The sequence below is a fragment of the Achroia grisella genome, unplaced genomic scaffold (genome assembly GCF_030625045.1).
Source record: "Achroia grisella isolate CSIRO2021 unplaced genomic scaffold, CSIRO_AGI_Agris_v1 utg319, whole genome shotgun sequence".
Taxonomy (NCBI): domain Eukaryota; kingdom Metazoa; phylum Arthropoda; class Insecta; order Lepidoptera; family Pyralidae; genus Achroia; species Achroia grisella.
This window is the reverse complement of record NW_026712795.1, coordinates 137,739-389,129: the sequence shown is the minus strand read 5'-3', so window position 1 is coordinate 389,129 and position 251,391 is coordinate 137,739. Positions and strand designations below refer to the sequence as shown.

The window sequence follows — 251,391 nt, the reverse complement described above, 5'->3', positions numbered from 1 at the left end:
AGATCAACCTCATCGGAGTTCCCCCTGGAAAATATTATGGCTAATTAATGATGACAAATTCATCGACGGGCTAATCTAATCTGACGTCATGCCCGCGAGAATATGCCGTTAGCGTAGGCGGAAGCTCTATTTTATTATCGTGTATAAAAATAAGTAGTAGTAGGTAAGAAATCATAATTTGTTTTCTTAATGGATGGAAGTTACTTATATACTAATATTTAATTATAAATAATTTTATAATTGTCAGTAGTAACATATTTTATCTTTAATAGTCCTATAAATATTATATTGTTATCGTAAATTATTACAATGAGAATGAATTACGCCCTCAGTTAAATGTTTCATTTGATGTCATTGCTCAGAGATATTTTTAATATCATAAGAAAGCAATAGCAGAAACAGCCTCGTAGACAATAAATTAAATGACATTTATACGCATAAAGGAGCGTTTTTTTTCGCACTATTCTAATGGTATTAATAGTTAACAATTAAGTTATATAATATAACTGATAAATGATAGATGAATTATAAACTTAAAATTGAAACAGAATATCTGTCATTTGCGCATGTCTTTATATCCATTTTTTTTATTTACATTCTTTATTACTATATATCATACAATATAAATCAAAGAGTTTATCATTATATATTCTTTTATTATCATTAATGGTTTTGTTTGCATACAAAAGAGAATATTCGCAAATCAACGCCCACATACACATTCAGGCACACACAACATTATAACACACATTACTGTACACAACATACACAGTTTTTTTATATTTAACATAACTATTTAATTCCGCGTCACATAATTATTAATCACAATTCTTTTTAAAATGCATTCTCAGAGGAACGAAACCTTAGGACATGGTAATAGCTCGATAATTAAAAAAAATATACATATTGTTCGTTAGCCATTCAATTTAAACTTTATCGTAGACATCTTAAGGTTTATTTGACATTGAGATTATGTCATTATAAAGACTTATGCGTATTGCCAAACCCTATTTTATACAGTATAACAGTAATGGGAATATAAATTTATTATATACATTTCAACTATGCACCAAAAATAAATAAACACCTCATAATTTTATTTATGTTATGTTAAAAATACTGCAAGCAATGCAAGAGATGTAATTATTCGGAATAGCTCATAGACAATTTATATAGCTATCACAGAATAAAATTGAGAAGCGGGCGCAACTCATTTTTAGGTTGCTGATATACTGTCGGTCAGTCGTCGCATTTGTAAAGCGTAGGGTGTACAACAAAACGCGCCTATCGCATCGGGTAACCTGACAATTAACCGAGTGTATATCAGCTGCCTTACATAGATAGCAAATCGAAAGGAAGTTGTGTTTATTGTCTAAATATTTACTAAATATAAAATAAAATAGCATCTACATAATAATTTACAATGACAGCACCGTTAATATCTTTACTTATATCTTATACTCTCTTCTTAGCCCTACACAACTGCTGTGGACAATTCTGTATCTAAATACGTCTATATGCCTTTCATGCCACTGCAACTTAGGCTTATTACTCTATAAGTAAACGCCATATATAAAAGCTATTCTTAAAACGTACAGTAGTGGTAATGAAGAAAGTTCCAGAATAATTAAGAAGATATAGTTCAATGTCGAAATAACGTCGTCAGTCGAAATTGCATCTTATGATATATATCTTCTTGCATGTTAACACTAGAATGATTATAATGTGTACTTTACTGTGCGATGATTATGATAACTCATAAGTAATTAACACGCCTCTTAATAGTATAAGTACAGAAGGTAAAATAATTTATGTAACAAAAATTATTATAAATATCGCTTCAGTCTTAGCGAATACTTAAATAATAACTATACTATCTATAAATGTCAACCATAACGCCAACACCACAAATAATTATTGGCTTCTCATTATAAATTAATTTATTTATTTATTATTGACAAACGAAAACCGATTCAATTCTAATAAATTAGATAATTGGTATTTAGGTATGACAACTGATTAACTTTAGGCCTATAACAAGACAACTTGATCCGCAAATTGCCTACATCGATTCAATAAGGTTATATTGCGTGAACGCAAATGGTTGTTGTTGTCCTATAAAATATTTAGTTATATATAACATAATTATAATTCATAAAGTAATAACTCTATAAATTATATTTTCGCCCTAACTCGTTAGAGCCTTTCATGTTTCGGTTTAATTTAGGCTGATAATATACAGTCGGTCACCGCTCTCTCTGGAGATGAGCGTCGTAGCAACCAAATATGCTAAACGGTATAATAATAGGTCGTTGCAATCAGCCAAAATTAAAAAAAAATCTATTTTAATCATCAACATCGTATGTCAAAGCACTACAGAGCCTTTAAACTTGTAATATAATAGTTATTTTTTTTAATGCATTAACAATCAATATTAAATTTTACTAAGTAGTAAAATAAAAAAAAATTGTTAAATAGAGAACAACATATTCTACCATTTACGAGCGCACAATTTATGAATTCAGCCATATATATGAATATATTAAATTATTTAAACAATATTAAGGCACAAAAATATCGTTATTAGAACCAAGTTTTAATACACTGTAAAATATTTGTAAGATTATATTAAAGAATGACGAGTTCTTAATATTACACGGTTTAATACTTAACGAATACTAAGTAAATAAATAGGTAAGACAGAAATACAGCGTTAGGCAGAAACGGTACCTATATTAAGACACAAGATCGGTAATATATAACTAATACCCAATCAACCCCCGTTACCTTTATGAAGGCAATATTTTTTAATAAAATATACATTAATTAATTAATCGAAATAAAAATAAATAACCATTTTTTTTTAAATTATATTAAATTAATAAACAAAAAAATGGTTTCTGGGTATGTTCTAGAACAAAAGTTGTTCGTTATCATGGGTACTTTCATATCTTTGCGACTTAGTACTTACACCATTTCTGAGTAACGCTGAACAAGTGTAAGTATATGCGTATGTATTCGTGGGGAAAGAGAAATTATGAGAGAATACTAAAGTGAATAGTAATTGAGATTCGACTGGAATCAAAACGAGCTTTAACATTCTAAGGTAAGGTTCAGTTTTGCAAGATGTCGATCCATGACTAGTTGGTTAGTTATTGGGCATTGTGAAATTAACCTTATTACGTCATATCATGGACTAAAATTGTAGAGCGTGAAGCGCTTTTGCTTTACCTATTGCTTTTTGCTATATATCCCGAATTTTATATTGGTATATAAGTAAATAGATTTCTAAGAAATCATATAATAGTTTTCAATTGTAGCGACTTTAATTTGGCAGCTACTTAACGCAACCATACAGACTGATAGATGTAAAGTTTAAACACGAGGCTGAAATCAGGTGTAATATCTGAGCAGTAGTGGGGAGCGCCGGATCGTTTTTAGAACACCTCATGTATAAGCAAACGATTACAGGTAATTATCATCTAGGATCGGTAGTAGCCGTATGTGTAGCGAAATTAAGGCAAATTGGACATCAGTGTGACCGCAGATATCTTTCCACCACCGATTTTGTCCTGATTTCAGGGTGGTGTGTAGACCTAGTTATATCACGAGGGATGTATGATATAATTAATTACTAAATAAAATTATTATAGACAAATGTTTTCAAAAATAAATCGTTTTAAAAAAGAAATATTTGTTGAGGCTTTTGGGTAATATACATACAAAAAGCACTATTGTTTTTAAACGGTTTGTTGTTATTGTTTTTAATACAAAGAAAACAATATTTTAATATTTTTGAACGATGCATGCAAGATAAATTTATAAGTAATTTAATGAGGAAATGTAGGTATAGGTAGGTAGGTATTGTTTAGGTATACTATTACATAAATATTGTTGGAAGGTAAGACTGGTACACAGTAGAAAACTTTCACTAACGTGTGATCGTGTGTTTTATGATTTGTAATATTTCACACATTACAAATCATAGGAATAGTGAGAATAGAGTTGAGATGTATAAAATAAATGTTTCTAAAGAAAAAAGTGAAGTATTCGTTACAATTTTTTAATAGGTTATGGGCCCAGGTAATATGTAAAATAGCATATTAAACGTAACATTGACACAGGATAATTTAGGTAGTAGAATAAGTCGATTTTTATACAAAAGTTAAGAGAACAGATATATTTCAAAATTTATTATCAAGTAGTAAGTAGATTGAATTAATCACTACAGCTCAAGCACGGAATATTCAGCGGTCATGTAGCTACTGTATATATACATATATACTGTAATGTTACCATCAATTGGATAAGTGATAAACATTAGTAGCTTTGTCTCTGCTGCTATAACTACGTAGTCTCCCAAATTCACAAAGTATAAGTCCATTTTTTATTAATAAATTAATATATTTACTTAATATTCGTTTCGACAATACTGTAATAATTACAACACAATATTTAAACGCTTGTATTATAAGCTCTAACACTGTCTATATGTACACATTAAACATATATAGATATGTACAAATGAACATTTAGCATAATTGTATATATATAAAGTTTTAACTATTTAACATAAAAAGCTATTAAGCATCTTTGGGTGTCTGTTGCATATTTTAAACAATAAGCACGGACATAGATAGAGATAGACGACGTAAGTACCTTCACTTATGTCAAAATTATTAGACAACCTTTGAAATTTCGAACTGTCGTTTGTATATGCGTTCTTTCCTAACTTATTGGTAACTACATAAGTTAGTGCGATAACGATATTCAATTGATTTTACTTGATAAAATATCAAGTAAAATCAAAAGAAATTCGTTAATGTTCTGAAGTCCAGACTAAGCCTGTAAACTGCATCTACCTAAATCTGTATCTGTATAAACCTACCTATATGTGCAAACTATATTATATATATTTCTATGTAATTTGATATGATATTTTGTTCATATAAATATAATAACATTAATTGTACGTTTAATTGGGGAAAACAATTAAAAAACACTTATTGAAATAGATAGGTACGTTAAGTTATTATCATGATGATTCAAACAGTTAATAATAAAAATATATATTAATTTTTGAATAACATATTAATAACTTATTACTTATTTCATTATATATGAATAAAATGTATAGCGAACTCCTTGATCAATTTTTATATTATTTTTTTATTTTATTTATGTTCATTTTTGACCCATCTTATTCTAAAATTCTATTATATTTCGGTGTCATAATAAACGCATTTTTTAATTATCTTCATATTTCCCCTTAAAACCTCTCACTCATCAAATATATTAGATACTACCGCTTCAATTAGTTAATATAAATAAATTATTTTTTTCTGGAATACATGTAATCAATATATATAGCTACACATATTCTCCCTCTAGTACTAACTAAATGCAGAATAATAAAAAATTGTATTTAACTCTTATTTCCAATAATATCCACCTACATATGTAGAGCCTTCATGTTTAATTAATTTAATTAAAAAACTCACCAAAATAAGCCAAATCCCCAAAATAGCCCCATTAGAAAATACTTTATTAAGTACTTCAACGTTTGCACAACTGCTTCCCAAATTCTACTTAAAATAGATCCATCAATTTTATTAATTTTAAATTAACACAATTTTCTGGAAGTGCCAATTACTAGTAACTTTTAAATATAGACAAGTGTCAAACATACATTTCACATTAAAATTAATTATATAAGCCACTTTCATTTTAGAAGTTTCGTGTGATCGCTACGCATTGGTACTAGGCACTATATTTTATTTACCTATACATATAAAACTACATAGTAATAAATATTAAATAATAAAGAAAAAAAAATGGAAACTATTAAAGTTGATGATTAATTGAGTTAATCTTACACAACTGTTTGTGACATTGTTCGCTAATAATGGAATAAAAATACTAGAAAAATCTAATTACGTGGATAAATGTAGGTTACAATGTAAAAAGAGTACTGTCTATATATACTAACTATCTTTAATCTTTTTTTAATTTTTTAAAATGGAATTTAACCTTATAAGAAAAAAAGAAATAATTATATACACTTTAAAAAAAAAAGTTTCTAAAATAAAACAAAGAAAAATATAATAAAACAGTGTAACCGTGGAATGCAGGTATATAATTATTTTATGATGTTGTTATTACAGAAATAATTTACTCTTTAATTTTGGCCTTTTTCTTTATTTTAAAGTTAGTTTCATTGCTACTTTATATAAGTAATGACTTACTCTAGAGTTAAAAAATCCCAACCTAAATGTTAATTAGCATGATTTCTCTAAGTCATTATATAAACAAATATCTATTTATGTAAAAAAAAATTGCGACTTTGGAAAAAAATTAACTTAGCAAAAAATGCAAATCATAGCAGTTCATATATGAATTTACCCAATAGCGATGATGTCTATACTTATGACATATTTAATTTCAGTAGGTGACTATTTTTTTATTAAACACAATAAAATTAAAATGTCATGTTGAAATATTATAAGAAATCACTAATTCTCACACATATAGCGTATTTTAATAATGAATTTAAAAATTATCTTGTAATTTAAAATAGAATTTAAAGTATAAAATTTATTTTATTAACCCATTTACTTTTAACAATAATGTTTGAAACCCACTAGTCCTATATCATTAGTCATACCTACTAATGTCATAAATGAAAAAGATTTTTTCTGTTACTACTAGTGCAAAACCGAAAACAGGGCAGGAAAAAAACTTGTTTTTGAAGTTGGTTGAAAACTTAAGGCGGAATGGTTATTTGTATCACGGTTTTTACACACCGCACGCTTAACGAATGCAATAACTAAAAAAAATATCAAACTTAAATATTAACTCCTAGACGAATTCCAATTTTTTTTTTTGTAATGCCACTTATTATTCAGCATCAGCATAAATATATCTTTCCCATAAGATACAGTAACCCAATCCTCTGTTTACTTCCCCACCTACATTCATGATTGCCACAGATTCTGTATAAAAGATTGACGAGAATAGAAATTCAATACTATTTAGATGTACTCAATAATTTTAGTTTAGTCATTTCTGGTTTTCACAATACTATTTATTTACTGTACCTATGGAAAGCATTTAAGTAAAAGATATTTTAATGGTAAATATATGTTTTCCAAAAAAAATGTTAAAAAACGAAGTTAGTTTATTATGAATGAAATATATATACAGTACAACACTAATATTAGTGATAATCACTAACATTATCGATTATACTTAGTTAATAAGTATAATCGATATTAAGAAAACATCGATTTTAATATTATGAATATTGTGACTGAATAAGTAATATAAAAAAAACTATAAATGGAGTCTTTACATCAAGTACCAATGGACGGGTGTCTTAAAGGATCTAAAAAATACTTTTAAAACAAACAATAACAAAAAATACTCATATAGCGAAGCAAAGTGATAAACTCTCAAATTCAACATAATATACTTCAACTTGAAGAAAATTATTCATTTTTTATATATTTTATATTACTGTCTAAGGCTAAACAAATATAACCATAGACATCTACATTTATAATAAAGTACAACAATACCAATAAAATGTATTTTATATTAATCATAAACAATAAACATATTGTTTGTGCACATTTTGTTACTGGCTGTACTTAAAATTAAATAGTGATGAAAATATAATTTACGAACAAAATCATCACCGGTAATTCTAAATTTAAATTATAAACAAAAAACACAACGTGTCATATACTATAGAAACAAAATAACTTTTTGGTAATGCCAATACTTAGATTAAAAAGAATGCTCCCAAAATGTGGTCCCGGATAAAATATTGTACTTATAGAGTTGCCATTTCGAGACATTAATTTAATAAATAATATAAACATTTATGCATAAATTATAGTAGTTAGTTAACAATAGTTATATGCTTTCAAAATTATCAACAAATGCACTTATATATTTTTTTAATTATAACTTTTTTTTTGTTGCTAATATTATGTGGAACCACATAAATTGTAACTTTAACAAAAATAACTAACATATTATTTGGAATATAATAAGTATATTTGCTTTATATTATCTATATATATATATATATATATAATTTCATAAGATAACGCCGCGAAATCATTTTTGTAAAACAATTTATATATGCAGGAATCAGTTTTCATTGTTCCTATTTTATTAATAATAATAAATTAAATGTAAATAAATATTTAATTATATCTAGGAGGGTGAGAAAGTATTATTTAATAGGCCTCTTTTAAAGTGAACTTACATATTTATAATAAGCACAAAATTCTTTGGGTGGCAGCTGTCAATCAAAAATAAGTAGGTATATTTTGCTGTTTGATGTCCCTTTTAGCAACTATCAAAGCCTGTATACTCATTTTAAGTTAATTTAAGATCGCCAAAATACCTTGTAGATATTAATTTAATGCGATATTTAATCGCCTTTGGTACTGTTCATTTTCAATAATTTGAGAATAGTTTTTACATTATTATTTCTAAACCATTCCGTGAATGTATAACTAAATGATATTGTAATCGTAGAATATAAGTTATTTCTTTTAATTAACAAATTGTCTTGTAACCGACAATATAGCTAACTTAATATTAAAACTGCATTAAGATAAAATCTAAAATTCTGGAAAATCAACTTTAAAAGTTCAAATTTAAAGTATATTTTCCAAAGTTTGCATTTTTTGAGTTAATGCAGTTTAGTATTAGGCCTGCGTTATATTTTTTAAACAACTAAACATAGAAAATAAATAACTTTTTAATAGAATCTCTTAATTAAATTGCTACTCAAGCCCGACTCTTAATATATTTCTGATAAATGCCACACACAAGCATGTATCACTTTATTAAATTTATAGTATAATAATAAGAAACTAAAAGAAATGCGCAGACGCAGACTTTCTCCTTAGACTGTTAAAGTCCCTTTTGTGACAACCCTATACGCACAAACACGAGTGCAGTGCCCGCCTTTTTAGTCTTATTTCTAATAAACTTGCCAATCACGTAATTCAAGTTATAATAAAAAAGTGATAAACAAAAACACATTACACCACCACACGAAGACATTGTCCATAGACTACGAAACTCACATTTGTGACAACCCTATACAAATATAAGTTGTTGAAGCATGTCTGTATTATATCTTACGATAATCTACAACCAGTGAAACCTCTCGTTTGCGCAACCCTTAATTATTATCATAATTAAGTGATGGTTCTTTATAACTATATCGATGATTATATATTATATTATGTGAATGGTGAGTATGTCGAGGCTCATATATAATCAGGTGTCGGCAAAGTTATCAGCTCTTTTTATGTAATATTGCAACTTATGTAGCTCATATGCAAAATATTTAAAAAATAACATTATTATTATATAATCAATAATTTAAAATATCATAAATAATTTAAAAAACTGGGAGATTTAGTATACTGCAATTTTTGTCTCATCCGACTAAAAAGATTGCTGACACCTGCATTAAAATAATGAGGTTTATGTTGATTAAAAAATAGACTAAATTCCAATATGCTTAAGACCCAAAATCATTCTAGTTGCAATTTCTTCAAGCCTCTCATACAATGATAGACATAGCTCAATAAATAATCATACATACGATTCAGAAGACGAACTCGACGCTGTTCTAGTCACAACACTGTACTTGGTATAACAATGAACACATTTTCTAACTCAAAACAGTTTGCCACTAAAATCACTGTCACTTCACAGAGTTCGAACCTTGGGCCGTGTGGACGCGGTGCCTTCAAGCGAGCGTGTAAGCTATGGAACTTGTGCGAGGCCTCGAGACGATCCTTGGCCCTGCTTCGTAGGCCCGACCCTATGTGTCCCTGAAAAAAATAAGAAATATTTTGTAATTGTTAAAATATAATAAAAAAATTCTAGGTATATTCTTATAAGATCTATGTATCACAGACACTTATGATAAAACAAAGTGTAGTCGTTAAGCGACAGTTTTTTTTTAAATATGGGATGGTATGCTGAATTGCAGCAGTGAACATCTTTCACTGCTGCAATTCAGCATAAGACGAGAATTAAGTCATGCTAACTAACATATCATGGTGAATTCACCAATAATTAACTTAAAGACATTGTTCCCCTTTTTACAGGGGGGAACAAATGTCATCATTGCTTCTTCATTGTTCGTTGATCCTTAATTTTGAAAAATAGTTTCGAACTGAGAATAACTGCTAAGATGATAGAAGACTTTTCAAATTTCATAAAATTAGGGATAAATCATAATACTCGGTTGTGAACTCCTTCATTATGTTAACTCGTTGTGAATTATTTTTCTCTCTATGTACATTTTATAGACAACTTCTAACTATATTAATTGAAATAAAACCGTCCTTAGTATTTACTATAAAAGTTTACTTCATTTCAGACTAGATGGCGCTACTTCACATATTATTTTCTTAATTCCCTTATTTATATTACTTTCTTTAAAATTTATATTCAAATAAATATAATAATAAATATAAATTTCTATTCCTCAATGACAATTTTGAGTTACAAATTTTTATTATTATTCAAATTTCATTTAGACTCATACTGTAATTGTCATGCTAATAATGTAATTAAAAAAATAAATAAAACAATATTAATTTTGTAATAACATAACCATATTATTACAAAATTAATATTGTTTTATTAAGACCTAAGACCATAGTGTAGATTTAAAAAATATCCTACTTAGAGACAGCTAATGGCTGATTAGCAGAGGACAATGACAATTAACTTTAATAATAGGCAAACGGCTACTTAAGCCTTCAATGAGTAATTTCGACTTACATTTTCAGGTTGTTTTGAATTAGATTTTGATCTTTAAGACCAGTGGATATCGGTCCTACATGTTCTTCTTGGTATACATGTTCTAATAAACGAATTGACTTGAATTGAATATTGCCTTGGTATACTTTTTAGATTTCTATCTTTAAGACCAATATCTACATTTATTCCAGTAAATAAATTGAATTGAATAATTTCTTGGTGTACTTACTTTTTATTATTGATGCGGTTGGGTGTACTGTGGTTGGAATGGGAACTATCACTAATATCGGAGCTGGAGCTCCTGATGTCGCCTTCCATCTGTAAACAAGAATTTATTAACACACTAGAATGCGACCCTACCTGTGTTTTAGGTCATTTCACTGGTAGTAACATCCAATTAGATACTTATTTCCTCACATTTATGAACAGAAAGGATTTATAATTATATGCCTGACTGTAGAGATAATGTTTGTTTTAATTATTTCTTCCTTCGAGAAACTTTATGGTCCATCATTACATAGTATAAAACAAAGCCGCTGTCGCTGTCTGTCCGTCCCAATACATGAAAAACTTTAAAACTACGCAACAGAGTTTTTAAGCGGTTTTTTTTTAATAAGAAGAGTGATTCAAGAGGAAGGTTTATTATATTATACATGTACACCTGTGCGAAGCAGGGGCGAGTAGCTAGTATAATTTTAAATATTAGCACTCTCCAAATCTTTTCCAGAGGTTGACTTTGTTCGTCTGCGGGGCTACTGAATCACTAATTTTAGTCAGCAGCAAAGCAGCTTTATTGTAGCAGTGTCATTGAGATATGATAATGAAATTACAGTTACGGAGTCATAACACATTAGCCCTCCGAATTAGAAAATGTAAAAGCGTAACAAAGAAAGAAGTATTTCCAACAGCACCTAAATATTAATCTATGATATGATCTATTCGACATCATCTGCTTCTTCCTTATCCCATTTTTTTGGGTCCGCACAATACTTTTTTCTCTCCCATTCATCTCTGTTCGCAGTCATCTCATTATTTACTCCCTTTCTTACTATATCATCTTTCACACAGTCCATCCATCTCTTTTTCGGTCTTCCTCTGCCCAGGATATGATCTATTCGTCTATAAAATTACATTTCAGTGCATTTAGCCATTTAAGTGTGATTGAGTAACAAACATACAAACTTTCACATTTATAATTTTAGAACGATTATTATTATGGCCATGGCCTAGTGGTTTACTAGACCAAAAGGTCGTAAGTTCATATCTTGCCGATACAAAATCATTTTGGCCGTTTTACATTTCTGACCGCTCCGGTAATAGAAAATCCGGAAACGGTTTGTTACCGGATTTTCCATTACCGTTTTATTATTTACTACGTTTTATTCAAATAACTTTGCGGGTAATAACTGGACGAGATGGGTAAAGATCGTGCCCAGTGGAATGCCTTAGGAGAGGCCTATGTCCAGCAGTGGACTGCAATCGGCTGATGATTATAATCTAATTGATATTAATTATAAATGATAATATTGTACCTGTCCAGCATAGATCGCCCTATAGGCGACTTGTAGTATAAGCCACGTCCATATCAAATGCAGGACCAACAGCAGACACAGTAACGAATTAAATATATAATATGTTGGACTCATTGGCAGAAGCATTGGAGCGCGGACCGTTGTACTGAAAAATTAAAAAAGAACACTTGACACACGGTTGGTAACAAAACACGTCTGATCAGTAACACCTCTAATTGCAGAGAAGTAACGTAGATATACAGTACAACTTTATATTAATATAGTTATATTATACAATATAAATAATAAAATATTTATCTACAATATATTACCTTTTTTATAGGTTAAAGATGTGTTGTATTAATTTAGCATGGAAATTATTGACGTTGTAGAGAATATACTTATATTATTACTTCATATCTAATAATTAACTTTATTCGACGGCCTTGGTGGTCTAGCGGTTTAGCACACCGCCTTGCTATCGATGGTCGTGGGTTCAATTCCTCGCACGGTACAAGCATTTGTATTCATGAGTATGATTGTTTGATCAAGTACTTACCCACAATACCACTTCTGTTTAACTTGCGCCTAGATGGCGCTGTGTGAATTGTTCTGGTTAACTATTGTTATTATTAATATGATTAGGTGTATATTATATATAATAATATTAAAATTAGAAAACTCACCTCCAAATTATATAAAACGGATACACCCCCAGGCGTGTTATGAGCCATAATACTATGAAGACCGTAAATATGGCGTCACACAGCTTCTGATAGTTAGCATACTTCGCAGCTTTAGCAGCCTGAAATGAAAAGATATACAGAATGATTAAGATATATTTATTATTAACAATAATAAAACCGCTAGAAATATGTGAAGATTAATAAAAAAAACTATAACTATAATAAGAATAATGAAAAGATGCGCATCCCTGGTGCGGAGGGTACGTGCCAGTACCAACAGCATCCTGAGCATGATTGCGGGCAGGCTGGACTGTGCGTATGTTAATCACTGCTGTACTATTTCTAATGGAATGGTACAGCGGTGATTTTTATACTGATTTTTATATTTATATGTGAATGTATTTTAATTTATATTTTAACTTAATTTAATATTAATTTTTGATATTATTTGTATTATTATTATTTTTGTGTGTGTATTTTGTGTCTGTAGTCTGTACGTACTAACATTAATTATAAGAAATCTGTAATACTAACAAAGTGGGCAATTAAGCCTGATAATAAATACATTATTATTATTATAAAAAAATAGAATTAAAAACATTATGGTCTCCCGACACAAAAATATCCGTTATTAAGTTACTTGTACTCACAGATACTGCTGGTAGAGAAATAAAATAAAATATTATTAATTAATTAGTAATTAATTGTTTAAAACATTTTGTCAAGAACTCATACGCTTCCAAAACGGAAACCTGACCAAGTTTTTCGGACTGAATATTTGTGCACGGATACTAATCGTAGCGGAATTAAATAAAATAATATAAATAATAACATTGATTGTTTAAAACATATTGTCTTAAACTCACCTCCAATGCTATATCTGCACAGTCATGACTCAACAGCACCAGCGTCCCAATCCTGTGCAGATTGCACACCCAGCTGAAGGAGAGTAATGCGATTGTGGCGAAATGGTGGACGAACATCTGCCAGAAGTCCTTACGGCGCACATCCCAGAACTGGGACATGGTTAGAGCCCAGTAGAATGCTGATGATATCATGTAGTACCACCACACGTCGCCTGTTATACCCTGAAATTTATACAATATACATATATTTCCGTTATACCCTGAGGAAATGCTTATTTATGACTAAATGACCCAACAAACGTTTTGCCATATGAATTAATCATAATTATTTAATGGTTCACTACCATGCTTGTTATTTAGGGAAATGAAAAATAGTTTATGTTCTATTCTCAGACCTACTGAATATACAAACAAAATTTCATACGAATCTGTTAAGCCGTTTAGGAAGTTTTGTTACAAGCAATCCATAATAACTCCCATTTTTTGTGTTATGCAATACTAGTTATATTCCTCAAAACTGAACCTTTTCAATGATTCTTTGAGTAATCAACATTTTTTTAAACCATATGAGTCATATACAAATTATTCGCGTTCACATTCATTATTTTTTTAAATTAATAATTTTGTGCACATTTTAACCCACTCAACTGGTTGACTGGCTACGGTAACCGTTTACTATTAGACGGGTCGTATGCTTGCACTAATAAGGAAGGGGTTGTTAGTAATGTGGATTAATAACCCCACTGCTAGCAATATACCATCAGTTTGACCTCCACGCGGTACCCCCTGGAAACCATCGTGTTAAATTTCTGTTGAATTTGCCACGATGGGTGAACTGACCAGACCTCATGCTCATCTTATCATCCTCCACTGGTTTCCCGCCAGCGTAAACCGTTAGCGCGGGTGCACTATTCCATTATCAACCATAAAAAAAAATATGATACCTACGTAGTATAACAAAACTATATGAGATATCTTTTAAAGATAAATCTTCCTTTGTAAACATCATTTCTAATTGAACATACCTAAATAATGTATTTAAAGTCCAATAAAGAATATATGTTTTTAACCTAACTTACAAGTCTCCATACGCCAAGGCTCAAGGCGGAATGACCTTAATACGTAAGATACAAAACATGTACACATAATCCACATCATTGTAAAGCCACACGTCTGTATCAGAAACCTAATCCGGTATCATATAGCAAAACCACAAGGCAATATAAGTAATCCTTGTTTAAATAAACTAAGTCTTGCACTCCATTACGAGACAATAGCCAGTTCTATAAAGTCGGACAAATATCAGGAATAGAATAGAATAAAAAATTTTTTATTCAAATAAACTTAAATCGGACAACTATCAAGAATAGAATAGAAAAGAAAATTATTTAATAGTCATACCTATTTTTTTTATTCTACCGCACCTTCGAAAGCTGTCTCATCACAAGAGGAACGAGCAAGAAACTTGCGTTTTGTTCTTTGAAATATGTATATGTTGCTCAGAAAATATTCCTTTAAATAATTTTGTTTGAATACAAACTGCCAAATAGCAAAGCTGATAAATAAACGAATAGTTACTTGAGTAACAAAATAAATCAGTCACAGTTATTAGAGCAGACCAGCCCCTAGAAGCCCAGGCCAAAGAAGACATGAGTTTAGGCGACGGTTACCACTTACCATCAGTCGTCACTTACTCTTTTCATCTACTGATGGCAGTTTTGTTTAATACCATCAGCATTTGTTAATATCATCAGCTGATGGTACAAGTGACGACTGATGGTAAGTGATAACCGTCGACTAAACTAATGTCTTCTTTGGCCTGGCCTCATGAGACACCGGCTTGTTTGGCATTCAAGCTACATAAAAAAACTCTATGTACGACAATTAAACATTACAGTCGACCCATTTTCGTTAAGTACAGCAACAATTTCATTGAAGGTCGCTTGTAAACATTTTGACATCCACAACTGTGATTGAATGGAATGTACCTATCATACAAATTATATGAACGTTTTATCTTTATTGTGCGCTGAGAGACGACGCCTGGATCGTTAAGTTATAGTTGCCTAATATGTAAACATATTTAGTAACATCAATAAGTTTTAAGCGCTATTCTACCATCATCACTAGGGCAGTGTAGCGACCCTAAAACAGCGCCAACCAAGTACAGTCCCAGCAAATTTTTGCCATATAATTAATGTCGCTATTAAAAAATGGGGGTTGATGGTAGAAGGGTGACAATTTTGGGTTCTATGTATTTTTTTATGCAGAATCTGAATCTACTAATCTATGTTATACTAACTACAATATATAATATACTACGTTAGATTGACTTCCACACGGTCATACTGGAAACAATCATGATAAATTCCTGATGAATTTGTCACGATGGTCTAACTGACCTGACCTCATGTTCATCTTATTGTCCATTGGTGCCCCATACCATTAGCACTGGCGAGTGCACCAATCCATTATCATTCATAAAAAACCTTGTAATTTATTTGCTGTATCTCATTTTTTAACCTGCAAAATCTTGGTTTTGTTTTTAACAACTTGAGTGTTTACAATAGGAGCTAAAATAGTCACATAATGGGCATCGTAATGTTAATTCTTACCGGAGAGATGTAAGGATGAATGTACTTAGTAAGTAAGTAGTATATACGCATTGATTATAATAATAAACGATTCAGTATACACTCAAATGTCGTGTCTATCATTTGCCTATCAAGCACCACCCTTATAATATTTGCTCATTACAGTATTTTTTATACTAACCTGATGAGGGTATCCTATATAGCAATAATCGATGTTCCACAGCCAGTCCTTGTCCCAGAGTATGAAGAGACCGTAAGAGAAGTTGAACAGGTAGAATGTACACCTCCACGCGTTCTCGCAGAACTTCACCAGGGTGGATGGCTTGTCCTGACTGCGACGGAGGCGCCACCACCGCTCCACTTGCCGTTCCGACATGTCCAACTGTTTGGCGAGACATGTTATCTGGAACAGAATATTAAATAGATGTAAGATGGATGAAAGTATGAAGTATTGAAGGGTGAATGGTCTGAATGAGACGGAATGTGAAAGAGAGTCAAATTATTAATTGTAATAGAATTATTGTTGTGACCGTAAATTATTATTTAGAAAATAATCATCATGAAATATTTTATTGTTTAGAAAATCATATAGGCATGTTACTCGTTCCATTGAAAGTTTTTCTTTTAATTGATGTAAAAGATTTTTAGATTTCATGTATTGCAAAAGAAAATCAAATTTGCTCTTTAAGGGCCAACTATATATTATACTATATATTAGACATAAATTTACAATTAGTGTTCTTGTTGTTAAGTAACAGTTATGTCTTACATGCGACTGTGATAAAATCAAGATTAAATTATATTTACTCACACCTGTTTGTGATTTTATTAAAGTTATTCCTTAATAGTTCAAATATCGTATTTCATTCCTTAAATCTAATAGATTTGAAATATGACGTCACGAAATTTATACCCATCTCACAAGTCACACTGTCGCCCCTCTTAAAGTAGGTATGACGTAATTTAAGGCGCCTTATGTTAGGTAGGTACCGTAGGTAATACCTACTTCAGATAAATATTATTATATCTATAGACAAGAACCTTGTTTATGTTGAATTATCCACAAAAATAGTACTCGTTGGGTCGAAGTACACTAAGTATTGTATTGGGCACAGTGTTGATGCTTGATAAGATATTCAGCTTTTATCGATTGAATACTGTAATCAAACAACTGAAAATTATGTAATTTTGGTATTCTCTTTACGCTAGAGGCTACCTAGTTGTCATGTGATGAAATAAGTATAAAAAGCACGAGGTTCACAATATAACGACTATATTGTAATCATATCCTACCAGTACTTAATTTTATAAACGCGAAAGTTTGTGAGTATGGATGTTTGTTACTTTTTCACGCAAAAGCTACTGAACGGATTTTGATGAAACTTTACAGTAATATAGCTTATATATCAGAATAACATATAGGCTATAATTTAAAAAGATATTAAGTTAATTGGGCGAAATATAACGATAATTGTTAAGTAAGTGTGATGCAGACGAAATTGAGATCCATGCGTCAGCTTGTACAATACATATAAATTATTAAAATAAATGAATTTTAGAGCTTCGTGGTGTAGTGGTTTATTATTCTAACTTTCTTACATTGTTAACCGAGTCTTAACACAAATAATTATATGATAAATAAATATTACCTCTGTCACGACACTAGCCGTAGCCACGATCTACCTGGTGGTGCAACCTAGACGAAACGTCAAGAGAGGTAAATACCTTTATTTACTATACAATTATTCGTGTTAACACCCGGTTAACAGATTAAATAATGTGTATTAAACACGAAAGTTGAAAACAAACTATTCTGGCTTACATTAAAAAAGTCGTAGGTTCAAATAACACCAACAAAAAATAAAATAAAAATTTATATTCAAGTATACATGAAAAAATATATTGGTCAAGTATTTCGAAAGCGTTTAATAACAAACTGTGATACGAGATTTTTATATATTCGATTCGTTCGTTGGTTTAAATGTGCATATGAACCCCTAAAATAATTAACTGAAAAACCACTGAATACAATGATTACTGTACTAAGTGACAAACTATTACCTACGTATACAAAAGCGGGTGGTAATTTAGAAAATGGCGGCTTGAAATTTTCTAAATTTGAAAATGAAAAATTAGGTCGCTCTGTGAACCGGAACATTTATATTTCTTCAAATATACACAAAAAATATATATAAATATCAGTCAAACAAGCAACAAGAAGTTCGATAAGAAACACTGATACTAGATTTTTATATATTAGATTTGTTCGTTTGTTTAAATGGGCATATGAACCAGTCCAATATGAACCCCTAAAGTAATTAACTGAAAAAACCACTGAATACAATGATTATCGTACTAAGTGACAAACTATAAGCTACCCGTATACACACAAAAGCAGGTGGTAATTTAGAAAATGGCGGCCTAAAATATTCTAAATTGAAAATGAAAAATTAGGTCGCTCCGTGAACCGAACGCGTGACTTGAACGGCACGTGACGATACAAAAAAAACCAACAATGGTATAGTGTAGATAACACTTTATCATGAAAACTATTATAGGCAAATAAATAACGTTTTTCTACATAATAATCGTATGACATGGACGACTATAATGTGAATCAATAATCAATAATGGGAAATGCCAGCGCTTATCAACGTAATTAGAGGATAAAATTGCACTTTGTTATATATATATATATACAAACGAGCATGCGGCTCACCTGATGGCAAGTGATTACCGTCGCCCATGAGCACCCGCAACACCAGGAGAATTGCAAGTACGTTGTCGGCCTTTTAAAAAGGAAGAAGCTCTCTTTTTGAAGGTTTCAATATCGTATCGGTTCGGAAATACCATTGTTGGAAGGTGATTCCACAATGTGGTTGTGCGTGGTAAATATATTGTTATATATATATATTATTTGCATCGAAACAGGATAGTAGAGACAAATAATATTACAATAGTCCATTGCGTTATGATACAGAGTAGCATTGTGGAATGCGATTAAGTGAGACGACTGACGAATTTCCATACAAACATTTATCCCCTATTTTTTTTTAAACTTCGATTGTCTAATTTTTTATATTTAATCGAAAGTTAAAAAATAAGTTTCAAGCTACTAGCTTTATAAATAACGATACTTCCGTACAACCTTTCATCTCCCCTTTCAAGCCCTTTCACCTGGTTTATCGCATTAAAAAGTCTGTCCTTCCTCAGAGTCTAGACTATTTGTGTACGAAATTCTATTTAAATCGGTTCAGTAATTTTGACGTCAAAACGCAGACAGATAGAGCTAGTTATTTCGCACTTATAATATTAATATAAGTAAGAATTAGTATCACTATTTGTTCAGTTTTGTAACATCGTATTTTATGTACAGTAGCTGGAAACTGGTTACGGTCTTGGATGCTGGAGTGTGTGCAGCACTTCAACGATTTGCTCCTGTGATGTGCCGTCGGAGTGGTCACCTCACTCCAGTATTCAATGTGCTCATTCATTCCGGTATTTCGATTACTTTTCTTCCTTATGTTTATATTTTTATATTGTACCTACTACCTAAGCCCGCGGTTTCATCCGCGTTAAATTTGCATATAAAATATAGCCTATGTGTTATTCATAAGCTATATTACTGTAAAGTTTTATCAAAATCCGTTCAGTAGTTTTTCTGCGTGAAAGAGAAACAAACATCCCTACTTTCACATTTATAATATGTATTATACATATAAACCTTCCTCTTGAATCATTCTATCTATTAAAAAACCGCTTCAAAATCCGTTGCGTAGTTTTAAAGATTTAAGCATACATAGGGACGGACAAACAGCGACCGCGATTTAGTTTTATACTATGTAATGATTAAGGATTAGTATTAAGATATTAAGATTAAGATTATATTTCTATTTTTGTACTATTTTATATGTACTAACTACTCATTATTTGTCCTTTAGATTACAATTAGATTTGAGAAATAATTTCACTGTCTGAAAGTTAAATTACTCCAGGATTTCATAACAACGCATTATTATAATGTATACAAAACTCCCAAGCTTATTAGCAAACGAGTGTCGATTACTACTATATACTATTAATATATAGTAGTAACCGACTATATACTATTAGTATATACTATATAGTAGTAACTGAATGACATATGCTTAGTTATTAAACTAAGCATAAGTCATTCAGTTGTCAAAAAAACCTTACACAACGTCCGTTTTGATCGTGAATGGCAAGCTTTATTGAGCAGCCTTATTGTAACTATACATGTGCTTTTTAATATATTGTTAATGTTTTTTCTTTACTCTAAGTCATTACATAGTATAAAACATAGTCGCTGTCGCTGTCTGTCCGTCCTTAGGTATGCTTAAATCTTTAAAACTACGCAACGGATTTTGAAGCGGTTTTATTTATTGATATTGATTCTAGAGGAAGTTTTATATATATAATACCACCCAGGCTGCACCCGGGTGTATATCCCGGGTGCAGCCTGGGTGAGTAGCTAGTTACAAATAAAGTATATTGTATCTACCTTTATTAATTGCAGGTGCATTGACGACCCCCCCCCCCCCCGTTTTTTTTAATAACTATATTTTTTAAAAGTACCTACTTAAATACGATAACGTTATCATACGATACACTGTGTCTGATAGTATAGTACAATACGTTAGGCGCCGTATTTTTATTTAGTTTCTGATAAAATAACCTGAGTATTGGATTGATTTTATATGTCAAAACAGATTACGTAAAAATAGGTATAAAAATTCACTGTATATTCTGATTTTATATATATCTTATATTTAATATATATATATATTACCTTTGAAGACTAACTATGCCTACATTGTGTACTGCTTGTTGTACATATTATGTACAACAAGCAATGTAGGCATTAGTTATTATGTACTAATGCCGGGTCGATGTGCTCCCTCAAATATGGTTGAGTACAATGATGGCTGGCTCATACGTCATACTCGTGAACGGGTCTACTTGTGGGGACTGGTCTGTTCAGGTTGTGAACACTGATTAAATTTTTTGTTCTTTGCGATAGCATATGCTGGTGGTCACTCTATTCTCCCAAATTTGAATTTTAAAAACCATATTTATTATAAACATGTTCCACTATTATTTGAAAAAAATACGAGCTGAGTTTCTTGTCAGTTCTTCTCATCTCGATATCATTCCGAACTGACGGTAGATTTGACATATCATAAGAGTCTGTAATAGACCTACAGGAATAAAGATATTTTAAATTTGAATTTGAATTTGAAACTGCATATCTTAATCTTAATAATATTATAAACAAGAAAGTTTGTAAGTATGAATTTGTGTTACTCTTTGAAGCAATAACTACTGAACTGATTTTGAAACTTTATAGTAATATAGGTTATGCATCAGAATAACACATATGCTACATTTTTTATTGAATATGAATATTAAAGCGGGTAAAACCGCGGGTACAGATAATAATAATAATTATATCTAAGAACAATTCACACAACATCATCTAGTCCCAAGCTAAGCAGAGCTTGTGTTATGGGTACTAGACAACTAATGTTTTTTTGTAAATACATACATAATATACATAGAAAACACCCAGACCGATACAAACAATCATACTCATGAATACAAATGTTTGCACCGTGTGAGGAAACGAACCCACGACCATCGTAATGCGCTAAACCGCTAGATCACTGGAGCATGTAAACACTATCTATTATGGGCTTTTATTTGTAACTATGTTTGTTCGGGTGGAACCTTGAAACTCAATTTTAAAGGAGAAATATTGTCTTTATCTTAATATCTTAATAATATTATAAACGACAAAGTTTGTAAGTATGGATGTCTGTTACTCTTTCACGTAAAAACTACTAACCGATTTTGATGAAATTTTATAGTAATATAGCTTACCTGTACATAAAAATAACACATAGGCTTTATTAAACAAATAAAACTCTTTAATTTTATATCCATCGAATTGCTCAATTGATATAAAATAGCCACATTTTTATCAGTATCAGAATTCTAAAAGGAATTCGCAAGGGTATTTTAGTATGTAGGTATAGATTAGAGAAACAGTTCTAAATTATTAACAAGGAATTCATATTGACGTAGGTCGACATTACCCGTGTTGGAGTTGTCGGGATTTCGCTTTTGTCACGTACAACTTGTTTGTTAAATTAACCCGCGTGTAGCGGACGTGACGTCGCACTGCACCACTGCTAGGGTTGTCAATCCTTGCGAGTGTACCGTGGAGTTTGGGAGCGGTGTGGTGCCCGCGCCCACACTTCGCCTCCTTCACTGAAGACCTGCGGGCGCATAGCGCGAGGCGCGAGGCACGCCGAGGAGTTTTGGTCCCCCTTCAGGCGGGAGGTTGTTTTGAACATTTCGCCTCATTAAAAAGAAAATAAACAAAAAAGAAAAGGGTTGCCAATCCTTAATCCGGAACTGATCTGAAAGTATCCAAATGCGAAGCCCTTATCCAAGCGTAGCTGAGGGTCGGCGTGGAGTGTTCACCACACCTATATCCGGGCGGTTCCTTCAGTGGAGACCCGCGGTCTGCGTACGAACGATTGCGTAAGTAGAGCCAATTACGGCAGTAGAGGAGGCACACCGAGGGGTTTTAGTGGTTTAAAACCCATATAGTTCGCACCCCTTCGTATGAACATTTCCCCTCGTAAAAAAAGGGTTACCAATCCTTCATCGGAAACATCTAAGCATACGAACCACTCCGCGCAGACCCTCTGTCTGCGCGGAGTGGTTTTCGCGCCCATCCGAGCAGCTCCTTCAGCTCCACGATGGAGATCACTGGGCCGGCGTACGATTGCCACAATGCTCCTACACCACCGGTGAGAAAGTGATTTAAGGAGGAACACTGAGTGGTTTTAGAAGGTTAGAATCCCACAGTATCTGTTCACATATTAAAGGTTCTGTGTGTGGCTCTATTTTTTACGGGGGTAAATGGCGCTCCTAAAAAAATAGCCTACCGGAGGCTACCTGACAATCCGGAAGCATTGTCCGGTAGACTCCGGTAATAATTATTAACCTCCCGGAGAGTTATAATTTCTGAAGTATTTTCTAAAAAAGTCAGAAATCCTTGTCCTTCCATCCTTGAATTGAAAAGAATAGTCACATTTGTTCTTATCCATTCCTGTCTAGCGAGCGCGTATTCGGCATGATGGACCAAGGAAGGAACCCGAATGAGTATTTCTTAGTAAAAGCAGAGTTACAAATACAAAATTATATTTTTCATGTAAAAATATTTAAGATTTTATGATACAATCGTAAAATACTAGATGCTCGAAAACAAAATGAATATAAATTTAAAATTAATTCATCATTTTCTTTTAAATTTTAATTTAAATCCCCCTTCGACAAAATTTACTTTTCTAGTAGGGTGGTCCATTTGAGAGTTGGCAACCCTAACCACTGGCGATGCCTCATCAATAGTTTAGTACGCAGATACTATAGGCACACTGTTCAGCTTGTATGCGGCCTATTCAGCAAAACAAACATATACTGACGACCTCGGTGTTTTAGCGGTTTAGCATACTGCCTTGCTTCCGATGCTCGCGGGTTCTTACACCGTACAAATATTCGTATGTATTTACGAAAAAAAATATCTTTGTATTTGTACCACTTATCTAGTACCCATAACACAAGTTTTAGTTAGCCGGTCTAGATGGCGCTGTGTGAATTGTCCTGAGATTATTATTATTACATTAATATTAATTTCATTATAAGCAGCAATTGTAAACGTTTCATTATTTGAAACAAATAAGGATTATTATTACTATGACATATTTATATACGTTATATGAACACGGCTGCTAATACACGGGCATCAAAAGAAATCTCAACTATAATTAACAGTATTTATCATGTAGGAGAAAGTCAGTCAGACGTCATTCATTATGTTTCTTTGAACAAACATCATACAAAGATTGACGGCTCCAAGCAAACATCGCCCAGTGAAGTACCACATTTGTGCTACATGGAAGGAAATATATTTTTAAACTTTCGTGTTCAATATACATTATTTATTTTGGAAAGTTTACACTCTTTCCTGAGGAGATAAAAACCATTGCTCCTAAGAGTATCCTTCAATTCTTGTCCTTGACGGGTCTAGGTAGCGAACTTTAAAAAGGGCGAGCACAATAGATCTATGTAGGTCGCAGTGCTACAGGTCCATGCACCTGACGATAGCCCAAACAATCCAATAAAAAAAATTATTTATATCATTAATCTTTATTTGCCATAAAATTATTCGTGTTAAGACCTGGTAAGTAATATAAATAATGAAATATATTGCATTCGAGTTACATTGCTACGATTACTACTTACTTTCGATTGTACATATTGGGGGAAAAGGGTCGTAAGTAATGTAGACTATTGACCCCATTACTAGCAATGTACTATATCAGGTCTACCTCCTAACTGGTCTGACCTTATCATCCTCCACTGGTGCCCGCCAGTATAAACCTTGCACAGCGCAGATGGGTGCACCATTCCATTATCATCCATGGTACTTGGGTCCAACCAAAATGAAATGCGAATTCCGATTGTACACGTTGGGGGAAAGAGGATTGTTAGTAATGTGATGTTAAACTGTTGATCCCATTGGTAGCTGACATGGTGTCAGGTCGACTCCTAACTGGCCTGACCTTTTCATCCTCCACTGATACCACGCCAGCCTAAACCATGTACAGCGCAGACGAGTGCACCATTCCATTATCATACATTAAAAATATAATTCGCGGAACCCGCACACCGGTCAGATTAAATACCAGAAAAGGAATCATTTGACATTCTATTGAAGTATTTTGTGGAAAACATTGTGCCCAAAATCGTAGATAAAGAAGCTTGCGTAATAGATTTTCTAAGAACAATAGTCAAAACTCAGTTTTTATTACTTTATACATACCTACGTAAAATTCATAATAAGGCAGGTCACGTAGTATCAATATCGAGATCAACATGTCAATATATGTAAAGCTATACGTAATATAACAATACCTCGGCGGTCTAGCGATTTATGGAACCGTCTTGCTTCTGATAGTAGTGGGTTCGGTACAAACGTTTGTATTCATGAGTATCATTGTTCGTATCCTTCTGGGTGTTTTCTATTTATATATCTATTTATATTTATATCAGTTCTCTGGTACTCATCACAAAAGCTCTGCTTAAGTTGGGATTAGATGGCGCTGTTTAAATTGTTCTGAGATATAAATAATTGAAATACGTTTTGATGAAGAATTTGTAAAAAATAATAAAGAAGATTACTGGAGAACGAGTGCTGAAATCTAATGCTTACTTAAAAAGTACAATTAACTTAATAAAAAAACCTTTCAGCCTACTACCATGCATACAGATACAAACTATGCATTGAATCTCTGACAATAAAAATTAAATTTGAATAATAATAGTAGAATTTCGACCAGAGGATGACATAGTACATGTTATTATATAGTATTATATAGTACTACTGATCGACCAGTAGTCGAAATTTGACCATAATAAAAAGATATTAAAAGATCTTTGATCCAGCAATAATAATTATACGTATACTCGTACATACATACACATGTTAAATATAAACAAAAGAGTATTATATATGCTTGTGTGTTTGTGATATATATGGTAGATTGTTTTTTTTTATTGATTTAATATAGTTTAATGCATAATTTTCAAAAAATTGCACTCTGTACACCTCCATAAACTATAAGTGCGAAATTTCATACCCCATTTTCTTAAAAAGGGGTACAAAGTTTTTACTTCACGTATTAATATAATGATATATATTATAGATATTGGGAGACAAGTATAAGAATATAATGTAATGTAACAGTCGCGGTGCACTATGCAAAGCGAGCCAATAACCTCGGCGACGAGCCAGAATTACAATACAAGTGACCTACTGGTTACAAAACATAACTAGGGGTAGAGTATTCTGCGACTTAACCAGAGTCAAAGCAGAATTAAATGTAATAGAAGCAGAGCAGATTTTTGTGACCACTGTATCATAACGTCGGTGACATTGTCACGTTTTAAAGAACTGGCCGTGAATTCTTTTAAATACCAATTCCGACGTTCGCTAATTGAGAATTGTTTAATACAATCAATGAATATTTCGCTAAAAGTTAGGAGTAATTATCAATACCTAAATAAAATTGGATTGTCTGTCTGTAATATTGAAATAACCGTTTTTACTACGTGCATATGAATATAAATACAGTACATACACCATAACATTTTTTACAATTTTTGTCTCTGCCTGTTTTTTCCAGCTAATCTCTGAAATGACTGGAAAATTTTGACGGGACTTTTATTGGCAAGTAACTGATATAATAAGGAGTAACTTAGGCTACTTTTATTATAGAAAAATAAAATAAAATTCCACATGGATTCGCGTGTACGGCTAGTTTAATAAAACTAATAATATTATCTTTAATAGATTAACGCCTAACGAAAATAATTAATACCTAATTTCGACAGATAAATGTAATTTTTGTCTTTTAATTAATTTTTCGATAATTCTGCAATGGTGTACTAAAATTTTATATGCCCAAAACAATGTAGACTATTTTGTTAATACTAACATTCTTTTAATATTTATGCGACACGTCCCGATTGTATTACCCGTCCTAACTGCATTACACATATTTTTCGGCTTTTCTACCTAATTTCAACCTGTTGTATAATTCTATCTCTAGCTGAAAACTGCTTTAAAATCCGATGCGTATTTACAAGATATAAGCGAACAGACAGCAGCGACGACATTGTTTTACATGTAAAGACCCGTACAAACAATATTGTGAATACAAACATTTGCACCGTGCGAAAAATCGCACTCGCGACCATCGGAAGCAAAGAGGTATTCTAGATCAGCAAAGACATTTTTTTTTAATTTCTATCTTCTATAGACACCTTACTATTGAGTAATATAAGCTGTATTGCGTGCTATCATTACATAGTATAACAAACAAAGTCGTTGTCGCTATCTGTCCGCCCCTATGTGTGCTTAAATCTTTAAAACTACGCAACGGATTTTGAAACGGTTTTATTTTAATAGATACAATAATTCAAGAGGAAGGTTTATATATATAATACATGTACACCCGCGTGTGGGCGAAGCGGGAACGAGTAGTTAGTTAATATTATAAACGCATAAACTAGTAGCATAGATTGATGGATGTTTGAATGCATATTGCACTTTGTTATAATAATCATTATTTATTTACTGAATAACACAGTACAAAAGATAACAATTAAAGGATAAGAACATGTGCAACGGCATGCAAAATATCACTTTGTGTAAAAATTGCACACAAATGATCAACAAAGAGAAAATAATATTAATACAAAATGAACTGGACGGGTTTGAATGAAATTTTGACATCTTTATCACAAATTCTTCTAACTGACACTCCTGTAGGGAAAACACAAATAGAGCAAAACGTATCTAAATTAATTTTCATCTAACGATTGTGAATATGGACAAGCTATATGATTATCATGTGACCATGGACAAGCAAGCTATATAATTATCATGACAATATGGACAATCTATATAATTATCATGTGACCATGGACAAGCAAGCTACATTATTATCATGAGAATGTGGACAATCTATATGATTATCATGTGACCATGGACAAGCAAGCTATATAATTATCATGACAATATGGACAATCTATATAATTATCATGTGACCATGGACAAGCAAGCTATATAATTATCATGAGAATGTGGACAATCTATATGATTATCATGTGACCATGGGCAAGCAGGCTATATAATTATCATGACAATATGGACAATCTATATAATTATCATGTGACCATGGACAAGCAAGCTATATAATTATCATGAGAATGTGGACAATCTATATGATTATCATGTGACCATGGACAAGCAAGCTATATAATTATCATGACAATATGGACAATCTATATAATTATCATGTGACCATGGACAAGCAAGCTATATAATTATCATGACAATATGGACAATCTATATAATTATCATGTGACCATGGACAAGCAAGCTATATAATTATCATGAGAATGTGGACAATCTATATGATTATCATGTGACCATGGACAAGCAAGCTATATAATTATCATGACAATATGGACAATCTATATAATTATCATGTGACCATGGACAAGCAAGCTATATAATTATCATGAGAATGTGGACAATCTATATAATTATCATGTGACCATGGACAAGCAAGCTATATAATTATCATGAGAATGTGGACAATCTATATGATTATCATGTGACCATGGACAAGCAAGATATATAATTATCATGACAATATGGACAATCTATATAATTATCATGTGACCATGGACAAGCAAGCTATATAATTATCATGAGAATGTGGACAATCTATATGATTATCATGTGACCATGGACAAGCAAGCTATATAATTATCATGACAATATGGACAATCTATATAATTATCATGTGACCATGGACAAGCAAGCTATATAATTATCATGAGAATGTGGACAATCTATATGATTATCATGTGACCATGGACAAGCAAGCTATATAATTATCATGACAATATGGACAATCTATATAATTATCATGTGACCATGGACAAGCAAGCTATATAATTATCATGACAATATGGACAATCTATATAATTATCATGTGACCATGGACAAGCAAGCTATATAATTATCATGACAATATGGACAATCTATATAATTATCATGTGACCATGGACAAGCAAGCTATATAATTATCATGAGAATGTGGACAATCTATATGATTATCATGTGACCATGGACAAGCAAGCTATATAATTATCATGACAATATGGACAATCTATATAATTATCATGTGACCATGGACAAGCAAGCTACATTATTATCATGTGAATATGGACAATCTATATGCTTATCATATAGCTTGACCATATTCATAATCGTTCGATGAAACTATGTTAATTTAGATATTGCTCTGTTTGTGTTGTACTAACCTGCTTTGCTATGATTTCATCGAACCAAGATTCCCCTTGATTGGGACGCCGTAGAAATCGAAGAGTCTAACGTACAGGTGTTTACGTAACCCGAAATGTAGGTCAGACAAACTATGGACTCAAGGCCCGTTTCAGTGTTACGGTTTCAAAGCGATAATTGGACGGTCAATGAGCGTTGATTGTCTTAAATATTCACAGTGATTGCTTGGGCGGGTGCGAGCCGATGGTACTTCAAACAATCATTGTCTATGTGTTTTAAATGGTCTAAAATATTTTAAGTGCGCCCACTTTACAGATTGTACGACCTCGGTGGTTTAGAGGTTGGACACGCTGCATTGCTCTCTATGGTTGCCGGCTCGATCTTCATTACATTTGCACTATACAAATATACCACGAACTCGATGGTCTAGTGGCTTGTCGGTGGAGATCCCGCCACATTCCAAGATCTTTTATCAATCGTTTTAGCTAATGATACGACACGACTCCAAGTTTTTCCTTCACTTGCTTGAATATAAAAAAAAACTTAATTTAAAGAGATACAAAGATCTTTAGAACCAACGAGTACAATGGTTGACCTATCCAAAAACAAAACAAAGAATATCTACGGATTTTTTACAGTTTTTCTCCAAATATGCGATGACATTGATCGACACTCATAGTATAATTGTTTACACAAAACTAAAACTGAACTAATAAAAGAGTTACAATTAGCTTCAACTAATTCAACTACAATTTGCTAGTTTTTTATTTCACTGATGACATTACAAAGTTTAAATTTACTTTAAATAATTATTAGAAAAGAATTACCATTACATAGTATATAAACCAAAGTCGCTGTCGCTGTTTGTCCGTCCCGATGTATGCTTAAATCTTTAAAACTACGCAACTGATTTAGCAGCGGTTTTTTTTTAACACGTAGAGTGATTTTAGAGGAAGGTTTATATGTATAATACATGTACACCGGTACGAACCCGGGGTGGGTAGGTAGTTATAGCATAAAAGAATTTCTGGATGACGAAGATCTGTTATTTATATAATCCTACAATATTCTTATTAATATTATAAACGCGCAAGTTTGTCAGTATGGATGGATGTTTGTTACACTTTCACGTCAAACGTTCTGAACGGATATTGATGAAACTTTACAGTAATATAGCTTATATATCAGAATAACACATAGGCTATATATTTCATGCGGGTGAAGCCACGGGCACAGCTAATATAATTTGTTAGCAATCATATTTGTACTCGTAATTCCAGAAGACAGCGAAACTTACTGTTTATTTCTTAAAATCTTTGTAACCTGTACTTCACAAATAAATAATTTTAATTTTTTTACTTGTCACCCTACAATTTATCCTATTTAATCAATATCAACTGATTTAATTCCGCCCATCATTAGATACTGAGACACATGTTTCGCGTCTGAACTAGGTATCGTCAGATATCGATCGCTTTAGTAGGAAGGCTCAGGTTGACCTGCTCGCACATTCCGCGAACTACAAATAATTTCGCCAAAAAAATTGCTCATTTGCACGCCCGTACTAGTTATATTTATTTGGAGATTTACGACCCGCCACGGTTTCGTACTAGTTGAATAATTATATATCTTTCTTTATTGAGGGTATTGGGCTGTTGTTAGGTGCTAAGACCTGTAGCACTGCGACCTGCATAGATCTATCTTGCTCGCCCTTTTTCAAAGTTCACTACCTAGACCTGTCAGGGACATAAATTGAAGTATTTTCGTAGGAGATTGTGACGTCTGAATATTTATTGCAGTTTAATACAAAAAGTACAAGGTTTGAATGAAATTTAAACTGACTCTCCTGTAAGTGAAACACAATTAACCAAATAAATCCCAGAGACAACGGTAGACTGCGATGTTGAATTCATATGAAGTGGACCAATAAAATGATTATGCGTTCCATAAGTCCTTCCGCGGCTTTAAAGTGCCATTTCTACTCGCCCCCTAAAGTAGCAGCACCCAAAAACATTAGAATTGTTCGAAAAAGTTTTTTTTTATTTTTTGCTGAATCTTAACTCGAGTTAACTCGAGTTATGTGTATTACGAGTTAGCAAATCTCTAGCGTCTAGTACAACAGTGGTGATGCGTACAAGTCATGCATTAGCGAAGATTGTCAAAAAAATATAGATATTAATTAAGATATTAATAATAAATAATAGACCATGTCGGATTACAAGGGGGGCCGAATAAGACAGGGGCCGAATAAAATAGAGGCCGGATTACCGGGAGTCCACTGTATACCCTACAACTAATAAACATTTATATTGTTGACATAATATCGACAGATGACTGAAATATATCGCTGTAACCGATGCGACGGATAGACTGACCGACAAATTCACACCATAAACGTTCCATTTTACGTTATATTTCGGAACCACAAAAATATCTTGTTACTATCCACGAATAGGGAATTAAACATAAACAAAATGACTAATTCAACAAGCGTACGTATATAGATAGATAATAGGTATGTACCGTACAGCATGGATTAATGCCAATCTAAGTACGTATTGAGTGCGCCGAGTGAATAATACCACGCGTTTAGAAAATTTCCGTAGTTCCCCAAGTTTTTTGCTTCAATAATATAATATAATAATTATATTATAAACCTGAAGAGTGTGGTTGGTTAACGAGCAATCTCAGGAACTACTGGATCGAATAGAAAAATTATTTTTGTGTTGGATAGTCCATATGTCGAGGAAGGCTTTAAACTATATAACATTACGCTATGACCGAATAAGCTAGAAGCTAGAAGCGAAGTATCAGTGAAAAATGTTGCAAAAACGGGGAAAATTATTCATATTTGTGGGTTTCCGTTGCGTACGCTGCGTAAACGGTTACCCAAAAAATATGTATGAAGGAATTATTCCTCTTTAAATGATTTAAAAAAATGACCGCGACTAAACGTGACAGCGATTTTGATAATCGCGCGAAATAATCGACAAAGTCGCGGACACAGCTAGTAAAATAATAATAAACCTAGACAACACACAGCGTCATCAAATCCCAAACTAAGCAGAACTTGTGTTATGGGTACTAGACAACTGTTATATATACTTAGATACATTTTTGGTGTAAATAAATACATATATATAGAAAACACCTAAACCGATATAATCATACTCATGAATAAATATATTTGTATTGTTTGAGGAATTGAACCCGCGACCATCGGAAAGCGGTGTGCTAAAGCAAGGCTGTCAATATCAGGCACATTGATTACATAAGAAACTAGCGGTGCCCGCGGTTTCACGCGCGTGACATTTATAGCCTATATATTATTCTGGTGTATAAGCTATACTACTGTAAAGTCTCATCAAAATCCGTTCAGTAGTTTTTGCGTGAAAGAGTAACAAACATCCATCCATACTCGCAAACTTTCGCGTTTATAATATTAGTAAGATAAAGCTACCGACCCTCCCTGGCATGGTACGGGTGCAATTATACTGGTTTTAATAGATGACAATGGAATGATACTGCCTGTACTAACGTTATACTCTGGAGGGGTAACAGTGGAGGATGATAATACGAGCATAAGGTCACGTCAGTTAGCCCATAGTGATTACTTGGTTTCCAGGGCGAACTGTGAGGAGATCGACTTGATATGGTCGCAATGGGTTTCTAATGTCCATTAACAACATTCCCTGTCTCCCGGAAGGATACTCTTAGTTGCAATGTACCATATCAGGTTGACATGTATACGTAGCCTCCCGGAAATCATCATTGTTAATTCCTGGAAAATTCGCACAAGATGGGTTTTTTTTTAATTGATGATAATGGATTGGTGCACCCGCCTGCGCTAATGGTTTACGCTGGCGGAGCACCAGTGGAGGATGATAATCTTATCATCCTCCGCTCATCTGAGCATGAGGTAAGGCCAGTTAGCCCATCGTGACAAATTCACCAGTAATTTATCACGATGGTTCAGGGGGAACCGCGTGGAGTTCAACCTGACATGGTACATTGTTAGCAATGAGATCATCAGTCCACATTACTAACAATCCCCTTTCCCCCTGCACAAGATGGGTATTTTTGTGTGGATGATAATGGAATGGTGCGCCCGCCTGCGCTAACGGTTTACGCTGGCGGGGCACCAGTGGAGGATGATAAGATGAGCATGAGGTCAGGTCAGTTAGCCCATTGTGACAAATTCACCAGGAATTTAACACGATGGTTTCCAGGGGGAGCCGCGTGGAGGTCGACCTGACATGGTACATTACTAGCAATGGGGTTATCAATCCACCTTACTAACAATCCCCTTCCCCCCGCACAAGATGGGTATGGCATAACAACTTGACGTCGTATCGTCATCCACTGGTGACCAATACTAACCCCATAACACTCTAACTCTGCTTAGGTTGGGACTAGATGGCGCTGTGTAAATTTTTCCAGGGTAATTATTATTATAATCGAGTATTATCAAATTGAAGAGTATAAAAACTGATTCTAAAGTTCGCTGACAAATATATTTATTTTTAAATTTATCTCTCAATGAGTCACCACGTCGAATTCACAACATTTGATATATTATCATTGATAAGGAAAATCTTCAAAGAAATTATGTATAGTATCAAATTTATTTACTAACTAGCTGTTACCAGCGTGTTTGTCTGCGTGGAATTAAAATAAATCAAATTTCTAAAATAAATGTACTCAATCTAAGTTACTGCTTATTACATTCTATCTATCTGTGAGTGAAAGTCCCGTCAAAATCAGTTTAGCCGTTTCAGAGATCAGCGAGAACAAACAAACAGAAGATATATCATGAACAGCCGTAAATTACGATAGAAATTAAAAGAAAAAAATAACTATAGATAACAACATATGTTTGAAGGAAAACCTACTCGTGGCTTTGATAGGAATCGCTTTTTAAGCCGTGTTTCGGTAGAAAGACACCCTATCTTTCGACTTAAAAAGCGAGCTCCTTTATGTTGTTCTTGTACATAGGCGACGGTTGCCACTTAACATCAAGTGGGTGGTGAAAAATTGAATTTAGATTGTGAAAAATTATTTGAAAACATCAAAAGTGAAACATGAAGTGGATGTAACATGTTTATTTGTAGATTTATGTTCAACATGTTTATGATTAACGTTTTAGTTCGCTTCCAGAGTACTTACTCATGTAATCATTATGACGAATACGATGTTATAAATTTTTTAATGCTTTAGAAAATTGACAGATTACGTTAGTTTAAGATATCTGTAGTGAACGCTTTTAAAATTGAAACTCAGTACACAAGCATAATAATGTCAAAAGATATAGATATATATATATTATATTCCTTTATGAAAGTATATATTTTCACGACTATTAGCCCAAATGGGGTCATCAGTCCTATTTGAGTTACACTTTATGTGCCCACATTTCACTAGATTTATTTCATAGTGGCCTTTTAGTATAAAAACATATCATTTAAAAAAAAAATCGGAAATGTTATGGAGCGCTATTTGACTACATTCGAACTTATGACTTTTGAGATTTTAGTCGGGGTGTAAACAACTGTGCCCCGTCCCTCTCCATGTTTACATACAGGTATTATTTACGTAATCTGTATGTATGTAGCGAATTAGTTATCGATGCTGTAAATAATTTTACGTAACTGTAAGAAATATTTACATACAATGAGCACACTGAACAACGTGTGAGGAAAACCTATTTGCATTATTGTCTTGTACTGTCTGTTAATATTTATTTGAAAAGATACGGCGAGACCAATTTGACGAGTAGGTGTCTGTGCGCCGCCAGAAAAAACCGACACCTTTTCGTGTCCTTTTTAAATCATATAGGTATATTATATAATATATGTATCCGCCGTTTTACTCGCGTGAAATGTATAGCCAATTTGTTATTCTGATGATTATGATTATAATTATAAAAATATGGTCGAGCGCAGTGATGGCTGGCTCATCCGTCATACTCGTGAAACGAGTGCTGCTTGTAGGGACTGGTCTGCTCTTATCACTACGACTGATTTAATTTTATTGCATATTTATATTTGACCCAAAAATTAGTGCTTGTTGGTAGTTTGTATTCACATGTTTCGACTTGTAAATGTAAACTTACAAGGATTATTTAAAAGAGCAACACACAAGTTTCTTGCTCGTTCTTGTTGTGATGAGATAGCTTTCCGAACGAGTGGTAGATAAAAAACAAATTGTTATGACTATTCAAAAGTGCTTAAATTAAGTTTATTTGAATAAATGATTTTCTATTCTATTCTATTCTATTCTAAAAGCTATATGAATAATATATTAAATGATGCTAATATTGAAATGAATAAATGAATAAATAAATAAATAAAATATATTAGTGTGCGAAGTTTCATCAAAATCCGTTCAGTATTCGTAACAAACGTCCATCCCTATTCACAAACTTTCGCATTCATAATATGTTATTTTATAAATAGAAACTAAACTTTTAACGTAATTTAGGGTCTACAAATTGCAGTTAAACTAAACAGTAAGGATAGCTAGTCCCTAAATTTTGTTTAATAAATAAGTATTATGTTCTACTTCTGAAATTATCATTTAGTTCGAAATAGTTATAGGTCTTATGAGAATGGGCTTTAATTTCGACAATTTGTTAGAGCACTGACTTCACGCGCACAACGGCTCAGAGGAGAGGTTTTACGTATTACATTATATTAGGGACTGCAACTTGTGTGTGAATCTCAACGAGGTGCGTGGATGTATTCGTAATAATTAATTATAAAACACCAAATGAATAACCTATGTACTAAAATACAGAAATAATTATGAATGATTAATGTAGGTGTTTAATTTTTTTTTGTAATTTTTCGAATTAAAAAAAAATCTGCTTATTTATTGCCATTAAGGCGGAACGAAGTTCGCCGGGTCAGCTAGTTATATATATTTATTAAAATGTCGATATAATTAGCGGTGTAACAAAATATTGAAGCACATTAAAAACAAATGACAATAGTAATTATTAGAACACAGCGTTCTATATTTAAATATTATGAAGTAAATAATTAAGAAGGTTTTAATACCTATTTTTGTTGGAGTTTCCAACAACTTGCAGTAAACATAAACAGTAAGGTCCCCAAATATCGTTTACAGAACAGGTAATTCGTTCTATTTTTGAAAATTTCGTTTAGTTCGTAATAGTTAATAGGTCTCTTATGGGAATGGGGCATTAAATTCTACAATATCCTACTTAAAAAATATTCTGGACCATAAATATTAATATTTTTTATTAATGGGTATATAATTACTGAATACAGGCATGGCAATAATGATAATATACTTATTGAATAAAGCCTTTGTACACGATAATTGGGAGACGACCTTGTATGGTTTTAGTAGTACAGACAATGAATTTTCGATATATTGTACACTATGTTACTTTTTTTTAAAGATTAATAACCGATTAAAACTAACAATATTAACATAAAAATAATGCAAAGCTGGCCAAATACTATTTGAATAACTATTTTTTTACTTTTTACCTTTTTATTTTTGCCACCTATTCGGAAAATTACTGACGTGCATCTTCTGTCTGTATGTATCGAAAAACATGTATATATTTATTACTATATCTAAACTAATATTATAAAGCTGAGAGTTTGTTTGTTTGTAGGAACACGGTAATCTCAGGAACTACTGGTTCGAATTGAAAAATTCTTTCTATGTTGGATAGCCCATTTGTCGAGGAAGGCTTTATATAACATTACGCTACGACCAATAGGAGCGAAGCTGCAATGAAATATATTGCAAAAAGGGATGTGAAACGCAGACGAAGTTGCTCACGTCAGCTACTCTATACAACTATACACAGCGTAATGAATTTTCTAGTAACTAGTAATGACCTATAACGGATTGATTCTGTTTGAATTAACTTCACATTGCGCCACTAATCGTTGTCCAAGGCAATCGATCTAACGATCTAAATTAGTTTTGCGTTATTTATAACATACTGATCCGAGCTGTCAGTCGTAACTGCGTCCGTTTAAAATATCATTAATAATGAATAATGAATGAATAATGAACAATCCCTGAACAATTAACACAGCGCGATTTAGTCCCAAGCTAAGCAGAGCTTATGTTATGGGTACAACAAACAACTGATATTACACATATTTTTATACTAGATAATTAGACATATTTTTTTTTGTGTATCATTATTTGTATCGGTCTGGGTGTTATCTATGTGTTTTATGTATGTATTTACAAATGTTTGCACCGTGCAAGGAACCGAACCCGCGACCATCGAAAGCAATGTGGTGTGATAAACCGCTAGACCACCAAACACGTCAATAATAATAAATAAATAGATTTCATCGGGATTTTATATCAACTTATGAAAGAACTCAGAACTTATTATATGTAAAGAAGATAGTATCCTCGACGTACTAGTAACGATAATCGTTTATTGCATTATCGTTAAAAACAACTGACAAAATGACGTTTCCCAAACACGAACTCAAATTAGTCATTCGTTATCGGATAATCTGGCCGGTGTGTGTGCTAATAGATAACGATATCCTGCCGTGAATAGGTCAATAGAAAATAAATATGTCGAACCAGTGCGATTAGTACACGTGCACCGAGTTTTTACTATGTAATTTTTTTTTAGTAATTCTCAACACTCAACTTTTGATAAATGATAACCGGCTTAGTTATTTTTAAATTTAGAGTTTAATACGCATTATTTATATTGTTATGGTAAATAAAGGTAATAGAATTTCTTATACAGTTGTTGCTAAATTTGAATAATTTTATGGTAAATAAATTCTGCTGGCACCTACCGACAATGAGATCGCTATTACTCCAATGAGCTCGTGCCCACTACTAGTGCGGCTTAGTCGAAAAGTCGAGAGACGCAAATACCTTTATTTACCATAAATTTATTCATGTTAGGACCCGGTTATCATTTATGTAATGTGTTATATTACATAAATGATAACCGGTTATCATACAACACCGGGTACATACAACACCATGTTATCAATATAATATTCGCGGTTCTCCCCATGCGTAGCCATTTCTGAGAACCACGGTGTTACAATGTCATGTTTCCATATCCTGTAATTACACTGTCATATTCCTTCCATCTACCGAAACATATGCTTGCTTAAAAGCATACTGCTTGGCTACTGAAATAAACGAGACAAAGGTACCCATAGACTACTTGGTACAGTTTATCGCGAGAACAATTGAAGAGGAGTGTATCCACGCAGTAAATCTGCAGATTTTGCCAAGCTGAAGAGGAAACGCCACTACACCCCCTATGTGGTTGTAGCCTCACTCATGCATAAACGAAATATTTCCTTTGGTTTTATACACTATATCCTGAGAAGATAAAAACCACCACTCCTAAGAATATCCTTCAATTCTTGTCCCTGACGGGTAGCGGACTTTGAAAAGGGATGCACAATAGATCTATGCAGGTCGCAGAGCTACAGGTTTATACACCTGATAATAGCCAAAACCCGCAATAAAAAAATGCAAGCAATAACATTACGGTGTAAGTATCCTTCTGTATTCGTTCTATCTCTATTTACAGACCTTGCGTGTCCCTTCACCCAAACGCTATAGCAATAATTTAAATAGACATTTTGCCATTCATTTTTACGTTCCGGCTTTTATTATTCCGGTTCCGTATTTTATTACAGTAAATATAATAACCATTTTTCGTTATTCTGAAAATTCATAACGATTTCAATGTCGTGTACAATCTTTTAAAATTTCTATACTGTCTTGGATTTTTCATACGAATGAGCTAAACATAGGTCCTCTTTTTAATGAAAATCCGAGTTTTTCAGTTGCGTGTAATAAATAAATACTACAATAATAACAAAATATATAAATAAAACAAAACGTTAGACACACATAATGTATAAAAATGTTATTTAATATGTACGTTATTCTAATGTGACATAGTTATTTTGCATTGGTTTCTGATTCATGAATAAAAATTTTTAATCTTTATCTTTACAAAACTAGTTTAAAGAAAATATGCCAAGTGTAAAACGTTGATATTAGATGCCATATCCTATGAGAAACATTTTATCAAATTTCATTAGTTATTGTAAAAAAATAGTACTGAATATTATCAGAGTAGCACATTTTGTATGGAGAGGAATTGGACTATGCAGCTTTAAAGCGATACAACTAAATTTAAATAGGAGAGTTCCTAATTCGTTGTATGTTCTTGTTTGGATTTAGGCAATATCTTTGACTGTTCAGACCGACTTTTTAATCATTTTTTTACTCAATGGGATGTATTCTTTCTTTTTAATAACACATTTTATTGTGCAAATAAATTTAACGATTGTTATAAAAATCTTCCGGATTATAACAAGCATTGCTGTTGTTAACGTTATGAATGAAATCAGAATAAATGCAGTTGTTATAGTTACTTTATTCTATGCTACCATAAATTTAGGACTTTTTATTCTATTCTTAGGTGTGTTATCCATAATATAATTACTGCAGAAATGAGAACTATTTAAAATAATTTCTTAAATAGTTTTTATTTTTAAATGAAATGGCGCTGAGATTTCTTAAAAAATGTATTGTAAAATGCATAAACGGGGGTGAGTCGAGACAGAAGGGGTAAAGCAATATATAATACCTGACAATAATGTGTATAACAACACAAACGATAACGTGAATTTACTATAGCGCTTACACCGACTACACCACCCCAATAATAGAATTTGTTTGTTTGTTTGAAAGCACTAATCTTATGAACTACTTGTTCGAATTGAAAAAATATTTTTATGTTGGATAGTCCATTTGTTGGGAAAGGCTTTAAACTATACTAACTAATTATAACATTAGGCTACGACCAATAGAAGCGAAGCATCAATGAAAAATGTTGCAAAAACGGGGAAAATTATTCATATTTGAGGGAATCCGTTGCGTGCGCTACGCGAACGAAGTCGCAGGCACAGCTAGTTAATTAATAAACGGCATCTATCTACTACTCCCAATGGTTTCACTGAAAATCAGCGTTTGGGCATTACAGCCTAGACACAAAACTAACAGGTAACCAATTTAGTCATAACTGTATTTTTTTTTTAATAATTAATTATAATTATAATAATAAATAACCCAGGACAATTAACACAGCGCCATCTAGTCCCACGGTAAGCAGAGCCTGTGTTATGGACTGTACTAGACAACTGATATAAATGTTTAGATATTTTTTTGTAGATACATATATAATATACATAAAAAAAACCCAGACCGATACAAACAATTATACTCATGAATACAAATGTTTGTTCCGTATGAGGATCGAACCCGCGACCATCGGAAGTAAAACGATGTGCTTAACCGCTAGACCACCGAGGCCGTCTAATTATAAAAGTATATTTGCAATATTATACATGTTATTTACTTATTATATGCTTGATAAGAATGTTTTGTATGCGTCAAGTATATATATATTTCTTTCTTTCAATTTATTTCCGTCTCTGATTCATATATATAATAGAATGTATGAGTGTAATCAGACTTATTACAATATCACTCACACTGTAAATAAATAACACAATGATTAATTAATTGACTCACAAATTAAATGTAAACACTTTTTATTTATTTATATTTATAACACAAACAAAAATTATTTATTAATGTAGGTCATTTTAAACAATTTTTTTTCTTTTCTTTTTTTATTCTCCTTTTTGTCAATTAACATGGTGCTATCTAATCCCACGGTAAGCAGAGCTTGTATTATATAAATACTTAGATTTTTGTTTTGTAATACATACATAATACACATAGAAACCACCCAGACCGATACAAACAATCGTACTCATGAATACTAATGTTTGCACCGTGTGAGGAATCGAACCCGCGAACATCGGAAATAAAGCGGTGTGCTAAACCGCTAGACCACCGAGGCTGTCGAATTACCGTTATATAAAAAAAAAAAAAATTCATAAACTGCTAAAATGCCCTACATGAATAAATAATTTTTACTTCATTTTATTTTATTTATATTAATAAAAATATCACTAAATGAGGCTGCGGCTGTGTTTTAATCACCGAACGGTCAACACTAGGCTTCCAAGCTAATCCGAGCTCTATTAATTGCCTGATGATGCCTCGTTCAGAGGCGAAACACGTGTCGCCATATGAGTGTAGATTTAATAATTGTCGGAATTTAATCACCAATAGAGAAGGTCGTAACGCTTCCAGTAGCGGTGGTCAGATTTCCACGCTGAATATTTGTGATTTCACGCATGTTAATGGTAGCGAAGTTAAATAAAATAATATAAATCCATTAAGTTATATTATTCAAGAAGGTATACTAATGTTTTAAGGGTCAGCAACGCGCACGTGATGCATGATTCATGATAATGCATGATTGCCATTGTGGTATAAAAAAATTTTGAAGCCCAAACGCATTCATATAGAACAGACAATTCAACTATTTATCAACGCACGGATCCAAGGGGGGTCATGGGGGTCATGACCTCCCCCTAAGCCCAGGGCTTAGGTGGACCACTAATTGAACATAATGATTTTATTTATATATTTTGTCACTATTTTATTAATATCCTTAAGTACAGTATTTACGTACATAAATACCTACTTTTTACTTGTATCTATTGTTATCAAAATTAAATTATAAGTTCTTGACTTGAGCACCACTATGTGACCCCCTCCTGGAGCCAAAGCTGGATCCGCCCTTGTATCCACGCCAGTTATTTTTTATCGCTACCAATGAAGAAATCCATTTGAGTTCGTGGGCTTTGTAATAAACATTTCCCATTAGAAATTTACTCAAATCAAATCATTTATTTGCAGAGTACAGTGCTTATAGATTATATATAATGTCCAGTGTATTCAGCCAGCATACAGGCGTGCAAATTTTTATTATTATTATGATTATGACATTCTAATTACTGGCACATATAATTATTATAAGTTATGCATTGAAATGCAAATGCAAATCTAGTTTTACTATTATTTCTCCATTATTTCCTTTGTTTTTAACTGTAAAGTATAGTTTAAAAACTAACGTATAAGATCTCAAAAATATTCCCAATGAACTGCCTATTCTCCAATTTTATCGTCAGATGATGACTAATAATGATGTTGTTGTTGTTGATGATGATGACGAATCCATATTATTAGGTCTTTTATGGGAATAGGTATAAAAATTTACATTAAGATACCAAAGGATATATTGGAGTTACCCTTAAACAAAATCAAAACATCTGTTAAATCATATTTACTGAACAAAGCCTATTACTCAATAAACGATTACTTGAATGACGAGCGTACATGGCAATAGTTGTTCATGTACGGGAGTACGGGAGTTTCTTGCCAGTTCTTCTCAATTGGATCTTTATACCGAACTGGATATTAGAGAAAAAAATTATAATGTAAAAACTTGACGTTCATAAGCGGCTAAAATGTCCTACATGAATGATTTTTGAATTTTTTAATAAAACTATGTACATATAAATGTATGTATATTAGTTGGTGATAGAATTTGTTATTTTACTAACCATAATAAATAGTAAGTAATTCGGTTGGTACCAACCAACTGAATCGTTACAATTATAACTATTAAAGAAGTCGAAATATAAACTAAATCGAAAGTAAAATCCTAAATCATTTTACCTATTATTACTCGGTTTACCCTACAAACCTGATATAGACTTGATAACAGTGAATAGTGGTTTAAATGTCCTTTTAATGCAACCACAATGGGGCCGCATCGATCACTGTTAATTGAACCCGATACCACGACGTCAATTACCTAGAATCAATCGAAGGGTTACCCTACAACGTACACTGTGGGGTAAGTATATTGTTTACTAATGTACTAGCTCAGTGATGTACCAGTACTAATGTACTAACGCATTAGTTATTAATGCGGGGCGTTCTATTTAGTTCGCAGATCTGTGAATCAATTCGCCCAATGCAGTCTCGAGTTGGCAGTAAGCCTGGAAAACTTCTGTGCCTATGCAATTTAATTTTGATTCTTGGTCTTATTACGTGGTATAGTTTTTTTAACAATTAAGGAAGTACACTAGATACTATATGCATATTATGTGTTAGTTCGTGACTCAGAGCGCTCGAAATAGTTCTCAGCTCTTCTGTAACTCAATTGATTGTTTTTGTTTCGAGTCGGTGGCAGTAAACCCGGATAACTTATGTGCCTATGAGAGTTTTTGATTCTATTTCGTGATCTTTTCTTTATTAACAAGTAACGAAGTCTAGTCATTCAGTATATGTTATATACAGAAATTAATAGCAACTTTATCAGTTTCTTAAGATAATTAGATGAGTTACACATCCGTCCTCGTCATACGCGAAATTATGTATACTATATTGAAACGAAAATATTCATGAATCATTTAATCCGTTCAGCCGTTTAGTCGTGAAAAGATAACAGACCGACACACTTTCTCACTTATATTATTATGGACGGAACGTAATATTTTATTCAACGAACTAAGGAACGAGGGATCTGCTAACTTGTTTGAGTAGTTCATCTTTGACAGCGCTCATCTCAACTACTTTGCAAATTGCACAACACTAGACAGTAAATAATGAGTAATTACATAAATACGATGGCACGAGCCGTACAATACGAGTAATGTTCAAGCGAAGTTACAACTGGCATAAAATAATGATATTTATTGATAATTCACACAGCGCCATCTAGTGTCAAGCTCTGAGCCTCTAATATGGGTACTAAAAAACTGATAGAAAGACCTAAATAGACCTTTCACAAACATAGGAAATATGGTGACATAAGAAAACTTCGTGTGAGAAATAGAACCTGCTACCATCGGAAACAAAACCGATAGGCCACCGAGATCGACAGTCAATATTAGTATTTTATTTTCAACTGGATGTACATGTGATTTCTTCCACGTGAAATTTAACTTTATTTTTCTAAAATAAAAGTAGCCTAAATTACTCCTTATTACATCAGCTACCTGCCAAAAAAGTCCCATCAAAATCGGTCCAACCATTTCAGAGATTAGCCTTATTAGTAACTTAGGCTACTTTTATTTTAGAAAAATAAAGTTAAATTCTACGCGGACGAAGTCGCAGGAAAGCTAGTAAATAGTAAAATAAAATAAAATATAATACATTATAAAGAATAAAATAGTTTTATAAATAATGTAGTAAATGCCGTCATAATACTTGATTCTTTTTTTAGAAGGGATATTTTCCTGTGTAACATTTGCGCCACCCCACTGTTGGTATGACGCGTCGCCACGTCATATCATCATCATAACGTCACTATATCATCATTATTACATAGTATAAACAAAGTCCCTATCGCTGTCTGTCCCTATATTAAGAGGAATTTCCAGGCTATAAAATTACGATGAAGGTATTTTTCAGTATTCTATTCATCATATTCTATCTCTATTCAAAGACCTCGAGTATTCCTTTACAAAAGCGTGATAGCAATACTGTCAATCTAAATTTTGTCGTTAATATTTACGTTCCGCTCGAGTTGGTTATTATTACATAATTACTCTAGTAATATAGTAAATACAATTATTTTTTTCGCAATCTGCAAATTCATTATACTACAAATGGGTTTCATACTTTTTCAAATTTATATACTTCCCTAGATTGTTCATGCAAATGAGCTAAAGATAGGTCTTTTTGGTGACAATCGTGTTTTCCGTTACGTGTAATTGTAAGACCACTTGTTTAAAGAAAATATGAGTAGTGTGAAACATTGATATAGGCAACTAGCCTTATCTATGAACAGAAAATCATTGAGTTTAGTTAGTTACTGTAAAAAAATTGGTGTGGTGCCGCGTTGGCATTTTATAAGTGCTAAAGGACTGAAAACTTACTATACACGTACAAGTACGTACATAATATACATAGAAAACACCCAGATTAATACAATACAACCTACTCATGAATAAAATGTATCGTACGATGAATCGAACCCGCGACCATCAGATCTAAAGCTGTTGCTGCTAAACCGCTATACCACTGTCACTATTTTAGCTTGCCTATTTTGTGCACACCTTGGTGAGGTTATTGTGATCCGAAGGTTACAAATTGCATTCAACCGCCGCTGACTTTGACCAAAACAAAAAAGTATGATGTAACTACAACATCTTAAGAAATTCAATTCAAGGTTTGTTGTATTCATTAAGCTAGGAACACAATAAAAACAATGTTGTATATTTTTCAGTAATTAATATAGAATGACTGCAACTTAACCTTATTTTTCAAGAGATTCGATTATTCTTAATGATGATGATGATGATGATGATGATGTCCTTTCTCAAGGTTTGGACTCAGATAGGAAAGACATAGGCTTTATCAAAATTCACTACACTGTAACAAATTTCATTAAAATCGTTTCAGTAGTTTTGACATGAAAGCGTGCGCGACAGACAAACAGAGTTACTTTTGCACTTACAATATTAGTAATATAAGGAAGTAAGGATTTATTTCCACTCTTAGAACTATAAAATGCAGAATGAATTATCAAAATCTAATTCAGGGGAAGATATCAAATAATAAATATAAAATACCTAAAAACATAAATTCGAATTAAATGGAAGGCGAATCACCACAAGCCAAAGCCTAAAAAAGTAAAATACCCAAAAATAATAAATTCCAATTGAGAACTATTTACTTAGTAACGGAAACGTTAGTGGTATAGGTAAACCAAGTACATACATAAATTATGTTCGTAACCACATATGCTAATTTTGGCCCTAAATTCGTTACTGCGTCGATCTCGCAGCTCCGATATATGACGCTGGATGCTGGAGTTTTTAGAGAGTAGGAATCTCACGGTACCGCTTGCCTCCCCGTGGTGGTCAAGTCTCCATGAGGGTTTACTCCAATTAAAAAAAAAGGTTGAACATTGTGAGCGGCAGATTTGCATCCGAAGCTCCAAGTCGGCGAGTGACCCGCGGAGTAATTCTCGCGCCTACTACACTAAGTGGCTCATTCAATGGGCTTCCGCGCTAGGGCTAAATTTCTGTGACTAGGAACGGCGGATATAGAATCCTGGCACCTAGAATGGAGCACTCCTTCAGTGGATATCCGCGGCGGGGCAAATTTTGGCCTTAAATTACAGTGCTTAAGACATTGGGAGTGGCGGATAGACTTCGCGCCTAAGCATGGACGGCTTCAGTGCAGTTCGCGGCCGGAGTTCCGGATTGCGAAAGGACTCCAGTGACGACAGACTAATTGTGGTTGAGAGGAATGAGGGGGGGATAGAATACAGTACCCACAATCTCTTACTAAAGTAAGTCGCCAAAGCTCTTCAAATCTTATTGCTAGTAGTCAGTCAAGTCAGTCGAGTATATAGTTATAGTACTATAGTTTTATGTTTTATATCAAATGGATAGTTAACTTTTCCTATATTTATAAATTAAATATGTTCTGTTATAGGGGCTTTGTTTTTATTTATTATCGTTTTGATTTAATATACAACCAATAATAGTTATTGAAGTTTACGACATCAATTGATATCGAAATGAAGTGACTAATATTAAGATTGACAATTGATTTAATGAGCGAACCAACCCGCATATATAGAAGTTATTGTACTAGTATATTTAAATAAAATGACATTACAGGATAAAAGGGGGTTGATATATAGCAGAGGTAGACCGTAAAAAGTAATTTGATTTGTTACCTCAGTCTCACTTTTTTTTAATGGATGATTATAGAACGGTGCTCCAGTCTGCGCTAACGGTTTACGCTGACAGAGCAACACTGGAGGACGATAAGATGAGCATGAGGTTAGGTCAGTCGGCCCATCGTGACAAATTCACCAGGAATTTAACACGATGGTTTCCAGAGGTAATCCTTTAAAGGTCAACCTGACTTGTTACATTGGTAGCGATGGAGTAATCAGTTCACATTATTAACAATCATTTTCCCCCAATCTCACCTATTTCAGCCACCAGGCAATTTTGTAACCTACATTTCGGTTTTATGGTGCAATTTAGAGTGAAATTACAGGATAAGAGGTATGACGTGACATGCGTCGACATTCTAAAGGTCAAAGGCTTCAGAACAGTATTTCCCAACCTTTTTATGCCATTCCCCACATTAGCGTTTTTAAAATAGTTATCCCACCATACATAATTTATAATATTAAAAATTGAATCATTAATTTAACACGTTAAAGACCGCATGCCCACCGGTGGGTGACCCACAACAACGTTACCGATGCTGACGGGTGGGAACCTGACATGTTTAACCTGGGGGCCGCTTGTACACCTGTGGGCATGCTTTAAATTTCAATTTTGTACAGTACTTCATTCGCTGGTCCCACGAAGAGATAATAATTTGACATAGCCTCACGTAATCTATACATATAAATAAAATTGGAGTGTCTGTTTGTAATATTGAAATAATCGTTTTTTACTACATACATATGAATATAAATACACCAAAATAATAGTTTTTTTTTACCACACCAAAATTACAATTTTTGTCTCTGTCTGTCTTTTTGTTTGTTTGTTCCCGCTAATCTTTGAAATGCCTGGACCGATTTTAACGGAACTTTTATTGACAGGTAGCTTATGTAATAAGGAGTAACTTAGGCTACTTTTAGAAAAATTCTCTAATTAGCTTTTTTGTTAAATTCCACGCGGACGAAGTCGCGAGTCAGCCTGTTAAGAATAAAAAAATGGCGGTCCCTATGTGAGAATAAGATTTAGAGATAAGAGAATAATATTTTTCAATGTGGTCTTCAACGTGTTAGTATAGGAGTGAAAATATGTCGAGTCCATTTTCGAATTACCCTAATTTTCGAATTAACATTATAACGTTATATACAATTCCCGTTCTTGTATATAGGTGAGTGTTAGTTCCGTCAACTAGACGATCAGCTGGTTTGCCATTTCGTTACATGAAACAATCCTGGGTCGATAGTAGTAAAATAAAACCGTATGATTTATGTCGTTCGCGTGTTCGATCGTTAGCACAGGCGAGTGCCTTTTAACATCAGAATCATCCCTTAAAAACCCGTACCTACATGTATTCTTCCATATAATGCGATTGGCTCACCAACCACTAAGCATATTTGTTGACTGGGAGGAACCGTACATATACATAATTTTTTTAGGTACTACGATGATAGCAAATAAGTATACGGCCAATCTGATGGTAAAGGGTTACCGTAGCCTAATTATATACCGGGTACCGTCATAAAATAAATACCGGGTATGATCTGTGGTCTAAGAACTAAATTGTAAGATATACATAAAACGAATATAGCCTGTGATTGCATATAAGCACAATTACTTATCCATACTGACATTATAAATGCGAAAGTGGCCTACTGTCAGTTCGGAATCAGTTCAGAACAGATATTGATGAAATTTGACATATATATAAATTGTATCCCTAGAACGAATATAGACTTTTATCTCAAAACATAATCTGGGAAAGGATGAAATAGGTGATAAAAGAGTATGCAGGCGATGTCGCAAGAAATAGCTAGTATTAAAAAAGCGAAAGTGTGTTTGTCTGTCGTTTCGATACAGTTTCACACGAAACATACTGATGATTAAAGAGGACGTGAAGATAAATTGTATCATAAGATACGACACAGGTTATTTTTCATCTTAAAAACAATTTATAGGAAGAAAATTTGTATAAACAGTAGATGAAGCCACGGGTAACAGCTAGCGCTAAAAATTTAAAAAGTAAATTATATATACTTACTTTAAGTCCACCGGGAACCGCCTGTATGTTACTGTATGATATGGTATTATGAGCATAAATTTATCATAACAAGTTAGAAATAATGCAGGAAGGAAAAGATAGCATAAATAAATAAAAATACATAAAACTCCAATGCCAACTACGGTTAGTACAACATCGTGCGTAATATCCAAATGTGTCGAATATTTAAAAAAAAAAATGAACAAGCAAAATGTCTATGGTGATAATGTAGCGATATGATAATAAAGGTGCGGTCAGACTAATGGCGAGCATAGAGTACGTAGAGACAACTCGTTACGAAATCGAGAGCAAACTGAAATTTAAAAATGGAACACGCCTTGTCATGCCCTACGATTTAATGACAGATAAACACTTAATCTGGCGCGATTATAAAGTCTACAATTGTCTTTTATTATGTGTAATTAGCGTGTCATTAAAGAAACGTATGTCATAATACGTTAATTTTATGCATACAAATACACTTAACTAATAGAAACTAACTTCTTAGCAACCCATGGATTCACCGTGCGGGTGCCAGATCCATCGTGTAACAGAGGGAAACTCCGAGCAGTTCCCGATACTTGTGACCCGGGTGTAGGTTAAAGTAGCCCCATTGCCCCTATAAGCGTTTAAATTTTTAGTAATAGATTTGGTAATAATGTTTTTTGTATCTATTTCTGCCGTCAAGCAGCTTGCTTTGAAAGCTGTGTTTCGGTTAATGGGTGAGATACGGCAGTGACATTAAAGGATACCGGGACATCATCCGTTGTCATTCGGGAGAGTAAGATAACACTTACTCTCCCGAATGACAACGGATGAGGGCTACCACGGTCATAAAAAAACATGATTTTAGAAATGCTATTTATGTTAGTTAGACGACAACTGTCAAACACCTGGCACCAAGTGGGCTGATAACTAAACCAAATTATAAAATTTCTTAAATAAAAGTAACGAGCGAAAGTTTCCTCAGAATCGGCCCAATCATTTGAGAGATTAGCAGACAAATAAGGAATTTTTTAAATATTTTTTTTTAGTAGGACTGTATGTACTTATATACTTTCATATGCATTTAGGGAAAAGCTGTTAGCTTAAATTACAAACCGACGCTTCAATTTTATTTATTTGTACAGATAAATTATTTTATAATCAAGTCTTAAAGTTTATCAAATTAGCAACTACGCGACTAGCTGTTGCTACGGCTTCGAACGTATGGTGTCAAGGAGAAAATTATCTAGGGGGTCCGATATTAATATTATACTATTAGGAGGATTTATTTACAATAAAATCTTGAATAATTATTAATTTAGTGAAAATTTCAATAATTCTCTCACTACGGATGTATACGTTTTTACTTAGTATAAAAAAAAGTAGCCTGCGCTGTCTATTTCAGAGTTTTTAAACTCCGCAACGGATTTTTATGCAGTTTTTAACTGTAGATAGAGTGATTCAAGAGGAAGGTTTGTATCTATAATACATAGCCGGGTCGGATAGGTAGTTAAAAATAAATCAATGCTCCTATTTTGAGCTGTCTAGACTTAATATATAATAATAACGTTGATACACAATCAAGACTAAAGATTGCGCGATAGATAACGTTTAAAATTTTATTATATATGTATCTACTACCTTTTACTATATTTATTTCATGTTTTTTTTTATACCACATAGATGGCAAGCAAGCATACGGCCCATCTGATGCTAAACGGTTACCGTAGCCTATGGACGCCTGAAACACCAGGGGTGTCATTTCATGTTATTTACTTATATGCGTCCACTAAACTCCATTTGCTCTATGGTCGACTGGTAGAAAATACCTTATGTTGTTAAGTCTGCCATGTATACCTTTATTTTTATATTTCTGCATCAAAGTTTTAATAAATCTTATTAATATTATAAACGCGAAAGTTTGTGAGTATGGATGGATGTTTGTTACTCTGTCACGCAAAAACTACGGAACGGATTTTGTTGAAACTCTATAGTAATGTAGCTTGTACATAAAATAACTCAATGACTATAGTTTAAAAAGATATTATGTAAATTACGAGATATATAATGATAAATATAGTGTAAGTGATGCAGTCGAAGTTGCGCGGACCAGATAGTGTATGATATCATTCAAAGTGATTAATATTTTTTTGTGACATTAAGCCAATTTCCATTTTGACGTTTGGCGCCTTCTTGACCGGGTTGGCGTTCATATCGGTACAGAAACGTGTGTATAAAAACGATGAAACTTCACAGTAGTATAGCTTATACATCATAATTACATATAGGCTAACAATTTCACAGCTGGTAAATAAATAAAATAACGTTCCATGCTCGCCATATCTACCTTTATTCTACGATTTTACTTTATTCTATGATTATGTGCATATTGTGTAACAATTACCTCGTCCACGCTCAAATACAACTGGAAAAAAAGGAAGCACAGTTATAGGATTATCAAGCATTAATAAACACTAATAATTATCTACATACACATATTACTACAACAAAATTATGTAACGGTCCATTTGAATTGAATAATAAATGTATTGAACAATTGAAATTGTGAATGGACGATGGAAATAATGAATAGACAATATTTTTCAAGTTAACCTTTCGTTGTTAGCTATCAAAATGTAATTAACGTCCCATCTGTGAGACCAATTCTAGGACTTCTCACTGATGGGGGTTTGGGCCCATCTGTGGAGTATCCAATAATTTTTGAAACTGAGATTTCAATCCAATAATTTTTGAAACTGAAATTTCAATCCAATAATTTTTGAAACTGATATTTCAAAATACAAAAAAATATTTATGTTGGTTCCTTCGCAGATGAGCGGTTAACCAATTAGTGCAATTTTATTACACATTGCAGTTAATTCGTTGTCCAAATACATTATTCAATTATATTCAGCTGTCTTTTCTGAAATAAAGCGGCGCAGTCTAGCGGTTTAGCACACCGCTCTACTTTCAATGGTCGCGGGTTCGATTCCTTGCACGGTACATACATTTGTATTCATGAGTATCATTGTTTGTATCGGTCTCGGTGTATTCTATTTATATTATGTATGTGTTTTCAAAAAACGTAGTTAAATCTATGAGTTGTCTAGTACCCATAATACAAGCTCTGTATAGCTTGGGACTAGTGGCATTGTGTGAATTATCCTGGAGTTATTATTATTACTTATTATCTCTGACGTAGTCTACGATAGCAGCAGTTCATAATTTTACCATATCACAACTCCATTTTGTTTCTATTATTCGGTATATATCTTGGATATAACAACTTAGAAACTAGCAAAGGTATCACGTTATATTTTTTCATTTTTGCTCGATTAATTCTTTATATACTGAAAATAATAAAGGGAATAAAGCTCTTAGATCGAGAATTAAAAATATTCTACGCATTCATTTCTTAAGAGCGTATTTTTATGTAATTTTTTCCTATACAAATTATTATCTTATGACTTCTTATAATTATTAAATGTTTATTATGAGAAAATACTTTTACAAGTTACTGGGTAATGACCCTCTTTTTTGTGGACCTTACACCTTTTTCTCTTCTCATATAGTTATTATACGTATCTATGTAACTATTTATATAAAAATGCGTATTCGGGTAAGATTTTTTTTTGTACTATTAAGTAACTTGGTAGTTATAGAAATTAGTAGATATAGAGCAGTTAGTAATAGTTATAGACAGCTAAATATATGTTACAAAGTACGCACAATAAATTTAGATTTTCTTTAGTCGAAATAGTCGGGAAAATACATGTAGCCATATATACTAACAATAAACATGCAAACACTTATTATGCACTATAAAAAACACAATGTTTCTGATACAGTCTTAAAGAAATTCTAGTTTTAAATTTTATAAATCGAACGCTAGTCATTCACAATGGTCTTACGGACCTGGGTTCATGCTCATCCTATCATTCTCAGGCAGGTGCATCATTCCATATTCTAGATGAATATAATATTAGTAATATTTAAAAATATTACTAATCTGCTATAAGGTAGAAGGGGATTGTTAGTAATGTGGACTAATGTCCCCATTGCTAACAATGTACAATGTTAGAATGACTGAAATTCCTGGTAAAACCACAATGGTATTATTGTACTAAGGTGAAATTATAAATACTCTATTCGAACTAACCGTTATTAGAGTGCCTAACATATTAGGTATGGTTTTTATTTAATAAATAGCATGCTCGGAGGTAGCATTCAACTTCACAATGCAATGTGCTGAGGTTTGACTTACATTAATAAATTCTGTTATGGACTTAGGATAGTGTGACCACCTGAAAGGGTCTTGTTATGCAAAATATCTACTTCACCGCTGGTTAGACAACTTACACACTCAATATTTGTACAATTGCTAATACTAGCAATAGTGTAGTCCCGGCCTTAGCGTGTTTCCGCGGTAAACCGAAACTATAGAAACTATAATTATATTCTTTTAAAATATATTTAATTAAATATAATAAATGTATATTTAATAATAATAATAATCTCAGGACAATTCACATATCGCCATCTAGTCCCAAGTTAAGCTAGCTAAAGCTTGTGTTATGGGTACTAGACAACTGATACAAATACATAGATATAATTTTTTTTTCGTAAATACATACATATATACATAGAAAACACCCAGACCGATACAAACAATCATACTCACGAATACAAATGTTTGTGCCGTGCGAGGAATCGAACCCGCGACCATCGGACGTAAAGCGGTGTGCTAAACCACTAGACCACCGAGGTCGTCAATTATATGCATTGATGATTCATTCTCACACTCTGAAACCTAAGTAGTCACGGAAAGTCCGGTTCTAGAGAATTTTCCTCCCACACATACATATAATTTGGAATTAACTATCTGCCGATGTTTTCTCTAGAGACTACAGCATGAGGAAATAGAAAAAGAAACAATCTTCAATGAAATAAACTGAATAGTCATATAGTATTTTTTATTCTACCGTACATTCGGAAAGCTTCATGTAAGTCTTTGAAGTTATATTAAGGTTACTTTCTTCTTCCTTTTCTTGCTCATTCTTCTTGTGATGAGTCAGCATTCATTGAATGAGCGGTGGAATAAAAAAAATGTGAACATTCAAAAGTGCTTATATTATTTGAATAAAGATTATTTCTATTTCTATTAAGGATCTGTAACGCGCTCCTGATGCCTTACAACGGTAACCGTTTACCGTCAGATAGGCCGTATAATAGATTACCACCACTGTGGTTTAAAAAAAAATGTGGCCATCTGTATAGGATTTTTAAAGCACTTAAACAAAATATGACTACTGGTTTTAGACACTCTATATTTAATTCATTTCGCTTGCCTAACGTTGCAAATATACGAAATTTTAACCTTAGCGTGTGTTTCTGCGGCGAATTTGCCGAAATTACGACCGAAACTGAAACGTCGTTTTTTACTATGCCTCTTTCGTGATTTATTGATTATTTCCGATTATAACCTACCTCTTAGTATTAATATTGATTGAAAGCGCGGCAACGGCTAAACAATAATTGGAGGGAAATGTTTTTTTTTTATTTTTATGGTGATTCGATTGGCAATCTTTTTAGACATTTTTAAAAATAACGATCTAAGGAATAATTTAGTCACTCTTTTTTTACTGCATAATCTACGATTACAATACTTTTCATCCTTTATATTGCTTGCAATAAATACTATTAACCGTAACAGAAAAATATGTTTGTTTTATTAAATACTAATATATATTTTTATTACAATATGAACTGTTTCATTATAATTAATTTATGACTTTTCCTAAACTCGTTAATATACAGAGCTTAGATATGCTTGTAGTTTTATTTATAATTTTATATATTACGATGGTTTATCGCCTACATGGTATGCAGTGTATATTATAGTGTAATACCCACTTAGGAAGGTGTTTAATATTTTCGAGTGATTTCCTTTTGTAAGTGTTCTAAACATAATGATAATTGATTTCCCATGAAATACCAATGATATACATAGTACATAGTGTATTATCTCTTTTTCAAAAGAAATTGATAAGATAAAGGTTTAGCCTGAAAGTTATCAATGTTTGGCAAATTTAAAGTTTATTCATTAAAAAAATGTAGTTAGTTATTGAAAAATTAACTGTGATTGAAATATAATTTATATTAATACAGAAATGTTGCATAGTTATGAGTCCAATTTTTTTAATAGTTATAAACAATATATTCTTTGTAATATAATATATACACAAAAGTAGTTATTATTATAGCTACTATAAATATTATTGAAATACTATAAATATTACTGTAATAACTTATAGACTATTAAAACATAATATTATGAGGTCAAGAAACAACCAATTATAGAATATAATTGTATATATTTATATGTATTGCCCATTATTATTTAATAATATACATTAAAATATGTTAACTATCACAGAGCTGTTCTTTTACTCATACACTGTAATTCAGTCACTCAAGTGATATTTGATAAAATATTGTTTTTAAATAAAACATATTTTAATTGTTTTCAAAACCTAAACCAATTACTCAATTATATAATAGATATTGATATATATGATATATAATTAATATTTGTATAGAGACAGTCATTTTAATGAATTACAGTTTACCAATGTAAACATTCAGTTTATTTTACTTAGTAAAATAATATAAAGTTCACATAAAACATACCTGTTTATGCTTTATCTTAGATGATTTCTGGTAGGCTGCTTCTAATTTGGGATTATATGGGACTCTCTTTGGTCTTGTATTCTTAATTCCTAATGATTTGCCAAATGGTGCAAACCAGTATCTGAAACAAAATATTTAATGTGTCAGGGAAAATATTAGATTACCATATCTAAGGAAATTTTATGGATGTTTCTAAAATTTACTTGATATTCTTGGGGACAAACATACAAAATATATATGAGTGCAAGATGACTATAAATTATTTCAATAACTTTTATTATTTATAGCATGTTACAACTTAATAAATATTTAATATTCATATATTATTTTATTGGAGATATATAAGTAATCATACATAATAAAAACAAATATAATTTTAGTAACATTAAATACTTAGATGAATATTGGAGTCTAAATCATAAATGAAAAATTACCTTAACATAAATGACAGGCATTTAATACTAATCATTTAAAAAAATATGTTAATTTTATATTACATGAAATATAAAAATTAAAACTATTAAAAACAGAACAAACATTTCTGTCATAATAAATTTGTATTTAATAGTTCTCTAAAATGATTTTAAATATTTTTTTAATAAATCTCTCAAACTGAATTTAATTACAGAACAAAAACTGGATAAAGCTAGTATCTTACACCATTGTACAGAATTACTTCCTCATGTACATTACATTTGTGTATATTAGTGTTAATTAGTGCTACTAATGACGGAAGATGTTTCTAAGAATGTATGATATCGTAAATAGTTTTAATACTTTTGCCTATTTAGCGCTGAAAAAGTATTATATACAGATAAAAAAATATTTTCATTGTAAAAACATTTATAAATCTGTATGAAATACTTTTTAAAAATCGAATTATTACACAAAGGTAATTTCACTAAATTGGACAAGATCATTAAGCGAAACGCTAGAAAATGGCATACTTGTGAATTCTAGCAAAACTTACTTCTCTAGTATATGCCTGATGGCTATAACCACAAGTGCTAGTGGTATCGGATACAGAAGATGCCTGTAATCTGTATATACCACTTCTTTATCAGGTCCTGGAGCAATATCGTCCCAAGTAGTGTTCGGCGGTAACCACACATCCTCATTCCAAAATGCATCCAACACAGATCGTAACATTTTCAAATAATATATTTAAATCGCGCGGGTCTTAAATACACTTTTGCCTTGAAATTATAAAAAAAACCTGTTATCACTCGATAAACACACCCAAAAGGTAACGGCACAGTCAGCCGTTCGTACAGCCGACACTCGACACACGACTTGACACAAGTTTTAAATTTTGATTGCCATCTGTCAGTCTAATTCTGACAAGAACGAATGATTTTTTGAATTGTCCATTACACAGAATTTTGGCGTCACAGAGTAAGTATAACTCTATGATGTAGAAAATATATCAAAAAGCCTAAAAGCAACGTTTTATCAATTTTTATTTGTTTTTAGGCTAATTTTTCTTTTGTTGGACCCAAAAAATCCATTCGCTTTGCACCAAATGAATTACAATCATCTTGTACAAATTTATTATAAAAGTGAAAACTTGCCTTTAGAATAAAAAAAAATAAAAATTTAAGATTGAGACAGAGAAAAAAGATAACCTCCAAAATAAGTTTTGCATTCACTTTTATTCAAGATTAAAAATCTAAATCGCGGTCTTTGTAGGTTAGTTACATTTAATTCAATTACACGTTATTTAATTTATATCCCTGTTTTAGGGAACGGCCAATATTAATATTAAAATGTTCGTCTTTTATTAAATCTGCAAATAAAAATAATAATTTGTAAGAATCACATAATATTGTTTGTAGTTGGCTGATGTAATGTTATTCTGTCCAACATGTGCAAATATTTTGATGGTAGAAGAACGCCCGGAGCGAGGACTTAGGTACGCCTGCAATACATGCCCGTATGTTTATAATATCAGGAAAAAAGTGTACTCCCGTACATTCCCGAAGTTAAAGGTAACAAGTTAACATAACAAATTCATCATATTTTACACTCACAATATTTAATATATTTATCCTATTTTATTTTAATTTCCAGGAGCTCGATTATATTATGGGCGGCGCAGCTGCTTGGGAAAACGTAGACTCCACCGATGCAGTATGCCCCAAATGTTCTCATGGTAGAGCATTCTTCATGCAACTTCAAACTCGATCCGCTGATGAGCCAATGACTACCTTCTATCGTTGTTGTAACCATAAATGTGCTCACAACTGGCGTGACTAATATAATTTTATATTTCTTATTTTTAAATTAATTTAATAAAAAACTAAACTGTTAATAGTGTTGTGTACTTAAGTATGAATTTATTAAAACATTTAAGAATCAAATTAGTTAGACATGAAAGTGTATCAACAAAAATGATGATTGACAAAATGGCTGACATAATTTCATGTACCAATGAAACATCCTGTGCCAGAGCTGCGGAACTTCTGGCAAATGGACAAGTAATAGCAGTTCCAACAGACACAATATATGGATTAGCATGCAGCGCAAACTGTCCTGATGCTATAAAGAAGCTGTACACAATCAAGGGTAGAGATTCAGCCAAACCAGTAGCAATTTGTGTAACTTTTATTCCTGATGTAAGAAAATGGGGTGAAGCTGGACATTTGAGTGATAATTTACTACACACTTTACTCCCTGGACCAGTAACAATAGTTCTGGAGAAAACAAAGCATTTGAATAACCCATATCTTAACCCACACACAACAAAAATTGGAATACGAATACCAAACCACAGCTTTATGAATAAAGTAACAGAAGCCTTTAACATGCCTGTTGCATTAACTAGTGCCAATTTTAGCAATGAACCATCAACTTTATCAATAAAGGAATTTGAACATTTGTACAGTCACTTGGGTGCAGTGTTTGATGGAGGAGTATTGAGTAGAGGTCTGGATCAGAATAGAACGGGATCCACTGTTATAGATTTATCCAAAGTTGGCTATTATAATATAATACGAAGGGGGATTTCCTATGAAAGAATCATAAGAATATTAGAAAATCAAGGTCTAATGAATATGCAATAAATATTCAAAGGAATGATAGTATATTCATTGTTATATTAGTTGACATTAAATAAATAAAAAGAACATAAATGTTTTTAGTTAATATAGAAATAATAAGTATTAGTTTAACAAAAATTTATTTGTCCAATTTCATGACAGTACCTATAATTTGTAGTATAAATAATTTAATATAAGATCTTAGCTTTATATCATTTAGTACAATGTTTTAAAAATTGCATTGTCACTGTTTATACAGAACTCCCGTACCAAACAAGACTAGAAAGAAAATTTACAAAAATAATTTACATGTTTATTTACACAGTAAAATGTGTAATTTATTGCAATGAAAAATAATGCTAAGCTTATAGTCACCAGTACATAACATTGTTATACATCGTTTCATTAAGTAACAACACTTCAATCTACTATAAAATTCCAATTGTAAATTAAAAACACTAAATAGTGTGATAATTAACTGGCTTCCTATGGTCTGGAATCTTAGTTTCCAGTCTCTGCCATCGCTGCGGTGGCCACACAATGCACAAAGCTTTAGCATTTATTAACCCTAAAGATAGCGGTCCAAATGTATTACTATCAAGAGTGTGACCAGTATGGTCACCTTCAACCCAACAATGACCATCTGGAACTTTCACATACTGATTCTTGTAACCTAGTGTGCTCACAACGTCACCCTGTAGCGCTACGACGCGTTTAATCATCCTCAAATTTGGATCCTTGGGTGAAACTAGCGATATTATGTCACCTCGATTTATTTCGTAATCTTTCACTGCCAATCTCGATAAAAAGACATAGTCTGTGTTCGTAGATTCTGGATTTAGGGCTGGTTGCATAGATATTCCTTCGACTCTAGCGACATATCCCACGGTATCAAGGATGGTAACTCCAATGGGTAAACCAAATAGAATGGATTTGCAAAGGCTTTTGAGCCACATCGAGTCGCCGGCACGTGATACTATGGCACTGAAAATCGCCAGACATACTCGAGTCACTGCATGTTATTCAACAATTATGTGTATTTCGCTTCCGTTATTTATAAATGCAGTTCAGGCAATAAATATATAAAAATAATTTATGCAATTTATCTTAACTGAAGTTTAGCAGGTGAAATGTCTTGAAAATGTGTCAAACTGTCAACTCAGTTGACTAACTGACATCGCAAACCAAATTACTTTCGTTTTGTTAAGTCCTGTGAAAAACAAACTAAACCATAGAGTTATTACCTCATTGATTACACTGTATCACAAACTAAACCACAAAATGACTAAACGGACATCTCATAACAATAACTAAAGTAATTGTTTTAGATTAGTAGTGTATCCATGTTATTTATTTTTTAATTATATATTACGATTATCTCATTGATAATGGTACATTAAAATTATAATTACATTAGCAGTAGAACATGGCATTCTGTATTAAAAATGGATAAATAATAGATTAATTAAGAAAAACGGTTATTATATAGTATTTTTCACATCAATAATAAGTAGATTGAAACTCGTTTCCCAAAAAAGTATTAAACAGTGCTCGTTATAGGAATCAGTACACTTTATTTCTTTTTTATTCTTAAATCCATTGGTCGTTATCAAGTATTTTATTAGCAGCATAAAGTAATTAGTATTTATACATAGTCAGTTTAGTATTTATATTAAAAATATATATATATTAAACCTAATTACATTTTGGAATCATCAAACACAGTACAGTTAGATTCAGAATACCATCCCGTCACGTCACAGTCATTCACTAAATTGAATGACCATAGAGTACAATGGTCTTTACAAATACTCAAAAAAGTGTTGATGCTTTCTATAGTAAATTACAACCAACCAAACAGAAATTTTAGACATTTTATTTGTGTTATACAAGTTTAATATCACATAAATAACGCTTAATTAACAAGATTATTAATCAATTTATACGTCAGCAACTTTATCGTAATCATCATCGACAGATGGAAGTGTTTCATGGTGGAGAAAAACTTACAATCTGCATAATCAGCTGTCAGTGAAATAGATCATCTGTCCCTGTAAATATAAAAGCTGAAACAATCAGAATAAGTTTTATATCAGTGAATGTAAATAATGAGGTAAACAATCGCGGTACAATGTGACCCTGAATGTGCGTTCGACGGCAGCGATATCAAAGCAGATATGGGATAATAACCTATTACTGGAGCGAGGTGATTCCTGTCCCGCTATGGCTGGAAATCCGTAAGCTCGCGCGCGTGTTTCTTCACCAGGTTAACAGTGAAAAGTGAAATATGTCCGGCGACTTTCCATTCGCATCGAAGATAGTAAGCCCTGTGAAGTGTAATGAAAAACCATGGGACCAGTGGATAAGTGAAATCGGGCATGTGTTACCGCGGGAGGACGATGAAGTGTTCACGACGCCGGCGGCGGTGGAGAAGGGCGGCGTGTCCGCCCGACGGGGGCACGACTCGCATCCGTACAAGACGTCGGAGCGAGGCCGGTACAGGCGCGCGGGCCTCAACCGCCTCAAACATGAGAGCATGAGCCTTCATGGACTGTTTCCACAGATGGACAATTTAAATGCAGCTGTCTGTCATATGTGTGGTGATATAGTGAAGTGTAGTGCGGCTTACAGACATTTGCTCGACTCTCATTCTGGTATGGACCCCCTACTACCGCCGCCGCCGCCAGCCACCACACTCAGAAACCGAAGCCGGCATAAAAAGGAAGCTCCACCCTTACCTGTAGATTTGATACCAGTGAAGATGGAGACATCACCAGTTCATAATGCTACTGCCCCACTATCAAGGATAGTCGTACCGCAACCTGAATTGCAATACCTAGACGAAGCAAGTACATCCTCAGCGGTGACTGGGGAAGTACAAGTGTGTGTAGAAAGTGGAGAGTTACCTGTAGTCAGTATACAGGACACGGATGACTTGCCACTTGGTGAAAATATAACTGATGATATTTTTGCTATTATGAACTCTGAAGGTATTCAGAGTGCTGACGACATCACAAATGCTGCAGACTGGAAGAACATTATAAGAGATATAGGTAATATGCAAGAGATAAACTTTCCACAAACCACCGATCCTATACAATCACAAGATTTGTATGGCCAATTACACACACAAAGTCTGTCCTCATATACATTATCAGATACAGATTTAAACAATATTCAGTTTGCACCGAATACCTCTCCAATGCTACCATCTGTGATAGATGTAAATGTTCATAGTACGCAAGCTTTAAAACCGCGGGCGACGACGCCGAGCACACCCTCTACCAAGTCACAATCTAGATCAAAAACAAGTAAAACGAAATTTAATTTACGAGAATACGATCCGAATAAACACTGTGGTGTGGTCACCGTGGAGAACGCGAAACCTTGCACTAGGTCCCTGACATGTAAGGCTCACGCTTTGTCCTTAAGAAGGACTGTAGAGGGCCGGTCGAAGCCATTCGACACGCTTCTGGCAGAGCACCGGGCGTCTCGAGATGCGGGCGCGACGGCTGCGGCCGCCGCCGCTGCCTCGGCTGCCGCGCCGCACGTCGTTCACCCTCCTGCGCCGCCTTCAATTCCGGCCTCAGCCATGCCAGCCGCCACCGTGCCCCACAACCTCCCACCGCCCCTAGTCAATTCGTTAGATCTCAGCACATTCAACGGGCTCACGGCCGAACAACAGGTGCACGTGGAGACCATCTACGAGAGCCTGCTCGGAGTGGACGACCCCAACTCTGTGCTGCCGGACACGTCGAGTATTACCTCGCTGCTGAGTCAACCGCTAACGACGGACCCTTTTATGATGCCGGACGACGCGGAAATCCCAACCACCGTGCCCATATTAAGTGTAACGCCGCCCGTAGACGCCGCGCCGCCCGCGAGGATAGACGAGAAGCCAGACGAGGGCCCGCCTCCTCTAGTCCCTTCCGACGTCTGCTGGTATAGTTCCTGCCCGCGGCCGCTCGCTCTCTGTACTTTCAACGCATCGCATGCGGGCGGCGCGATCACCTTAGGAAAAAAATTTGCAACCGTTCGGAGTAACATAAAGTCTTCTCTGTCGCGGTCGCAGTGCAAATCGACGGGTGCCACGAACAATTATTATTACAATCAGAACACCCTGTCGTTATCGAAAAGTGTGCATATGAACGCTAGTAAAACGAATAAGCCAGAAGTGCGTAAACTTATAGTGACGTGTAGTGCTACCAGTGGCGGCAATAAGGAGGTGCAACAGACGTTGAGCGAACTTTTCGGGGGCAGTGAGGTGCGACACGCGCTGAACGGCCACGTGAGCCCCATGGGGGTGGCGGGCGCGGCGGGCCACAAGCCGCGGGCGGGCGGCGGCTCGCTGAAGCACCCGAAGCGGCCGCCGCCCGCCGTGCTCGATCTCGGGTTCACGCTCGACGTTCTCGCCGACGAGAAGTGCTGAACTCGCAAAAGCAATCATTGGTTGTGTAGTCGCATATTGTATATTTATTTTTCTGTAAAGAATCGAATCGGACTCACGTTGTAAAGGTAATCACGAATTTTATCCCGATTGGAGTTTAATGTTATGATAATGTTAAATCTCATTTTTTTGTCGAGAAGCGAATTAATATTTGTATTATTTTGTATATTATTTATAAGATTTTTTTAAAAAAATACTTCTCCGATGCGATAGTCGGTCTGTGTCAATGAATTAAAATAGATTAATATACAGAATGGTTGTATTTTTTCGAAATGACATATTACTCATTGTTGATACTGATAAATGGCCTAGATTAATGACGGTTTAATGTGATGACAATTTCCATGTAAAAATATAAATACTATGATAAGTCTATCCATAATAGTAAATCGCCTTCTTTTGAAAATAAAGGCAAATACCTCAATAACTAAAGTACCTTGTTTTAATTTATTCATTATCACACCTAGGTGGATATTTTTTGTGACGGCGCTGGAAAATTGCTTCGAATAACACAGATTCCCACGTTACGAAACCTGGCAGCTACTCGTAATAACTGTTTCAAGAGGGAGTGCACGTACGTATGTAGTATATAATTAAACTTATTACTGACTTATATTAACATAGCAAACCAGTTCGAGATCACTCTAAATTACAAAATAAGCAGTACTCTAATTAATATAATAACCGATTCATCAACAGTTTTATTTTTGTTTTAGGTCAGAACCAGTAATTTATTCATGCAGACAATTTTAGATACAAATTAATTATTACTTGAGAGTATTGTGACGTAATGATTTTGTCTAGAGACTGTAGCATGGGGTTTTTCAAGAAGGGTATATTAAAGCTTCTTAAGAATAGTCAACGCGCACTTGATACCCCTGGTGTTTCGGGCACACTAACCATTTACCGTCAGATCGTTAGTCACCATCTTAGTATAAAAAATGGGTTTCAATTAGACTATTATATATTCTAACTAGCTGTACTCGCGACTTCGTCCGCGTGGAATGTAACTTTATTATTTTAAACATAAATGAATTTTTCTAAAATAAAAGTAGTCTAAGTTACTTCTTATTACATCAGCTACCTGCCAAAAATGGTCCCGTCAAAAATTAGCCGGACAAACAGACAGACACAAAAATTGTAAAAACTTATTTTGGTGTATGTAGGTACCATATTATTTATATTCATATGCATGTAGTAAAACACGGTTTTTTCCATATTACAAACAGACACTCCAATTTTATTTATATGTATAGATGTCGGTCTCGGTGGTGTAGGGGTTTAGCACACCGCTTCACTTCCGATGATCGCGGGTGCGTATCCTCGCACGGTACCAACATTTGTATTCATATGTATGATTGTATCGGTTTGTTTTCTATGTATATTACGTATGTATTCACAAAAAAAAGCATCTATGTATTTATATAAGTCTAGTACCCATAACACAAACACTGCTTAGCTTGGGACTAGATTACGTTGTGTGAATTGTCCAGGTTTATTATTATTATTAATTACTCTCCGGTAATGGAAACATCTATAATAATTATAATATAAATTAGTTTTGTACTAATCTGAAGCGAAACTACCGCCATACCTTCGCTCCCTATCATGTTGATTTCAAATATAACCAACGACATTGGTGATGTGGGAATACAGTCGTACGAATATTTATTTCATTCTGTGTGAATGGAATGGCGAACCACAGGATGGAATTTTGTGATGCCTATGATGGAATTACAATCCTGTCACATGTATCAAGATAATGATGCGACTCCCATGGAATCCCTAAGCGATACTATTCGTAATAAGTTGCCATTGATGAAAACCAAGATGTTGATTTATTTATTTTCGGAAAACTAAGGCTTTTTACAAACATAATTAAATCAGAACGGCCACTTACAGGTTTTCACGGATAGAAACGTAATATAAAATAAATTGCAGTACTAACACGAAGAGGCGTCATAAAATAATATATAAAAAAATAACAATCTACTAAATTAAAACATATGCTGAAACTAACAAACAAACATTAACGTGTTAAGGGGAATGCATCTACAAGATAAAATTACCATTTAGTTATTCTTCAGCATTCATTCTCTCGTCATCTCTATTCAGAGACCTTGCATTTCGCTCACCCTAGCGCGATAGCAATACTTTCAGTCAAAATTTTGCCGTAAATTACGTTCCACTCTACTTGGTTTAGTCTATTATTTTACTAATTTTTCAGTGAGAGTAGTTGTCATTCCTTGCGTAGCGTAAACATTCTCCGTCTTAGATTTCCCAAACTCCACTTCCTTTTATTCAAAATCATTTTCTGTCCAGACTTGGAACTCGCCTCCAGGTTGTAGAACTCGCTTCCCGCTCCTATTCGGTGCGCTCAATCTCTTGCTAGCTTTAAAGCATTAGTAAAAACTCATTTCCTTTCACTTTAGTTCTACTTTTCGTTTTCTTATAGTCCCTTTCTTTCCTTCAAACTTTCCATGAATATGTGTATTGTGTAGGTATGTATATTTGCATGTATTATTTATACCTATATTAGTTGTGTAGTCATTTGTACCACCTACTCTTTTTCTTATATCTTCACCGTCTACCTAAGGGTTGACTGTAAGAGATTGCTTAGCGATAAGACCGCCTTTTGTACTCGTCATTGTATATACATATTTTTATATTAATTAATATTTTCTGTAACTGATGCAAAAAAGTGTAAAATAAAAAAATAATATTATAAACGCGAAAGTTTGTGAGGATGGATGTTTATTGTTCATTCACGCAAAAAATACTAATCCGAATTTGATGAAATTGTAAACTAATATAGCTTATACGTCAGAATAATACTTTTACATACAAATGAAATTTTTTTGTGAAAATCGAGATTTTCAGTTACATGTAAATCTAAAACAAAATTATTTAAAGAACATCTGACTATCAGACGACTTATAGGATGTGTTTAAGTATTTATTGTTGAAAATATTTCATAGTAGCACCTTTTATATAGAGAGGAGTCGAACATGTAGCTTTAAGTCTCAGTATGCTCTATTTCACTGCTACACTCCACTTTTACGCTCTAGACCAGTGATTCCCAAAGTGGTCTATATTGACCCCCAGGGGTCTATAACAAACTGCAAGCGGTCATCTTGTTGTTTTTACTTTATGTTTGTAATACTAAACTTTACTACAGTTAGAAATTTATACAATATCAATACCAAGTAAAAATGGGGGGGGGGGGGGTCTACCCAAAACCGAATAATATGGCAAGTTTGGGAACCTCTGCTCTAGACAGTCAGTTGAAATCAGCTCATCTATTTTAAAAATAAATTCCGATTCTACGACATTGGTTTGCCCTTGTATTTCATGTTTGTGCTTTTAATAAGTAATACTATTGGTAATTAATTTCATATTTCCATGAATCAGTGTACTATAAAAGAATTAACTGATTACTATTTATTTATTCATGTGACTAAGGACTGTAATAAAAGTCACGACACGTTCCTTGGTAAAGTAAATGTATATATTCAATTTCTAGAGAAAAAACGTAGTACATACAAAACTGTTATAAAAACAATCGCTATAAAAAAACAGAAAGTAAAAATATATAAAACATTTTTTTTATATACTGCTTTTTTTAACGTGATTATCTATAAAAAGATATCGAGATTTGGCGAAACCTTCTGAAATCGTCAAAAAAAAACATTATTGTCAATTATATTCATGTACATACCTTTTTCTTGAAAACGTATATGAATCACAATGTCAACTGGGTTCTTGTTCGACGTTCATATTTTATAGAGGTAAAATACGAGCGTCGAACAAGGACCTGAGATTATTATTATTATTATTATATATATAGATGTATAATAATAATAATAATCTCAGGACAATACCCACAGCGCCATCTAGACTCAAGTTAAGCTAGCTGAAGCTTGTATTATGGGTACTAGATAACTGATACAAATACATAGATCATTTTTTTTTGCGTAAATACATACATATTATACATAGAAAACACCCAGACCGATACAATCATACTCATGAATACAAATGTTTGTGCCGTGCGAGGAATCGAACCCGCGACCATCGGATGTAAAGCGGTGTGCTAGACCGCTATACCACCGAGGTCTTCAATAATATATCTATATGTTATATATACTCGTATACATATATATGTTTATGTATATAGGCATTTTACCAGACCCATTGCTCTGGTAATGTCTAACAACATACCATGTCACGTCGACCTCCACGCGGTCTCCTTGTAAAACATCCAAGTTAATTCTGGATGAATATACCACAATAGGTTAATGTATCTGGCTTCATGCTCATCCTATCCTCTCTGTTAGCGTAGATAGGCCGTATGATCATTTCAATAAGTAATATTTACTGAATCTGCTATAGTATAGAAAGAAAGAACATCTTTACATAATAATTTCATTTAATAGTCATAACCGTACATATATAAATAAATCACTTTCTATTTTTTGACTTCACTTTTCCACCTTTTGTCTTCGATTTCACGATACCCTTAAATTGTTTGGACGTAATCGCCTTTGTTCTGTAAATAAATTGATAAAAAGTTTTATCAGAATTTAATAAATATATTTCAATGACGCATAGTATAAAGAATATCGTAATGCAGACAAATAAACTTTATTATCTAACTTTTTATATGACATAGGGACAAATGAGCGTATGATTTGAACCTAATAGTAAATGATTTTAACCACCCTTTTAAACCTGCAACATCAGTAGAATTACAGGTGTGTTGCGAGCTTTTTATAATAAGTATGAACCTATGGATGGATTGTGTGAAACATTATATGCATGAAAGGAAAGTAAGATTAGATATGACGGCCCATAGGGATGAAACGACATGTTACCGTGCAAGGAATCGAACCCGCGACCATCGAACGTAAAGCGGTGTGCTAAACCACTAGACCACCGAGATCGTCGATAAAAACATAATGACTACACGTCATTTTATCATATATATCCTCATACATAATAATAATATTACTTCTATATTATATAACAGGCCCAAAAGTCCTATATGAAAAAATATTTTTTAATTTGATTTATTTCATGCGATAGACTCAGTACACAAACACAGTTGTACGTATAGAACATGCATTTTTCTTAAGTTGAATATTAATAAATATTATTTCATTTAATTTATTTAATACGAGAGAGACACGCATTGTTCGTATAGAAAATGTATTTTTCTTAGGTTATATAGGTATATCAATTAAATAGTTTCTTGTCAGTTCTTCTCATCTCGATATCATTCCGAACTGACGGTAGATTTGACATATCATAAGAGTCTGTAATATACCTACATGAATAAGATATTTTGAATATGAAAAATTTGAATTTGAATAGCAATGAAAATATAAAAAAAAAATACTAAACCATACCTTTTGTTCAGATTTTTCCTGGACAGCGGTAGATACGCGTAAGGGTCGTGTTTTCCCTTCTTCTTGACGTCACCCTTCGCCTTCTTAGATTTGAATTCATTGCCGATATTGGATGCTACAGACGCCGCTGATCCAAGGGGCCTGCGGAGATGGAATATATAAATAATAAATAACCCTCAACATTTAACACAACGCCATCTAGTCCCATGGTAAACACAGCTTGTGTTATGGGTATTCGACAACTGATATAAATACTTAGATATTTTTTTTTCTAAATAATAATAATAATCTCAGGACAATTCACACAGAGCCATCTAGACCCAAGTTAAGCTAGCTAGAGCTTGTGTTATGGGTACTAGATAACTGATACATATACATAGATATATTTTTTTTGTAAATACATACATATTATACATAGAAAACATCCAGACCGATACAAACAATCATACTCATGAATACAAATGTTTGTGCCGTGCGAGGAATCGAACCCGCGACCATCGGTCGTAAAGCGGTGTGCTTGACCGCTAGACCACCGAGGTCGTCAAATACATACATATCTTACATAGAAGACACTTAGACAAAAAACAGGCTTACCTATGTATACCTTTTCCTCCAGCTTTATACTTAGACGTTACTGTAGCTGTAGACGCTTTGCTACGGTTCGACCTTCCGCTCTTTATACTAAGTATATCGTCATAACGGCGCTTGGCACCAGGCTTGATGAGTCTGGAAGGCTTCCCTTGACCTTCATCATCTAAATAAATAAAAAAAAACATTCTAAACAATGGCATTAATAATTTTTTTTTTTATTTAAATAACTTTAATGCACGTCATACACAGGTAAAAAGTACATATGGCGGACTTAACACCTAATGGCATTTTCTACCAGGCAACCATGAGTTGTGCAGAGATAAGTTGTTGGCGGTGCAAACAATATTGTAATATTTTATAGAATATACATGAATAAATATATATATATACATGTAAATACATAAATATTCCTACAAATAATAATAAACCAGGACGATGCACACAGCGCCATCTAGTCTCAAGAATTTGTGTTGTTATACTAAATATCTAATAGAAATACTCGAGGACATTTTTTTTATAAATACATACATAATTTACATAGAAATACCTAGACCAATATGTTTGAATCGAACCCGCGACCATCTGAAGTCAGGAGGTGTGCTAAAACGCTACAATACCTAGGCCGTCTATGAAACGTTATTTCATTATCCCATCTGGAATAACAGTCAGTGAATTTCAATATCCCACAATACATATATTTTTAATTGCATCTGAGAGACATGCTTGGCCTAGTTTAAACACTGCACCGGGTTCGGTTTAAAATAGTTTTTAAGAACTACTCACATTATATATACCTACCGGGTATAAAAAAATTATTGAGTCCATTTTGTAAGTTTTTTTTTTCACAATTATTATTAGTTATTAATTAATAATTATTTAAACATTTACTTCCAAAGGACATTACAGAAATGAGATATTGTTCTCATACATTGTTTAAACGTCGCAAACCCAAAAATTGGCAGTCACTTGGTAATTGTTAGTGTCCAAGAATATTCGAGAATACTTTCATATCATTTGCATAAATATTGCTGATCAATAATATTTCATATATAATAACATCATATCTACTGTACTAATATTTCGCAAATAATTTATTTCATTTCATTAAGATTCCGAAATAGCAAATATGCGAAATAGGGGTGAATCCCTAGATAAGTATTTTTATACTCTCACACTTCTACCAGGGTATACCCACCCGTATCGTCAGTATCACTGTCGATGTCACCGCTTGCTTTAGGTTCTTCATCATCATCATCATCGAACGCGTCATCGGTGATGATCAGCCGGCCGTCCGCTGCCGTTCTGAACCCGCCGTCTTTCTTCTTCTCTTTTACTTCTATCGCTTTCTTCTTTTGATTGGGGTCCGTTGCTGTGGAAGAAATAAGTATCTCAAGTTTTTTTTTATGTAACAATAGTCATTCCTTTATAATTCTTATCTGCTTCTCTTTGTAGAGGGTGAGGAATGTGGGAGAATGGTCGGTTTATTAGTAATGGATTATCACTACTCTACTAGGGACTGGTCTGCTCTAATCACTACGGATGATTTACCCTTATTTAGTTACTCGACCATTTGATTGTGTGTATAAAAATATTAAATTTTGAGTCTAATGAAATGGTGCTAGTTGGTAGTTTCTATTTACACATTTCAACTAGAAAATGTAAAGGTACAATAATTATTTTAAAGAACAACATGCCAGCTCATTATTTTTGTGATGACAAAATTAGCGGTAGAAAAAAACATTAAGATGCTAAAAAATTATATATCAGTACTTAAAGGATAATGTTGTAGTTTGAGGGGGGAGTGCAGAGGGGTTATTTAATGCTAAAAAACATCATGTAATTAATGAACAGCCTCTTAAGACATTTTCAAATCTATTCACATACCTGTTATTTTTCTGGAGGATGAAACATCAGCCAAGTCCACAATGTTCTCCGGATCATCTTCTATCCATGCCTGGTTTCTGGCTGGAGTTCTGGTCTTTTTGGCCTTCTGTCTCGGCCTCTCGTCTTCGTCGTCTAGGAACTCCATTTCTGAGTCTGAATCTTTGAGAATATCTTCGAGGGTCTTTGATGTGCCTTTGATTGGTGCATCTGTTTCGGAGTCACTTGATTGATCCCTGAATTATAATATTTTTTAATACTTTGTAATTGTAAGCTCGCTTGCGCTAACAGTATACGCTGGCGGGGTACCAGTAGAAGATGACAGGATGAGCATGAAGTCAGATCCATCAGCCCATTTTGGCGACAACGAGGATAGATTTTAGGGGAACCACGGGGAGGTCAATCTGTTATCGTACATTGCTAGCAATACAGTGGCTACTCCCCTACACTAACTTCCCATATATCTAATTCCATCAAAGACGTCTGTCGCGTCTACTAGTAATAATCTATTTTGCCTTTACAAATATTAACCCTAATGGGGTAGCCATTGTCATTAACTAAATTGGTGATAAAAACATAACATATTATTTAACCATTACTCACTTCTGTCCGTCCTTCATTCTCTTTCTCCTATTCTCCATTTTCCTTATATTCCTCAACCTTCTCAGCATCACTTCATCAGTTATTAATTTCTCTATAGTATCAGCTCCATATTTCCTCACCATTTTTGTGAGGAAGTAGCCTATTTCTAGTCGGGAATGACGTTTGCAATCATCAGACATTGAACAGAGGGCTTTAAAGATTACAGGCAAGCTACCAGCCAGCACTTCATTTGGAAGTACCTTGGTATATACCTAAAATAGGAATAGGTTTTATAATATTATAGCATAAACACAAATGTCTTTTGCACCATTGCTTGTGATGGTCAGGTTGATATCCATGCAATTGCCCCTGGAAACCATTGTTATAAATTCCTGGGAAATCTGTATGTATCATCCTCCCCTGGTGCAATGCAATGACAACCGTCAACGCAGATAGTGCACAATTCCATTATCTTCCATTAAAAGAAATGGCCGTAAAAGGTTAAAAAAATTGAAGAAAGCAGTGGAAGAAAATATTTTAATCACCTTAATAAAACTCAATGAAGCGGCGACTATCTCCCTATTACTGGTCTTCATCTGTTCTGCCACCTTCTCCAACAGATCCTGGACGGACTCCAGACCCATGTCTTCAGAAAAGTTAAAAAGTGCTGAAGCCATCGCTCTGAGGGTGGCGCTGACGATGCGAGGAAGAGGGGCTGACAGTCCTGACATTAATAGTGATAGGAATCCCTGCATACCTGGTGGAGGGAATTAATTAGATTTAATTACTGCAGTTCATGCTTAGATTGCATCCAATAATACAGTAATCCACTATTTTTTTTATAAAATAATATCTAATTTTACTATATCAACTTTATATAAGAATTAAATTTGAAGTGATGTTTATTCAGGATATACACCAAAACCACTTAATCAATTATATATTATTATATTATAGTTTATAAAATAAACAATTTAGATTTTGATTTTGGTTTCCACAATCATTTTCGATTTTTTGTCTGGTAGGTGGACATATGTTTTTTTAACATTCAAACCTGGTGATACATGTGAGGTTGAATGCTAGCTCCCTACCCAAAATCACGTGTAGTTTTAATATCCAAATTATCTTAAACTTTTTAGAATAGTGTCTTTAAAGATATATTATATAGAGTGTAGTCTAATTTTATTCTAGAAAAGAAAAGTCAAGACAATACACGTCACTTTATGGTTAAGAAATCGCGCGATTTACGACAAAATACACGAGATATGGTACTAAACCCCCTTTCAATCCCTCTTGTGATATTTTGTGATTTTTGCTGAATCCCTCCCCCACCCCCCCCTATAGTAGTACCATATAGAAGTACCTATAGTACCTATAGAAGTACCATATGCAATGACAGAATTGTGAGATAAAGTTAATGTATAAATTACCAACCTCCTTCCTGAGCCTTGAGTTTATTACCAACGCAGCTAATCACGTTGAATGCACACTGTCTGCATTTGGAATTGATATCCTTTGTACATATAACGGACTCCGCTATGGCGCTCTTCAAGAGCTTGCTGTCTGCGTTTACGGACGGCATCGCGTCTATTAAATGCTCCATACATCTGTAACAAAAGACCGGAATTTGGAAAAACTTGGAGGAGGCCTATGTTACATCACTGAAAACATTCAGAAGGAAAAAATCAATTATATGTAAACTAACAGGAACACATGTAGTATAATATATGTATAATTAGAAATTTGAAAACTTAAAAGTTAATAAAGGCTATTATTATTACATATATAACACAATAAAAATTATTAGATTCAAAATTATCTTTTCTTTTTAATATTAAATTTGATAATGTACAGCCCACATGAAGCTCTGTTTGTTGTATGGTTGACTGGGAGAAAATGACTCAAGGTGTTAAGTCCATGTGCACCTTTATTTGTGCATTAAAGTTTTAATATATAAATAAATATTAATCCCACAACCGTAATCTCAAATGGAAGAGACATTGTTAATTGAGTGCAAAACTTAATGTCTATATTTCGTTGCGTATGTTTAAAAATTACGAGTTACTCTAGTATTTTTACTGATATAACTATCTATTAGACTTCCAAGGTATATCCGAACTCCATTCATTGCCTGATGGTGCCTCGTTCAGAGGCGAAACACGTAGTAACATGGGTTTAAATCCGATAACGGTTCGATTTGATTTCCAATAGAGAAAGCCGTAGCGCTTCCAATAACGTTGATAAGATTCCGCACTAAATATTTGTGGTTTCACACATGCTAATGTTATATTTATAGCAGAATTAATCATAATATAAATTTATTAAATTTTTGAATGGAACTTTACGAAGGATTTATCCTAAACACAATTATTAGTAAAATATTTAAAAAAACAGCGCGGGATGAACCACAGTCCATCATCCTCAAATACATACCTAAGCCTGGCCGCTTTACTGCTATCTGCAACTTTGTTCAATGAACTCATTAACAATTTCTTTATTTTCTTATAGTTCGCCGTCAGGAACTGTTTGCAATTGTCTCTGTCACTCTTGAAGATCTCTTCTAATATCCTGTACGCTTTCTTGTGCTCCATCTCGAGGAGTTTCGCCTTGTCTTTGTATCTGAAATTACGGTTTAGTAAAAATTGTAACAAATTCTGATGTGAGATTAAAGAAGGAAGTAAAGAATCCTGATGTCGATTCCTGTATGAAGAAAAATGGCTTCAAAATCACTTCACCTATTTAATAGAGACTTGACTTTTTATTTGCACATTATTAATATAGTGAGGTCTAATGAGACAAAATTCTTAGCATTCACCTTTACGGGTGCCGGGTCCATCGTACGGCAGAGAGAGAAACTCCAAGCAGTTCCCGTGTTCCAAGATGTAGGTTTAACACACGAGCAGTGTGTTAAACCTACATCTTGGTTAGAAGTCACGGGAACTGGTTGGAAGGGCAGGTTATCTAGAATTGTAGTGCGTTCTATACTAGAACGCGTATCTAAAACTGCACTAGCAAGGACTTACCAGATTTCGCTGCCCTTTTTATGTACTACCACAAAGTTTAGTAGATCATTCCAATCAGGTTGTGCTAGCTATGACCTGACTGACCACTTCGACTTATTCAAGTCAAGTTGTTACTATTTTAATAAAACTTACCTCAATACATTCTTTTTAGACTCTCCACTGTCTTCTTCCATTGCATCTTTTTCCTTCTTGGCCTTTTTAAACTTCTTTGGATCTTCTAGAACCGTCTCACAGAGAGGATAAACCCATTTGTCAAACAACAGAGCAATCTCATCACTATTCTGGTACAATACCAGTAGTCTAATAATATCCAGGATAGACTCTCTTTGGAAATGGTTATCTGTTGATAGTTCCAATTGTTGGACGGAATTTTTGAAGAGTTCTTCCCGAAGAGTTTGTTCACTTATAATTAGATATACCTGCATTGAAAAAAAAATTTTACTGTCTCCTTATAATGATATCTTTCATTTATTTAAAAGAATAATACTCAAATTTCTAACTATTGGTAGGGAAAATATTATATGTGGAAACGTGAGGTAAAAGGTACCTGTACCGAAGTCCAGGATACCCTATCAGGAGCCTTCCTGATAGGGTTTCTCTAGGTGGACTCCTTAACACAGACCAGTCCAGGTGATGTTTTCACTTGTTTACATTCAATTAACCACTCACTTTGCAATTAATTTATACTGCAGTTAGGAAACGTGAGTGCCTGAGACGAAGCGGTCCGTACTATCATAGGTAAGGGGAAAAGATGGGGGACAGAAACTAATGGGCTCCAATATAAAAAACTGTGCTTACACCGAGTATAGGGTTGATTTTAAACAATACTTCCTTCAAACGGAATTTTAATAATCTACCTGTATAGTTTCCAAAGCTGCCAATCTCTGGCCTTCAGCAGTACTGCCCTTTGCCGGGGTCATGTATATATTCAACAATATAGGTAAATAGTTCTTAGCAAATCTGGCTAGTTCCGTTTGGTCGTCTGCGTTGTCTGCTGTGCAAGCGATCAATTTGCGTAGGGCTTGCATTACAGACAGACGGAACTCCGGATTGTCTTTTAATACATTTCCTGTAAGATAATTGTAATATAGAACACAACTAGAAATTGTTAATTGAGTAATTTTATGAACATTCTCATAGCAATTTCTAATAATTCTGTACAAACATTTAGTACCGATTCTAATGCAGAATTCGGAATAAAGATGATGGCTATAGTGAGGGTTATTACGACTAAATAATAATAATTATCATTGATAATTTAAATATTTTTAAGTAATGCTTAATGTATTATAAAATTAATTATGTTTTAAAGTTTCAACCAGTTGTTTTAGAAGATCTACCTCTTAGATTATAGTTATTTGTTCCTAAATACAACCAGTTGTATTAAAATTTATAATTACCCAACACTCTCGCAACAGCCTTAAAATTCTCCTTAACATCCATAGGATTGTTGCAGAAACTCGGTAACAGCGCCCAGAATTGATTGCAAAGCAAATCGTACGTATGCGACCCTGGCATATCCTTGGCTTGACTCAGCTCCCTAGCTTTCTTCCGGCAGAATGTTGCCATTTCTAGAATCTCCGTGGCGAAGTACTTTATATTTGAATTGGCAATCTTCTCTTTTAAGACTGGTAGTAACCAACTTCTGTCGAGGTTGATGCTGTCTGGTGAATCTCGCAATGGTATTGTTTTGAGGACGAATTCGGGACCTAAAGATTTAATTGCGCATCCAGTGGCATATTCAACTTCCTTGTCGTTATGGAAATTGTGACTCTCTCGGCGTTCGTTCAGTTTTTTTAATAATGGCCCAAGGATATAGGCAACTTTTTCTGTTCCGATCTGTGGGAGAATTTTTTATTATTTCTGGTTTCATTAATTAAAATTATCATTTATTATTATTCAAAACCACATACCTCAAAACATACAGCCGAAGTCATAATGACGTGTTTGATGGCGTGATTGAACGGGTTGTCGAGACCTGTGCCAATAGTCTTGTATATAGATTCCACATGTTGTTTGTATTTAGGGAACTCGTCCGAATCAATCGCTGGTTTTACACAATCCAATAGCACAGCCTGAAGAAGAAAAATTTTATACACAGACTTTCGCTATTCTGAGAAAATTACATATACGCAAGACTCCTATAGGCTTCAACCAAATTTGGTTGGGCTGGGAGAAAAACACGAGCGGTGAAGGTGAGTGTTAAAGCACGTCGGCAAAGAGCTCTTTCCATTATACCCGGGTAAATAAGTCCCGTGAACTGCTTGGAGCTTCCCTCTCTGCCACACAATAGACCCGGCACCCGCAAGGGGAATCCATGGATTCTAAGAAGTTCGTGTCTCTCTTTCCAGCGAATTCTTTCCATCCTTCTCTAACTCCATATATTGAACGTTTATTCCAGTTACATCCTTCACACTCTAACATAGAAATTCTTCAGCGCTTCCAAAACAAGGCATTAAAAACCAGAGCTCCTTGGTTCATAAAAAACATTGAAGTACATACACATCTAGAAATTCCAACTGTAAAAGAAGAGATACAGAAAGCCTGTGGAAGATATAAACACAGATTAGCCGGCCATAAGAACCAGTTAGCTTCAAAACTACTGGATATAAATAACTGTCCATCTAGATTAAAAAGAGCTCGCCTTGCCAACATCTAAAGAAAGTAAATGAGATGGCACCTTACTGGAGAGGCCTCATCTCAAAAAGCCAATAACTTCAAAAAATCTGATTATAGCCGGAAGGGCTGATCGCAGATAGAGAGAAAAAAAAAATCCAGTTACATAAAAAATTAATTGTAAAATGAAACCCACCTTCAACGCGTTCGTGGCTGCTGAGGTGATGTCGGCTACATCAGACAACCAGAGCTCCGACACGCAAATATTCACAAACATCGGCAAATTCGGCATACACATATTCAGATCCAAACTGTGTATACAAACAAACACACATTATATGTTAAAGTGTTTAATGTAGTAAGCAAAGAATATTTTGTCTATGGTAACACTGATATTTTTTTATTGAGTATTCTATAATCTCTCTCTATATAATAAATAAATATATATCTCTTCCTTTTAAGCCTTAATCAATTTTTTGGTGTAGACCTCCTTTCATCCTCTCCTTTTTATTCTATTTAAGACTATGCTTTTAAAATTAGAAGCATTTATCCAATTTACATAATTGTCAATACAAATATGCTTACATAACAATAACATATACTTTAAATTACTATTAATCGATTTTTTTATTCGTTTCTCTGGAAGGATCTATATCACAGTTAGGTTTATACTAACCTGGCGAGACAGCAGTAGGCCTGTTGCAACACAGTAGTCCAGGCCAGACCCTGCCCGGTATCGGAGGCAGGTGGTCGAGCTGCAAGCAACGCGCGAGATAGTTGCACGGCGAGCGCAGCTGGCAGATTGGTGTTGGGAGCACGAGCTGAGACGAGTGCGTGCAACGCGTGCAAACAGCACGTCTTTATATACACGTTGTTGTGGGTCATCAGGGAGAGTATTGCTTCACAGCACGACTGCAAGGTTGATGTTGCCAGGTTAGTTAAAGAAATCAGTTTAATAAAGACTATGACAGATTATTACAGGACTGGTAGTTGGTAAACTGAAAATTTGTATTTTATCAAATTAATTCAATAAAAAAACAATATTTCTGCTTCACGAATTAATATATAGATGATATAAATTCATTAATTTTTTAAAAATTTTTTTTATTATATTTTTATTAATACGGCCTCGGTGGTCTAGCGGTTTAACACACCGCCTTACTTCCACCACCATGGGTTCGATTCCTCGCACGGCACAAACATTTGTATTCATGAGTATGACTGTTTGTATCAGTTTGGGTGTTTTCTATGTAATATATTTATTTGTAATGGATAAATAAAAGTATATTACAAAATTACCTTTATATAATCCTTACTAAATATTGGCAACACATCGCGAAGCATCGTCAATGTATGCAACACAGTGCGGTGACCGGATAGAAGCGCTTCTGCCTTTATTTGCGACAAACAGAATTCTGCCACGCGATTCGACGCCAGATGAACTTTTGGTACCTAGAAATATAATCTCATAAACATGTATTTTTTTTTAATATACTTATTTATAAATTATCTTTATTCAAATAAACTGAATATAACCACTTTCGAGTAGTCATATTTTTTTTATTCGACAACTCATTCGGAACGCAGTCTCACTAAAAAGAATGAGAAAGAAACTTGTGTGTTGCTTTTAAGATTTTGTGTTAATACAAACTTATTGACCAAGATAGAAAGTAAACCACCACATCCTTCTCTATCACAATTGCTACATATATTCCAAATGTCATGATCAATCAAACAAACTATATGTATATGTACCTTAGTTTTCAGATCTTCGGAAGGTATCATAAAGCAGCTGCCTCGAAGTATGGACGTTACAGCATGCTGTGCTGCTTTCCGTACCTAAAACATAGGAATTTATTAACTGAAAAAGTACTATATAATATGTATATATATATATATATATATATATATAAACACCTCTTTGGGCACTTTGTTGATCACGCCACAACCTACACACTTGCTGATTCCACCTTTTGCACTGAATAACTTGACTCCTATCGCGTATATCTCAGGCGGTATGGCAACGTCGCATTCTATTTTGCGATGTGGCCATATATATTCGTCGATAGTACGATATACTCGACACTTTTTTTACTAATAATTCGTGACTGAATGGCTCCGAACGGCTAAATTTTTGGTATACACAAAGACTTTTTGGCTCTGAATATATTCCAAAAATCAATTAATTATGTTGATCACTTTATATACTCGTCCTTACTGCGATACTTACTTTCATCCGAATATATATAGATACCGTAACGGTCTATCAATTATGACTTTATTAATTTACTAATGTAGATATTTTATATTCGCAATGCTCCATACATGCAAGCTCCAGCAACGGTGGAGGCAGGGTCCCCCCTGCACCGTACACCGCACCCCGCGCACACAAACAAATTAGATATTTTTTGAATACACAAAGACTTTTTGGCTCTGTATATATATTTCAAAAATCAGTTAATTGTGTTGATCACTTTATATACTGGTCCTTACTGCGATACTTATTTTAATCCGAATATATATAGATACCGTAACGGTCTATCAATTATGAATTTACTAATCTAGATATTTTATATTCGCAATGCTCCATACATGCAAGCTCCAGCAACGGTGGAGGCAGGGGGGAGCACCGTACACCGCACCCCGCGCACACAAACAAATTAGAATAAATTAAATTCATAAGATTATTTATATATTTCGACTGCCTCGGTGGTCACACCGCTTTACATCCAATGGTCGCGGGTTCGATTTCTCGCACGATGCAAACATTTGTACTCATCGGTCATCGATTGTTTTCATCGGTCTGGGTGTTTTATATGTATATTATATATGTATTTACAAAATAAAAATATCTATTTATATCAGTTCAGTATCAGTCTGTGTTAATTGTCCAGGGTTATTTATTATATTTTTATAAACGGTTATCTTTTTCCATCGCACCGCTCGCTATCGACAGTGAATTCATAGAAATGTCACTCTAAAAACAAAAATAGTTTTGTGTTTTGTATTTCAAATACTAAATGCAAAATAGGTATTTTCAAAATACTTTTTAAAAATTAAGTACCTTTTGAATTTTTGTCCAAACCTCAGATATTTTATTTATTTTAGGTATATCAATCATTACATAGTAATATAAAAACAAAGTCGCTGTCGCATCTAACAGTACATAAACAAAGAAAGAAGACTTTGGCTCTGATACCGTAACGGCCTATGAATTATGAATTTATTATACCTAATCTAGATATTTTATATTCGCAATGCTACGTACATTGTAATATCCGCCTCCATTCATTGTAACGGTGGAGGGACTAAATAGTTGAATAAAACTGAATAAGCAGTTGCTCCACTCTATAGGTACTGCGTCGTCGTCGTATGCTGTTCATTTTTTCACTCGTTTTGGCGCCAAGAGAGGGTCACATAGTCGTGGTCAAGTTAAGAACTTATAATTTAATTTTGATAACAATAGATACAAGTAAAAAGTAGGTATTATATTAATGTACGTAAGTACTGTACTTAAAAATATTTATTCTTTACTGTATGTACATTTGAAAAACTTAACACTTAAGGACTTGTACATATACACGTACATACTGCCATTTTCTCTTAAAGACATCCAGAGAAGCACTATTTATCAAATACGCGGGGTGCACCGACCTTTGACCTTATAACACCTGATTCGCGCGTAACGAATTACATTGCTACTTTTTGGTATTTTATAGTGGATATGTCACTATAAAATATTATTATTTCTTTAGATTATGACATAATAACATAGTTTACATGATTTTAAGGGAAACATACGATAAAAAAAAATCCCGTAAAATGTAAAAGATAAAAAATGGTTATTGTTGGTTATCCTTAAGAGATAGACATATACCATCACGGACTTTTTTGTTGACCTTATTTTGATACATCTCAAAGCACTAGACAACACGCATTTTCATTAAACAGTATTGTATTTTTTTATTTCTTTAACTTTAATGCACAAAAAAATTTGTACATGTGGCGGACTTAATATTTTGCCGCGTTATTTACCAGGCAACCATGAGTGGTGCAGCGAAAGATTATTGGCGGTGCACTAATATAAATAAGAAATGTCAAAAAAAGATTTATAAAGATAATAAAGATAAGCAAAATATACATTTCTATAAAAAAATAACAATATACATACATAAATATATATCTAAATATAACCCATAAATGTATAAATATTATATATAAGTAAATACATAATGATCCGATAATCAAATTATAAGTACAGTCTCAAATTGAAAGTAAGAAAATCAGAAAATATAGAGAGAACTATATGGATATAACAGAAAGATGTGAAAAAAGGAGAAGGACAGTAAAAAAGTTACAAATTTAAATAATGTTCCCGCAATTTCTGTTTAAATGAATTTATTACATTATTATATATATTAGGCATACGACTAGCCTTATGACTGTTACTTTTTTTTTAATCTATACATCTATACATGTAAATAAAATTGGAGTGTCTGTTTGTAATATTGAAATAACCGTTTTTTACTACTTGCATATGAATATAAATACGGTACATACACCAAAATAACATATTTTACAAGTTTTGTCTGTCTGTCTGTCTGTTTGTTCCGGCTAATCTCTGAAATAGCTGGACCGATTTTGACGGGACTTTTTTTGGCAAGTAGCTGATGTAATAAGGAGTAACTTACGCTACTGTTATTTTAGAAAAATAAAATAAAATTTCACGCGGACGAAGTCGCTGGGGCCAGCTAGTCTATAGATATACCGAGATTTAATGTTTAAGTTGCTATTATGTTGTTGACAAAATTTTACTGTAATGTTACTATTACGTTATCCTACACAATTTGTATTATTTTGGATGAATAAATAAATAAATAAATAATAATCTATACATCTATACATTTAATAAAAATTGGAGTGTCTGTTTGTAATATAGAAAAAACCGTTTTTTACTACATGCATATGAATATATATAAGGTACATATACCAAAATAACAATTTTTATAATTTTTGTCTGTCTGTCTGTCGGTCTGTTTGTTCCGGCTAATCTCTGAAATGGCTGGACCGATTTTGACGGTACTTTTTTTGGCAGGTAGCTGATTTATAAGGAGTAACTTAGGTTACTTTTATTTTAGAAAAATAAAGTTAAATTCCACGCGGACGAAGTCGCGGGAACACCTTGTTTTTAATAAAAACATCTTTTTTGTGGTACTTGAGAATGTTGAAGCCTGTTGTTTGTAATATTGAAATAACCGTTTTTTACTACTTGCATATAAATATAAATACGGTACATACACCAAAATAACATATTTTACAATTTTTGTCTGTCTGTCTGTTTGTTCCGGCTAATCTCTGAAATGGCTGGACCGATTTTGACGGGACTTTTTTTGGCAGGTAGCTGATGTAATAAGGAGTAACTTAGGCTACTTTTATTTTAGAAAAATAAAGTTAAAAACCACGTGGACGAAGTCGCGGGAACAGCTAGTGTATAATATATTAGAGATACCTACGTGTTTTTTTATTGATGACTAGCTGTACACGGGATTTCGTCCGTGTTGAATTTAACTTTATTTTTCTAAAATATAAGAAGTTAAATTCCATGCGGACGAAGTCGCGTGTACAGCTAGTTGTCGGTAGTCTAGCGATTTAGCTAGCACACTGCTTTGATTCCTGCTTGGTGGTCGAGGGTTCGATTCCTCGCACGCTGCAAACATTTGTATTCATGAGTATGATTGTTTGTAACGGTCTGGGTGTTTTCTATGTATAGATAATATATATGTATTTACGAAAAAAAAAATCTTTGTATTTATATCAGTACCCATAACATAATCTTCAGCTAGCTTAACTTTGGTCTAGATGAAGCTGTGTGAATTGTCCTGAGATTACTATTATTACTATAATAAATCTTTTCAAATCAGCCGATGTTTATTTTTGCCATAATACGTGCTGTTACCATGTGATAATATTACGTACGTACTTATTAAACTATTAACTTATTATTAAATTGTTTGTAACGGTCTGGGTGTTTTCTATGTATAGATAATATATATGTATTTACGAAAAAAATCTTTGTATTTATATCAGTACCCATAACATAATCTTCAGCTAGCTTAACTTGGGTCTAGATGAAGCTGTATGAATTGTCCTGAGATTACTATTATTATTAATTGGTACACAGGTAAACTACTAACTAGGCCATATTGGTGTTGTTTGTTATGGTGAAAAAACTAGTAGCTATATATATAAGTTACACGTACAATTTCAAAGACTTATTTCTTGAAAACTACTGGCTATTCTGAAATAAAACTTTAGTGTTTGTATATGTAATGTTTGCATATAAAATATGATTAAAGGTTACCAGTGTATTTACACTTTTACTGAACAAACAGAGTTGTTTAATACTGAAAATATTGTGTGGAAGGCATCAATTACTTTCAGTGCATGTATAGCTTTTCTCTTTTCCTAATTATTATTATTATTAAGTTTAAAGTGGTTGAATTTTACGTAAGGGGTTTTTATACATTATTTCTAATGTACCATTTATTTTAAGTTTTTTAAACTCTATTCATCGAGACCTATCTAATGAGTCCAAACACGATATTTCTGCTGTAAGTTTTCGAAGAGTATGTTCATCATCTGATAATACTGGTGCCAGCATGAAGTCAAGGTTAACAGATAACTAATTACTTTTATTTCGTCAAAATCTTTAGATTACGTATAATAAATTCATAATATCGCTACCTATCCAAATCAAAACAAGTATTAGGTACTTCATGTACTAGTATATAAATTCATCAACACACAAGTAAATGATTTTTAAATATATTCAGAGCCAAAAAATCTTTGTGCATTTAAAAAAATGCCGATACGGATTCACTATTGCAGGAAATTGTTGAAAAAATATATATCGAGTATAAGTATCTACTACTATCGACGAATACATTTGGCAACAACGCATGGTCTCGGCCGGAACGGCAACATCGCATATTAGAATACAAAGATAGTGATAGAAAGAGAGAGACAGTGGATCAGCAATATCTACGGATCGTGGCTGGATCAACTAAGTGTGCAAGTGTATATAAATATATATATATATATACATTTGTCTTTAATTCAAAGGAAATATAAATAATGAACGCATCACATTTAAAACAGTATAAATAGTTAATAATTTAATAATAAGTTAATAGTTTAATAAGTACGTACGTAATATTATCACATGGTAACAGCACGTATTATGGCAAAAATAAACATCGGCTGATTTGAAAAGATTTATTATAGTAATAATAGTAATCTCAGGACAATTCACACAGCTTCATCTAGACCAAAGTTAAGCTAGCTGAAGATTATGTTATGGGTACTGATATAAATACAAAGATTTTTTTTCGTAAATACATATATATTATCTATACATAGAAAACACCCAGACCGTTACAAACAATCATACTCATGAATACAAATGTTTGCAGCGTGCGAGGAATCGAACCCTCGACCACCAAGCAGGAATCAAAGCAGTGTGCTAGCTAAATCGCTAGACTACCGACAACTAGCTGTACACGCGACTTCGTCCGCATGGAATTTAACTTCTTATATTTTAGAAAAATAAAGTTAAATTCAACACGGACGAAATCCCGTGTACAGCTAGTCATCAATAAAAAAACACGTAGGTATCTCTAATATATTATACACTAGCTGTTCCCGCGACTTCGTCCACGTGGTTTTTAACTTTATTTTTCTAAAATAAAAGTAGCCTAAGTTACTCCTTATTACATCAGCTACCTGCCAAAAAAAGTCCCGTCAAAATCGGTCCAGCCATTTCAGAGATTAGCCGGAACAAACAGACAGACAGACAAAAATTGTAAAATATGTTATTTTGGTGTATGTACCGTATTTATATTTATATGCAAGTAGTAAAAAACGGTTATTTCAATATTACAAACAACAGGCTTCAACATTCTCAAGTACCACAAAAAAGATGTTTTTATTAAAAACAAGGTGTTCCCGCGACTTCGTCCGCGTGGAATTTAACTTTATTTTTCTAAAATAAAAGTAACCTAAGTTACTCCTTATAAATCAGCTACCTGCCAAAAAAAAGTACCGTCAAAATCGGTCCAGCCATTTCAGAAATTAGCCGGAACAAACAGACAGACAGACAGACAGACTAAAATTATAAAAATAGTTATTTTGGTATATGTACCTTATATATATTCATATGCATGTAGTAAAAAACGGTTTTTTCAATATTACAAACAGACACTCCAATTTTTATTAAATGTATAGATGTATAGATTATTATTTATTTATTTATTTATTCATCCAAAATAATACAAATTGTGTAGGATAACGTAATAGTAACATTACAGTAAAATTTTGTCAATAACATAATAGCAACTTAAACATTAAATCTCGGTATATCTATAGACTAGCTGGCCCCAGCGACTTCGTCCGCGTGAAATTTTATTTTATTTTTCTAAAATAACAGTAGCGTAAGTTACTCCTTATTACATCAGCTACTTGCCAAAAAAAGTCCCGTCAAAATCGGTCCAGCTATTTCAGAGATTAGCCGGAACAAACAGACAGACAGACAGACTGTACTATGCTATACTATGTATTGATTGATATACCTAAAATAAATATAATATCTGAGGTTTGAACAAAAACTCAAAGGGTAATTTATTTTGAAAAAGTATTTTGAAAATACCTATTTTGCTTTTAGTGTTATAGTACTTTAACTGTTATGTTTTAAGTAACAATGTTTAATTATAATTAATACTACTGCACCAACACTCCGATCGTGCAAAAAAATTTGCTGTTTCATTATTTTTTAGTTCAATTAGTGGTCTACCTAAGTTCTGGGCTAAGGGGGGGGAGTCATGACGCCCCCATGACTCCCATGACCTCCATGACGCTCCCCCCTGGATCCGCCGTTGCGTCTTCTCTTTATTCGCTCAGTAACGTTGTTACAAAAGAAAAGATTCCCATCCAAAAAATAACAAGTATTGAGGTTTGATCTGGAGTCACGTTACTCCAGACTGATTTCTATAAATATTTAGATTAGGTAGACTATTATTTTTGAAATACTAGCTAGACATTATTAAGTTACTGTAGCCATAATGTAGTAGCCCTTGGCAAATGCTGCACCCTGATTGGCCCGTTTGAATTGGATCAAGAACTGCTCGTATGCCAAAAAGGTGGATTTGTATAAAATCGTGTATAAATCGCTTAATTATTATTATTACTCGTCGTGACAGTTGTGGCTCAAAACGGATCAACATTTATATATGGTCAGCTGGCATTAGATCAACAAAAGGCCTCCGGATCAACAAGTGAAAAAGGATCAACAAAAAACTACCTATACGGCACGTCTGAGCCACAAAGTGCCCAAGGGGATATTTATATATATATATATATATATAATATCAGAAGTCAATACAATAAATCCTTTTTCACTTGTTGATCCGGAGGCCTTTTGTTGATCTAATGCCAGATGACCATATATAAATGTTGATCCGTTTTGAGCCACAACTGTCACGACGAGTAATAATAATAATTAAGCGATTTATACACGATTTTATACAAATCCACCTTTTTGGCATACGAGCAGTTCTTGATCCAATTCAAACGGGCCAATCAGGGTGCAGCATTTGCCAAGGGCTTCCTCATTGGCACGTTTGGGCTACTACATTATGGCTACAGTAACTTAATAATGTCTAGCTAGTATTTCAAAAATAATAGTCTACCTAATCTAAATATTTATAGAAATCAGTCTGGAGTAACGTGACTCCAGATCAAACCTCAATACTTGTTATTTTTTGGATGGGAATCTTTTCTTTTGTAACAACGTTACTGAGCGAATAAAGAGAAGACGCAACGGCGGATCCAGGGGGGAGCGTCATGGTGGTCATGGGAGTCATGGGGGCGTCATGACTCTCCCCCCCCCCCCCCCTTAGCCCAGAACTTAGGTAGACCACTAATTGAACTAAAAAATAATGAAACAGCAAATTTTTTTGCACGATCGGAGTGTTGGTGCAGTAGTATTAATTATAATTAAACATTGTTACTTAAAACATAACAGTTAAAGTACTATAACACTAAAAGCAAAATAGGTATTTTCAAAATACTTTTTCAAAATAAATTACCCTTGAGTTTTTGTTCAAACCTCAGATATTATATTTATTTTAGGTATATCAATCAATACATAGTATAGCATAGTACAGTCTGTCTGTCTGTCTGTTTGTTCCGGCTAATCTCTGAAATAGCTGGACCGATTTTGACGGGACTTTTTTTGGCAAGTAGCTGATGTAATAAGGAGTAACTTACGCTACTGTTATTTTAGAAAAATAAAATAAAATTTCACGCGGACGAAGTCGCTGGGGCCAGCTAGTCTATAGATATACCGAGATTTAATGTTTAAGTTGCTATTATGTTATTGACAAAATTTTACTGTAATGTTACTATTACGTTATCCTACACAATTTGTATTATTTTGGATGAATAAATAAATAAATAAATAAATAATAATCTATACATCTATACATTTAATAAAAATTGGAGTGTCTGTTTGTAATATTGAAAAAACCGTTATAATTTTTTTATATAACCGTTATAAGTTTATAATTTTAGTCTGTCTGTCTGTCTGTCTGTTTGTTCCGGCTAATCTCTGAAATGGCTGGACCGATTTTGACGGTACTTTTTTTTGGCAGGTAGTTGATTTATAAGGAGTAACTTAGGTTACTTTTATTTTAGAAAAATAAAGTTAAATTCCACGCGGACGAAGTCGCGGGAACACCTTGTTTTTAATAAAAACATCTTTTTTATGGTACTTGAGAATGTTGAAGCCTGTTGTTTGTAATATTGAAATAACCGTTTTTTACTACTTGCATATGAATATAAATACGGTACATACACCAAAATAACATATTTTACAATTTTTGTCTGTCTGTCTGTTTGTTCCGGCTAATCTCTGAAATGGCTGGACCGATTTTGACGGGACTTTTTTTGGCAGGTAGCTGATGTAATAAGGAGTAACTTAGGCTACTTTTATTTTAGAAAAATAAAGTTAAAAACCACGTGGACGAAGTCGCGGGAACAGCTAGTGTATAATATATTAGAGATACCTACGTGTTTTTTTATTGACGATTAGCTGTACACGGGATTTCGTCCGTGTTGAATTTAACTTTATTTTTCTAAAATATAAGAAGTTAAATTCCACGCGGACGAAGTCGCGTGTACAGCTAGTTGTCGGTAGTCTAGCGATTTATCTAGCACACCGCTTTGATTCCTGCTTGGTGGTCGAGGGTTCGATTCCTCGGACGCTGCAAACATTTGTATTCATGAGTATGATTGTTTGTAACGGTCTGGGTGTTTTCTATGTATAGATAATATATATGTATTTACGAAAAAAAACTTTGTATTTATATCAGTTGTCTAGTACCCATAACATAATCTTCAGCTAGCTTAACTTGGGTCTAGATGAAGCTGTGTGAATTGTCCTGAGATTACTATTATTACTATAATAAATCTTTTCAAATCAGCCGATGTTTATTTTTGCCATAATACGTGCTGTTACCATGTGATAATATTACGTACGTACTTATTAAACTATTAACTTATTATTAAATTATTAACTATTTATACTGTTTTAAATGTGATGCGTTCATTATTTATATTTCCTTTGAATTAAAGACAAATGTATATATATATATATATATATTTATATACACTTGCACACTTAGTTGATCCAGCCACGATCCGTAGATATTGCTGATCCACTGTCTCTCTCTTTCTACCACTATAACGGTAGCGTGGCGGAACGGCAACATGTTGCCGTTCCGCGTTCTACCACTATCTTTGTATTCTAATATGCGATGTTGCCGTTCCGACCGAGACCATGCGTTGTTGCCAAATGTATTCGTCGATAGTAGTAGATACTTATACTCGATATATATTTTTTCAACAATTTCCTGCAATAGTGAATCCGTATCGGCATTTTTTTTAAATGCACAAAGATTTTTTGGCTCTGAATATATTTAAAAATCATTTACTTGTGTGTTGATGAATTTATATACTAGTACATGAAGTACCTAATACTTGTTTTGATTTAAATAGGTAGCGATATTATGAATTTATTATACGTAATCTAAAGATTTTGACGAAATAAAAGTAATTAGTTATCTGTTAACCTTGACTTCATGCTGGCACCAGTATTATCAGATGATGAACATACTCTTCGAAAACTTACAGCAGAAATATCGTGTTTGGACTCATTAGATAGGTCTCGATGAATAGAGTTTAAAAAACTTAAAATAAATGGTACATTAGAAATAATGTATAAAAACCCCTTACGTAAAATTCAACCACTTTAAACTTAATAATAATAATAATTAGGAAAAGAGAAAAGCTATACATGCACTGAAAGTAATTGATGCCTTCCACACAATATTTTCAGTATTAAACAACTCTGTTTGTTCAGTAAAAGTGTAAATACACTGGTAACCTTTAATCATATTTTATATGCAAACATTACATATACAAACACTAAAGTTTTATTTCAGAATAGCCAGTAGTTTTCAAGAAATAAGTCTTTGAAATTGTACGTGTAACTTATATATATACCTACTAGTTTTTTCACCATAACAAACAACACCAATATGGCCTAGTTAGTAGTTTACCTGTGTACCAATTAATAATAATAGTAATCTCAGGACAATTCATACAGCTTCATCTAGACCCAAGTTAAGCTAGCTGAAGATTATGTTATGGGTACTGATATAAATACAAAGATTTTTTTCGTAAATACATATATATTATCTATACATAGAAAACACCCAGACCGTTACAAACAATTTAATAATAAGTTAATAGTTTAATAAGTACGTACGTAATATTATCACATGGTAACAGCACGTATTATGGCAAAAATAAACATCGGCTGATTTGAAAAGATTTATTATAGTAATAATAGTAATCTCAGGACAATTCACACAGCTTCATCTAGACCCAAGTTAAGCTAGCTGAAGATTATGTTATGGGTACTAGACAACTGATATAAATACAAAGATTTTTTTTCGTAAATACATATATATTATCTATACATAGAAAACACCCAGACCGTTACAAACAATCATACTCATGAATACAAATGTTTGCAGCGTGCGAGGAATCGAACCCTCGACCACCAAGCAGGAATCAAAGCAGTGTGCTAGCTAAATCGCTAGACTACCGACAACTAGCTGTACACCCGACTTCGTCCGCGTGGAATTTAACTTCTTATATTTTAGAAAAATAAAGTTAAATTCAACACGGACGAAATCCCGTGTACAGCTAGTCATCAATAAAAAAACACGTAGGTATCTCTAATATATTATACACTAGCTGTTCCCGCGACTTCGTCCACGTGGTTTTTAACTTTATTTTTCTAAAATAAAAGTAGCCTAAGTTACTCCTTATTACATCAGCTACCTGCCAAAAAAAGTCCCGTCAAAATCGGTCCAGCCATTTCAGAGATTAGCCGGAACAAACAGACAGACAGACAAAAATTGTAAAATATTTTATTTTGGTGTATGTACCGTATTTATATTCATATGCATGTAGTAAAAAACGGTTTTTTCTATATTACAAACAGACACTCCAATTTTTATTAAATGTATAGATGTATAGATTATTATTTATTTATTTATTTATTCATCCAAAATAATACAAATTGTGTAGGATAACGTAATAGTAACATTACAGTAAAATTTTGTCAACAACATAATAGCAACTTAAACATTAAATCTCGGTATATCTATAGACTAACTGGCCCCAGCGACTTCGTCCGTGTGAAATTTTATTTTATTTTTCTAAAATAACAGTAGCGTAAGTTACTCCTTATTACATCAGCTACTTGCCAAAAAAGTCCCGTCAAAATCGGTCCAGCTATTTCAGAGATTAGCCGGAACAAACAGACAGACAGACAGACAAAACTTGTAAAATATGTTATTTTGGTGTATGTACCGTATTTATATTCATATGCAAGTAGTAAAAAACGGTTATTTCAATATTACAAACAGACACTCCAATTTTATTTACATGTATAGATGTATAGATTAAAAAAAAAGTAACAGTCATAAGGCTAGTCGTATGCCTAATATATATAATAATGTAATAAATTCATTTAAACAGAAATTGCGGGAACATTATTTAAATTTGTAACTTTTTTACTGTCCTTCTCCTTTTTTCACATCTTTCTGTTATGTCCATATAGTTCTCTCTATATTTTCTGATTTTCTTACTTTCAATTTGAGACTGTACTTATAATTTGATTATCGGATCATTATGTATTTACTTATATATAATATTTATACATTTATGGGTTATATTTAGATATATATTTATGTATGTATATTGTTATTTTTTTATAGAAATGTATATTTTGCTTATCTTTATTATCTTTATAAATCTTTTTTTGACATTTCTTATTTATATTAGTGCACCGCCAATAATCTTTCGCTGCACCACTCATGGTTGCCTGGTAAATAACGCGGCAAAATATTAAGTCCGCCACATGTACAAATTTTTTTGTGCATTAAAGTTAAAGAAATAAAAAAATACAATACTGTTTAATGAAAATGCGTGTTGTCTAGTGCTTTGAGATGTATCAAAATAAGGTCAACAAAAAAGTCCGTGATGGTATATGTCTATCTCTTAAGGATAACCAACAATAACCATTTTTTATCTTTTACATTTTACGGGATTTTTTTTTATCGTATGTTTCCCTTAAAATCATGTAAACTATGTTATTATGTCATAATCTAAAGAAATAATAATATTTTATAGTGACATATCCACTATAAAATACCAAAAAGTAGCAATGTAATTCGTTACGCGCGAATCAGGTGTTATAAGGTCAAAGGTCGGTGCACCCCGCGTATTTGATAAATAGTGCTTCTCTGGATGTCTTTAAGAGAAAATGGCAGTATGTACGTGTATATGTACAAGTCCTTAAGTGTTAAGTTTTTCAAATGTACATACAGTAAAGAATAAATATTTTTAAGTACAGTACTTACGTACATTAATATAATACCTACTTTTTACTTGTATCTATTGTTATCAAAATTAAATTATAAGTTCTTAACTTGACCACGACTATGTGACCCTCTCTTGGCGCCAAAACGAGTGAAAAAATGAACAGCATACGATTCAGTTTTATTCAACTATTTAGTCCCTCCACCGTTACAATGAATGGAGGCGGATATTACAATGTACGTAGCATTGCGAATATAAAATATCTAGATTAGGTATAATAAATTCATAATTCATAGGCCGTTACGGTATCAGAGCCAAAGTCTTCTTTCTTTGTTTATGTACTGTTAGATGCGACAGCGACTTTGTTTTTATATTACTATGTAATGATTGATATACCTAAAATAAATAAAATATCTGAGGTTTGGACAAAAATTCAAAAGGTACTTAATTTTGAAAAAGTATTTTGAAAATACCTATTTTGCATTTAGTATTTGAAATACAAAACACAAAACTATTTTTGTTTTTAGAGTTACATTTCTATGAATTCACTGTCGATAGCGAGCGGTGCGATGGAAAAAGATAACCGTTTATAAAAATATAATAAATAACCCTGGACAATTAACACAGACTGATACTGAACTGATATAAATAGATATTTTTATTTTGTAAATACATATATAATATACATATAAAACACCCAGACCGATGAAAACAATCGATGACCGATGAGTACAAATGTTTGCACCGTGCGAGAAATCGAACCCGCGGCCATCGGATGTAAAGCGGTGTGACCACCGAGGCAGTCGAAATATATAAATAATCTTATGAATTTAATTTATTCTAATTTGTTTATGTGCGCGGGGTGCGGTGTACGGTGCTCCCCCCTGCCTCCACCGTTGCTGGAGCTTGCATGTATGGAGCATTGCGAATATAAAATATCTAGATTAGTAAATTCATAATTGATAGACCGTTACGGTATCTATATATATTCGGATTAAAATAAGTATCGCAGTAAGGACCAGTATATAAAGTGATCAACACAATTAACTGATTTTTGAAATATATATACAGAGCCAAAAAGTCTTTGTGTATTCAAAAAATATCTAATTTGTTTGTGTGCGCGGGGTGCGGTGTACGGTGCAGGGGGACCCTGCCTCCACCGTTGCTGGAGCTTGCATGTATGGAGCATTGCGAATATAAAATATCTACATTAGTAAATTAATAAAGTCATAATTGATAGACCGTTACGGTATCTATATATATTCGGATGAAAGTAAGTATCGCAGTAAGGACGAGTATATAAAGTGATCAACATAATTAATTGATTTTTGGAATATATTCAGAGCCAAAAAGTCTTTGTGTATACCAAAAATTTAGCCGTTCGGAGCCATTCAGTCACGAATTATTAGTAAAAAAAGTGTCGAGTATATCGTACTATCGACGAATATATATGGCCGCATCGCAAAATAGAATGCGACGTTGCCATACCGCCTGAGATATACGCGATAGGAGTCAAGTTATTCAGTGCAAAAGGTGGAATCGGCAAGTGTTTAGGTTGTGGCGTGATCAACAAAGTGCCCAAAGAGGTGTTTATATATATATATATATATATATATATAATTATATATATATATATATATATATATATATGGATTATATGAAATATGATATGGTAAGACAGAGAGTAAATAACGAGATGATTTCGATCGTATCAATGGAAAAGAAAAACATATTACGCCGACCCAAAATAAATGGGATAAGGAAGAAGCAGATGAGATGATGATTATATAGTACATTTATATATTACATAATTATATTCTTCCTGTCGAATGATAGACCTCTTTGGTCGATACTTGATATTTTGCTCACTCTGTCATGCTATAGTCACACCACACAGAACAGGAAAGTTTGTTCTGTGAGTGAACCTAATCATTACACTTTACAATAAAATAGATATATTTTAACATGGAATATTTATTAAAATAATTTCAGGCATTGCGTTTAAAATTAGAACATAAATAACAATACAAACCTTAGGCTTTGAATGTAGTGTGAATGCCAAAACAGAGTCAAACACTTTCATAGTGGATGAGTCACCCCACAGTGCATATTCCTGCGCTCTTAGCAACACAGACAGACAGCCTATAGCACTTCTCAATAGTGTACCATTTTCTGTTTGTTCACTGTTCTCTAATATGTTGGTGAAGATTGTTGCGGAATCTGAAAACTGCTTACGTAGAACTGCTTGGGGTACAGACTTTATACCCATGGATAATAGAGACAGAGCTGCCACTAGACTTTCCTCGCCTTCAGATGTTTTCAGAGTCTCCATCTATTGATTGGAGAAATAATTGAAAGATATTTTGCATCAATCTCTCAACCTACCACTCTCTCAACGTACCTTCTTCTTTCTTTTATGTAAATACACATATATATATTTATTTTATATTTTTTTATGTATCTACTTTTAATATTGGTGCAATAAAGAATTATAAAAAAAAATAAAATGTCAATATGATGTTTTTTAAAAGAGTCTCAATTTAACTATTTTCATTTATACTATCAAAAGTTTTGCCTAAGTCAACTGATTTTTATGATTCTTTTCTTATTAGAAACAAGTAATGACATATAAATTAAATCAAGATATGATCAGTAGTTTTTCAGTCAGTATTCTCCTTAGCAACATAATTGAAGACAGATTTTTTCATTGCATGAACAGGTGTATATTTGTTATATATTTAACAAAACTTTCATTAAAATACAATTGTTGAGTAAAACTTAACTCTTGAATTGAATTTTTATTGCACAATTCCATTAACATTATGCATCTTATGATTTACCATTAATTTGGTTCCTAACTCTTTATATATTTAGAAATATCAAGAGACCTTAACGATTTGGTTGCTAATGGCCAATTCAAAAGATATGCTTTTAACCATATATATTTGCAATTTTAATAAATAATAAATTAAAACAAATAAAGATATAACAATGTAAAATGATTCTTTAATAATAATCTAATTTTTAAAGTTTAGCACCAAATGGGAAACATGTTTCTTTCCTCTAAATGTGGTATAAGAATTTACACCCAAATAAATTACCACCCAAGGCCCTGGCGCCCTGTTCCTGATGGCCTCACCAGTCTTGGCCATGGTAGCGGTCCTGGTTATGGCGGGGCAGAGGGTGCGAAGAATACTCATGCAAGACCAGGCTACCACAAAGTGTGGTGTAAGAAATATTCATGTTATAGATATATAAACATAATCTCACCAATGCAGCAAAGTATTCAGTGGTAGTTTCCTTGCCTCCTTGCTCCTTAATCACCTCGGTGACCGCTGCCAATACGGCCAGCATCTCCTTGTGTACTGCATTATTCGAGTCAAACTTATTTAGTAACCTGATTGAGAATTTAAAATAATACTTCATTGTAATATTAATTAATTCATAATTTAAACCCTGCACCCTTGTTGGTAGAGCTCTTAGAATTTCCTATGATGTTTCAATCTCATTAATTGTTGTTACAACATGAATCCAACTTTATCTTTGATCTGCTTTATATAAGTGTCTTGGTTGTCCCCTTCCCCTATTTCCTTCTATTTTTTCTTCCATACTATTCTTCATAAGTTCATAGTGTCATATCAAGTGCCCAAACTTTTTTCATTATGTAATTAATTCACAAAACTTTTGTTTTGTTGGCTGCATTTGAGATATTGACATTGAGAATAAAAAGACAGAATAATATTATTTAAATCTGACAACATTAGCTATAAAACTGCTATGAAAATTGTTACACTTTGACAACCCCTTGGCAAAATTATTAGTGTTCTTAGCATAAATGATATATCTAGAATTCTCGGTCAGGATAATCCAAGTTTTTTTTAATATAATATGATTTTCAATTACCAAGTTTCTAATATCTTAACATTATCAAAAAGGCTAAAATTTACATTGAACATGATTTCATTAAAATAAAGACAACATCAACTTACTTGCTAAAACTAACATTAGAGCACTGACTCCAATCGGAGGCAAATGTCTGGAAAGTTCGATATGTGCCTGATCTCATGGATCCAGTGTATTCACTTTCTGTGTCTTCATCACCTGACTTTACCGACATATTCTCAAATTCCTTTGCAATGATCAACTCCTTTTCGGCTTCAGATTTCTGTTTACCAGTACTGTGGCCATATCTGATCATTGCTTCATGTTTTGAAACTGCCTTTTCGGTTAAGCCCGTATTGCCTAAAATATGATGGAAATAATTGTAACATGTTAAAACGTTGGTTTCATTGACTGGGAATATTAATTGATAAAATATTAAGTTTCTATTTCAGGTTTAACTTCTTAGCCTTCCATGGATTTGCGAGTGCCGGGTCCATCGTGTGGAAGAGAGTGAACCTCTGAGCAGTCCTTGACAGGGACTTGAGACCAGAGCCTAGGCTTAAACATCTTTGCCGACATACGTTAACAGTCACAAGACCGCTCGTGTTTCTCTCCCTCCCCAGCCAAATCTGGTAACAGCCTGCTAGTGTAGCTTTAGACACACATCCTAGTATATAATTTACTGCAATTGTGGACAGATTGAAATTGTAAATTAACGTAAATTTTATTTAAAATAAACATACCCAAGTTTTCTTGAAAAAATCGCGATTTTGCCATTTCTCTGTATTTTTGAAGTTTTGGATTTGATGTAGAAGACTGGCCTTTTTGCCATCTTTTTCCCTTGGACTTCCCTTTAAGTTTGGATCTGAACTTTCCCATAATTCTCTTGAATATTATTTTCCACTTAAATTAAAATAATATAATATCACACGTGGTGAATGAAGTAAAATAATATTTTGCAATGAAGTTAGCAACAAGATTAATTGTCAAAGTGACATAACAGCGATACCAACATTAACCAAAAAGGATTAAAGAGTAGGATTGAAAACCTAAATAGTAAGACGATCGAAATTTGATATAATAAATACAATATTATAGGTAATTTACGCCGAAATAAATTTAATGAAATGAAAATAAATATGATAGTATTTTACGTTTTACTTCTAATTCTGTTATATATGTTACCCATAAATTTACAAAATCTATTGTATTAAAACCATAAGTTAATCTTCTTCTTATATATTTCTAACTACGCAGAAACTCAATATAAGCTTGCAAAAAGTGCCAATATCTAATGAACATTATTTTCATGTCATCCTAACAAGAATAACAACTGTAAAACGGAACGTATAGGCTTCATAATTTTCTTTTCATAATAATTTCATTCAAGTCTGTTCTTGTTTCATTGACGTTTTTCTTGTTTGTAAATAATAAATGCTGGAAATAGTACGCAATGTGAATTTACACGCATTCCTTTATCGAGTGTTTATTACGTAAACGTTAGCAATTGATGTGTAAATAACTGAAGGCAGTTTTATCATAACCTGTTGTTTTGATATTCTGCTGCTCATTGAAGCTATGAGAATATAATGCCGCCGTTCAGAAGGAAGAAAGCGTCGAAATCGTTCCCCGTTAAAGTGTGTACATTAGATGCCGAGCTTGAGTTCAACCTTGAGGTGAGATATCTTACTTTACAGAGATTACCATTCATTGTCATTATCTGTTTGCTATGCTAATTGGGTCGAAAACAATGCATCCTCCTGTTGAGTCATGCCAATGGGATGCTATATAAACTCGTAAATTGATATTAGCAACTGTAGCACTTGGTTTACACATACTGTCAATTAGATCATTTCTGTTTATGTGCTTTACATATTAATATCTATTTATATATAATATCTATTTTTAAAATGTTACTACCACTATGTCTTAGTAGGTCCTTTGCTTTGCCGAAATGATTCTAAATTCGAAATCCTTTTTTAAATTCACAGTTCACAAATAAGAATAATATTTTCTCACTATATTATCAATTATAAATAACTGTTAAATTTTAAAACTCTTCCTAAAAGTTATAACTTTAAATTCCTTATAAAATTTATGTCTTCAAATAACTCTTAATAACTCAACTTTTCTTCACTTCAATCATTCACTCATTTTCAAAACTTATGTGCAAATTGAGTTGTGTAATATATGAAATAGTATTCTATGAAAAATAATTGGGTACTGCAATACTACTAATTTTTATTAACAATGATAATAATACTGTAATAATAATAATAATAATAACTCTTGAGCAATATAATAGCAGAGTTTTTACTATGCACACTAAACTGCTGATTAAATTTAGTTAAGTACATATTTCTTTTCTATAGAAATACATGATATACATAGAAAATACCAATATTAATATTATAATATTACTCATACAAATGTTGGCATCCTGAAAGATCACAACATTACATTAATTTAGTAACTATGAAAAGCAAGATAGAGTGTAACTACTAATGAGCTGAGACAGTATTATAGTATATAAAAATGTCTTGTGCCACTTATTTAAAATCTAATGTACCAAAGTTCCGTAATGTCCATATTACAGGATATTATTGAATTAGAAATAACTAGCAACCCATCCCAGTATAAGGGTGGTGCTTATTAGTCAAATGATAGGTACGACATTTGAGTGTGTACTGAGTCATTTATTATTATATCAATGCTTATATACTACTTACTTACTTTACTAAGTCATCCTTACACCGGCTGTGAATTTCTCAAACTGTTCTATACTATAACACACATATATTATTCATATAAACCTACCTCTTGAATCACTCTATCATTTGCTGAAATTGCAATCAAATCTGTTGCACAATTTAAAAGATATTACCAGTTTTATACTAGGTAAAAAATATTTGAAGGAATGTTATGATTACATGTACTAACATGTACTATAAGATAATATATACTATGTTATTAATTTATTCTATGTTATAATGGGATAAAGGCAAGGCAATGATGATTAATTTACTTGTATATAAGTTATATTAATGATCTCTATTAGGTATATAAATATAGTAGAATTAAGTACAAGTATAATTAACAAACTTAATGTATACCTTATATATGGTTAAATCAAGAAGGATATGATTGGCCAACCTAGAATTAAAATATATATTCTTTTTTTTAATATCATATTTTTAAATCAATTTTAATTTCAATTAATAAACAAGAAAGAAAAAATACTGTAACTCTATTGTAACCAAATAAGTTTATTTTTATTATTACAATATTTTGTGTTTTGGTTTTCTTCAGATATAAGTCTGTGTCCAAACTTCATTATCTCTATTTGTACTCTTACAGTGGCGTGCAACTGGTCGTGACCTGTTTGATCTAGTATGCAGAACTATAGGCCTGAGGGAGACATGGTTCTTTGGACTACAGTTCGAAGACACAAAACACTTTATAAGTTGGCTGAAATTGGATAAAAGAGGTGTGTTTATATTTTACTCACAAACTGTTAAATTTTTTCCGTATTATATTTTATGCAATGGCTCACCAAGCCTTTAACTGATTTGTTGTGGGAATCTGTTGATGTAAGAGAATTGTACCTCCAGTGAGGTAACTGTCTTTGCTGTCTCTCATTAACTCAACTTCTTGGACATCATTACAATACCATTGTCATGTCAAATGCAGAAAAAAAGTGTAATTACAGAGGCATGACGTGAATCTTATGATATGTCAAACAATACTAAGTCTCTGAGGCAAGAGCTTCATACCTTCTTACCATTACAGTACAAGACCAATGTGTCTCCCAAATGCCGGGCACCCCCTTCATGCTGCTCTGCAAGCTGTACCCTGAGGATGTGGCTGAGGAACTCATCCAAGAGGTGACACAGCACCTCCTGTTCCTGCAAGTGAAGCAAGCAATACTCAGCATGGACATATATTGCCCACCAGAGGCCTCCGTACTCCTGGCCAGTTACGCTGTGCAGGCTAAGGTATTTTTTGTTAGTTATCACAAATTATATTTCTTATATTTTATTTATTAATAATATTATTATAATCATTTTTGCAACAAACTGCCAGAGACTGTTCTAAATCTACCAGACATGGTTTAAATGACATAAAAAACACTTTTTTACAAAGTGTTTTTTATGTCTTTAAACCTTTTCTGGCAGCTTATTATAAAAGTGAAGAATTTGAAGAAGTGTATTTGAAAACGATATTAGTATAATATCGTTTTTTAAATTGGGCGGGGCGTAGAAACCAAAGGCGCCAATCAAACGTTGTTCTATTAAACATATTGTAACTTTACATTGTTAAATCAAATGTCTATAAACCTGTCTGTACAAACTACTATATAGCATGAATTCATTAGATTAAAAAAAACATTTATTTATACTTTATTGTCCAACCACTACCCCTTTTGGGATATTGTAGTGACGGTAGGTCTTGTTGTTAATTTTGTCGTGTATCTATATATTAGTAAGTGAACCAAAAACTTTGTACCCCTTTTAACGAAAATTGCGCGGATGGAGTAGTATGTAATTTCGCACAATCATAGTTTATGTAGAGAAGGAGTACAGAATTCTAATATTATTAAATTTATCCATAAAAAAAAATACACACACTACCATGTATTTGACACACACACACACACACACATAAATTGAGAATAGATCAATATTTTTTGCCTTTGTCTTTAATGTCACTTGTCTAGTCTTTGGTCAAGCCAGAAACAGCGATCCGGCGCGAAGGACTATTTGATAGCGTCAGGGAGTAAAAAGAGTGGACTGTAATAAATTTTCCAAACTGGTATTTCCTAGAATTTATAGTACATTAGTTTAGACCGACATTAACTACGGAGCGCTTATGAAAATGAACTAAACAATGCGCGTGTGGTCGGCACGACGCGCCGCACAGTGGGAACTTTGACTCAGTTTGTGGCTGCATCGCTCGACTACCCGCGCCCCCGTGTCTTCCCGGAGGCATCATCGCGCTCGCTATTTATTGATTGACCAGTCTTACTGAATGTTACATTAATTATGGCCAAATGTCGACCACTATTATTTAATAAACTTTGGTAGATGTATAATATAATTCATTGCTGTATTTCCAGTACGGGGACTACGATGAGAACGCTTACAAGCCCGGAATGCTGGCCAGCGAGGATCTACTGCCGCAGCGGGTCATCGACCAGTACCAGATGACGCCTGAGATGTGGGAGGACCGCATTAAAATATGGTGAGACTAACTTATAATTTTTTTTTTTTCAAGACAATTCACACAGCGCCATTTTGTCCCAAGTAAGGGGCTAGTTTTGTGGGTATTAGACAACTGATATAAATATATAGATATTTTGCACCGTGCGAGGAATCGAACCCGCGATCATTGGTAAGCAATGTGCTAAATCGCTAGACCACCGAGCCCGTCAAATAAGATGAAGAATGAATGTTATTAGTTAGAATAAAATAACAAATGTTTTTATGAGTACATTAGAATAGAATAGAAAATAATTTATTCCAATAAACTTATATTGAAATCTCATTCGGAAAGCTCTCTCATCACTAGAAGAACGAGAAAGAAATTTGCGTGTTGCTCTTTTGAATAATTTAGCTGAAACTTTATATTTTTAAGTTGCATTGTCTGAATAGCTCAATCGTAGTGATTAGAGCAGCCCAGTCTCTATAAGCAGCACTCGTTCACGAGTATGAGGGATTGTAGACAGCGATTTATAGTCCGTCATACGCCGTTCTAAACAAAGGAATGTATAAGAAGACATTAATTATTTTATTATACTAGGTATGCTGATCACAAAGGCATGTCGCGGGATGAAGCAGAAATGGAATATCTCAAGATAGCACAGGACTTGGATATGTACGGCGTTAATTACTTTGCAATAAACGTAAGCAATTTATATACTATTGTAAAAAGAATCTCAGAATATATAAATAATCATTATTTAAAGAAAACTTAATTTTTAAAGTGAGTGCAGTGTGTGAATTTGTCGATCTATGAGGTCAGGCGGTGTTGAATGTAGTCGTACCAAGGATGGGTGGCCGTATATTTGGAGTGTGTCTGCATTTGGGAGTAGATTCTTTTGTCAATGATTATGTTCAATTAATTCGTAATAACTTATGTACATTTTATTTCGTGGCCATATTTTTTTTTAAATTTTTTTTTTTTACTTATACAAGTACCAGTAATTATGAAAGATTTTAAATGTAATTTTATAATAAAAGTAGTAGTAGATAGTAATATATAATATTGAATTTATCTTGTTCGCACTTTTAGTCTTTACAAACATGCAAATACATATGTAATATGTACAACATAATAATCGTATTCGAACTCGCTACCATGACGTTATCACGTCGTTCATATAACTTTATATATGCTGTACATTCCTAGCCGTAAAAATAAAATAAAAAATGTCTCAAATTTTCAGAACAAAAAAGACACTGACCTATATTTAGGGGTGACGGCGCTCGGTCTCAATATATACGAGAAGGACAACAAACTGACGCCCAAGACGACGTTCCCATGGTCGGAGATCAAGCACATATCGTTCGATGACAAGAAGTTTGTCATAAAATTCGTGGAGAAAACCGTCACAAACTTTATATTTTTTTCGCCTAAAGGGATGAATAAATTGGTAAGTTGCATTGTAATGTTATAATATTGTGTTCTAGAAGTCTAATTTTCTGTGTGATAAGTTAAATCAAAATACTTCTATGGCAATCGGTCGTTTTTTTACGACCATTTTTTTATACTATGGTGGCAAACAGGCCTATGTTATGGTAAATGGTAACCGTAGCCTATGGACGCCTGAAACACCAGGGGTGTCACGTGCGCGTTGCCGACCCAAAATTTATGCGTCATATACTCGTAGAGAGAGTATATCGATATCTTTATTCATGTAGGTCTATTACAGACTTGTGATATGTTAAATCTACCGTCAGTTCGGAGTGCCTTCGAGCTAAGAAGAACTGGCTAGAAACTCAGCTCTTATTCTTTCAAATGAACTAGTACAAGTTTATAAAAATACATAGATTTATTCCCCGTCCATTTCATACGGGGATCGATATTACGACGACCTGAGCTGAGGTTTGAACTCTTAGCAGGGCCCACAGACTAAAGTCGTATCCGTCAGGCGGAACTTGGTCTTCAGCCGTGTCCTTCCGCAACTGCACTCGCCCCCTATTGTCCAGTGAAGTTTAGTCCAAAAAAAATAAAGATTTTTAAATTCAATTTTGGGTTGGAGAGAGTTGAGCAACCATATATATAGGTAACGGGTACGACTTACCATCGAGTGGGAAAGTCATTCCAATTACATAAAAAGACTCGTATAAAACATTGTGTTAATTGCTTTATGCTTGACATAGACATGTTTGTCTCTATTTAACAGATACTGGATCTGTGCATCGGAAACCACGACCTGTACATGAGGAGACGCAAGCCGGACACCATGGAAGTGCAGCAGATGAAGGCGCAGGCCAAGGAGGAGAAACAGGTTATTTAATTTATTTCCTGACCAACTATAATGTGACCAATTTTATCGTTGTATTTTATAATTTCTATATATATTTATAGAAGCAACTTGCTTGATTTGGAAGCAAATTAAACCAGAAGGAATTTACGACGGCCTCGGCGGTCTAGCAGTTTAGCTTACCGCCTTACTTCCGATAGTCGCGGGTTCGTTTCCTCGCATGACGCAACCATTTATATTCATGAGTATGATTGTTTGTATCGGACTGGGTGTTTTCACCCAGTCCGATATTTACTATACATGCATTTACGAAAAAAAATATCTTTGTATTTGTATCAGTTATCTAGTACCCATAACACAAGCTTTAGCTAGCTTAACTTGGGTCTAGATGGCGCTGTGTGAATTGTCCTGAGATTATTATTATTATTGCATTTTTAAAACATTTATGATGCTGCCACTCCTACATCTCTTGCTGCTCACTTTCACTAGACTTTACATTACTTTTTGTGTTATATAGTTCATTTGTCGAGGAAGGCTTTAAGCTATATAACATTACGGTACGACCAATAGTAGCGGAGTAATGAAAAATATTGCAAAAGGTGGAGAAATTAATGTACGAAGTTGCGGGTCGGCTAATATTAAGTAAAATACTTAATACTTACTTACTTGTATAATTATTGTAAAAAAATTGTTGTCATTTCAATTATTGTTATATGTATAGAACTGCAAATTGTTTACAGAGACGGCAGGTGGAGCGCAACAAGTTAGCTCGAGAGAAGCAACTGCGAGAAGCAGCCGAGCGAGAGCGCGCTGCCATGGAACAGCGGCTGCTGCAGTACCAGGAGGAGATCCGTCTCGCCAACGATGCGCTTGTGAGTTTTTTTTTTATACGACGCTGGTGGCAATCAAGCATATGGTCCATCTGATGGTAAATGGTACCTGAATCTATGAATATGTGAAACACCAGACACATTCGTTCTAGCATCGAACGGTGTCCGTGTTTTTAGTTACAATAACATTTTGTACTGTATCCAAAATAGTTCACCAAAAAAAAAATTATTATTGTTAGTTAGTAACTTAAAATATATTCATCATTGCCTTGCCTTTATCCCATTATTTGAGGTCGGCGCAGTATGTCATTCTCTTCCACTGCTCTCTATCAGTCGTCATATCTAGACATACTCTTCTTAGGGCGTCCCCTCCCTTTACATCCATCCACATTCATATTATACACTTTCCATAAGACATGGTCCTCATTCCTCCGCATAACAAACCATACCAGCTCAATCTGTTACCTCGCAACTTTTCTATAACCGGCGCAACTTTCAAACTTCCTCGTATATACTCATTCCTTATTCTGTCTGTATAACTTAAAATATACTATTTTATTAATAAATTAAATGTAATTTAAACCATTTGGTTTTTTAATCCCGCTGTATGCGACTACCGTAATTCGTTCGTTTATAAAGTTTGTATATGTACAATATCTTGAGTTCTACTTCTATAATATCCTAGCTACTCACCCCGGATTCGCCCGGATGTACATGTATTATACATATAAACCGACCTCTAGAATCACTTTATCTATTAAAAAAACGGATTCAAAATCCCTTGCGTAGTTTTCAAGATAAGCACATATAGGGACGGACAGACAGATACATCGACTTTGTTTTATACTATATAATGAAGATGTAGGTTTGTTTACAAAGTATGTATGTGTATTTGTATGTGTGGACAGCGTCGGTCGGAGGAGACGGCGGAGCTGCTGGCGGAGAAGGGCCGCATGGCGGAGGAGGAGGCCTCGCTGCTGGCGCAGAAGGCCACCGACGCAGAGCGGGAGAACGCGCGGCTGCGGCTCACGGCCATCCGCACAGAGGAAGAGAAGGTGAGACACGTGTTTTATTTTATTTTATTCATAGTGCTGGAAGAGGAGCAGGTGGGACACACGTTTTATTTCATCAATAAGTAGCTATTACATCAGCTAATGTTATAAGAAGACATTAGACTATTTTAATATTAGTTTATTTTTTATATTAACATTAATAAATTTTATATTATAAAAGTAGCGTAACATACTTCTTATAACATTAGCTACATGTAACAAGAAAGTTTTAAAATGTTTATCATCATAATTGATAAGTAAAATCTTACTTTGCCATCTTCAAATAAATTACGTATAATACAAAATGTAAGTGAAATTCTCGACAGTCAAAATCGGTACAGCCATTTCACAGATTAGCAAGAGCAAGTATCGTATATACATTCAAATATATTTAGTCAAAAGATTCTGCTCTATTGGTGTACCAGGAATTAATCACAATAGTTTCCAGCGAGACAGTATGGTGCATTTAAACTAACAAATAAACTCTAGCTTTACAATATCAGTATAGTATCGTAATGATATCCTCAGGTACACTTAGAGCGGAAAACTCGAGAGGCTGAGTTCCTAACAGCTCGGCTGGTGGAGGAATCAGAGAAGAGAGCTGCTGAGGCTGAGAGGCTCAAGGCGGAGCTGGTGGCCGCCAGGGTGGCTGAGAAGCAGGCTAAGGAGAAATTGCTTAATTTCTTGAGCAGGACTTCAAATGGTTCCTTACCACCGGTAAGTTCTTCATTATATTCTACTAGCTATGCCCGCGACTTCGTCCGCGTGTTATAGTGAACTTAGCCAAATAATAAAAAAATAAACAATAATCAAAACTAAAAAAAACCGAAGAAATGACGATTTTCCATACAATCATTTCTGTTAGTGTAAAATTATTACAATCTTTGAATGTCATATTTATTTATATTTAATCAACAGTCTAAAATATATCAAGTTTCTTGCATTAAAAATTACGTTACCTCCATAGAAATTTTCATCTCCCCTTTTAGCCCCTTACAACCTTATTATCGCATTAAAAAGTAGCCTTATGTCCTCTGGGTCTGTTGGACTGACTATCTGTGTATTAATCAACAACTTAAAATATAAGTATTAAGCGTCTTGCATTAAAAATCACGTTACCTCCATAGAAATTTTCATCTCCCCTTTCAGCCCCTTACAACCCTATTATCGCATTAAAAAGTAGCCTTATGTCCTCTGGGTCTGTTGGACTGACTATCTGTGTACCAAATTTCATCTAAATCCAGTAGTTTTGACGTGAATGCGAGACAGACAGAGTTACTTTCGCATTTATAATATTACTAAGGATTATACTTGGTGGTCTATCTTCATATTAAGACGACATAATAACCCTGGACAATCCACTCAGCGGCATCTAGTCTTGAACTTGTCTTATGGGTACTAGCGGTTTAGAACACTGCTTTACTTCCGATGGTTCCGGGTTTTTACTCAGCATGGTACAAACATTTGTATTCATGAGTGTGATTGTTTGTATTGGTCTAGGTGTTATCTATGTATTTTTGTAACGTGCGAGGAATCGAACCCGCGAGGCGGTGTGCTAAACCGCTTGGTCCAAGACTACCGAAGCTATCAATTTGATATCATGAATGGTGCTTTTTAAGTGTGTAGATGACAGTTGGTAGCTAGGCCGTGAGCTTATTGGTTATATGCATACTTATAAATTATTCTGCAATTTCCAGTCGTCAACAGTACCCTCGAGTTTATTCCCATCAACGTGTTCCCTGCCAGCGGAGTTGGGGGGCGAAGTCCTGCAGAATGGCAATTCAGTGCCCTCAGAGACCGAGCTCAACTCGTACCAGCTGGTTCCAGACGACTCCGACCCTCATATACACAGGCTGTCGCTGGAAATTGAGAAAGAAAGGTACTTAAGCAAGTTTTTGTAATAGTATTTATTTGTTGTTTTAAATTTGATTCATTATTTATACGTATAATTTGTAAAAATTAAGGATTCTTACCACGTTTATTGAGTTCCCGATATTTCGGCAGTGTTTCAACCGCCATGTTCTGTAAACTGAAGAGCAGCGGGTAGATGTATTTTTTTTTATGGGCAAACATATTCGTCTACTTTCACACGTCTTCGTTTATTGCTATTGGAACTCAATAAATATAAAACATGGTAAGATCCCGTGATTTAATAAATATACGTAATAGACAAAATCCGCAATTATTTAATACCATTGCTTAATTTGGGAATAATCCAAATTGCCAAAATTCGCAATCATTTAGTTCATCATCATCATCATCATCGCAGCCCGGAAGACGTCCACTGCTGGACATAGGCCTCCCCCAAAGATCTCCACGACGATCCTGCGCTGCTCGCATCCAATGCCTTCCAGCGATCTTGACCAGATCGTCGGTCCACCTTGCTGGAGGCCTTCCCACGCTGCGTCTTCCGGTCCGTGGTCGCCACTCGAGGACTTTACTGCCCCAACGGCCATCTGTCCTACGAGCTATGTGCCCTGCCCATTGCCACTTCAAAGTCGCAATTCTTCGGGCTATGTCGGTCACTCTGGTTCTTCTGCGGATCTCCTCATTTCTGATTCGATCACGCAGAGTAACTCCGAGCATAGCCCTCTCCATTGCCCTCTGAGTGACTCTGAGCTTGTTGATGGGGCCCATAGTTAGCGACCACGTCTCTGTTCCGTAAGTCATCACTGGCAACACACATTGGTCGTAATTTAGTTGCCAACCCAATAATACCATTGCTTGGTTTGGGACTGGATGAAACTGCGCATGTTGTCCAGGCTTATTTATTGAATTATATAATTTTTTACAGGGTTGAATATCTGGCCAAGTCGAAGCACCTCCAGCAACAGTTGGACGAGTTGCGGTGCGAGTTCTCCGTGCTGCGAGTGGACCAGACCGCCGCCACGCTGGACCGCCTCCATGAGGAGCAGGCTCGAGCTGGAGACAACAAGTACTCCACGCTGCGCAGACTCAAACAGGGCTCCACCAAAACCAGGGTCGCCTTCTACGAGGAGCTTTAAGGTTTGCTATTCTATTTACTTAAAGTTATTAAAACTAAGATATTTTCTAAAGTATAAGTATTTAATTTTGAACAAAATTGTCAGAAATTTTATTTCAACGAATGAAATGATGTAAATGATTATTTTGTAATTATTTATACTTTTAAAAACAACTTCGCAAATATTGCATAACTTTAGAAAAAAATTGAATACCATCAAAAAGGTTATAGAGAGTTAACCTTAAAAGATATGTTGTCACGGACTATTATTAGAACTTTAAAGGAGAACAATTCCGTCATACATATTTTTTGCGTAACTTGAACCGTTTACGCAACACGCAGCGGAAGCAATAAATATTTTTTGGCACATTTTTCATTGCTCCTCCGCTTCTATTGGTCGTAGCGTGATGTTATATAGGCTATATCACTTAGAGATAAAATACCTTTCTAACAGTGAAATAATGTTTAAAATATGATCAACAGACCCCAACCAACACATAACAAACAACGAAACATACAACCTCTTTATAATATTACTATAGATTTCAATAAATATAAGATTCTATGAGTTTTCGTTTCGTTTTCAGTTGCAGTAGGAAGACAAGGATACATTGTAAGTCATTAGAATGACAATATGTAGTAAGTAATTTATTTAAGTGTATTATTTACAAACGCCTGGCAATATAGCTGATTGAGTTTAATACTAAGAACTGGGGGTTTTGTAACGACCCTAAGTACAGTGATTTCAAACTGTGAGTCGCCAATCTAAATGTGGATGCACGCGAAACTTACTGTAAAGTATTGTATACCTTCCCACAAGTGCCAATAATAAGTGGAAAAGGCTATAGTAAATGAAGTACGAACAGACAAATTATGATATTATATAAGGGAGCATTCATAAACTATGTAACACGTTGAGAGATGGAGTCGACAAGGTGTGACATTGTATGACAAGGTCACAAACAGTCACAAACCTTCTGTAAAAGTCATGAAATCTGCGATTTATCACTTGATATTTTAGATAAGGGGCCAACCATACCTGTATATTATGTCACAAGTTAAAAGAGACGGGAGCCGACAAGGTGTGACAATATATGACAAGGTGTTGCAGGAGTGACAAGCTTTGTGCAAATGTGAAATCTAAGAACCCTCCCACCGTCCTGAGGGTGGGCTTACAGTGACCTGTTTTATATTACAATGGTAGCAATCAAGCATACGGCCCAGCTGATAATGGATGGTTACCGTAGCCTATAGACGCCAGAAACACCAAAGATGTCACTTATGCGTTTCCGGCATTGTGACATCTCTGTTGTAGCAGAAGAAGATACGATATTTTAATTTATTATATATGATATTGTACTTTTAAATTATTGATATCTATCCTGCGATACGACAGGACAGGGCAGGACGGGGTGGGGGTAGATAAAAATAACTGCTTTGATATGACATAGTTTATGCATAGCCCCTAAATAGATGTAGAAATCGCTCTTCTATTATTCGTACAGGATTTACAATGTTTCAATCCGTTAGCGACGCCATAAGGTAAGTTTTGTACAATAAATATATTATAAATCGATACAAATTGATTATAAAAAGCGTTTGCTATTTATTGATCTCTATACAGACTTTATGGGGTATTGCAATGCTATGAAGGAGTCATGACGCACAGAAGTAAAACATACACTGTCACATAGTAATTTATTAACTGCAAAATGCATAAAATAATGAAAATTTTTGTACTATACTCGCTCAAACCGAATATTTTTTTTTATAACCTATACTTTGAGATAAATATGTAATTTCTTATTATCTGTATGACAATGAATATTTTGCCTCTGTGGTTTTCATTTATAATCTGTATCTCTGTGTATCTATGGATTTCAATGGATTGAAGTGATTCCTCTAAAAGTCTGTATACTATCTGGTCGATTGTGTAAAATAACAAATCTATTTTATTGTTTTTATAGAAGAAAAAAATAATATGTATAGATAATAATTACAATATATGTTAAGGAAATTCAACAGTAGTAGAAATGGATAAAAAAATGTTTTCCAAAGATTTTGTATTTATAAAAAAAAGGTTAACTATTTTTTAAAGTTTCTAATTTAAAGTATTTTAGAGGATAATCAAATTTTACATTTTTGTACTAACGTTTTTAACGATTTATTGATTATATACTAAAATTTGACGTAGTCATTATATTTTTATTATATTATTAATGATGAAATATCGAAAACTCAATAAAACATGTAAAATCGATTTTTATATAATAAATTGAATAAAAGTACTGTAAATTTTGAATATTAGTAAGGAATAAAAGAAACTAATATGTGTTCTTTATTAATATAAAGTCTGTCAGTCGGTCTATCAGCTATTTTTTATTATATACCTATCGCAAAAGAAAGGAATGATAAAATAGACATCGTATGTGTAATACCTTATGTATCGTATATGTATTACCTTGACGACCTCGGTGGTCTAGCGGTCTAGCACACCGCTTTACGTCTGATGGTCGCGGGTTCGATTCCTCGCACGGCACAAACATTTGTATTCATGAGTATGATTGTTTGTATCGGTCTGGGTGTTTTCTATATATAATAGGTATGTATTTACGAAAAAAAATTATCTATGTACTTGTATCAGTTATCTAGTACCCGTAACACAAGCTTTAGATAGCTTAACGTGGGACTAGATGGCGCTGTGTGAATTGTCCTGAGGTTATTGTTATTATTATTATTATTTAATAAATATACATTTTTTACGTAATATATATGCAGTAGAAACCGGATATTACGATTGAAGGGACCGCAAAATATGGACGCTATATCCGGTCACTCTTTATAAGCAATATGTATAGTTTTTATATTGATTCTTCGGACGACGAAATGGTAGTCGTAGTAACCGACTCGTAACCGTCGCTATATCCGGTATTTTACTATTTACTGTATTTCTCATTATTTTATGTGTACACAATAAAGAATTTTATTATTATTATTATATTTACTGTATTTGAACTGTCTTGCCACACAAATATGCGGGCTTAGCTTGTATGTAACAATACTAAGATCTGGATAGTTATATGATTTTGTATGTTTGTATTAATTTGTATGTTCAATCTTGTTTAATGTGGCAGTACAGGATGCATGAAATTGTCTATATGCCATTTGTAACTCTTGTTATCATGGACAAGTTTTTGTCCAAAAATCATTTGTCACTTGTTTTATGCTACGGACATGAATGATGTTGATTGCTTGGTTAACACGTTATAAGTGGGACAGGTAATTGTACCCGTATTAATAAATATATATATTATATGTATATATATTTTACTCTTGTGTCACTTAAAATCACTTGTTTTATACGGGTACTAATACCTACCCCACTCATAATGTGTTAATATAGAGAGTCTGTTTCCAAAGTTATCCTTTCAATTTCAACTGTTAGCTGTCAAAATGACATTAATCCGTCCCTATCTGTGAGACCAATTACAGGACTTCTCACAAACGGGGCTATAGTGACGGAGCCTAATAATCCTATTAGTAGTTTTAGAGTCCAGGGTGTACTGGATATAATTGTTTGTTATTGTTGACTCTAGTGTACCTACAAGAATGAATGAGACAGTGGATATGCTGTTACGTTCGTTATGTATCTTGCAGAGTTAGTACATCTAGAAACAAAATAGTTTGACATTAATCTAGACGGCTTGTATGACCAGCAAAACTGGGCTGCTAAAGCACTTTAAACTTTAACTTTTTAGAGTATAAAGAAACAACGAATTTTTGCCGATTGATTACTCGACGAAAACGAAAATCTGCGTTGATTGCTTGAGTTGTATTATAAATTTATTTAAATTGGTGATTCTGTAACGTATTCCATCAGGGGAATTTACAATTTATTTATTCAATATATACAAAGGACAAGATTTTAAAATAAAACGTCTGAAAAGGAGGCGGCTGATATCCTGTTAGGATGTGAATTACTTACTCGAAATTCACTTCAATACTCTCGGCCTTATCATATCTTAGTTTGCGCCAGTGCTCCTAATCATTCGTCTCCAGAGGCCTCTTGTCTGGATCGTCATTGGGTCTAAATTTTCACATGAGAGATCTTTTTGAATAATTATAATATATGTAGTCGATGTCTTCCACACTTTTTTTGTTAATTGACTAGAAATCGACGTTCAATATAAATTTAAAACAAATTAACAATAATAGTTTGAATATTAATATCTTCTGCAGACCATATTTTAGCACAGAGCACGAATTATCGATTTAAATAAATAAATTCGATTGGAAGTCGATTCTAATCGCCATTAGACTCTTATTTTTCTTTCCATCAATGTACAATTCATTATAGCTTTTGATAGATACTACTGGATACCTATAATTTATTTATTTATATATATTAACATTTACATGTATAATGTAAATCTATATAAATAAAAATAAATATAACTTTGTACCAGACCATTCTTTTATGTACCTTCACTAGATATTGTAAGCAGTAATTAATAATAGTTTGTATCATATATATTACTTTATTTTGTGTAATTGCCTCGTATATTCTTTACGTCTGGACCTATGGTTCATTATTTTTAGATAAACAATGTTATTTAATTGGATTGATACTGTAAGTGGATTTTGACTGATATTAATACTTTAATTTATAAAAATATGATACTACTAATATGAAAGTGAGTTTGAAAAATGTTTGAATGTCTTATTCAATGTTACTCTTAAACAGCTAGACAAATTTGAATAGTATTTGGTACGCAGATAGATCATATCCTATACATGACATACAGATAAAGAGTAAATCTTTTCGTCCTAATTCTTGCGGACAAAACCGCGGAGCTAATATATATTTATATGCTAAATAAAAATGTTGTTTCGATATAAAAAAAATGTAATTGTTGGAAAAAATTGATATAATGTTGACGGACCTTTTACAGTGCTTCCCAAACTGTGGGTAGCGACCTGTGAGTGGTCGAATATTGAGCTGTCTTTGAAACTTCTAGAGAACATCTTTATTGTTTCTCTAAAAGTCACAAGTTTGGAAGTTTTAGATAGATGGTTGGTGCAATCAATTTTATGAACAACGGGATTATTATAATAATTGTAAACCTTAAATTGAATAAAGCAAAATGTTAAACGACATTTGTTAATTTTGTAAAGAAAGTTCCGTTTTACCAACTTTACCTTAGTTGTACAAAAACAGTGATGTATTATTTATAATTAATATAAAATTAGACTGTAATTGAAATTATGAATCCGTTCTTATTTTGTAATATTACACACTTAGTAATAAAATGCTTTAACTCAAAAATAAGAATTTAAATTAAATCTACTTTAAAATTAATGTCATAAAGTGGATTTGCCATTGCTTGTAATTTTTCGAGTTAATGCAGATTATTAATGGGATATGTGAAGTTTGAATTCAACAATGTGCCTTGATATTGTGATCGTTATTGTATACGTATGTGCCTCTTGGATAATTTTGTAAATATATTTATAGATAATTTGTATTTCGTTTTATTTGTCCTTTTTACATTTAGTTTTTAGTCCACTTGCATTCTACAATACGCTTCTGTGGTGGGCTTCTGTAATGCATTTCAATTCAACTGAACTCACCACATACCCACTCAATTACTAATAATTGTTCAATTATTATTCTAGATTGTATTGCTTGTTTACTAATCATAAAAGCATTTGTTGGCAGGTTTAAAAAGTAGGAAATTAAGTTGTAATAAGATTTGTATACCTGTCTTAAATCTAGCAGATAAGTAATTATTGTATTATATACGGCCCTGTGTACGCACAAAGCATTCATGCTTTTTAGTACACAGTCATAATTTTGTAAATCATTATTTTTAAATTAAATAAAAAATAAAAATTTTAAATACATCCCATGTCGGTGTTTCGACCCCTTAGGGTCTTTGGAATATTCACATTCTTCTCAGTATCTGTACTTTTACCTTTCTAGATTACCTTTTCAGCCCTAAAAATGACAATTATAATAAAATAGCCATAATTACTGTCAATTCAGTACTTTGAGGTAAACTGTAAAGTCGTCTGCGTGGTAACACAGTCTCACTAATCCCAATCTTCAAGCAGCTTGCTTCGTAAGCTGTTTCGGTTGTAGGGTCAGATTAGCCTGTGAAATTACTAGGATATATACTCTCTCCTATAGAATGGCAACGGATGATTAATATCACGAGTACGAATTATATAGTAATGTCCGTATGTTCATGTATATAGGCGATGGTTAACACTTATCATTAGGGGCGCGGTGAGCTTATATACCATCCAAATAACATGAAATAACTGTCGACGTTGTGAACGTAACGTCTGAATGTCCGAACCTCTCGTTATCTCAGATTAATTTTAATTTGTTATCGGTATTTTCTATCACTGTAGTTATTTATAAATTTAAGGTGTGCTACGAACTTAGGACTATATATGTATATATAATATCACAGAAAACAAGAACGATGGGATTTAGTAAGAAAATAAAAAGAAAAAAACATTAAAACTTTCATTTTAATTTCAAAAATATACACCATCATATAACAATATAATCTTTATAACATACATATGTTATTATGTACAGTCTAAAAACTAAGGAACATACAGAGTGCTTGACTAAGGACCGTTTCACCACTCTCCTGTTGCCCTATCTCTAATAACTTTTTACTATGAAACTGCAGTTTATAAAATATATACAAGATGTAATAAAAATTACTAGCTCTCTCTTTTGACTCAATTGTATTAATTTATACTATTTGCAATGGTAGTAGAGGACGCCCAAAAAATATGGATGAATTCTGTAAACGATGTGAATAAAAGGAGAGTATGCTCAGATATGACGGCCGATAGGGATCAGTGGAAGAGGATGAGATGCTGCGCCGACCACAAATAATGGGATAAAGGCAAGGCAATGATGATTCGGAATGGTAGTTCAAACGGGACTTGACTGCAGTTTAGAATTCCTGTTCCAAAACCTGTGCATTTCCTCGAATAATGATTGTAATCAATTGAGAAGATTGTATGTATACAATGATGGCCTCAGATTTCTTCGACACTAGAGAGGACCACAATCAAACGTGCATATTTTTTATTTAAATATTCGATGGATTGTTTGAACGATATAATATAATATATGTGATGACTCAATATATTATTTATTTAAATATGATATACATATATATGATAGCTACCTGAGAGATGTGAAACATTGCTTATATTTTTTACATAATATTAAGACATTTTAATATTTAATATTTCCTCCTTCTTTTAACTTTGAGCACATATACATGTTAATAGCCCTTATGTTTGCTTTTGAACACTAGATGCGTTTACAATAAATAATGGTGAAGCTATATTCTAACTATATATATTTATAATTAAGTCTCACGTCTTAGGCCTGGACAGTGGACGAAGCAAAGTACTGCAAATACATTGATACATAAATGTATAACAATTTAATTATAAACTCTCATAAAACAATCATACTAATATTATATCGCTAAAGTTTGTATGTATGAATGTTTGTTACTCTTTCACACAAAAACTACTGAACGGATTTTTATGAAACTTTACAGTAATGTAGCTTATAGGTACATCAGAATAACACATAGGTTATAAATTTAAAAGATATTTTGTAAATTAGTTGAATTATGATGATAAAGGTCAAGTAAGTGTGGTACAGACGAAGTTGCGCGGGACAACTAGTATTATATATTACTAGCTGTGACCGTGATTTCACCCACATGAAATTTATAGCCCGTGTTATTCTGATGTATAAGCTATATTACTGCAAAGTTTCACTAAAATGCATTCAGTAGTTGTTAACGTGAAAGAGTAACATCCATCCATCGGGGGGAAGGGGATTGTTAGTAATGTGGATTGATAACCCCATTGCTAGCAATGTACCATGTCAGGTCGACCTCCACGCGGTTCCCCCTGGAAACCATCGTGATAAATTCTTGGTGAATTTGTCATGATGGGCTAACTAACCTGACCTCATGCTCATCTTATCATCCTCCACTGGTGCCCCGCCAGCGTAAACCGTTAGCGCAGGCGGGTGCACCATTCCATTATCAACCCTCAAAAAAAAAAAAAACATCCATCCATCCATACTCACAAAATGTCGCGTTTTTAATATTAGTAAGATTGTTACTGTAATACAAGCTAGAGACATGTCTTATAGAAAATGGTAACCTATCTATAAACAAGAGTATATAATAAAATTTATTGTAACTCCGCGTCACTTATTGTCCCTATTCCTAAGGACTACTATGGTTTTATATCCTGTAATTTTACGGTCTTGCTCTTTAAACTATAACGCAGCTTGCAGCGAAAAAATAAAAACAATTTCGGACAATTCACACAGCGCCATCTAGTCGCAAACTAAGCAAAGATTGTGGTACTAGACGACTGGTAGAGATACTTAATATACGTTTACATAATATACATAGAAAAAGCTCGAACAATAGAAGACAGATACAAAAAAACATATTCATGAATACAAATGTCTCCACCATCCGAGGATTCGAACCCGCGACCATTTGATGTAAAGCGGTGAAATAATTAAATTATCTAATTTAATACAAAGTAAAATGACTTTATAGAAAGTTTATGATAGAGTAAATAGTCTATTTTTATATGATAACTGTAATGGTGTCTGTCAGTTTGTTATCTTTTAACAATCTCGCCTATCTTAAATGAAATGTCTGAAGATATTTAGATTGTATCGCGAGGATGGACGGACTAAAAAGCAGATAAAACCGTCGGTAATAGCTAGTTATCCATAACACAGCATACAAATAAGAAATAACGCTTGCAGTGAAATAATTAATAATAGCTCTACAAGGTTCGATTCATTTATCGCATTATACTCATTGAGATCTACTACTATTCATATCTGAACTTAATACAGTGTATTTTGAGTAGATTGCTAGGGGTCGTTCAAGTATTACGTAAGCAGATTTATTACAATTACTAGTTGTTCCCGCGACTTCGTCCGCGTAATATGACGATACTTAATATAACCTTTCACCCCCTTACAACCCTTTTTTGCATTGTAAAGTAGTCTATGTCCTTTGCCAAAGTCTAGACTTTGTGTACCAAATTTCTTTTAAATCGGTTCAGTGGTTTCTGCGTGAAAGCGAGACAGACAGACAGACAGAGTTACTTTCGCATTTATAATATTAGTAGGTATTTACATTTACATCCCCCTTGTCAGTAACAGTAAGCAAAGCTCTCAACCCCTCCCTCCGTGATTACGTAACCATTTTTCGATTATATTATTGTTTTTTTAGCAAAGACAATGTGAGGGTTGCCATTCGTGTAAAAAAGGAAATGACTACCGATGACGTAATCATCATCTAGACCCCTATACCCCATGTCAGAGGGGAAGGGGATTGTTAGTAATGGGAACTGGTAACTCCCATTGCTAGTAATGTACCATGTTAGGTCGACCTCCACGCGGTTCCCCCTGGAAACCATCGTGGTAAATTCCTGGTGAATTTGTCACGATGGGTTAACTGACCTGACCTCATGCTCGTTTTATCATCCTCCACTGGTGCCCCGCCAGCATAAACCGTTAGCGCAGGCGGGTGCTCTATTCCATTTCATCCACTAAAAAAACCCCCCCATGTCATCCAAAATAAGTAAAGTAAAGGTTACGTAATACTTGAACGGCCCCCTACGGTATATCGGAGTCTTGATAAAGAAGATAATAATAAATCAATGTTTATAAAATATACCGGATAAATATTATTTTCGTATACCATTATGAAGTATGTAATATTAATAATTTTGAAGGTCATTTCCTATTATGTACACGGTCACAAAAATAAATACTGTAACATATCGCTTATCAGAATTACAAAAATATACATGCAGAATGATTTTACATTAAAATTCTCATAATTTCAACCACAAATATTATAAATATACGTGTAGGTCGCCCACATAGACAATTGCGATAATTTCTTTTTTTTTTAATAATTTAAAATTGAAAGTTTTGCGATTACGTATGAACAATTTGGCCGTAGCAGGTAGAAGTATTGTACGATTTTAAATTACCACTTTTCAACGAGAGAGAAAAGTCTCTTCAGACAGAGAAGAGCTGGGAGTTTCGTTAATTGTTAATGTTAGTACATTTAAATTAAAATAAAAGTACATTAAAATCTGACTAAAGGAGCTGAAAGCCTCTCTAACTTGTGACATATAGTATAATATTGTAGCTTTTGAATTAATATAAATAGCATGATTTGTCACCACTGTGGCATAAAAATATAACATATCAACCTAAGCTTACATTATCATTGGGCCAATTAACTAATTTTGTATGAGATCATTTGTTGTGATGTCAATACAAAACCATTTCAATTGATGGACTGCGATAATGTAACACAGGTTCAGTCCATACGGTCCGAGCCACGACGCCATTGGATTGGCCCATATGCAAAGCGGGCGGGACGTAGCAGCATATGAGCCAATAGAACAGCGTCGTCGGTAGGAGTAAATGTGTGGGGGTTCATGTTTAATATGTTGGCCCAGAGTCCAGATAAACATACAGTTTATGTATTTATTAACCGAAAAATAAATATAATGTATAAATGATTAAATTAAATAATTATAAATTGGTATGAATTATAAATTATGTCTTTATTCATATACCTAAATATATTTAAAAGGCTCTTAATCAACGCTCGCGATTGGAATAGCATTTCTCAACATATATGTCTATATTTCTTCGATTACTCACTTTAACTCAGCATCTTTATATTCCGTTACCAAAACCAACAGTTTTAGAAACCAAATATGTATAAAAGATACTGGTTGTATTCAGTCATCGTCACTGGACATCAATGGTGTCCCAAACACTTTATAAGGCATCACTTATGACTTGTCAAGGTTTATTATATAGCCTCCTGTAGCTGACTCCACTATCACAAAACTCATTCATAATTATTCTACACAGGAACAAATGGAAGACCACTATTAAAAGTATTATCGAAATCCAGAACAGAGGGTTCAAACCCCCTAAGCTATAACCATGCTTGTGTAACGCTATAACATGGTTCTCATGTGCCGGAGCTTCCGCCACTTCATGTACGTGTATTGCATGCCTTAGATCTTCCATATGCTGCTTATCGGCAGTTATATACAATATTGCTGTCAACGGTTCAGTCAGTTTAACAGGGAAATACTTCTTGTAAGGCCCCAACTGGACAGGCGAGTCTAGACAGCCTGCATCGCAAGCATAGTATGTTTTGTCAGACCTGTCTAAGGCTACAAAAATAGCTGCTTTGTTATCTTCCTGGAGAATTACACTTATGTTCACATGAGTCATGTTCCCATATGTGACGCGCCTAAAAAGGAAGTCTCTGTGCAATTTAGAGGGGTGTATGTTGTATTCTAAATGTTGGTTACTGAAACGCAAACTTCCAAAACTAAGTATCATTGCTTGATTGACCCCACTGGCGCCAGCAGCTAGCAGTTTGTAGCAGCCCTGTTTTTCCAATGTTAACAGCCAAATACTAGCTACATCATTTATACTTGACAATGAATTTAAAGGCTTCCATAAGTTCAATGCATCCAACGTAGAATGACCTTCGTAACAGCCTTCTGAATAAGTCAGTGTTCTTAGTATTTCAGATTTTCTGGCAGATTTTATATGTTCCTCATTTTCATAACTACGTACCTGTGATAGGATGGTATATATGGTAGCATTTATGCGGTCTCCATTAATAACTCCCTCAGCTTTCGAATCTGATATATAAAAGCCAGTATACCAAAGGGCTTGCCAGACTCTGATGTGGTTATCTTGTAGAGTTCTGATAGCTGCTCTATCCCATGTTAGACCAATTACCTTCTCCATTTCTGTTATTGCCTTCTTTTCAACCACATCCTTGTGTTTAGCATAGTCCGCTTTCTTGATTGGACTGCTGTACTGGACGGTAGTTAGTACTAAGATGTCTATACCATCCCGAGCTCCAATTTGAATATTATTACTGAGTTTTCTACTCACCACTGATACAGCCACAACATACTCACTATCAGGCAGTTGTACCATACCTGTGTACACTTCATACTCCTTTGTATCAACACCCTGATGTAATTTTACTGTTTGTTTAACAGCTGTCGGCCACTCCGATATCCTTGGCATAGACATCCGTAATGTCTTACCAGTGTTCGTAGGATTGTTTACCCATATCTCTTGTACAAACAATGACGGTATTGTTCTATGTGCATAATACTTGTATGAGATCTGTAAACCTTCATTACTACATTGAAATCTATGGACGATCCCTTTTTTATACTCTGTAACAGTGTACTCCCTTATGTCATAATCTTCTATTATATATAGAGGATGATAATACACTGGTAGAGATAAGGAACGACCAAATTTGATGTTGAGATGCGAGTCATGTTCTAAAGTAAGGCCAATCAGACCGTTACCTGCATAAGGCACATAGTTATAGCTTAAAGTAGACAGCGTGGCCAGAGACTCCTGCCTTACATACACATCGTACTCATTAAGAGCGTCTTGGAATGGGTTTAGGAAGTTTCTCTGACACACATTCTGCTGTGAAACAGCGTCTTCGGACCCAAACAACCAATTCATTAATCCTGGCCCTATATATAACAGTAAGAATACTGCAACAAGGCATAGCAACACTAATTTCTTCCTCGTGATCGGTCCATCAATGATTCTTTGGATCCGCCGAGCAAATTCTCCGGCTCTTCGACCCATGTCGTTGACGCCGCTACCTCTTTCCATCACCTTTATTATCTATTCTTGGATAGAAATACACTTATATAATCGTGAACTGTTAGCCTTCAAGTGAGACCAATAATTGTCATTGTAATTTATACAATTCGTGGTCGAAATTATTAATTTCAACAGGGTTTTTACTTCGAAATACAGTGCTAGAGAAAGCAAAGTAATGACAAAATAAATAGACAAATTGTCAATGACAATATTTCCATCACACTATAGTAGACTGACATTTTGACGATGAGACTGACTTGGACACATTGTCAAGTAATGACAGTTCTGAAAAGAATTGCCATGTCAATAATAAAAACGCCTGTTTAAGACGCTGATTATTTATTAAGGTTTCTTAAGGGTCGGCAACGTGCACGTGACACCCCTGGTGCTCAGGCGTCCATAGGCTACGGTAACCATTTACCATCAGATGGGCCGTATACTAGTTTGCCACCATAGTAATATAAATAAAAAAACTTGGATGCGGTTATATAATATAGTTGTTAACAATTCACATTTGAAGAATTGAAATAAAAAAAAATAGTTTATTTCTTATAAGAACTATTTTAGAGCTCAAGCATAGTAGTATAGGTTATACTTATTTATACTTATACTTATATACATAATAGGCCGCTGACTTCCAGTCCTTATATGCAAAGCAAAAATATTTTACAGGATATTGAAATATAGGTAACATAGAATTATCATCACTTAATGTTCTATAAAGGACCCATAAATGTATTAATTAGAATTTATTAATCGCTGAATTATATAATTACTTACCGAGATATATTTTGTGCAAAGTCATTTGTCTCATCTATTTCAGCCGCCAAGCAACTTGCTTTGGAAGATTTGTCATAGTTTCTACAGTTTCAAGATATTGCAACAAAATTATAGAATGCAGACTGCAGAGAATATTTAGACCTATAGAACAGCAATGTTTCAGGGGTAACCATGGGCATCACATGATGATGTGCTGTTCATGTATATAGCTAGCATATACAGCTGACAGCTAGCACATAATCAGCTAGTTTGCCGTAGCAGTTGAATAAAAAAAAGGTATAATGCAGTGAAAACTGATGATAATGTAAACATTTTTTCAACCGACTTAAATTTTATTTTTATATGTAAACACGTTTTGAATGAAGGTTCATAGAATAAAAACAACTATGGTAATATCTAAACTATATTTCTCTAATACATTTAAAACTATCACATTATTAGAAAACTAAGGCATTAAAAGACGTGCCCGAGTGTGTATATAATTCAAAAACAGCACCAAACAAGTTAATAAGGCACAATGTAGACTGTAGAGGATATTGGTTCTAGTATTATAACAATATTGAACATTTTTAACCGACTTCAAAAATGAAAATGCTATGAATATTTTAATATCCATATTTTTTCGTCAATTGTACACTTATGTATATGCGTGTGTGTTATAATGATTTTTTTGTGTAAGTATTGTCGTCAAATTTGAAGTCGGTTTCTTATAATTAACACTAAATTATTGAGATTCTATTACAATGAATAATTTTAAATTCGTAGGATCGTCCCTTTACATAGTTCTGTATCAAAATATAAAATTAATATTAGCAAACATTTTATAACATATAATAAATTAAAAACATAGATATGCATTTTTCCGTTTTATGAAAAATGAACTCTATTAAAAAATATATACAGATTAATACCAATCAAGTTTAAATAAATATCTCTTTATGTTCAAATAAAGATTTATAAAAAATAATAATTTATCATATTATTAAATAGAAAATAAGATTATTTATTATTGGAATTAAATCATATTACAAAGATTAAAAGAATGTTTTGCTCCATAATAAAATGTTACAATAAAAAATAAAATCTAAGTAGAAAGGTACAATAAATCTTAATAATTAAGTATATATTTATATAAAAAAAAGGAATGATTTACATAATACCGGAAGTATATAATAAAACAATGGAATAGTAAAGAATAATAAATGCATATCAACATTGTATATGGTTAAATAACCGTTAATCTACAAATAGTATCAAATAGGAAAGTTGCTATTTTCGTTTGTCTTATCTCTCTGCTGATTACTTCTAAACTATGCAACCAAGTTTAATACGGGTTTCACTTTGTTGTAGTACATTTGATGTTATTTATCGGATGACTTTGTTAATCATTCGAAAAAGAATATAGCATTACAGGTATATAAAGACAATTCAATTGATGTTGAAGTCTTAAATAACTTTAAAAACTAAACACTAGCGCCATCTGCGCTCATCCTACTCTATTCTTTTTAGTTTGTGTTCTGCTCTGTGCTCACTTTATTACCACGCATGTTTATTATTTATTATACAAAATTTATAAATTACTTCCTTTTCCGTGACCATACAACGCTATAAAACGCAATAAACTTTCACAAAAGTCATCCGGTATAAACAAAATGTTAGACAAAAACCATAGAGTAACATTGTTAGACAACTATTTCCTTAATAACATAAAAAAATAAGAAAAATAAAAAAATACGTGAATAAATACAGTACACTATCAAATGTATCAAATAAATTATCAATATTTTATACTTGCACGAAATAATTCAATACAGACAATCAAATATTACAACCACAATTGTCTTGACAAAATCCAATTTCATGCACAAAAGGAACCGAAATAAATAAAAACAAAATTTAATACTGTTTTCAATGGAAAGACAAGCGAGATCTTCGTATGTTAACATCACATTTTTAATGGATTAGCACGAAATTATTGTAATAATTTAAAAAAATATACTAAATTAATTTCTATACTAATAAATATAGTTACGAAATTCAACAATTATTGCCTCTGTTATATCTTCTATGTTTCATCTTTAATATTGTCTCGAAAAGTGTCATAGACAACCAAAATATAATGTTAGTATTTATAAAACACCCTTAGTCATAAAAAAAAAACTATTTTTGGCTATCGAACTGTTTTATTGGTAAGCTATTGTACTTTTCTGTTCACAGCTGCGATTGTTAACAAATCCTTTGGCTACCAAGTTTCGGATTCCAGTCGTGAGGTCCTTTTATTATTTTCATAACTAAAATAATTCATTATTATTATTATATTATATTTATAATATTTAGTTTTCTTTTAATTTAAAGAATAAAAAAATGTTAACAGTTAAAATATGTTTTTTATTTTTATGACTAAGGAGAGTAAGAGACTTGAACGAAATCTATAACATGTAACAGAATTAACCCAATTTTTTTTAAACATGCAATCAAATTGTATTTTATACAATTTTGACGGTCTCTTTGATGCTGTGATTTAGAACACCAGGTCATGGGTTTGATTACCATATAATAAGTTTGACGCAAGATGCAGAGCTATATACTAGTTTAAAAAAAATACTTTTTAGTTAATATACATAAAAGTATGCATTATTAATTTAACCCAATTCCTGATAAGTAATAAATAATAATAACGTAAAAATAACATATGTGAACTTTTAATAAACCGTATAGCGTTGCAATAAGGCTTATTTTCGTATGATTAGATTTATGACATCATTAGTAATTTTTAATAACGTTAAAATAATAAAAAAAAACGTGAATTGATCGACGCCATCGGGTTTACCATACTATTTTAGACATTGGATTAACTCTGTTACTATATCATAGATGGTGACAATAAAGCATACGGCCCATCTGATGGTAAATGGTTATCGTAGCCTATGTATTTGCTTGTAATAAATATTAAAGATATAAATTTACTCTTGGTCGACTGTACGCCACTCTCGATCTGAGCGGAGCAGCACTATCTCGTCTTCGGAGTCTGTTTCCGACGGTGGCAGTTCTTCCACGTCGTAGTATGGTTTACGGACGATTTCTGTTGAGAAATCTTATTAATATCATAAACGCGAAAGTTTGTGAGTGTTGATGGACGTTTGTAACTCTTATACGCTATATCTACTGAATATTTATTGAAACTTTACAATATACAAAATTTCAAGCGTATGATATATGCAGCTAGTATATTTTTATAATACTACAAATAGTGTAAATATATTTAATTCAAAACCTCGTCAGCTTGAATTGTAAAGTTTAGGTGCATGCGCATTCCTAGGATTCATTAGTAGGCTTTCCTTTGATTGGTTTATTTCTAAAGAGGGCGGGGCATAGCAAGCAATGCGCCAATCAAATGCGTTTCTAATAAAGGGTCATTCTAGTCCATCATAAATTAACAATTTTATGATTTTTTGCCCACTCCCCGTGTCCTTGTCCCAGCTGGTCACGTTTGGGAGGTTCCACCCTTCGTTAGTGTGACGTCACTTGTTTTTTTCAATTTTTCACTTGTTTTTGTGATAAACTCATGGTGAGTTTGCTTTCGCCATGATGGGCAATCTGACCTGACAATGCTGTGTTGAGGATGATAGGAATCATCTTCCACTGGTATCACGCCAGCGTATATCGTTCGCGAAACCATGTGCACTATAACCGTGTGTACATAATTAATGCTAAAAAAATGTTAATGACGAATTACTAACCATAGTTGTTGTCTTCACACAGCGGGCGCTTATCGTCAGAAGGTAGAGGAGCAAATAAGTACTCCCTTCGCGATTCGCGCGCCTTCTGGCGGCAACTGAAGCACCAGGCAGCTAACGTCACCACTGCCACGCCTACTACACCTGTACGGGTATTTTAATAAAAAAAATGTATAAATTTACAATGTTTGTTTATAGTATTAGTGTAAGGTCTACAAATATACATGCGCACAAATTCATTCGTCGTGGAGATCTTTGGGGGAGGCCTTTGTTCAGCAGTCGACGTCGTCGACGAGACGAGACGGACGTCTTCCAGGCTGAGAAGATGATGGTGATGACAAAGTCATGGGCATAACTAGTTTTATCTATATATTAATACCTGAAGCCAAAACTATGTACCCGTTTTTCACGAAACTTGCGTGGACTAAGGCGTATGAAATTTCGCACATTTATTGTTTATGCAGAATGGTAATATTTTTTTATAATTATGCATAAAAATTAACATTAAATCAATAAAAATATTATACACTTTACCGTGTATTTGCAATACACACGTATAGAAATATACATAGTCTTTGATAATAGAACCCTGTTCAAAATCTACCCTGTAACATCGTAAGCACAGATTATTATATTAGAGTCCGTTAGTTTGTGTTCCCGCGGTTTCTGTTCCCCTCCCTTACCCAGTACTGAACTGACCGTACAGCGGCCTTGACGCGCGCGCGCATTGTGTTGTGAATTAAAATAAATTAGAACTGTGAAACTGGAAAGCTAGCGAAGATACCTTCGAGACCCTGAAGCCCAAGAAATCCGCAGAACCATACAGGTACGAGACAGACGTTTCCAAATATTTTTCCCTATATATATACATAGTACTTTCCCTAACATTTAACCTAACATAATATGTTCAAACTTATAATTTTTATTAATTATGGGAATTTCGACCATTGGGAACCACTAGTTGGGAACCACGTATTGCAGAGCTACTCACCTGCCAGCATGACGAATAACAGACGAGGCATACCGAGCACATCATCGTCTTTCTCCAGTTTCAATAGTATGTTGGGTGTGACATTGTCTTCTGAATTTGTCTGGAAATAAATAATTTATTTATATACTTTGTTGCACCAGATGTTTTATAGGAATTAAATTAAAAGAGTAATAGGGTACAAAAGGCGGTCTTATCGCTTATGCAATCTCTTCTAGACAACCTTTGGGTGCAGTAGAAAAGACAGACCAGAGATTAAAAAGACCAGATGTTAGTCATTTCTTTGTAAGTTGTTTCTCGATTGTATGCAGTGCCGCCGTCGGTGTAGTCTAGGACAGTACGGTTTCCGTTTAGATTGTGGAATTACTACCTGTCGAGGTGTTCTCTAGTATGGGCTTTTTCGAGACGGTCAAATCAAGGTTTCTTACGGTTGGCAACGCGCACGTGACACCCCTAGTGTTTTAGGCGTCAACAGGTAACGATAATCGTATACCAAGGTCGGCCGATGGTCTGGTTGCTACCAATGTAGTATAAAAAAAAGTAAAACTAATAAGAATCTTACCCTAATGTGCTTCTGTTTAGTGATGTACCCGTCGACAGAGGCTGACACTATTATTTCTTTGTCTGCGTACTTCTTAGGTAGGGATAGTACAAACCGGCCGACCTCATCGCTAATATTAGTCGATATAGGCTTTATAGAACTGAGAGTGAAAACCTTCAGCTGGGCGTTGCTTAGTTGCTGGCTGTCGTGGTCCATTATCCAACCTAGAATAAAAATGTTTAGAGTAATTCACTTTACGAAAGGATATTTAAAAAATAACATTTTTAACACTGAGTGTTACTGCCCAACCCTAGTCCCAAGGTAAGCCAAGTTTGTGTTCTGGGTACTACTCTACCGACATAATAATAATAATCCTGGACAATTCACACAGCGCCATCTAGTCCCAAGTATGGGTATTATACATATAAATACATAGATACAGTTTGTTTTGTGACGCTGTTTTATGACCATCACAGCTTTACCGCAAGGGCAGATGCCCCTGGAAATTTGCGGAAAGACTTATCTTCCTCTGTAGCGGCTGAAGATCAACTCTTGCGGTTACGAATTTAGTTTGAGGTGCTCTCAGACAAAAATTTTAGGGGTTCGAACCCCGTTTGAGTTGGACGGGGGAACGGCGGGGACGTATAGTATATATACCATATTTTTATAGATGTATGTTGTTAAAGGAAAATAAACTCTAATTATACCTGTGATATATATGGTATTAGGATCCTTGTCGGTGATCTGAAGTTCAGGATACTGCCCCCCAGGGAGACTTTCAGCATTTTCACGGAGCAGAATTATGTCTTTCTGTTTCAGAATTCCATCAATTATACGCCATGTCAACATCTGGAAAAATGGTACAATTTACATGATTTTCTCAGTATCATCATATAAAAATATATTTGAAGCGCATTTTGTATTGATTGAGATTTTTTTTAATATAATACTCTTTATTTCCAGTGGGAATGAGTAAGTCAAACTGACATCGTACATAAGTATATAGTATAGTACTAGTCATCATTACGGCATCGGTGGTAAACCACCTCGGTGTTTTAGAGCGAAGAAGAATTGCCAAGAAACTCAGCTCTTATTCTTTTCAAATGAGCTTGCGAATTTTAAGGTAAATATAGGTATTTACCTATCCCGAAGTTTACCATAAAACTATTTGTTTTAAAACCCGTTTAACTATATTAATGTGTACTAAACGCGGAATTTAAAAATATTCTTGTTTTATTTACAAAAATAAATAATAAATAACCCTGTACAATTAACATAGTGCCAGTCCCACGGTAAGTAATGGGTAGTAGATACCTAATCAACTACAAAATGTAATGTAAATACTTCGATTTTTTTTTGTAAATACATACATAATATATAAAAAAACACACCTAGACCGATACAAACAATCATACTCATGAATACAAATATTTGCACCGTGCGGGGAATCGAACCCGCGACCATCGGAAATAAAGCAGCGTGCTAAACCGCTAGACCACCGAGGCAGTCAACTCTGTAATTAAAGCTGTTTATGATTACTAATTTACCTGTTCGCGGTAGTTGTGACACTGGATGAGTACGCGGTAGTCTCCAGGCGGTAGTAACGCGCGGTAGTGCGCCATATTGGATGAGACGGCCACCCGGTGCGTGCCGATACTTGTTTGTAGTGACACTACCGCCTGCCGCATGGGCGCGCCTTGTTCATTCTTTATGTACCCTACCACACCTGCATATAAAATAATAATAAGTATTACCCTCGTAAAGAGGGAGATGTATAAAATACTAGCTGTGTCGCGACTTCGCCCGCGTGGAATACTAAATTTGGATAGCATTTTTACTAGATTTAAAGACAAACTTGCCGTCCCCAAGTATCGTTTAGAAAAAGTTAATAGGTCTTTTATGGGAATAGGTATAAAAATTTACAATAAGATACCAAAGGATATGTTGGAATTACCCTTAAATAAATTCAAAACATCTGTTAAATCATATTTACTGAGCAAAGCCTATTACTCACTAAACGATTACTTGAATGACGAGTGTGCATGGCAATAGTTGTTCATGCACTGAATTTTCATTTAATGTTAGACATAGACACCTATATAAAAATACATTGTAAATAAACTGGCTTTAAAAAAAAAGTAATTCAATTGAGATTCTTGCCAGTTCTTCTCAATTGGATCTATATACCGAACTGGACGGTAGGGAAAAAATAAAATTATAATGTAAAAATTTGACGTTCATAAGCGGCTAAAATGTCCTACATGAATAAATTATTTTTGAATTTTGAATGATTTATTGCTAATTATTTTACAAATAAGACATAGGTAAGTATTATTACTTGTAGATTAAGTATTACATTGCAGTGAAACACTAGAAACAGCTTATTAAAATCTCTGCGACTTCCATATATAACTTTCTATTTTATTTTATCCCTTAAGGGTAAAATTTTTACCAAATTTGGATGTCATATTTATTTAAATTTAATTAATAGTATAAAAAGACTATCTGTGTATCAAATTTAATTTACCAATATATATAGTAGGTACGTACGTAGCGTAAGTTTCTAAAACTGCGAGTCTTACTGAATATCAAATATAACAAATATTATGGTTTGACTAATTACAAAATATTTAAATTATGGTCGAATTTTATTAGTATAAAAGTTCCAAAAAAAAAATCGATTTCATCACTGGGCGACCACTAGTATATAATAAATATGCAATTCTCGTGTCACAATGTTATATAGATACTACACTCCTCCGAAACGGCTTGACCGATTTTTATGAAATTTTATATGCATATTCAGTAGGTCTGAGAATCGGCTACTATCTATTTTTTATAATCCTAAGTGATAAGGGTTGGGTTTATTATGATTTAGCATTAAAAAATGCATACAACCCTAAATTTTCGCCCTTCTAGCATCAACCCTATTTTTTTAATAGCGTTTTAATATTTATATATCTATAAATAACTCACCAGTTCTAGTCAATTCCACGAACTTCATTATACCCATCAGATTGTTTCTCCACACACCAGCAATGTCCTGATCCACGGGCATTTTACAGCAACTGAGTCCCACTGATATAACCGGCGTGTCGTATCTCTCACGTAACAGATCTATCAAATTTCCATGCACCACATTAATGTTAGACGAGGTACATTCATATTTATTGCTCGGACTTCTGTAATCCTGGTACCTCTGCGCGAATTTCTTATACAAAACTCTAGATAAGTCAGGATATGCTACATCCTCTGTCCCCGACGCTAGTTCTAGAACGAGATCGTACTTCTCGGCTGTCAGCATATCTATGAACGCCTTTTCTCTCGTATAATTTGATAGAGGATTTAGATCTTTCTTTGTTATAAAATTGTATAAACTATCTCCAAATTCTTCTTCCAATAACTCTATTTCACATTTATTAGTATCGTTCATTTGTTTTAACACTTTCTCGTATAAGATATCGAGGTTCGGTATGAAATGTAGGACGGTCGTTTGGAGAAGTTTCTGATGGATGGGTTCTCCGATTGTGTATGCTGTTGCGACGTGGCGTGCGAAGTTGAGTACCATCTCCTGACCTAATGGTTGGGAGCCGTAGAAGCTACTCACGATGGCGACGTGGAATTTGGTTTCTTCTGGTGAACCGACCTAGAAATGTACACACAATTTATGTAACACTTATTCTTTGCTTTTTCTTTCATAATTATCAACAAGAAACATGTTAATTTCTAACTAACATTGACTATTTATGATGTTTCTATAACAGCATTAATAAAACAATTGTTTTTATTAGAAAATACAGAACCTATTTTTTTTGTCTCGTAACGAATCAAGATAATACTCCCTTTTGAATAATGGCATTATTAAATAGATAGTGATAAGAACCTGATCGGTCATCTTCAGCTGATGGAAGGTGGCCGTGGTGAGGCTGTCCCCGGACCTGAACTCCGCTATATCAGGATACTTGTTCTCCAGTTCTGATAGCATCTCGTACAGCTCCAGCGGCGTGTGGTACCGGGTGTTAATCACGTTGTCCAGAACACTGTTGGGTTGGTTGTGTTTTTTTAATGTGAATGGAATGATGCATTCTCCTGCGCTAACATGATAAACTAATTGGGCATTGGTGGAAGATGACGAGGTCAGTTAAATCAACGCAGTAATCTTATTTACTACTATGATGACAGCAAGCAAGCATACGTCTTATCTGATGGTAAACGGTTACCGTAGCCTGTATGTACGCCTGAGACACCACATGACACTCCTCAGAAACCTTAATAAACCTTTTATTAATTAAAGTTAAATAGGTTTTAACACGAATACTTTTATGACAATTATGATGGTCAGTTAGCTCGTGACCACGGCTAGTGCAACCTACTCCAAACGTTGAGTGAGGAGGATCTTTATTTACCATAGAATTATCTTGTTAAAAACGTTAACTATATTAATAATGTATATTAAACGCGACAGGTTAATATTATTCATGGAAAACACTATGCTGTAGTCTCTCGAGAAAACTTCGGCAGAGTTCATTCACAGTCTAGTCGTACGCGCGTGTATTCGAGAAACCAATATGGTTTCCATGCCACCTCTACCAACATACTGGGAGGACAACAGAGAAGTGCTGCTACAGTATATTGAACAGGTGAAACAACATATGATGTACTTTCATAACTATTATACCACAGGGGGAATACGATTTTTAGTAATGATGATTAATGAATCCATTGGTAGCCATGTACCATGTCAGCTTGACCTACACATGGGTCCCTTTTTTTTTTCGGACTACTCTAATGCTGTAGGCCGCAGCTCGCCTTTACAGCTTCACCGGACGTTAGGGGGCGAGTGCCGATGGCACTCCAAACCCGCTGAAGGACTTATGGAGCGGCTGAAGACCAACTCCTGCCTGACGGATACGACTTTAGTCTGAGAGCACCACTAGGGATTCGAACTTCGGCTCAGGCCGTCGTATTTTCGATCCCCATTTGAATTGCACGGGAGATCGATCGGAGGGGCACATGGGTCTCCTAGAAACCATCGTGATAAGTTCCTGGTGAATTTGCCACAATGGGCTAACTGACCTGATCTCATGCTCATATTATCCTGCACTGATGGCCGTCAGCGTAAACCGTTAGTACGGGTAGCGCGCATCATTTCAATATTATCAAATAAAAAAAAAATGGGGCCAATAGGGACTCTCAACCCCTCTGGTTGGTTGTGATAATCATTGTGAGTATTTATTTAACTATTTGAGCGAGCAACAAGACATAAACTATGAAGTTAATTATTATCTCTTGCAAGAAGTTCAGGTATATTGTCAGGTATATAATAGTGTTGACTTAATTACTGTTTGCATGGCAAAAATAAATATTTACAGAAGTTTAATTGTTAATTATAAATATTTGTATATATAATAAATTTCTATTTTGACTGTCAATGTTAATGAACGGGTTTGACTTATTTTCATTATGTGTTTTTGAGTGGCTGACTTGAATTTGGTGAAAGTGGAGAACACGCCAATGTCTGAACTCTTCGCTACAATATTATAGTTGTTTTCTATTCTATTAATGGTAAAGAAGTGTCCCAAATTGCTTCTGAATTGCATTTTTGCGAATAAAGAATACTTTTTGCTGCCAGGTAATTTACAGAGTGCGTTTATAATAGTTAATTGTAGATAAGCAGATAATTATATACGTATAGTATGTTCATAGTGTGCTATAATTTTACCTAATGAAATGGTAAATCTATTAGAACTGTAAGAAAACCTACAAAATTAATTATAGTTCTTGTTCCTTATAGCCTACTACTTAGATATATAGATCAGAAGAAGAGAAGAGAGAAGAGAGATGAGTAAATAGCGTTGAGAGGGAAGAGAAGGTAGTTGTTGAATTGAAAGTGTTGTTATTTTTGCTATTTACAAATTATTTTTCTAAAACTAATTTTGAATTCGGACTTCCATTAAGGAGATGGAGCTTTCTAGAGACTTTTTCGTGGTTGCAATCAGGAATGGCAACTCAACTGCTACCACGTCGTAGTTTTAGTATTTTCGAATAAGAACATTCATCCTTTGTCTTTATTTGCGCGTCATTCACCATTTTTTCACCAGAAACCTCATCACTTATAATCAATAGTAAACAATAAAGGTACTGAGGTACACTTTGTAAGAAGTCGTTTGCGTGAATACTCTGTATCACCTACTGTAGCCATCGAACAACTTGCTTCGTAAGATGAGATTCGATGGAAGAGATAAGACAGTGAAGTTATAGATATTTTAGACATTTCACACAGCGCCATGTAGTCACAATCTAAACAGAGCTTGTAGGTACTAAACAACTGATAGAAATACTTACACACTTTTTTTGTGAATACATATATACATATTATAAAACAACCAGATCAAAACAAATAACCATAAATAAAAATGCTTGCATCATGGAGCTTAAGGAATCGAACCCGCGAAAATCAGATTTAAAGCGGTGTACTAAACTATTAGATCACCGAGGCTTTTAAATTAAGTTGATTACGGCGGCATGAAATAGAAATTGTAAAGTGCGTTTCATGACGGCATTACTGTAGTACTGTTAATATATATGTATATTATATAGGCGATGATTACCATTTACCATTAAGCTATCCAACAGCTTGTTTACAATTCCAGTTACGTAAAAATGTAGATGAAATTAAAAAAAAAATAGGAAAATGTTAGTGTAAGCGGACAATTAGTGCAAAGAACAACACATACAAATGCTATGCGTGCCAGTTTATTATGTGTTACATACATTTAAATGTTTATAATTAATTAGAATATTGAATATAAAGTATTGTAAGCATATATGTTTGAAAGAGTTTCTCAAACTGTTGTGAAACTGAAATACATTAATATTTCTTCCATCCAAACATAATTAATTTATAATTATTATTATTCATTTAGTTAGTTGCTTGAGCAATATTTTTCATAAAAAAAAACAGTTTGAAAACCTCTCATCAGAATAGAATAACATATAAAAATAATATAATTACATACAATGAAATGAAATTATAAGTACAGTCGAAACATTTTTGTTAATGCTTCATTCTCATGAATCTCTCTATCATCTCTAAATTTAATTTCAATATACAAACTAATTATCACAATACATAATACATTCGATAAAATTTTGTCTTTTTGAATAATTTTACACAATTTAAATTAGTACTTATAATAAATTAACAAAAATATTCCGACTGTACTTTGGAATGTCTAAATATATTACCTTTTAAACTGGTATATGATACAATGAAAAGCCTCTTTATATGATATAAATTTGAATAAAAGTATAAAAACAATTGGAAGTTTTGTGAAATATACAACTAACATTTTAATGCAATTAAAAATATATTTAGTTGTCATATTTTCGAATAAAAATAATTATTTATTAGCATTTCAAAACCTTTATAGTTTGTAATAAGGTTTGTTTTCCAATGACTCAACTCATTACAACAGCAGAGGTTTCATATTTATTATATAGTCTGTGGCCAGTATTAGCAATTATTTGTATAGACTCTATATTTCAGTCAAAGGCTTGTCTACACAAGGACATTCCAAATTAAAAAATAATCACGATTATGTAAAAATCAGCAATACAAAATAGACTTAAGATTACCTAAAAATAAAATTCAAATTACCATACAATGGAATGCGTCAAGTCAAGTCATAGAAAACATATATACTCATTAAATATATAGCAATGAGATATATATACTATGAAATAGATTATTGTAAACTTAACCTTACTTGTGACATTTGTATTAATTCAAACTATAACTATAGAATTATATATGCGAGATTACAAGCACAAAGTCATATATAAAACTAGTTAACCTAAGAGATATCAGTGTCAAAGCGAAATGAAACGTATTGTTGTACACACAAGGCGCATATTACTTACCGGAAATCATAAGCGGAAGACCAATGCTGGGGGTCATCGGCCATCAGCGTGAAGTTGAAGCTTACTGATCCGTTCTCAGGAACTGTGATCTCCTCTGTGATGGTTTCATAACTGTAAACAATGACACGAACTTCTTAGCATCCCATAGATTTACCGTCATTCATTTTTGAGGGTTTTGGGCTATTGTCAGGTGCTTTAGATCTGTAGCACTGAGACCTACAAAGATCTATTGTGCTCGCTCTTTTTCAAAGTTCGCTACCTGTCTGGGACAAGAATTGAAGGATATTCTTAGGAGCGATGGTTTTTATCTCCTCAGGATAGAGTGTATACCTCCCAAAGGAGATATTTCATATATGCATAAGTGGGCTATAACCACATAGGATGTGCAGTGGTGTTTCCTCTTCAGCTCGACAAAATCTGCAGATTTTAGAATCTGCATAGTCTGGAATTGCAATGTGCTTATTAAATTTGCTGTGACCAGTGAGATTTTGATTTCCTCTTATTAATTGTTTAACCAGTTGGTTATGTATTCAATATTTTTTTCTTTTTGAGTATTTAATTGAATTGCAATCGTGGTTTGTATTCACACACTTAAACTTAAATTGTAAGTAAGAATAAATTATTTAAAAGAGCAACACACAAGTTTCTTGCTTGTTCTTCTTGTGATGAGACAGCATTCAATGATAGATTAAAAAAAAAAAAAAAAATGTTATGACTATTCAAAAGTGCTTCAATGTAAGTTTATTTGAATAAATGATTTTCTATTTCTATTTCTTATTTCTATTATGTGATTCTTCTTGTGATGAGACAGCTTTCCGAATGAGCGGTAGATTAAAAAAAAATATGACTATTCTAAACTGCAAAATTAAGTTTTTTTTATAAGGAAAAACTCCCTAGTACAATACACAGCGTCATCTAAGTTAAGCTGAGCTTGTGTTGGTACTAGACTACTGTTATTAATACATAAATCCTTATTTGTTCGTAAATACATACATAACATACACAGAAAACACCCAGACCGATACAAACAATCATACTCATGACCACTGGACCGCGCATCGGACGTCAAGCGGTGTGCTACCACTACACCACTGAGACCGTCAAAAGTTTATATGAATAATGGATCTTCTATTCTATTCTTACCCGTCCCTGGTGGCGGTGACGTTGTATGTGCCGGGCAGCAGCAATCGCCAGAAGTCACCGTCAGGGCCGCTGCGGACCACGTGGCGGCGGCCTGACACCGAGATCATCGCGTCACTCAGGGCGTGCCCGATATGACTGTGCACGAACCCATACACCCCTTTGTGGACCTGGTATAAACACAAATCTATATTACAATCATGGGTAATTAAGTACGGTGTGGCAGGGTCGGGCAAGTACCCTACCCTGGCTCTAACCTGTAAGGTACTTAACCTAAAAATAAAGTGTCTAAGTACTAACTAAGATACTTAATATCCGTAACAAATATATATTCGACAGTCGACACAAAAAATAAAATACAGATACGATGGGTTAACTGACCTGATCTTATGCTCATTTTAAGATCCTTTATTGATGCTCCACTAGTGTAAACCGTGGTTTTAACTGATGGGTCATCAGCAAGGTAGGCGGTTTTATTTATATTATATAAAAAAAAAAAAAGAAAATGACATTATGTAGAATAACTGTCAAGTTACAAACTATACTCTATTTATTATCACATTTAATACAAAAGGATTATCAAGCAGCATAACTGCTTAGCACTTTGTCTGCAGTAAAAGCCCTTAACACTTATATGTACATACACACACACACACACACACACACACACACACACACGCACGCACGCACGCACGCACGCACGCACGCACGCACGCACGCACGCACGCACACACACACACACACACACACACACAACACATGCGGAAGTTTGGGAGTACGAAAAATCTACTGAATGGATTTTAATGAAACTTTATAATAATACAGTTCATACCTGACGTATAATAGTATAATATTTCATAATAAGCTATAAATTTCACACGGGTGAAACCGCGGGCATAACTTATATATATAGTTTCACCTGTTCAATATACTGCAGCAGCGCTTCCCTGTTGTCCTCCCAGTAAGTGGGCAGGTCCGACGCTGGTGGGAACTTCCTGCAGCCCAGCTCCAAGGTCAGCTCCATGTCGCTGGTGTGTAGATAGTTCCAGTCCTGCATCCCGCCGGCTAGCACGTACCTATATGTTAATTAGGGTTATTTTCAGTTGTTCAGTTCTGTTGTGAGCACACTGTTTTCGATGCTTAACACATACCAGTCTGACAAAAAATGTGGTGGGCCATTTATTACCTTTACACGGTACGTTCTTTCACGCGATATCAGCACCGCGCACGATTTAGCGCGGGACAGCTAACGTGCGCAATCGTGAGGGATTTAACACGTGCATTTAACTATTTTTTTGCTCACTCTTTCGCGCGTGTTTGCTCGTATGATTTATGTCATTTATTGATAGTTAACAAAACGCAATATCGTTATCATCTTAAAATTTAATGGTAGTTCCTTATAATTATGTATTAAAAACCAGTTGAATTTTGTTTTTTGTTGAATCTTGAATTTATAGTAAATATTAGAACAATGTCAAGATCGCGGGAAGGCATTGGATGCGAGCAGCGCATGCTTTGGGGGAGGCCTATGTCCAGCAGTGGACGTCTTCCGGGCTGCGATGATGATGATGATGATTAGAACAATGAACATGTTTTCAAACGGAGCAACTTACCATTTCGCTCCGTTCGTAATACCGCCCGGGAATCTTTCGTTGGGCATATCCTTGCACGGCCGCTCTAAATGCATTTTGTGATGTACCTGTAAATATATATTTTTGCTTTTTAAGATATTGGAATATATAATTCAGTACTACAAGTATCAAAGTCAAAATGTTAAGGACTTTTGCGACTCATATGCACATTAGTCGTTTCGCTACCCCATATCATCTGGTACCGCTATACAAGATAAGAAAATCTGACAAGAAACTAAACTACAAGTTTATTACTACTATTACTAATAATATTACTTTTAAGTTTTTTTATGGTATTTCAATATGGTTAATTTTCATTCAGTTATGTTATAATAAGGGTTGGCATAATATTGTTCAAAAAGCACCATCAGGATCCACCTGGTGGGTGCAGCAAGTTATGATGAAAACAATGACTTTAATTGTTTTTTGTAATAATGTATCTGAACTATGTGTATATATAATCATTTTATTATTTACCTTACAAGGAATCTGTCAAATAATCTCTGATATTATAATAACATTTTATTATATGTATTTTTTTTTAAATTTGTTTATAAATAATTTATCTTTTTTTATATTTTTCAAATGTTCCGGTAGTCTATTGTCTACTTTATGGACATTGCCAGAGGACAATATGAGTGCAAAATAAGTTTGGAATCTAGAAGCATTAATCATACTTTTAACAAACAACACGCAAGTTTCTTGTTCGTTCTAGTGATGAGTCTACATTCCAAATGAGTAGTAGAATAAAAAAATAGAACTATTAAAAACTATTTTCAAATTCAAAATATCTTTATTCATGTAGGTCTATTACAGACTATATGATATGTCAAATCTACCGTCAGTTCGAAATGATATCGAGATGAGAAGAACTGACAAGAAAATCAGCTCGTATTTTTTTTCAAATAATAGTGGAACATGTTTATAATAAATATAGTTATTAAAATTCAATTTTGGGAGAATAGAGTGACCAGCATATGCTATCGCAAAGAACAAAAAATTTAATCAGTGTTCACAACCTGAACAGACCAGTCCCCACAAACAGTTTACATTAAGTTTATTTGAATAAAGACTATTTCTATTAAAGTATTAATGAAATCAAATAAAAAAAAAAATTTGTCTAGTACCCATAACACAAGCTTTAGCCAGCTTGAGGGCGCTGTGGAAATTGTCCTGAGATTATTATTATTATATCTATTCCCATAAAAGACCTACAGACTTATTCTAAACGATTCTTAGGAACAGCAAGTATGTCTTCAAATCTAGTTGGTCAGTTTTTTTCTTATTTATTTTTAATTACATCTAATCTTACTATCAGGTGAGCCGCATGCTCGTTTGTCCCCTGTGTTATAAAAAAAAAATCTAGTTTATGATTTTTGATTGCTTATATAATGTAAACAAACTTACATCAGAGTACAAATGCGCCAGATGTACAAAGAAATCATTATCAGGCGATGGATTCTCGTTTCCGCTGTGCATTTCTGGGTTGCCATCGTACGGGTAGTTTGCCACGAGTGCGCCGCCGTGCAAGTTGGCAGACAGCGCAAACGGTATCGACTGCGACCACTTCATCACCGCCGCAGTCTCCGGCTCGGGGATCCTGTTATCCTGGACATGCAAAAACATATTACAGTGAAACCTGGTTAATTGAAATCTCAAGGGACCAAGAATTATATACCAATTATTATGGGTTGCCATTAATTGGGAAACTAGTCCCAATTAAGCAGGTTTAAAGTTTATTAATTTTTATACACGACACTATAGTGTAAGAGTGGTAGAATCAAAATATGACTATTCCAAAGTGCTTGTAATGAGTTTATTTGAATAAAGATTATTTCTATTTCTATTTACTAGTTTCAAACGAGAGAACATTCTTGCATTCCAATGCCTTACGAACTAGGATATAGAACATGATAAACATATAGTTCTTGCTAATCTCTGAGACTGGATCTATTTTGACGAAATTTCCACTGGCAGATAGCTATGTTAAAAGGAGTTAATTAGGCTATTTTTTATTCAGAAATTTTATTTATATTGAATAATACAAAAAAATCGGAACGACAGTCGCAGGTAACAGCTAGTTATTAGTATTAACCTTAGTAAATCCGTATTGGTCCGGGAAGTTCCTGTTTAAATCCACGTTGTGAGCATTTGACCGGCCCTTCGTGCTGCTATAGTCACCTACAATTAAAATAATAATAATTATTATAACATATAATAATAATATAAGTTTATTTACTCGATGGCCCCGATAGTCTAGCGGTTTAGCACACCGCCTTACTTTAGATGGTCGCGGGTTCGATTCCTCGCACGGCACGAACATTTGTATTCATGAGTATGATTGTTTGTAATGATCTGGGTGTTTTCTACGTATAATATGTACGTAAACGAAAAAAAATGTATTTGTATCAGTTATCCCACCATAACACGAGCTTTAGCTAGCTTAACTTGGGTCTAGATGGCGCTGTGTGAATTGTGATGAGATTATTATTATTAAATAGGTAACATTTTATTTAAAAAAATAACATGGTAGGATGTTTTCAGCATTACTCACCAACAAGTGACCTCTCATAACCATCAGGGTTCATGCTCGGCATCAAGTGTATCCTGGTCGTGTTCAGTAGACGCTGCACCCTCTCGTCTCCGGCCACGTACTGCTGGCAGAGGTACTTGGCCAACAGCAACAGTAGCTCACGGCCCACCACCTCGTTACCATGCATGTTGGCCACATATTTAAACTCCGGTTTGCCTGTGATTGCAAATGTTTGGTTTAAAGTTTTTCGTTTGTTGTTTATATTGTATTTTTTACATTGCACTGAATAAAATATTTTTCTTTCTTTCTTCTTTCTAAAGTTATTTATTTGTTTACTAGCTGTGCCCCCGGTTTCACCCGCGTGAAATGTATAGCCTATGTGTCATTCTGATATATAATGTTAGACATAGACACCTACATAATTACACAGCGTAAATAAGCAGGATTTTAAGTAGTCTAATATCTCAACTGTCAAATATTCATAATACTTATAAGTACAGCTTAGTTTTTTAATTAATTAATAACTTAATTAAAATTAAAATTGTAAGTGAATTTGTTTAAATTCTTAAATTTATATTTTTTTAAGTAAAAAATTGTGTGAATACGAATTACCACGTAAATAGCATAAAATCATCAAATGGCATAAGAGTTAAATTATAAACAGTTTGTTGAGTAAAAATATAAATAAGTTATAAAGATCAGAGCAGACCGGCAAAAAACTCTGAAGACGAATCTCAATGTAAACTTTAATACAATCCACTTTGGACTATTCTCAAAAATGTAATCCAGACTAAACTGAAAAACAATAAAGGTAAAAACATACATACCCGGTATATGTTTCCCTGGATTCCTGGTCACTTCCAGAACGTACAGTTCCCGACCTTCCACGGACTGTCCGATGCTGGTCAAGTTGGTGATATCAGGGTACTTCTCGCTTAGATCCCGGAGATAGGCCTCCATCTTCAGATAGTTGTGGTGTACAAAATCCGGCTCTGAAATGCCGTCGATGTCACGCTGCGTCCTCTTATGCTCTAAAGATTATCCCGAGATAAGACCAGATGATCGTGTGTAGTGTTCAGATAGAAATGTGTATTTAATCAAAAATTCTGTTGGAGTACGGTCACTCATTAGACAAAATTACAATAGCATATGCTGGTGGATACTCTATACTACGGCTACTGATTAGACTATTTCCTTTTGACAACATTGCAATAGTATATGCTGGTGGATACTGATAATCAGACTATTTATTTTTGATGAAATTGCAATAGCATATGCTGCTAGTTACTCTATTCTTTCTAATTTGAATTTATTCCTAATCTAAATTTCATTTGAAAAATATAACAGCTGAGTTTCCTGTCAGTTCTTAGTTCGAAAGCACTCCGAAAAGAGAGAGAAAATCTGTAATAGACCTGTTATTCGCGTATCATCTGCTTCTTCCTTATCCCATTTATTTGGGGTCGGCGTAATATGTTTTTCGCTTCCATTCATCCCTGTTCGCAGTCATCGCGTTATTTACTTCTTTTCTTACCATATCATCTTTCACACAGTCCATCCATCTCTTTTTCGGCCTTCCTCTGCCATTATAACCATCCACATTCATATGTAACACCTTTCTTAAATTATTATCCTCGTTCCTACGCATTACATGTGTAATAAAGATATTTTGATTTGATTTGATTGATAAACAACGCCATCTATTATCAACTTATTATAAACGTATTCAATGTCAAAAACGTTTAATTTTCAAATTTATTGATAAAAATAAATTCAGGCAATAATTTAATTGTATTCTATTAGCTATCCGTCGCGGTCTCAATCGAATCTTTGATTTTCTCGGCTTATTTTATAATATAACACGCATGTAAATATAAACGTTTGTCCTGAATCACTTATACATATATTGCTTCAATTTTCATTAAAATCTGTTTCGTAATTTAGAAGATGTAAGCGAATAGACAGTGGCAGCTGTTATATTTTTAGTTATGATTTGAAATGTCCTTTTAGTCTTTTGTCCGAATATCAAATTATTTGTAGTATCAAAAAAATATCATTTAGACAAATATCTCAATAATAATTATATCATTTCTTGCAAACGATATAGGAAGATATATATTATACAAAAAATATACTTTTTGTACAATATAAATTATTGATAAAGAAATCGGTTTTAAATTAGTTTTAAACAATATGAACCGTTGTAATCACAACATGCTATTATATGTACCATAGAATTATAACATTACACATGCTGTGTGTTTTTTGTTTCACAATGTGTCCATTACCACCTGTGTCACCTTATAAAATATAGAACACAGTAATTTTTAGAATTATACTGGTAGATGTTGTTTTGTTCTAAAAACGTACTTCAAACAAAATAATTGTTACCTAACGCCAATTATAAACATGCAATTACAAAATTAATAACTGTAAATTGAATAGTGTTGATTATATTTATTAGTGGAATATACAAGTGTGTTTTTATTTACATTTTTTAATTTGTGCATGTTAATTCTCATAGACAATATAAGATTATACCTAACCTTGTTTAGTAATTTTTTTGGATGATTACTTTTGGTCTGTGATTCTAGACTATATACAGTTTTAATAATGATGGAAGAAAAGAAAAAAAAGAGAAAGTAACAGGGATAATCATTACAGCATAATGGAGAAGAAATTATAAATAAAATAAACTTATACCAACATAATAAATAAAAAAAACCAAACCAAAAACAACCCAAACACCAAAAAAATGAAGGATATATCTACGAAGTACTTATTAAAAAATAGATTAAATAATAAATAAAGAAATTGCATTAAATTAATGAAACGTTATTGAAATCAATCGTAAATATACCTTAAACAATAATAAATAGAGGTGTTAATTGAAACAACTCAACCAAGTTAGTACATGAATAAGACCTTTATTCCCATTATAATCATTTCTATACATACCATCACCATTATTGAGTATAAATTTATATACAAACTGGATTAGAAAAAAAAATAGCACCACCTCCACATAGGCGTGTATATCGCGACTACATTACACTCAATTTCCAATCGTATAACATGTTTATTAAAACATATAATCGTCTTGTATACTATAATATACGTAGCTCATGGAGGTGGCATATTATTAAGTATATAGCAGCATACAAGTACATTGGGACTACATACATCCAATCGTATTATGTGTAAAAATGTACTTGTATGGTCCTACAACCAGATCAAGCAATGAAATTTGGCGCAAACGATCGTCATATTAAATTTACAATATAATGTCATTCGTTCTTTCCATTCATACATTCTATTAACCATAGTACAGTCAATAAAGAATTTATTGAGCACATTGGCTGCCTTTACTCGTACGCTCTATCACGAATAGGCTTTTACACAATAATAAATATGCATGTAAACGTACACACAGAGAACGAGGAAGATTCCTTCGATCGTGCGTGCTTTAGCGCCTTTTTAAATAAAATATTTGTCACTGCAAAATGACATGGCATAAATCTGACTATAGAACAAAAACTTAATTATTACTTATTCATAATTTATGAATCTTAAACGTGTCTCAGGAAAATAAAGTATGTGAATAAAAAAAAAATAGAAGAAAGTGAAATGACAGAGATAAACGCGCTAAATCGCATGCGTTCCGAGCGTAAAAGAACGTGTCGTGTAATGGCAGCCATCGAAACATGTTTCATCAAGTTAATCAATAATTTACAATTAAGATATGACTGTACTCTTTAATTACTTAAAATTATTATTGCCATTATTATTAAACATGAATAATTAATAAATAATAAAACGAACAATTGTCTATTAATATCTGGAGCAATAAAAAAGTATCACATAAGAACTATAGTCGAAAAGAATAGAATAATTCTAATGTATAAAAATATAGCCATTTCACTGAATTATAAATAATATTTTGTTGCAGTTAACACGATTTGTTTATAGTTTTGACTTTTTCAAAACTCCATGTAAGCTCAGTCCCACAAAAATATATTATTTAAATCCTTTTTGAACATGCTTAACTTTTTTTTATATACTTAAAATTAAGTTACATAATAACACCTCTTATAGCGGAGCGATATAGTATAATAGATATTTATTTAACATTTCTAATTATATATCAATATTGTACTGAATTTATGACAATAATTAGGCCCGCATAAATAGACTTATGACCGATATATTATATGTAACTATATATCATATAATGCATTTATATGCCTATTCACTATTGAGACGGTATTCCTATGTAAATATCAAATATAGGAAGAAATTTACTAAAATTTATAATGATCAAAGAACAATAATTTAATGTTAAAATAGTTACTATATTTGGCACAAATAATAATAAATATCCTCACGTATTAATCCCTGATAGGGAGTTGTTAGAGGTATTGTCCACTGTTGACAATATAGTGAACTCTAACGCAACACTTAATATACTCACATTTATATGAGTATATATTTGAATACAATAAAAGAACGTCAGTTTCTAGTCAGTTCTTCTAATCTCGATATCATTCCGAACTGACGGTAGATTTGACATATCATAAGAGTTATAGACTCTTATGATATGTCAAATCTAGAGCCTACCTAGTAGACCTACATGAATAAAGATACTTTGAATTATACATTTTGAAAACAATTTGAAAAAGAAATCCGTGTCACATAATTTATGGATGGACCATCTATTATTAAAACTTTTACAATATCGTATAGATTTTGAATTATTATTTAGTAAAATACGAAGCTCTGCACAAACAAGAGCTAATCCTAAATCATAATTTGTCTTTCAAATTGGTAAACTTAAAATTGCATTTTTAAATGTACACTTTAGAGAGCTGCCCAAGAGCCACTCCTAAGTCATAATTTGTCTTACCAAATTAGTAAAACTTAAGAGTTGCACTGAAATGTGCATTTCAGACTAAAACAAGTTATAAATAATAATTATGGGGGAAAGGTATTGCTAGTAACAGGGACTAGTAGTCACATTATTAATAATATAACATGTTAGATCAATCACCTAACAATATATTGTTAATAATAATAAAAAGTATCGATTATGTAAAAACGATTACAAACTTCAATGTAATACATATACGACATATGAAGTACCCGCAATTCTATTAAAAATCACAAATAACAGTCACTTTACAGTTAGTGATATATATCACAAAAAAAATGTCAATCCACTTTTCAAAGTCGTATAAAATTGATATAGCTACTACTATCGGAATAGTTTCCCGTTTGTGCAGGCGCTTGGAATTTGCAACCTTATATATATAAACACAAGATACAAATACCAATTAAGCTTTCAAGATGCAAACCAGTAGCAAGTTAGCCAGTAATAGTCATAAATGTGTGAGTGGTGCGGCGGAGTTGCCACCGTATCGCAACTTACCCTCTATGCTGCGTGGTTGCCGTCGCAGTGTGAAGTTGGTGGTCACAGTTTCTGTTTGGTTCACGGGGACGGTAACGGTGACTGACGGTGCGGACGTGTAACTGTAATTTTAAGTTTTTTTATTTACATTCTACATTTTTTGCCGTACGTTTATAATTAAAAGATTTTTTAATTACATTGGACCCCGCACTAAGCTAATCTGAATTGCGGAAGTTCGCATGATATTATTAATTTATTACATGATCAGTCAGATCAGTGAGTAAAGTAGATTTGACGTATCATAAGAGTCTGCAATAGAGTCACATGAAGAAAGATATTTTAATTTGATAAGTTAAAATATGTCCATAGTTCATAAGATTCACACAAACGTTTTGCATCGAAAAAAATGTTTCACGTGTTTTGTGCTAATGTGTGTATATGTAATGAACAGGATAATTCCTATTATAATTAAAGCGAAGTGATGTACTATCGAAGGGCACACCTATATGTGTGTTTATGTCGAAAATTCTGAAATTGGTAAATCTATGCACGGGGCATAGATCGTAGGAAATAGCAAAAGCTCCATCCACAAAAACGTGGTTAAATTATTAATGAATGAAACCAGTGCGAAGACGTGACGGGCCGATAGTTGTTTTAAATTTATAATATTCTTTTTTTTTATTACATTTGTTCAGATACATACCCTTGAGCTGCAGCCGTGATGGTATACTCTCCGGGAGCTACTAGCCTCCAGTATTCGCCAAGTTTCGTCGTCTTCACTGTATGATCTATCCCTTCTACAGATATCTTAGCTTCCTAAAACATATTATAACCAATTTGGTTACTTCTCACAACCATTGAAACTGTTAAATAATCCTGATATTTCATTATTATTTAAAATTAAATTTCACTAAAATGTCGTTCATTTTCACCCAAAAATTACTTAATAGATTTTAAAGAAACTTTACAACAATATAGCCGTCAAAATCGCGGGCACACCTAGTTATGTATAATTCTTGTAATACAAGAATTTACTTGCTGAATAAAGAGTCCATAAATAAAATAAAATCAATCTAATCTTAAGAGATATAAGTCTCAGAATAAGTTTTCAAAAATAATACACATGTTACGTTTTTCTTTCGAGACTACCAACCTTAATAGGTTCTCCGTCTTCATCGACCACGAACCCCTTAACTCCGATGTGGGTCTGCTCGATGTAGGCCAGCAGTGGTTCCTTATTCATAGCCCACAGGCCGGGCAACTTCTCAGGGCCAGGGTACTTGCAGCAGGACAGTTCGAAGGTCACCTCGAAGCAGTTTGAGTGGATATAGTTGAAGTCTTGCATGCCACCTGAAAGTAAAAAAAATATATTTGAGTAAGTTCTCTTTACTCACTTTTGGCCGACACACTTCAACAGTAAGCTGTCACAGCATATGCTGAGTGTGGGCCATAGTATACCTAATTAGTATGTTAATCATTCGACAGTGTTTCAAGCGCCATGAACATGGATGGGTAAATTGAAGATCAGCGGATGGTAAAATCTTTTACGGGCAGACATATGTGTCTATCTTCACCCGTCTTTGTTTATTGCTACTATTCAAACTAGCTTTATACTCATCTCGGCAAACTATACTCACAGTAACTTCACGTACACTTTCTGATCGCGTATTTTATTTAAATAAACCAATCACTGGATTCAATTAGAAAGGCTATAACTGATTTCCTGAGTGTAATTTTTATATTTCTGTATATTGATTGAACTATACTAACCAAATGTTTTAATATTAGAACGACATTAAATCCCAAGAATGGTCAAGAGGCCAGAAATGATAAAAATAAGATAATGGAAAAGCTCACTCGCAGGCGAGAGCACTATTCCATTATCAACCCATGCAGACGACTGTTTACAGTCTACCTCGAGTAATTAAGTACTTACTACTAGTCACCATACCTTTGACTCCATACCAGTAAGCGCCATTGACAAGTCCATCAGTAAAGTTGTCGGGTGGGCAGGCATTGCCTCGTCTCATGTCCGCGTGTCTGGACGCAAACGAGTTGGCCAGCTGTTTAAACACCTTATTGTCAGGCGATATACTTTCTTCACAGCATTCGGCGCCGGTCCTGCAATCACGGGCATTTATAACTTGACTCATGGATACATAACAAATCTTTTGAATTTCACCGCTTAGCCACTAAGCCGAGAAAATCAAAGATTTGTTATGATGATGATACTGGTACGTCCTGGCCGTACCGGCCATGACGACCGCTTCAAGGACTCCCTCGTCTTTTATGTGCCCTTATGTGAGTAACATAGCCTAGCTTATTTATAAATGTTCGCGCATATTTTGGGCATGTCAGGATATTATTATTATAAATGTCATTTTATAGCATCACGTCTCGCGTCTAGCTGACGATAACAATGAGACACATAATTTTGTACTCTAGTTTTGACTAGAGCTCTCCAGTCAGTCTGATGAGTCCCAAGCATGTGTTATACATGAAAACCTTATTGTTGAATCACTCTATCTATTGCTGAAAACTGCATTAAAATCGGTTGCGTAATTTAAAAGATATAAGCGAATAGACTGCAACGGAGACTTTGTCTAATACTATGTAAAGATTGACAGTTGAAAGGAATGGGATTATTAGTATTGTGGACTAACGAACTCATTGTTAGCAATCTACCATGACAACTTGACACACATATCTTGATAATTTCCTAGTGAATTGGTCTAACTGACCTGACTTCATGCTCATTTTATCATCATCCACTGATGCACCGCCAGCTTTAACCATTAAACGGATGTATCATTTCATTTTCATCCATAAAAAAATATTAATACAGATTAATAATAATTAATATTATTATTTAATAATACATACACTGAATCGTCATACGGGTAAGAAGCTACGAGAGCGCCCCCGTGTAAGTTTCCAGACAACACGAACTGTTTGCCCAGAACCCATTTGATGAGGGCCCGCGTCTCCGGCTGTCTGTCCTTGTACAGATACTCCTCAGTGTTCGACTGATGCTTGTCGAATTGGTCCGGGAAGTCGCGGTTCAAATCCACGCCTGCTTCGTTGTTGCGACCGACATATTTTGATTGTGATTCACAGCCGACCTGAAACAGAGTTTTTGTTTACTACGATGATGGTAGCCAAGCATAGGATACATCAGATGGTAATGGCTGCGAAATTAAACAAATACCAATATCAGTGATCTTGGCGGTTGAAAGACAGCCGAAATATCGTGAACTCAATAAAAAAATAAATAAAACGTGGTAAGATCCCGTGATTTTTCCTTATAATACGTAAATAATAACCTCGTCAAATTTAAAACCGTATATTAAACAATGAATTGGACTTCCGCAAAATTTAAGAATATTATTTGTTTGCGTAGTAATTGCAAGTGTCCACCTCTTTTCTATACCCAGAATTACCTTGAAAAAAAAAAATGAATTTGACCCTTAAAAAAGCCTCAACGGCGACCTAATATAGGGTATATAAGTATAAACTTTTCAAAATAACATATAATTCGATAAAAGCATTGCCTAGTCATTGCATTTTGTCCATCTCTTTTCTTTACCCTTCGAAAAAAAAATTAGGACCCTCCAAAACAGCCTCAACAGCGACCTAGTATATAAACAATTCTTTTATGTACACTTAGAATAACCGATTATTTTCGGACTACTCTATAAACTCGTTAATTTCTTTACACGCTAAGAATATTAATGTTCTTAGGTATTTTTAAACTTTCGTGTTCAATATACATTATTTATATTATTAACCGGGTCCTAACCCGACTAATTTTATGGCAAATAAAGGTATTTACCTCTCTCGATGTTTCGACTAGGTTGCATTAGCACTAACGTCGAGAGAGGTTTACCTTTATTTATCATAAAATTATTCGTGTTAAGACCCGGTTAATAATATAAATAATTAATGTTCTTAGTAACATACGTGATTAATATAAATATATATAACTCAAAGGTGACTGACATAGTGATCTATCAACGCACAGCCACTTGACGGATCGGGCTGAAATTTGGCATGCAGGTAGATGTTATGACGTAGGCATCCGCTAAGAAAGGATTTTGATTAATTCTACCCCCAAGGGTATAAAATAGGGGATGAAAGTTTGTATGAAAGTTTGTCAATTTTAAACCGATCGGGCTGAGACTTTGCATGCATAAAGCTACTATGACGGAGGCATCCTCTAAGAAAGGATTTTGATAAATTCCACCCCTAAAGAGATAAATTAACGCGAGCGAAGCCGCGGGCAAAAGCTAGTAATTAATTAAATTGACAATAAACGAAGCGAAGACAATCAACAAGATAAGATTCTCGTTAAAAAGTGGATTATTGATAATGGAAATGTACATACATATGTTTTTATTCATGATAAAGTTTCATTGGATAAGTTTGAGTGTATGTATTAAGGGACAAACGAGTGCGGCTCACCTGATGTTAAGTGATTACCGCCGCCTATGAGCCCAACCCAAAACACCTCTTTTCTTTAAGGTTTCAATATCGTATCGGTTAGAAAATACCATTGCTGGAAGGCAATTCCACAAAGTGGTTTCCACAAATATATTTAGCTAGAATATTTTATGTCGTTCTAATTAGGTGAGACTGAGGTACCCACGTACCCACGACACGGGTATCATGGGTCTTCCACAGTGCGGATTTCTAGAAATTTTTTGCCTCGCACAACCACATTGTGGAATCACCTTCCAGCAACGGTATTTCCGAACCGATACGATATAGAAACCTTCAAGAAAAGAGCTTATTCCTTTTTAAAAAGCCGACAACGTACTTGCAATTCCCCTGGTGTTGCTGGCGCTCATGGGCGGCGGTAATCACTTACCATCAGATGAGCCGCTTGCTCGTTTGTCCCCTGTGTTATATAAAAAAAAACGTACACTTTTTGCAATATCTACCTTTTTGATGAGATTGAAATGACATAAAAATAAGGTGGCTCTCTAAACGAAGTCGTCAAAGTAGCAATATTTTGACGACTTCGGGATCTGCTCGCGGGTTTGATTCCTCGCACGTGCATAATTTATATGATTGAGAATGATTGTATGTACCTACCGGTCCGATATTTTCTATGTATATTGTATGTCTTTACAAATGAAATGTATGTATTTATGTCAGTTGCCTATACCCATAACACAAGCTCTAGACTAGACTAGATGAACGAATTGTTCAGAGCTATTATTAATATCTACATACATTTCCTGCCGATGTTTTCTCACAAGGTTTTTCAAGTATTCATATTAAAGAATCTTAAGGGTCGGCAACGCGCACGTGACACCCCTGGTGTCACAGGCGTCCATAGGCTACAGTAACCATTTACCATCAGATGGGCATTATGCTTGTTTGCCACCATCGTAGTATAAAAAAAAGAACTGCGGCTTCTAGTCCGTGTAGGTAAATTTCCTGAGTTGGAGGACTATTGAGGTCAGCGGTCGAGAGCGATAAACTTGTGCAGATACATACAGACACGTTATCACTTAGAGACGAGGGCATTTATATATATATATATATATAATGTATTTATTTATAAAATTTGCATTCGAGTCTGTAACAATAACCAATGCTGAGTGCATTGGTTATTATTACAGATATTATTCATAATTAATTAATAACACAAGAATATTATTCACCTATACTAGTGTAAGAAATGATATGTCTAAATATTATCTTTATGACATTAAACAGGAAACTATACAAGTATTGAACTGATAATACAGCGCCATCTTACAATCAGTTAAATTAGACACATTGGTGAATAATTTTATAACTTACTAGCTAGTCGCCTTGACTTCGCCCGGGTATACATGTATTATACATATATACCTTCCTCTTGAATCACTCTATCTATTAAAAAAACCTGCTTCAAAATCCGTTGCGTAGTTTTAAAGATTTAAGAATACATAGGGACGGACAGTCAGCGGCAGCGACTTTGTTTCATACTACGTAATTTTATTTTAAGTTATAAAAATGTAATAATATTACAAAGTACAACAAATAAATGCTAGTTAATTGTGTTATTTTTTAAAACTCTTTTAAGTAATATGTACATTCTATTATTTTATATAATTTAAGTGTAAGAAGGATAGATAGAGGAAGGGAATGAAACGACTACACTTCTTAAAAAGGAGTAATCGGTTCAGAAAATAGTTAGTTACGCGCTGGAGTTGAAACAAAAAGGAACTTTGAATAAACGGCTAGCATATAGTTCGACTGTTTTTTTTATTATTGCCACCTGATTTATTATTATCTTATACTATACTAACTGACCAGTACCCACTTCATTGGGCGGTAAACATTTTTAAGGCGGTAATTGTAGACAATTATCGATCTTGAAAAATATGGTTTGACTAGCTGTGCCCGAGATTTCACCTGCCTATTTTATTTATGCGATGTGGTGTAACAGGTAACGAGTGGCCGTCATCGCTTTAAAATTAAAGGGCTGGCGAAACAGGGCAGCTAGTGTTATGATAATGTGACACTTATAATCAGTTTTAAAACTTAATGGCTATAGATTAGATATGAATAATATGTATAATAATGCGTCATATCTAAGAGTTAATACTTAATAGCAAAGTTCAAAAGCTGCAGCTTCTAAACTATGAAAATTAATCACTTTCAATTAAAAAACATAACTGTAAAAGTGTCCTTTTATTCGTTATGTTTACAAAACTAAACTGCGGAACGGATCTTACAAATACTTTTATTTATATATTACATGATGGGACGGATGTAGTCATATATTTTATCTCATAAATTTTTTTGGAAAGGAGTGAAATAATGAGGGTTGAGAGTCATCCTATTTACCATTACAAATACACAAAATAAAATATATTGTATATAATTCTCGACTCAGGAAACGATCGAATCCGCGATTCAAACTGCATTTAGCAACTTACAAACATGGTGACCTTGATTACTATAGTAAGTTGAAACAAAGAACCGCGAATGTTGGCAGTTGAGACCTACACTTAAACTTGTTACATTTAATGGAGCATACAAAAACTGGTAACCGTTTTAAGACTACTTTGGATTAATGCTTAATTATATAACAATTTCTTTTACTTATTTTATAACAATTTTTGCCGGGGACTTCTCTCGAGAGACTATATCTAGGGGTTTTTGTAGAAGGACATATTAAAGTTTCTAGATTCCCTAGAGATTACAAAACGGGGTTATTCAAGAAGGGTATATTAAGATAATTCTTAAGGGTCCCCTTATAATAAAATCAGGCAAATCATAGACATCAGGCAATAGAGCTCGGATATACGACTGCTGACTGCTTCCGGTAATCAGATTTCAGTACTGAATATTTGTGCTCTCACACATGTTAATGGTTCCGAAATTAACAAAATAATATAATAGTTAATTTTAAACTTTCGTGTTTAATATACATTATTTAAATTATAAACAATAATTTTATTAAAAGTAATAAAAGTCGTCGAGAGAGGTATATTTATATAAAATTATTCGTGTTAAGACCCGGTTAATAATTTAAATAAAATAATATAAATCCATTAAGTCTAAACAACTTCCTTTAATGTCAGTTGCATATTGATATAAAAGTGCCTGGATAACTTTTTAGTTACATAATACTTTATTATCCATTGTCCATACTATTGTTTATATTGTAGTAGCTCGTATGGGATGAAGAGAAACCGTAGTATAGCGCGTTGTAACTCATGTGTGCAAATATCAACCTTAAGTTAATTCCAAATCAAATTTTGGATCTTAATTAATATTACAAATTTCAATTCCTTTTTATATTTAGACTACTTTCTCACAGGATCAGCACTGTACCGAATTTGTATGTAATACTGACTATAAATATGCCTTAAAGTATTTGATTTAAGGCCAAATTTACGCTTAAATTATAAGATGAGATAAGATACTCAAATACTGCTAAGAAGTGGCTATACATGACGCAATGCACGGATATGACAGTTTATGCAGTTATGTATAGAATTTTGTGTCATACTCTCTTATTACATCAGAAGGTCCGTCGGTACATACCCTTGTATAACAATAGATAAGTAAGTATAAACATCTAATTGTACCCGTGACTTCGTCCGGGAAGAAACTCTTGTAGAAAATAGACAAAAAGTCTATTTATTCTTCGGCACAACATATGTCGGGTCACATAGTTTGAAATAATACTCAAGTAATACAACAGCCATAAGTGAAAGTGGTTCTAACAGGATTGGTACACCCAGTCGGAATGCAATTGTGACAACAAATTACGAGGCAGTGACAATTTATTCGATAGATACATATGACACAGTTCTACGAGTTCAATTACCAATATAATAACGTCTACTTCTTCCTATCCCATACATTTGTGGTCGGCATATTATGTTTTCCTCTTCCATTCATCCCTGTTCGCAGTCATCTCGTTATTTACTCCCTTTCTTGTCATATCATCTTTCACACAGGCCATCCATCTCTTTTTTGGCTTTCCTGTGCCCTTATTACTATCCAGATTCAGATGTAATACTTTCTTTAAAATATTCTCTTCATCCCTACGCATTACATGCCCATACTATAACAGATGATTACTTTTCAACTTCTCCGAATAGCGCTACCAGTATAATGTCGCAGTACATAATTTCAATAACAAAACTGTTTATATTCTCTTAACATAGCCAAGGAGATGGTCGATTAGAAGGTATATATTAGTAGTGTATATGACCTTAGCCCGAAGGTAGATGGGAATCATCAAAAAGTGTTTCTTGAGGCTGTATGTGTATTTTGTACCAAGTACAAACTTTAAGTTATTAGCTGTTTTTATTAAAGTATAGCATTATTTTATTAACAACGAAAAAACTCGTAGAATTATTGTTATGTTTATTACATTTTAAATAATTTTGTGTAAATTAGTGTGGATTTTTTTAAAACGAACAATGTTTTACGAAAACAATACTGCAGTGATGATGACTCTTTGTTTATTACAGAAAGAACTAACTGTTAAACACTGTCTGTTACCACCGCGTTAACTGTTCCTCGGTGCGGATAACGTTTTTTTAATCAAATAAATATTATTTGTAAAATAAAAGTAGCCTAAGTTACACCTTATCACATTACCAAGCGAGTGGACGTTCCGTCAAGATCGATCTAGAGGTTTCAGAGGTTAGCAATATATACAATCAGACAGACAAAACTTTTAAAATAATTTTTTTATATGCATTCAGAAGTTACTTTGAAATTACAAATAAACACATCAATTTTATTTGTTTGTATAACATATGTAATGTTGGCGCTACTGTAATTTTGTGTATAGAAGTTTATTTGTATAACAAAATCGTAAATGAAACACATATTATTCTGATAACTAATAACGTTAATGTTCTATGTATTTTTATAGAAAACAGTTCGTAAACTCTTTCGGCAATTAGTAAAACCTTATCCTATACGAGTCACACCACACATCCATCTCAATATACGCATTTCAGTTGCATGGAGTCGTCTCTCATCCGTCGCCTTTACGGGCCAGTACTCTGATCCATACAAAATAGAAGGCCGAGTCATGTTCTTGTAAATTTTGCCCTTATGCTTATAAAATTTGTGTGGTGTGACCCAATGATTAAAGAGTAATCGTCTATCGTGGTATGGACATGTAATGCGTATGAAGATAATATTTTAAGGAAGACCGAAAAAGAGATGGATGGACTGAAAGAAGAAAAGTGAAAGATGATATGGTAAGAAAGGGAGTAAATAACGAGATGACTGCGATCAGGGATGAATGGAAGAGAAAAACATAATACGCCGACAGCAGATGATATGATATAATATTATGTACCTACATAGACAGTGTTTAACCATCATAATTTTATTGATAGAAATTAACAATTCGTTTCACTCAATGAATAGAAATTCCAATCAAGAAATGTTTCACGCACGCATATTATTTTATAGAAAGCACTTGAAGTTTAATTATTCGATTGAAATGATATTGCTGCTTTGATATATGAGAAATTCAATTTAGATTAAAAAGTAACTATCTTTAAGCTGTTTTTTAATCCCGGAGACTAAATTGGCAAGCATAAATGTCGTGTCAAGTGTATAGGCGACGATTGCAGCTTTATATAAGACTAGCTGTTCCCGCGACTTCGTCCGCATGGAATTAAACTTTATTTTTCTAAAATAAAATATTTTTTCTAAAATAAAGGTGTTAAGGCCCGGTTAATAATATAAATAAAGCTATAATTGAGTTAATTCAGGACTCGCTTTATTGTATTATTGTCACATTGGAGTCTATACTTATATGAGAGCCTCGGTGGTTTAGCGGTTTAAGACATCGCCTTCCGATGGTAGCGGGTTCGATTCCTCGCACGGTTCAAACATCTGTATTCATGAGTAATACTATATGTACATACAACAAAAAATATGTACTAGTTGACCCACGCAACTTCGTCTGCATCACAATTACTTGTTTATCATTATATTTCGCACAATATTCATAATATCCTTTTAAATTACAGCCTATGTGTTATTCTGATGTATAAGCGATATTATTGTAAAGTTTCATCAGAATCCGTTCAGTAGTTTTTACGTGAAAGAGTTACAAACATCCATCGATACACACAAACTTTCACGTTTATAATAGTAGTACCATTTATATCAGTTGCCTAATATCAATCAAATTCAAAATGGAGTCGTGGAAACAAACATAACAAAAATTAATAATGATAATATATCATGTAATGAAAAAGTGACAAACATCCATACATCCATAGTCACATACTTTCGCGTTTATAATAGTAGTAACATTTATATCAATTGTCTAATAACAATCAGATTCAAAATGGAGTCGTGGAGACCAACATATAAACAAATCATGTAAACTTGTATAGGAAATAATATATACGAAAACTAGAAAGTTACACTTGACCGACCTTCAATTATATAACTCAATACAAGAATTACTGTATGCGCATATAGAACAGTAAACAATTACTATGTCTGTTTGTTTGGCACCACATGAAAATGTGTTTATACTTCTTTTAAAATTCATCTTTTATACAGTACTATTGTTCAAACATTTTCGAAAAATTCGTCCCAATGTCAAATTTTCAAGACTTCAAAGAGATTCAGATGGTTTTATGTTCACTAACAAATTACAATGGGGCAGGGAATTGTTAGTAATGTAATGTGCACTAATAACATAACTGCTAGCAATGTACAAGTACTATGACAGGTTGACTTGCAGGCGGTATCCACTTGTGGTAAATTGCCATTTGCCAAGTTGGGCTAACTGACCTGACTTTATGCTCAGGTTATTAATCTTCACTGGTACCCGTCCAGCGTAAAGCGGTAGTACAGGCGGGTGCTAATTCCATTATCATCCATAGAAAAATATTGCAATGTTCACATAATCACAAAAAAAAAAAAGGTGTTTTTAATATCACCAATACTTAACAATTCAATTTACACACTTTCTTGATTTTAAAGACTTTATTTACTACTATTTTAGATCTTATTAATTTTGTCTGGATAGTAAGTTTCATAGTAAGTACTTTTGACTCAATCACAATGCAGATGGACTGAGTTATTTTTTTATGATAATGGAACGGAGCTCTTGCCTGCACTGACTGTGTATGCGGGCAGGGCACCATGATAAGATGAGGATGAGGTCATGTCAGTTAACATATCACGTCAAATTCACTAGCAATTGATCACAAATATTTCCAGTAGGAATCGCTTGGAGCTTCATGTGACATGGTACTTTGTTAGCTAAGGGTACATCAGTCGACATTACTAACAATCCATCATCCTTAGGGCTGGGATATTGGACCCCCTATAAAGTGAGAGAAGGGGATTGTTAATAATGTGGATTGATAACCCTTTTTAATACCCTAATTGCTAATAATGTACCAGGTTGACCTCCACATTGAATTTAACATGATGGTTTCCAGAGGGAACCCCTCTGGAAACCATCATGTTAAATTCCTGGTGAATTTATTTTGATGGACTAATTGACCTAACTTCATAGTCATCTTATCATCCTCCACTGGTGCCCCCCCAGCATATACAGTTAGCGGAAGCAATGGCACCAATCCATTATCAACCCTAAAAAAGTGGTTGAGTGTATTAATCAACTGACAGGTAGTTCAGAATATTAAGCTTGTGATCTCACTTCATAACTGTCTTGCAAACTAGTTTGATTTTTTAATTTGTTAACTCCCAACTTGAGTCAGAGAAAGAAAAAAAGAATACTTCTTTCTGCTTAACCTAAGCTAAGCGTATTCATTCTTCCCTAAGGGAATGGTTCTACATGATGGATTTTCCTGATGTGAAAAAAAAAAGGCTAAGCTTATTAAGTATTATTTCATATTATATATTTATTTATATGTATAGATTCCTCCAATGTATACTTTTTTAGTACCAACTATCTAATAAAGAAATTAAAGAGTGAAAATAAAAAGGAAATTTGCTCATATATTTCTAATTTTATGTGGAATATTTTGCATTGCATATTGAGTTGCAGTTTTTGCTTCCTTCATCAGTGACAAAACAAAACTAGGTGTAAGAATGTCCTACCTGAATTAATATTTTTACATGTATACTTCCATTACAGATTCCACAATTTGTTATGGGATAAACCTGTTAAACTTCATACACTTCATCAACTATGTTATTTTATTAATAGTAAAGTAATGTGACTATTATTTAAGGTCCTAACTTTTATTCCGATTGACACAAAATATTGACATGCTGAATTTGAAAAATCTTATTTCTCACATAGGAACTGGCATCTTTTTTATTGTTAATTATGTGAGGCTATGTCAAAATTAACTAAGTCCATAGTATGCAGTATCTCTTGGAGGGCCAGTGAATGAACTATTGTACATCAATTGAAATTTAAATCATGCCCACAGGTGTACAAGCAATGCCCAGGTAAACATGTTGTGTGCCCACCTGTGAGCATGTGGTGAGTGATCCACCAGTGGTGAGTGATCCACCAGTGGTGATGTGGCATGTGGTGTTCAACATGTTAAATGTTGATTTGTTTCTGACTGACTCTTCGATGATAGAGACATTAATAAAAACCAACAATTATTGTGAGATACAGTAGTAGGCTCATTGGATTTGTATATAACAAAATGTAGAAATGTCATGTGTTGCATTCATCATAAGCTATACATTTGATAATATCTCTGCCTACCTCAATCAAAAATTTTTTTTTATTAATTTATTTATATTTAAATTCATTGGTTCCGATTCGATACAGAGGAATCTGGTATAAGGTGGAAATGTATATTACATTAACATCTGTTAACTTCAATGATTGAATTCTCGCATGAAATGAGGGTAGTTTAAAAAATGTGGGGCCACAACTACATATTTAGATTCCTAATGAAATAGTATGCAATTATGCTATACATATAACAATTTCAATGAAATGTAATAATCATAATGTTACAAACACTTAAATAAACACCTATTACTATCAGTAGGTTTTGTCTCTGAACATTATACATAGAAAAATACTTCAAATTATTCAACCTACCTTACTTTCAGCAAATCCATCAGGATTCAAAGACGGCATTAAATGTATATCCGTAGTATTTACGAGTCTAGTCACTCTTTCATCTTTCCCATAGTTGCCGAGAAGATACTGGGTTAAGTAAATCACCAACTGCCTTCCTAAAGACTCATCACCATGCATATTTGCTACATACTTGAACGCCGGGCGCCCTGGGTGCACGTTCTTAACATCCTGAGTGATTTCCAGTACCAGCAACTGCCTGCCAGCCACTGACTCACCGATTGAATAACTCTTAGCGAGATCCGGATAATTTTGCGCTATACCATCCAACAATGCATTTAGTTCTTTATAACTAGTATACTTTGGCTTCACTAAGAATGGCTCGTCTTCTTCTATAGAGCGTGGCATACATCCACTAATAAATAATGTCAATATTACGAAAGTGCACGCGTACTGTAGAGAACCCATTTTAACGAGTTGCTTTTGTACACTGCCCGCGGCGACTATTACTTCCCAGTTTCAGGGTTATTTATTGTAAACACGTTTTATCACTGTAAACATTGTAAGTAAACTATACGTTAGAGTCTGTTTTATAAGCACTGTGAAATAAAATTTTCCTATTTGATTGTTGGCTGGTTTATTTTTTTATGTACGTACGTAGGTAAAGGAAAATGTTATTCAAGCGAAAAGTGACACATAGCAATAACAAATTGACGTATGAGATTCACAGATTAGACAGATTGGTTGATATGACTGATGTCTGTAAATGACAGAAAGAGTGATTTACCAATGTTGCCAGCTTCTAAAATTTGTTATTTTTCTCGTTCCATTTCTTAAATCTCGTGTTTAATACTATGAGAGATATTTTGTAACTCTTACCATTATTTACTTACATACCCATACCTAGAGACTATATCCGTTTATTTATATACTATGCTAAGTGAAACACTTTACAGGTAAAAGGGGTGTTATAGTTACTATACTAGCTGTACCTGCGACTTCGTCCGCGTGGAATTTAACTTTATTTTTCTAAAATAAAAGTAGCCTACGTTACTCCTTACTTTATCAGTTACCTGCCACCATTTCAGAGATTAGCCGGAACAAACAGACAGATAGACAAAAATTGTAAAAAATGTTATTTTGATGTATGTACCGTATTTATAAAACGGTTATTACAATATTACAAACAGACACTCAAATTTTATTTATATGAGATATGTATAGATGTAAGCTGTAGTGACGAACTATAGATAGATATATAGAACACATTGGTAGATGTGATATGTAATTATTTTATTTCACCATGTAAGAGATCAGTTGCTTGCGTGCTTCTAATAATTAATAGCTTATTTCTAATCGAAATACAGTAATAAAACAATGTATACAAAATAATAGGTTTTTATTTAAGCTCATTCTATAATTCATATGATTATGCGATAACATTTAACATAACAGAAGAACTTAATCTAGAGCCTAGACTTCAAATAATTTAGAAAGGTACACATCTGTAGAAAAACAACAATATTGATATAAATTTACCCACCACATAAAATTATATTCATATAAGAACATAGATTAATAACTTAATATTATCTGAAATGAACACATGTGTTGCCTGTGTAAATATTACAAGGCACTTTTATGTTTTTGGTATACAGATTTACACAAAATTGAAAATCGTAGTCGTTTTTAATTCTGCCGTCTATATTTTAATCAATATTATATATGTATGTCAGGATTATTGACTAAAATATCTTTGCATATGCAATATTTTTCTAAATATTTGTGAATGTGTTTAAATTTTAGTGAAAATTCTTCACTAAAAACTTTACAAATAACTTAGAAGGAGGTTAAAATATATTATGTATTTCAACAGGAAATACATAATTATATAAGCTAGTATAGGTCAGGATATTACACTATTCTTTCAGGCGACTCTTTAAATAAAAAGCTATACATCACACATTATAGGCTCAATTCTTAATGTTCAATATTTCTAAAATAAGAGAACACTTATATCTTATGTTTAGGTTTGTCTGAGCAAACTCAACTTTATCTTCAGTACAGAAGAGTTTTTTTTATATAACTATAAAATGCATTACAATACATTACTTTCTTTTCATATCGTATTACAAGTAATTCATTGTTTATCGGTTTTTATGTAAAAATGATTCTAATTAATAAATCATTACATTTATGTAAAGTATTCCTAAACGATATTTTTTAAAATACTTCCAACAATATATGTATCAATAAACAATTAAAGAAAAAGAACTGCAATAATATAGATTTCATTATTAACAATTTAAATACAAATTCTATTTATTAATGTATATTTAGACAATGACAAGTCAATGGCAAAACAAAATTTTCAGGCACAACTTATATTTGGTTAGGATTTAATTGAATGTGTTTTATTTCTTCTATATCATCTAAATACATCAAAGATAAATATTATGCTAGAGTAAAATAAAACTAATTAAATAATACAATAAAAACCCATAGATTATTTGTTTATATTCAAGTCGAATGTATTTTATAATCATTATTACAAATTAATAATTATAACAAGGTACTCTGTAGAAAACTGAAAACCTCGTTGTTCAAAATGAACAGTGATAGTGTTAAAATTATACGAAATTATATATGCGGGTATACATATATACATATTTTCATAGGTATTGTAACATATAGTAAACTCTGCATATAGTATACACAATACAACATATAAATAACAGTGTATATACATTGCACATATTTCTGCACTATATCTGTCTTTACGCCGGAACCTGTTACAATATGAACATTATACCTAAAACAATATTCTTTTCAAATTTTCTTCTGCACAGTTACGATTTTAAAGATATTTGTGGAATGAATATATATAAGTAATACACTTTTTGTACAAACAGTTCTCAATCTTGTAGAGTTTCTCTCTATGAGTAATCTCATATTACAACGAAGTTAATCTATTAAATTAACTAACTTTTAATAGTTACTAGCTACTTGCTCCGGCTTCGCCTAGCTGTACATGTATTATATATATAAACCTTCTAGAATCAATATCTATTAAATAATACGTTGCGTAGCTTTAAAGATTTAAGCATACATAGGGACGGACAGACAGCGACCGCGACTTTGTTTTAAACTATGTAATTATTAAAATATAAACAAATAACCTATAAATCTTTTTACTTTAAGATTACATAAAACAACATACAGGAAAGCGAACGAGACAATTATCACAGAAGAATTTACTACACCACTAACAACAAACAAGTAGGTGGAAAAATGTAAAAAATAAACCAAATTACATTAAATATTTGGTTAATCCTATGGCTTAAGAGTTACTCAGGCGAACCTTATTACGGAGAATACAATATCAGTCTGTTAGCCAGATATGCTAACATAATAAAACCTTATCAAAAATGTACATCTATAATATTCAGAGCCATACGTATTAAGTCCCGTAAAACATCTTGGACATTCAACACAAGGTTGTAATTGCATAGTAACGTAAATTCATTCATAAATAATAACTGCATTAAGAGATAAATTAAAAAAAAAACTAATTAACACAGCGTCTACTTCATAGTCATAGACTAAGCAGAGCTTGTACAGGTACTAGACCACTGATAGAATTACTTGACTATAAAAAAAGGCAAAAGATAGTCTTGTACGATCGAATCCGTGACCATAGGTAGTAAAATGGTATCTTAAATTCTGAAGCCACAAAAATGATATAAATGATGATAAAGTAAAGCCAGTAATGACTTCTATGTTTAAAGCACACGAGGGTCATTGTCTATGGTTCTGTTCATATTTATATGTATGATGAAATACGAATGACTCTGAAAATATTAACAATTATAGAATTTGTGCTTTACAGAATATATCAATCCTCCAATAATAAACTGCATTAACACTTTCTTTTCATTTTAAGATATTAGGGGAATTTGGGAAACGGATTTTTAATCCAAAAGGTTAGCTATAAAAATTATTTATGCATTTTATTATTAAAGTGAATATAATCTAATAATTAAAATGGGTATGGAGGATGTTATTATGGTTATATGAAATTTGTATATGACTTCATTGAGCTCTCAGACATTAAATAAGAATTGATTTTATCAATTATATAAAATGGACCCTATATATCGTTTTAAACATTACCTTAATACATTTAAATTGTTTCTTCATACAAGGCACACAATAATTCTATTATATTATAAAAATCTTACACATATATAGGCACTAATGGTACTCTATAGACGAAGTTCTATGGCATCACTTCATAGTATTTGTTTTAAACTAGTGGCCAGTCATGACTTCAAGGGTATAGAAATATATAAAATATAACCCATCTCCATCTGGAATAATGCACCTTTTAATTGATGATAGTATTTCAAATGGATGCATTGGTTCCGGAGATTGCCCTCCACATACAAACTCAAAAATAAACACTCTATTCAGCGTAACATACTTGTTATGTTTAATTAAAAACGTATATAACCTATTTAATAAAAATGCAAATTGTTATATCCAAATTAACTCTAGAGCTGTATAATATAATGTTCCAATAGTTTCATAATTGAAAACTGATTGCAATTGCAGCTTTTACAATTATGTATGGAGTATCTGACAGTTCCAGTTTCGCGGCAATATAAATCTTAAAGATTGGAAATACTTTAATCAAATTCGTCTTCATTTTAAAATATATTTCAATTGCAGTGATAACTAGTTATTAATGTAATTTTAAGATCTGTAATTGGCACTGTATTTGCAATAAATGTTTTTTTTTCTACCGTAGAAAGAGTAATTTTTAACTATGGTAAGAAAACGCATCCAGCTAACGACGAATGGAAAAACTACTAGAATAAAACACTCTTATTAAAATAAAAGTTTACGATGGGATTGTCATTGTTCACATCGACACAATAATTATAATACGCAGACACCGTTCCTCGATTAACTTTATGGACGGTTTACTTAATGTTTAATTGGAATTATAAGAATAAAACATAAAACCTTAAAAATAGTTGCCAGTTGAAATACATAGTAATGCGTCTATTATACTATCCGTGTATGTGCTATTGACCATTCAATATTTTAAGAGAGTATATAAATTTATTGATGTCATGTATGCTATTAAAATACCCATATTGTCTTCATCTTAACATATCAAAAATATCTGTACAAAGGTCGACCTCCATAAGGTTCTGTATAGAAACCATCCTATATTTTTATTGTAAATTCACCACTCTGGTGGATGACCTTGACAGTATATGGAAATTATTCTTATTCACATCCAATATTTGTGTCAGCTTATATTATTAGAGACCAAGAATAAATTTTGATACAAGCATTTCTAGATTCTTTTCAAATTTTTCAATTGAATTTGTCAATGTTTTCGACTTCCAGTCCAGATGAGTGTGGACTCATCTTGCAAGTATCACTTCCGGTTGAAGTATAACCAATTGTCGCGAAAGATGACAAAATAGTTCATTCGTAATTTAAGAGCTTAGCTGTTGTCGGTGGAGCTCTCGCCACCTTCCACGATCTTCTATCAATCTTTTTATTTGTTGATACGACACGACTCCAACTTTTTCCTTAACCTGTTTTATATAGCCGTGTCTCGGTCTTCCCCTTCCTCTATTTCCATTTATTTTTCCTTCTATAACATTAATAAGTTCGTCGTGTCGTAACAAGTGCTCCAACATGTTTCCCCCGATTATTCTCAATAATATTTATGATCTATTCTTATTTAAAAAAATAGTAAGTTCTTTAAATTCCTGTACACATACAATTACTAACTCTTTCACATATAACTGTATGAATGAGATACCGTGCAGAAACGAACATAGTTTTAAAAAATAATCTGACCTTCCATCTTAAATCACGTGACATTTGAACAAAACGTTTCACAATCGTATCCATATTCCTAACTGTCATTAACTATTTATAACTATAATAAATAATACATAAATATGCGTTGTTCAAGCGTCCTATAGCCTACAAAATATCGCATTAAGGAAACCTCGAGGTCCAGAAGATGTTGGCGAGGATGCCCGCAATCATCAGCGAGACATACAGCACCACCGCTGCCCACCATAACCGTTTCTCCCATTTCCTCTTCTCCAGGTTACGAAGCACTCCAATGCCTACTAACAGACCTGGAAATATAAGAAACAAAAATCAATGTTTGGCCTCTCTTTCATACTGCTATACCTATTAACCCTTCAAAATAAAAACGTCAAAATTAGGTGAGCCACAACTTTTGTTCACCTTCCGATAAAGAAAAATGGTGAATGGTGTTTTTACACTTACCAGCTACTGCGCCAGCCAAATGAGCAACGTAACCAATATTCTGGTTCATATTCCTCCAGTACCGGTCGTAGACGGCGGTGCCGACGTCCACGCCGGCCAGAAGAAGGAACACCAGGAGCTGAACCACGGCGAACTCCATCTCTTTCCAGTTCTGGAATTGTGAGGAACAAGCATTGAGTAACCTCGCTTGTAACTCGCAGACAGAGAATAGTCTGCACCTTCCTAGGGGGTGATTGGGTTCCAGGGTCATTGTAAGGAACAAGTGTTGAGAGACCAGGCTCGTAACTTGCAAGGGGGTGATTGGGTTCCACAGAGAGACAGAACTTGAAATAGACACTAGCACCTCTGCACAAGCTTGAGAGACCAGGCTCCTAGGGGATGATTGGGTTCCAGGGTCATTGTAAGGAACAAGCGTTGAGAGACCAGGCTCGTAACTTGCAAATAGACACTAGTCCGCACCTTGCTAGGGGATGATTGGGTGCCCGGGGCGATTCCCTTTGCCACACCAAACGACTCCTGTGTACCGGGACTTAAGTCTTCTGGGCAGGTGTAATAGATAATTTTAATCTAACATAAGAACTGATGCCATATATAGGATTTTTATAAATTTATTTATAACTAGCTGTTCCCGCGACTTCGTCCGCGTGGAATTTTATTTGATTTTTCTAAAATAAAGGAATTTTGCTAAAATAAAAGTAGCCTAAGTTACTCCTTAGTACATCTGCTACCTGCCAAAAAAGTCCCGTCAAAATCGGTACAGCCATTTCAGAGATTAGCCGGAACAACAGACAGACAGACAAAAATTATAAAAAAAATATTTTTGTATATGTACCGTATTTATATTCATATGCATATAGTAAGTTAGGGATAATTACATTTAATTGGAGTATTTACAGCATTTATAACTTACTAGCTACTCGACCCGGCTTCGCCTGGGTCTACATGTATTTTACATATAAACCTCCCTCTTGAATCACTGTATCTATTAAAAAAACAGTTCAAAATCCGCTGCGTAGTTTTAAAGATTTAAGCATACATAGGGACGGACAGACAGCGACAGCGACTCTATTTTATACAATGTAATGCCTAACTTAAAAACTAGTGCCATAATTGGCTTTTTTTTTTATGATATTGTTTTTTTATGACTCGCTTTATTAATCAATCAATAAATGGAGTCGGATACTTATTATTTCATGGCCTTACTTCTGATGACCGCAGGTTCGATTCCTCGCACGATGAAAATCTTTACAATCATTAGTATAAATGTTTATATTATTATGGGTATTTTCTATGTATATTATGTATATATTTACAAAAAAACTAATTAATAAAAAAAATTATATTACTATCAGTTATTTAATACCACAAAATCTGCTTACAAGCTAAGCATAATACATACAATGCGTTGTGTGAATTGTGTATGACTATTATTATTATTATTCAATAGTTACCATAATGATAGTAGCTATATGCGCCGCAATCAATGCATACACCCCGCCTGATGCACCCGCCAAATACACGTGGGGATCTGTGAGACTGGTCGCCAGGGAGCCTGCCGCTACCCCCGCCAAATACACCAGTGTCACGCGCCACCATCGGTGCACCATCTCGAGAGGGACCCCGAGGAACAGTTGCACCAGCAAATTGACTAGTAGATGTACCACTCTGGAATGTAACGACATGTTGATTTATATACGACGGCCTCTATGGTCTAGCGGTTTAGCACACATTACTTCCGATGTTCGCGAGTTCGATTCCTCGCACGGCACACACATTTGTGTTCATGAGTATGGTTGTTTGTATCAGTCCGGGTGTTGTGTATGTATTTACAAAAAAGAAATCATAAATCAATATATATAGTAATAAATCTAAGTATTTATTTCAGTTGTCTATAGTACTCAACACAAGATCTGTTTACCGTGGGGCTATGGCGCTGTATTAATTGTCCAGGGTTATTATTTATTTATTTAATTATCTAATACTAGCTGACCCGCGCAATTTCTTCTGCATTACACTTATCATTATATTTCGCTTAATATACATAATATCCTGTTTAAATTACAGCCTATCTGGTTGCCTATTCCGATGTATAAGCTATAATACTTTCAAGTTTCATCAAAATCCGTTCAGCAGTTTTTGCATGAAATAGTAACAAATGTCCATCCATACTCTCAGCTATAGTGTTTATAATATTACTAAGATTTAGGGAAATATTTATAAGGTATTAAAAAATAAATCGCTATTCATCTATAAAAAAAAACACTCACCCAACATGCACCAACATGTAGGTCAGGAACCGCCATGCTTGATGTCTCTTGTGTGGATTGTATATGAAGATCTGTGCTATTGGTCCGTTGGCGTCAGTCTTGCCCTTGGAGGCGTCGTAGCAGAACAGCGCGATCTCCACAATGGATATGAAGATCATGCAGACAGCTGGTGGCCAGCAGGTGTACTGCTCCTCGTATGTGCCGTCTGTGTATGTGAAGATGGTCGTGCTACGGGGTTGGGCTGATATGACAACACAATAGGCGAAAAGGCAGGGAACGGGGAAGGTAAATTTTTTTTTATTTATTTTTGTGTTTGCAGTACAGTGTTGTTATATTTATTAGTGATTGATTAATATTTAATTAATTAGTGTTTAATTTTAATTTATTATTTTTATAAAAACAATATTATTATCAATAATGTTTGTGGCAAATTTTACATTAGAGAGCGATTTTGTTGGATAATATTGTGATTTTTTATTTTATTATATAATCATGGGATTATTATAACATCATAGTAATATTTTGTGAATTTATTCATTACAATTAAATATAATAATAAACACAAACAGTTTGTACGTTGGAAATGAACATTTCACAAAAATAAGAGTTGCACATTTTTTTTTGTTATCAATTCGGCAAACATGTTCATATATTATAAATAATGCGAACACGATTATAATTATGAAAATATATCAATTCATCAATACAGGATTGGACAAGGCAATTTTTTTTTTTATAGAATGTTATAAATAGCCACAGGTCAGAAATAGATCACGCGGTATAAGAGTGGCACGACAATGACAACGGGTACAGGACACAATTACCAATTACGGGGTCATTTCCAAATCAAAAATTCAAGATAATTGAACGATAGGGACCGATTTGAGTAAATAGGTAATACATCATGTAGGAATAAGGAATTTGGACAAACACAAAACAAGAATAGGAAGAGACGAGAAGAAAAAAGTCATTAGTCATATGCATGCAAATATAAATACTATGTTAGGATTTACGAAAGCATTTTCAAGGAAACCATTGCAATATTCTAAAATAGTCTACGAAGAAGAGAAAGAAGTTTTAGAAAAAGAAGTAGACTTGGAAAAAAATGCGTATTTTATCCGAATAAATAACGATAATTTGTGATTACTTTTCACACTAAATTTACTTAGGCAATCTGAAAGGGTGTATACCTTAGTGCCTTAAATGCTAAACAAATTACAATATTGTAATGAGGCATTATTGTAATATTTTGGATGAGGTACATTATCCCGTACATACGTGTTATATCCAACTGAATGCAGGATATACGAGTATATCGTGTGTGCTACATCATACTGTGATAAAACAATTCTTACACTAAATAACGTAATAACGGTTCAAAAAAGACAAATTTTGGATAATAGGTTTTATAATGAAAGCATGAGAATCGATTTTCCAAAATTTATACCTTTTGAGTTAAGTGCCATTACGTTTTATCAATATGCATAACCTATATAACGCAAGCAAACTATTTTAGAGGATTGCTATGATTTTCCTTGAAACCTGTATTTTTTGCATCTGTAGGAATAATTTTCAAAATTAATACTTATTATTTTTATTTTAAGTTGCCTTAACTCCAATGAAACCGATTTTATACGGTTAATTAAGTTTTTTTAGAAAGAAGGACATTAAGGAAAAACTCAATTACAGGCGGGTAAAACCGGTTTATCAAATAATCATTTTCAAAAACATTGTTTTATTATAAACAATACAAGATGTAGAATGCAATGTATTATTAATTTATTTGTTTGTTATATTATATTCTTATTATACAATTGTTATAGCGAACTAGTCATGAGTATATATCATTTACTAGTATTATTACATATATACATAATCTATATTGGTTCATTTAAATTTTATATATATATAAATTTATATCCTCTTATGCATATAGATAATGCAGTAATCTTAGCAACAGTTAATCGAAGATATTTTTTGTTATCATCTTTAAAACGATATGTAATTTAATTTATCTAGAAATTTCATTAAAATGAATACACTGATTATGCATTTATACGTATTATATATATGCAGAAATAGATAGTAGTCAACCAATTACTATATGACCTTATATTATTCAAGCACGTATATTATTAACCACAACCTTGAACCTGCCACCTTGGATTTAACAAACGATCCATGCACATACATCATAGGGACAATCAGATTATAATCAATAGACAATTAGACTAAATGAACTTGCGTTGAAACAACACGAAACACAAATGTTGGATAACAAAATAACGATTACGAGATGACCCCTAAGATGAGATAAAGTTAAACATACCCAAGTATTCGACGACCTTCTTTTTGTATCTTGAAAGTTTATAACATATTTGCATACACTCAGTCTTATCCGCCAATTTAAAAAAAACACTAGTCCATTTATGTGTTCTGGATAACATCGTTTTTTATCCAAAGAGGTCGTCAATATTTGAAGGCAATTAAAAACACATTTAGAAATCATTATTGGTTTGTCTATGCTGTAACATTTTTCTGATGGATTCTACATTCCAAATAATAGAAACAATTTTGTATCTACACATCTATATCATTTATATATTGTAGAAAATAATAATATAAATAAATACGCGTATCAAGGTTGATTTACACACGGTGAACGTGCGTCCAGCACTGGTCATTATTAGACTATGGGAAACCTCTCTGCGAGTTTTGAGATCCTCGCAGACCTGCAGCGGGAGAATGTGTTTGTTACGTCATATATGTATGATTCAATGTAGGATGCGTTTATAGACGAATTACAGAGCAGTTAATGCAACGGAAGAGGTTGTATAATGTTTCTGAACACAATATATCGGTTGGGCACTGAGTACTAGAACTACTTATGTTCTCACAGTAACAATATGAGAATGTCATATAACTGTGCGGACACTTGTAATATTTCTGTCCACACTTGAGACCCTTCCATTAGTTTACGTCTCCACATTATATAAATTTACTTCAGTGTAAAGTTACTCTACGTCCCGACTCTGCGTCGAATGAACGCGTTACAAAGTCATGCAGCACATTAACTAATAAACTTAGTAACGTCCAATAAATAGTACAATTATTCTACCTGTCTACTCACTATCTAAGTACTGCAATAAACAAATATATTGCGACACCTCATCACATCATATATAACGCTACAGTGGTGAAGTGATAACCGTCGCACTATATAACTATTAGTGATATTAATAATCTAATAATATCTCTGGACAATTCACACAGCGCCATCTAGTCCCAAGGTAAGTAGAGTCTATGCTATATGTACTAAACAACTGATACTAAATCATGTAATAACCATCCTAGTTAGACATAAACAAATCGAAATGGTGCCTGTCAAAATGAATAGAGCAAATTTACAGTGGTGAGTAACAATTACATCTTGAACTCAATAAGCTACAGATTATATGTATTAGTTGCAACAGTCACGTCAATTATCTGTAGTGTGGTGCCTATAGATGACAGGGAAAACAATATGAATACAAAAAACTTGACTTGTATGTGACTAAGAATCAACCGGACTCTGATATGGTAATCAGGGCCTATTTCAATAGGCATAGGGTTTATTTTAAACATGCTTTAATCACACTGTTTGTACTATATGAAACAGTTATGTGTGCTTGTGTACGTTCACCATCACCAAACGTCCGCCGAATAGGTTCGTGCTCATCTGGCTAATCATAAAGCTGCAGGAAGCTGTATAGGCCAGCTGCGGCCGACAGCATTACAGTAGTCCGAAAAGAAAGAATTCATATTATATATTCTATCTATCTATCTAAGTAACATCTAAAACATTTTAAGATCGCTGTTACCCACATGTGACATGATCCGTTTGCGTGTACTTTGATGCACCAACAATGGTATTATTCGCATTGACTTGTGTTAACACATCTTGGATAAGAATGCATCTGTTAAATTCGATGCTGCTTTTATTGATCTCTAGGAAATAAATAAATATTTGGCATTATAAATAATAACTATTCATACAACAGCAACTAGTACCAAGCTCAGCGGAGCTTGTGTTATGAGTACTAAACAACTGATACAAATATTTTAATACATTTTGTTGTAGTTACATACATAATACAACACACCCATACTGATAAACAGATTGTAGGACGCCGCTTTACTTCCTCGATGGTCGCGGGTTCGATTCATCGCACAGTACAAAAATGACTATGATTTTATTTTTAACTAGCTGTACTCGCCACTTCGTCCGCGTGTAATTTAATTTTATTTTTCTAAAATAAAAGTAGCCTATGTTATTACTTATTACATCAGCTATCTGTCAATAAAAGTCCCGTCAAAATCGGTCCAGCCGTTTCATAGATTTACCGGGACAAACAGACAGACAGACAAACGTTGTAAAAAATGTTATTTTGGTGTATGTACCGTATTTATATTCATACGCATGTAGTAAAAAATATATATGTAGTAATAATATTATTTCAATATTACAAACGGACACTCCAATTTTATTTATATGTATAGAGTGGGCGTTACCTACATATGTATATCATGTATGTATTAATTTACAAAAAAAATATGTATATATTTATATCAGTTACCTAGTACCAATAACACAAGCTCTGCTTATCTTGGGACTAGATGGCGCTGCGAGAATTGTAGTGAGTTATTATTATTATACATATATTCGTATTTTACCCACCAACCACCGATTGATCTTTTTTTCTCTTTTTTCTCACTCACCGATTTTTTTTTCGATTCTCACCGAGCCTTATATAATATTATATCCATGAACTATACGGTCATACTGACACCCACGAAACAGCTCAACAACACAAGAAAGCTAACCTTTCTTTAATATCGCTACTAAAAACAGGGGTGATTGATAGAAGGGTGAAAATTATATATATATTATAATAATAACTAAATATATATATTATACATTACATGGATATGTATAACTTCCACACTCATTCATTCACTCATTTCCTATTTGTTTGATTTTGTTTTATCGCAATCCAATAAAATGTGTGCGAGTTAAATGAAACATTTAATATTACAACACATAAATGTAAATCAGATTGTAACGCCGTTGGTAACTAATAAATAAATAAATAAAAAACAAATGGGATGGACTATGCTTATCACTTAGGTATATATAGAATAGCTTACGTCTTATTCTCAGACCTACTGAATAACAAAATTTCATACGAATCGATCGACTTATTTCGGGAGAGTGTTACTAACACTGTGACACGAGAATTTTATATATTAGGAGTGATAGACAGCGTGAAAATTACAAACGTATCAGTGATAGTAATCAAGGTTAAATAAATAGATTAGATAATAAAATACAAGATAATACAAATAATACATTAATATAATTCCAAACAAACTATACCATTACCTAAGTAGCTATTACTTAAACATCTATATGTAGATTACCCAAATACAAATTGTTTATGGTATTCATGTCCATAGGCGACAATTGGGCTTGGCGATTATTACATTCGGTCGTAAAAAAAATAAAAATACAGCTCTCGAGACTTGTTAGTCTTTGCTTTCAGATATACCATAAATATTAAAAAAAACATCTCTTGACGTATTAGATCAGTGTGTGGTCTAGTATCAATTTGAGAAAAGCTTGTACTATATACTAGACTAGTAGTACTCGCGACTTCGTCCGCGTGGAATTTAACTTTATTTTTCTAAAACAAAAGTAGTAAGTTACTCCTTATTACATCAGCTACCTGCCAAAAGAAGTCCCATCAAAAACGGTCCAACCATTTCAGAGATTAGCCGGAACAAACAGACAGACAGACAAATATTGTAAAAAATGTCATTTTGGTGTATATACAGTATTTATATTCATATGAATGTAGTAAAAAAACGTTTATTTCAATATTACAAACAGACACTCCAATTTTATTTATATGTATAGATAAATAATTCTACATTCACGTCAGTATCGTTATGTAGGCACTAAAATATTTAAAAATTTTTTTGTAATTATATACGCATAGAAAAACAATCACACCAATGCAATCAACGCAGTTCGTTCTTAATAAAAACATTTACATTCATATAAATGTTTCACGAACTTGCGACTATAAAAAAGTAAGACAGTATGCTAATGTAATTTTTGTATTTTTGTTATTATTATTTATATTTTTCTATGTGTAATCTGTGTCTATAATTAATTTCATTAACTTTAAGAATAATATATTACTAAAAAAATCTTAATTAAATGAATACTCTTTAAGGGCATTGAAGTTTATGAATTTTACTTTCAGGGCGATACAAAATAATCATAAAAACTTAAACATACTCCATATGTTTTATATTTTGTGACACTGCAATAAAGAAATAAAATATTAAAACCGAAAATGCTAAACCGTTCCACCATTGATATCATCAAAATAAAAAAAAACATTTATCTATGTTAATTAGTTATATACATTTGTATCTATCGCGTGATAACAATCGCTAACAAATAATTTATTATAAATACCAAGGAATAAACATAACAATGTATTAGTTCTGTGTATAACAAAGAAACAAACAATAACAATATTAAACAAAGAATTTCGAAAAACGGCCATGTGGGGTATTCAGAACATAGTCACGTAGTAGTGGATAACAAAGCAACTATTTTTATTGCATAAACATCTTTTTCTTTTATTTTACTATTGATAGACTGCCGCGGTGGCCCTAGATGGTAGTGGGTTCAATCTTACACAACCATTACACTTGTACGGTTCATTCATACATAATTTAAGAGCTGTGGTTGGTGGAGCTCCCGCCTCCTTCCACGATCTTCTATCAGTCATTTTAGCTGTTGATACGACACGACTCCAACTTTTTCTTTAACTTGCTTGATATAGCTATGTCTTGGACTTCCCCTTCCTCTCTTTCCATCTATTTTTCCTTCAATAATGTTGTTAATTAGTTGGTCGTGTCGTATCAAGTGCTCTAACATTTTTCTCCGTATGGTTATTTTAATATAAAAAAAATCTTAGCATATTCAGAGTTCGTTCATAGTATTCGGTATTATTTGTAGCAGTAAAATAGCCTCGGTGGTCTAACGGTTTAACACAGTGCTTTAGTTTTGATGGTCGCGTTTCGATTCCTCGCTGAGTACAAACATTTGTATTCATGAATATGATTGTTTGTATCAATCTGGGTGTTTTCTATATATATATATATATATTAAAAAAAAAAAATTCAGTATTATATCAGTTGTCTACCTACTCATAACACAAGCTCTGCTTACCTTGGAAGTAGATGGCGTTGTGTTAATTGTCCAGGATTATTTATTTATTATTATTTTTTTAGTGAATTGTCCTGGGGGTATTATTATTAAACTACAGCATAATTCAAATAGGGTTCGTTGTAAAGACCTAAACAAAGCTGATATTCATGATATCTACCTGACGGTAGAGAAAAACAACGCGCAAGTGACACACCTGGCATTTCAGGCGTCCATAGGCTACGGTAATCGTTTACCATCGTGGTATAAAATATATAAACAAAACTCGACTTGCATAAGTGATTTTCATTTGCCGTGTAATTTTGATGTAGATCTATAACCAATTTAATATTTATTTATATTACTTTACAAACTATTTTCGTGTGTCATCAGAGACAAAGTTTCATCAAAATTAGCTCTATAGGATGAGTACAGAAGTACTGTTCATACAAATGATCATCAAAACCTAAACTACAGGTGAGTATAGAAGTACTGAATCACAAAACAAACAGGCAAGGATGTACTCATACCTGATCGAGTCGATAAATCATACCTAAATATTGATTAGAAATGTTGAGTAACACAAGATGGTATTAATGAAAGAATCAATAATGATCCAATGTTCTTTAGTAAATTAATGTCAGATGATGAATCTCATGAAACAGCGAACGAGATGCGTACACAGTGAAGCGAATGCAGTAGGTCAACTTAAAATAAACTACACATAATGGTCCAATAAATTTGGTCTCTAATATTCAGTACGCTGACCTAAGTCATTAGATTATAATAAATAAATATTAATTTAATGATAATTCATAAATAAATTGATATAACATTATAATTAAATTAGTACTGATGAGTTAAATTATTTATCGAAAAACAAAGTTAATAAACATAATACAGTTTATATTTCGACTGTTCTCGTCGAAATTTTTGATGGCTTTTATATACATATATTTTTAATATATGTATGTAAGGACTTCAGGACATATACATAAATAATTTAATAGGATATAGTCACTACACCCTTCGCTTATCAAAGTAATATAGACCTTTACGTTTCATTACGGCAATTTATAATGACTTGACCTACTGTAAACTTTTACACTGTGTCGAAGAAGCGAATCGAAATGAGACAAGCTGGATGACACATATATAGTAAAAAAAAAGATAAACTACCGCTATCCCGCGTCGGCACCGGTCGGAACCCTGTCCACGTGTCTAGAGGTGAAAATTAGTGGTTGTGTTAATATTATTACATATACAAAGTTCATTAATACTATACAAAAGAACAAAATACAGTGCTTATTAAAAAATAATATATATATTTACAACTGAAGCTTGTAGCATACGCATATAGCAAAGGATATTATATCTTTACTTTATTACCAACAGTTACCCAAGACCATGTTTGAACAAACTTTCATCATCTAATTCACTGCGTCCCAGATATTGTTTTGAGATAACAATATATACGAAATATAGTGTATATACATATATTTATAAAAAAAATTGTCAAAAGAATATCAGGGACGGGGTAAAATAGAGGTAATAAATGTATACTATATCTTTCCGTACTAATATTATATATGCCGAGTGTTTCTCTGTCTGTTACTTTGTCACGACTAAATGTATCTTATTAAAATTTGTCATGAAGATATGTAATGATTTAGATTATCTCTTATGTGAAAAACAAGACGAGGGACTTAAATAGGGGATGAAAGACAGACAAAACCTTGGGTAATAACTAGTTGTAAAGTAAACGTACAAGATTTGCTATAATTAATCTAAATCAAAAGCAAATAAACATTCTAATACTAAGTGAAACTTATTTACAAATATTTACAATACTAATAATTCACACAAAGCAAATATTTATAAAATATACAAAGTTATTATAATTGAAGCACTAAAATATCAATTCATTAACATGCGAGATTAGGATAGGAAAGAATAAATATTTTACTTATAGATAAGACAGTCAGAGGTATTGTTAACTATCAACATTTTAGTGAATGTAACACTTGACATAGTTGAAAATATGTTTCATCTATTATTATATATAATTATAATTCATTTATTTATTATATATTACACTATTTAAAATAAATATACAATTGGCGAGCTTAATGCCATATGGCATTCTCTACCAGTTAACCATTGGGTAAAAACAGAAAGCGGTTGAAGGGCAGTAATGGGAAAAGGCATACTAGCTGTCCCGGCAAACGTTGTTCTGCCATATAAATTAATATCGTTATTAAAAAATAGGGGTTGATTGTAGAACGGTAAGATTATAAGTTACATAAATAAATATATATTTTTAAATCCGGATTTTAAAAATAATAGAATAAAAAACTATGTCATAAAAATAAAGATATTTTTGCGGTGGGTCACCGCATTTTCGGACCTATCAAGTTATATATAAAATTTTATAAAAATAGGTTCCATAGATTGGAATCCCATTGCGGACAAAGTGGCATTAAATATTTATACATTAAGATAAATATGGGAGGAGGTAAATCTACATTACATATAGTGCGGCTAAGCCAATTTGTGCACTGGTGAGGTAATGGAGTAATTAGTTTTAGGGTAGAATGGAACTGGCATGTACTTTTATCATGCATCAAAGTTCCTATATTTTAAAATAAATAAAAAAAAATCTACACGATGTGAATCAGTGTCTTACCAGAAACATTTGATCTGTATTTGCAAACCATTTTTAAATAATCTTAATTTTTTTATTAATTTAACACCGTTGGGGCGGCTACACGCACATAATAGAATAAAGAAGAAGTAGGTAGAAAGATAGTGATAAGAAATTACTTAGAAAGGCACTATCTCCCTCACGCACACATACACCTCGTGTCAACTTTTCAACACATATAAACAAATTAATTAGCTTCGTAGCCAATTAATTACAATAGCCAACCAAATAAAAATGATTCTTCGTGTAATGAAACAGATTTGTTATTTGTTTGTTTAAATTGTTTGATTACGGCGTTCTTTAATTGTTTTAAAAGTTTTGTAAAATGTAAAATATAACATATTACGTACGCAATAACGTAAGATATTCCATATAAAAGTCGTGACTTATGCTGTTTTTTACCTTTTAAACTACGCAACGGATTTTAATGCAGTTTAGAGCAATGCCAGAGTGATTCTAGATGTATAATACATGTACCACCCGTGCGAAGCCGGGACGGGTAGGTAGGTAAAAATTACATAGTATAAAACAAAATAGCTGTGTCTGTCTGTTCCTATGTATTGCTTAAATCTTTAAAACTATGCAGCGCATTTCGAAGCGGTTTTTTTAAATAGATACGAGTGATTCGAGAGGAAGGTTTATATGTATAATACATGTACACCCGTGCAAAGCCGGGGCGGGTAGTTAGGTAATTATAAATAAAGGAATCAAAACTTTAGATGTACATATCTATCAATCAATATACCCTTCATTTAACATGGGCATGTCAGGAGCTGGGTCGTTGACAGTGTATAAACATCTTGACTATCCAATCTGGGCTAACAGGTAGGATTGCCACCTTCTTTTGCAGTTAAAGTAAAGTGGTTATTACAGGTAAGAAAAAAAAGTACATATTATCAAAATAAAGTCCAATTGCTTTATCTTTATTATTATATTTAAAAACATATTGTTTATTGCTTTTTGCAGTTTGTATCAAATTAGTATCTCTACTAAATATTTGAAAGGCATCTTTACAGTCTACATTTAAATTAAAATAAATAATGGATAGTATCGATTTAGTCAGTACCAATTACCTGAAATAATGTACAATTCTTTAAGATAAAGTACGGGTGGCATCCCTACTAACAGGTGAGAAGTTGATCTACACCAGGGATGAGCAACACGTGGCCCATAAAATGTGTTTACAAGGTCCGCCAAGCATTTCCTGAGATTATTATTATTATTACTTTTTCCCATTAATACATTGTTATAAAATTAATTATAATAATATGGTTAGTACATAATATACACCGAATAAATTGTTTAACGAATATTAATTTTGATTGTACTTGAACAAGAATTGAATCAATTTTGTGACGGGTTACTCACTTGTCGGCGCCTTGTTTGAACGTTCAATAGAACGTTTGCATTAAAATTTGTATATTTTTAATATTTTTATTCTAATATTTATAAAGTTAAGTATAAATAAAGTTTTGTACATTATAAATAGGTATTTTATTATTACTTAATGTGCGTCCCGCAAAAAAAAATTAAATTTAAATTAGTCCGTTATTTTAAAAGGTTGCTCACCCCTGATCTACATTATTAGATTGAAAATAAAAGACGTAATATGTTGTTTTATAAATTCTGGTCATACAAGTACATATCGGATTGTTGTATGTGAGTCACATAACGGATGCCAGCGTTGTTTTCGCGAAACACAAAATTTTGTGTGACATGCCCCACTTAGCACTAGTTAGCAAGCTTACTGTGCTCTAATAGGTCCACCGCACACTGAAAATTAAAAGTTGTTTTATACAACTATTAATTTTCAGTGTGCGGTGTGCTTCTAACGACTGTTACAAAACATTTGATTTTTTTAGACTAACTTTTACCCGCGACTTTGTTTGCGTGGAATTGAACTTATTTTTTTATTAAAATAAAGCATAACAATATTTTTTATAACATTAGCTAGTTATATGCGAGTCGTTTGCGGGACAAAAGTCCTGACAAAATCGGTCTAGCCGTTTCACAGATTAGCAATAACAAATAGAATAGACAGACAATTTTTTTTATCGTTTAATTACCGTATATACTTTCATATTAATTTGATATTACAGATACTTCAGTTTTATTTATTTGTACAGACAAATAAACTTAAATATCATCATTCTCATCATCATATCATCTTATATATGTTTCACGGCTCCAACAAATCTTTGAATTTCTCAGTTTGTTCAATACAATAACACGCATGTATTCTACATATAAACCTTCCTTTTGAATCATTCTATTTATCGCTGAAAACTGCATTAAAATCCGTTGCGTAATTTAAAAGATATAAGCGACCAAACAGCGGTGGCGGTGTATTGTTTTATACTATGTTGAAGATAAGATAAACTAACTATATAGTGTTGAATGTAACTAACTCGGGTAAGATATTTTTGACAGACAAATAACAGTTTATTGAGTCATAGGCTTTATTCATAGACCACGCCTTACGAGGTAAGGGATTTCTTTTTTCTCTTTAATTATTTAGGTTTTATTCATAGATCACTCCTCATGGGGTAAGGCATTTCTTTTTTACCTTTAGTTATTTAGGTTTTATTCATATACCACTCCTTATGGGGTAAGGCATTTCTTTTTTCCCTTTAGTTATTTAGGTTTTATTCATAGACCACTCCTTATGGGGTAAGGCATTTCTTTTTTACCTTTAGTTATTTAGGTTTTATTCATAGACCACTCCTTATGGGGTAAGGCACTTCTTTTTTCCCTTTAGTTATTTAGGTTTTATTCATAGACCACTCCTTATGGGGTAAGGCAATTCTTTTTTTTTCTTTAGTTACTTAGGAGCTTAGGATCACAATAGTGAGCATGTCAGCTCCGTCTTGCCGTCTAAATTAATTACACACATATTTTATATTTACACTACAACTACACTACTCTAAAGATAAAAATATCGATTTACAATTCACAATTTTATAAATTAGTACAGATTGTTGAAAGTTTCAAGATTCGATAAAATAACGATCTTATAGTAATTACAGGAACCATTTGATTTTGATGTATAGATAATAACAATTTGATGTTAAATAAAAATAGACCTTATACCTCCTGATTATTAAGTACATTTCATGTCCTTTTTTTATATTTTATACATAATTATTTGATATTTTAACTGTGTAGAAACACGTGGAAATCTAATTCTAGTTCCATCAGTTGTTTTAAAATGAAATGTACATATGTATAACGTACGAAATGTTTTCGAATCATCACAATTTAAGTATATTTTTTACTAGGGGTGTCAAGTGAGCAAGGATTTTATGGAAATGTCAGCAAAACATTTTCATAATTTTTATTTTTTAATATTCAAACTGTATACAAACATATGTCGTGAACTGTTTTATGTATATTTTTCCACGTTATTTATTATATTATAATGATTATTAATTATTTGGTAACAATAGCACCTACAGAGGTTGTAAGCACGTACCTTTTATATGCAACCAGCCTTGCGGTAAAAATAGATAAACAGTAATGTAAATTGAACAATTAACACATTATTTTAGAGCATTGGTGATATTTTTACAGTTAACTGGTGATAGGGGTAGGCTGGCTTGCTTAAAACATAAGATGAGAACCAGTCCTACCTCGCGCGGATTAATTTGTTTTGTTATCGTCATTTCCATCATCGATAGTCAATCAGAAACATAAGTTAACATATTTTTTTTTTAATTTTAGACCTCAACGCTCTCATTCTTTACATTCAGAATGTAATCTGTTTAATTCTAACTTCAAACCATATTATCCTTAGAGTGAGTTCTGCATTCTTGTTTTTTATTACTCAATTAATCTTATTTCATAACTCATTTCTCGTTAATTTAATAATTATATAAATACTATTGTCTGAATAATACAATTAAAGTTGTTGTTAATTACAGTTGAATAATTAATTCATATTAGTGATAAATATAAGTTGTTTTGATTTAATATATTTATAATTGCGTTGATAACCGGTTATCACGTAAGGTACTTGTTATTGTAACAATGCGAGCATGCTCATTCTAGCAGAAATGCATGCTTCAATCAAATGCATAGCATTATTGCTACCTTATTAATAAAAACATCAAACGCCTTACAAACCTATTTTATTTATTAAAAACCTTTGTACTTCTTACGAAGCATACTCTTAATTGAAAGATGACAAAACATTGCAATATTTAAAATGTATATGTGAGGAATTTTAGTTTTTATGAATAAGGTAGTAAGTTATTTAGAAATTGAGCAATAATATTTATTCTATAGCCGTCGAACTGCAGGTCTACTCTGTCTAATTTCAATGTACATTTTAATCCACAGTGTATTGGATTTGTGTACAATTTCTTTTGAAATGTTATTAACACTAAATAGATTATTTCGTTGATTGCAGAAAATATGGAATTAATAAGGTAGATATAATTAAAGAGAATGAGCAAAATGGTATTTTTTCAAACTACTCTAATGCTGTTGGCCGCAGCTGGGCTTTACAGCTTCACTGTACGATAGGGAGCGAGCGTAGATGACACTCCAAACCGCGGAAGGACTTATGGAGAGGCTGAAGGCCAACTCCCGCCTGATACGACTTCAGCCTGAAAACACCGCTAGGAGTTCGAAACTCTGCTTAGGTCTTCGTAATTTCGATCTCCGTTTGAATCGGACAGGGGATCGGAAGGGAAGTAAAATGATGCTAAACGGTGTAATCTTTCTTTTTTTTCGTTCTTTCTAATACAGTGTCATTGTATTGAAATTAGTTTCCAAAGTGGACCAGCAGTTAGGCGAAATCTTGCAAAGTCTAAAAGTACGTAAGTAATAAAAATTGTAGAAATAGATAGAGAAATATAGAGGAATGTATGGTATATATGAATAGGAGAATTTGATATCCCAGTCTCTGCTTATCCCAATTGCCGTACTATGGCATAGCCGAGAGGATGGGTATTATTATTATATTTATTTCTACGCAATTGGTTTGCTATATATTTTTTAATATTTAAAATTGTAAATCCCTCATGTTAGGTAATATTAACATATTCGAGTATTTGAGTCATTGTTTACAAATTATAATTTTTATTACTCATGCCTGCTTTGATAACAATGTCATGAGATGCTTATTATTGTTTCATTAAAACATTATAAAACTATTAGTATAAATATTAATTAATATCAGTAGTAGAAATCCATAATACCACATTATATTTAGGAGTGCCTTATACCGTCCTAGGTTCATCATAGTTCTACATTAAATTCATACAAAAGTATTTTATAGAACTTTACTTATTTTGCATTATTAAAATAATCAAATAAAAAATAAACAATAATAATCCTAAATCTTATTACTTAAAAAACACGAAAATACAACCAAACCAAACCTTATAAACAGCACAACCAATTGTGGACAGTTGTAGATGTAAGAAACATCTAAGTTTTATCAATGTATCAACAACTGAACAGATTTTGATAAAACTTAACAGTAATATAGCTTATAACGTCAGCATAACTCATAGGCTATAAATTTCATGCGGTGAAACCGCAGGCATAGCTAGTTATTAATATAGATTAAAAAATTTAATAACTATACCACCTATCTTCCTGTTAAATTTCATTAAGATCCATTCAGCCATCAAAGGCAACAAAGAGACAGGCAGTCATAAATAATAATTATATATAAATAATCTAGACAACGAGTCTGACTGTCTCCAAGTCTCTGATTCATTCAAACAAGGAAAGAACCCAAATTGATTATGGCCTGTTTGCGAATAGATAGTGACTCACGTATATATATACACATATATGTATATAAAATATGCTACAGTGTGACAGATTAGACTGCGATAGTACATCAACCTTGACTAATATAATGAGTTGATTAATATAATAAATGCGAAAGATTCTGCTGTTGCACTGTACTGTGATTCTGCTGTTGTTACGCTGTACACATAAGTTGAAATACAGAATTGGATGGAGACTGAAGAAATGTAAACAAGTCTACAACACACTAGTGCTGTAATATGCCTTTGCTTACTAGCTACCTACCCCGGATTCGCACGCTTGTACATATAAACCTTCCTCTTGAATCGCTCTATCTATTTAAAAAAACCGCTACAAAATCCGTTGCGTAGTTTTAAAGATTTAAGCATACATAGGGACGGACAGACAGCGACAGCGACTTTGTTTTATTCTATGTAATGATTACGATGAAGGTTTTTGAACAATTTAACGTTACTAAAATTAATTTCTCCTTTTATACATTATGGCCAATTTGTTATATATGTAAAGTAATATACATCTTAGTAAACCTATATGGGATAAATATATGTATTATCAACTGTCTTGAACGCTTCAAGTGTTATGTTATAGCCACATTTTTGTGAGTATGCTTGAGTTTAACGTGACAGAGAGCGAAGCCACCACTATATTCAATTTTATTGGTTTGATTCTACACAACTTTATCTCTTCTTAATCGTTCTCTCACTACTGAGGATCGCGACTCTACAGTATCTTGTCGACCAGCTGTCGCCATCGGTTGCGCTCAGACGCCTGGTGTAGTACGACGCTGACAGTAATGTTTACAAAACTTTATAATTTAGCTTTAATTTCGTATCACATATAAATTGGTGATTTTTAATTTGGTTTGATTGTATTTTCGTATAAAGACTATTAAATATTGTTACTCTTATAAAAGAATTAATCATGAAAAATAAAATGTAATATTAAGGTCTCGACGCTTGCTATATTATTTCCCGAACCTATTTATTTTCGGGAAAAAATAAAAAATATAGAAAATTATGTAGTTTATGCTACATGCTACGCTTCATATGAACGTCCTTAAATAAAATAAATATTTACGTTGACTTATATTATCATATATATATTTATTTTGGATTTGCGATTCACCATTATAAAAGAAATAACGCACCGCATACGTTCGCAACGTAACGCAGGCAACGAAATCCTTTCAGAATGTAATCAAATGTTGGAAAATATTCTTTACCTGTAGTGTCCACGGGATTCCGCTGCGGTATAATAGAGTGGACATATCTGGCCACGAAATGGCCAAATATATTCTTCAAGTCCGGGTTGTGCATCATTTCGACGAACTCATTGAAGTCTAGATACCCGGAGTTGTCCCGGTCGGCCAGGTTCATGATCTTCTGTACCACATTTGGGGGTAAGTCGTCCTCGTACTCTCTCGAGTCTATGATCGCTTTGAGTTCGATGTATGATATCTTGCCATCGTTGTCTTTGTCGTACTGGAACAATAGAACAGGTTTTTAGACAGCCTTTTTAAAACTGTGGTTCGCTACACTTGGGAGTGGGAGGAGGGAATTATTTTTCTGTGGATCTGGGGGATAGAAAATGATAATGCGATTTAGCAAACAAGCTGACAGTCCATCTCGCCGTAAGTATAAAATAGAATATAATAGAAAATCCTTTATTCAAATAAACTTAATTTAAGCACTTTTGAATAGCCATAACATTTTTTTTAATCTACCGCTCGTTCGGAAAGCTGTCTCATCACAAGAAGAATGAGCAAGAAACTTGTGTGTTGCTCTTTTAAATAATCGTTGTAAGTTTACATTTTTCAAGTCAAACGTGTGAATACAAACTACCAACTAGCATTAATTTATTAGGGTCAAATATAAATACATTAATAATACAATTAAATCAGTCGTAGTGATTAGAGCAGACCAGTCCCTAGCACTCGTTACCCAAGTAGCACTCGTTCATGAGTAAGTGACAAATATAGCCCATATACAATTATACATGGACAGCATCCGAGATGCAATCCCAAAGCCAGTGATAGCACATGAATCTGACCAACATTCATAAAAAAAACAATAAAACTACACAGAAACTGAGCGGGCATGCGTAAAAAGTTCAAAATTAATTTTGAAATATTTTTACGGCCTCGGTTGTTCAGATGATTAGCACACTTTGCTTCCAATACTGTCGGTTAATCTATACATATAAATAAAATTAGAGTGTCTGTTTCTAATATTGAAATAACCGTTTTTTACTACATGCATATGAATATAAATACGGTACCTACAAAATAATATTTTTTACAATTTTGTCTGTCTGTCTGTTTATTCCGGAAAATCTCTGAAATGGCTGGGCCGATTTTGACGGGACTTTTATTGGCAGATAGCTCAACAGCTACTAATAAGGAGTGACTTTGACTACTTTTATTTTGGAAAAATAAAGTTAAATTCCACGCGAACGAAGTCGCGGGTACAGCTAATTATTATATTAATACGGAGTTCGATTCTTGGCACGATACACACATTTGTATTCACGAGTACGATTGTATTGATTGACATTCATAAAATACGTATAAAATATTCTACGTATTTTATTAATGTATTTCCAAAAATAAAATATTGTTGCATTTCTATCAGTTGTCTAGTACCCATAACACAAGGTCGGCTTAGCTAGGGACTATATAGCACTTTGTATAATATCCAGTAATATTACTATTATTATATTTACCCATTATCTCTTTGTGAAAGGGTTTCAGTTTCATGAATACTTATGATAAACACAGAATTACCAACATTCTCATATTTAATTACCTACTAGATTATATAAAAAATATAGGAAATCTACTCTAAAAGTCTTAACGTTAAAGTCTATTTCCAATAATTTGTAATTTTTGTGTTACTTCATTAATATATTAAGCATGTGAAATATATTTTTGCGTGTGAATGTTCATTGTGTCCACCATTAGGTCACTCATTGTCCAAACATGTGAGTTGAGCAAGCAACTGTAAATATTTGCAAATGGCGATAGTGTAGTAAGTTAAATTCCATTTGCGTAGCTGTTTCATTCAAATATAGAGCTGAAGCATTTGACTGTTTGAATGCGTTAATTTTAGTAAGTCAGATTTTATTTGCTTTGGTTTGGAAGAGATATTTTTGCAGTTTATAGCCCATTGTGCCCTCGACTTTTCTGCGTATAATAACCTTAGCGTTTTTAATTATTTAGGATATTTATTTTACAAATAAGACTTTCATCATTTCAAATATAACAATATTTGAATGTAAGTTCAGTTGGTTTGGAATTTCGTTTCAATATTTATAGACCAAAAAATGAATGTGTGTAAGGTTCAAGGTCACCATTATGAAGCGATAAAAAAATATTTCTGAGCGAAACAAAAACGAAGACAGGTGGTGGTGTGGTACAGTATAAAGCAACATGCTGGGTTGACACATTTCGATGAAACCAAACTGCGAGTGAAACCGCGAGAAACAACTAACATATTTTTTTAATCGTAATGGCGAAACACGAATAAATCATAAGTGATTTAAAAAAAATCTTACACATTCAGAAAGCTACATTATCAGAGTAACATGGGTAGCATTCCAGATATCCCGTATTTCCCAGGACGTCCCGTATTTTAGGCTTAGTTTAAAATGTCCTGACGGGACTGACTCTGTCCCGTATTCGAATCGTGCTCCGTTTCTTTATGATTAAATCGATCGATCTACTCTAGACAATTGTTTTTTTAATAATTTGTCCCAAGTATAAAACTAAATTCCCGTATTTTTTGCCTATTTAAGCTTTTGCCCCTTATAGGTAGAAAAAATCCGACAACTCTAATATTAGGCGATAAAAATTAGAGATCCCTATTATGATTATATTCGAGAGAAGCCGTGATAGGTAGCTAGTATAGAATTAAAATTATACAATAGTTTTTGTAGTAGTATTCAATACTAAATAAACATGTAGTTAGTTTAGTTGGGTGTTCCCCTATTATGACATACACCTGTCTTCCAATTGTTTGGAAAGCATGAAACTCAAACACGCATATCATGAATAATATTTAACTTTATCTGATTCACATAGATTTATCACGGATTCGTCATATTCATTGTTTTGTTTTTGCTTGAGTATTTGAAATCGGCGTATTTCTACTAGTATCATTCTCTATATTCTATACACAAAAATACTGTGTACATATGGCGGACTTAACACCGTGCGGCGTTATCTACCAGGCAACCATGAATGGCGCAGAGAAAGATTTTTGGTGATGCACTAATATAAATTAGATGTCATAAAAATGTTATAAGGCAAAATATATATATTTTTTTCATCAGACAATGAAATTGTAAGTACAGCTTAAAATAAATAATAAAAAAAACATAAGAAGTAACAAAATTATAGAGTTTAATAAATTAATAAAGTTATAGAGATATTCAGAGAGAACTGTAGAGAATACGAGAAGTTTATCATCACACCTGAGATCAAATTTTAGTTGCTTATTTTCATCATAGGTATAAAACACTCTATTCAATCCTTTCGAAATAGAATAGAATAATTATTCTATTCTATTAATTAGTCCAGCCAGTCTGCTTAGCTTGATTAGATAGCGTTGCGCGAACTGTTCCGGACTATTATTATTATTATTTTTTTTTTACAGTAATTGGTATGACGATATGAATTATAGTTGTACAATTTTCTGTAAAATATTACACACATTTGACGGCCTCTGTGGTTTAGCAGTTTAGCACACCGCTTTACTTACGATGGTCGCGGGTTCAATTCCTCACACGGTGCAAACATTCGTATTCATTGCGTATGATTGTTTGTATCGGTCTGGGTGTTTTATATGTATATTGTGTATGTAAAAGATAAGATAAAGACAAAGAAGACTTTATTTTGTACTTTTCAATACTTTTTTATTATATATTAGCTGTTCCCGCGACTTCGTCTGCGTGGAACTTAACTTTTTTTCTAAAATAAAATTAGCTTAAGTTACTCCTTATTACATCAGCTACCTGGCAAAAACTGTCCCGTCAAAATCGGTCCAGCCGAGATTAGCCGGAACAAACAGACAGACAGACAAAAATTGAAAAAATGTTTTTTGGTGTATGTAGGTACCGTATTTATATTAAAAAACAGTTATTTCAATATTACAAACAGACACTCCAATTTTATTTACTTATTTGTATAGATATTGATTTTATCTAATAGTTTTATACAATATATCTTTTATTATTATTAGTTTCACAATTTGGTAATTTATTTAATTTTTCTATGATTATTTGTTTATTACATCTGTATAATATTATGTGTGTATTTACAAACAAAATATCTAAGTATTTATATCAGTTCAGAATCAGCCTAGTACCCACAACACAAGCTCTACTTACCGTGGGACTAGATGGCGCTGTGTTAATTGTCCAGGTTTATTACTTATCTCTATCGTTTGACAAAAAAGAATTGTCATACCAGTTTAATTAAGAGTACATTCTTACATTTATTCATGCAAACTCTAAAAACAATGTCCTGATAGAGTCTGTGAATCATTCGTCATCACTGGGACTTCCAATTGATGGAGAAGACTCATGTATCTGGTACGAATATTATAATTAATCAATTCATGACGCTCTACGAACATATTCATAGCTATCAGTGGTCAGATACAATTGTGTCCAATCACCTTAAATTGTCGACGGTGAGTCATGCAGGAAAATTGAGAGATTTTTACGCTGCTTCACGTTGCGTCATTATATCTTGACTTATAAGGTTTTTTATGCATGTAGTACATAATTCTAAACAATATATAAATCTGTAAAGTCTTCTGCGTGGGTAGTTATTTCAGCCACCAAGCAGCTTCCTTTGTAAGCTGTGTTTCGGTTATGGTTGTTCGGAAAGTTTTTTCGTTTTTTTCTAACTTAGGATTTTATTGTATTTTTTGCACTCTAGGGTGAGGGTGGTGCATCTTCGACATCAAAATGCCGGATGGAAATTTTGCGAACCAGTTCTGGCACTGGTGTACTGTTAACACACCTTCTCCACACACATCGGTCAATTTCTTTCTGGCTTGAACAGCATTTTTGCCCTTTCTGTAGTAAAACAGTAAGATATGTCGAAAATGCTGCTTATTCCTCTCCATATTTAAAAGGGCACCAACCAAAAACTACTGCGTAGAATTAATTGGAATTTTTCACACACAACCCTTGCTAAATGAGGTATCAAAGCATATAAAAATTATACGGCTTAAGTGTGAAGTTAAGTGTAAAAAATACAATTAAATCCTAAGTTAGGAAAAAACGAAATTACTTTCCGAACAACCTAATAGATTAGAAAGTGAAGTTACAGTATAAGGATCATGACAGGTTAGACCTCCGCAATGACAACGCATGAGTATCACAGGGGTTATATGGTAAGATCATGTCCGTAGTAGACGACGGCCCTTGGTAATTGTTGCCGATGGCAACCTTTTTGATAGTTTTTATGTTTTTTATATATATTTGAATTTTATATTTTGACGTTCTGTTTTTATATACTATTTGTTTTCTTATGCTATATGGTCTTGATATTTTTGCTAGCGAGCTGATTACAGCTATTTTACCTCACCTAAGAACGTGTCTCATTTTTAACCAGCCTTAATACAGTCCATCCTTCCATCCGTAACAGTAATGTTACGTCTGTAGTAGACTGTTGCCACTTACCATCATATGGACCGTCGGCTTGTTTGCCATTCCAATTAGAATATTAATAATATTTGCGTACAATTTACACAACGCCATCTACTCCCAAGCTAAGCAGAGCTTGTGTTATGGGTATTAGCCAACTGATATAAATACATGGATGCATTTTTTTGTAAGTAAATACATATATTATACATAAAAAACACCCAGACCGATACAAATAATCATACTTCATCATGAATATAAATGTTTGTACCGTGCGAGGAGAAGAACCCGCGACCATCGGATTGAAAAGCGGTATGCTAAACCACTAGACCACCGAGGCTGTCAAATTAAAAAATGTTGTATTTTAAACTTTTTTTTAATTGGCATGGCAAATAAGCCGATTGCCGGCCGTCACGTGTTGGCAGAATGTTTAATTGGTTGTCAATAATCGACTGGAGATTTGATTCTAGTTGATTCATTGGCTTTGATAATTTTTCTAATTAAACACTACTTGTTGTTGCAATATAAAAGCAAGAAATATCATGTCTACATTGTTGAATGAACATAGAGGTTCATATACATAATTTTATTTGACTAATAAATTTTGTCATTGTAAAAAAAATGTGTTGATAGATCAGGGGCGGATCTACCTAAGGGCTTTTAAGGCTGCAGCCCAGGGCCCCGAGGATATAAAGGAGCCCTTTATATCCTTGGGACCCTGGGCTGCAGTCTCCCTATATTTAAAGTATACAAAATATCTAGAATGTTAAAAAACCTATCATAAGGTTGGCAACCCTGAGATCAATCAAGTCTATCGAAAAGAACGAGGAGTTTCTGGTCGCTTGTTTTTGGTCGGTGTATTTTTTTGGTAGATTTAGCCCAGGGCCCCACAAATTCATGATCCGCCCCTGTGATAGATTAAAGTTACGTTTAACATCATGTCGTTCGTATTTTATTAATAATATCCATTAAAATCTATGAAATATCCCGTCTACGGTATCTCGTCTCTATGGTGGTTGTGTTTATATAATCCCAGTATTGTATAACTATAATCTTTTTTATTAAAAAAAATGATTTTTATATTACCGTGATAAACAACCATACGGCCCATCTGACTATAAACAGTTAGCCTATGGACACTTGAGACACTAAGGGTAACACGTGCGCGTTGCGTACCCTTAAGAAATCTTAATATACCTTTATTGGAAAACCCCATTATTTAGTCTCGCCAGAAAACCTCAGCAGGAAGGTCATTGCACAATCTAAGTGTGTATGTATTTCGTGTGATTATATGTTCGGCTTATAGAATTAACACTGGACAATTCACCGTTTAGTCGCATATAAGAGTGCTTGTGTTGTGATTAGATAAACACATTTTTTTCATTTATCATATTAGTATGGACAGGCAGGTGTGTGTTGCCATATGACAAAAAAATATGGAGTTAGTATTTTTGATGGCGAAATCTTAATTTTAATAATTCTCTCCTGTACATATCTCATCATTAAGGTGAAGACAAGTTAACACAATATTTTATAGGAAGACCGACAACACTGCCCGCATTCCTGATACATGTTTCAAACATCGTATTTCACTCAATCATATGGATAATGTAAATACCTGTAAGTCCCTACGCAATTTTACATAGTGTGAATGAAATAAAGCGGCAATCACTAGTACCTTTAAAGTTTACTACTGTTACTGATATAGTGTTGAGACCGTCCTGTCCAGATGTTTATATGTATATACATACTAGCGGACGCCGTTCATGTTGTTTTGGCATGTACATTAAAATCGCTATTTAAAAAAAGTATTGGTGATAGAAGGGTGAAAATTTAGGGTTGTATATATTTACATATAATAAGAGTCTGTAATAGACCTACATGAATAGAGATATTTTGAAATTGAATTTTTATTGCCACATTATAAAAGAAAAAATTATGAAAAAAAAGAAATGATAGGAGTGGACAGCTCTTATCACTTAGGGGTATGAAAAGATTTTTTAAGGATGATAGTGGAATGGTGCTCATTTTCATCATAGGTATAAAACACTGGCTGCGCTAACCGTTTACGCTTGCGGGACACAAATCGTGGATGATAAGATGAACATTGCGGTCAAGTCAGTTAGCCCATCCTGATAAATTCACCAGTAATTTATTACGATGTTTTCCAAGGAACAGCGTGGAGGTCAACCTGATATGGTATATTGTTAGCTATAAGGTCATCAGCCAGATTACTAACAACCTCATTACCCCTGTGGCGTATATTACGTCCACCCAAGTGGCCGTGAATAAAATATTTTGCATGTCGATTTATACTTATGACTGAAAGAAATATCGACATCAAACCAAAAATTAATCCTAAAGATTGCGGTACGTTCGCTCCTTGCCACGTTGGATTTCAATATATCCCGAAATCTGTGCATGTCAAGTGTTGCGTTCTCGTTAATATCAGTTAACAATGTCTCTGACTACCTCATCTGGGATAACAAGAGTGACGGTATATGTTGCGTTGTCTATTTGCATACTGGCTCAACAAACATTTCATTTGAAATTCAATTAATTTAATTTCAATTTAAACAACGATTTGATATGGCAGTCTTATTCATTATTAATCGTAGATAGTATACCAAGTTTGAATACTCTAGAAACTAAACCACTTTCTCCACAAAACAAAGTGGAAAAAAAATTTGAACCTTAATACTGGCAGTGCATACAATTATGACCCGCACGTCATTTTACTGCGGCTGCGCGCAGTGCAATTTTATGAATCTGTGGCGCATTACGTTTGCGCGGGAAAGTAAAATAGACTGTTACGAGAGTTCTGAAGACATACTGTTTTTTTCTTTCTTTTGGTATGGCATTCACCCCGATGACATACTATTTCGTTGTGTTCTTATTTGTTGCATTTTACTTATATTTTGTATTTTAATCTTACCGACACAAAATACCTTCTTATATCTATTTTTTATACTATCTATTACTAACTTTTAATACAATATACTACTAAATTATACACCTGAATATTAATACTGCCCTTACTAACAACCTTTCATACTATTGATCATGTAACCAAGGTAGACTTGAACCAAGTCGTCTGCGTGGGTACCTGAAGTATTAACAATGCATGATTAGGTAATACAATGCCACTTAGCGACATTTTTTTCTTACACTAGGATGGTAGCAATCTGTCATACGACCAATCTGATAATTAGCCGTAGTAACCTTCGCTTATAAGCAGCACTACGGACATTAAGTTACCATGTGACACCTGTGATATCATTCATACGTTGCCGTTCCAGAGAACTAAGATGCCATGCGTCTTGTCCTGTAATTTATTCAGTGTCTTGAAATCTGTCACAAAATTTTGGCTTCATATAGATATATATATATATATACGTTCCAATGTGAACGGACGAAGAGGCAGAGGCAGGGCACATGTACGATAGACACATGCCATTCGAGATGCCATCCAGAGGAATATACAGTCAGTGATCCATTTGGCACAAAATAGAGATGCCTAGAGAGTATTGGTTGGAATAAGCATTCCTGGTGGTCATGACCCTCAGCCTTGAGGAATCGACTAAGAGAAGACTTACTAACGAGCCCTGCTAATAAACACAACGCTATATTTGCTGATCCATAACAATGTCAAATATCAACTAAAATTAAATTATAAAAAAACCATAAAGATAATATTCCGATATTTTTGCTAATATTTTCCTTGTCTCATGCCATTATTAAATATAATTGTTTAAATTCGACTACCTCAGTAGTCTAGCGGTTTGGCAAAAGACTTATTCTTATAGATATTAATTATATATTTACAAGAAAAGGAAATATTTTAGTATGTCTATCTGTCAAGTACCCGTAGTACTAGTTTTGCTAAATTGGGTCTAGATAGCGCTATGTGAGCTATTAGGTCTAAAAATATAATATACTAAAATTATAAAGAGGCAGCGGTTTTTGTAATGAGTAAAGTAGAAACCACTACTCCGTTTTGAGAAATTTTTTCACTATTTCTGAGACATATTTTAGATTACGGTAGCAGAGTGCTAAAGGCTATACGTAAATACAAGGTTAAAGATGTTTAAGTAAAGACAAGAGAAAAGTGGCTATGGCTTGTTGTTTGCGCCTTGAGTATGCTCGGAAAAACAAATTTAGATAAAAAATATCGATAAGCATGCTCATTCTACTTAAAATTAACTAAATGGCTTAGCTTTGGCAATTTTATTTATTTGAAGTCTAAGTCGAGTGTAACTTTCTTGTCTTACTTTTTCCCCTCAAATTTGTCCCAAACATTTTATTTTCTTCTAATTTCTCCCCATCATCTAAATTCATTGAATTTCTTCAGCCCGATGTCATTGTTATGGTAAAGTACCTATAGATTTGTTGTTTGGACCTGGCTAGTATGTTGTGGCCTCAACTCATCGATCCCTATGATAATTACATACATACGCATGTATGGAATTATAGTCATAAACCAGATATATTCAACAGGAAATTCTGATAACATTTTTGCCTGTTGGGTAAGTTTGATCTGGATAAAAGCGGTATCTATAAGAACTCGGTCTTGATAAATTTAATATTAGACCAACACATAAAATCGACTCAAAGGTTCGTCATTGTACTCTAACCTATGCTAACAGTACGCACTGACAGAGCAATAAAATCAGTTAATACTTTGTGGCGCATTTTTAGGGATAACAATGGACTGGTGTACTCGCCTACGTTAACGGTATACGCTGGCGGGGCACCAGTGGAGGATGACAAGATGAGTATGAGGTCAGGTCAGTTAGCCCATGGCAAATACACCAGGAATTTAACATGATGGTTTCAGGAGATAGCGCATGCGTACATTGCTATTTATGGGGTTATAAATCCACATTACTAACAAGTCCCTTCCTCCCATCGTGGCGCATTTACCACGATGGTTTCCAGAAGCGATTGCGAGGAGGTAGTACTGAAATAATTTATGATACATTTTCAATAATGAGGTTAACATTAGGGCTTCAAAACAGATTTCGATTATTCTGTTTACCAAAATGTTTATGGCATTTAGTTATAATAAGGAATCAGTTTAATAAAACCAATTATAAGGACTATCAATATACAAGAGTGATACCTATGTTGTTTCAGGCTATGGTAAACGTTCACCATCAGATGGGCCGTATACTTTATTCCCGCCACTGTGGTAACTACTGTTAATACTTATACAAGTATTAACATCGCGCAGACAGCCATGACGCGTCATTGTACTGCGACTGCGCGCCATGCAATATTATGCATCTGTGGCGCATTACGTTAGCGCGGGAAAATAAAAATTGCTTCTCAGCAGATAAACTAATTTTACTACTACCCCTACTTCTTAATTGTTTTATATGTCTGTAGTTTATTTCTAATAAACTACATATAACCACAACAAACCTAAATATAAATATTGCCCTTAATAACATACCTAATAGATATAAAAAAATATTTTAGTTTTGAACTCGAGTTCGTGGATGGTCACATTTAAGTGTAAAATGGATAAGTCTTTCCTTATTTGCTTGATAACGTTACTTAAGGCAATAATATATCGGCGAATTTATAGATAACCAGCGGACCATTCCGAGTTCACCTGCGTTGTACAAATATGTATGTACACGATATTGTAGGTATACGAATGTATGCATGTATGTAATATAGACTAGATCACCAAGCTGTCTCAGGAATCTATCGCGGTTAATTACTGGTAAAAATTACACTGGGCTAACAGTTCTAAAATTATGCTCAGCTTATCGTCATTAAAAACAAAACTTTATACACATTACCTAAACATTTTTTTATAATTATAATGGCAAATAAGCTGAAGGCCGTCTTTAAGGTAAACAATATCATCTTACTTCTTAATATTATAATCGCGAAAGTTTAAATCATTAAAATCCATTCAGTAATTTTAGCGTGAAAGAGTAACAAACATCCATCCATCCACACTCACAAACTTCCGCGTTTATAATATTAGTAAGGTTCAATTAGCAGCTTGTATACATGTAAACACACGTACATGTGTATACACACAGCCACATCAACATAAAAAAAAAAACTGGTGAGCAATGTTAATTGTGATGTTTCACATCTGCCAGCCATCCTGCCCTCCATCAGAAAGCCTGGCAGAGATCTCAATTTGAGAATCACCAGATAGACTTCAAACGCGATCGATTTTGTACCTTGTTCTTGTAGTCAAACTGCACTTTCTGATATTGTTAAGGAAATAGGTAGATAGGTACTGATAAAGACAAATGTTATCTGATAATGTTGTACCTATTTCTGAGCCTCTCCAATCGTCCTTACATATAATAAAATTGTTACCAAACCAAATTGTTACTTTAAAAAAATGTATTTTGTGCTCATTTTTTAGGGTGGCAACTCGTGACGCCCCTGTTGTATCAGGCATCCAATGTAGCATCATTGCTCATCATCATGGTATAAAAATAATACAAATATTATTGAAATGTTAATACTTGTATTTCTTTTGTTTGCTCAAAACTATTAGTCAGTACTTAGTTGAAAAAATATGTAAATAATAATTTCATAGATGACTGTATGCTGTATGTAACATAATATATGTTAAAATATACCAATTTTTTTTATATATTCTGTTTACCCCATTGATAACTGAATGACATATAGGCAGCCAGAAAAGAACAACACAATAAAGAAGTGCAATCTATACATTTCACACACTTATTATAATACTGGCCTAACTCAAAAATTACAAATTTTGGAATATCCACTTTATAACTGTGGTTTTATAAGTCTAATTTCAAAGATTTAAAATATCTGAATTACACCAGTTTTGTACTAGATATGAAATATATCATAAAAATGTCTCCCAACATATGTCTTAAATTTGCGATAATTTCATAAACTACAGAATTCTTTGGCATAGACCAAAACAGTCATTTCTAATGTAAGTTTAGGTGTATAATACATTAAGGTTTTGTGTGCATGAACTGTGTTAATTAATTTAATTACAACTTTACAGTACTTTAGATTTTGGTAATATTGGTGTTCTGGTAAATAATAAAATAAAACTACCTAATATTACAACTGTTATACTGGACAGAATACCCAACATTACCATCAGCAGACAGGGGAAAGGGTTTGTCAGTAATGTGGATTAATAACTCCATCATGAGCTATGTGCCAAATCAAGTTGATACCCCTGGAAACCACCATGATAAATTCCTGCTGAATTAGTCACAATGGCTCAATTAACCTGATCTCATGCTCATTGTACCTTCATCCACTGGTGCCCTTTCCATTAGAGTGGAAGGGGATTGTTAGTAATGTGGATTGTAGATCCCATTTGTTGGCAATATACCAGTTCAGGTTGACCTCCATGCAGTTCTCCATTGAAGCCGATAAACAATATGATGAATGATGAATTTGCCACAAAAGGCTGACTGATCTGACCTTATGTTCATTTTATCAAGCTCCACTGGTTGTCTACCAGCATGTACTGTTGGCGCAGTCAGCTGTACCATTCCATTATTATACATAAAAAACATCAACAGAGAACACCGACTCTGATTATCCACTGTTAATGTTGGGTACATACTGGGTACATTTTTTATCATATATATATGGGCAAGCCTATAATTCAAGCCTCAAATTATTTTTGATTGATTGTTATGATAATAATTAAAGTCTAATAAAATCTTTTTAGTAAGTATGTAAATTTAAAAATAATAAATCTGGTATTCATAAAACAGAAACTGCAGAATTGAGACCAAGATATATTAAAAAAATTTAGAATTAAAAATAATGTATTGGTTAATACAATTAATTTTATTCCATTATGCGAAATGTGTTATAGACCTTTCTGATTTTTTATTTTTAAACAAATATTTGTAGATAGAAAAAACTTACTTATTTGTTAGTTTTTTCTATCTACAAATATTTGAAAAATAAAGTTAAAAAAAAATGTTTTTATAAATACTTCATAATATAGTCATCTACTAAGTTATAAAGTTACACAACGAAAGTTTTCCAGTCCGATCCTCAAATAAAGAGAACACACCGGGTATACCGTTAAATATAATATGTATCTCTGAGTACCTTATTAAATATTCTCTGCCAGTACGAATTAGATCTCGTCATAGGGATGGAGACCGAATCTTGTCGAGCAGGCATCTTTAGCTGCACCCGGGGGCAAGTTTAAAAAAAGAAATCAAAGAAATTCTAAACAAAGTAGCACATTCACAAAAACAACAATTACACTTCACGTTCATTCACTCTGAGTTTATCAGTAAAATTGGTTTTAACCGATATTAATGAATAGATTTTTCATAATAAAATTAAATGAATCACACGACTGTTTACGAAGACTTAAGAAATAAAAGTAAAGAAAAAGAAAAAAATATCTAACAGTCGTCTACTTCGTTGCGCACAGACTACTAAATTTATAGAGATGTTGAGTACTTGTAGAATACCGTTTGGTTTTTATTGACATTTATTCAGTATTGCCTACTCAAAAAGTTGAATTAACCAATTTTAAAGTGAATATTATCATTTTCACAATAAATCTGTCAAAAAGCGATATTACTACTATGTTTGTTTATAGTATATTGGCAAGTCTTTACCGCCCATGAGCACCCAAAATACCAGGAGAATTGCAAGGGATTTGCGGTTCAAAGCTCTAAGCTTTTATGTTGAAGGCACCAAAATGTTTTGGGATAAAAAGCACGATAGAGGCATAATATATCGTTTAGTTTAATTTGTTATTAAAAATATGTTCTAAACAGTATTCCTATCAAATATTTATAATATAAAGCCTGTATGTGTATGTATCTAATATTATTTTGGTAATACAACGACGACTAAAACATTTATGCCTAAAATTCACAATATTCTTTGAAATGTTGTATTCTGAGATATAACAAATTTAATTTTCCGTGTCAGATGCGTTTGTTTCAAAGTTACAGAAAACGTAAAAAATATATTGATATGGCAACATTAGTACAGACTTCAATTGACAGTCGAATATTTTTGTCACGTCAATGAGTGATTTAATGACAGATTGACATTTGAAGTGTCATAGCCTCAGAATTTAATATTCTATTTAGTCAGTACTTCAAAAATACTGGTTATTTACCAAGTATATGAATTGACTAAACAATGAAACTTTTTTATTTACTATTGTTCTTCTTACTTTTTACCATTAAAGTGGTTAAGCTTGATAATAAATAAATAGTATGTAAAATATAATATAATAATATATATAAATATTCTTTAATTATGTTTTAACATTTACTCCGAAAATTACCTCAAAATACCTACATCTTTAAAATTTACTTCCAATAAAAAATAAAATAAGTAATTGTATCGGTTTTAACGTCTCCTCTTAAAGATAAACTTCAAAGTTCAGAGGTTGTGTTGTATTTTGTTGTTTTTTGTAATGACAAATTTTGTTGCTATGACAACAAAATAACAACACTGACTACTAGACTAAAATACAGTTTTGTGTGTTAAGTTTGAAATACTGCAATAAAATGAATGATTTTAGTCGTCAGAATAAAATTACAGGAGTGTATTGGCTGAAAGGTTCCGTGGAAAACATTAAAATAAGGTAGGGTGCTGCGTGTTTCTTCTATTGCTTACAGTAATGCGGTTTCAAAGATATTATTCCACCTTTTTTTAGGTAGTTGGAATGGGAAACAAGCTGATTGCCCATGTGTTGGTAACCGTCGCCTATATAGGTACATGAACAGCACTACGGATATTCGCATACACAAATGAACCTATACTTTGCCATTTCATAATATTAAGATGTCATTGCTCTTCAGTGGCGTAACTATGGGGTGGCAAGTTGGCAAAATGCCATAGCCGGAAGGAGTCCTGATTAGATGAGAATCCCAACTTCCAAAATTTATTGTTACACATTTAGTAAAAAAAATGTTTTGCCTTTAATGCTATTACTTTTGCATGCAACTAGGGACTTATTACATGTAATACCTACGTAGTTGCATGCAGAAGTAAAACAATGTATTAAAATTTCAATGCATTTGTTGAAAAAAAAAGTTTTTACAATAATATTAATGTACAGGCCGTAACACTGCTAGGAAATCCCTGTGTCACAGCTGCTGTATATTGGGTAGAGGGTATGCGTTGAATTTGCTACGGGCCTCGAACGGTACAGTTACGCCATTGTTGCTCTTATGCAGTAATTTCATTGCCTAATTTGCACCCTAAAACTAAAACACAGCTCCTATAGCAAGGTCCTTGGCGGCTGAAATAGGCGAGATAGAAGCACTGTAATAACTATCTTTCTTACGACAGATTCTTCACAGCATAAACAGAGACATAACTTATTACTGCATAATTACTTCTTGGTATTGCAATCTTATAAAATTTTTTTTTCTTAATTTCTAACTTTGTAGTGTGAAACTAATAATTACCTTGGTAATCCAGACTTATAAAAAAAATCTTAATTTGCAGAGTGAAACTAAAACCCATAGACGGATTGATATCATTACCAAAATTAGAAGAGTTCACAAGCACACCAAACATGATTCGTTCTGAAATTCAAGAGCACACATTTATATGGCAGGAGAAGTCGTTTTGCATACGAGAGTTGCAGCAATACGCAAACGTACACAATTGTATCACGGACACCGAACTGACTTACCACAATATGATAACCAACTCTAATTATGAACCGTCTAATGTGTTTACATACATTCACGATGACTATCATTTACCACTCCCAAACAATGTCAAAACTAATAAATCCGGTATATTCGACTTGTCGTTTTGTATGAGTATGCTCAAACTGAACGAAAACGCTAGAAGTATTCAACAGTCGAGTTCAATGGGTCATTTGTTCAGGAGCGAGGAGAATGTAGATTGTGATGAAGAACAATGGGCTGCGATGCACGTGATGCTGGATAATTCGGAATACAACGGGTATGACTAATCTATATAAATAAATATGAATTGCTGTTCGTTAGTCTCGCGAGTCCAAAACACGAGAATGGCTGAACGGATTTTGCTAATTTTAGTATTTTAAATTTTCGTGGAAGTCCAGGTAAGGTTTAAACGGTGATAAAATATGAAGAAATTGCATGAATAATAGCAAAATTCAATTATATTTTCCCATACAAACTGTCAAAACGTTCAGAAATTTATTGCGTAACTAAACTTCAAAACTCCTTTAAATCTGAGGCGGAATGGAGTTCGCGGGGTCAGTTATTATATAATATCTTTGTTTTATGTCACTGGAATGGCAAACAAAAACTGCACAGGGGATGCCCTGTAGTACAATGAATACCCTGGACAATTCACATAGCGCCATTCAGTCCCATGTTATGAAGAGCTTCAAAACCGTGAACCGAAACCCCGACTATAAGAAGTAAGGCGGTTTGCTAATCCGTTAGACCACTGATGAAGAAGGACTACTCGAATGTTGCCATTCCGGCGGACTAAGATGCTATGTAATGTCCTATAGTTGAATTGCTTAATCTCGGGCGGAAGAAGATTGTTAGTAATATGGACCCATGAACCCATTACTAGCAATGTACTATGTCAGGTTCACCTCCACGCTGGAAACTACCGTGATAAATTCCTGGTGAATTTGTCACGATGGTGCCCCGCCAGCGTAAACCGTTAGCGCAGGCAGGTGCACCATTCCATTATCATCCATAAAAAAAATCTCACCCTACGTCCGAAACAGTTTACAAATAATGCTGCTTGATTGCTAAGATAGGTGATAAATTTAACAAAATAGTATAAATCCATTAAGTAGTGAAATAGACTTCCCCAAATAACACCTAATTCGATAAAATAAAAACTGTTATATAATTTGTAGGGACTCGCAACTGCTCCTGAAACAAGAAATTACTCTAGTGTCTATATATCATAACAAAATTAACAACTACCTCATAATGTCGCCCGACGTGAACGATCTGGAAGGTAACTCGTATGCCGTAGACACTGCTTTGGGAGTGCCGCTTGGTTACGAGTATTCAATCGAAGTGGATTTTGAGGAGATGGGAAACTCTGAAGAGTTGACAACATTAGTGAGTGATCTATTCTTTATCAATAAACGTTAATTAAATTAACGTTATTATTTTTAATTTTTAAGTGGTTTTTAATACAGATATAATCATAATAATAATTATGACCACGTCATTTAGTTTTTAAGCAAAATTTTGATATTTTTTGATATGTTTGATATATTTATTCATTAACAATTTATATTGTGTTTTAAATAATAAAATTTGCTGCCATCAACACTGTAAAAATATGTGGAAAACAAAGCAACCTTCCCTAAAAAGCTTCCAATTATGTATTATCTTTAAACAAAAAGAGTTATAAAGACATTATACATATATTTTGTTGCAGTTAAGAAAATTACTCAAGAGATGGGAGAAAAAACAGAAGTACTTAATGACTTTCTCCATGCCTCCGCTTGACAAGAAACAGTATTGCATCTCACTTGACATACTGTCTGCAACTGATTTTGATATGGACGATCTCTACATTGAATATAATATAAAGGTAGGTAACGCCTGATGGAATATAGCTAGCAAAGATTTACAAAAATGACATAATAGAAACCAGTTGTAAGGCGTTATGGTAATTACTGTGATTTTACTGCCTAATCTTGCCCTACAAACAAAATAAAGCTTATGAAGAAAATCAGTACAGGCTAATAGGACATAGAAAAATTACCAAATTACTATTGTTTTAGATATTTAAAGACGTTTCGACTGGTTAACTCGTATATTAATAATATATAGTAATATAACAAATAATAGAAGTTATATTTATTAAAATAAACTTAATATAAGCACTTTTGAATAGTCATATTTTTTTTATTCTACTACTCATGAGAGTATCTGCGAGAAATTCTTTTAAATAAATGTTATTCAGAATTCCATTTACATGAATTTTCTGTGAAGTATGTATTTACTTCACAGAAAATTCTTGTAGTGGTGAGTAAATGTCTTTATTTATTTATATTGAGAAAGAATATGTGGAAATGCGAAGTGATAATGTGCATGTACCCACATGATGATGTGCATGTGCATGTACATACAAGCACCGCTCTAATGCCTGCTCACTTCTTGCCAGCAAATATTCTACCGTAATAGCCGGCGCTAGAGCAACTCCCGTCTAGCGCAGCATTTATCACGTTATCACTATAGCGTTATGTATGATTTGATGAGGTGTCGCTACATAATATATTTGTTTATTGTAGTATCTAGGTAGTGAGTATAGAGGTAGAATTATTGTACTATTTACTAATAGTGTGTTACATGGCTTAGTAACACGTACATTCGAAGCGGAGTCCGGATATAGACTGTTTTTACAGTAAACTTAAATCTATGTTATATGGAGAGGTACTAAAGGAAGGGTCTCAAGTGTTGACAGTATGCGGGCCTTGCACTTGGCAGCTGAAATAGGTGAGACTGAGGTACCTACGCAGATGTCCACGCCTACATAGCCTGTAATATCTTCTTAATATGTAAGATTAGTGTAACATCTTGAAGGTCGGTCAGTCGACTTTCTGGAAGGTCGGCTTCCAGAAAGTGGTCTTCGACATCGAAATTTTACAAATAATCTTACCACTGGCATACTGTCAACACATCTTCTACACACACATCGGTTAATTCCTTTCTAGCTTGAACAACATTTTTACCTTTTCTATAGTAAAAAAATAAAATATAACGAAAATGCTGCTTGTTGGTCTCGACATTTAAAAGGGTGGTACCAAAAATTTATGACTATAATTATTTGAACTTTTTCACACACAAGTCTTGCTATGTCAGCTCTCAAAATATAATGATTAATATAATGCTGAATAAGTGTGAAGCTGGCTTCCAGAAAATACAATTAAATCCTCTGTTGGGAAAAACGAAATTAATTTCCGAAAACCTAATAATTTGTAACGCGTTGGTTACCACCTCACCGCTGTAGCGGTACCCATGATGTAATGAATTGGAGACGTAAACTTATAGATGGGTTGACAGAAATATTACAAGTGTTGGTACAAACTGATCATCTGCTTACATTTTAAACTTTATTAAGATTCCAGAAACAATGAGCTGTAATGGTGATCTGCATGGCAGGACACACACAAGTAAAGCTCTCGGTACACACAACACACAAGAATGGAACTTTGGATATATTATAGAACTTGATCTGGAGATGCCAGTAGACTTAGGTATATACTGTTTTAATTTAAATAAATTGCAACCGTGGGCAATTCACACACTGCCATTTAGTCCCAGGGTAGACAGAGCTTGGGTTAAGGGTACTAGACAATTAATAGATATACCTAAATATACTTTATAAATATATAGAAAACACCTCCTGTTTTTTATACATTTATAAAATATATGTAGGTATTTTTAGCAGTTGTCTAGTACCCATAACACAAGCTCTGCTTACCTTGGGACTAGATGGGGCGTATGAATTGTTCAAGGATACTAATGTACCATTATTATTAATTTCAATGTATTCATTGCACTAAAAATAGAGTTTATAATAATAATTACTGCTCTTTTCAATGTAATATTAGTTTATTTTCAGATCCACCCTCCCTTCAGATATTTTTCGAAGTCATCTCAACGGACTGGTGGGGTCGACATCGCACAGAAGGATACAGCTATCTCCCTTTAACGTTAGACATTGGATGTTACCGGAAGCAGCTGACCTGCTCTCGCCCGGAAGAGAGTGATCGTGTTCAGGGTGAGAGTAGAAGATTCTTCGTTGGTGGGTGCCATTTGATCAAAGATTTGGAGGTGTTGGCCCAACCACAGTTACAGGTAAAAAAATTATATTCATTTGAGTATAATTATGTTGTTTTGTCTTCTCCCCCCGAACTTGTCACATTCTTTCTCTACCCCATTCACTCCACCTCCCTAGTGTCACATTGTTGCAATTTTATACTAGAAAACCGAGTATAAATTTGTTAAAAAACAATATATAATAATGAATAATAATAATAGTAATATTTCTTAAGTTTTTATATCTTATATTCTAAAGTCTACGTCTGAGTCAGGAATTTAAGACCCCTCACAAGGAGTGTCACACAATGTCACACTTTGTCTCGAAATTAACTATACTATACTAATAGCGTGACATTGTGTGACACCCTTTGCCAGGGGTCTTTTCTGACGTCACGTCACGAAGTTCAGGATCTCCCTCAGACTTCTTGTCACACAATGTCACGCTTTGCAGTCCCCTCGCTCCCCATCAACATATGACGTAATTAATGGATGCCCCCCTCGATGCGTTACAGGACACCAAATTCGTATTCACCACGATAGGCACCCTCAGTATCCAATGGAACATTCCTTGTCACACAATGTCACACTTGCCCCTTCGCTCCCCCTCAACATGTGACGTAATTAATAGATGTCCCCCTCAATGCATTACAGGACACCAACTCTCCAATGGAACATAATATCCCAAACGCACATTCCCAGAGCTGATTATACTCCACTTCCCAGTACCAGTACAGCATCAGCTGTACTCCTCGGCGCTGAAGCTGTCCTGCGTCAGTACAGGAAGGCGAGGGCCAGGCTCGCCGCCGCTACTAAGGATCTGACAGGGTCCAGGAAAGATGGAGATGGAGATGGATAGCTGGTGACTTAAATCTTATGAGATTATAATTCATGACAATAATTCGACGGTCTGGTCTAGCGGCATACTGTGTTGCTTCCGATGGTCGCGGGTTCGATTCCTTGTACAGTAAGGCGGTGTACTAAACTGCTAGACCACAGATACCGTCGATGACGACCACCGAATGACATTGATAAAACCGTAGAAGTCCTTAGAACATTTCATATGTAACGTTTATAAGTTTTTTTATATATAAATAATTAAAAAACATAAAATACAACACAACAGTCTTTGTCTTTAATACATAACATGAGGAAGTAAATATTAATAATGAATAAATACGAACATTTAAGTGGTCCTTCGAGCCGGAGAAATAAAAGATCCTCCACCGTAAGTTGCGACAACAGCGCAAAAGAATTGTAAGGATATTTTCAAAGGCACTATAGAAGATAAAATGTGTCGATTTACAGTCAATTAATCTATCGACGAAGAAAGATCATAAAACATAGGTAATTCGATTAATTTGACTTACGTAAAATTTTAAAAGTATATTACAATATAAGTGAGTTGTGACGGCTATAGCACACGAGACGGAATTACCGTCAAGGCGTAATAAAGCCCGAGTGTGTTAAATACGCATCTATATCGTACGATGTTTTTTAACACACTTGATTTCAAATAAACACAACCATAAAACTGATCCATGTAATCGCATTCTCGCCGTTTTACTTTTTTAAATCGGCGCGTGCTTACTGGCTAGCACCGCGCGGTGGTCGGTTCGAAATTAAAAAAAAAACAAATAGTGCGGTTACGGAATATAACTTCACTATTGCACGTGTATATTATGACCTGATTTATATATCGAAAAACGGTGAAATTGGATCCACTTTACGAGCAAGTGTGTTAAAAAACCGATAAATGATTATAACCGATAACTGATTATATAGTTAACTATTTCTGATGGCCTCTCTCAAATGTGCGGTAAAGGCAGCCAGCCTGCGTCCGCGTGCAACGCGTGCTGCACGTGCGCGTGCTATTTGTTCTCGTCGTGCATCCTGAAGAGCTGCGCGTGCTGCCAGCGCGAGCACGCGCGCGCTCTGAGCTGCACGCACTTCGTTGAGCACCACTGATGACTCCCATGAGCTTAGTGCGTTGGATATAGCTGCGCGCTGAAAAAAACATGTTTTTTTTCTTGGTCAATTCATATAGCGCCATGCCCAAGTTAAGCAGAGTTTGTGTTATGGCTCCTAGACAACTGATATAAATACATAGATACTTTTTTTGTAAATCTTAGGTACTAATATTATAAATGCAAAATTTTGTAAGTATAGATGGACGTTTTTTACTCTTTCACGCAAAAAAACTACTAAACGGATTTTGATGACGCTTTACAGTAACATAGCATATATCAGAATAACACATAGGCTATAATTAAAAAAAATATTATGTAAATTGGTCGATATATAATGATAAGTGTGATGCAAACGTAGTCGCGGGGGTAGGCTAGTATATTTATAATATACAAATGGATAACACCCAGACCGATGTAAACAGTCATGCTTATGAATACAAATGTTTGTACTATGCGAGAAATCGAACCCATTGGAAGTAAAGCGGTGTGATAAATCGCTGCGCGCTGAAGAAAATATATAAGTTTATTGAAGAGGGAAAAAGGGATTATTAGTAGATGAGAGTATTTTTTAATGGATGATAATGGTATGGTGCACCCGCCTACATTTATGGTTTACGCTGGCGGGGCGACAGTGGAGACTGATAAGATAAGCATGAGGTCAGGTAATTAACCCATCTTGACACTTTCACCATTAACATCATGAACATGATAGTTTCCAGGCGATTACCCATGGAGGTCAACCTAACATGGTTGCTAGCAACAATGCCATTCCCTGAGCATTTCCCCTTATTGAGGAGAGTAGTGGAACTATTGCTACAGTGTACCAGTATCAAGTCGGTCTCCACATGGTCTCATCATGGAAACCTTCATGGTAAATTTTTGGCAAAATCGTCTCGATGGACTAATATGCTAGACTAGTGGTTTCCAACATAATTTTTACTGCGTACCACTTCAAAAAAGAGCTCAAACCTTGCGTACCCCTGATTGTAGCGATCACACTAATATTATAAATGCGAAAGTTTGTGAGTGTGTGTGTATGTTTGTTACTTCTTCAAGCTCAAACGCCTGCGGGAACAAAACGAAGCGGGAACGGGTGACGGGGATAGATGATCGTTCATCATCATCATCATCTGAATGACGATCGGTCAGTTATTTACTTCCTTTCTTACCATATCACCTTTCACACAGCTCTATTTCTTTTTCGGTGTTCCATCCACATTCATTTGTAACTTTTACAATGATGATCGTTATAAAATAATATTTTGGAAATTGTTCTTGTTTTCACTGATAGCCGCATATACAGGGGGGTCCCTGGGGGTAGGCGTACCACTAATTGGGAAACACTGTGCTAGACTATGCAGATTTTTGTGTTTTCGCTATCGTTCAAATATTACCCGCGAAGCGTCTCTCAAGGTAGCATTCCGTCGTCTCTGGGCTTCATCAGCTCGTTTCTCAGCGTCGTTCAGATCCACGCGCCTCCGCATTTGTTCCGCGGCGTCGAGACGTACACGACGATCCGCTGCGAGATGCGCACGCGCCTCTTCCTCCAGTGCTCGATCTATTAGTTCTGATATCTGCAAACATAGTGAAGAATCTATCAAACGATCTTGTAATAGACAAACTTTGATGTTTAATTACTATACACGCTAAGAAAAAGAAGTCAAGAGCTAAATCAAATACATTTTTTACAATCAATATAAATGTAAAGGTAAATAAGCTGACGGTAAGAGAACAGCATTACGTATGAGTTCTTCAAGAATTAAGGTTTCTTAAGGGTCGACAATTGGCATGTGACACCCCTGGTGTTTCACGCGTGCATAGGCCGGTAACCGTTTACCATCAGATGGGCCGTATGCTTGATTGCTACGTAGTATAGAAAAAACATGACATATCTGATCGTTACGGTGGTCTAATGGTTTAGTAAGTAAAGCGGTGTGTTTTATTTACAATGGTCGTGGGTTCGATTCCTCGTACGTTACAAACGTTTTTATTGTTTGTATCGGGTCTGAGTGTTTTCTATGTATATTATGTATGTATTTAGCAAATATATTTAAGTATTTGTAATATGCATAACCAGTTGTCTAGTATCCATAACGTTGTGTGAATTGAAAAGTGTGGAGTATTATTATTAGAATAGAAAATATATTATTATATTCTACAATTGAAGATTAATTAAATGATTATAATTCAACAATCCTATAATTCAAGCTGATTGGTGGCTGAAACAGGTAAAACTGAAACGCGTTCAGACGATTTTCTTCAAAGTTTTAGCATATACCTTTTTATCATCTCTATGAGCCAGCAGGTCTGCGCTACGCTGTTCTTTATGCCGTATGCTGTTAAGCAGCTCCCCACACCGTGCATGATGATCCAAGGTCCTTTGAAACCTCTTGTATTCCAAACGATTGCGTTCCTGTTCTCGTTTCTTGTGAATGTACCGCTTGTATTGCTCTGATATTTCCGCATCCACCTGAAGTTTAAAAAGAAGGAATATTGTCTATTTGTTTAAGAAGTTCAATAGGGTAAGTTCAAAGAGGATAGCTGTAATCTCATTTAGTAGAGACAGCTAGAGGTATATGGTACGGTAGGGGAAAAGAGGCATTGTCAATATAATGGGTTTTATATTGTTTAATTAACATTAGCATGTGTGAGACCATAAATATTCAGCACGGCTACTTGACCACCGCTACTGGAAGCTTATGACCTTCCATCATTGTGATCCAATTCCGACCGTTATTATATCCACACATATACATGTGCATCCATCTACATTACACATGAATTGTGAACTGCCTACATCGTGGTGAACGTAACTACGTAACACCTGATGTTTTTATCTATAAATCCAACGTGACTGTGGGCGACGCCAGCAACGAGACTGGTATTCGGATTAATTTATTTGTCGATGTTTGCTGGAGAGTCTGTTAGAATTGCAGATGGCACTCCAAAGGAAGCGACAAGCGCGGAAGGACTTATGGAACAGCTGAACGCCAACTCCTGCGCGACGGATACGACTTTAGTTGGAGAAGGCCATCGTAATTTCGACCCTCGTTCAAATTGGACGGGAAATCTCCGCTGCTACCTAAAGCTTATAGAAATTTGGCAATATTCTTGAAAGTTGACAATTTTTTAACCAACGTTATTTGGGGTTTATAAAGCGGTATATAGTAAATAATTAGCACACATCCTTTCCAATTGCTATAGCAAACTTAAGACAAATTATTAATGAGAGCAAGGTTCTATTCCTAGCCATATTGGATTCAAATGTCAAGCGTTGCATTTATCACGACATCGGCATTAGGCAGTGTATTTGGGTTATTTGGTTTATTACTTGTAACTGACATAAAATTAAATGTATTTATTTGCTAGAAAATGGTACAAATATTAAAAGAATGTCAGTATTAATAAAATAGTCCACATATTTCACCATTGTTTCGACGCGTAAAATTTTAGTAGTCTTAAGAGAATTAGTATAAAATGAATTGATGCATAAAAATTATATTATATATTAAAATTAGGTAGGCAGGTAGGTACATAACACTTATTTTCGTTATGTGTTATTAATAAAAAAATACTCCCTAACTTTTAAAGAAAAATTCATTGGTAGTGTAAAAACAATTGTCAATTAGAAATTTTTGGAATTGGTATTTAAAAGAATTAAAGAAAACTAGTCTGTAGGATTACCTGGTCACGTTCTTCCTTCTCTTTTTGCCACATCTTCCTAAACTGATCAGCCAACTTTTCTCTTTCGTCGTTTTCTTCCCTCTTTCTTGCGAGCGCCGCCAGCAGTCGCCAGTCACGTTCCGGTATGGAATCCATGGCGTCACTGGCTTCGTAGTCCAAAGAACTGATCAGATGTGACATAGAACTGGGCACTAGAATGTGAATTGAATGTACGTTGGGATTGGGATTTCAGAGTATTTGTGTATGGTATAGGTTTTTTCGGACTACTCTAATGGTGTTAGCTACAGCTGGCCTTTATAGCTAATCCGAGGCGGGGCGAGTACAGATGACACTCCAAACTAGAGGAAGGACTTATGGAGCGGCTGAAGACCAACTCCCGGCAGACGGATATTACTTTAGTCTAAGCGCATCGCTAGGGGTACGTACCTCGGCTCAGGCTGTCGTAATTTTGATACATGTTTGAATTGGACGGGGGATCGATCTAGGGATGTATACTATAGGATCATGGTGAAGGAAAAGAAAATTGGATCTTAATTGTACTGGCATATCAATTGTAATATTGAATTTTGTTAATAATAATTGAATTAATATTAATAATTGAATGAAATTATTAGAACATCTAATCTAACAGTTTAACACTATAGTTTAATGATCGAGTTGCAGGATAAGAGGCATTACATGGTAGTTCTCTGGAATGCCAACGCATAAGTGGTTTACCAATTACGCATGTATAGGCGACGGTTACTGCTTACCATTGGGTTCCCACCTGATGGTAAGATGTTAGCTTGTTGCTCATTTCCATTACATAAAATAAAACCTAATTTGTAATACACTGTATCTAGTTCATAGTCTTTTGAATAAAAGCGCCTGTTAAGAATACCATAGCAATAGTTGCCTATTGAAAATAAATGTGAAAAATTTGAGGAGCAACATTGCTTCATTAAGTTCACAATATAGTGGAATAACTTCTTAGTTCTGTGGTTACGTTACATACATACATATAACATATACCGTCAGTACAATAATCTTAATTTGACATGCCAATATTCCGTCAACCAAATCTACCAAATCGGTCTCTTTTTCACCGGGGAGTCAGTTATATAAATTGACACACAAACTTGTATATTAGTCAGATTAGATGTGATATTTCCGATTCTCCGGGGCCCCGTAGGTTCGCCTCAGGAGGCTGTGTGTGGTGTTCTCACATACCTTCTCTTAAAGAGTGAAAAGCAACTGGACTACTCTCCGGATGAGAAGCGGCTCCTATTCTAGGAATGGGAGCCTCTTACAGAGTATACTGCAGTACTTCCCGAGGCAGCTGACAGGCCGAAGAGGAACACCAAGAAGTTTTGGTGAGAAAGAATGTCACATACCACACTGAACCACCCGGGCCAAATCTATGCAGATTACTTGTTAAAAAACGTGGCCCAGTAGGTTGTGTTCATCATATGGTCGACCATTTATAATGGCTCTGACTACCTCATCTGGGATAACTCGTAAATTTGAAGATATGCAGTAGATATTGCTTATATTTATATATCTGATAATAATTGTATATGTAAAACCTGTGGTAAAACTATCTAACAAAACTTACTATTCGAAACCCGTCCCATCGGTTCTACCTTCCTCGGCGACGACGCACCGGATCTCCTCGGCGTTTCTGTTATTATTTTATAACAAAACACCATTATGTCACTTCCTTACACACCGAAATAAACGTGGGAACAGTTTAATTAATCGCTACACTATAATTTTGCAAACGCTTATTGTTTTTAAGAAAGTTTGAAGATGATATTGTAGTGATTAACAGAGTATTTTTAAGACACAAATTTACATGTAATACTATAAACAATTTAATTGTTATAAACGTATTTTATATGTATATAAATGGATAATTTCGCACTGTTGTTACGTGTAATGTGGAATTGTACTGACTTGAAGAAAATATGAAGTAGTATTGATTATACACCGCACCCTATCGTATCAACTTGAGTTTCGGCAACCTTGGGTTTACAGAAAGAATATTTTGTATCCTAGAAACAAAAATGTGAGTTTTTATTAATTAACACTAGCAGGGTCAGCGTCTTTGTATGTGGTATTCGGAAAAACAATAGGTTATAAATTTTGTTTGAAGATTTTTTTAAATAGAAACAAACATCGAATTTTATGTGTGTGACAATACATTAATAATTACAATACATCAGTGAAAATCATAATCAAACCTGTTACTGAGATTAGCATGTTCAAAGATACAAAAAAAAAAGAAATCAAGACAAATAGACAAAAGACAAACTATTTTTTTTTACATTTGTATCCAAAAATAGTTTATGTAATGTAAGTACAAGCTACGTATACAATTTGTTTTTTTTTTACATTTAATGACAAACAAGCTGACAGTCTACTATCAGGTGGGCCGTAAGCTTCTTTGCCATTCTAATTACATATAATGTTTGTGGTTCTTAATTAAAATGTGTATGTATTATTATCAGGTTTTTTATACTACTATGCTGGCAAGCAAGCATACGGCATGACAGATTACTCTACAACCTCTCCGACGTCGTGTGACACTTTTATACTTCTTCTAATGTATATTGCTGTATATCAATCTAATATTATAAATCCATCTAAAATTTATAAAAAAATAAAATAAAATTATATATCTAAATTATCTATTAGAAAAACAGATAAAGGTTTATTTTTCCGAATTTATATTACAAAGATTGTAAACAATAATCTTTATTTAACAATATTCGTGACAGATTTTTTCTGCAGTAGTTTCTCGTAGTTTGCTCGTTACTAAGTGGGTAACGTACTATTTAGATTTTTTTTTAATTTTTAATGCAAACATAAAATACGGTTTTCTCCTTTTACAATCTTCCTAATATTATAAACCGAAACTTTGTAAGTATGGATGAATGGATGTTTGTTACTATTTCAACCGAAAAGTATGGTTGCGATCGCAAATAGCCATTTAATATATTTAAAAATAAATTTATAAAATTCAAATTGGAAATGCCACGCATGGAACATCGATGTTGTTTTGTTAACTTAATATTTTGCACTAATTCGCGAACATATCGTGGCGTCGCTATTAAATTCAATATACCTACAATACATCCTAAACATTTTTTTTATTTCATTAATACAACAAATTAAACATTGCAATATTCCTCCAGCAAACAAACTACTTAACGGATTTTGATGAAACTTTACGGTAATATAGCTTATACATCAGAATTACACTATAATTTAAAAATGATATATAATATGATAGGTGTGATGCAAACAAAGTTACTCGGGTAGTATTAATATATACTTAGTACTAAATTGAGAAATGTATTTTTTTATATTTGTTAAGTTTCTACATTACTATATGTTTGAATAAATGAAATTAAATTGAATAATATTTATTATAGTCACAACTGAATGAAATTAATAGTCGGGCCTAAATCCGTCTTTTATAGGCTGTATTAAAAAAAAACTAAACTGAAAACTGAAATAAGGGCTGAAAGTACAGCATCCGAATAACAGCTAGAGGGGGGAAATGGGATTATTAGTAATGTGGACTGATGATCCTATTGAGGCGGTTCCCCCTAGAGACCATCGTGATAAATTCTTGGTGAATTTGTCACGATGGGCTAACTGACCTGACCTCATGCTCATCCTATCATCCTCCACTGGTGCCCCGTCAGCATAAACCGTTAGCGCAGGCGAGGGCACCATTTCATTATCATCCATAAAAAAAATAACAGCTAGATACGTATAATTATAATACATGTATGTGAAACAGAATATCGGATATGGATTCAGTCGTTAGCGTTTAGATACGGTTTGTTTTGTTCATGGGTTGAGTCTAGTTATCTTATCTACAGGTAAAACAAACTGAGTTATCGTTGTTTCAAATAATAATTATGATAATTCTTTATTTTTGTTTTCAACGGCAGGTTATTTACTATATTCATTATGATTTATACAAATAGCAGTGAAATCGCGCGATTCAGATTACATAAACGGCCTCAGTGGTTTAGTGGTTTAGCACACTGCTTTAATTCCGATGGTCGCGGGTTCGATTCCTCACATAGTACAAATATTTGTATTCATGAGTATGATTTTATATACCCACATGAAATCATACTCATGAATACATTGCACGTTTTGTATTGCTTTGGATTATAGAATTACCTCATTAAAATAAATGAGTTCGAGAATGATCTAACGTTTTATTACATGATGACAGCGGTTGGATCTGAACCCACGCCCTGGTTACGGACTGGTCTAAAACGACCTAAAACCAATATATAAAACATACAAAAAATATCAATTGAAAAACCAGAGTGTTATTTTTACATTATCAGCGAATAATATAGATTATATTTAAAAAATAACTCATGCTTATTGCAGAGACTGATGGAGTTAAGATTCCATTCATATTTTCAATTAAGCCATTAGTGGAGTCACAAAATAGTAACATAGAAAAGTACGTTATCATTATTTTATCAGTACCGCGTTATCTAGACGAGCACGATATGTGGCAGTTGAAAACACGACGCGACTCTGTTATGACGATTGGAACCATGGAGAAAGATAAGCCGATAATCAGGAGACCCGACGTCCTCAAAAAATTTAGCGCCGAGGGTATACAGATGATCGAACGAGGTCTCCTAAACGAGCTGCCCGACAAACTGAAACCACAACAATTTATACCCAGAGCGGCGGCTTATCTCGAGCCTAAAAGCAATACTACTTCAAAACATTCGGCTGTACAGAAATATGAAAAACAATCTATGTTTATCTCGTGTTTATCGCCAAGAAGAGATACCGTTGAAGATACGCCGGTGTCAGACGATGATAGGTTATCGCCTCTCAAGAAAACTGTCAGTTTCCGCGAGAAAATGTCGCTTACGAATCTCTTCAGTAAAGACAAAGAAAAGTTAAAATCCGCACCGAAGGTAGAAACAATAGTGGAGGAAGACAAAATTAAAGCAGCCAATTTAGAGAAAGCATCCACAATGGACCGCGATAGTAAAATGAAGAAACGCTTTTGGTTTTTTAGACATAAAGATATCTCTGACAGTAAAGAGAAACGACTTCCGAACAGGCCAGTTTATGTGCGAAGTAAAAGTTTCGAATCTATGCCCAGACTATCCGTTGAAGATTATGATAGGGTAGAACCTAGCCAAACATTACCTAGGGTTGGTCAATCTTTTGTGTATGGCAGCACAGATGTATTGAGTAAATATACCGACCACGATTTTGATGATGACGACGGAGTGTTCCTTAAACCAATAAAAGAAAGTGCCAGTTTACAGTCATCGTACACCAACTCTAGTGTATCGACCGGCACCTCCAGATCCAGCGGTATAAACATGAATATACTCCAGAGTGAATCAGTAGCAAATATCTTCAAAGAATTTGACAGAACGGTGGAAATGTTCAGTGAAAACTACTTAAGTGATAGTGAACCGTATACCAAGTGGCAGAAAGAGTGGTCTTTGCAGGATAAGAGAAAGAGTTTATCGCACAGTGAAATTCCCTCTCCAAAGATAGTGCAAATAAAGAAAGTGAACGACTTGAGTGGTGATTTCAAGAGGGAGTTAACGAGTAGGCTGAATTGTAGAAGTGACAGTGGCATAGGTTGTCGGATGGCTCGAAGAGGATCTGTAACGGATTGGTTTGTGCTGGAAGAGTCGGGTAAGGCAGTCGTGGCGGCTCCTTCAGATCGATACAGAAGAGCTCAGAAGAAGCCAATTAACAGAGTGAGAAGGATTAGCTCTACTAAATATGTGAGTACTTTAAACTTCCTTCAGGTTCTTCTGCTTTATTTTAAATGCTTATCAATTTTTTTTCTTATCTGTTAAATTATTTTAATCCACTTACTAACTACACTACGTCAGAAAATCTAAACCCAACAATTAATATAAACGTTTAAGTTTTTTGCTTTTTAGCTAAACCAACATCTTATGTGATTGATACAAGTATTTTATTAATTAACTAACTACTCGCCCCGGTTTCGCACGGGTGTACATGTGTATATAAACCTTCTTCTTGAAATCTATCTATAAAAAAACCGCTTCAAAATCCGTTGCGTAGTTTTAGAGATTTAAGCATACATATGGACAGACAGCGACAGCGACTTTGTTTTATACTATTAGATGATTGACCGGCACATTTTTCATCGATACTCCGCTCCTATTGGTCGCAGCGTGATGTTATATAGCCTTCCTAGATAAATAGGCAATTCAATACGAATTTTTTTTCAATTCGATCCTGTAGTTAGTTTCCAAGAATAGCGCCATAAACTAAACAAACAACCTCTTCCGCTGTATATTATTGGTATAGATATTTAATTTATATAAGTATGTTTTATTTTACATTGTACATCAAATTTTCTTCTTCCATTCAATATTTAATTGAATTACTAGAATGCGATGTATGTCGAGTGTAGTAGAATTTACAATTGTTTAACAGAGTTACACAAATTGTGTTATCTCGAATCTTTTACGTTGCACATTGCGTTGATAACGATAAATCTTTGTAAATATATCAAGGTTTTTTTCTTTACTCGTACATTTACTGAGCTAGACTTCGTACAAAAGTCGTGTCTTCATGCATTATATGAGGTCATCCAGATGATTATATTTGACGACCTCGGTGGTCTAGCGGTCTAGCACACTGCTTTACGTCCGATGGTCGCGGGTTCGATTCCTCGCACGACACAAACACCTATATTCATGAGTATGATTGTTTGTATCGGTCTGGGTGTTTTCTATGTATAATATGAACGAACGAACGAACGAAAAAAAATCTATGTATTTGTATCAGTTATCTAGTACCCATAATACAAGCTTTAGCTAGCTTAACTTGAGTCTAGATGGCGCTGTGTGAATTGTCCTGAGATTATTATTATTTTTCAAACTTATTATTATTAAAAGTCCAAATTTCGTGTTAGGATACTAAGATTGAAATATATAAAACCCTTAGAAGGATCTTCCATTTCGTGACTTATTACATGAACTTCGTGAGTTGATAATTCATACACCACTTACGCACACAGACATCCCACTCACACGTACTCACTCATTATTATATTACTTTTGCTAGATAGTTTTATATATTTTAGCTTAGCAAATTGTCCGTATATTTAGTCTTCCTAGTATAGGATCCATGCTATTGTTGTAAAAATTTGGTAAATAAATATATAATAATTATTATTATACTAGAAGTTTGGGAGGGGTTTCCATAAGCCTGGTTATACAATGTCACACTTTGCTCATCCCCCTCTCCTTTCTTAACGTGTGACTTAACTGGTTATATTTATACAAGGACACAATTTACTCCCCCCCCCCCCTCCTTCCGTGTGACGTAACCATAATCAACGATCCCTATTCTGCACTCTTACTTTGTAAGCTGTATTCTTGATTGAGGACGGTAGTATGGCTGCGAAATTATAGTATGCAGGCATGAGACCTTACTTACTGTTCCCATAGTTGTTTTTTTATACTACTATGGTTGCTAACAAGCTTATAGTCCATTTGATTTTAAACGATTACCGTAGCCTATGCTATGGACGCCTGAAACCCAGGGATGTCACATGCTCATTGCCGACTCTTAACCTGTTAACCGAGCGGGACGTATAAATACTTAAAACGTAAACACTTTCGTGTACGTGTAGAATACATGAATACCAACATTTTTTTAATTTATGTTGCGTCCTGGAACCTGGAACAGTCGTATAGTTTCATACAAAAAAATTGTTGTATGTAACTAAAGGAAATTGTTGTTGCTTATAAATAAAGGAAAATATATATTTCGTATCAAAAATGTATATATAAAATTATATTGTTTTGTGACATATTGAGATCAGGGCCTGTTATAGAAGGAATTCCACGGTTAACAGGTTAAGAAACCTTAATATACCCTTCTTGAAAACCTCAAACTGTACTCTCTCGAGAGAACTTGTAAGTAGCAACTCTATCTCGCAACCGCCAGCCATTAGTTGGTATGTTCTTCCAGTTACATAAAAAAGAAAAAATAATTGCGTCACATATGACCTGACGCGTGATATGGTATCCATATATGAAATATTCAGTTATATCTAACTTAATATAATCAATGTTTGTCACGTTTTATTCCGATAATATTTCTACTGATATATATACTTTTACTTACAATCACTGATAAAGATAAAGTATATACCAATTTTCTTTAACTTGGGAAAGTGTTGAAATTTATGGTTTTACTGTTACGATTAGATGGGACTGTGTGAATTGTCTCGAGGTCCCCATCTAGATCCAAGGTAAACTAGCTAGAGCTTGTGTTATGGGTACTATATATATATGATACTAGTATATAGATATTTTTTTCGTAAATACATACATATTATAGATATAAAACACCCAGACTGATACAAAACATTATACTTATAAATACAAATATTTATACCGTGCGAGGAATCGAACCCGCGACCATCCGATGTAAGGCTAATCTAAATATAAACCACCAAGGCTGTAAATGGACATCCTAAATCTAAGTTTTAATAATTGTGTATTATTACAATAATGTAACAATAACATTTCGAAAAGAGTGAGTGCAGAGTTTCTTGTCAGTTCTTCTTTCATCGATCATCATTACTTTTAGAACTGCCGGTAGATTTGACTTATTGTAACTTATTTTTTTTCGGACTACTCCAATGCTGTAGGTCACAGTTATAGCTTCACCGCACGGGGGCGAGTGCAGATGGCACTCCAAACCCGCGGTAGGACTTATGGAGCGGCTGAAGGCCAACTCCTGTCTGACGGATAAGACTTTAGTCTGAGGGCCGCTAGAGATTTAAACCTCGGCTATCGTAGGTGATTTACGCCTACACGCATAAAGATATTTTTAATTATGAATAAAAAAATATGTACATAGAAGAACAGCCAGACAAATACAAACAGTTTGTACATATAAATACAACTGTTTTTTAAGTTGGCAGCTTATAGAAACTATGTACATTCTACGAAAAAGGTCGTCGAATGTAAGTACATAAGTTTTGTTTTGTTCATCAGAGCGTGGTTGTTTTAAGGTCGTAAATATAATTAACTAGATTATTAATGAGCTTAGTACAGGGAAGTGGTTACTTATAGATGTGTGATGTTGATCATTATATAATTAGCTCTGCCCCACGGTTACAGGTGTAATTTAATTTAAAAGAAATGGCAGCCAATGATGTCTTTCAAACAACCTGAAAAACCAAACCACAAAATTAAATATTAATCACCGGTTTCACCGTAGCCTTTCTGATATATAAGCTATATTACTGTAAAGTTTTATCAAAATCCGTTCAGTAGATTTTGCGTGAGAGTAACAAACTTCTATCCATTCATTTTTCCATCCATATTTACCAAATTTCGCGTTTATGAATATTATAAACGCGAAACTTGGTAAATAGTAAGATGGACGTTTACATTTATAATTGACAATGCTTCTGACTGTCCCATCCGGGAAAACAGTCGTGATGTTACTTTGTTGTATATTTTCTACCTACTCGGCACCTAAGGGTTTTAGACTGATTTATATAACTAAAAGAATTGGGCTATAAAATGCTAAAACGTTATGTCTTTACTACCATGAACAACAGAGCAATAAACCATAGATAATACAAAACAATTTTGGCTGTGTACTAATTAATATTTGTGGTTGCATTCGCAGTTATCATTCATGCCATATAAATATATAATTTCCTCATGTCACTAAAGTGGAGTACTGTAATATATTTTGAAACTAACTTTAAATAAAATATACATTTACTGAACATAATAACTGGAATTTATATAATTAACAAAGTGTATGTCACTGTTAATGACATAAAGTGCATCTAAATATAAATAACTCAAGACTATACATAGTGATCTATCAACGCACAGCCCAAACCACTGGACGGATCGAGCTGAAATTTGGCATGCAGGTAGATGTTATGACGTAGGCATCCGCTAAGAAAGGATTTTGATTAATTCTACCCCCAAGGAGATAAAATAGGGGATAAAAGTTTATACGAAATTTCATCAATTTTAAACCGATCGGGCTGAGACTTTGCTTGCATAAAGCTACTATGACGTAGCCATCCCCTAAGAAAGGATTTTGATAAATTCAACATCTAAAGGGATAAATTAATGCGAGCGAAGCCGCGAGCAAAAGCTAGTTATATTATAACTGTCTTTCCCATCTCACGAAAAAGCAAAAGGACTCAGCCCGTACAGCCATTGTCTTTGGTATATTTTCTTCAATTTATTGCCTTCATAAATCTTCAGAAGTTGATGACACATACTCGAATATACATTTATAGGTTTCTATTTTCTTCAAGAAATTCTGGATGGAGCGCGGAATCACCGTGTCATGATATATTTTCATCAATTTTTCAATAAATATTAAACGTTGTAATCTGAAACGCTGGCAATCAAAGAACAAGTAATTTAGTCGATTGATCCTGGTCGTCGTGTTATTTTCAAGAGCATCCGTGTAACTTACAAAAGTAGTGCTGTACTTGGGGACAATTTTCATCCTAGCAAATGCTTCTTAAATCTTCCATGTCCAATTCTCAGACGGCAAAAATAACTGTCATCTATACTTAAAAATTTTGACACATGTCATTAAACTCTGATTTTTGGTTTCAGCAATAAGTGCGTTCAAACAAACAAACAAAATAGCTTTGTATATTAGTATTCAAGTGTGTTATGTTGATTGTTATATAATATTGTTCATGTAAAGATGTTTACCACTTAATAAATGTAAAAAGTACTCGTAACTTCATTTGCGTCGACCTAGATTTACTTAATTAATTTCCTTTTTATCTGTCTTCGAAAATCTAGAGGTATGACTGTGTTTTTTTTTCTAGAGTATGTACGTAATCTGTGCCATTATGTCCTAAATTCTATAATTTTATTCAAATAGGAATAAATAAAAAAATAGCTGTGTTACCTTGTAACAATTAGTTTTATACAGATTATTCTCAATTTAAAGTGACTAGTTTAGTTTAATTTTTAACACAGATTTTAAGTAAAAGAAATAATGAATGACAATAATCATTCTGTATTTATTTATATTAAGTAGGTAATGAAATATTAAATCTAAATGACATCAATTTTTTTAATTTGTAATAACCAATTTAAATAACTTTATTGGCCAAACAATAATTCGCTTTTGTTGCCATATTTTAAAGAAAAGTAAAATTAATAAATTTTAAATGTTTCTTAATTATAGAATACTAGTTACTTGCCCTCGCTTCGCACGGGTATACATGTATTATATATATATATATATATATATAAACCTTTCTCTTGAATCACTCTACCTATTAAAAAAAAACCGCTTCTAAATCCGTTGCGTAGTTTTAAAGATTTAAGCATACATAGGGACGGACAGATAGCGACAGCGACTTTGTTTTATACTATGTAATAATGATCAATCTATTTATCAAATTTTATTATATAAAATCTATTGAGCTGTTAACGTACAACTAAAAGTCACCATATATTTTTATATTACTTGAAGAATCTACTGCGGCAACATAATTTTATATTATTAATACTTGAAGAAACTATGCTAATGAGTAGTTATGAGAGCGCTTTTAATCTCTTGACATTAAAAATATCAGTTGCTAGCTATAAACCGCGGCGCCGTCTGAGTATAGCTCATATATCATGGTTAATGTACTTTTACGTTGCAAACATTTACACGGTGCAAACATTTGTATATATCATTATATTAATAGGTACGTAAAGCAAAAACTATGTTCTCATTTTTATGAAAATTTACGTCAGTATGAACTCCATGCGGTACCTCCCGGAAACCAACATATTATATTCCTTATATAATAATATCAACACTGCCACGATGGGTCAATGATATAACTTTGGCTCTGGCCTCTGACGTTCCGTTTCAGGTTACATGATTATTGACCCATTTTTAATTAATGGTGCGTCACACGATAGTTAACAGTCGGCCATCCTGCAATAGTGTCCCCAGGCATATACTGTTAGTGCAGGAGAGTGCACCATTCCATTATCTTTCATCTTTATTATTACATAGTATAGAACAAAGTCGCTGTCGCTATCTGTCCGTCCCTATGCTTAAATCTTTAAAACTACGCAACGGATTTTGAAGCGGTTTTTTTTTAATAGATAAAGTGATTCAAGAGGAAGGTTTATATGTATAATACATGCACACCCGTGCGAAGCCGAGGTGGGAATCTAGTAATACACATAAAACGTAAGCTCTACTTAGCTCGGGAATACTTGGCACTATGTGAATTATTCTGGGTTAACATTATAAGCACAAATAAGGTAATATTACATATTATAAGTAAAATTTACCGTTTCAGTTGTCGAGATGATTGAAGTCGGTGTTTTCGTGGCCTACCACAGTGTTATTGTTTTAGATTAATTACTATAACGATTGTATAGTAGGAAGGCGAAATTGTACAGAGACGTATTAGGAATTACTAACTTTCGCGTGACATGCCTACTATTCATTTTATATTTAATCGATGGGCCACGTGGTGGTAAAGCCCTCCAATTGTAAACTTATGCAATAGTTTGTAAAAAATATACTACAGTATTGTATTTCTTCATCATTATGTAGTATAAAACAAAGTCGCTGTCGCTGTCTGTCCGTGCCTATGTATGCGTAAATCTTTAAAACTACGCAACGGATTTTAAAGCGGTTTAAATAGATAGAGTGATTCAAGAGGAAGGTTTATATGTATAATACATATAGACCCGGGTGAAGTCGGGGAGAGTAGCTAGTAAGTTATAAATGCTGTAAATACTCCAATTAATTGTAATTATCCCTAACTTTCAGTTAGATTTGTATTTCACCTGCCTAAATCCTATTTTCCGTTGAATTTATTTTATTTATCTATACATCTACACATATAAATAAAGTGTAGGGCGAGTAGCTAGTAATTTATAAATATGCATTGGTGGATGCACCATATGAACTAATGAACAACAGTATTTATATGATAGCTTCGGTAGTTTAGCGATTTAGCAGGCCACTTTACTTCCAATGGTCGCGGATTCGATTCTTCGAACAACACAAACATTCGTATTCATGAGTATGATTGTTTGTAATTACAACAGACACATAAAATCAATTCTGAAAGGATTAATTTCAATTTAAACTATTTAGTTAGTACAATAGTCAATCCGATTTCTCCAATCAGCCACACATACAAGTGCATATAGGTGCTCAATAGTCTTTGATTGGTACTTTCTAAGTATATTTTTTTATGGATGATAATGAAATGATGCACTCTACACCTGCAATTCTAACGGTTTACACTGTTGGCAAGGACAACATCAGTTCTTATATGTTGAATGATAAAATGAGCATGAAGTCATATCAGTTGTCGTGATGATTTCTAAGGGAACCGCGTGTAGAACGTGTAACAACTGCGTGTACAGAAACAGCCAGACCGATACAAACAAACATATTCATGAATATAAAATGCCTGGTGCGAGGAATCGATCCTGCGACCATCGGATCGATCATAATTTGTTGCTATTAACTTGAAAAATAATTATATTTTTATCAATTCTTTAGGTCAGACGGCGCTGTGTGAATTTTACTCTCTATGAGTTATTTGCCATAATGTCGTGATGTACATGTACGTGAAGGCGTCGTAAACATTTGGGAAAAATACATATAGTTTAGGCATTGCTATATGATTTATACCTGACATAAACAATTTTCTTTTGAAATTACTATTTATATATTTTTTTTTCTTCTATAAATTATACTTACTGTGCGTGTGAATCACTGTTCATCCCAACGTCTAAACAACTGAATCTAGTTACATTTGCAGTTTAACTTGTGTTCACAAGCTATTGATTTTTCCTATTCTTTTTTTTTTTTACTTATATATTCCTGCCATAATGTCGTCCTCTACAGATGTACATGTACGTGAAGGCTATCGTAAACATTTGGGAAAAATACATATAGTTTAGTTGCTATATAACGATTCGATAGAATGGGAACTGGAAATTATGCAGCCTATTAATAACCACATTACCAAGGTCATCAGCTATCATCTCTTTACTTTCCTAACAATCTTGTCTGTCTGTGTCTCATAATTTTCCTCTATAATAATTTTAAAGCTTATGTACTTTGAATATCTTAACATTGTCTATTTAATAATAACTAATTAATATACAAGTTCAGTTCTTATTTTATAATCTGTGTACATAGAATTGTTACTGAGTTATTCGAGTTAATGTCGCGATGTACAGTGTAATGGATGCTCGCCTCAACACTAATGTGTTACACCATGACAAATGACACTAATGCAACTTGTAATTAGTAGAAAAGTGTCAATTAGGTGGGCTGCAGGCCGTTGCGAGTGACGACAGTGGGACATTACAAGTAATTGATGGATCTAGACACTAGAAAGCGATTAGCAAGCAGTTAATGCGAACATATATTAATTACTAGCTGTGCCATATTATAAAATCATGACTTTTGCGTGGAAGTTATAACTTGACCAAATATATATATCCAAACATTCTGAAAAATATTTAATAATCTAACCCAAAAGAGCGGGGGGAAAGGGGATTGGTAATGGACTGATGTCAAGTTGACCTTCACGCGGATCCCTCTGGAAACCATCGTGGTAAATTGACCGTTGGGCTAACTGATCTACATCTTACTCATCTTATCCTCCACTGGCGCTCCGCCAGCGTTAACCAATGGCTAAGTGCGGGTCAAAGAAGTGAACCAATTGCTCAAACACCATCCCATTATATAATTCACCACACAAAAAAAATAATCAATATCAAAAAAACCCAAGCTCGGCTTAGATTAAATAAGCGACTAGGTGGCGCTGTGTTAGCCATTGTCCAAGGTTATTATTATATTATTTACTATCCCGCCCCGGAGCTTCCGCACGGATATACTTGTATTATACATATAAACCTTCCTCTTGAATCACTCTATCTATTACTAAAAACTGCATTGAAATCAATTGCGTAGTTTGAAAGTGTATGACCAGAGCGAACAGTGTGTCAAACACACAAAACTACAATTGAACTAACGACTACCATTCTGGTTGTAAGTCATGGTATGTGTTCTCATGTATGTATGTCACTAGGGCATTGCGTTCTCAATGATCGCATAATAACATAACAATAAATAGTGAAAGTGACTTAATGTATTCATAATACTTCTTTCTTAGGTATATTGTATCCTCAACGTGAGTATTGTGTGTAGACTACAAGACAATTCATCCAAAAGTTCAATAAAACAAGAGAAACTGCGTTTAATGGTATGCGTGTTATTAACGTAATCTGTGACGAAAGTGATACGCTTCTGAACTTTTTATGACAGCCATTATGTGGGCACATTGTCAAATATAGTTATGACTTTTTTATATAATTCGAATTGCAAACCAGCCGACGACCTAACTGATGGTAAGGGGTAACTGTCGCCTTTGTACATGAATATAATGTGGAAATCACGTTATCGCGTGAGGTTCACCATTCCATTATCTTTCATCTTTATTATTACATGCAAAGTATCTGTCCATTCATTCTTTAAAACTAGAGGATTTTGAAGCGGTTTTTTTTATAGATACAGTGATTCAAGAGGAAGGTGCGCACACCCGTGCGAAGCCTCGGTCTCATCTATTGCAGCTGTGAATTATTCTGAACAATATAAGCATATAAGCTTTATAAGTAAAATTTACCGTTTCAGTTATCGTGATATCGGTGTTTTCGTGGCCTACCACAGTGTTATTGTTTTAGATTAATTACTAGAACGATTGTATAGTAGGAAGGCGAAATTGTACAGAGACGTATTAGGGCGTGACATGCTTTCACCGGGCCACGTGGTGGTAAGCCCTCCAATTGTAAACTTATGCAATAGTTTGTAAAAAATATACTACAATATTGTATTTCTTCATCATTACGTAGTATAAAACAAAGTCGCTGTCGCTGTCTGTCTGTCCCTATGTATGCGTAAATCTTTAAAACTACGCAACGGATTTTAAAGCTATTTTTTAAAATAGATAGAGTGATTCAAGAGGAAGGTTCATATGTATATACATGTAGACGAAGTCGGGAAGAGTAGCTAGTAAGTTATAAATGCTGTAAATACTCCAATTAATTGTAATTATCCCTAACTTTCAGTTAGATTTGTATTTCACCTGCCTAAATCCTATTTTCCGTGGAATTTATTTTATTTATCTATACATCTACACATATAAATAAAGTGTAGGGCGAGTAGCTAGTAATTTATAAATATGCATTGGAATCCATATGAACTAATGAACAACAAACGTATTTATATGATAGTTCGTTCATGTTTAGCGATTTAGCAGGCCACTTTACTTCCAATGGTCGCGGATTCGATTCTTCGAACAACACAAACATTCGTATTCATGAGTATGATTGTTTGTAATTAGTCTAGGTACTTTCTAAGTATATTTTTTTATGGATGATAATGAAATGATGCACCCGCCTGCGCTAACGGTTTACACTGTTGGGGCACCAGTAGTGAATGATAAAATGAGCATGAAGTCAGATCAGTTGTCGTGATGATTTCTAAGGGAACCGCGTGTAGAACGTGTAAGAACTGCGTGTACAGAAACAGCCAGGCCGATACAAACAAACATATTCATGATTACAAAATGCCTGGTGCGAGGAATCGATCCTGCGACCATCGGATCGATCATAATTTGTTGCTATTAACTTGAAAAATAATTATATTTTTATCAATTCTTTAGGTCAGACGGCGCTGTGTGAATTTTACTGAGTTATTTGCCATAATGTCGTGATGTACATGAAGGCGTTGTAGACATTTGGGAAAAATACATATAGTTTAGTTGCTATTGATTCGAAAAAAGAACTGAACTTCTATCAGTTGTTTAGTCTAGTCTAAACAACTGATAGAAATTCAGTTCTTACGCTGTGTGAATTGTACTGAGTTATTCGAGTTAATGTCGCGATGTACAGTGTAATGGATGCTCGCCTCAACACTAATGTGTTACACCATGACAATTGACACTAATGCAACTTGTAATTAGTAGAAAAGTGTCAATTAGGTGGGCTGCAGGCCGTTGCGAGTGACGACAGTGGGACATTACAAGTAATTGATGGATCTAGACTAGAAAGCGATTAGCGAGCAGTTAATGCGAACATATATTAATTACTAGCTGTGCCCGCGACTTCGCGTGAATATCTTGACCAAATAAAGAAAAATATTTAATAATCTAACCCAAAAGAGCGGGGGGAAAGGGGATTGGTAATGGACTGATGTCAAGTTGACCTTCACGCGGATCCCTCTGGAACCCATCGTGGTAAATTGACCGATGGGCTAACTGATCTACATCTTACTCATCTTATCCTCCACTGGCGCTCCGCCAGCGTAAACCGTAAGTGCGGGTACACCATCCCATTATCACCCACAAAAAAAAACCCAAAAAAACCCAAGCTCGGCTTAGCTTGCGACTAGGTGGCGCTGTTTGAATTGTCCAAGGTTATTATTATATTATTTACTATCCCGCCCCGGCTCCGCACGGATATACTTGTATTATACATATAAACCTTCCTCTTGAATCACTCTATCTATTACTAAAAACTGCATTGAAATCAATTGCGTAGTTTAAAAGTGTATGACCAGAGCGAACAGTGTGTCGCCTACAATTGAACTAACGACCTTCTGGTTGTAAGTCAGGGTAGTATATTACTAGGGCATTGCGTTCTCAATGATCGCATAAATAAATAAATAGTGAAAGTGACGGATCATCAACGTGAGTATTGTGCTTGCGTAGACTACAAGACAATACTCGAGAGTGGCGGGAATCTGTGACGAAAGTGATACGCTTAGACTAGTTATGACAGCCATTATGTGGGCACATTGTCAAATATAGTTATGACTTTTTTATATAATTCGAATTGCAAACCAGCCGACGACCTAACTGGTGGTAAGGGGTAACCGTCGCCTATGTACATGAATATAATGTGGTAATCACGTTATCGCGTGAGGTTCGTACCCCTCATGCGTTACCATTCATTCCAGAGGTAAAGTCGTCTGCGTCGGTACCTCGGTCTCACCTATTGCAGCTGTGAAGAAGCTTGCTTTGTAAGCTGTATATCGGTTGCAGGGTGTAGATTAGGTAATGAAATTACAGGATAAGCAATGACATCTCGTTCTTTTAGAATGGCTACGCATGAGTAGTATCATGGGTGTCCCAAAACGTCCCAAACCAGCACTTCGAATATCACGTTTTGGGACACCCAATAGACATGAACAGCACTTCGAATATCACGTTTTGGGACACCCAATAGACATGAACAACACTTCGAATATCACGTTTTGGGACACCCAATAGACATGAACAGCACTTCGAATATCACGTTTTGGGACACCCAATAGACATGAACAGCACTTCGAATATCACGTTTTGGGACACCCAATAGACATGAACAACACTTCGAATATCACGTTTTGGGACACCCAATAGACATGAACAACACTTCGAATATCACGTTTTGGGACACCCAATAGACATGAACAGCACTTCGAATATGACGTTTTTGGACACCCAATAGATATGATCAGCACTTCGAATATCACGTTTTGGGACACCCAATAGACATGAACAGCACTTCGAATATCACGTTTTGGGACACCCAATAGACATGAACAGCACTTCGAATATCACGTTTTGGGACACCCATGATACCACGCGATACCATTTACCATCAGGTGGGCAGTCAGCTGTTCAATTACATAAAAATACAAAAAGGAGCTCCTTATATTTCGCAACGCTGATATTTATACCAATAAATAAAATTTAAGTGTCCGTTTATAATTTAAAAGCTTTTCACTGAACTAGACAATTTTTTATACATAATAAAAAAGTCTATCTGTCTGTCTGTCTGTCTGTTCGTGCCTTACACTCGCAGATAGCTAACGTTATATTTCATTTTCATATATTAATTGTTAGACGAGTAAAGTTAATCAAAATTATTCTTACACAGATAAAAATCTCAAAGAATAATCTCAAAGTAAATTTTATAAGACCATATAAAACATATTGTGAAAATGGGTAAATGTGAATGTAACATAGACGAAGTTGCACTGAATTAGTTATTTATAAATGTCATGAGACAACTGTTATGGATTCAGCGTGCGTATTATAAACAATCAAAGGTGTGTACAGACTTGTGAAAGTAAAACCCGGACTCGTGTCCATAAGTCACGGCCGCGCCGCCGCGCCGCCGGTGGCGACCACGAGCCGGCTGACCTGTGGCATAATCCACATTGTCTACTTGAAGAAAACACTTTGTACCCCTTTTCACGAAAATTTCACGGACTGGGGAAGATGTAAATTCGCACACTTGTAATTTATATAGAAAAGAATCGCAGAATGCTAATATCTTGTTAAAATTGTCTATAAAATTAATTGAATATAACCATATAATAATAATTGAATTAGTGCTAATCGGTAGTTTGTATTCACACACTTAAACTTAAATTGTAAAGTAAGAATAAAATTACTTAAATGAGCAACACACAAGTTTCTTGGTCGTTCTTCTTGTGATGAGACAGCTTTCCGAATGAACGGTAGATAAAAAATTGTGATGACTATTCAAAAGTAAGTTTATTTGAATAAATGATTTTCTATTGTATTCTATTCTATTGATTTATTTGGCAACGATTTTGTTTACAGTACAAGATGTAGATGAAGACATGGCCATTACAAAATCTGCTTACTTAAAGCGTACAAATATTTATCGAGTATTTTATTACAATTAAATATATATATATATAGTATATGTAAATAACATTGATTAAAAAAAAACATGCATCATAAATATCTATTACTGTATTTGTCAAATACACGCATAGAGGTAGCTTTGATAATACAATTTGAATAATGTTCTAACTTATAACTTAAATAAATAATGATAATATTTCGACCATAGTGCGACCAGTATATTATTGGTAGGTACTCTTAACATAATTACATAGTATAAAATAAAGTCGCTGTCGCTCTGTCCGTCCAATATATATGCTTAAATCTTCAAAACTACGCAACGGATTCTGAAGCGGTTTTTTTTAATAGATAGAGTGATCCAGGAAGGCGAATGTACAGCCGGGAGAAACCGGGGCGATAGCTAGTTTTTATATAATATTTCCTGTATAATATAATACCAAAAAATATATAATAATAAAAATATATTGTTGAAGGATTTCTTTTTGATATGCAATTACAACAAATATTTATTATAATTGTTGTATTACGTAAATAATTCAAGTTGTATAATAAAATTCCTGTTATACGATAATAATATTTAACGTAATATATTAACTAGTTTCTTGTTTTTATATCACTAAAAGAACAAACTTTCATATCTTGTTATATATTTTTTTCATAATATTACGTTATTGTGGCATTGGACCGGTTCTGGCTAAAATTATTTGCTATTTTTTTATATTTTTTATGTAACTGGAATGTCAACTAAGCTGACAGTCCATATGGTGGTAAGTGGTAATATATATTAGAGCGGCATCACGATTATCACCTTGTCATAGACTTCATATTAAATTTCAGTAACATCCATTCAGCCATTTATTTGTGAAAAGGCAATAAACAGACAGTAAGCCGCCTGACGGCAAAGGCGATTTTGGGTAAACAACTACACTAAATATAATTTCATCATTATTACTTCATCATCATCATCATTGCGACAACCAATTTTATTTATGTAACTGACTAATATATATAAAATACAATAATATTACAGAATAACTCACACAGCGCCATCTAGTTCATTATATGTCACCCTATTGTTTTCACTGCTACCATTAAAATATTTATTCAATTATGAATTGTTTTACAATATTTTTTTAGAATACTGACTCAATTGTACGCTAGATTTCTGACCAATATCTTAAAAATAAATAAATAGGCCTGGATAATTAACACAGCCCCAACTAGTCCCAAGCTAAGTAGAGCTTGTGTTATGGGTGCTAGACAACTGATATAAATACATAGATTATTTTTTGTAAATACTTACTTACTATACATAGAAAACACTCAGACCCATACAAACACTCATACATATAAATACATTTTTTTGTACCTACTTATTATTACTTAATTTTGGACATTTAACAATATAAATAATTATGACATTCGTTGTTAACATTTAACAAGTTATATTAACATGAATTTAAATTTGCATGCTCAAAATGTAGCTGAATATGGAACTGTAAATTAATTTGTAAGAACAATGTAACCTATTCAAAGCAAATAAATAAATAAATACTGTTCGAGGAATCGTACCTGCGACCATCAATAGTGTGTGCTAATAATCAAAAGCGGTGTGCTAAACCTATAAACCAGCGAGGCCGTCAAAATTAATACAATGACCAATTAAATACAGCTGAGATACAAATAATTATATTAAAAAGCAACTCTACTTCATTTTATATCTTGATAGCTATCGATTTAAACTTACTATGTTAGATATATTTTTTTTAAATCCTATTTGCACGTGCGTCCGGCATATGTCCACTGATGCACGTGTACATTACAACACAGCTTGTTTGGTAGCGGCTATGGTGACTAGCGTAGCGGGGGCGGATAATAATATAGTTACTTATCTATTATTTTTTATTTATATACTATCTGTGCCGTGAAAAGCATATATTTGAATGGAACTCATGCAAATGGAATAAACCACATATGTTGACAAAATTGTTTATGGTGCGGCTGATTCCGAGCTTGTAGGACAAAGGACTAATTTTTAAATCGAACCACAGTCTCGACAATTATATTGATAAATATACTTACTATATTCGTTTTAGACAAATATATTTTCTGTCTGCATCACAATTAATTTAGATTTATCATTATACTTAGCCTAATTTATACAAAACCTTTTTAAATGATAGCCTATGTGTTATCCGAATGTATAAGTTATATTAGTATAAAATTTTATTAAAATTCATTCAGTACTTTTTGCATGAAAAAAAGGTATTGTAAAAAAGACTCTAAAATGACTTATGAGTAAGTCATTTTAGAGTGACTTGTTTCATATGTATATTACAATGTACCGATATGGTAATAAAGATTGCTGCTCTCAACTCGCTCGCTTTCCGCCTTCTACTAAACACACACCCTTAGAGACTATCAATTAGTTATGATGATCAAAGCCAGTGCGTGACTGGTATTTTTAATTGGACAAGTAATTTATGTACACTTTCATTGCTAACAGTATGGCACATACTTTTTTCAATTTTAATCGTCCCATAGATGAGGCAAAGGTATTATGACTGTGCTGCTATGTTTGATGCAAACTGCTATGAATTATAATAATAATATTAATAATAATCTCAGGACAATTCACACAGCGCCATCTAGACCCAAGTTAAGCTAGCTAAAGCCTGTGTTATGGGTTAATACTAGATAACTGATACATATACATAGATATTTTTTTTGTAAATGCATACAAAGAAAACACCCAGACCGATACAAACAATCATACTTATGAATACAAATGTTTGTTCTGTGCGTGGAATCGAAGCCGCGAGCATCGGTCGTAAAGCGGTGTGCTAGACCACCGAGGTCGTTAAAATTATAAAGTGCAAAGATTATTTAACTACTCTTCTTAGCCTCTTTTATTTCTATTACATTATAAGATAATAAAAGCTAGTCGAACAGGAAGGTAAACTGAAATCGAGTCCTCTTGCCGCATTTAGTTAACAATCCTTTAAATGTAGTTCTTCCGTGTAATTCAATTGGTAGCATAAATTATTCTTATTCTTAAAAATATGCTCTCAAAAATGATCTCAAGGCAACATACACAGACAACTTAGGACAGACATAGGGTTCTGTGTTGAAACCTTAAAACATTGTTTAATCAGTGTTGTATCAGTGGTAGGTATCGCGTGCATCGATATGAGGTTAAGGTCACTATATTGTAAGACTTCATTACATGACTAGTATTCAATTGCAGATTAACTTGAGCACTATTATTATTCGTTAATGATGAATTCTCGGAGAATGAGAATTTGTATTCTTATATATTTTCTTAAATGTAAAAAGGCTAAAAGTAGGATTGCAAAAGGCTAAAAGGGACAAACTGGAAGTTTTTGAAATGTGGTGTGGAGAAGGATGGTAAGAATTAGTTGGAAACTACTATGCAGGGTGAAAGAAAAAAGACAAGCTTATGAAATGGGATGTCGGAGAAGGATGGAAAGAATTAGTTGGAAACTACTACGCAGGGTGAAAGAAAAAAAGACAAGTTTTTGAAATGTGGTGTCGGAGAAGGCTGGAAAGAATTAGTTGGAAACTACTATGCAGGGTGAAAGAAAAAAGACAAGCTTATGAAATGGGGTGTCGGAGAAGGATGATAAGAATTAGTTGGAAACTACTATGCAGGGTGAAAGAAAAAAAGACAAGCTTTTGAAATGGGGTGTCGGAGAAGGCTGGAAAGAATTAGTTGGAAACTACTATGCAATGGGGTGTCGAAAGAAAAAAGACAAACTTATGAAATGTGATGTCGGAGAAGGATGGAAAGAATTAGTTGGAAACTACTATGCAGGGTGAAAGAAAAAAGACAAGCTTTTGAAATGGGGTGTCGGAGAAGGATGATAAGAATTAGTTGGAAACTACTACACAGGGTGAAAGAAAAAAGACAAGCTTATGAAATGGGGTGTCGGAGAAGGATGATAAGAATTAGTTGGAAACTACTATGCAGGGTGAAAGAAAAAAGACAAACTTATGAAATGGGGTGTCGGAGAAGGATGGAAAGAATTAGTTGGCAACATCTTGTGTACTACATGAACATGACTTGGGTTAGATTTAAAATCTTGGAAACTACTACATAGGGTGAAAGAAAAAAAGTTTTTTATGGATGATAATGAAATTATGCTCCTGCGCCAACGGTTTACGCTGGCATCAGTGGAGGATGATAAAATGAGCATGAAGTCAGGTCAGTTAGCCCATCCTAACAAATGGCAATTTACAACGATGGTTTCCAGGGGGGACTGCGTGGAGGTCAACTTGACATGGTACATTGCTAGCAATGGGGTTATTAGTGCAAATTATAAACAGTGGTAAAGGGAAGACGTCCCTAAGACAGATATTGAATACTATAGAAAATAAACGAGGGAAAATGTTGGGACACTTGATACGGCATGATGAATTTATGAAAATTATAAGTATAGGAAAAATAAAAGGAAATAGGGGAAGAAAAGACCAAGGTAATGCTTACCATGTTGCTTAGCGTCTGAAATAAATGAGACAGAAAGACCCACACAGGCTAATACCCGTAGTCCTGTTCATATCTATATTCCATTTTATTTTTATTGGGGGGGGGGGGGGGGGGGCTTTTGTCAGGTGCTAAGACTTGTAACACTGCAACCATAGTTCTATTGTGATCGCCCTTTTACAAAGTTCGCTACCTAGACCCGTGAGGTACAAGAATTGAAGGATATTCTCCTCAGGATAGAGTGTATACTTTCCAAAGGAGATATTACGTTTTTGCATGAGTAGGTTACATATACACATAGGATGTGTAGTATTGTGTAGTGATGTTTGCTTGTATGGATGGATAGATAGATATATATTTGTTACTCTTTCACGCAAACTATTGAACGGATTTTGATGAAACTTTACAATAATATTGCTAAGATATCAGAATAACACGTAGGCTATTAATTTTATGCGGGTGAAACTGAGGGCACAGCTAGCATCATATATGTAGATAATAAATAATGTTATTCGCAAACAGATCAACGCCCGATTAACCGCACTTGCTGTATAGAGGTTTTTGTACGGTTAATGAGAGGTAAAACTCTACCGTTACAATGTAACGATTGTCTGAAGGATAGATAGAAAAAAAAATATTAGCATCATTTTTCAATAATAAAAATAACCTATAACAATTAACACAGAGCTATCTAGACCCAAGATAAACAGAGCTTGTGTTATAGGTACTAGACTACTGATATAATTTTGTAAATACATGCATAAAAACACCCAAACCGATACAAACAATCATATTTATGAGTACAAAATGTTTGCACCGTATGAGGAATCGAACCGGCAACAATCGGAAGTAAAGCGGTGTACTAAAGACCACTAAGGCTGTCATAGTATAACCACAGATAACATAATATGTATAACAAACTGACAATATAATATAGTATAGAATAATGGATTCGTCAGCGCTAAGAGATCGACCTTAAGGGTCCTTTCTAGCAATTGGGACCACAATATACTTTTTAACTATTATATCTTACTAATATTAGAAATGCGAAAGTTTGTGAGTATTGTTACTCTGGATGGATATTTGTTACTATTTCACGTAAAAACAAATGTACGGATTTTGATGAAACTTTACAGTAATATAACATAAACATCAGTACATTGGCAATTTCATGCGAGTAAAGCGCGACACAGCCAGTGTTACATATTTTTTTGATTCAATAACTCACTCGGAATGCAGACTCATCACAAGAAGACCGAGAGTAAAAAACATTTTAGTAGTAAAAAACAAACTAAATAACTACAAAAACTTGATTATTTTAATTTTGAGATTTAGTTTAGGCAGGTTAGGATTGATATCGTTACTTTTAGTACTGGTAGTACAAAAGACCCTAAAAACAATAAAGACAAAATAAAACTACTAACTTTTGTATTGAACTGTAATAAGAGCCCGTATAGGTAACTTGTCGTTCGTCCGTCCATCGCATTGTAGTTTTTATTAAAACTTCCCACCGCACTATTACGTGCCAACTAAATATTAACCTTTAATGTCAGGTCATAAAGTTGATATTCCTTTACTAATTAACTACAAATGTACTGGCGGTTAACCGCAGAAGAAAGGAAGTATCTAATATCAACCGGTTTTGCTGTAGATGCAGTAAATATACTCTATATTACTATTAGAGATGTAAAAATAACGTGAAATGCTGAATGTACTAGTTACTACAAGTGGTCCTATAGTATCGTTACTGGTAACTTGTGATTAGTTTTAATAAAATTTGCAGACAATTTAGAGGCTTTGAATATTTAGTAAAAGAAAAATTAGATAACTAGAAATCAATAAATACAAACATGTACCTTCAGTAATTAGACAACTATAGTAACTGTTATAATTAATATTAATTATCAAAGATACTATAGTAATGAGAACTATTTCTAAAGTAACGACGAGGTACTTCGGTATGCTTGAAGTACTTTATTTGCGACATCTCTAATTTTAAAAGGTGCAAATGTAATGATACTCGTATTTTGCAAAGGTCTAGTAAAACAGGTATCTGATTACCTATTAAATATTTAGTCTACATTCAAAGGTCAAATTATTGGACAATTGGTGATTTTTGTCAAAATTTGTAGTATTATTTAAAATTAAAATGCTTTGGGACCGTTATCCTATATATATGAATATAGTAAAAGATCGCATCACCGATCGACGATATGGTATTATGGTAAAATAAAGTTTATATATTTAAGGAAGATAATTTAGTTTCTTATCGTGTCTTCTATCAACAGATAGTTAGTCAAAATTAAATTAAAAAAAAAACATTGTGAATATCTATTTAGACAAATATAATATACATTGAAAAATATCTTTCACCTATAGACAACATATAGAACGTTATTATAATAAAAAAAAGAAATTGCAAAACGGTGCATTAGAAATTTATAAAAAAAATAATATTGCAAATCAAATAATATTTTAGCCCCTTATGAATGTCAAATTTTATGTATTAATATTTTTTGTCTACCGTCCAGTTCAGTATACAGATTCATATGAGAGGAACTGGAAAAAATTCAACAGATTTTTTTAAAAGCCAGTTTCTATATATTGTGTAATTATTGCCACGCACGTTTGTCATTTAAGTAATGTTTTATGTAATTAAAACTTAAAACCTACCTTTTATAATAGTAGTAGATTTAGTTATATTATTTTACCTTTACTGATACCTATAAGTCTTTCTTTAATAATAAAAGATTTTCAAATCTTCGATGTACTAATAATATATGAATGACCCATTATATAAGTTTACAATGCGAAAATGTACATTGCGAAATATCTAATAACCGTCATTTGTTATAATTGGCGGCAAATCAATATAGAAACTGCAAGTGTCACTGCGTATGACGAAACAATTGTAATCTGTGGTACATGTATGAAATTAATACATCATTGTGTATTCGGACGCCATCTTGGATGCGTTTCCGCGCGCTTTCACTGCGCGCCAGTAATTAATCGTGATTTACGTTGCTTCACGTACGAAGATGAAGTTGTTATATCATAACGTAACAAGAACGTTGTGGCCTAGTGATTTACTATTCCGGCTTCTAATAATACTATAATAACCAAGGACAATTCATATAATGTCATCGTCGGGTTAATCTCAAGCTATGTAGAGCTTGTATTATGTCTTATTGTATTGTCTCTTATGCTACGTTTACATTCAGTCGCTTCCCCTGCCAGAGGACTGACTGAAAAACACGCTGCCATTCGCGCTGCCAGTCCTTTGACTAGCGTACGGAAAACCGACATTAGAGGGAGCGCCGGGCAGCGCGAGTGGCAGCGCCAATGGCATGGGAAGTGGGGCTACTCGTGTTTACACTCTCGCACTTCTCACTTCCCTGCCCATTCGGGTTGAGTGTAAATTGGGCATTAGAACTTCATTAGATAGTATAAAACAAAGTCGCTCTCGCTGCTTTTCCGTCCTATGCATAATTAAATCTTTAAAACTGCGCAACAGATTTTGATTCGGTTTTTTTAATAGATAGAGTGATTCAAGAGGAAGGTTTATATATATAATACATGTACACCCGTGCGAAGCCGGGGTGAGTAACTAGTGGAGGTCGACCTAACATGGTACAATGCTAGCAATGGGTATACTCGACCCCAACAATCTCCTTTCGCACTATATACCATATTAGATCGACCTATGTGCGGTCCCTCCTGGAAACCATCGTGTTTACATCCAGAATTAATATAAGAAACGTGTCTCGTGCTATAGCAACAAATATAATAATAATCTCAGGACAATTTACACAGCGCCATCTAGACCCATGTTAAGCTAGCTAAATCTTGTGTTATGGGTACTAGATAACTGATACAAATACATAGATAATTGTTTTTGTGAATATATACATATTATACATAGAAAACACCTAGACTGATACAAACAATCATACTCATGTATACAGATGTTTGTGCCATGCGAGGAATCAAACCGACGACCATCGGAAGTAAGATTGTGTGCTAAACCGCTAGACCACCGAGGCCGTCAATATGAAGCATCTCAACATTACGGAGTGCTCACCTCGATTTAAAATTACAAGAGCGTTACACGATATGACATTGTAACTGCGTAACGTCTGATTTTGGCGATAAATTAGGGAAAGCTGCGGTTTTATTGCTGGCGGAAGGCGACAAATGGTTCAATAAATTTAATGTAAGTCGGAAAAAAATACTTTATAATAATAATAATCTACGTAAAGACAACCTGACACATGCGTGCCGTATACACATCACATTATATACTACATATATGCCACTGCTTACCAGGGGCGGATCTACCTAAGGGTATTTGGGCTGCAGTCCAGGGCCCCGAGGATACAAAGGACCCCCACTGAAACGATATTTAGAATATAAAAAATATCTATAATATTAAGTAATATAATATGTTATCTATAAATATCAATAAGAATATGTTAAATACCTATCATAAGGTTGGCAACCCTGAGATCAATCAACCCATGCAAGTGCGCGTCTATCGAGAGGAACGGGGAATTTCTGGTCTCTTGTTTGTGGTGGTGTATTTTTTTAGTCGAGTAATATAATTAAGTATGTTAGGTAGGACCGGACCGGAAGACGCAGCGTGGGAAGGCCTCCAGCAAGGTGGACCGACGATCTGGTCAAGATCGCTGGAAGGCATTGGGTGCGAGCAGCGCAGGACCGATCGTCGTGGAGATCTTTGGGGGAGGCCTATGTCCAGCAGTGGACGTCATCCGGGCTGCGATGATGATGATGATGATGTTAGGTAGACCATAAGTAAATTTAGCCCAGGGGCCCACAAATTCACGATCCGCCTCTGCTGCTTACAGTCCTGCTGGGACTGATTGCAAGTTGGATAATGAAACAAAAATTATAAAAAGATAGAAAATACTAAAAGTAAATAATACAGTAGTTAATAAGAAAATAATATTAACAAAGATTTTGTTTATACCCCTTGATTCTTACCTGATATTGTTTTTTTGTAAATTTCTAACTGTAGTAAAGTTTAGTGTTAAAACATAAAGTAAAAACAGCAAGATGACCGCTGTCGTAGACCCCTGGAGGTCGATATAGATCACTTTGGTAATCTGTGGTCCAGCGTATTATTATTGTTATTATTTATATGCGGTTGAAGTTGGAACGGGAGGTGTACCAGCGAAATTTCTTTACAATTTTCTAAAAAATCTTGGCCTGTCTAGAACTGCAGTAAGTTCAATACTAGAACGTGTATCTAAAGCAGTACTAGCAGGCTCCTACCAGATTTGTCTGGGTATGGAGAGAAATACGGTGGAGTTGAGTAGTGGTATGTCTTCAAGGGGCCCCTAAACCTATACCTGTGTCATTAAGTGGCAGATTGCCGTCGTCAGTGCCGCGACCACATTGACAATTTCAATATATTAGTATTATAATATTCATTCACATATATGTAATATATATGTTAGTCTGTGAGGTATTTATAATATAGGCCTAGTGGGGAGAAGGCTATTGTTAGGAATGATGACTAATGATCTTATTGCTTGCAATGTATCATGTCAAGTTGATCTCCACACGGTTCCCCCTGGAAACCATCGTGATAAATTCTTGATGAATTTGTCACGATGGGCTGACCTGACCTCATGCTCACCTTATCATCCTCCACTGGTGCACTGCCAGCGTACACCGTTAGCGCAGGCGGGTGCACCATTACATTATTATCTATAAAAAAATAATATGGGCCTAGCAGTCTGAATAAGTTCCTGGAACTGGTCGAAGTTTCATCCAGCATTCATAGAATGCTAGGAAGTTCGTCTCTCTGTTATTGGGTACATAGATCATAGACAACATGAAAATAAATCGTTTATCGCTAATGTTGGCTGCATTGACCTTGTTGTTACAAGCATTTCGAGCAGTGATGCGATATCTCAAGGTTTTTAGTTGCTGTACAGTGAGAAATAAATTCCGAGTTTATAATGCAAATAATGTATAAAATTTCAAGTAATTTAAAGTTTGTAATATGTAAAATGTACCTAAATATGCTTTGTACAAAGACATCTGGGTGAGCATCACTGTCAATTAAATTAATTATTTTATTTGAAAAAAACAAGGGTACAAATTAGTTAGTAATGTGGACTAAAAACCTCATTGCTAACTTACCACGTCTGGTTTACCCAGGCCCCTCTTCCCCACTGGGCACACTGGGCACGTACCCAGGGCCCGGCAATGGATTGGGGCCCCCTAGTCTAGTCTAGTCCCTACTCCATTAGCAAATGATGACCGATAGCTACTCTACTCTCGCCTGAAAATCAGTCTTAACAAATGCTTACCGACTATGGTCAATTTGTTCGTTTTTGTTAATTTTTTTTATAAATGTCTAGCAATAACTTGAAATCCTCAGCACATAAGGAGTTTTTAAAATTATTTTAGTCTGGTTTGTTTTAACGGCATCCCCACATACGTCTCTAAAGAGTTAAGTTCAAAAATGCTTTGTCTATTCTAACAAAATAGTGCTTTATTACTATGGTTATTCCTAATGTGCCCAGGGCCTCTAATAGGTTAAAGACAGCCCTGGGTTTACCTTCACGTGGTGCCATATGGACCCTATCGTTATCAATTACATTTTTTTCCCGTTTGGTACACATTATTAATATAGCTAAACAGGTTTTAACATGAATAATAATATTCGCACTAAAACTCGTTTAACTATAATTATATTAATACTGGTTAATACGCCATAATGGACTAAGTAACCTGACTTCAGTCCTGACCCATACTATCATTCTCCACTGGTGCCCCAGCGTATCACAACAAGTGGGTCACTATTACATGTTCATTTATAAAAAAAAAATACCACACGTGAATCTGCTGACGCGGAATATATATCTCGCGATTCATTATAACGTGTTACTAATCGCGCTGTAGATTTGAAATCGATTAGACAATCGTAATCGGAAAAAATCGAGATTGATTCTATTGAGAGATGCAGTTATTGTTTACGTAAGTGGTAGGAAACTCGCGCGACGCCGCAACGTCACCAGACATGAAACTGAAGCGAAATGGATCACGATTCAAGAACGTACGTAGATGCACGTTGTCAGTGATTAAGAACGTAACAGAGAGGATAGTACCTTAGAAACGGTTATAATGAGGAACACTAAAGAAACGTAACAGGTGCTAGTAGCTTGGAACCGGTTATAATTGGAAGACCACTGTAATATTTTCAATAGCTTTCGTCAAAATCAAAGCGGAAGTGAATATACAGGATATCACAGCGTGACACTTTAAAGCTCAGGATTAAGAACGCATGTAGAGTAAGTAGCACGCGAGTCGTTTGATGTGATGTATGTTTCATATATATGTAAATATAGCAAAAGCATGCTGTCTGCTAGATCGTCTACTTGTTTACCAATTACAAAAGATTTTGGGCACTTATGCACGTCAAATAATCAAATTATATTAATCAGCATTAATCAGAGCACTAAGTATTATATACATATTAGTATTAGGAGCGAATATGTCAAAATAAGTACATAAAACAAAATAGAACATACTAAAAATAAACATTAAATCGATTAATGTTTACAAGCTGCAAAATTGTATATCTTATATCAATTTTTAATTACATATTTCTTGCAATTTAAATATTGATATATATAGATAATACTGATATGCGAATAAAATCGATGAAAGACAGTTGTAAATGTTATTTATCGACTTTGGTATCGTAAATGTATAGATATTTTCAGTGCCAAAGTCAATAGTGATAGAAGTGAATATTTTTATTTGTCTGTATGTCACTTCATATTTTATGTGAATAATTTAATAGCTAATAATAATATGCTTTATTTGTATGTACCATAAAATTACAATATTTGAAAAGGAGCAATACAGTTGAAGTTGGTACGAGGTAAATGGTAGAAAGTTGCGTAATACAATATGAGGTCACAGATACCTTAAACTAGGTATTACACCTGTGCTCTAGATATCTATGCTCTTTTGTAACATGGACTGTAAATTACATTTGTCAGTTGACGTGGATATTTAAGCGTATGTGAGGTATATGTACCTTAATTACTAAGGAATAAAGTTGAATATTGATTAGTGAATGTATATTAGTAAGTATGAGTGTTGTTATAGCTTGAATGTTAATAAGAGACACATTTTTTTATTTTGATCCGGATGAGTAAATACCTAGTGATAATATTGAAATCTAGTTTTGCTTTAATGTCTGTAAGAATTTTAAATATGTTTGAGAAATTCTAAGATCTACACAAAAATATGTTTAGATACATGTAGTAGCTAAATGCACCTACATGAATTTTGAATCGTAAGTTATTTCCTGTAGAGTCTAATTTCTTCTAATTATATTTCGATTTAGAGTATTTTTCTACATAAAAGAAATAAGCTTATATAAATATAACACTGTAGTTTAAATCAGCCAGTTGTATAATCAAATAAATAGTTTTTATCACATCGAAACAAACAAATTGTTAGAGACACGATTAAATATCATATAAATTGATGTAACTATTATCTATGTTTGAGGATCTGGATTCGAATCTCGGGCGTGTAAACATTTCTACCACTCTTTTCTTATTCATACAAAGTTTCATCGTAATAATAATTTCATAAAGCATCTTCAATTCTGTGCTCGTCAAATTAGAATAATATGTGTTACAATAAAGACAGGTAGCTAAGAAATATACGCAGGTGCAACTTAAAACTTAATTGTTTTTAAATTATACCAAATGCAAATATTTATTTATGAGTCTAAAATTGATGTCTGTCTCATGTCATTATTATTATAGAATACATTATAAATAATCTTTATTCAAATTATTTTGAAAGTCAGATTTTTGTAAATCTTCTGCTCATTCTGAACGCAGTCTTAATCAAGAACGAGCAAGAAAAAAAATTGTAAACTTGTTTGAAGTCAATATATGGTACCCCATTTGTAGGTACTAAACATTGAAATACGTCAGACGTATATCATTTCTTTTTGTAAAAGTTATAGTTATATATAGTTCTTTATAACAAGTACATTTACATATTGTCTCTGTACATAGCTGAAATGTGAGTAAATAACAATCAGATCTACTGTCTGCGTTGTTATTCTTTGGTCGTCAGTGAGCGCAACCGCCGTCAACCGCGTTGCGTGGCCAGTCACCGTCCCAGAACCAAACAGTCTGTACGTTCTTTTATCACGCGCTGGTTTTGTTTACGTGAACAATTTCCTTTTTATTGTTGCAGCCTATTGTTAGTGACGATAAATGATCAATTTGGAATAGTGTGGTGTGTTGTGAGTGTGTGCCACAATGGCGAATTTGACGTTACGGTACCTGGATGAATTGTCTTATGTTTTGAACAACAGGCGGCACATAGCGACGCAGGGAAAGGCATCTTCTGTGGGTGATCTTCTGAACGCTGACGAAGATAGGTTTACTCCGGTACGTTGTTTTATAAACTGCATAAATTTTAATAGAATATTATGGGCAATTAAATAGTGATAAATCACACAATTTGTTGACTGAAAATTTAAATGGATATTGTAAATTTTGACGTTGTAAACTTGAAAGAATGGCATGCTGCCGGCGAAAGGAGAGGATAAGAACAATGGAGGTTGCGTATCTATGACCTCTTTATTTAATTACCTACTCAATTCATGAATGATTGCACAGATTAAAAATATAGTCACGTCTGTAATAAATAATTATTCGTTTGTGATGTGATACCTAATAGAAGGAGAGTGTTTATTCATACCTACTAAACCCGAAAGTGTATCTGTAATTCTGTTCGTTTATTACTACCATTTCACGGCAAAACGGCTGAACTGATATTAATGAAATTTGCCTTGAAGATAGACTGCTTTATGGCGTTGAACATAGAGTATTTTTTAACTTAAAAGTAATGAGTAAGGGGGCAAAATAGGTGTTGAAAGTATGTAGAGAGGATGTAGAGGATAACAACTAATCAATTATAAATCTGTCAGATATGTATGTATAAGTATGTCTGGTGGATGAGTTTAATTTCGAGAATTGTTTGTATGTTTGTTCTCAGTAGTATGGACGTTATGATAGTAAACAAAGCAAAAGTTGTGTATAAGCATATGTTATCTGTGGTATAAGGATAATTATAATTTAAATATAATTATTTTTTATTCAAATAAACATAACAATCGCTATTGAATAACTATAACAATAATGTTAATCTGAAATAACAAATTGTTACAGTTTCTGCTTATAATATAATACAACTCAGTAGGGAGAGTGAGTTCATCCTCTCTTCTATTCTGTTATATCCTTTCTCAGTAAATTTATTATAATAAAGAAACAATTAAGTCGATAGCGTTTAAGTTTAACTGTCCTCTACTGACAAACTAACTGGACAGCGGGGATTGTTTGTAATGTGGACCAGTAACCCCATTGCTATCAATGTACCATGTCACGTTGACCTTCATAAGGTTTCCTTGGAAACTATCGTGATAAATTCATGGTGAATTTACCATGGGTTAACTGGTGCCTCGCCAGCGTAAACCGTTAGCGCAGGCGGGTGCATCATTTCATTATCATCCATAAGAAATAAAGTAAGTAACTAGTTTTATAATTTGGAAAAATAAGCAAATTGTAAGATCATGGGATGAGGATCAGGTCAGCCCATGAGCCCATTGTAGTGAATTCACCAAAAATTTAGGATTTCATCAGGATCTGAGATCTGAGTGTTTTCGACGTGTATTGTAAAACTAGGTTTTGCCCGGGGCTTCGCTCGCGTTAATTTATCCCCTTAGGGGTGGAATTTATCAAAATCCTTTCTTAGGGGATGTTTACGTTATAGTAGCTTTATGCATGCAAAGTCTCAGCCCGATCGGTTTAAAATTGACAAAGTTTCATACAAACTTTCATCCCCTATTTTATCCCCTTGGGGGTAGAGTTAATCAAAATCCTTTCTTAGCGGATGCCTACGTCATAACATCTACCTGCATGCCTAATTTCAGTCTGATCCGTCCAGTGGTTTGGGCTGTGCGTTGATAGATCACTATGTCAGTCACCTTTGAGTTATATATATTTAGATTAAACACATAACAGTTTGTTTGTTTGACGCAATTTCACCCGTAAGAGATCACTACGTCAGTCACCTTTGATTTATATATATTTAGATAGATATTAAATGCCCTATGGGAAGAATGTAAAAAAAATGTAGAGTCGATATAAATGTATGTATATAGGTAGTATTGCATTAGATGGTAAAGAATATCATAAAAGCAGGGTTGCCAACCGTGAATATTTAGGCTCGTATGAAGATTGATTAATGTGATGTAATTACCTTAGTTTAATTTGTTTTAATTCTGCTCTAATCACTACAATTGATTTACTCTTATTTAATTACTAAACCAGTTGGTTGTGTATTTATTATTTAGACTCTAACGAATTAGTGCTATTTGGTAGTTTGTATTCACATATTTTAACTTAAAAACTAAATTATTTAAAAGCAATACGCAAGTTTCTTGCTCGTTCTCCTTGTGATGAGACAGCTTTCCGAATGAGCGGTAGATCACACAAGCTCTGCTTACCGTGGGACTAGATAGCACTGGGTTGCGAACACTGATTATATTTTTTAATTTTTGCAATAGCATATATGCTGATGGTCACTCTATTCTCCCAAATTTGAATTTAAATGACTCTGTATTATTGTAAACATGTACAACATTTATTTGAAAAGAATACGATCTGAGTTTCTCGTCAGTTCTTCTCATCTCGAAATCATGCCGAGCTGACGGTAGATTTGACATATCATAAGAGTCTGTAATAGACATGAATGAAGATATTTTGAATTTTGAATTCTCCAGGATTATAATAAAAGGATTATAATCTCTACGAAGGTTAAAATGTCATCTATCATGGTATGAGCATGTAATGCATAGGAATGAAGATAATATTTTAAGGAAGATATTACATATGAATGTGGATGGTTATAAGGGCAGAGGAAGGCCGAAAAAGAGATGGATGGACTGTGTGAAAGATGATATGGTAAGAAAGGAAGTAAATCACGAGATGATTGCGATCAAGGATGAATGGAAGAGAAAAACATATTACGCCGATAACAAATAAATGGGATAAGGAAGAAGCTGACGAAGATGACGTAGGTGACGATATCCACGTACCAAAAGCTCTACCAAAGTTTGGCTATCGAACTCGTACATTAGTATTTGGAACGATATTCGTAGGTCAAAATTGTGTACAAGCTTGTACGATGCTAATAATATCCTCGTGTCGAGGATTGTAAACGAGGTATGTGAACGAGAGTCCCCATACCAAATTGACTATTTTCTTTCTTTTTGTCATACGGTTGGCACCCCTGCACTGAATGACAAGCGGAACGTTTCGGATCACTTATTCCAGCCATCTTCGCTCTTCTGTGACGGTTAATGTACTCGTATCATATAAAAGGATGCTGTAAAAACTGGACTACTAGGGTACCTACGTAGCGATATTACTTACCTCTCTATAGGGTTGTCAGCAAAATGTTAATTTATTTTTTGAAGTAGCTGTGAAATTAATATTTTGTTATTCTAATGTATAAGCCATATTACTGTAAAGTTTCATCAAAATCCGTTCAGTAGTTTTTGCGTGAACGAGTAACAAACATCCATCCATACTCACATACTTTCGCGTTTATAATATTAATAAGATTAATCTGATAACTGATATTTTACAGTGACGAATTTTTTTTTATTAGTATTGAATTAATACTTTTCTGTAGGGTTGCTTGTTGTGTGTTTTTTTTAATAAAATAATCTAAACTGATATTTTTCAAAGGATATTTTTATTATTGCCGTTTTATTAAATGATAAAATAATTATGCTGTTTTAAAAATTCTTTCAATCTCAATAAATAGCTACATTAATAGCAATTAACATGTATAGTAATTGCCCTGTACGAAGCTTATACCTTAACCATAACAATATACTAAGCTAGAAACTCAAAACCTTACATTTCAATATCTAGGATAATTTATCCCATATTGTAATCTTACCAAGAGATTAAAGTTATTGAAACGATATCTATATTTTTAGAGACTGTACACAAAGTACCAAATGAGATTTAAGTCGAGAAATCATAGGATGGCAACCCTAACAGTCGGTTGTGGCCCGGTTTTTTTAACAATAAACGAATAAAATTAATGTGAATCGATTAGGCAAAAAAAGAAAGTTCTGCTTTTAGTGAATAAATATAATCTGTCTACTTTTTAGACTACACAGATGTCTATTGAAGACTACAGTCAAACTAGAAGAAATATTATTATAACTAGCTGTGTCAGCGTTTCACGCGCGTTAAATTTCAATAAAAAATATAGCCTATGTGTTATTCCAATGCATAAGCTATAATACTGTAAAGTTTCATCAAAATCCGTTCAATAGTTTTTGCATGAAAGAGTAACAAACATCCATCCAGACTCAGATACTTTCGCGTTTATAATATTATTGAGTTATTGAGATTATTATAATATATTGATATTAATAATGGGAACTAGATACTCCGCGTGGTCCTCTCTGGATTCCATCGCATTAATTCATGGCGAATCCGCCATGGGCTAACACCTGATTTCATGCTCATCCTATCATCCTCCACTGGTGCCCCGCCAGCGTATACCGTTAGCACTGGCACGTCTACCATTTAGATAGATATATCGTTTATTTGTTTGTTACTAATCACACACAACATGTTCATAAGAATTGACAATACATAATACGACATAAGACAGACACACAGACATCATGTTAATACACAAAAAAATCTATTGTACGACACATAAAAACTTTTTTTATTTTGAATGGTTACGTCTGAAGCACCAGGAGAGTCCCGTGCGCGTTGCCGACCCTTAAGAAACCTTAATATACCCTTCTTGGAAAACCCCATGCTGTAGTCTCGTGAGAAAACCTCGTCAGGAAGTACATTCCACAATCTAAGTGTACGCGGGAGGAAGCTCCTCTGAAACCGCACTGTCCGAGTCCACTTAGGTTCCAGCGTGTGGGGATGAATTCCCTGTCGATGGCGACGATGACGTTTTTATTTATCTATAAAATTTAACTATGTTATATACATAGTTTTTGGTCCTTCGAGCCGGATACGACTACAATGAAACTATTCTACAACAAAGTAACAAATACCTTTGCTTCGCTATCTGTTGTAACGGGCTATATTGGATGATTCTATTGATAAAACTTGTATAGATTAATAATTAAGGCACTCCTTACAATTAACATTTAACATAGTGATAAAGTACCACGCCTTAAAATTTTCATTCAATGTATAATTTAAAAGCAAATCTATCAATATGATAAGACTGTAATCGTAGTAATATATAACATATATCAGGAAATGTATTAAAAATAGGTACAAAACAGATTTAAACGGCCTAGTACCCTCAGACTGAAGTCATATCTGACGGATACGGCAGGAGTCAGGCCTTCAGCTGCTCCACAGGTCCTGCGGGTTTGGAGTGCCATCTGCACTCGCCCCTATCGTTCGGTGAATTTGTAAAGGCCAACTGCGGCCAACAGAATTAGAATAGTTTGAAAAAAAACTTGTGGTCGCCCAGTAGTCGAAATTCGACCATAATTAACTTAAATTATGTTCATTGTGTTCTTTGTAGTAGCAGCACCAGGAAGGGGGAGGTGAAGAGAATGAGATCAGGTTCTGCCTATGTACATATTTATAGTAACGAAATATATATATATATATCCTCGACCAAAGTTTTTTACTACACGTATTAATTTTTACTTTGTATTTATCACAAGTATTTAATTGAAAACTTAGATAATGAGATATTCATTCATTTCTATTTTAGTTTTTTTTTCTCATAATTGATTTCGTGTGAGGTCGACCAGTTTTGAATATACGTATCATCAATATCAACCTTATATTTCATTATACTTGCAAGGAAATTTAAGCTTAAGAAAAAAAAATAGTAATGTACATGTACAATAATACATGTGAAACAATTTAATAAATAAATGGATAGTATAAAACAAAGTCACTCCCACTGTTTGTTCGCTTATATCTTTTAAACTACGCAACTGATTTGAATGCAGTTTTCAGCAATGCATAGAGTGAATCAAGAGAAAGGTTTATATGTACAAATACATGTAAAGTCTGGGCAGGCAGCTAGTATAGTTATATCTTTTAAATTACGCAACGGATTTGAATATAGTTTTCAGCAATAATAGTGAATCAAGAGCAATGTTTATATATCTCATCAGTTCTTCTCATCTCGATATCATTCCGAACTGACGGTAGATTTGACATATCATAAGAGTCTGTATTAGACCTACATGAATAAAGATATTTTGAATTTGAATTTGAATATAGTAAATGTACAGATGCGAATCCGGGGCGGGCAGGTAGCAAGTATAATCATAAAAAATGAAATATGATTTAGGTCATATTGAATATGATTACGTGTAGATTGCAATTATACTGGCGCTTATATAGTATGTTGTGTACATAATAAAACATAATTAATCCCATTTATTATTGAATGTAATACTATAACTCTTACTTGCACGCAATATTATCTGTTACACCTTGATCTGTTTTGATTCGTAGAGATTGGTTCATTGTTAACTTTAATCTGATTAATTAGTGTAACAGTAAGTGTTGAATGGCTGATAATTATGACGCCCTCGGTGGTCTAGCGGATCAACATACTGATTTAAATCCGATGGTCGCGAGTTCGAGTCCTCGCAAGATGCATATATTTGTATTAATGAGTATTTTTGTTTGTATCGTTCTGGGTGTTTTTTATGTATATAATATATTTACAAAAATGTATTTAATTATTTCTATCAGATGTTTAGTATAGATATTATTTAACGCATTAGTTCTACTACGGACGTTATATGATAACGTGATATCCGTGATGCTGTTCATCTTACTTCATCATCATCATCACACAAACCCGACATCCATTGCTCCCTTAAAAATCTCCACGAAGATCGATTCATCTTACTTACGTGTGTATGGTATGGTGTGTATGGTGTATGAATGTTTTTTACGT

The 251,391-nt window shown here is 33.6% G+C and overlaps 13 protein-coding genes across 18 annotated transcripts; 6 read left to right on the top strand and 7 right to left on the bottom strand.

The window, feature by feature from the left end:
- Positions 1 to 11,031: 11,031 nt before the first annotated feature.
- LOC131843564 (ceramide synthase 6-like) lies at positions 11,032 to 57,101 on the bottom strand. Its single transcript, XM_059192238.1, has 7 exons — positions 56,801 to 57,101; positions 55,831 to 55,951; positions 16,645 to 16,866; positions 13,870 to 14,091; positions 13,004 to 13,122; positions 12,339 to 12,483; positions 11,032 to 11,124 (listed from the first exon to the last, which is right to left on the bottom strand). The coding sequence occupies exons 1-7, from the start codon at positions 56,977 to 56,979 to the stop codon at positions 11,032 to 11,034; spliced, it is 1,101 nt and encodes a 366-aa protein (XP_059048221.1). The 5' UTR covers positions 56,980 to 57,101.
- Positions 57,102 to 57,442: 341 nt separating this feature from the next.
- On the top strand, positions 57,443 to 58,170 carry LOC131843536 (DNA-directed RNA polymerase III subunit RPC10). The gene is made up of 3 exons (XM_059192202.1): positions 57,443 to 57,519; positions 57,666 to 57,818; positions 57,901 to 58,170. The coding sequence occupies exons 2-3, from the start codon at positions 57,678 to 57,680 to the stop codon at positions 58,084 to 58,086; spliced, it is 327 nt and encodes a 108-aa protein (XP_059048185.1). The 5' UTR covers positions 57,443 to 57,519; positions 57,666 to 57,677; the 3' UTR covers positions 58,087 to 58,170.
- On the top strand, positions 58,062 to 58,950 carry LOC131843534 (threonylcarbamoyl-AMP synthase). The gene has a single exon (XM_059192200.1). The coding sequence runs from the start codon at positions 58,161 to 58,163 to the stop codon at positions 58,890 to 58,892; it is 732 nt and encodes a 243-aa protein (XP_059048183.1). The 5' UTR covers positions 58,062 to 58,160; the 3' UTR covers positions 58,893 to 58,950.
- Positions 58,951 to 58,991: 41 nt separating this feature from the next.
- LOC131843535 (mitochondrial inner membrane protease subunit 2) lies at positions 58,992 to 60,054 on the bottom strand. The gene has a single exon (XM_059192201.1). It carries the CDS (start codon positions 59,822 to 59,824, stop codon positions 59,327 to 59,329), a length of 498 nt encoding a protein of 165 aa, XP_059048184.1. The 5' UTR covers positions 59,825 to 60,054; the 3' UTR covers positions 58,992 to 59,326.
- A 625-nt stretch (positions 60,055 to 60,679) lies between these two features.
- Positions 60,680 to 63,731, top strand: LOC131843541 (ataxin-7-like protein 1). The gene has a single exon (XM_059192210.1). The coding sequence runs from the start codon at positions 61,156 to 61,158 to the stop codon at positions 63,295 to 63,297; it is 2,142 nt and encodes a 713-aa protein (XP_059048193.1). The 5' UTR covers positions 60,680 to 61,155; the 3' UTR covers positions 63,298 to 63,731.
- Positions 63,732 to 67,743: 4,012 nt separating this feature from the next.
- LOC131843532 (RRP12-like protein) lies at positions 67,744 to 97,254 on the bottom strand. Its single transcript, XM_059192197.1, has 21 exons — positions 97,051 to 97,254; positions 96,415 to 96,667; positions 95,696 to 95,822; positions 94,458 to 94,757; positions 79,172 to 79,255; positions 78,716 to 78,868; positions 78,093 to 78,328; positions 77,613 to 77,727; positions 76,714 to 76,875; positions 76,201 to 76,639; positions 75,658 to 75,869; positions 74,933 to 75,219; positions 74,211 to 74,396; positions 73,212 to 73,384; positions 72,323 to 72,534; positions 71,799 to 72,049; positions 71,199 to 71,431; positions 70,510 to 70,683; positions 69,318 to 69,477; positions 68,724 to 68,864; positions 67,744 to 67,864 (listed from the first exon to the last, which is right to left on the bottom strand). Exons 1-21 carry the CDS (start codon positions 97,184 to 97,186, stop codon positions 67,777 to 67,779), a joined length of 4,122 nt encoding a protein of 1,373 aa, XP_059048180.1. The 5' UTR covers positions 97,187 to 97,254; the 3' UTR covers positions 67,744 to 67,776.
- Positions 97,255 to 97,641: 387 nt separating this feature from the next.
- LOC131843525 (merlin) lies at positions 97,642 to 108,680 on the top strand. Of its 2 annotated transcripts, none has more exons than XM_059192190.1 (12): positions 97,642 to 97,983; positions 99,665 to 99,794; positions 100,097 to 100,302; positions 101,424 to 101,548; positions 102,107 to 102,209; positions 102,753 to 102,959; positions 103,713 to 103,817; positions 104,534 to 104,665; positions 105,532 to 105,678; positions 106,204 to 106,392; positions 107,373 to 107,554; positions 108,470 to 108,680. In XM_059192190.1, exons 1-12 carry the CDS (start codon positions 97,897 to 97,899, stop codon positions 108,678 to 108,680), a joined length of 1,824 nt encoding a protein of 607 aa, XP_059048173.1. In that variant the 5' UTR covers positions 97,642 to 97,896. The 2 variants fall into 2 exon arrangements, with proteins under 2 accessions (XP_059048173.1, XP_059048172.1); XM_059192189.1 differs by having other exon boundaries at positions 100,097 to 100,311.
- Positions 108,681 to 119,030: 10,350 nt separating this feature from the next.
- Positions 119,031 to 121,619, bottom strand: LOC131843540 (uncharacterized protein KIAA2013 homolog). Its single transcript, XM_059192209.1, has one exon. It carries the CDS (start codon positions 121,449 to 121,451, stop codon positions 119,577 to 119,579), a length of 1,875 nt encoding a protein of 624 aa, XP_059048192.1. The 5' UTR covers positions 121,452 to 121,619; the 3' UTR covers positions 119,031 to 119,576.
- A 2,928-nt stretch (positions 121,620 to 124,547) lies between these two features.
- LOC131843526 (carboxypeptidase D) lies at positions 124,548 to 160,343 on the bottom strand. 2 transcript variants are annotated; one of them, XM_059192191.1, is made up of 22 exons: positions 159,660 to 160,343; positions 149,000 to 149,238; positions 148,068 to 148,237; positions 147,270 to 147,466; positions 146,820 to 146,932; positions 146,138 to 146,238; positions 141,543 to 141,746; positions 140,737 to 140,931; positions 140,278 to 140,363; positions 139,590 to 139,790; positions 138,165 to 138,250; positions 137,471 to 137,627; positions 136,555 to 136,721; positions 135,412 to 135,522; positions 131,372 to 131,528; positions 130,465 to 131,134; positions 129,036 to 129,214; positions 128,196 to 128,337; positions 127,510 to 127,712; positions 126,951 to 127,050; positions 125,963 to 126,103; positions 124,548 to 125,304 (listed from the first exon to the last, which is right to left on the bottom strand). In XM_059192191.1, exons 1-22 carry the CDS (start codon positions 160,104 to 160,106, stop codon positions 125,186 to 125,188), a joined length of 4,185 nt encoding a protein of 1,394 aa, XP_059048174.1. In that variant the 5' UTR covers positions 160,107 to 160,343; the 3' UTR covers positions 124,548 to 125,185. The 2 variants fall into 2 exon arrangements, with proteins under 2 accessions (XP_059048174.1, XP_059048175.1); XM_059192192.1 differs by having other exon boundaries at positions 141,543 to 141,707.
- Positions 160,344 to 165,469: 5,126 nt separating this feature from the next.
- Positions 165,470 to 199,068, bottom strand: LOC131843537 (rhomboid-related protein 2). 4 transcript variants are annotated; one of them, XM_059192203.1, is made up of 7 exons: positions 198,739 to 199,068; positions 185,207 to 185,465; positions 176,676 to 176,717; positions 168,233 to 168,473; positions 167,417 to 167,630; positions 165,966 to 166,116; positions 165,470 to 165,811 (listed from the first exon to the last, which is right to left on the bottom strand). In XM_059192203.1, exons 1-7 carry the CDS (start codon positions 198,811 to 198,813, stop codon positions 165,666 to 165,668), a joined length of 1,128 nt encoding a protein of 375 aa, XP_059048186.1. In that variant the 5' UTR covers positions 198,814 to 199,068; the 3' UTR covers positions 165,470 to 165,665. The 4 variants fall into 4 exon arrangements, with proteins under 4 accessions (XP_059048186.1, XP_059048187.1, XP_059048188.1 ...); XM_059192204.1 differs by having other exon boundaries at positions 168,233 to 168,437; XM_059192205.1 differs by lacking the exon at positions 176,676 to 176,717.
- Positions 199,069 to 200,102: 1,034 nt separating this feature from the next.
- Positions 200,103 to 206,398, top strand: LOC131843575 (tectonic-like complex member MKS1). Its single transcript, XM_059192247.1, has 8 exons — positions 200,103 to 200,248; positions 201,118 to 201,585; positions 202,487 to 202,697; positions 203,023 to 203,178; positions 204,712 to 204,847; positions 205,216 to 205,451; positions 205,928 to 205,978; positions 206,089 to 206,398. Exons 1-8 carry the CDS (start codon positions 200,172 to 200,174, stop codon positions 206,269 to 206,271), a joined length of 1,518 nt encoding a protein of 505 aa, XP_059048230.1. The 5' UTR covers positions 200,103 to 200,171; the 3' UTR covers positions 206,272 to 206,398.
- Positions 206,399 to 206,611: 213 nt separating this feature from the next.
- LOC131843531 (luc7-like protein 3) lies at positions 206,612 to 212,754 on the bottom strand. The gene is made up of 5 exons (XM_059192196.1): positions 212,661 to 212,754; positions 211,067 to 211,257; positions 209,661 to 209,852; positions 208,777 to 208,956; positions 206,612 to 207,419 (listed from the first exon to the last, which is right to left on the bottom strand). Exons 1-5 carry the CDS (start codon positions 212,752 to 212,754, stop codon positions 207,198 to 207,200), a joined length of 879 nt encoding a protein of 292 aa, XP_059048179.1. The 3' UTR covers positions 206,612 to 207,197.
- Positions 212,755 to 215,619: 2,865 nt separating this feature from the next.
- Positions 215,620 to 217,032, top strand: LOC131843565 (uncharacterized). Its single transcript, XM_059192239.1, has 2 exons — positions 215,620 to 216,849; positions 217,012 to 217,032. The coding sequence occupies exons 1-2, from the start codon at positions 215,626 to 215,628 to the stop codon at positions 217,030 to 217,032; spliced, it is 1,245 nt and encodes a 414-aa protein (XP_059048222.1). The 5' UTR covers positions 215,620 to 215,625.
- The last annotated feature ends 34,359 nt before the right edge of the window (positions 217,033 to 251,391 follow it).

Bases quoted from the DNA above. Each gene is read 5' to 3' on its own strand.
- LOC131843564 (XM_059192238.1), bottom strand. From the start codon at position 56,979: ATGTTACGATCTGTGTTGGATGCATTTTGGAATGAGGATGTGTGGTTA. The intron at 55,952-56,800 runs GTAAGTTTTGCT...ATTTTGTTTCAG, and splicing joins ATCAGGCATATACTAGAGAA to ATACTGGTTTGCACCATTTG. The intron at 11,125-12,338 runs GTACAATATTAT...TCTTGTTTACAG, and splicing joins GGGCGATCTATGCTGGACAG to ATGGAAGGCGACATCAGGAG.
- LOC131843536 (XM_059192202.1), top strand. From the start codon at position 57,678: ATGTTATTCTGTCCAACATGTGCAAATATTTTGATGGTAGAAGAACGC. The intron at 57,819-57,900 runs GTAACAAGTTAA...TTTAATTTCCAG, and splicing joins GTACATTCCCGAAGTTAAAG to GAGCTCGATTATATTATGGG.
- LOC131843534 (XM_059192200.1), top strand. From the start codon at position 58,161: ATGAATTTATTAAAACATTTAAGAATCAAATTAGTTAGACATGAAAGT.
- LOC131843535 (XM_059192201.1), bottom strand. From the start codon at position 59,824: ATGTGGCTCAAAAGCCTTTGCAAATCCATTCTATTTGGTTTACCCATT.
- LOC131843541 (XM_059192210.1), top strand. From the start codon at position 61,156: ATGTCCGGCGACTTTCCATTCGCATCGAAGATAGTAAGCCCTGTGAAG.
- LOC131843532 (XM_059192197.1), bottom strand. From the start codon at position 97,186: ATGGGAAAGTTCAGATCCAAACTTAAAGGGAAGTCCAAGGGAAAAAGA. The intron at 74,397-74,932 runs GTAAGTTTTATT...CCGTAATTTCAG, and splicing joins TCTAAAAAGAATGTATTGAG to ATACAAAGACAAGGCGAAAC. The intron at 70,684-71,198 runs GTATGTGAATAG...TTTCTTCCACAG, and splicing joins ATCCTCCAGAAAAATAACAG to CAACGGACCCCAATCAAAAG.
- LOC131843525 (XM_059192189.1), top strand. From the start codon at position 97,897: ATGCCGCCGTTCAGAAGGAAGAAAGCGTCGAAATCGTTCCCCGTTAAA. The intron at 100,312-101,423 runs GTTAGTTATCAC...CTGTATTTCCAG, and splicing joins TGCAGGCTAAGGTATTTTTT to TACGGGGACTACGATGAGAA. The intron at 103,818-104,533 runs GTTATTTAATTT...AATTGTTTACAG, and splicing joins AGGCCAAGGAGGAGAAACAG to AGACGGCAGGTGGAGCGCAA.
- LOC131843540 (XM_059192209.1), bottom strand. From the start codon at position 121,451: ATGGAAAGAGGTAGCGGCGTCAACGACATGGGTCGAAGAGCCGGAGAA.
- LOC131843526 (XM_059192191.1), bottom strand. From the start codon at position 160,106: ATGGGTTCTCTACAGTACGCGTGCACTTTCGTAATATTGACATTATTT. The intron at 138,251-139,589 runs GTAAGTTTGTTT...ATATATTTACAG, and splicing joins TGGCGCATTTGTACTCTGAT to GTACATCACAAAATGCATTT. The intron at 125,305-125,962 runs GTTAGTAATTCG...ATTTCTCAACAG, and splicing joins GTGTGAAGACAACAACTATG to AAATCGTCCGTAAACCATAC.
- LOC131843537 (XM_059192203.1), bottom strand. From the start codon at position 198,813: ATGCCTGCTCGACAAGATTCGGTCTCCATCCCTATGACGAGATCTAAT. The intron at 185,466-198,738 runs GTACTCAGAGAT...CTATTGTTCCAG, and splicing joins GGCAGAGAATATTTAATAAG to TACGACAAAGACAACGATGG. The intron at 168,474-176,675 runs GTAGTTTATCTT...TTGTCATATCAG, and splicing joins GGTGCCGACGCGGGATAGCG to CCCAACCCCGTAGCACGACC.
- LOC131843575 (XM_059192247.1), top strand. From the start codon at position 200,172: ATGAATGATTTTAGTCGTCAGAATAAAATTACAGGAGTGTATTGGCTG. The intron at 203,179-204,711 runs GTAGGTAACGCC...AACTTTATTAAG, and splicing joins ACATTGAATATAATATAAAG to ATTCCAGAAACAATGAGCTG. The intron at 205,979-206,088 runs ATTCCTTGTCAC...CTCCAATGGAAC, and splicing joins CCCTCAGTATCCAATGGAAC to ATAATATCCCAAACGCACAT.
- LOC131843531 (XM_059192196.1), bottom strand. From the start codon at position 212,754: ATGGTGTTTTGTTATAAAATAATAACAGAAACGCCGAGGAGATCCGGT. The intron at 211,258-212,660 runs GTAAGTTTTGTT...TTCACATTCTAG, and splicing joins GATGGGACGGGTTTCGAATA to TGCCCAGTTCTATGTCACAT. The intron at 208,957-209,660 runs GTATATGCTAAA...CTATGTTTGCAG, and splicing joins CTCATAGAGATGATAAAAAG to ATATCAGAACTAATAGATCG.
- LOC131843565 (XM_059192239.1), top strand. From the start codon at position 215,626: ATGACGATTGGAACCATGGAGAAAGATAAGCCGATAATCAGGAGACCC. The intron at 216,850-217,011 runs GTGAGTACTTTA...TTTGCTTTTTAG, and splicing joins GGATTAGCTCTACTAAATAT to CTAAACCAACATCTTATGTG.